This window comes from Schistocerca americana, chromosome 3 (genome assembly GCF_021461395.2).
Source record: "Schistocerca americana isolate TAMUIC-IGC-003095 chromosome 3, iqSchAmer2.1, whole genome shotgun sequence".
Lineage (NCBI taxonomy): Eukaryota > Metazoa > Arthropoda > Insecta > Orthoptera > Acrididae > Schistocerca > Schistocerca americana.
The window spans coordinates 153,320,243-153,608,600 of NC_060121.1; the positions used below are offsets into that span (position 1 = coordinate 153,320,243).

The 288,358-nt window shown below is 43.8% G+C and overlaps 2 protein-coding genes and 1 pseudogene across 2 annotated transcripts in view; 2 read left to right on the top strand and 1 right to left on the bottom strand.

Moving 5' to 3' along the window:
- Positions 1-39,187: 39,187 nt before the first annotated feature.
- On the top strand, positions 39,188-236,395 carry LOC124606960. The gene is made up of 10 exons (XM_047139098.1): positions 39,188-39,246; positions 146,632-146,817; positions 146,999-147,124; positions 168,130-168,369; positions 174,810-174,978; positions 192,786-192,940; positions 213,083-213,397; positions 222,490-222,646; positions 222,835-223,007; positions 234,023-236,395. The coding sequence occupies exons 1-10, from the start codon at positions 39,189-39,191 to the stop codon at positions 234,133-234,135; spliced, it is 1,692 nt and encodes a 563-aa protein (XP_046995054.1). The 5' UTR covers position 39,188; the 3' UTR covers positions 234,136-236,395.
- On the top strand, positions 196,867-196,984 carry LOC124608157 (annotated as a pseudogene).
- Positions 236,396-260,940: 24,545 nt separating the features above from the next.
- Positions 260,941-288,358, bottom strand: part of LOC124607496 — a 63,614-nt gene continuing 36,196 nt past the window's right edge. Inside the window, exons 3-4 of the mRNA XM_047139877.1 lie at positions 281,803-282,146; positions 260,941-261,102 (exon numbers count right to left, since the gene is read on the bottom strand). Coding sequence (XP_046995833.1) covers positions 261,006-261,102; positions 281,803-282,146 — 441 coding nt within the window. The 3' untranslated portion in view covers positions 260,941-261,005. The remainder of the gene's footprint in view (positions 261,103-281,802; positions 282,147-288,358) is intronic.

Below are 288,358 nucleotides of genomic sequence, written 5' to 3' on the forward strand. Positions count from 1 at the left end.
GTTTTCCTCGCATACTCGTGGTCTAGTCGTTGTGTTCGCTGCCTCTAGATCGCAGCGTCCCGGTTTCGATTCCCACCGGTATCGGAGATTTTCTTCGTTTGTGAACTGGGTGTTCGTGATGTCACAATCTTTTCGTTTCAGTTTTATCACAATGACGCACAAGTCGTCGAAGTGTGGTCAAATAGAAAGACTTGCACCAAGCGGCCGAATAGCCCCAGACGTGGATCCCCCAATCAGTAATGCCATACCACAACTTCATTGTTCGTAGACTGACTGCATTTTCCAGCATCCTAATAATGAACTGACATCTGCCATTTCCTTTGTCTACGAATGACGCTATACGGATGTTACCCAGAAATTTGTATTAGTTGACTGATTCCAAATCTGACTCATTAATTTTGTAGCCATACGATGTTACGTATCTGCAGTACACAAAGTACACATTTGTGATCAACTGATGCAAATTACCAATCTTAGCTTCACTTTGAAATCTTATTTCATTCATTCATCATTATGTGGCAAGGGCCTTATCGACCATGTTCTTGTCTGTTGTATGTTAGCCGGCCGAAGTGGCCGTGCGGTTAAAGGCGCTGCAGTCTGGAACCGCAAGACCGCTACGGTCGCAGGTTCGAATCCTGCCTCGGGCATGGATGTTTGTGATGTCCTTAGGTTAGTTAGGTTTCACTAGTTCTAAGTTCTAGGGGACTAATGACCTCAGCAGTTGAGTCCCATAGTGCTCAGAGCCATTTTTTTGTTGTATGTTAACCGGGGACCTAGAAACGACGGAGAGGCTCCGTCCCTGCCGCAGCCGCAGTGGTCCACAACCCCATGACGACTACCGCAGTCTCCACCTCACCCCTCAGCCGCCCCACACTGAACCCAGGGTTATTGTGCGGTTCTGCCCCCGGTGGACCCCCCAGGGAACGTCTCACACCAGACGAGTGTAGCCCCTATGTTTGCGTGGTAGAGTAATGGTGGTGTACGCGTACGTGGAGAACTTGTTTGTGCAGCAATCGCCGACATAGTGTAGCTGAGGCGGAATAAGGGGAACCGGCCCGCATTCGCCGAGGCAGATGGAAAACCGCCTAAAAACCATCCAAAGACTGGCCGGCTCACCGGACCTCGACACAAGTCCGCCGGGCGGATTCGTGCCGGGGACCAGGCGCTCCTTCCCGCTCCGGAAAGCCGTGCGTTGGACCGCTCGGCTAACCGGGCGGGCTCTTACCGACCATACACCTCTTTAACGAGCCCCTTCCTTTTCTTTCTGCCGAGTCTACTGTTAGCCCACTTGATGTTAGTCCTAGCTGTCTCTTCCTGGATGTTCTCTCGCCACCTAATTCTGGGTCTTCCTCCATTTCCATCTAATGTCCTGCAGAATGCTATTCTAGGTATTCTGTTCTCTGTTATTGTAGCTACACTCCTGGAAATTGAAATAAGAACACCGTGAATTCATTGTCCCAGGAAGGGGAAACTTTATTGACACATTCCTGGGGTCAGATACATCACATGATCACACTGACAGAACCACAGGCACATAGACACAGGCAACAGAGCATGCACAATGTCGGCACTAGTACAGTGTATATCCACCTTTCGCAGCAATGCAGGCTGCTATTCTCCCATGGAGGCGATCGTAGAGATGCTGGATGTAGTCCTGTGGAACGGCTTGCCATGCCATTTCCACCTGGCGCCTCAGTTGGACCAGCGTTCGTGCTGGACGTGCAGACCGCGTGAGACGACGCTTCACCCAGTCCCAAACATGCTCAATGGGGGACAGATCCGGAGATCTTGCTGGCCAGGATAGTTGACTTACACCTTCTACAGCACCTTGGGTGGCACGGGATACATGCGGACGTGCATTGTCCTGTTGGAACAGCAAGTTCCCTTGCCGGTCTAGGAATGGTAGAACGATGGGTTCGATGACGGTTTGGATGTACCGTGCACTATTCAGTGTCCCCTCGACGATCACCAGTGGTGTACGGCCAGTGTAGGAGATCGCTCCCCACACCATGATGCCGGGTGTTGGCCCTGTGTGCCTCGGTCGTATGCAGTCCTGATTGTGGCGCTCACCTGCACGGCGCCAAACACGCATACGACCATCATTGGCAACAAGGCAGAAGCGACTCTCATCGCTGAAGACGACACGTCTCCATTCGTCCCTCCATTCACGCCTGTCGCGACACCACTGGAGGCGGGCTGCGCGATGTTGGGGCGTGAGCGGAAGACGGCCTAACGGTGTGCGGGACCGTAGCCCAGCTTCATGGAGACGGTTGCGAATGGTCCTCGCCGATACCCCAGGAGCAACAGTGTCCCTAATTTGCTGGGAAGTGGCGGTGCGGTCCCCTACGGCACTGCGTAGGATCCTGCGGTCTTGGCGTGCATCCGTGCGTCGCTGCGGTCCGGTCCCAGGTCGACGGGCACGTGCACCTTCCGCCGACCACTGGCGACAATATCGATGTACTGTGGAGACCTCACGCCCCACGTGTTGAGCAATTCGGCGGTACGTCCACCCGGCCTCCCGCATGCCCACTATACGCCCTCGCTCAAAGTCCGTCAACTGCACATACGGTTCACGTCCACGCTGTCGCGGCATGCTACCAGTGTTAAAGACTGCGATGGAGCTCCGTATGCCACGGCAAACTGGCTGACACTGACGGCGGCGGTGCACAAATGCTGCGCAGCTAGCGCCATTCGACGGCCAACACCGCGGTTCCTGGTGTGTCCGCTGTGCCGTGCGTGTGATCATTGCTTGTACAGCCCTCTCGCAGTGTCCGGAGCAAGTATGGTGGGTCTGACACACCGGTGTCAATGTGTTCTTTTTTCCATTTCCAGGAGTGTATATGGCCCCCTCAGTTAAGCCTTTTTCTCTTTGGCACTTCGACTATATTAGGGTTTTTGTACAACTCCGTTAATTCTACAATCTTTCTTGTCCCCAATGCGAAAACGTTGTCAGTGCAGGATGTACACGAACTGGCCTCCTCATTACGTCCCATAAATGTTCGATGGGATTCACGTCGGGTGATCTGGCTGGCCAAATCGTCCGCTCGAACTGTCCAGAATGTTCTACAAACCAGTCGCGAACAATTGAAACCTGATGACATGGAGCATTGATACTCGTAAGAATTCCATCGTTTTTTGATAGCATCAAGCTCATGAATGGGTTCAAAATGTCCCCAGGTACCAGAACATAACAATTTCCGGTCAGTGATCGGTTCAGTTAGACCAGAGGATGCAGTCCATTCCATGTAAATGCAGCGTACACCATATGGAGCCATCGCCATCTTGCACAGTGTCTTGTTGACAGCGTAGGTCTATGGCAGGGCCGGCCAAAGGCTGCACAGTGTGCAGACGTGCGAAAGTACTGCACATGTACGCACGTGTGCGACAGCGACATCTGTTATTAGACATGTGTGCTAAATGAACGGCGGCGGCTCCACTGCCCTGTTTATGTGGTACAAGCAAGAGCGCAACATATCCAGTCTCGTTTACCCCTGGTGACCGTAACCTTAACAGAGCAGTACTGAGAAATGTCAATTACTGTGAAAAGGCAAAGGACGGGAGATCTATGTTCTCAGTCGTTTAAAAATGACTGGGAACTGCAATTCTTTTTTGTAGCCGTTGGTGAAAACTCACAGTGTTTGCTGTGCCGCCGAATAATAGGCGTCCAGCTTAAGTTTTCAATTGAAAGACATTACAATACATATCACAAAGACGAGTGTAGTGTACTCAACAGTGAAGAACGGCAAGCAAAATTAAATGCCCTTCAGAAAATGGATGAGACACATCAACTCGATTTTACTGTACGTCAAAGTAACTGATACTTCTTGAACTCTTAGTTTCTTGCGTTACATTTATGTCTATTTTACTGTACGCTGTACAATGTACTGTTTTCAATTTTCCAGAATGACAACCACACTAAATCTTCACTGCGAGCGAGTTTTAAAATCGCATTAAGAATTGCACAATCTGGGAAACCCTTTTCCGAAGGGGAGTTTGTGAAAGGGTGTCTGACTGATGCTGCAGAACTTGTGTGTCCCACGAACGTTAGCAGGTTCCAAGAAATCAGTCGACCCAAACAAACAGTGACAAAACGTATCAGTGCTATGGGCGGCGATCTGCACAGGTAGCTAATAAATAAGGCTTAAATACTTTGTCGCTTTCTCTGTTGCGCTCGATGAAGCAACAGTTCTTACAGTTACAGCCCAGGTTGTGATATACGTACGAGGTGTCGATAACGCATTTTGCGTAACAGAGGAGCGACATCTGTGCGTAGAAACATGCACTACATGAACGCTGACGGCTGCGGCGTGCACGCTGTGACCCGGAAGTTGCACATGTGCAGGAGCACCGCACGCGTGCAGAATTTCTGGCCGGCCCTGGTCTATGGCTACGTAGGGTCTGCGCCACACTCGAACACTACCGTCAGCTGAACTGAACTGAAACCGGGACTCGTCTGACGAGACGGCGGTTTTCCAGTCGTCTAGGGTGCAACCGATATGGTCACGATTCCAGGAGAGGTGCTGCAGGTAACGTCGTGCTGTTAGGAAAGGCACTCACGTGGTTGTCTGGTGCCAAACCCCATGAACGCCAAATATCGTCGCATCGTCTGGACGGATTCGTTCGTCGTCCGGTTATTTCAAACAGTGTTGCTTGTCTGTTAGCACCGACAACGTTACGCAAATGCCGCTGCTCTCTGTCATTAAGTGAAGGCCGTCGGCCACTTCGCTGTCCGTGATGAAGATAATGCGCGAAATCTGCTATTCTCTGCACACTCTTGGCACTGTGAGTCTCGGAATGTTGAATTCCCTAACGCCGGCCGCGGTGGCCGTGCGGTTCTGGCGCTGCAGTCCGGAACCGCGGGACTGCTACGGTCGCAGGTTCGAATCCTGCCTCGGGCACGGGTGTGTGTGATGTCCTTAGGTTAGTTAGGTTTAAGTAGTTCTAAGTTCTAGGGGACTGATGACCTAAGATGTTGAGTCCCATAGTGCTCAGAGCCATTTTTTTGAACTCCCTATCGGTTTCCAAAACGGAATGTACCGTGCGGTTAGTTTCAACTGCCATTCCGCGAACGAGTCTGTTATATCCCGTTGAGCGGCCGTAATCACATCGGAAACCTTTTCTCATGGATCACCTGAGTACGGATGTAAATAAACAAATAAATAAAAGGTGGCAGTGTGCAGTCAAGTCCACTTAAAATGTGAAGTCTGCAATCCATTGTGGATTCTCTAACTTTCGTTCTTATACTACTTCTTCCTTCATAATTCCAACAACAGCGTAATTTAAAGCGAAAAATCGTTGCAATCATGGCACTTGACTTAACCGACGCACTTTGCAGTATTATATGAAGTCTCCGTACTCTTCATTCATTTGCATTCAAAACTGTTGCAACTGAAAACGGAATAATGGGTGCGACTTCACAACTTTTGTTATTCATATCACCAATTTCTTCAAGAGCGCCATGCCTCCAAATTTAGCGCAAAGACCTTCTTCGTGTACAGAACAGTAAATCTCATCTCTCGATAGTGGTAATTTTTTGCTTTTTCATTGTCATCTAAAAATTTAAATTCTTTCTGCATGCTGCTACAAAGTCGTTTTGCAGCAAAAAGCAATACCTGTCGCTTATGCTAATTGAGAATTCTCGTCCCTCTCTTCTGTGACTCCCACTCATTTTAAGGGACTGTAACGATAGGTCGCTAGGCTGCCCCTTTTTATGCAAAGGGCCACTGGATCTGTGAATATCCTTCGTAGCATGAACAAATAGTGAAGATAAAACAGCGCTGAAACCACGATTCTGCCGAACTCAGAGTGTTGTGCCGACCGCAGAATGCAGCACCGCGATGCTAAATGAAATATCGCGGGGTTCTGGCTAATTCCGAGAAGGGTCGAGCAAAGCCGAGTGACAGACTGTCCCTTGGGAACAGTTTGTGTTCTGATACATTTATGAAATGCTTTGGCATTATAGTTTTATCTTTATACTTCGCAACATAATAGAACCGTATTATTCCACTCGGGAAAGGAGAGAAATTATCTTCTGTTACGTTTCTGGCAAATGGAAGTAGACGTATGCCCGCCTGTTGTATGCTGAAAAATGTTATCCAGAGCGCAGGGGACCTTCTACACAATTATTCAACAGTCTTTTTCAGCGAGTAGCCTAACTCAACTCAGTGCCAGTTCACTGCCACCTGTGTTGTCGGTCTGGCTTGTTCCGTTCATCTGCAGTGATTGTTTTGGGTAACCCTGTTTATTTGATGTTTCGTTTTTTATGATGGCAAGTTTAAGTGAACAACGTGCAGCTGTGAAATTTTGTTTTCTACTCGGTAAAAATGCTACTGGAACTGTTTTAATGTTGAAAACATCTTGCCAAGGTAACGCTATAGGAAAAACTCAAAGTGTACGAATGGTTTGCTCGATTTAAAAATGGCGACATGTCGATTGGTGACGAAAACATTGAAAAAATTCGAGGGCTTGTGCTCATAGACCGCAGAAATTGATCAACTGACAGAGATTAGTGGATTATCTTGGAGCTGGGTTCAGGGAATTTTAACGGAAGATTTGGGAATGAAATGGGCTGCTGCCAAGTTTGTTCCTCGGGTTCTGACTGACAATCAAAAGGTACGTCACGTTGAAACATGCCGTGCTTGCAAACAGCAGCGTCAAACTGATACAGATATTCTGAGAAAGGTCATTACTGGTGATGAGTCATGGTGCCACGGTTAAGAGCCAGAACCAAATCAACAATCAAGCCAATGGTTGACGACATCGTCATCTTGTCCAAAAAAATGTCATCAAGTCAAATCAAAACATACACTGCTGGCCATTAAAATTGCTGCACCAAGAATAAATGCAGATGATAAACGGGTATTCAATGGACAAATATATTATACTAGAACTGACATGTGATTACATTTTCAGCAATTTCGGTGCATAGATCCTGAGAAATCAGTACTCAGAACAACCACCTTTAACCGTAGTAACGGCCATGATACGCCTGGACATTGAGACAAACAAAGCTTGGGGGCGTGTACAGGCACAGCTGCCCATGCAGCTTCAGCACGATACCACAGTTCATCAAGAGTAGTGACTGGCGTATTGTGACGAGCCAGTTGCTCGGCCACCATTGGCCAGACGTTTTCAATTGGTGAGAGATCTGGAGAATGTACGGGCCAGGGCAGCAGTCGAACATTTTCTGTATCCAGAAAGCCCCGTACAGGACCTGCAACATGCGGTCGTGCATTATCCTGCTGTAATATAGGGTTTCGAAGGGATCGAATGAAGGGCAGAGCCACGGGTCGTAACACATCTGAAATGTAACGTCCACAGTTCAAAGTGCCATCAGTGCGAACAAGAGGTGATCGAGAGGTGTAACCAATGGCACCGCATATCATCATGCCGGGTGATACGCCAGTATGGCGATACGAATACACGCTTACAATGCGTTCACCGCGATGTCGCCAAACACGGATGCTGTAAACAGAACCTGGATTCATCCGAAAAAATGACGTTTTGCCATTCGTGCACCCAGGTTCGTCGTTGAGTACACCATCACAGGCGCTGCTGTCTGTGATGTAGCGTCAAGGGTAACTGCAGCCATGGTCTCCGAGCTGATAGCCCGTGCTGCTGCAAAGGTCGTCGAAGATTGTTGTTGTCTTGCAAACGTCCCCGTCCGTTGACTTAGGGATCGAGACGTGGCTGCACGATCCGTTATAGCCATGCAGATAAGATGCCTGTCATCTCGACTGGTAGTGATACAAGGCCGTTGGGATCCAGCACGGCGTTCCGTATTACCCTCCTGAACCCACCGATTCCATATTCTGCTAACAGTCATTGGATTTCGACCAAAGCGAGCAGCAATGTCGCGATACGATAAAGCGCAGTCGCGATAGGCTACAATCCGACCTTTATCAAAGTCGGTAACGTGATGGTACGCATTCCTCCTCATTACACGAGGCATCACAACAACGTTTCACCAGGCAACGTTGCTTGTGTATGAGAAATCGGTTGGAAACTTTCCTCATGTCAGCACGTTGTAGGTGTCGCCACCGGCGCCAACCTTGTGTGAATGCTCTGTAAAGGTAATCATTTGCATATCACAGCATCTTCTTCCTGTTGGCTAAATTTCGCGTCTGTAACACGTCATCTTCGTGGTGCAGAAATTTTAATGGCCAGTAGTGTATAAAGATGCTCATTTGCTTTTTTGATTCCAAGGGCGCATTCATTCGGAGTTTGTTCTCCCACGTCAGACCATCAATGACACCCTTTATTTGGAAATTTAAGAAGTTTGCGCAACAGTGTTCGTCAAAGAAAACCGGTTTGTGGCAAACAGGGGACTGGTTCTTCCACCACGACAACGCACCTGCACACACAGACATCTCTGTTAGACAATTTTGGGCTAAAAATGGCATGGTTTCGCTGCCTGACGTTACTCACCTGTTCTGGCTCCGATGCGCCTTTTTCTTATATCCACGCGTGAAAAGGGGTACGAAAGGACCAGGTTTTCACAACACTGAAGAAGTAAAAAAAAGGAGGGCAGAGCTGTCAGCCATTGCTAAAGATGACTACACAAAATGTTTCCAACAGTGCACCAGTGGGACAAATGCATTGGTTATAACGGAGAGCACTTTGAAGCGTATAAGGCTGATCCGTTAACAATTTGAAAATATATGTAGCTTTTAAAGCCGTTTTTTGGGTAACACTTAGTATAACAAACGTGGGCCGTGGCAGACATCCCATCACTCGTACACACATTATAGTGTAGCAAGTACTGCGTGTAGAGGAACATCCTGGAACTGTACGTACACTACTGGCCATTAAAATTGCTACACCACGAAGATGACGTGCTACAGACGCGAAATTTAGCCGACACGAAGAAGACGCTGTGATATGCAAATGGTTAGCTTCTCAGAGCATTCACACAAGGTTGGCGCCGGAGGCGGCACCTACAACGTGCTGACATGAGGAAAGTTTCCAACCGATTTCTCATACACAAACAGCAGTTGACCGGCGTTGCCTGGTGAAACGTTGTTGTGATGCCTCGTGTAAGGAGCAGAAATGCGTACCATCACGTTTCCGACTTTGATAAAGGTCGGATTGTAGCCTATCGCCATTGCGGTTTATTGTATCGTGACATTGCTGCTCGCGTTGGTCGAGATCCAATGACTGTTAGTAGAATATGGCATCGGTGGGTTCCGAAGGGTAACAAGGAACGCTGTGCTGCTTCCCAACGGCCTCGTATCACTAGCAGTCGAGATGACAGGCATCTTATTCGCATGGCTGTAACGGATCGAGCAGCCACATCTCGATCCCTGAGTCAACAGATGGGGACGTTTGCAATACAACAACCATCTGCACGAACAGTTCGACGACGTTTGCAGCAGCATGGACTATCAGCTCGGAGACCACGGCTGCTGTTACCCTTGACGCTGCATCACAGACAGGAGCGCCTGCGATGGTGTACTCAACGACGAACCTGGGTGCACGAATGTCATAACATCATTTTTTCGGATGAATCCAGGTTCTGTTTACAGCATCATGATGGTCGCATCCGTGTTTGGCGACATGGAGGTGCGAGGTGAACTCACATTGGAGAAGTGTATTCGTCATCGGCACCCAGCGTCATGGTATGGGGTGCCATTGCTTACACGTCTCGGTCCCCTCTTGTTCGTGTTGACGGCACTTTGATCAGTGGACGTTACATTTCAGATGTGTTACGACCCGTGGCTCTACCCTACATTCGATCCCTGCGAAACCCTACATTTCAGCAGGATAATGCACGACCGCATGTTACAGGTCCTGTACGGGCCTTTCTGGATACAGATAATGTTCGACTGCTGCCCTGGCCAGCACATTCTCCAGATGTCTCACCAACTGAAAACGTCTGGTCAATGGTGGACGAGCAACAGGCTCGTCACAATACGCCAGTCGCTACTCTTGATAGACTGTGTGACTCAATGCCCAGGCGTATCAAGGCCGTTATTACGGCCAGAGGTGGTTGTTCTGGGTACTGATTTCTCAGGATCTATGCACCCAAATAGCGTGAAAATGTAATCACATGTCAGTTCTAGTATAATATATTTGTCCAATGAATACCCGTTTATCGTCTGCATTTCTTCTTGGTGTAGCAATTTTAATGGCCAGTAGTGTACCATCTCCGAGTCCTTGGGGAAGAGGTAAGCTTTCGCCTAGAGCTTCCACGCTATCGCAGGACTGGTAGACCTGGCATACGGTCGTGAGGTGGCCATGCGCCTGTCACGGTTTATTCAGGCACAGGAAGATGACGGCGCCACGTATCCGGTTTCTGGGGAAATGGTGGCACAACAGCTACGCCACCTAATCAGCAGGAAATGATTCAAATGGCTCTGAGCACTGTGGGACCCAACTTCTGAGGTCATCAGTCCCCTAGGACTTAGAAGTACTTAAACCTAACTAACCTAAGGACATCACACACATCCAAGCCCGAGGCAGGATTCGAACCTGCGACCGTAGAGGTCTCGCGGCTCCAGACAGAAGAGCCTAGAACCGCACGGCCACTCCGGCCGGCTCAGCAGCAAATGGCGCAGGCCTGGCCTAGTTGCTAAGCAGAGCGTCAAGCAGCTCTCTCATGCCGCAGCTGAGCATCCGGTAACAATAGTCAACGAGATCCTGTGAAAGAAGACCTTACACCTGTTGTGGAAACATTTACAGATCACAACTCTGTCGAAGGCCCAAAGAGACATGGGCACACCTCGGAGCTATGGATCTATCAACCTGCTCCCATCTTTGCCGAAGATTTCTTAAAAATTGCTAATTGTTTTCATCACAATAATACGTTAATTAGCACTTCGTTTTTACTGGTTTCGGTTGCTAAACAACCATGTTCGTGTCATACTTTAGGCTATAATTCCTTGGTCTGTACGTGTTCCTCGCAACTGTGCGAAGTGCAGCGTCTGTGCGGTAGCGAGTCAGTTCTGAATCTTCAGCAGCTGGTGTAAGGAACGGTACGACGTAATTTGTGTTGAGCCGTGGTAAAAATTGCTGCTTTGAAGAGCGCACCGCAGCGAGTAGTGAGAAGAAGTCGCCCTCCGTTTCTGGCGGTGGCGCCGCTCTGATGGGGGGTTTGCGGGTTTAAATCGCCTCGTGGTATGACCATGCGGTTTATTTGACATGCGTCGTCGCACGGTGCCGTTGACAGCAGTCCACATACGCAGAGGTGTGTAGGTGCATGTCAAAGTACGGTGCAACGAGTAAGTGTGCAGACCTTTTCAGACGTGCTAATGGTGACTGTGCGTTGAAAATGGCTCAAAGAACACGCATTGACGACGTTATGAGGGGTAGAATACTAGGGAGACTGGAGGCTGGTCAAACACAGCAGGTCGTAGTACGGGCCCTCCGTGTGCCACAAAGTGTGATCTCAAGATTATGGCAACGATTCCAGCAGACAGGAACGTGTCCACAGACGGCCACGGAGTACTGCAGGTAGCCTCGTTCGGGACCTTACCGCAGCTACTGGAACAGTCTACAGACGACTGAACAGACACGGTTTATTCGCCTGGCGACCTGCAAGGTGTATTGCACTGACCCCTGGTCACAGGACAGCCCGTAAAGCATGGTGTCAAGAACACAGTATATGGTCATTGGAACAGTGGTCCCAGGTTATGTTCACGGACGAGTCCAGGTATAGTCTGAACAGTGATTCTCGCCGGGTTTTCATCTGGCGTGAACCAGGAACCGGATACCAATCCCTTAATGTACTTCAAAGGGACCTGAATGGAGGTCGTGGATTGATGGTGTGGGGTGGGATTATCATTGGTGCACGTACACCCCTGCATGTCTTTGACAGAGGAACTGTAACAGGTCAGGTGTATCGGGACGTCATTTAGCACCAGCATGTCCGCCTTTTCAGGGGTGGTGGGGTTTCGGGTTACGTTGAATAGGTCAGGAGTCCACTACATGCAGCAGGCGGCTACACGGGTAGCAGGGGATGTGTGCCGTCAACTGAGCGGTACTTGAGGTTAGAGGGTCTCTGGAAAATACAAAGAGCGCTTCAATCTCAAAGGATGTAGGTCTAACGTAGGAAGAACGTAGATACATGAACCATCGGTATTACAGTTGTCGTAGCTGTGTTGGGATACTACCAGAGCTCAAAGTGCTAATAGAAAGCACTGATGCACAAAACGTGATAGGCACTGAAAGCTTGTTAAAGCCGGAGATAGGTTCAGGAGAAATTTTTGCGAAGAATCTAAGGGTGTTTCGAAAGGATACGCTAAACACAGTTGGTGGTAGCGTGTTTGATGCTGTTAGAAGTAGTTTATCTCGCAGCTAAATTGAAGCAGGTAGTTCCTGTGGGTTACTGTGGACACAGGTCATTCTTGGCAACCGGAATAAAACTTGAATTTGATTTCAAACACGTACCCAACTCATACAATTACTATTGGTGGTGACTTTAATTTACCCTCGATATGTTGGCGAAAAACGCATGTTTAACTCTGGAGGTATCCGTAAAATATCATCCGAAATTGTGCTAACCTCATTCTCTGACAATTATTTCGAACAGCTAGATCATGAGCCCACACGAATAGTAAACGGTTGTGAAAATACACTTGACCTCTTAGCAACAAATAATCCTGAGCTAATAACGAGCATCAAAACGAATACAGGGATTACTGAACACAGAGTTGTCCTAGCGAGACTGAATATTGTAACCACCAAGTCCGCCAAAGATAAACAAAAAATGGGTCCCACCTTCCTCCTGATGGATGATAATGCACGGCCTCACCGAGCTGCCATCGAGGGGGAGTACCTTGAAACAGTAGGTATCAGGCGAATGGAGTGGCCTACCTATTCTCCAGACCTAAACCCCATCGAGCACGTCTGGGATGCTCTCGGTGGACGCATCGCTGCACGTCTTCAACCCCTACGACACTCCAGGAGCTCCGACAGGCACTGGTGCAAGAATGGGAGGCTATACTCCAGCAGCTGCTCGACCACCTGATCCAGAGTATGCCAACCCTTTGTGCGGCCTGTGTTCTTGTGCGTGGTTATCATATCCCAAATTGATATCGGGGTACAAGCACGGGAAACAGTGGCGTTTTGTAGGACATGTCTTTCGGGACGGTTTTCTCAACTTACCACCAATACTGTGGATTTACAGATCTGTGTTGTGTGTGTTCCCTATGTGCCTATGCTATTAGCGCCAGTTTTGTGTAGTGCCTCGTTGTGTGGCACCACATTCTGCAATTATCCTTAATTTATGAGCATGAGTGCATTTCCAGTTCATAATCGGTTCAGTTGGACCCAGTCCATTTCATGTAAACACACCAGCTTGCACAGCGCCTGTTTGTCCGCAGCTCGTGGTCCTGCGGTAGCGTTCTCGCTTCCCACGCCCGGGTTCCCGGGTTCGATTCCCGGCAGGGTCAGGGATTTTCTCTGCCTCGTGATGACTGGGTGTTGTGTGCTGTTCTTAGATTAGTTAGGTTTAATTAGTTCTAAGTTCTAGGGGACTGATGACCTCAGATGTTAAGTCCCATAGTGCTCAGAGCCATTTTAACCATTTTTTGTCGGCGAATTTTATTACGTGGTCAGTCTCACTGGAGCCATGGTGAAGAACAGCTCGGTGACTTCTTAAGACACTTGAACAGCCTCCATGCCAACATAAAATTTGCCATGGAAGTAGAAAAGGACAAAAACTGCCATTTCTAAATGTGCTGGTCACAAGGGATGGCGAAAACCTGGAACAAAGCGTGTATCGAAATCCGACACACACGGACCGATACCTGCACAAACTATTAAAAGACCACCCGAGCCAAAAAAGAGGCTTGGTTAATAGACTCCTAACATATGTGAGCCGCAGCACCTCAGACGCGAAATGCAACATCTGGAAAGTATTCTGAGGAACAATGGGTACTCCACAAATTATATTAGAAGTGTAACAGAGCCAAACACTCGCCGAAGTAAGGAATTAGAAAAAGAAATGTCGGGTACGGTCTTTCTGTCATACATTCCCAAAGTGACGGACAGAATCGGCCGTATATTGCGCAAACACGGCGTAAGGACGATTTTCAAACCGATAAGAAAGATCAAAGAGAAGGAGAAAAGGGACCCACTTGCAATGTCGGGAATATACCGTATACCATGCACATTCGGAAAAGTTTATGTCGGAATCACTGGACGATCAATCAACATCAGGATCAAAGAACATAAGCGACATTGCAGGTTGGGGCAGGTGGGGAAATCTGGCGTGGCAACCACGTACTGAGTGAGACTGACCACGTAATAAATTCGTCGACACGGAAGTTCTGGCTGTAGAGAAGCATTATCACACCTTCTTGTTCAGAGAAGCTGTAGGAATACAAAATCAGGCGAACAAGAAAGAGAAAAGCATTAAGGTAAACGGATCCTGGCTTCCCGTACGTCGCAGGTAGCAAGAGGAGAACCGCACCAGAAATGACAGCGGAGAAGTCCTCGGACGTTGGCGCGACAGGTACATATAGTCTGCGGCTGCGAGCAATGGAGGGTGAAGCTTTGACAATCCCGTATATTGCGCAAACACGGCGTAAAGACGATTTTCAAACCGATAAGGAAGATCAAAGAGAAGGAGAAAAGGGACCATAGTCTGCGGCCGCGAGGTCGGCTCCAGTTCACCACCGGCATTGGTGGGTGAAGCATTGACAACGCCAGTCTCTCGTGCTGGCGAAACGTCAGTAAAATCATCAGATGAACGTCGGCAGAAGAACCCGAAACAGAGGCAGTTTGTCAACAAGTGGCCACGAAATTATGTAAACTTAATTAGGTATGTAGACAGTTCATCCATTTCGCGATTCGAGAATTTCAACAACTTTTCCCTGTTATCGACATTCATGCTGGCAAGGTATCGGTCCGGAAATTCCAAGATTTTCGAGAATGTTTTAATTTCAAGTTTGACGTCGGATAACAAACAAACAAAAATATTTTTTCGTATGATATAATTAAAAATTAACAGTTTACTGATATTTTTGCTTTACTTGCACTGTTATCCTTAGCTTCTTGTTATATTACAAGATTCTAGGTCAATCGGAAGTCCCCTATATGTTTTGACGAGTGAGTTTTCGCGTATCAAAATATGTGATGTAAATGGCCGTTTCTTTTGGTTGCATTGACTTATAAGCTTCAGTTTTTTATTCTACCAGGGGCCTATAGACCGTAGTATGTGACATAAATTTCACCTTCATGCGCCTATCAATCCCTGAGAAAAAGGCGCCTCAACAGATGGACGAACAGACAGAAAATCAGACAACAAACGACAAAAAATGTTTTTCGTGTGATATATATTCAGAATTTTCAGATTTTTTTTCCTTTAATTGTACTGTGAAACATTGATTTTTACAGAATATCATGATTCTAGGTCAATGGGAAATACCCTATAGATTTTGGTGACTTTGAAAGTATCAAATTATGTGACATAAATGCCCGTACTTTCGATTGCACTGACTTAGAAGATAATGTTTATTTTACCACCAATGGACCATAGACCTTGGTGTGTGACATAAATTTAAACTTCATACGTCGACCCGTTCCTGAGAAAAAGGGTTTTGAACTGTCGGACAGAGAGACAGACGATCAGACGGACAACAAAGCGGTCATTTTTTGGGTCCCGTTTTTCCCGGTTGAGACACGGAATCCTATAATGATTGCTATGCACGACGTCTGTAGTCGACAAGATGGTCTATTTCATACGTAGTTAACTTGCTGCAGTCATTTCCATTGCAGATACGTTAAGTAGATTGTATCGTGGGGGGTTTATTTAATTTATTTTTACCTCACTTTTCCTTGTATTAGAAACATGGCTGTTCTTGCGTTGCCTAATTACGTATTATGCGCCTCCGCCCGCAAAGTACGAGTCACTTGTTCGTCAGAGAATCTCGCTCGTTCACGAATTCGTCTGGCAGCGAGGCGTGTGTTTGCAAAGCACCGCTTGGTCTGCCTTGATTCCTCACGAAGCTTTGATCTATGTCGGACAATCTGGGCGCGGGTAGCCAAAGTTCCTTTTAGAGAACCTCGTGTGTTCAAACAAACCCTTATCTCTTCGTCGAATGGATGTAATACACGCTTGTTTTGTTTCGAGATGGGCACATTGCTGTTTCACAGAATCTGATGGGATAACACCTTGCTTCGTGCTTTGGCATTTCATTTATGTTGCTCTAATTTACATATGCTTCAAAGCTGGGCAAAATCCAACTACTTCTTGTGTCACGCTATAATTCATGTTACTGAGCGAACTTGTAATCCTTTTGTGGTCCATTCGATTTCATGAAAACCCTTGAAAGCCAGGTAGCCGTTTGTAGATCATTCATCCATGGATGTAAGTAATTTATAATCACGCTCCTCCACTCGTAAGAACATGATCCCAGTTTGGTAATGTTATTTTGAAATTATCTAGTTTGACATTGCAAAGTTACAATGTTGAACACTATAGACGTGAAGTTTTATATCCGACCACGAGGAGTATTTAATTGTGCAGAATCACTTTATTCATTCTACTGTTTGTTTTTCAACACTTTTGCCGTTCTTAAGTCCACTGCTTTACCTACCAGTTTTTTCCCATGATTCCAACAACTCCTATGTATATTTATAATTACATCGTCGAAATGTTTCTATACAGTTACTTTGCATGATCTTCATGGGCCACAGTACTTTATTTTGCAGCCAATTTGCTATTGTCTTTCCTAGAATTTTCACAGAATTCCACGCAGGAGCACGTTTTTCAGTTTCTATGAGACTTGCAGCTGCAGAAATAGCTTCTCCGGAGTTCTCTTTCTTAACTCATAGATTCGTAGGTTTTTCCGTGGACGATACGTTACAAATGGCTAGGATATTTGCTCTGCACAATCTATGAAGCAAGGCTTATCACAAGATCTCAGATTATTGTGCGGTGTTTGTAGTCGATGTGCAAACGTAAAACCTTTCAGGATCACTTCCATATAGCCCCTTCGTTGCGCTTGTGGGAGTTTTGCCACATCAGGAAAATTATCATTCAGCTACTATTGCATTTCCAAGGGCATGTATTTAATAACTCTTGGGTAAATTTAAGGGCTAGCTATATTCAGAAATTTTCATGAACATCCTGGTATACATTTCAGAATGTGGTAGGCTTTCCCATTAGTTTGTTTCAGGGAAAGCAGAGAGGTGGAAGGAGTATATAGAGGGTCTATAGAAGGGCGATGTTCTTGAGAACAATATTATGGAAATGGAAGAGGATGTGGATGAAGATGAAATAGGAGATATGATACTTCGTGAAGAGTTTGACAAAGCACAAAGAGACCTAAGTCGAAACAAGGCCCCAGGAGTAGACAACATTCCATTATAACTACTGACAGCCTTGAGAGAGCCAGTCCTGACAAAACTCTACCATCTGGTGAGCCAGATGTATGAGACAGGCGAAATACCCTCAGACGTTAAGAAGACTATAATAATTCCAATCCCAAAGAAAGCAGGTGTAGACAGATGTGAAAATTACCGAACTATCAGTTTAATAAGTCACAGCTGCAAAACACCAACGCGAATTCTTTACAGACGAATGGAAAAACTGGTAGATGCCGACCTCGGGGAAGATCAGCTTGGATTCCGTAGTAATATGGGGACACGTGAGGCAGAAGAAAGATTAAGGAAATGCAAACCTACGTTTCTGGCATTTGTAGACTTAGAGAAAGCTTTTTACAGTGTTGACTGGAATACTCTCTTTCAAATTCTGAAGGTGGCAGGGGTAAACTACAGGGAGCGAAAGGCTATTTACAATTTGTACAGAAACCAGATGGCAGTTATAAGAGTCGATGGACATGAAAGGGAAGCAGTGGTTGAGAAGGGAGTGAGACAGGGTTGTAGCCTATCCCCGATGTTATTCAATCTGTATATTGAGCAAGCAGTAAAGGAAACAAAAGAAAAGTTCGGAGTAGGTATTAATATCCATGAAGAAGAAATAAAAACTTTGAGGTTCGCCGATGACATTGAAATTCTGTTAGAAACAGCAAAGGACTTGGACGAGCAGTTGAACGGAATGGACAGTGTCTTAAAAGGAGGATATAACATGAACATTAACAAAAGCAAAACGAGGATAATAGAAGGTAGTCGAATGAAGTCTGGTGATGCTGAGGGAGTTAGATTAGGAAATGAGACACTTAAAGTAGTAAAGGAGTTTTGCTATTTGGGGAGCAAAATAACTGATGATGGTCGAAGTAGAGAGGATATAAAATGTAGACTGGCAATGGCAAGAAAAGCGTTTCTGAAGAAGAGAAATTTGTTAACATCGAGTATAGATTTAAGTGTCAGGAAGTCATTTCTGAAAGTATTTGTATGGAGTGTAGCCATGTATGGAAGTGAAACGTGGACGATAAATAGTTTAGACAAGAAGAGAATAGAAGCTTTCGAAATGTGGTGCTACAGAAGAATGCCGAAGATTAGATGGGTAGATCACATAACTAATGAGGAGGTATAGAATAGAATTAGGGAGAAGAGAAATTTGTGGCACAACTTGACTAGAAGAAGGGATCGGTTGGTAGGACATGTTCTGAGGCATGAAGGAATCACCAATTTAGTATTGGAGGACAGCGTGGAGGGTAAAAATCGTAGAGAGAGACCAAGAGATAAATACACTAAGCAAATTCAGAAGGATGTAGGTTGCGGTAATTACTGGGAGATGAAGAAGCTTGCAGAGGATAGAGTAGCATGGAGAGCTACATCAAACCAGTCTCTGGACTGAAGACCACAACAACAATAACAAGATTTCAGATTGTGGTAGACTTTCATATTGAACTTTATACATCGTTAGTTTGTTGGATACTAGTGGGGCTAACGGTTGTCGAGTTTTGGTCGGTTTTAAAGACTCTATAGGATTTCACATTATTTATCACGTATTTTCTCTCAGTTCGTCGTATTTCACTGTGTTTTGGTGGATCTGTGGCTTAATTGCACTAACATTTTGGTGGCTCTAGAGGTTATCGTACTGGGTGGGTTTTACTGATTTGTTTAAATCTACAGGGTGGACATTAATAAAACTGATAAACTGCAGCGATGGATCTTTGACAGGAAATGAAGAAGAAAAGATCCTATGCACATGTGTCTGGAAGCGGACGGAGTGCGTGAAACGGCAACACATCGACTCGGAACACAGTACAAAGCTCCATCGCATCCACCTCACGACGGATGTCAACAATGGCCTCCATGGAATTGTAGGTGATATAGTTGTGGTATCGATAGCTACGATGCCACGGTGTAGGTACAAGTTCTTAGGTTGGCACTACGACACACACTGACGACAGAGCCATCTAGCCGGCGTTGTGCAGCTCTACGAGCGCCCCTCCGGATTCTGCTCATTTGATTCCGAGTAGACGACTAAGCAGCTTTGTTTCTACACTACTGGCCATTAACATTCCTACACCACGAAGAAATGCAGATGATAAACCGGTATTCATTGGACAAATATATAATACTAGAAATGACATGTGATAACATTTTCACGCAATTTGGGTGCATAGATCCTGAGAAATCAGTACCCAGGACAACCACCTCTGGTCGTAATAACGGCCTTGATACTCCTGGACATTGAGTCAAACAGAGCTTGGGTGGCGTGTACAGTTACAGCTGCCCATACACCTTCAACACGGTACCACAGTTCATCAAGAGTAGTGACTGGCGTATTGTGACGAGCCAGTTGCCCGGTCACCATTGACCAGACGTTTTCAATTGGCGAGAGATCTGGAGAATCTGCCGGCCAGGGCAGCAGTCGAACATTTTCTGTATCCAGAAAGGCCCGTACAGGACCTGCAACGTTCGGTTGTGCATTAACCTGCTGAAATGTAGGGTTTCGCAGGGATCGAATTAAGGGTAGAGCCACGGGTCGTAACACATCTGAAATGAAACGTTCACTGTTCAAAGTGCCGTCAATGCGAACAAGAGGTGACCGAGACGTGTAACCAATGGCACCCCATACCATCACGCCGGGTGATACGCCAGTATGGCGATGACGAATACACGCTTCAAATGTGCGTTCACCGCGATGTCGCCAAACACGGATGCGACCATCATGTGGCTGTAACCAGAACCTGGATTCATCGAAAAAATGACGTTTTGCCGTTCGTGCACCCAGCTTTGTCGTTGAGTACACCATCGCAGGCGCTGCTGTCTGTGATGCAGCGTCAAGGGTAACCGCAGCCACGGTCTCCGAGCTCATAGTCCATGCTGCTGCAAACGTCGTCGAACTGTTCGTGCAGATGGTTGTTGTCTCGCAGACGTCCGCATGTGTTGACTCAGGGATCGAGATGTGGCTGCACGATTTGTTACAGCCATGCGGATAAGATGCCTGTCATCTCGACTGTTAGTGATACGAGGCCGTTGGGATCAAGCACGGCGTTCCGTATTACCCTCCTGCACCCACCGATTCCATATTCTGCTATCAGTCATTTGATCTCGACCAACGCGAGCAGCAATGTCACGATACGATAAACCACAGTCGCGATAGGCTACAATCCGACCTTTAATAAAGTCGGAAACGTGATGGTACGCATTTCTCCTCCTTACACGAGGCATCACAACAACGTTCTACCAGGCAACGCCGATCAACTGCTGAAATCGATTGGAATCTTTCCTCATGTGAGCACGTTGTAGGTGTCGCCACCGGCGCCAACCTTGTGTGAATGATCTGAAAAGCTAATCATTTGCATATCACAGCATCTTCTTCCTGTCGGTTAAATTTCGCGTCTGTACCACGTCATCTTCGTGGTGCACTAATTTTAATGGCCAGTAGTGTAATTCCTATTGGGCGAGCGACTACAGATTTTACCTTTGTAACTTCTAGCGGATGTTAGATTTGACTGATGTACAGCTTCGCGTCTACGTGCTCATCTCAGCCAAAGTTACAATTTATATATTCAAGTTGTTGTGTTGTGATATATTAAAACCACTGTTAATTGCAGTACCGAGAGTTCTACCTCACTTGCTCCTCCTAGCTTCCTACATTCGGCCTACCCTTCAGTTACAGGAGCAGACCCACGCGCCGCCTTTCAGGCAGGATACAAAAATAGTAGCGGTTGTCATGCAGGATACATGTAATGGTACTTTGGCTTACACCCTGTTGGCGTCCCACTTACCTGGAGCTTGTACTAGGGTTCGTCTCAATAACCACTAGAACCAGGTCTTCCAAATCTAGTGTACACACAGTCCGCCGCCTCCCTACACGTTCGTCTGTCTGAAAGACCCGTGATCACACAAACGCCCATACAGGACTTGAAATATTGTGTGGTGTGGTTGGTGCCTGTGAAGGTACTTATTTCCATCTGCTTGGCCGTACACAAACCCAATCTCGGCTTGCTCATATCATGACCATAGTACCACGCACCAGTCACACGGGCTGCAACACACAAGGAACACTCACAAGGGGAGGCCGCCAATTGTGAAATTCAGATTCGATTCATACTGCGCATAACAAAAGCTCATGGCCAGAGGTGTAATGTGGCAAAGCACCAAGATGCACTTCTCAGTCGTTGTCGAGAAAATCGACAGTTAAAAGAAACCGTTGCGGTGAAATACCCTGTACGATTAACTGTTTCCCACCGCGTCGTGGCGCAGCGGTAAGCGCTCGGGTTCGTAATCCAAAGATCGCCGGGTCGAATCTCGCGCCATGCAATTTTTTTTATTATTAGTTTTTTGTAATTCAAATATATATATATATATATATATATATATATATATATATATATATATATACTATTAATGAATTGCTTATGCATGTTGGTGAAGGCTGATCGCTCTCCAATTGTACCGCTTCCATTTTTCCGTTTTTTTAACAGGGTGTACCAAAGCTCTCCCGTCCGCACTGATTTTCGACTATGTTATAAGTTGCGCTAGGGACCGCATCTACCTTCTTTCGAAGTTAGCAGGGAACTACGCTGTTATGCGGCGGCTCGTTTCGGCCCATTCAACATCTGTTCATCAAGTGTAAGGAGCGAGTAACGGAGTTTATATTTCATACCTGCCACAGCGAATTTGTGTTCGTGGGGTCTCTATTCTAATTCGAGCGTTTGACTTACGCTATACGTATTCGTTTCGGAATATCGTTTCTACGTCTTCCGTTAACTATACGTGGTTAACATTATGAAGACAATTAATAACATTTGTGAAATACAACTTTGTTTGCGGAAAACATAATGATGTTCGAAGTCGCCAGTTTTTCCACGACAAACGACTTTCAACAACTTATTATATGCATAATTGCCGGCCGAAGTGGCCGTGTGGTTATAGGCGCTGCAGTCTGGAACCGCGAGGCCGCTACGGTCGCAGGTTCGAATCCTGCCTCGGGCATGGATGTGTGTGATGTCCTTAGGTTAGTTAGGTTTAACTAGTTCTAAGTTCTAGGGGACTAATGACCTCAGAAGTTGAGTCCCATAGTGCTCAGAGCCATTTGAACCAACCATATGCATAATTGTTGCAACTGATTGCCGGGAATTATATATATATATATATATATATATATATATATATATATTTGAATTACAAAAAACAAATACTAAAAAAAAAAAAAAGTTGCATGGTGGGAAATTCGATCCGGTGACCTTCGGATTACAAACCCCAGCGCTTACCGCTGCGCCACGACGCTGTAGGAAATATAAATCGTAGAGAGTATTTCACCGCAACGGTTTCTTTTAACTGTCGACTTTCTCGACAACGGCTGAGAAGTGCATCTTGGTGCTTTGCCACATTACACCTCTGGCCATGAGCTTTTATTATGCGCAGTATGAATCGAATCTGCATTTCACAATTGGCGGCCTCCCCTTGTCAGAGGAACTTTCATTCGTCAGCGGCATGTACCGTGGCAACGATGCATTCCCGGACACATGTTCATAGGACTCTTATTCCTTCGTTCTCAGTCAGCAACATAAGTGTAAAGCGCAGCGCGCTAGCTAGCGAAACAGGATGGTGGAACAGACCTGGATCCAAACCAAGGGGCAGATCAACGACCGTGGCTCGTGCACCGGCAAGTCAGAGAATGGCCTCTAGCCGGTTTCCCACGCTCGCTTAGGCTGGGCTGGTCCCCACTTTCTGCCACACAAAAACCGACACACAAAGAGTTATAATACGATCACACACAGGAAAAGTTTACACGATTCACAGACAGTTGGTGGTCACGACTCCTCTGCCTTGGCTAACTGACAGCCGCGGCAACAGGAAGGCAATCCGAACGGAAAGTTAAATGTAATAACTTTGCCAAATTTTGAGTACCATGGACCCAGTACTGGACGCAATCAACACTAAGAAGCACTCCGTCTCCAGTCCACAAGTGGCCCATCGGGACCATTTGACCGCCGTGTCATCCTCAGCGAGGATGGGGACAGGAGGGGCGTGTGGTCAGCGCACCGCTCTCCCGGTCGTTATGATGGTATTCTTGACCGAAGCCGCTACTATTCGGTTGAGTAGCTCCTCAATTGGCACCACGAGGCTGAGTGCTCATGGCGGCCCAGATGGTCACCCATCCAAGCGCCGGCCACGCCCGACAGCGCTTAACTTCGGTGATCTGATGGGTACCGGTGTATCCACTGCGGCAAGCCGTTGCCAACACTAAGAAGGGCATATTGTATTTCTTCTATGGGTAAGGGTGACAACACAGGCCGCTGCTGTATGGCGTCATTAGTGCATTTTTATGCCCAAATTCTTCTACCTGTACAGATTATCCTCCGTTATTGTATTCTGGCGGGTATGGGCTATTTTTTCTTTTTTGGGTTTGTATAAATAGCATATTAGCCGCTTATTGGCACCGCTATGTTGGTCTCAACAAGTTGGCTAACTGATCTCTTCTATCAGTTCATTAGAGTTGGTAGAAAGCATCACTGATCTTCAAGAAGAAAGTGAGCTCTGCTCACTCTTCTAATTACCACCCGGTCAGATTACTGAGCCACGCAATGAACATACTTGAACGCATTCTCGACAAAAGGGTTCACAACGAACAAAGCCGGAATTGTGGAAAATTGTGGCACAACTGTCGCATTCCACGCTGTGCCGCTGCTGGATGAAAAAACACAGACCACAGTACATTGCTTTTCCTAATCTCGAAAACGCTTTCGCCTGGCTACCACATGACCTAATCTGGTTACTGCTTCGAGACTGCGGTATTCTGAAGTACCTTACCAACTGGGTAAAGATTCTGTATGTAGAACCGAGGAGCCATGTTGAAGAGGCTGCGTGAGTTTCAAACGACTTTCGCATAGGAGGTGTCCAGCTGATCCATAGCACCACTGCTGTCATATCAGACCTGCGCATGCCACTATCATGGACATTTCTCTGAGGTGACGCTGTCACGTTGGCTGTGGGTGGGGGGCAAGTTTGATCTCTAGCGATGGCCAGCTAACACACAACGTCAACGCAAGGACGCAGGCAGCTTGGATGAAGTTGGGAACGACAAGAGGCCTCACCTGCGATCGTCAGACCAAGAGTCGTCGGAGGTCAAAAATCTAGCAGACTGTCATCCGTCCTGTTTCTCTCTACGGCATCGAATTTCGGCCATCTACAAAAGCGACAGAACGACGATTGGGGCTCACGGAGACTGAGATGCTTACAGGGATAGATGGAGTCACTCGACTGGATCATGTTTCGAAGGACACTGTCAGGAAACGTTCGGAGTATCGCCGATCCAGAAAAAAATCCCAGAAAGCCTTTTGCGATGGCTTGGAAATGAGTTGCCCTCAGAGGACGATACCACTGCAGAGGCAGCTGAGAAATAACTCTTAAGAAAAATATTCGCTACGTCACGCCGTTTCCGATTTAATTACCATTGAAGATAGCCAACGAGGACGTTGCGCGAGCGAATTAAAGCGGCCTGGCAGATGCGGTGTCGCCAGGCATGTTCTCCGTTTCGTTTCCTAAAATCAAGCAAGAGAGCGATACAAAAATTGGACATGGGATGGTAGTAAGCATCGAACCCAATGGTTGACCAATCTCGTGCGCTATGAGAACAAGTGACGCTAAAAATGCATCTGGTGTGCCCTTTAATTTCTGCACGCAACGACCTGATTGGCTAACTTCAAAGACAATTAATTCGGAAATGGCGCAATGTATAGGATTTTTTTCTTAACAATTATTTCTCAGTGCAACGCCCTCACAAGCTTTTCAGACTTTTACTGACCGTCCTATATACAGAGGGGTCCAAAATATGTATCCACCGTTTAAAAGTCCATAACTGGCAAACTAATTGACGGGGTTGTCTCATCTTTGGCAGTGTAATAGTTTGTAGTTCCGGCAATCGCCACACAAGCGTTGTATTGCGTTGTTTTGTTTTGTCAGATGACAGTCGCCAGATAGTCTATGTTTTGTTCTTAGTTGCACCTAGTTACTCGAGTAAACATGGCTGGCGCAAGGCTTACATTCGATGAAAGGAAGTCAGTTTTGAAGTGGTATTTTAAGTACGAAAACATTAATGAGGTTGAACGTCAAATGGCGATATGAGTTACAAACAGAGCCACCGACACGTTTAACGATTCGTCGCATTCGAGACAAATGTGAAGCCGAAGGCTGTGTGAAAGATGTACACAAACAACGATCTGGACGACCTGTAACAGTAACTAGTCCAGCTAACTCCCGTTGTGTGTTACAACAATTCACTCGCTCACCACAGATGTCTGTGAGACAGTGTACCCGTGAAACTGGAGTGAGTCGCTCTAGTGTTCGGCGAATTTTGAAGACAGCAAAGTGGAAGTGCTACATCCCAAGATTGCTACACGCAATGAACGAGGACGACCCAGATCGTAGAATGGAGTACTGCGAGTGGTTTACTAACATGTTGCGCAACGATGAAGAGTTCGCAGAGATGACTGTGTGGTCCGATGAGGCACACTTCAAACTCAGTGGTACAGTAAATCACCACAATTGCATCTACTGGGCCGCCGAAAATCCGAACGTCCATGTAGACAAAGCCGTGAATTTGCCAGGAGTAAATGTGTGGTGTGGGTTGTCTTACCGGGGCTTGATTGGGCCATTCTTCTTTGGCGACACAGTTACCGGTGAGGTGTACCTTCAGAAGCTTCAGACATCCATTTTACCTTCCATCCGAGACTTGTATAGGGACGGAAGAGTTTACTTTCAACAAGATGGTGCCCCAGCCCACTACCAAAATCGTGTTAGGGCGGATCTCGACGAAAGTCTACCAGGAAGATGGATAGGCCGTAGTGGTGCTGTGGAGTATCCACCACGTTCCCCAGACCTACCTCCTCTGGACTTTTACCTGTGGGCAACACTAAAGGACGTCGTTTATCGACAAAAGCCACGCACATTGGATGAACTCTGAGAATCCATCGTAGATTCATGTGCAAATATCCAACTGAACACGTTGCAGTCAGTAGTTCGTGCTGCAGCTCGGCGGCATCGTTTGTGTGTGGATGTTAATGGGGACCATTTCGAACACCTACACGGATATCTTTAAGTTGGAGTTTAAGTGACACTTTCACCAAAAATGAGACATCTCCGTCAATTATTTTGCAAATTATGGACTTTTAAACAGTGGATACATTTTTTTGGACCCCTCTGTATATATTATATAAGGCGGCGTGTTGAAAAGTAATCCCTCCGAATCTTTAATGTGAAAACCCTTACAGCTTTTGAAATAAAACAAACTCTATTAAAATTCTACATATTTATTCCTCACGTCTACATATTTATTCCTCAACATAATCACCCTGGCAATGGACAGATTTCTCCCAACAAGAAACCAGTTTGTTGATAACCGTCACTGTAGAATGTTTGACTTTGTTTACGGAGCCACAACCTCACCTCTGCTTGCACCGCTTCATCACTATCAAAGTGAAGTCCTCGAAGTTGTTATTTAAAGTTTTTCAAACGGATGAAAATCGGATGGGGCCAAGTCGGGACCGTATAGTGGGTAATCGATGACAGTGAACCCAAAGCGTTGGGCTGCTGGATATGTTTCAGTGCTCATGTGTGGTCTAGCCTTGTAATGCTGAATGAGAGGGAGCTACACGTGTAGATGAATTCGTGCTTTCAGTTTTCTCAGGATCTCACAGTTTCTTGCACAATTTATGGCGGCACCTTTAGCCATGACTTTCAAATGCACCACACCTTGAATATCGTAGAACACTGTGATAGGCCGTAGAGGTGCTGTGGAGTATCCACCACGTTCCCCAGACCTAACTCCTCTGGACTTTTACCTGTGGGCAACACTAAAGGACGTCCTTTATCGACAACAGCCACGCACATTGGATGAACTCTTACAGCTTTTGAAATAAAATTCCTGCTGATAGCATGGTCTTGAACATTTCCGGGGTCGGTGGTCCTTTGTGGCGGCGTCCTTTTTTCCGGGTTCAAAATGATGAACACACCTTTCATTACCTCTCACGATGTTGTTAAGGAACCCATCACACTCATTCTCAAAATGCGAAAGGAATTGTTGTCAGATGTCCCTTTCGGTTGGAGGCACATTTTCTGCGGTTAGAAATTCGATTACAGCGTGCTGCCTCTCACGCACCGACATAGTTAAGATACACTCCGCCATGTTACACGCTACAATACGGAGCCCTCTAGCGGAAGAAGATTGTAAGTTGCGTCAGCCGGGCGGAAAATCGATCGAGTAATGTGCATGACATGTAATATCTCAACGAATACTGGGAGCACAATAAAAAATCGGACGAATTATTTATAATCGTGACTCTCCCTTAGTCTCCATATTCGTTGAGGACCACCTGCAAATAATAACATTTCCGACGCCTTACACAGCCGGAGGTAATCATTATTTTCCAATCTCGGTTACCTGTTCATCTTTACCGCCTCTGCAAACTCGGGCAACTTGCTTCCGTGTTAGTCGCCTTGGGCGGAGAGGAGGGGGAGGGTGGATGGGTTGGGAGGGAGGAATGATGTAAACAGACGACGAATTTTCGCCTTCAGTGTGTCTGTTAATAACGCATTCCCTCCTCGAAATATTGCGCTTATCTGACCCGATAATTAGGCCGTTAGTCCTTGGTTTGCTTCACAAAACACGGCTCTACACGTTCACATCTACATGGATACTCTACAAATCACAATTAAGTGCCTGGCAGAGAGTTCATCGACCCACCTTCACAATTCTCTATTATTCCAATCTCGTATAGCGCGCGGAAAGAATGAACACCTATATCTTTCCGTACGAGCTCTTATTTTATCGTGGTGATCGTTCCTCCCTACGTAGGTCGGTGTCAACAAAATATTTTCGCATTCGGAGGAGAAAGTTGATGATTGGAATTTCGTGAGAAGATTCCGTCGCAACGAAAAACGCCTTTCTTTTAATGATTTCCAGCCCAAATCCTGTATCATTTCTGTGACACTCTCTCCCATATTTCGCGATAATACAAAACGTGCTGCCTTTGAACTTTTTCGATGTACTCCGTCAGTCCTATCTGGTAAGAATCCCACACCGCGCAGCAGTATTCTAAAAGAGGACGAACAAGCGTAGTGTAGGCAGTCTCCTTAGTAGGTCTGCTACATTATCTAAGTGTCCTGCCAATAAAACGCAGCCTTTGGTTAGCCTTCCCCACAATATTTTCTATGTGTTCTTTCCAATTTAAGTTGTTCATAATTGTAACACCTAGGTATTTAGTTGAATTTACGGCTTTTAGATTAGACTGATTTATCGTGTAACCGAAGTTTAACGAGTTCCTTTTAGCACTCATGTGGATGACCTCACACTTTTCGATATTTAGGGTCAACTGGCACTTTTCGCACCAATCAGATATTTTTTCTGAATCGTTTTGCAGTTTGTTTTTATCTTCTGATCACTTTATTAGTCGATAAACGACAGCGTCATCTGCAAACAACCGAAGACGGCTGCTCAGATTGTCTCCCAAATCGTTTATATAGATAAGGAACAGCAAAGCGCCTATAACACTACCTTGGGGAACGCCCGAAATCACTTCTGCTTTACTCGATGACTTTTCCGTCAAATACTACGAACTGTGACCTCTCTGGTAGTAAATCGCAAATCCAGTCACATAATTGAGACGATATTCCATAAGCACGCAATTTCACTACGAGCCGCTTGTGTGGTACAGTTTCAAAAGCCTTCCGGAAATCCAGGAATACGGAATCGATCTGAAACCCCTTGTCAATAGCACTCAACACTTCATGTGAATAAAGAGCTAGTTGTGTTTCAATGGAACGATGTTTTCTAAACCCATTTTGACTGTGTGTCAATAGACCGTTCCCTTCGATGTAATTCATAATGTTTGAATACAATATATGTTCTAAAATCCTGCTGCACATCGACGTTAACGATATGGGCCTGTAATTTAGTGGATTACTCCTACTACCTTTCTTGAATATTGGTGTGACCTGCACAACTTTCCATTCTTTGGGTACAGATCTTTCGTCGAACGAACGGTTGTATATGATTCTTAAGTATGAAGATAATGCATCAGCATACTCGGAAAGGAACCTAATTGGTATACATTCTGGACCAGAAGACTTGCTTTTATTAAGTGATTTGGGTTACTTCACTACTCCGAGGACATTTACTTCTACGTTACTCAGCTGTTCTCGATTGAATTCTGGAATATTTATTTCGTCTTCTTCTGTGAAGGCATTTCGGAAGGCTGTGTTTAGTAATTCTGCTTTGGCAGCACTGTCTTCGATAGTATCTCCACTGTTATCGCGCAGAGAAGGCGTTGATTGTTTCTTGCCGCTAACATTCTTCAGATACGACCAGAATCTCTTTGGATTTTCTGCCAGGTTTCGAGACAAAGTTTTGTTGTGGAAACTGTTATAGGCGTCTCGCATTGAGCTCCGCGCTAAATTTCGAGCTTCTGTAAAGGATCGCCAATCTTGGGAATTTTGCGTCAGTTTAAATTTGGCTTGCTAATTTTTCGAGGATTTGGGGATTACAATATTCAATCTCGCCACGACAACCCTGTGTTCACTAATACTTGTATCGGTTTTGATGTTCGTTATTAACTCAGAATCATTTGTTGCTAAGAGGTCAAGTGTGTTTTCACAGCCGTTTGCTATTCGCGTGGGCTCATGAACTAACTGCTCGAAATAATTTTCAGAGAATGCGTTTAGCACAATTTCGGATGATATTTTATGCATACCACCGGAATTAAACATGTATTTTCGCCAACATATCGAGGGTAAATTAAAGTCACCACCAACTATTTGAGTCGGGTACATGTTTGAAATCAAGCTCAAGTTTTTTTTGAACCTTTCTGCAACTGTATCACCTGAACTGGGAGGTCAGTAAAAGGATCCAGTTATTATTTTATTCCGGTTGCCAACAATGACCTCTGCCCATACTAACTCACATGAAGTATCTACTTCAATTTTGCGACAAGTTAAACTACTTCTTTCTTTCGCTTGTGTCTTTTTCCCACAGTGACGCAGGGTCGGCATTGTTAATTGGATCTGGCAAGAGTAATTTAAGGGGTCGCCGGTTGCCCTTCCTGCCACCACCCCATACCCACGGTACGGAATTAGTGTACCCCAACTGTCTGTGTCTAGCGAAATCCATGGAATAGTGCGAATGTGTTCAGATGTCTGCGAGCCGTGTAATTGAGGCGGGACGTGTGGACCAGCCCGTTACTCACCTAGTAGGATGTGGGAAACCGCCTAAAATCCACATCCAGGCAGGCCGGCACACTGGCCTCCGTCGCTAAGCCGCTGGGCGGATTCGATCCGGGGCCGACGCGCCTACCCGAGTCCAGGAAGCAGCGCATTAGCGCTCTCGGCTAACGTGGCGGGTCAAGTTAAACTACACTCCTGGAAATGGAAAAAAGAACACATTGACACCGGTGTGTCAGACCCACCATACTTGCTCCGGACACTGCGAGAGGGCTGTACAAGCAATGATCACACGCACGGCACAGCGGACACACCAGGAACCGCGGTGTTGGCCGTCGAATGGCGCTAGCTGCGCAGCATTTGTGCACCGCCGCCGTCAGTGTCAGCCAGTTTGCCGTGGCATACGGAGCTCCATCGCAGTCTTTAACACTGGTAGCATGCCGCGACAGCGTGGACGTGAACCGTATGTGCAGTTGACGGACTTTGAGCGAGGGCGTATAGTGGGCATGCGGGAGGCCGGGTGGACGTACCGCCGAATTGCTCAACACGTGGGGCGTGAGGTCTCCACAGTACATCGATGTTGTCGCCAGTGGTCGGCGGAAGGTGCACGTGCCCGTCGACCTGGGACCGGACCGCAGCGACGCACGGATGCACGCCAAGACCGTAGGATCCTACGCAGTGCCGTAGGGGACCGCACCGCCACTTCCCAGCAAATTAGGGACACTGTTGCTCCTGGGGTATCGGCGAGGACCATTCGCAACCGTCTCCATGAAGCTGGGCTACGGTCCCGCACACCGTTAGGCCGTCTTCCGCTCACGCCCCAACATCGTGCAGCCCGCCTCCAGTGGTGTCGCGACAGGCGTGAATGGAGGGACGAATGGAGACGTGTCGTCTTCAGCGATGAGAGTCGCTTCTGCCTTGGTGCCAATGATGGTCGTATGCGTTTTTGGCGCCGTGCAGGTGAGCGCCACAATCAGGACTGCATACGACCGAGGCACACAGGGCCAACACCCGGCATCATGGTGTGGGGAGCGATCTCCTACACTGGCCGTACACCACTGGTGATCGTCGAGGGGACACTGAATAGTGCACGGTACATCCAAACCGTCATCGAACCCATCGTTCTACCATTCCTAGACCGGCAAGGGAACTTGCTGTTCCAACAGGACAATGCACGTCCGCATGTATCCCGTGCCACCCAACGTGCTCTAGAAGGTGTAAGTCAACTACCCTGGCCAGCAAGATCTCCGGATCTGTCCTCCATTGAGCATGTTTGGGACTGGATGAAGCGTCGTCTCACGCGGTCTGCACGTCCAGCACGAACGCTGGTCCAACTGAGGCGGCAGGTGGAAATGGCATGGCAAGCCGTTCCACAGGACTACATCCAGCATCTCTACGATCGTCTCCATGGGAGAGTAGCAGCCTGCATTGCTGCGAAAGGTGGATATACACTGTACTAGTGCCGACATTGTGCATGCTCTGTTGCCTGTGTCTATGTGCCTGTGGTTCTGTCAGTGTGATCATGTGATGTATCTGACCCCAGGAATGTGTCAATAAAGTTTCCCCTTCCTGGGACAATGAATTCACGGTGTTCTTATTTCAATTTCCAGGAGTGTACTTCTAACAGAAACAAACACGCCACCGCCAACCGTGTTTATCCTATCTTTTCGGAGCACCGTTAGGTTCTTCGCAAAAATTTCGGCTGAGCTTATATCCGGCTCTAGCCAGCTTTCAGTGCCTTTAACGATTTTAGCATCAGTGCTTTCTATTAGCGCTTGGAGTTCAGGTACTTTCCCAACACAGCTACGACAATTTACAACGGTTATACGAATGGTTTCTGTATCTACATTCTTCCTGTGTTCAGCCTGCATCCTTTGTGACTGAAGCCCTTCTTGTGTTTTCCCGAGGCCCCCTAACATTACATTATAATAGGTTGGTGCATAAGTTCGTAACGTTTTTCCGTTGGTTTACACAACAGAGACAAGTCACAGAGGCTCTGGTCATCAATACTATATTCTCCTTCACTATTTTCAACGGTTTGCCAACGCTGGGGTAAGTTTTCGATTCCGTGACATTAGAAATCACGTGGTTTTGAGGTGAAGAAATCGCCGAGCCGTGCTTCCTTGAAAGTTGTTTGACAGAGAGCAGAAGATGTGAAAATCTGCGGGCGCAACATCAAGTGAATAAGGTGGACGAGGAATGACTTCCCAAAACCAACTCATGTATAGTGGTTTTCCTCAGTCTAGGAGGATTCGTGGTGGTGTTATAGTGGAGTAGCATCACTTCACGCCCTCTTTCTGTTCGTTGTTCTTGGATTGCGTCAGCAAGACGTGTCGTTGTTGGCAATAAATGTCGGCAGTGATGGGAAGTAATTCGTAGTACGCCACGCCGTCGTTGTTCCATCAGATGCATAACATTATCGGCCGGCCAGGGTGGCCGAGCGGTTCTAGGCGCTTCAGTCTGGAACCGCGCGACCGCTACGGTCGCAGGTTCGAATCCTGCCTCGGGCATGGATGTGTGTGATGTCCCTAGGTTAGTTAGGTTTAAGGGGCTCCGGAAAGGCTCAAAATCATGAAAAGTTCAATTTTTACTTTTTTGCGTTTTCTGAATCTGCAGACTATTACCTTTTAATAGATATATAATTTAGTCAATTCCGAAGACTACAACTATTTTTAAATTTTTTTTGAAATGTGTTCTACATGGGCGTGACCCACTGTGGCGCTGTTAAACTGCTGTCAAATGGTGTTATTATTAACGTCCGTGTTCATCAGGTACATTTTAGTGATGTGAGATAAAGTATGTGTTGTGGCTAACCTGTGATGGTTCAATATATATCGCTGGTGTGATTGTCGATTGTTTCATGTTTATTTACTCTGTCGTTATCTCGAAAATATTCGTAATTAATTCTGTTTCTTGAGTCTCTGTTTTGTTGAAGTGTAATAATGAGTAAAAGTAAAGTTATTAGAAATCGTCTGAAGGCTTTTAAGAAAAGGAGAAATGTTGGAAAGCCAAAGGTATGTGTTATTACTGTAAACAATAAAGACGATAACCAAGTGAGTGAACCTAACCTCTCAAGTACACCTGCCCGTAGCAGTCAAAGTGGGAAAGAAAATACTTCACAGAAGAAGCTTGGTTCAATGAGTGAAAACTATGAATGTTTTATGGGCGAATCGGATGTGAATGAAATATTTGATATGTCGGTTCTCAAAGGAATTTTTTCAAACTGTGTAAGATGTATTCATTGTAGTGAAGTTGGTCTGGAACTCTCCATAATAAAGCACGTAGGACTTGCTAGTGAAATACAACTGAAACGTGATAAGTGTTCATACATGACCACCTTTTGGAACAGTGTTCCAGTCGCTGCAACTGAAGAAAATGGTAGCAAAATCTACGAACACAACAACGAACGATGCTTGCTTTAGACAAGGAACGCCTTCGGGCTGCAGACAGGGCTGTAAAGAGTATAGAAATACAAGCAAGAGTAAACAGGAGGAGGAACAAGAGGAAGCTGGAGGACGAGTTTGCAGAGGATGAAGATAATCCATCCTATGGACCTGGAATGCACTAAAAAGTTAATCCAATCTTTGTCGCTCGATTCCCAAAACTTTTATTTTCTCGTACTAATTACATGTTTTCTAAGGATCTTCCAAACATATTTGTTTCAAACTTTCAGTAAATGTTACACAGTACCTTCTGCATAATTTAACACAGCCTTTTTCCAAAAAACTGTATATTTTTGAATATATAAATAAAAAATTGCAAAAAAATGTTGTGAATTTTCATTACAATTGAAAAAAAAATCATCTTTAATAACTGAACTAAAATTTTGTAAAATCCCTGTGTTAAGTTGTAGCCCATATTCCAATAAATAATCTGTAAAAGGTTCAACTTCCTACCTCAAATACTTTGTGAGGAAAGATGTAATTTATAAGCGTTATTTTAACATTGCAAGTATAGGGCGTTCCGGAGCCCCTTAAGTAGTTCTAAGTTCTAGGCGGCTGATGACCTCAGATGTTAAGTCCCATAGTGGACATCGAGTAAGGAGGAGCACCTTAACGACGACGGGAAGGTCAGGATACGACAGGTAGTGAGGAGACGGTAGCTGCGGGGCTCGTAGTCGCCCCCCGGGCGTTTGCCCTGAGCCTGGCCGCGAGCATGCGCCAGGAATGCAACCAGAGGGCGGACTCCCGCACCTCGGTCTCGGGCCGCCGTTGTGGCCGGCGGAGCTGATGCGACGTCAGGAGCGGAAGCCGCGTCGCTGGGAGCCACCAGAGGAGACTCACGGACCGACTAAAGAGGTGAAGACGAAGGCGAAGAACTTCTGAAGGGGGGCCGCCTGGTTTTCGGCACAAGTGTGGCACTGATCAGGCAGCTGTGCAGCTTGTAGATCGATACCGTGACATGTCCAATGACGAAGCGCTAACTGTTTCGTGTGAACAACACAACAGTGCCTTTGATGGAGCGCTGGTTGCTGAAGAAGAGAAGGAAACAACGTACGTGACGAATTCGAGTCAGTGGACAACGAAATCACACCATGGTGGACCGTGAGATCGTTCCGACGAGCAAAGAAGTGGCGAACAAACGAGTTTTGGATTTGGCGCGTTGAACGTTCCCTGCTGTTGGGAATGAAGTACAACAAAACGCGCAAAGCAGGGTCAGAGGCAGGGGCACGAGCAATTTGACGACAATCGGGAGCAATGGCCTGCAACGTATCCGAGTCCAGAACATCCGAGAAGCAAAAATCGGCCAAAGTGTCAAAATCGGAAGCAAGGCCGACAGGAAGACAGGAGGGTATGTCGGCGTTGGCATATTTAGCCGTAGGCGGCGGGCTCTTATCGTATTGATAATCCCATCAAAAACCAGCCAAGCACTCTATTTTTTCAGCAGCGGGCTGGGAAATAGGCTTGAATGGACAAAACAAGGTTTTCAGGGATTTGTATTATATCAGCAAGAAGAATTTACGACCAAACAAGTATTGGTGAAATTTTGTTCCATCATAAAATATAGCAAGGGCTTTCTTTTCAAATTGAGATTAGTTCCGTTAAGCGTCTGCCAACAGTTTGGAAGCAAAGGCAATCGGACGGTCGTTAGAACCGTGTCTGTGGGCAAAATGGCCCCACTGCCGTGAGAACAGGCATCTACAGCTAAAACAACAGGCGTTGTTAGGTCAAAATGTGCAAGACGACGATCACGAAGCAAAGCATCTTCCCGTTTTGGGATGCACGCTCACAGTTTTGAAACCAAGCAAAAGAAATGTGTTTTGGGTGGGCCCGATGCAAATGCAATTGAAAGAGGCGAATATCCTGAAAATATATGACACGTCCAATGTACTCCAGTTCAGACTGAAAGAACACACATTTTTCCTTATTACACTTCAACCCTGCCTCAGACAACAGAAGGAGATGGCCTAGAAGCTTTTGCAAATGTTGATCAAGCCTTCGACCAGCCACGACATTACCGTCGAGACAGACCAAGATGGGACTGTTGTCGCCAGCTGCTGTAACTAGCGCTGTAAGATGACAGGCGGCAAATAACTGCCAAACGGCAAACCCAGAAACATAAACAAGTCAATACGAGTGCTGATAACAAATGATGTTTTTGCAACTGTTTATCAGTTTGATTCTGCAAATAGGGGTCATGGAACTCAATCTTTGAAAAGAAGCATCAAGTTCCAGCATGTCCTTGAGTTCTTCCGGGCCAGGCAGCGGAAAAGTATCAATCACACTTTCAGGATTCACTGTGGACTTACAAGCAGCAGACAAGCGTAGTCTGCCTGAATGCTACGGTCGCAGGTTCGAATCCTGCCTCGGGCATGGGTGTTGTGTGATGTCCTTAGGTTAGTTAGGTTTAAGTAGTTCTAAGTTCTAGGCGACTGATGACCTTAGAAGTTAAGTCCCATAATATTAGCTTTTATGCACCCGCGCGGGTCTTAGGACGGGGAGTTGCTGCTTTGCTTCTCCTCAACTATTCCTTTCTTTTCCTTATGTTAGCATAAAGACACCATTTCTCCAGTAATGGTACGGGATAGGAATGGTCGGTGTTGCTCACGAGTCAACTGATGCCGAGCAAGTAGAGATGCACATAATCGTATGGGCACCCACAGCTTTTTATTTATTTATTTTTTTATTTATTTATTTATTTATTTATTTTTTTTTTTTGCATAGAACATGCGCTTCCATACACCTGATTTTTGAACCTTCCCCACTGCAGGCTCAAGACGCATGATGGTGGAATGATCACGGTTCATCACATTTGTCAGTTCTCGAGCACACTGACATGGATCTTGTGGATTAAGCGATTTAAATGATCTTCATCAAACCACGAAGGTCTTCATGAACGTTGAAAGCCACTAACGTCAAAACGATCCTCCTTTAAGCTATTTTATATCCATGCTCTGTCCAGTGGGATTATTCCCATATTTTTGATGCAAATGCTTCTGGCTGCCACCGTTGCTGTGACCAGTCTATTGAATTAAATGTCGGAAATGTTCTTATTCCTGCACTTGGCACTCCATTTTCTAGCGTCCAAAACTCCACTCACCACCTCCAAACGATAAAATGACAAACGTAAACTAAAATAGCGACAGTGAACTACAAATAAAAAATGACAATATGTCAATAAACCCATAGCAACAGGAGTACCAAGATACAAAACAAAAACGCTATTAATTTGCCCACCAACCTATCAGAAACAAATTGCCTTGGACTATTTTTTACATACACTACTGGCCATTAAAATTGTTACACCAAGAAGAAGTGCAGATGATAAACGAGTATTCATTGGACAAATATATTATACTAGAACTGACATGTGATTACATTTTCACGCAATCTGGGTGCATAGATCCTGAGAAATCAGTATCCAGAACAACCACCTCTGGTCGTAATAACGGCCTTCATACGCCTGGACATTGTGTCAAACAGAGCTTGGATGGCGTGTACAGGTACAGTTGCCCATGCACCTTCAACACGATACCGCACCTCATCAAGAGTAGTGACTGGCGTATTCTGACGAGCCAGTTGCTCGGCCACCATTGACCAGACGTTTTCAATTGGCGAGAGATCTGGAGAATGTGCTGGCCAGGGAAGCAGTCGAACATTTTCTGTATCCAGAAAGGCCCGTACAGGACCTGCAACATGCGGTCGTGCATTATTCTGCTGAAATGTAGGGTTTCGCAGGAATCGAATGAAGGGTAGAGCCACGGGTCGTAACACATCTGAAATGTAACGTCCACTGCTCACAGTGTCGTCAACGCGAACAAGAGGTGACCCAGACGTGTAACCAATGGCACCCCATATCATCTCCCCAGGTGATACGCCAGTATGGCGATGACGAATACATGCTTCAAACGTTCGTTCACTGCGATGTCGCCAAACACGGATGCGACCATCATGATGCTGTAACCAGAACCTGGATTCATCCGAAAAAAATGACGTTTTGCCATTCGTGAACCCACGTTCGTCGTTGAGTACACCATCCATCGCAGGCGCTCCTGTCTGTGATGCAGCGTCAAGGCTAACCTCAGCCATGGTCTCCGAGCTGATAGTGCATGCTGATGTAAACGTCGTCGAGCTGTTCGTGCAGATGGTTGTTGTCTTTCAAACGTCCCCATCTGTTGACTCAGGGATCGAGACGTGGCTGCACGATCCGCTACAGCCATGCGGATAAGATGTCTGTCATCTCGACTGCTAGTGATACGAGGCCGTCGGGATCCAGCACGGCGTTCCGTATTACCCTCCCGAACCCACCGATTCCGTATTCTGCTAACAGTCATTGGATTTCGACCAATGCGAGCAGCATTGTCGCTATACGATAAGCTGCAATTGCGATAGGCTACAATCCGACCTTTATCAAAGTTGGAAACGTAATGGTACGCGTTTCTCCTCATTACGCGAGGCATCACAACAACGTTTCATCAGGCAATGCCGGTCAGTTGCTGTTTGTGTATGATAAATCGGCTGGAAACTTTCCTCATGTCAGCACGTCGTAGGTGTCGCCACCGGCGCCAACGTTGTGTGAATGCTCTGGAAAGCTAATCATTTGCATTTCATAGCATCATCTTCCTGTCGGTTAAAATTTGCGTCTGTAACACGTCATCTTCGTGGTGTAGCAATTTTAATGGCCAATAGTGTCGAATAAACCATTAATGTAACTTTCTCGTGAGAACAGTGACTCTGGCGAAGGGGAATGGTAATCGTGAAGAAGCTCGATGTTTTCCAGGAAAAACCTAGTCTGATTTGTCGGTGGTTGACAAGTTAATTGTTTTTCATGGCAAAAGGAAGAAAGAGTTTCGCTTACGCACGTACCGAGCACAAGGGCCTGACACACCGAGAAATCTCGCAACATGAGGTGATAGTCAACAGATCTGCCATCCATCAAGAGCAGTCTCGAATGAGCGATACGCAACAGTGACCGGCATCTGATACTGTCGCTTTGCCGTGGGAACGAGTCTATCGTGGGAAAAACGAAAACTGGGCGTGAGAAATGCCGCGGATAAGAGAAGATAAAGAGAAAGAATGAGAGGCACTCGCCGAAGGTGAGAGGAAGGGAGAGAGAGAGAGGTGCGACTGCCCCGCATATCGCGTATCTAATCTCGAGAGGCTCCGACAGTTTTCGATATCAGCGCACGTGACGGCAGGCCGCGAAAGCACAGCGCCATTGCCATGGCAGTCCCCGTGGTCGTCGCAGCTCTGTCCGTCGCGTGTTTCATCTGTCTGACCGGTAAGACCTGCCGTGCCGAGCCGCTACACAGCCATGCTTTCACATTTAATTGGCAAATATGAGCCACGGGTCGCTGTGGCATTTGCTAAGCGTCAACATCACAGAGCCCTGTGCAACGGAACCCGCGCTGTGCAGCCATGTAAACATATCTATTTTTTTATCTCTTTTTTTAAAAAAAAAAAATATACGTGGGTTGTTCTGGTACATTTTGTCTGTGACCAAAGATTACATATCACTTGGAAACCGTTAATCACGTGTAAGGACAGAGCTGCAGTGAATGTCCAAGAATCACACCAGTGCAGTTTTTAGGCCTTTTTTATTCATTTCAGGCAACGCCTATTTGACCAGGTACAATTATGTGATACTACGAGACAAACAGGACATTTGTCAGTATTCCTCAATTATGAACGTAATGAATTACATAAAAGCAAATGAGATAAAGTTCTTCGTACAGTTATGTAAAACAATGAGTATAAAATACTTATTTCCAACTATACAAATTAAATAAGATAAAACTTTTAATAAACAAGCTAATTATGTATGTATACAGAGGCATACAAAATTATATATACCGGGTGATCAAAAAGTCAGTATAAATTTGAAAACTTAATTAACCACGGAATAATGTAGATAGAGAGGTAAAAACTGACACACATGCTTGGAATGACATGGGGTTCTATTAGAACAAAAAAAAAAAAAAAACGAAGTTCATAAAATGTCCGACAGATGGCGCTGGACAGAAGGTAACTGCTGCCGTGACGGATGAGAGGTACGCCGATATGTTACAGAATCGCATCATCCCCAGCCTGGCTGATAAACACTTGCCATACGATGTTTATGCAGGATGGCGCTCCACCCCATACTGCTATACGCGTGAAAGATCTCTTGCGTGCGTCGTTTGGTGATGACCGTGTGCTCAGCCGCCACTTTCGTCACGCTTGGCCTCCCAGGTCCCTGGACCTCAGTCCGTGCGATTGTTGGCTTCGGGGTTACCTGAAGTCGCAAGCGTATCGTGATCGACCGACATATCTAGGGATGCTGAAAGACAACATCCGACGCCAATGCTTCACCATAACTCCGGACATGCTTTACAGTGCTGTTCACAACATTATTCCTCGACTACAGCTATTGTTGAGGAATGATGGTGGACATATTGAGCATTTCCTGTAAAGAACATCATCTTTGCTTTGTCTTACTTTGTTATGCTAATTATTGCTATTCTGATGAGATGAAGCGCCATCTATCGGACATTTTTTGAACTTTTGTATTTTTTTGGTTCTAATAAAACCCCATGTCATTCCAAGCATGTGTGTCAATTTGTACTTCTCTATCTACATTATTCCGTGATTTATTCAGTTTTCAAATTTATACTGACTTTTTGATCAGCCTATAAGTACAGCTCATAAAGTTTTGAAATTCCCACTTCACAGACACAAATTAAGTGGCAAGTACAAGGTGTTTGGAAACTACTCTTTCAAATTATTACGGGAGGCAGAGAACATAAAAATAAATATATTTAGTTAATGCATGTACATTATGTGATCAAATGTATCAGGACACCTGGCTGAAAATGACTTACAAGTTCGTGGCGTCCTCGATCGGTAATGCTGGAAATCAATATGATGTTGGACCACCCTTAGCCTTGATGACAGCTTCCACTCTCGCAGGCATTCGTTCAATCAGGTGCTGAAAGGTTTCTTGGGGAATGGCAGCCCATTCTGCACTGAATGCTACACTGCGGAGAGGTATCGATGTCGATCACTGAGTACTGGCACGGAATCAGCGTTTCAAAACATCCCAAAGGTGGTCTATAGGATTCAGGTCAGGACTCTGTGGAGGACAATCCATTACAGGGATGTTATTGTCTTGTAACCACTCCGCCATAGGCTGTACATTATGAACAGGTGCTCGATCGTGTTGAATGATGCAATCGCCATCCCCGAATTGCTCTTTAACAGTGGGAAGCAAGAAAGTGCTTAAAACATCAATATAGGCCTGTGATGTGATAGTGCCACACAAAACAACAAGGGGTGCAAGCTCTCTCCATGATAAACACAACACCACAGCCTCCGAATTTTATTGTTGACACTACACACACAGGCAGATGGCGTTCACCGGGCATTCGCCATACCCACACCCTGCCATCGGATCGCCACATTGTGTACCGCGATTCGTCACTCCACACAATGTTTTTGTACTGTTCAATCGTCCATCAAGCGAGGCGTCGTTTGGCATTTAGCGGCGTGATGCGTGTCTTACGAGCAGCCGCTCCACCATAAAATCCAAGTTTTCTCACCTCCCGCCTAACTGTTATAGTACTTGCTGTGAATCCTGATGCAGTTTGGAATTCATGTGTGATGGTCTGGATAGACGTCTGCCTATTACACATTACGACCCTCTTCAACTGTCAGTGGTCTCTGTCAGTCAACAGACGAGGTCGGCCTGTACGCTTTTGTGCTGCACGTGTCCCTTCACGTTTCCACTTCACTATCACATTGGAAACTGTGGACCTGGGGATGTTTAGGAGTGTGGAAATCTCTCGTACAGACGTATGACACCAGTGACACAAAATCACCTTACCACGTTAGAAGTTCGTGAGTTCCGCGGAGCGGCCCATTCTGCTCTCTCACGATGTCTAATGACCACTGATAAGGGAACCTCCCCATCGCACCCCCCTCAGATTTAGTTATTAACTGGCACAGTGGATAGACCTTAAAAACTGAACACAGATCAATCGAGAAAACAGGAAGAAGTTGTGTGGAACTATGAAAAAATAAGCAAAATATACAAACTGAGTAGTCCATGTGCAAGATAGGCAACATCAAGGACTAATTAACTCCGAAGCGCCGTGGTCTCGTGGTTAGCGTGAGCAGCTGCGAAACGAGAGGTCCTTCGTTCAAGTCTTCCCTAGAGTGAAAAATTTACTTCTTTTTTTCGCAAAGTTATGATCTGTCCGTTCGTTCACTGACGTCTCTGTTCACTGTAGTAAGTTTAGTGTCTGTGTTTTGCGACCGCACCGTACGGAAGGACGTGCCTCTTCAATGGGAACCGAAAACATTTGATCGGAAGGTCATAGGTCAACCGATTCCTCCACAGGAAAACACGTCTGATATATTCTATACGACACTGGTGACGGCATATGCGTCACATGACAGGAATATGTTGTCGACCCACCTAACTTGTACACTTGGCGAATGGGTAAAAAGATTCTTCTACCTTGCCCGATTCAGGTTTTCTTGTGGATGTGATAATCACTCCCAAAAAAGTGATGAAAACATAAGTTTGTGACATAAACTGAAAATAAAAATTTAAACTTTTCGCTCGAGGGTGGACTTGAACCAACTCGATCTGCATCTGCTCACGCTAACCACGGGACCACGGCGCTCCTAAGCTCACCCTCACCTTGATGTTGCCTATGTTGCACATGGACTACTCAGTATGTATATTTTGCTTATTTTTTCATAGTTCCACACAACTTCTTCCTGTTTTCTCCATTGATCTGTGTTCAGTTTTTCAAGGCCTATCCACTGTGCCAACTTATAATTAAATCTGAGGGGGGTGCGATGGGGAGGTTCCCTTGTGAAGTCTCTGACATGGAGTACCTGGCAGTAGGTGGCATCACAATGCACCTAATATGAAAGACGTGTGTTTTTGGGGTGTCCGGACACTTTTGATCACACAGTGTAAGTTCCCTGATGGCAATTTCTGATGCTAGGGGTGATTTACAAGGGAACTTCTCCAATGCGCGACCCTTGTCCTGCATGGATGCAGTACACCGTCGGACCATTGATTGTCGTGTCCATTCAATGATTCCTGGCATTTCCGCAGTGGTTTCAACAGCGACGGCAATTCTAGTGACGAGGTCTGCTTCTGTTTCCAGGACGGTTATGTACACCAGCTGCTTCTCATGCCCCCGTGAAGAAAACCAGACCGTGAGGCCAGGTGACCCGGTTGGAAAGGCCACATGGCCACCTTGGCCGACCCATCGATTCCCGGAGGCGGCCGTCAGATAATTCCTCACATCAGTGCCGAAATGTTCTAGTGCCCCATCGTGCTGGAAGTACATCCTTTGTCTCACAGTCAGTGGTACATACAACCAGTACAGCCAACCACCTGTACACGGAGCAGTTTTAAACATCATTACACATTCCTAGTCAGCGACCCCAACACAACAGCTTACCTCAGCACCACTAACAAAATACTCCCTCACTTTTCAAGCTGACTTCAGAGACTGTATGTTCCTTGTCGAATTATATTTATTTTGATGTTCTCTACCGCCTGTATTAATTTTAACAAATTGTTTTGGAACACCCCGCGTACCCGATAACGAAACTATTCATGGAGCTAAGACCTACTCTCAGACACAAATAATCGTGCACTGTAATTATTCTTCGGTGATTGTATTTATTACATTCTGTTAATGTATGTCCAGTTCCCTCTTCAATGAGGATAACACTACAGTTTAAAGAGAATTTCATTCTTTTCAGTGCACATTAGACCTGTTTTTTAATAGTAAACATTTCTTTTCTCGTTTGCTCACAAAAGAGAAACAAAGGACAGCGTGGAATATGTTGTTGTATCGCACATACGATTCTCTTTGCTGTTAAGCTCCAAGTCTACGTGTATTGTCCATTATATCTTTGCTCTGCTGGCGAATGTGTAATGATAATCACTTTTCGCTAGTAGGAAATAGGCGCTGCCCAGTTCCCTTTCTGTTAGAGATCTCTAAATACATTGTGTGCCAATGAATTTACAGGAGTGTTGGTGAACCACTAAGAACAACATAGTGAACGCATTGTCATAGCAAAAATAGAGACAAAGCCAGTATCCACCACAGTGGTACAAGTTAATGTGCCTACTACCACCCCAAATTAAAGAAGAATTTCAAGAATGTGTGATGAGGGAAAAGGAATTATTCACTTCGGGAGACCGGAATTCGATATTAGGGGAAGGCAGTAAAAGAAACACAGCAGGAAAAAGTGGTCTGGGGGAGAGAAATGAAGGGGGAAGCAGCCTGGTAGAATTTTCCACAAAGCATAATTTAATGACTGCTGACGCTTAGCTCAAGAAGCGTGAAAGATTGTTGTTGAATACGTCGAAGAGACACGGAGACGTCGGAAGGTTTCAGGTATATTATACAGCTACAACTTCGAATTCAGGTCTCAAAAGCAAAACATTTGCAGGAGCACGTAAAGTGCCCTCTGCCACACACCGTCGGGTGGCTTGCGGAGTATAAATGTAGATGTAGATGTAGATGTAGCCGATGTGGACTCTGACCATTGGTTATGAACTGCAAATTAAAACTGAATATATTGAAGAAATTTTGAAAACTAGGGAGATGGCATTTGGATATGATGAAAGAACCAGAGATGGCGGAGAGTTGTAAAGGGAGCGTTGAGCAATGACTGCATGAAACATAGGAAGGGAATGCAGCAAGAGACGGATGTTTATCTCTGAGAGAGGGCAGCAGTGGAGCAAACAAGTCAAATGCAACGTCCAGTAGAAATTCTTCGATAACACATAAAATATCGAATTTAATTGAAGAAAGGAGCACGCGAGGCAGGAAAAGTGTAATCCACACAATGGGGTTGACAGAACGTATAAAATGTCTAAGCAGAAATGTGTAGAGAAAAACTTCCAAGCTGTGGCAGCATGTATGACTATGGGAAAGATAGTACAGGAAAATTAAAGAGATCTTTGGGAAAAAGAAAAGCACATGTGTGAATATTAAGAGTTCAGGTAGTAAGCGAACATTAAGTAAAGAACAAAAGGGTGGAAGGTGCAAGGAATGCGGAAAGGAAACAAATTTGAAGATAATATTATGGAAAGGAAAGAGGAAGTAGACGATGATGAGGTGAGAGACACAGCGAAAAGAATTTTACAGTGCAGTGGAACACTTCTTAACAGAAACAAGGCCCTCGGAGCAGACGGCATTCCCTCAGCATTAGTGAGATCCTTGCGAGAGCATACCACGATGAAACTATTTAACTGGTATGCAAGATTTATGAGACCAAATACTCTCAGACTTTAATAATAATGTAACAATTTCAGTTCGAAAGAAGATAGGTGCTGAAAAGTGTGAACGTTACACAATTGTCAGTAAAAATAATGGTTCCGAAATACTAACATAAATTATTGACGTGAGAATGGGAAAACAGATGAAAATCGGCCTCGCGGAAGATCAGCTTGGGTTCCCGAGAAACGTAGGTACAAGAGCGGCAATACTGACTCTACGACTTAGCTAAGAAGATGTGGAGAAGACAGGTAAACCGACGTTCGCAACTTTTGTAGACTCAGAGAAAGATTCAGATGTTGACTGGAACGCAACTTCGAAATTCTGCAGTTGGCAAGGGTAAAATACAACAAGCGAAAGGTTATTTACGACTTGCAGAAGTCAGACTGCAGTTGTACGAGTCTAAGAACGTGAAAGGGGAGCGGTAATTAAGAGGGGAGTGATGCAGGCTTGTAGCCTATTGCCAGTGTTATTCAAAGTGTAAACTGAGCAAGGTGTAAAGGAAACCGAGGACAAATTTCGAAAGGAAATGAAGTTCAACGACAAGAAATAAAAATTGACTAGGTGCGAGTAGAGAACACGCTCTGAGTGTTCCGAACGAAGTCAATCATGTATGCAGATAACTCATCCATCCGAGGAATCGAAAACCTCGACACTGATACTGGCAAAGATCGGTCCAAGACTTTCGAGAATTTCTTAATTTTAAGTTTCAAGTCGGATAACAAATGACAAAAATTATTTTTTTCGTGTTGTACAGTTAAAAATTAACACTTCCCGGTTTTTTTCCCTTTACTTGTATTATTAACCTTGCTTCTTGCATAATTCTATGATCCTAGGTCAACGAGAAGTCCCCTACAATTTTTGGTGAGTGAATTAGCGAGTATCAAAATATATGACATAATTAGCCGTTTCTTTTGATTGCTCTGACTTAGAATCTTCAGTTCCTTACAACAGCAAGGGACCGCACACATTAGTATGTGTCATAAATTTCAACTTGATTCGCGTGACTGTTCCTGAGAAAAAGGGGTTTTAACAGACAGACGGACAGACAGACAGCTAGATAAATAATGAGAAAAAATTAATTTCTTCTGTCGTAATTACAAATTGACACTTTTAGGATTTCTTTCCCTTCAGTTATACTGTGAAATCTTGTTTCTTGTCAAATTTCATAATTGTGGATTAACGAGAAGTCCCCTACAATTTTTAGTGAGTGAATTTGCTAGTGTCGAATATATGTGACATGAAAGAGTGCATCTTTTGATTGCATTGACTAGCTTAAATTTTTTAGATCGCCAAGGGACCTTAGTGTGTGAGACAAATTCCAACTTGATATGTCTACCCATTAATGAGAAAAAGGATTTTCAGCAATGGGACAACAAAGTGAGTCTGTGAGGGTTCCATTTTTATCTGTTGACCTATGGAACACTAAATACATTGAAGTTTGCCGATGACACTGTAATTCTGTCACGGACGACAAAGGAACTGAAAATCAGTTGAAATAACTGACTAGTGTATCGAAAAGAAAAAAAGGTTAACAGATGAACAATAACAAAAGTAAAACGTTAGTAGTGGGATGTATTCGAATTAAATCACACTTAGCTGAGGGAATGAAATTAAAAGTGAGACACTGAACACGGGAGATGAATTCTGCTATATGGGCAGGAAAATAAACGACGCTGGTCGAAGCTGAGAGGACATAAAATGCAGATTGGCAAAAGCAAGAAATTCTTTTTTAAAAAAGGTTATTTGAGGCTATTTTTCTAGGTCGGACAAGAAGGGACTAGAAGTTTTTGAAATGCGTTGTGGCAGGAAAATGCTGAAGACTAGGTGGACCGATCGACCAACTAATTAGGGTGTGCCGAATGGAAATGGCGCGAAAAGAAATTTAAAGTACATTGAGTAAAAGAAAAGTCTGTTGATAGGACATGTCCTGAGGCATCTAAGAATATATTTGGTGTTCGAATGAAATCCGGAGTAATTGCGTAGAGGAGGCCCAAGGCTTGTACACAGTAAGCGTGTTCAAACGGATGTATCTTGCAGTAGTTATGCAGTGATGAAGCGTTGCACAGAAGCTTGGAGAACGGTATAGAAGCAGTCTTAGGAGTGAAGACCACAACAACATCAAGATTTAAAAATGTTTCAAATGGGCACTTTTCTCGAAGAAATATCAAACCAACTATGTAGGCTTGAGTCTCGCGTATGGTTACGAACGAGATTGAAAGTTAGCTAGTTTCTGACGGCTATGTGGCACAGTCAACCGAACACTGTCCCGCAGAGATGTACAAGAAATTCTACAAGGCTACGGTAACCTTTTTTATTCTGTACGGTAGCGAAGTCCGAAAGCCGAACGGGAAAGTTGTGGAGGCGAATTAAAGTCAAGAAAATAAATTTCCTGCGAAGCATAAAACATTTGTTCTCGGTTAACACAATTGTTGTTGGCCCTGAGCGTAGAATGGCTGGCTTGTGATCGTAAAGCCGCGTTTTTAATCTCACTACCGTCAGCATTTCCTTCCTATGTAAAACAAGAAAACCGTTACGGTCGCAGGTTCGAATCCTGCCTCGGGCATGGATGTGTGTGATGTCCTTAGGTTAGTTAGGTTTAAGTAATTCTAAGTTCTAGGGGACTGATGACCTCAGAAGTTAAGTCCCATAGTGCTCAGAGCCATTGAACCATTAAGAAAAGAAAAACACCATTCAGCGATTAGGCCTTAGGTCCTTTTCGTCTGGGTGACTGTTGCCTTCAAGGCAGTAAGAGGAGCAACCTATGTCGTCGATGCCTCCTGCCCCTCCCCCCCCTCCCACCCCCCTTCCCCTAGCAGATGAATGTTGATGGCGACGCTGCTTATTCAAGTATGTACCGGAAAACGAAACATGGTCCTTCCGCACCGGGCTATTTAAATTCTATATTTATTAACAAAGAGGAATATTAATTAACACATATTATATCATAATTTCTAATTAAAAATATACTTTTTATTTTTAATTATTAGTCACATGAAAACAAAAATTAAAATTTCATGCAGAGAAGAGAAATGACTCTTTGTGAAGTCGAAAAGCTGTATGCGTCATTAATAGTGTTCAATCTCTAGAAACAAAAATAGTATTTTATTTTCTATTTGACATTTTACATTTTTGCAGCAGATTCTAATTTATCGTGAATTCTAGTATTTTCATGCAATTATTAATTAACAGTAAAATACATTATTTTTATTAAAAATGTGATTCAATATTTGTTAATTAAAATTTCTATTTGGTAATAAATATGGAATTTATATAAAAGTAAATAAATAGTAGCTGCAACTGAGCCTTCATTCAGCGACTATACGATCACAATACTGCCGCACTAAGCACGAACTTGCAGACACAGCAGTAAACTAGAAATTTTTAAATATTTCGTCTGATCTTCGTCTAATCTTCAAAAGCGATGTAGGGAATTGATCTCGGAGAACTGAGCTTCAACTGATCCTAGAAAGAGGAGCATTATTTGTTAAAAAATATCGAGACACATTGTAATAAAGAATTAATACTGTTGGGCTAATTTATGTGACCGAGAGACAATATATTTACGAAACAAGTGCTAGATAAATTCGGTAGTGTGGGACTCTACTTCCAGTCAATACTTTGAATGTCTGCACATTATGAGCAACGCAGATCAGATTTGCATGTGACAGTAATAGCTGACCTCTAATATCACTTTAATTTTTTTTCAAAACAAGAAGGTTATGAAGTATTTCTTTTCTAGGTTGCATTAATATTTCGTAAGCGTCAGCTATAAATTCGTCGCAACAGAGACAAATGTGACCCAGCGTTAAACAATATCTCTGCGCTTCCTTGAATTATGGGCAAAGATACCACGAAATAATGTAATTTTTATTCATATTTGGATTAAGTAATTTCTCTCTCTCAAGGAAAACGTACTAAATCCTGCTCAAGCCGAAGTTTCTTAGTAAATTCGGTTTGTGTGGTTGCGTTTGAAATATCGTTAATGAGTAAATAATCTACACCGCGTAACCAAATAAAATACCGGATTTCGTAGACAAATAAGATATGTGCAGGTTCTATTAAACGGAAGATACAAGTAATGACTACTAAGACTGGAAGTAGCTTAGTATCAATCCTCAGAACCTCAGTAGCTTCAGCTAGTACTATTACAGTGGCCACATTTAGCTTTAGGTACTGCAGGATAGCAAATCAGGTTTGCTCAATCGTTACAATAATTATTATTTCAATCAGAAGTTACACTTACTTTCATTAGAAGAAAGGCAGTAATCGCACAGACAAACTTTAGATCGGACTAGACAAGATAATGAAAGACTTGATATTGAACGACTCATTGTCGTGTAATAGTATACATAATGAAACATGTAACAAGCCAGGAGTGCTAGCTCCATACTGTATGCTTATTCTTAGACAAACGTGAGACTTTAGATAAATTATTAACACTGCAAGCTACATTTACCTTCTTAATATATACTTAAAATGATTTTTAGAATCAGTATCTTTCTCAAATTATACTCTGACTCTAAAGTAGGCGTCACACACTCTGATTCACTCCCTCCACATAAATTCATTTTGCTTATTTTAAAGTGGTCACAATAGGAAACACTACTACCAGTACCTAGGACGTAGAACATCATTATGTGGGATTTTTATTTTCTTAAGAATGCCATAAAGTAAAAAATAGAAGACTTCGATCCCTAAAATATACTTAAAGTATGATAAATCGTTTATTTGCTACATGTCACCGCTGCAAATTCCTTGTTTTATAGGCCACTTTTACCTCGACGTACCAGGAATCCATTCCGCAACGTCGCTGCAACATAATTTATTAAAACAGCGACTCAGTAATACTACGAAGAGCAGTAAAAAACCTAAAAAATAACTGTGTTTATCCCCTCTTTTCGTGTACGAAAAGTAGTGCAACGAAAGAGCCGTGTAACTGGTCGCAAACAACTGAAGTGCCCTTGCGTTTACCTCTTCAACGCTTCAAGCCAGGTTCATTCCAAACGACAAAAATTTTGTTCTATACAACAGAATGCTGGGACTACAGATTGTCGTAGGACCGACTGTGAAACGTTACCGGCAACTTCTTCACTTCAATCATGGTGCAGGGACGGAAGTCATGCGTGTTATAACTCCTTACCCCCTACCCGTCTCCCCAAACTTATCTCAATACAAATGTTTATGATATGAGCTTCCAAACTTCAAAGCTCTCTTTTGGAGAAGTAAACTTATTGGATAACGAAATGGGTCATAGTGGCACCCGAAACAGGAAAAAAGGAAAGTAATCATGGCACTGCCGAGTATGTCAAAAAGATGGAATTTTAGATATACGACTATGGATGACATAGGACGAATATGTTTACGAGGAACGTATGGGTTTGTGTTCTGAAGACGCTGGACCATTCATTCACTGTGAAGCTGTCTTGTAATGTGACAGTTCAGTACTTCACTATCAGTTAAACTGGAATTTTTAATCCTCATTTTTCATTTGTTTTGTTTCCGTAAATTTTTCTGTTTGTAAATGTCACCAGATTCTTTTATTATTATTCGTGAGAACTACGACGGTACTTTTTTAATAAAATGACTAATTTACAATTATGTTACCTTATTGGAGCAATATAGATTCATTTAATCTGATGGTGTATTTCATTGTCTATTTCTGTAACGATTTAAGAGGATGGGCCCTATCAGGTACACTTACTGGTCCTTATTTAAGAACCGTGGTTTTACTAACGCGAACTTGATGACAACTTCTTAATTATTTACACGAGTTTTTATATAAAGGATGACAATTATTGAACCATATGACATTGGCGATGAAGTGGCACAGAGGAATAGCGAAATTCTGCATTATCAGCTGAAGTCTCAGAACATCGATGCTGTTGATGACCTCTGAATGGCTGTTTTCAGCTCAGCAATGGTTTTGGGATTATTGCTGTACACCTTGCCTTTAATATAGCCCCACAAAAAGGAGTCGCATGTGTTCACACCCGGAGAATATGGCGGTCAATGTCGATGCCCATGCCAGTGGCCTCTGGGTACCCCAGACCCAGAACGCGTTCCGCAAACTGCTCTTCCGGGGCATCACTCTCCTGCTTCGATGGGGTCGAGCATCTTGTGGATATCAAGGCCACTTTGGATAATTGGAAACGAAATCATCTTCCAAAACCTTCAGTTACTGATCTATATTCAAGGTAAATCAAAGAATATCGCACCACACAGTCACTCGTTGAAGGTGAAGAAACTTCTCGATCGCCAAATGCAGATCCTTAGTTCCCAAAATGCGCCAATTTTGCTCATTGACGAACCCATCCAAATGAAAGTGGGCTTCGTATGCGTGAGCATTCGCATGCGCATACTACTAATTCCCATCATGCCCCTCGGGCAACCGTGCAGTTTGATCGTCTTAACGCAAACCATTCAGAAGTTATTTTATTTCATTGAGTTCAATAATTGCCACCATACAAGGGAAAATTGAAATGTGATGATGGGAACATAGGTTTGACGTGGAACCGCAACTTTTGGAGTGAATGTCATTCATGGCCGCCATTTTGAAATCCGACATTTTGGATTCAAGTCATTTTTTTTTTTAATTGGAAGGGGGTGTATGACACATCAAATAACACTCGCTTGAGCTCTGGAATTGAGTGGCGTAATTTGTTTTTGCCTATCTTGTACAGTTTAGAGGTTATTAATGTTCAAAGCTGGGAAATTACCTTCATACCGACTGCTACAACACATGTTCTACGTGTTGTCCATCCCGGTATCAAGGTAACATTTAACATTAGTAACTTCTAAACTGTACAAGATAGACAAAAACAAATTACACCACTCAATTCCAGAGTTCAAGCGAGTGTTATTTGATGTGTCATACAACCCCCTCCCATTTAAAAATAATAACTTGAAACCAGAATGGCGGATTTCAAGATGGCGGCCATGAATGACATTCACTCCAAAGGTCGCGATTCCACGTCAAACCTATGTTCCCATCATCACATTTCAATTTTCCTTTTAATCTTCCAACTTATGAAGGTGTCCAAGGACTATTGACTCGTCCTGTGTATATTACTGTACTGTGAAAAAAGTAGCAAACTCAGTATCTACAACATAGAGCGAATTTTTATAAACTTCGGCGTCATTGTTGTGTGGTCACGGTGTTGGCCTGCGAAGTGGCAGGTCCGTGTTCAGATCTCCTACGTACCCCATGGTTCAAATGGCTCTGAGCACTATGGGACTTAACATCTGTGGTCGTCAGTCCCCTAGAACTTAGAACTACTTAAACCTAACTAACCTAAGGACATCACACACATCCATGCCCGAGGCAGGATTCGAACCTGCGACCGTAGCGGTCACGCGGTTCCAAACTGAAGCGCCTAGAACCGCACGGCCACACCGGCCGGCATGTACCCTATGTATACTTGTTTCACAATCTTATGAACTGTCCATCCGGTCAGTGATGTGTGTGTTCACTGTAACGTCATTTGTATATGTGTCGTGGTATAACGTCCGTTTGCAACAACGAGGTGTAAGGAAAGGACCTCCATACGTACGTACCTTGTATTTGTACTGCACAAGTAACACATGTTATGACTCATGCGTTCCATTTTGGGACTTTTGACTCTAGAATTGCTTCGTTGTAACGTAGTTCACATCCGTTCATTTGTTGTTTTCCGTTCTGGCGAGTGGTCTAAGCGGCATCTGGTCTGCTCTCACTATTCATCACTTTTCTTTGCACATGACTCATAGTGTACACTACTGGCCATTAAAACTGCTACACCAAGAAGAAATGCAGATGATAAACGGGTAGTCATTGGACAAATATATTATACTAGAACTGACATGTGATTACATTTTCACGCAATTTGGGTGCATAGATCCTGAGAAATCAGTACCCAGAACAACCACCTCTGGCCGTAACAACGACCTTGATACGCCTGGGCATTGAGTCAAACAGAGGTTGCATCGCGTGTACAGGTACGCAGTTTCAACACGATACCACAGTTCATCAAGAGTAGTGACTCGCATATTGTGACGAGACAGTTGCTCGGCCACCATTGACCACACGTTTTCAATTGGTGAGAGATCTGGAGAATGTGCTGGCCAGGGCAGCAGTCGAACATTTTCTGTATCCAGAAAGGCCCGTACAAGACCTGCAACATGCGGTCGTGCATTAGCCTGCTGAAATTTTGGGTTTCGCAGGGATCGAATGAAGGGTACAGCCACAGGTCGTAACACATCTGAAATGTAACGCCCACTGTTCGAAGTGCCGTCAGTGCGAACAAAAGGTGACTGAGACGTGTAACCAATGGCACCCCATACCATCACGCCGGGTGATCATCCGAAAAAATTACGTTTTGCCATTCGTGCACCCAGGTTCGTCGTTGAGTACACCATCGCAGGCGCTCCTGTCTGTGCTGCAGCGTCAAGGGTAACCGCAGCCATGGTCTCCGAGTTGATAGTCCATGCTGCTCCAAACGTCGTCAAACTGTTCGTGCAGATGGTTGTTGTCTTGCAAACGTCCCCATGTGTTGACTCAGGGATCGAGACGTGGCTGCACGATCCGTTACAGCCATGCGGATAAGATGCCTGTCATCTCGACTGCTAGTGATACGAGGCCGTTGGGATCTAGCACGGCGTTCCGTATTACCCTCCTGAACCCACCGATTCCATATTCTGCTAACAGTCATTGGATCTCGACCAACACGAGCAGCAATGCCGCGATACGATAAACCGCAATTGTAATACGCTACAATATGACCTTTATCAAAGTCAGAAACGTGATGGTACGCATTTCTCGTCCTTACACTATGCATCACGACAACGTTCCACCAGGCAACGCCGGTCAACTGCTGTTTGTGTATGAGAAATCGGTTGGAAACTTTCCTCATGTCAGCAAGTTATAGGTGTCGCCACCGGCGCCAACCTTGTGTGAATGCTCTGAAAAGCTAATCATTTGCATATCACAGCATCTTCTTCCTGTCGGTTAAATTTCGTGTCTGTAGCACGTCATCTTCATGGTGTAGCAATTTTAATGGCCAGTAGTGTATAACCAACGTATTGTATCACAGTTGCCAAGACTAGAAAAGCAGGACAGACACGTCAAAGACCGGACGGAAAGTTCACAATTTTGCGAAAAGAGGGACGGCACGAACGAGATTTGATCACGTATCTGCTGCTTTGCAATCCAACACCGTGACGACACAACCATGACGTATTGATTTTTGCAGTTCGCTCTATGTAGAAGTAACTTCGTGTGCCTCCCGGGGTAGTGTGTTTGGACCCTTGCTGTTCATGTCGTGTATTAATGACCTTGCAGACAATATTAATTGTATATTCAGGCTTTTTGCAGATGATGCAGTTATCTGTAATCAAGTACTATCTGAGATAAGCTGCATAAATTCAATCAGATCTTGATAATATCTTAAAATGGTCAAAGGTTGGCAACTTGCTTTGAATGTTCAGAAATGTATAATCGTGCACTTCTCAAAACGAAAAATGTAGTACCCGATGACTATAATACGAGGCGTGTTTTTTAAGTAAGTGCCGTTTTGAAATTAAAAGAAGACGTGCTAAGATATCTCAATAATTTTATTTTTACATGAAAGCCTGTACCTTAATCTACTTTTCTACATAATTTCCGTCAATATTGAGGCACTTGTCATAACGTTGTACCAGTTTTTGAATACCCTCCTCATAGAAGTCTGCCGCCTGACTTGTTAACCACTGCATCACCACTGTTACGACTTCGTCATCGTCTTGAAGACGCTGACCGCCCAGTTGTTTCTTCACGTGCGGGAACAGATGGGAGTCACTGGACGCACGATCGGGTCTGTACGGAAGATGATGATCTACAGCTTTCCATCGAAAAGATGTGATGAGATCTTTGGCCTGATTCGCCACATGCGGACGGGCATTGTCTTGCAGCAAAACGATGCCCTTGCTCAACTTCCATGGACTGTTGCTTCGATTCTAGTGTGACGTAGGCCACCCATGTTTCATCGCCCGTAACAATTTGGTTTAAGAAATTATCTCTGTTGTTGTGGTACCGCACAAGGAAAGCAAATGCACTGTCTAAACGTTTGGTTTTGTGCACATCCGTCAACATTTTCGGTACCCATCGTGCGCCCAATTTTCGGTACTTCAAGTGCTCGGTCACAATGTCATACAAAACACTACGAGAAACATTGGGAAAGACATCCCGCAAGGAGGAAACCGTAAAGCGTCTGTTTTCTCTCACCTTATTGTCCACTTCCTGCACCAAACTTTCATTAACAACTGAAGGATGCCCACTCCGTAGTTCATCATGCACATTTGTGTGGCCATCTTTAAATGCTCTCACCCACTTTCTTACCAAAACCATCACTCATAATGTTTTCTTCGTAAACCACACAGATCTTACGATGAATATCGATCGCGGTGGCCGAGCGGTTCTAGGCGCTTCTGTCCGGAACCGCGCGACTGCTACGGTCGCAGGTTCGAATCCTGCATTTGGCGTGGATGTGTGTGATGTCCTTAGGTTGGTTAGGTTTAAGTAGTTCTAAGTTCTAGGGGACTGATGACCTCATATGTTAAGTCCCATAGTGCTCAGAGCCATTTGAACCATTTCTTTAGGCCTTTAGCACTGAGAAATCTTAAAACCGCCCGTACTTCGCAGTCGGCGGGACTCACGATTATCGGAGGCATCTTAAACACTCAGTACACAACGTAAACAAGGAATAATCAGACTGTAATGGCGTCAGTGCGTAGATTAAGGTACAGGCTTTCATGCAAAAATAAAATTATTGAGATATCTTAGCACGTCTTTTCTTAATTTAAAAACGATACGTACTTAAAAAACACGCGTCGTATCGATAAGCCACTGCTGGAATCGGTCAACTGATACAAATACCTGGGTGTAACACTTTGTAGGGATATGAAACTGGATGATCACATAGGTTCAGTCGTGGGTAAAGCTTATGGTAGACTTCGGTTTATTGGTAGAATGCCGGGGAAGTGCAATCAGTCTACAAAAGAGATCGCTTACAAATTACTCGTTCGATCCATCCTAGAATATTGCTCAAGTTTGTGGGACCCCTATCAGGTAGGGCTAACAGGGGATACTGAACGTATACAGAGAAAGGCAGCACGAATGGTCCCAGGTTTGTTTAGTCCATGAGAGAGTGTCAGAGAGATGCTGAAGGAACTGAAATGGCAGAATCTTGAAGACAGACGTAAACTATTCCGAGGAAGTCTATTAACAAAGTTTCAAGAACTGGTTTTAAATGATTATTCTAGGAACATAGCAGAACCCCCTACGTATCGCTCACACTGGGATCTTGAGGATAAGATAAGAACAATTACCGCACGCACACAGGCACTCAGGCAATCATTCTTGTCACGCTGCACACGTGAATGGAACGGGGAGAAACTGCAGTAACTGGTACAGTGGTACGTACCTTCTGCCACGCACCTCATGGTGATTTGCAGAGCATATGTGGATGAAGATGAAGATGTGCACATCTTGAGCTTGGACGAACACTGTTCCTATTTTGCTTCTTTTTTTTTCAAATTTCAGCAGACCTCCTTCCTGTTTTCATGCTTGTTCTGTGTTCAGTTTTCGACTGGCTATCCACTGGGGCATTTTACCACTAAATCTGAAAGGGTTCGGAAGCGGAGTTTCCCTTGTGAGTAGCGCTTCTGCTTGGAGGTCGCATTCAGCGCGAGCCAGGGCGGTGCTGGAGCAACTGGTTATTCTGGTGTTTTACTGTTCCTGTCAATACGTATTGATGAAAGGAATATCACTCTAACTGGGTACCACTCTGTCTAACGGAAATGTAAAGTTCCATTTTAAATTTATTTTGTTTGTAACGGGAAACGAAGTGACGCTTACCACCGACACTGGGCCTCAAACAAAGGTCGGACTTGTTTGGCTGAAGTCAGCTATACGTTGCAAAAACGGGACTGCAAATATGAAAAACACAGGTGCAAATGTTCAGTAACTGATGCGAGAACGTGTAAAACCGCCCGAATAGCTGGGTGCGTTAAAGCGCCACTTCCTGGTCGGGGAAGTACGCCGGTTCCATATCGAGTGCGTCCGGCGGAATAACAATGGACAGTGTGCCGACGCAGTTTTTAGGTGGTTCCTCGTATACCACTAGCTGAATTCCGGGGTGGTACTCAAGTCCCGTCTCAGTTACACGATTCACAGACATTTAGAAAAAATGTCGCTGAATCTCACATGAATAACACTACACACAGATACTTGGAGTACACATACACTACTAGCTATTAAAATTGCTACATCATGAAGATGACGTGCTACTGACGCGAAATTTAACCGACTGGAAGAAGATGCTGCGTTATGCAAATTATTAGCTTTTCAGAGCATTCACACAAGGTTGGAGCCGGTGGCGACACCTACAACGTGCTGACATGAGGAAAGTTTCCAACCGATTTCTCATACAAAAACAACAGTTGACCGGCGTTGCCTGGTGAAACATTTTGTGATGCCTCGTGTAAGGAGGAGAAATGCGTACCATTACGTTTCCGACTTTGAGAAAGGTCGGACTGTAGCCTATCGCGATTGCGGTTTATCGTATCGCGACATTGTTGCTCGCGTTGGTCGAGATCCAATGACTGTTAGCAGAATATGGAATCGATAGGTTCAGGAGGGTAATACGGAACGCCGTGCTAGATCCCAACGGCCTCGTATCACTAGCAGTCGAGATGACAGGCATCTTATCCGCATGGCTGTAACGGATCGTGCAGCCGCGTCTCGAACCCTGAGTCAACACATGGGGACGTTTGCAAGACAAAAACCATCTGCACGAACAGTCTGACGACGTTTGCAGCAGCATGGACAATCAACTCGGAGACCGTGGCTGTGGTTACCCTTGACGCTGCATCAGACAGGAGCGCCTGCGATGGTGTACTCAGCGACGAACCTGGGTGCACGAATGGCAAAACATAATTTTTTCGGATGAATCCAGGTTCTGTTTACAGCGTCACGATGATCGCATTCGTGTTTGGCGAAATCGCGGTTAACGCACATTGGAAGCGTGTATTCGTCATCGCCATATTATCGTATCACCCGGCGTGATGGTATGGTGTGCCTTTGGTTACACGTCTGGGTCACCTCTTGTTCGCGTTGACGGCGCTTTGAACAGTGGACGTTACATTTCAGATATATTACGACCCGTGGCTCTACCCTTTATTCGATCTCTGCGAAACCCTACATTTCAGCAAGATAATGCACGACCGTATATTGCAGGTCTTGTACGGGTCTTTCTATATACAGAAAGTGTTCGACTGCTGCCCTGGCCAGCACATTATCCAGATCTCTCTGGCTCGTCACAATACGCCAGTCACTGCTCTTGATGAACTGTGGTATGGTGTTGAAGCTGCATGGGCAGCTGTACCTGTACACGCCATCCAAGCTCTGTTTGACTCAATGCCCAGGCGTATCAAGGCCGTTATTACGGCCAGATGTGGTTGTTCTGGGTACTGATTTCTCAGGGTCTATGCACCTAAATTGCGTGAAAATGTAATCACGTCAGTTCTAGCACAATATATTCGTCAAATGAATACCCGTTTATCATCTGCATTTATTCTTGATGTAGCAATTTTAATGGCCAGTTGTGTATTGTTTCCCCGCGAGCAACGGTATGGCAGTAAGAAGGTCATCCGGCCATCCCTTAACATAACCATGCTGCATCCGTTATTACCCATGCCGACCCTGCGCCGACGCGATACACAATGAAAAAAGAAGAAGCAAAAATGTGCATTGGGCACAGATTCGCAAACAAACAGCCTACGAGATGACTTTGAATAGTACACTCATTACAAATAAAAACACCTACAGCCGTTCTCATGATTTTATTTTATTTTGTCGCTACCAGTTTCGACGCTTCATTGCGTCATCTTCAGGCTGTTTTGATGCGCTACAGGTTGATACGATCCCATGCATAGCCCATCAGTTGCCAGCACTACTGGATTCGCAGGTAATGTGTCAGCACTCCAACCATCAACTGTCAACTGAGACGAGAACCATTCAAATACGACATCCAAAGATATTACCTGCGAATCCAGTAGTGCTGGCAACTGATGGGTTATGCATGGGGATCGTATCAACCAGTACCACATCGAAACAGCATGAAGATGACGCAATGAAGCGTCGAAACTGGTAGCGATAAAACAAAATAAAATCATAAGGACGGCTGTAGGTGTTTTTATTTGTCACGATAGTAAACGGCCGTTGCTCCAGAGACGTCCTGCTAAAAGGATGGACATACAAAAGCTTGAATAGTACAATCTCTCAGGCGTCGCAGGCGTGATTGATATATAGTGCGCTTCCGGTTGCTCAGCCAAGTTGTAGTTTCCATTTTCAGTGACTTCAACCGCGATAAAAAGTAATTTAACACTAGAAGTCCCACGTGGGTCATTTTTGACCCACAACGGTTTTTCGAGGGCCGTAGCCCCTCCGTAATCATCGCAGGACCAAACGTTCCCGTTACTTTTTAGTGTTGTACAAGTCACCAAAATTTCATCCCCCTATTTCACCTGGAAGTATGAAAAATGTACCTGTTATACCAGCAGTACCATGTGGGTCATTTTTGACCCATACTCATTTTAACGCGGTTTGATATCAGTAGCACCGGTTTTCAGACACTAAATAGTTTCTCGGCGTGCCTAGACGTTATTCAGGAGATGTTAGAGTATATTTCTACACTTTGGGCCAAAAAGAATCTGAAATACGAAGTATTCGGAGGTCGGATGATACTTTGTACTAGCGCAGCTTTCCGATTTCTATGGACTGGCGATATGCAGACCTACGGAGTGACTCTGGGAACCTACAGAATAATATATTGTATAGTGGGGAATACCCCCGTCCCCTTCTGGGGCACTGCTAATGTAAGTAGGCTCTTTAGGTTTTTATGTTGGTAATGCCACGTAGTGCTGTGTATGAAAATCGCTGACTGCGCTGTGCACAGTCTTTGGCTGGTTGGACTCATTGTTGGAATATTCGCTTGTGTAGTGTTGGGCAGTTGGATGTGAACAACGCGTAGAGTTGGGCAGTTGGAGGTGAGCCGCCCGCAGTGGTGAATGTGGAGAGAGAGATGCCAGGGTTTTGAGACCGGACGATCTGGACGTGTGTCCGTCAGAAAAAAGAAATTTGTAAGAGTCGATGTCATGAACTGATATATATATTATGAGTTTTGAACACTACTAAGGTAAATACGTTGTTTGTTCTCTATCAAAATCTTTCATTTTCTAACTATGCCTATCAGTAGTTAGTGCCTTCAGTATTTAGAATCTTTTATTTAGCTGGCAGTATTGGCGCTCGCTGTATTGCAGTAGTTTGAGTAACTAAGATTTTTGTGACGTAAGAGATTGATGAAAAGTATAGGTTATTCTTAGTCAAGGCCATTCTTTTGTAGGGATTATTGAAAGTCAGATTGCGTTGCGCTAAAAAATATTGTGTGTCAGTTTAGTGATGATCAGAATAAGTAAAGAGAGAACTGTCTGAGTACGTTCAGTTCTGCTCAGCTGTCTTTGTATCAAATAACGTAGAAGTCCTCCAACACTGTCATTCTTTAATTTTCAAAGGGGAAGTTTCACTAACAGTTCTCTTACACGACAGTAGATGTCTGGCGCGTCGACCTTACCGGACGTCACGACTGACAACTTCTTCACCTCCGTGAAACTGACAGATGAGCTGAAACAAAAAGAAACAAGCTTAGTTGACGCTCTTTGGAGATCACTGAAGGAGGTCCTTCCTGTAGCGCGAAATGGAGACGACACATTGTATGCAACACACACAAGTTAGGCGACAATCTTCTGACAGCATACCAAGGGAAAAAGAAAAAAAAAATATCCGTATCCTCAGTAACATGGCGGAGTGTAACGTAACTATGTCGGTGCGTGAGAAACAGCTTGCTGTTTCTAACCGCAGTAAACTTTGTCCACACGTGGAACAACCTCTCCGTCAGCATCACAAGGCCAGACTCACACACGAGTGCTGTGACTGCAAGAATTCGACGCCGTGGGTTCACTGCCTTTGCTCATTCTGCATTCAGTACCAACTTAGCCCCACCCGAATTTCATCTGTCTCCATAACTTAAAGAACACCTTCGAAGGCTTCACTTTCGAAATGTCGAAGCGGTGCAAGCAGAGGTGAGACTGTGGCTCTGTCAATGACGTCAAACATTCTATAGTGACGCTATAAACGGTCTAGTATCTCGTTGGGACAATTGTGTTTTTCGCCAGAGTGACTATGTCGAGAAATAAATGTATAGACACGAAGAGTAAAGACGTAGAATGTTAATAAAGTACATTTTATTTAAAAAGCTTTAACAAAAAAAATCCTGTTTCGTTTTCTCTGCAGGATTAATAGCTACCGCATATCAAACGACAGAATTTGAAAATCTCACACCTCGTTGTTGAACGTGTTGCGAGTTGTATAAAACACATAGGTGGGGACAGGGCAGGTGAATGAGCAGGTGATTCACCCTAATACAGGGTTAGTTAAACTTTCAAACCGCTGTAGAAATAACACCACTGGCCAGAATGATGTAAAATTACAAAGAAATATTATCGGAGATGGGGGAAAACGGATGGCAGAAGAATGATAAATAGTTACAAAATGTAGCAATTGATGGCGCTGTAAGCGTCATAACTTAATAGTGGTCTACTACAAATGACCTGTACTACTCAGTGTGCATGGGTGTACAAGTGTGATACTGTTAGTTACGTAAGCCTATCCACCAAGGCAAGGTCATATCACATATGACGGGAAAATTCGGTTTTAATTGTCCTGAGGCCAAAAACCGCATAAAAAGCTTCATCAAAATCAAATCGAATTATTAATTTCCTTGTGACTGGCGCAAAACATATTCAGTATGCTTTCCACCGTTTTCTGCAACAACTGATCTAAGTGTTTCTGGGGCCATGTTCAGAATGTGTTGCGCAATGCGTGCCTTCAATGCAGCTAAGTTTGCAATCGGAACTTTCAGATAGCCCCATAGCCAGAAGTCACACTGATTAAGATCAGGTGATCGGGGCGGCCAGACTCTGAGGAAATGGCGGCTGATAATTCTAGCATTTCCGAAATGGCACTTCAGCAGCTGCTTAACTGGATTTGCAATGTGCAGAGGTGCGCCATGTTGCATAAAAATGATCCCATCCACACATCCACGCTGTCGGAGAGCTGGAATGACGTGGTTGCGCAAGAGACACTCACAGAGCTAACCAGTGACGGTACAGGTAACAGGAACGCAAGCACATGTCTCTTCGAAAAAATATGGCCTTATGATAAATGATGCCAAAAACCCGCACCACACAATGACCTTTTCAGGATGAAGTGGTTCTGGTTGATTTGCGTGTGGATTTTCCGTTGCCCATATTCGACAATTCTGTGTATTGACATACCCTGTCAGATGGAATTGGGCTTCGTCTGTCCACAAAATCTTCCACGGCCAATCATTGTCCACTTCCATGCGAGCAAGAAATTCTAAAGCAAAAGTCGCTCTTGCTGGCAGGCCACAACTCGTGCACATGGGTACTTTTGAATAGATAGCACGGAAGGATGATTCGAAGGATTTTACGCACCGTGCTCACGGGTGTGTCCAATGTCCGGGCAATTCTCCGTGCACTACACGTTGTACACCACCACTCGTCTACTCCTGCATTGCTGTGGTCACTGCTTCCACTAACGTTGAATCAATTCGTTTCCTCCCTCTACCAGGTTGCACAACAAAAGAATCCGTCTTTTCGAACTTCCGAATCATTTTCTCCAGACCCACGACAGTCATCGGACCAACGCCTTTTTTCAAACCCTTCAGTGTCCGGAATTTCTGCAGAGCGACGTGTGCACAGTCATGATTGGATTGTACTGTATTAAACCAGGGACCTAGAAACGACAGACAGGATTCGTCCCGCCGTAGCCCTCAGTGGTTAACAACCCTACAACAGGCCACAGCAGTCCACCCACCTCACCGCCTCCCCATACAGAACCCAGGGTTATTGTGCAGTTCGACCCCCAGTGGAGGCCCCCCCCCTCCCCCTCCCCGTCTCATATCAGACGAGTGCAACCCCAAGTGTTTGATTGGTAGAGTAATGGTGGTATGTGTGTACGTGGAAACAGTGTTTGCGCAGCAATCGCCGACACAGTATAACTGAGGCGGAAAGTGGGAAACAAGTCCGCATTCGCTGAGGCAGATGGCAAACCGCCTTAAAAACTATCCACAGGCTGGCCAGCACACGAGACCTCGACACTAATCCGCCGAGCGGATTCGTGCCGGAGACCGGCACACCATCCCGCTCGGGAAGCAGCGCGTTAGACCGCCTGGCTATCCGGGCAGGCTACAGTCATCATTCTTGTAATACAGCTTTACAAGCAGAGTGCGATACTGCATTGAGACAGTCACGGAGAACGCCGCAACACGTGAAATTAGGAAAAGCCGTGTACCTGGCTTGGTTATACCAACTTCAATGGGTCATGTGCACAACAGGTGTTTTCATTCACGTATCCTGACACATACAGCGTCATCTATTGATAAATTTTAACACTATTTGTTTTCTTCTGCCATACGTATTCCCCCTTCTCCGATAATATTCCGCCGGCTGGGGTGGCCGAGCAGTTCTAGGCGCCACAGTCTGGAACCGCGCGACTGCTACGGTCGCAGGTTCGAATCCTGCCTCGGGCATGGATGTGTGCGATGTCCTTAGGTTATTTAGGTTTAAGTAGTTCTAAGTTCTAGGGGACTGATGACCTCAGAAGTTAAGTCCCATAGTGCTCAGAGCCATTTTTGATAATATTCCGTTGCAATTTTACGTCTTCTGACAAGTGGTATTATTTCCACAGCATTTTGAAAGTTTAACTTTAATTATAATCACCCTACATATACAGGGCTATTACAAATGATTGAAGCGATTTCATAAATTCACTGTAGCCCCATTCATTGACATATGGTCACGACACACTACAGATACGTAGAAAAACTCATAAAGTTTTGTTCGGCTGAAGCCGCACTTCAGGTTTCTGCCGCCAGAGCGCTCGAGAGCGCAGTGTGACAAAATGGCGACAGGAGCCGAGAAAGCGTATGTCGTGCTTGAAATGCACTCACATCAGTCAGTCATAACAGTGCAACGACACTTCAGGACGAAGTTCAACGAAGATCCACCAACTGCTAACTTCATTCGGCGATGGGATGCGCAGTTTAAAGCTTCTGGATGCCTCTGTAAGGGGAAATCAACGGGTCGGCCTGCAGTGAGCGAAGAAACGGTTGAACGCGTGCGGGCAAGTTTCACGCGTAGCCCGCGGAAGTCGACGAATAAAGCAAGCAGGGAGCTAAACGTACCATAGGATGATGCTCCACCGCACTTCCATCATGATGTTCGGCATTTCTTAAAGAGGAGATTGGAAAACCGATGGATCGGTCGTGGTGGAGATCATGATCAGCAATTCATGTCATGGCCTCCACGCTATCCCGACTTAACCCCATGCGATTTCTTTCTGTGGGGTTATGTGAAAGATTCAGTGTTTAAACCTCCTCTACCAAGAAACGTGCCAGAACTGCGAGCTCGCATCAACGATGCTTTCGAACTCATTGATGGGGACATGCTGCGCCGAGTGTGGGAGGAACTTGATTATCGGCTTGATGTCTGCCGAATCACTAAAGGGGCACATATCGAACATTTGTGAATGCCTAAAAAAACTTTTTGAGTTTTTGTATGTGTGTGCAAAGCATTGTGAAAATATCTCAAATAATAAAGTTATTGTAGAGCTGTGAAATCGCTTCAATCATTTGTAATAACCCTGTAGATACAATCAAAAGTATGCAGTCAGCTAGTATAAAAAGAAGTCTCAGTGGAGAAGCAGTAATAACAGAAGGGGCCAATCAGAACACAGTGCGTACTATGGTCGACTAGTCTCTGTATATTACCTAACAAACCCATCGGGGTCTTTTCAACCCTTCAAAGCCCTTCTGAACAGTTACATAACAGAATTCATATAACGTTTGTTGAACACTGTTTGCAGGATATCCGCGTGTTACGAGCTGCTCGTGCCAGTTGCATGTATTCGCACCTTCATGCTATCAGAAGCCTGGTTTCAGATAAAGGCATGTTACATGGCCGAGCCTTCAGAAGGCCTGGATACAGTACACGGTTCGTATACCTTTACTGCGGCCTCAATTCACTGTGGCTATAACAATCTGTGCGAAATATCAGACACTGCTTTACTTCATATCTGGTTATTGACCTTCAGCCTGGGTTTTTCACTAGTCGATCAGCAGTGGAACCACAGATGCTGGCAGTATAGCGTAAGCGAGGAGGCAGGAAGATTATGGCTTAACGTTCCGTCAAGAGGTTATTTCTTTGACACAGAAAAACTTCTGTGTGTAAATAAGCACGATTTTAGAGAAGCACCGCTCGTGCGATACTCAACCTGTCCCTTTCTTGTACGATATCCTGCGAACCGTGGATTTACGGAAAGCGTTCGACGCACTGCTCCATTTCAGACTATTAAGGAAGACCCGAGCACGCGGAATAGCTTCCCAGATACGTGATCGTTTCCAGAATGAGACTTCCACTCTGCAGCGGATTGTGCGCTGATATGAAACTTCATGGCAGATTAAAACTGTTTGCCGGACCGAGACTCGAACTCGGGACCTTTGCCTTTCGCGGGCAAGTGCTCTACCAACTATTTTTTTTTTCAGCTGCTCGGAGAGGACGTCGTAAGACATACGTTTAAGTTCGTTGTTGATCGATTAACTCAGTTTTTTTATGACCGAGGGCAGCTAACCCTCTGACCGTACACGCTGAGCTACCGTGCCGGTGTCAACTGAGCTACCCTAGCACGACTCACGCACCGTCCTCACAGCTTTACTTCCGCCAGTACCTCGTCTCCTTCCTTCCAAACTTTACAGAAGCTCTCCTGCGAACCTTCGCAGGAGCACTTGACTTCGAAAGGCAAAGGTCCCGAGTTCGAGTCTCGGTCCGGCACACAGTTTTAATCTGCCAGGAAGTTTCATACGTGAGCATTGTCGGGATGTGTAGTCGTTGGGTGATTGTAGGAAGGTGCAGAATGATTTAGAATCCCATCCTGTCGTGATGAATGGCAGCCTCTTCTGAATGTAGTAAAATGTGAGTTAATGGGAGTGAGTAGGAAAAACTGTTCTGTAATCATCGACACTGCATGAGACGGTGACATCGATTAATTTCCTAGTACACAGGGTGTTTCCGTAAGAGCGTGCACAAAATTATCGTGACATAGAGGATGCTCCACTGAACAATTTGGGGTGAGGAAGCCAGTTTTACGACATAACAGGAATAAAATCACATTACTGTGTTCTTTTTTATTTACAGTTAAGTGCAAATACCATCACTGACACAATGAACGTATCATTTGCACTGTATCTTACAGCCGGCCGTGCTGGCCGAGCGGTTCTAGGCGCTTCAGTCTGGAACCGCGCGACTGCTACGGTCGCAGGTTCGAATCCTGCCTCGGGCATGGATGTGTGTGATGTCCTTCGGTTAGTTAGGTTTAAGTAGTTCTAAGTTCTAGGCGACTGATGACCTCAGATGTTAATTCCCGTAGTGCTGAGAGCCATTTGAACCTTTTTTTTTGTATCTTACAAAACGTGCTGAAACAACGCAAGCATGACATCAGCGTACGCGCTTCTGACATACCCTGACATATATCCCTGGTGTGTTTCGAATCATATCACAGGTACCTACAATTCTGGCAACTAATTCCATCTCAGTCTCATACACAAATGACTTTAGATATCCCTATAGGGGATTCAGGTTCAGGTGACCCTTCAGGCCATGGAATAGCATGTTCACTTACAATCCACTGATCAGGACATATAGTACTGAGATCGTTGCGGGTAACCACACTGAAGTGAGGTGGTGCACCGTCATGTTCTATCCACATCCTCTCACCAACAGCCAAGTGTACATTCTCCAACAACTCAGTTAGAACATAGCTACCTTATTCATGCTGGAAGTAAACAATGTACATGTAAACAAACAGCACAGTATGTGTAAACTATTACACATGTTGCTTGTTAATAAGCAGGAAAACAGTAATGATAGACAAATATCTCCTCAAGCGGGCCCAGGTTCCCTACCTCAAATTGTTCAGTGGACCATTCTCTATGTCCTGTTACATTTTTGCACGCTCTTACGGAAACACACGGTATGGGCGTAATAGTGCACATCGACCTGAAGTGGAACGAGCACGTAAGATCGGTAGTAGGGAAGGCGAATTGTCGAATCCGTATTATTAGAAGACTTCTAAGCAAACGTAGCCCTTCTCCAAAGAAGACAGTGTACAGAACACATTTGTGACTTCTTGAATTCTGCTAGAGATCGTACTAAAGGACGACAGCGAAGCAGATCATAGTCGTGGTGCTAGATTTGTTACCGGTAAGTTCGCTCAATACGCGAATGTTACGAAGATTCATTGTGAACTCAAATGGGAATTCCTGCAGGGAAAACTACGTTCTTTCGGAGAAACACTATTGGCCAAATTTAGAAAACTGACAATGGAGACTACTGACTGCAGGACGTCTCTACTGCTGCCAACATAGTTTTCACGTAAGGGCCATATAGACATTATATGAGAAATCATGGCTCGTACAGAGGCATATACACTCCTGGAAATGGAAAAAAGAACACATTGACACCGGTGTGTCAGACCCACCATACTTGCTCCGGACACTGCGAGAGGGCTGAACAAGCAATGATCACACGCACGGCACAGCGGACACACCAGGAACCGCGGTGTTGACCGTCGAATGGCGCTAGCTGCGCAGCATTTGTGCACCGCCGCCGTCAGTGTCAGCCAGTTTGCCGTGGCATACGGAGCTCCATCGCAGTCTTTAACACTGGTAGCATGCCGCGACAGCGTGGACGTGAACCGTATGTGCAGTTGACGGACTTTGAGCGAGGGCGTATAGTGGGCATGCGGGAGGCCGGGTAGACGAACCGCCGAATTGCTCAACACGTGGGGCGTGAGGTCTCCACAGTACATCGATGTTGTCGCCAGTGGTCGGCGGAAGGTGCACGTGCCCGTCGACCTGGGACCGGACCGCAGCGACGCACGGATGCACGCCAAGACCGTAGGATCCTACGCAGTGCCGTAGGGGACCGCACCGCCACTTCCCAGCAAATTAGGGACACTGTTGCTCCTGGGGTATCGGCGAGGACCATTCGCAACCGTCTCCATGAAGCTGGGCTACGGTCCCGCACACCGTTAGGCCGTCTTCCGCTCACGCCCCAACATCGTGCAGCCCGCCTCCAGTGGTGTCGCGACAGGCGTGAATGGAGGGACGAATGGAGACGTGTCGTCTTCAGCGATGAGAGTCGCTTCTGCCTTGGTGCCAATGATGGTCGTATGCGTGTTTGGCAGGTGAGCGCCACAATCAGGACTGCATACGACCGAGGCACACAGGGCCAACACCCGGCATCATGGTGTGGGGAGCGATCTCCTACACTGGCCGTACACCACTGGTGATCGTCGAGGGGACACTGAATAGTGTACGGTACATCCAAACCGTCATCGAACCCATCGTTCTACCATTCCTAGACTGGCAAGGGAACTTGCTGTTCCAACAGGACAATGCACGTCCGCACGTATCCCGTGCCACCCAACGTGCTCTAGAAGGTGTAAGTCAACTACCCTGGCCAGCAAGATCTCCGGATCTGTCCCCCATTGAGCATGTTTGGGACTGGATGAAGCGTCGTCTCACGCGGTCTGCACGTCCAGCACGAACACTGGTCCAACTGAGGCGCCAGGTGGAAATGGCATGGCAAGCCGTTCCGCAGTACTACATCCAGCATCTCTACGATCGTCTTCATGGGAGAATAGCAGCCTGCATTGCTGCGAAAGGTGGATATACACTGTACTAGTGCCGACATTGTGCATGCTCTGTTGCCTGTGTCTATGTGCCTGTGGTTCTGTCAGTGTGATCATGTGATGTATCTGACCCCAGGAATGTGTCAATAAAGTTTCCCCTTCCTGGGACAATGAATTCACGGTGTTCTTATTTCAATTTCCAGGAGTGTAGATAAGTAAGGCGAAAACGGCCAGTGATCACTTCAGGTAGTACAGACGCCTGAGCTCGAACTCTCACGGGAATCGGCGAATTTCCACGAGTAGTGAGAATAATGGGGAGGGGCACTACGTTAGCAGTGTCTGGATAAGATGAGAATTTGTGTCTGACGGGAAGCGTGCTCTGGCAGTCCGTGCAGTTGTGTTGTTGGTTGTTTTTGCGGAAGGAGACCAGACAGCGAGGTCATCGGTCTCATCGGATTAGAGAAGGACGTGGAAGGAAGTCGGCCGTGCCCTTTGAAAGGAACCATCCCGGCATTTGCCTGGAGCGATTTAGGGAAATCACGGAAAACCTAAATCAGGATGGCCGGACGCGGGATTGAACCGTCGTCCTCCCGAATGCGAGTCCAGTGTCTAACCACTGCGCAGTCCGTGCAGTTGCGATGGCCATTGTGTCCGGGTGGCTTAGTGGTCAGAGCATCTAGCTAGTATGTAGGACGCTCGGGTTCGTATCCTGGTTCGGTACAAATTATGAACTTTCGACACTGACATAAATGAATGCCCACTCGCAGCCGATGTATGTAATTCCTTCGTGCCTTAATACAAATAATCGTTTTACCCTCTCTCCATTTGCGAATAGGACAGGGTAGAGAACGACTGGGTACCCCCCCCCCCCCCCCTTACAAACATGTCGGCTTGCGGAGTGCGTATGCAGATGTAGATGTAGATTAGATACGGAGATTAGATACGGCCACACTACCTCAAGAGATGTATACAGTCTGTAACATCCATACTTGCCTCATTGCGTAAGATTCTACCTCTTAATGAGCGTTAAACCTTAAACGTAAAATGTACCTCTTAATGAGCGGCGTATGACAGCATTTTCTACTTTTAAATTCGGTTCATTAAATTTTCTGATAAATACTGAAAATAAGATATTTGGTTCTCCTGGAAGGGATCTCAGAATCACTTCTGCCTCACATTGTAAAAGACATGCAAAAATCTGCTCCAGTTTCTCAACGATTATCCATAGCTTAGCGATATCTGTCGACCGGAAAAGATACTGAACATTTAAATCCTATTAAAATGTATTCCACGTCCTCAACTTTGAGATATCTGGCAAGTGGAGCAGGTTAAAATTTGTATCCTGCATTGCAACTCGTACACTATAAATAAAAAACTAAAAGGCCATACTGTTTTACTGCACTCCCTCTTGTACTTCGAGCGTAGAACATTTTATTTTTTCTTTACGTCTTCCTGTTTCATATTTGGTAATGGCTTGTGATCCTTTTTTCTCCATATAATCATTTGACACGCGGTACAAAGAGATGAATTGCAACAAAGAATATTTTCAGCTCAAAATACGTGGCGTAACATCACCATTCGCAAGGTCCGTTGTGTTGGGAGTCTAGAAGGCAACTGGCTTTTTGTTTGACAAAACAAAGCATAAACGGCCATACCTGTATGTGAGATTACCTGAAAGCCAAAATTTCCCGCAAAAGCGTCGAAAACAGAATTGCTTAGACAAATGCGGAAGTGTATCAAACTGCCAAAAATTTGACAAACACGCGAAAACTGACAAATTGTTTGACCGGCGGGTCTTAGCTGTCTCTGTGTGTCCATCCCCTCCCCCTCCCCCCTATCAAATATTGCTTGCGTTAGACAGAGAGGTTTTTTGAGAATATTGGTGAATTTTTCGAATCTTTTTAGGTCGGTCTTTCAGTCCAAAACAATGTAAGGATTTACAGCTTCATCTACAAACATATTCTGCAAATCACATTTAAGTGTTGCGCAGAGGGTTCATCGAACCACCTACACAGTTCTCTATTATTCAAATCTCGTATAGCGCGCGAAAAGAATGGACACCTATATCTTTCCGTACGAGCTCTGATTTCCCTTATTTTATCGTGGAGATCGTTTCTCCCTATGTAGGTCGGTGTCAACAGTACTGGCCATTAAAATTGTTACACCAACAAGAAATGCAGATAATAAACGGGTATTCATTGGAGAAATATATTATACTAGAACTGACATGTGATTACATTTTCACGCAAATTGGGTGCATAGATCCTGAGAAATCAGTATCCAGAACAACCACCTCTGGCCGTAATAACGGCCTTGATACGCCTGTGCATTGAGTCAAACAGAGCTTGGATGGCGTGTACAGGTACAGCTGCCCATGCAGCTTCAACACGATACCACAGTTCATCAAGAGTAGTGACTGGCGTATTGCGACGAGCCAGTTGCTCGGCCACCATTGACCAGACGTTTTCAACTGGTGAGAGATCTGGAGAATGTGCTGGCCAGGGCAGCAGTCGAACATTTTCTGTATCGAGAAAGGCCCGTACAGGACCTGCAACATGCGGTCGTCCATTATCCTGCTGAAATGTAGGGTTTCGCAGGGATCGAATAAAGGGTAGAGCCACGGGTCGTAACAAATCTGAAATGTAACATCCACTGTTCAAAGTGCCCTCAATGCGAACAAGAGGTGGCCGAGACATGTAACCAATGGCACCCCATACCAACACGCTGGGTGATACCCCAGTATGGCGATGACGAATACACACTTCCAATATGCGTTCACCGCGATGTCGTCAAACACGGATGCGACGATCATGATGCTGTAAACAGAACCTGGACTCATCCGAAAAAATGACGTTTTGCCATTCGTGCGCCCAGGTTCGTCGTTGAGTACACCATCGCAGGCGCTCCTGTCTGTGATGCAGCGCCGAGGGTACCCGCAGCCATGGTCTCCGAGCTGATAGTCCATGCTGCTGCAAACGTCGTCGAATTGTTCGTGCAGATGGTTGTTGTCTTGCAAACGTCCCCATCTGTTGACTCAGGGATCGAGACGTGGATGCACGATCCGTTACAGCCATGGGGATAAGATGCCTGTCATCTCGACTGCTAGTGATGCGAGGCCGTTGGGATCCAGCAATCGCGATATGCTACAATTAGACCTTTATCAAAGTAGGAAACGTGATGGTACGCATTTCTCCTCCTTACACGAGGCATCACAACAATGTTTCACCAGGCAACGCCAATCAACTGCTGTTTGTGTACGAGAAATCGGTTTGAAACTTTCCTCATGTCAGCACGTTGTAGGTGTCGCCACCGGCGCCAACCTTGTGTGAATGCTCTGAAACGCTAATCATTTGCATGTCATAGCATCTTCTTCCTGTCGGTTAAATTTGGCGTCTGTAGCATGTCATCTTCGTGGTGTAGTAATTTTAATGGCTAGTAGTCTATTTTCGCATTTGGAGGAGAAAGTTGGTGACTGGAATTTCGTGAGAAGATTCCGTCGCAACGAAAAACCCCTTTCTTTAAATGATTTTTTTTTTTTGTCCTCAGTCTACTGACTGGTTTGATGCGGCCCGCCACGAATTCCTTTCCTGTGCTAACCTCTTCATCTCAGAGTAGCACTTGCAACCTACGTCCTCAATTATTTGCTTGACGTATTCCAATCTCTGTCTTCCTCTACAGTTTTTGTCCTCGACAGCTCCCTCTAGTACCATGGAAGTCATTCCCTCATGTCTTAGCAGATGTCCTATCATCCTGTCCCTTCTCCTTATCTGTGTTTTCCACATATTCCTTTCCTCTCCGATTCTGCATAGAACCTCCTCATTCCTTACCTTATCAGTCCACCTAATTTTCAACATTCGTCTATAGCACCACATCTCAAATGCTTCGATTCTCTTCTGTTCCGGTTTTCCCACTGTCCATGTTTCACTACCATACAATGCTGTACTCAAGACGTACATCCTCAGAAATTTCTTCCCCAAATTAAGGCCGGTATTTGATATTAGTAGACTTCTCTTGGCCAGAAATGCCTTTTTGCCATAGCGAGTCTGCTTTTGATGTCCTCCTTGCTCCGTCCGTCATTGGTTATTTTACTGCCTAGGTAGCAGAATTCCTTAATTTCATTGACTTCGTGGCCATCAATTCTGAAGTTAAGTTTCTCGCTGTTCTCATTTCTACTATTTCTCATTACCTTCGTCTTTCTCCGATTTACTCTCAAACCATACTGTCTACTCATTAGACTGTTCATTCCGTTGAGCAGATCATTTATTTCTTCTTCACTTTCATTCAGGATAGCAATGTCATCAGCGGATCGTATCATTGATATCCTTTCACCTTGTATTTTAATTCCACTCCTGAACCTTTCTTTTATTTCCATCATTGTTTCCTCGATGTACAGATTGAAGAGTAGGGGCGAAAGGCTACAGCCTTGTCTTACACCCTTCTTAATACGAGCACTTCGTTCTTGATCGTCCACTCTTATTATTCCCTCTTTGTTGTTGTATATGACCCGTCTCTCCCTATAGCTTACCCCTACTTTTTTCAGAATCTCGAACAGCTTGCACCATTTTATATTGTCGAACGCTTTTTCCAGGTCGACAAATCCTATGAAAGTGTCTTGATTTTTCTTTAGCCTTGCTTCCATTATTAGCCGTAATGTCAGAATTGCCTCTCTCGTCCCTTTACTTTTCCTAAAGCCAAACTGATCGTCACCTAGCACATTCTCAATTTTCTTTTCCATTCTTCTGTATATTATTCTTGTAAGCAGCTTCGATGCATGAGCTGTTAAGCTGATTGTGCGATAATTCTCGCACTTGTCAGCTCTTACCGTCTTCGGAATTGAGTGGATGATGCTTTTCCGAAAGTCAGATGGTATGTCGCCAGACTCATATATTCTACACACCAACGTGAATAGTCGTTTTGTTGCCACTTCCCCCAATGATTTTAGAAATTCTGATGGAATGTTATCTATCCCTTCTGCCTTATTTGACCGAAAGTCCTCCAAAGCTCTTTTAAATTCCGATTCTAATACTGGATCCCCTATCTCTTCTAAATCGACTCTTGTTTCTTCTTCTATCACATCAGACAAATCTTCACCCTCATAGAGGCTTTCTATGTATTCTTTCCACCTATCTGCTCTCTCCTCTGCATTAAACAGTGGAATTCCCGTTGCACTCTTAATGTTACCATCGTTGATTTTAATGTCACCAAAGGTTGTTTTGACTTTCCTGTATGCTGAGTCTGTCCCTCCGACAGTCATATCTTTTTCGATGTCTTCACATTTTTCCTGCAGCCATTTCGTCTTAGCTTCCCTGCACTTCCTATTTATTTCATTCCTCAGCGACTTGTATTTCTGTATTCCTGATTTTCTCGGAACATGTTTGTACTTCCTCCTTTCATCAATCAACTGCAGTATTTCTTCTGTTACCCATGGTTTCTTTGCAGCTACCTTCTTTGTACCTAAGTTTTCCTTCCCAACTTCTGTGATGGCCCTTTTTAGAGATTTCCATTCCTCTTCAACTGTACTGCCTACTGCGCTATTCCTTATTGCTGTATGTATAGCGTTAGAGAACTTCAAACGTATCTCGTCATTCCTTAGTACTTCTGTATCCCACTTTGCGTATTGATTCTTCCTGACTAATGTCTTGAACTTCAGCCTACTCTTCATCACTACTATATTGTGATCTGAGTCTATATCTGCTCCTGGGTACGCCTTACAGTCCAGTATCTGATTTCGGAATCTCTGTCTGATCATGATGTAATCTAATTGATATCTTCCCGAATCTCCCGGCCTTTTCCAAGTATACCTCCTCCTCTTGTGATTCTTGAACAGGGTATTCGCTATTACTAGCTGAAACTTGTTACAGAACTCAATTAGTCTTTCTCCTCTTTCATTCTTTGTCCCAAGCCCATATTCTCCTGTAACCTTTTCTTCTACTCCTTCCCCTACAACTGAATTCCAGTCGCCCATGACCATTAGATTTTCGTCCCCCTTTACATACTGCATTACCCTTTCAATATCCTTATACACTTTCTCTATCTGTTCATCTTCAGCTTGCGACGTCGGCATGTATACCTGAACTATCGTTGTCGGTGTTGGTCTGCTGTCGATTCTGATTAGAACAACCCGGTCACTGAACTGTTCACTGTAACACACCCTCTGCCCTACCTTCCTATTCATAACGAATCCTACATCTGTTATACCATTTTCTGCTGCTGTTGATATTACCCGATACTCATCTGACCAGAAATCCTTGTCTTCCTCCCACTTCACTTCACTGACCCCTACTATATCTAGATTGAGCCTTTGTATTTCCATTTTCAGATTTTCTAGTTTCCCTACCACGTTCAAGCTTCTGACATTCCACGACCCGACTCGTAGAACGTTATCCTTTCGTTGATTATTCAATCTTTTTCTCATGGTAACCTCCACCTTGGCAGTCCCCTCCCGGAGATCCGAATGGGGGACTATTCCGGAATCTTTTGCCAATGGAGAGATCATCATGACACTTCTTCAATTACAGGCCACATGTCCTGTGGATAAACGTTACGTGTCTTTAATGCAGTGGTTTCCATTGCCTTCTGCATCCTCATGTCGTTGATCATTGCTGATTCTTCCGCCTTTAGGGGCAATTTCCCACCCCTAGGACAAGAGAGTGCCCTGAACCTCTATCCGCTCCTCCGCCCTCTTTGACAAGGCCGTTGGCAGAATGAGGCTGACTTCTTATGCCGGAAGTCTTCGGCCGCCAATGCTGATTATTTTAAATGACATCCAGCCCAAATCCTTTATCATTCAGTGTCACTCTCTCCCATATTTCGCGATAATACAACTTTTTCGATATACTGCGTCAGTCCTATCTGGTAAGGATCACACACCGCGCAGCAGTATTCTAAAAGAGGACGGACAAGCGTAGTGTAAGCAGTCCTCCTTAGTAGATCTGTTACATTTTCTAAGTGTCCTGCCAATGAAACGCAGTCTTTGGTTAGTCTTCCCCACAACATTTTATATGTGTTCCTTCCAATTTAAGTTGTTCGTAATTGTAATTCCTAGGTATTGAGTTGAATTTCCGGCCTTTAGATTTGAATGATTTATCGTGTAACCGAAGTTTAAAGAATTCCTTTTAGCACTCAAGTGGATGACCTTACACTTTTCGTATTTTGGGTCAACTGCCACTTTTCGCACCATTCAGATATCGTTTCTAAATCGTTTTGCAAATTGTTTTGATCTTCTGATGACTTTATTAGTCAATAAACACCAGTGTCATTTGCAAACAACACATGAGGGCTGCTCTGATTGTCTCCCAAATCGTTTATATAGATAAGGAACAGCAAAGAGCCTACAGCACTACCTTGGGGAACGCCAGAAATCACTTCTGTGTTACTCGATGACTTTTTATCAGTTACTACGAACTGTGACCTCTCTGACAGGAAATCACAAATCCAGTCACATAACTGAGACGATATTCCATAAGCACGCAATGTCCCCACAAGTCGCTTGTGTGGTGCTGTGTCAAAAGCATTCCGGAAATCCAGAAATAAATACGGAATCATCGATCTGAAATCCATTGTCAATAGCACTCAACACTTCATGCGACTAAAGAGCTAGATGTGTTTCACAAGAACGATGTTTTCTAAACCCATGTTGACTGTGTGTCAATAGACCGTTTTCTTCGAGGTAATTCATAATGTTCGATCACGATATATGTTCCAAAATCTTGCTGCATATCGACGTTAATGATATAGACCTGTAATTAAGTGGATCACTCCTACTACCTTTCTTGAATACTGGCGTGACCTGTGCAACTTTCCAGTCTTTGGGTACGGATCTTCCGTCGAGCGAACGGTTGTATATGATTGTTAAGTATGCAGCTTACGCATCAGCATACTCGGAAAGGAACCTAATTGGTATACAGTCTGGACCAGAAGACTTGCTTTTATTAAGTGATTTAAGTTGCTTCACTACTCCGAGGATACTTACTTCTACGTTACTCATGTTGGCAGCTGTTCTCGATTCGAATTCTGGAATATTTTCTTCGTCTTCTTTTGTGAAGGCATTTCGGAAGGCTGTGTTTAGTAACTCTGCCTTGGCAGCACTGTCTTCGATCGCATCTCCATTGCTATCTCGCAGAGAATGCATTGATTGTTTCTTGTCGCTAACGTACTTCACATAAGACCAGAATCTCTTTGGATTTTCTGTCAGGTTTAGAGACAAATTTTCGTTGCGGTAACTGTTATAAGAATCTCACATTGAAGTCCGCGCTAAATTCCGAACTTCTATAAAAGATCGTCAATCTTGGGGATTTTGCGTCTGTTTAAATTCGGCATGTTTGTTTCGTTATTTCTACAATAGTGTTCAGACCTGGTTTGTGAACCAAGGAGGATTAGCTCTGTTGTTTATTAATTTATTTGGTATAAATCTCTCAATTGCTGCCGATACTATTTCTTCGAATTTAGGCCACATCTGGTCTACACTTATATTATTAATTTGTAATGAGTGGAGATTGTGTCTCAGGAAGGCATCAAGTGAATTTTTATCTGCTTTTTTTGTATAGGTTTATTCTTCGTTTATTTTTGGAGGATTTGTGGGTTATAATATTCAATCTCTCTACGACAACCCTGTGTTCACTAAACCCTGTATCTGTTTTCATTCTCGTTACTAACTCAAGATTATTTGTTGTTAAGAGGTCAAGTGTGTTTTCACAACCGTTATTATTTGCGTGGGCTCATGAACTAACTGCTCGAAATAATTTTCAGAGAATGCGTTTAGCACAATTTCGGATGAAGTTTTATGCCCTACCTTCGGAATTAAACATATGTTTTCGCCAACATATCGAGAGTAAATTAGAGTCAGCTCCAATTATAATCGTATGGGTCGGGTACGTTTAGCAAATAACTGAAAATTTATATTTCTTTAAAAATATTTAGCAGGCTACCTTTTTCTGCGGTGTGTAGGACTGACTGGCATTGTGCTGTATCACTGTGTGTGTGTTTTTGCTATTTTCGGTGTGAGATAAATGAAGATATGTTGATGGCAGTGAGAGTCAGATGTTCTTCAATCTTGCTTTGAAATACTTCCGTATCTATATTTTCTCACATCCAGCGCAATTTATCTTACGAACACCTTCTAGAGAATGACACATTCGTGATCGTAATGTGTTGCATATTCTGACGCTTCTTCTAATGTCGGTTTTTTGAAATGCAAGTTTCATATTTTATTTATCATTTTTCCACAATATCGTATGGCAGGGAACTAAGCCTTTTGGTTATACATCGAAAATCACAAACAGCAAACATAAAAAATACGTAAAAGGATAGTTCATAGGCGAAGTACTGGTGCTAAACTTTGTTCGCATTGACCCTGTGTCCTATAATCATGTTGTACAAAGGGTTATGATGTATTAAATATTGACGACGCCTTTGGCGCAATTGTTTTATTAATCTCCATTGCAGGACGTAATTTTAGTAAGTAACTAAAAGATTTTGTGCCTTATTACTCTGGTAATTTTACGGTTACTTAAGCTTTAGTATTTTTCTTTCTCATATCCGATGCTAAGTTTTTGCTAATGAAAGTGTCTTCCTGTTCAGGATTTTTTACTTCTGATGAAGGTATATTTATATATACCGAAACCTTGGTCAAGAATTTTAATAAATCTTTATCCTGCAACTGTTGGCTGTCATCATTTACCGTGAAGAATTTCATCATTTACTGAGAAGAATTTCAACAGTTGCTGTTTCAGCCATGTTTAAAACATTTTGGTTAAGTTGTATTAAAAAGCAGTGGCCACATTAAGTGGTACTAGACACGATACATAGAGATAATGTATTCTGAAAGATATTTTGTCTTCTTTGATGCAGATGCCGCTCATGATAAGCATGCCCCTATATTCTTGCACAATAAGTTTTCCGTAACTCCGTCGGTATCTGTTTGGACTTCCTCTGTGCTTCCTCCACGCTGTGCGTTTCTGTGACTTGATTGCGCCTCGGTACTGTAAATATGGTGAACTGCTACAGGATTTTGCACCACTTAATTCTAATAATTTTATTTTTCATTTTTGTTTGTATCTGGTGAGTAAGTTTGTTTGGATTCATTCGTATCTATAGTGTCCCATTAGTTGAATTCTTCGAAAATGCATTGTGACCATTGTTTTAAGGATTTGTCTGTAAATTTCTGCGTTGCGATTTGGATAACTTATTCCATCTTATATTCTTTGTTGTGAGATTTTCCTCATAATTTTACATAATCATACTTCTAATAGCTCCTTTAATGCTTATCTTCGAGAGTAAGTGTCTTTGACGTTTGGCGTACTTATGGTTTGATTTCTGTTGTACAGCATCGGTACTAACATTTCCAGGAAAACAATTCTTGTTTTGAACACTTTTTCTTAACTGAAATTCGGTTTCTGTTTTCTGAACAATGGATTATATGGTCGTTTTTCAATTCCAGTTTTTAATGATAGCCGGCCGCTGTGGCCGAGCGGTTCTAGGCGCTTCATTCCGGAACCGCACTGCTGCTGCGGTCGCAGGTTCGAATCCTGCCTTGGGCATGGTTGTATGTGATGTCCTTAGGTTATTCAAGTTTAATTAGTTTCTAAGTCTAGAGGACTGATGACCTCAAATGTTAAGTCCCATAGTGCTTGCAGCCATTTGAACCATTTTTTTGAGTGATATATTCACCTAAATATTTAAATTCTTTAACATGAAACATCTGGTTATTGCAAATTTTGAGGTTATCCAGTACTGTTTTAATATCACTCTTGACAGTAAACACTATGTTTTTGTCCTTTGTCCGTTTGTGTATTTGCCCTCTGAGAGAGAAAAAATTGGAAATCGGCTTGACATCTCTCAAAACGGTGTGAACAACGTGCCAGAAAAGCACACCCAGAAAACCCAGTATGGAGACTACGGTGTTACCGTACTACCCTGGCTCACTCTAAGAAGGCAGTGCCACAGGACGAGGTTTTAGAGGAGTGGAGACGAGGGAACGTCTGCACGCAGAGCGATAACTGGTGTATATTTCTGAGAAGGTACATTACAACGAAGCTTCCAGGAAAGTAGGCGCACCTTGCCCGCCGATAAACGGGAAAACAACCCGTGATAATGTAATAAATGCCGAAGAATGTCTTTCTGGCAGTATTTCTTTATAAGCATTGTGTGGTTTGGGTGACTTCAGAGTTCAGTAGCTTTCTGAGGATATCACTCAAGTACATCCAATCTACACTGAAAAGCCAAAGAAACTGGTACACCTGCCTAATATCATGTAGGGCCCCCGCGAGCACGCAGAAGCGCCGCAACACGACGTGGCATGGACTCGGCTAATGTCTGAAGTAGAGCTGGAGGGAATTGACATCATGAATCCTCGGGGGTTGTCCATATATCTGTAAGAGTACGATGGGGTGAAGATTTCTTCTGAATAGCACGTTGCAAGGCATCCCAGATATGCTCAATAATGTTCATGTCTGGGGAGTTTTGGTGCCCGGTGTCGCATTGTCCTCCTGGAATTGCTCACGTCCGTCGGAATGCACAATGGACATGAATGGATGCAGGTGAACAGACAGGATCCTTATGTACGTGTCACCTGTCAGAGTCGTATCTAGACGTATCAGCGGTCCCATATCACTCCAACTGCACACATCCCATACCATTACAGAGCCTGCACCAGCTTGAATAGTCCCCTGCTCACATGCAGGGTCCATGGATCCATGAGGTTGTCTCTGCTCAATACAATTTGAAATGAGACTCGTCCAACCAGGCAACATGTTTCCAGTCATCAACAGTCAAGTGTCGCTGTTGACGGGCACAGACGAGGCTTAAAGCTTTGTGTCGTGCAGTCATCAAGGGTACACGAGTGGACCTTCGATGATGTTTCGTTGAATGGTTCGCACGCTGACTCTTGCTGACGGCCCAGATTTGAAATCTGCAGCAATTTTCTGGAGGTTTGCGCTTCTTGTCGTCGTTGGTCCCGTCCTTGCAGGATATTTTTCCGGCCGCAGAGAATATCAGAGATTTGATGTTTTACCGGATTCCTGATATTCACTGTACACTCGTGAAATGGTCGTACGGGAAAATCCCCATCTCATCGCTACCTTGCAGATGCTGTGTCCCATCAATCCTACGCTAACTGTAACACCACGTTCAAACTCACTTAAATCTTAATAACCTGCCATTGTAGTAGGAGTAACAGATCTAACAACTGCGCCGGACTGTTGTTGTCTGATATAGGGGATGCCGACCGCAGCGCCATATTCTGCCTTTTTATATATCTTATTATTTGAATACGCATGCCTATGCCAGTATCTTTGGTACTTCAGTGTATATGTCTATGCTAATAATAAAAGTATAAAACCGCCGTATGTCTGTTTGAACACAATAGTCTGCAGAAGTATTACACGGATACTTATGCGATTTTCACAGCTTATCCGGGCCTAGCTTGGGGCGACATACAGGCCTTTTTGGATCAAAATCGGTTCACGGTAAAAAGAAAAATTTATTTAAAGTTTTATCTAAGATCGTCGCGTCTATCACTTTGTTTCTTTCAACACGCTAATCTCAGAAACTTCTAGACGAATTTTCGTCGGGTATTCACAGATAACCTGACCGTAATTTGGAATAACTTGGAGGCTGCATTTCATAAAATCAGGCCATGGAAAAAAAAGACATCATAATGCAACACGACACAGGTAAACATACTTACTCTTTGAAACAGCTGTTTGCTCTTTGATGTTTGTATTTATCATACTGTGCTGGTGCATAATATCGTAGCATTTTTCCATAAATTTAAGAAACACATCAAATACGCATAACAGGGCCTTTAGTCATAAATAATACACTACTGGCCATTAAAATTGCTACACCACGAAGATGACGTGCTACAGACGCAAAATTTAACCGACAGGAAGTAGATGCTGCGATATGCAAATGATTAGCTTTTCAGAGCATTCACACAAGGTTGGCGCCGGTGGCGACACCTACCACGTACTGACATGAGGAAACTTTCCAACCGATTTCTCATACACAAACAGCAGTTCACCGGCGTTGCCTGGTGAAACGTTGTTGTGATGCCTCATGTAAGGAGGAGAAATGCGTATCATCACGTTTCCGACTTTGATAAAGGTCTGATTGTAGCCTATTGCGATTGTGGTTTATCGTATCGCGACATTGTTGCCCGCGTTGGTCGAGATCCAATGACTGTTAGCAAAATATGGAATCGGTGGGTTCAGGAGGGTAATACGGAACGCCGTGGTGGATCCCAACGGCCTCGTATCGCTAACAGTCGAGATGACAGGCATCTTATCCGCATGGCTGTAACGGATCGTGCAGCCACGTCTCGATCCCTGAGTCAACAGATGGGGACGTCTGCAAGACAACAACCATCTGCACGAACAGTTCGACGACGTTTGCAGCAGTATGGACTATCAGCTGGGAGACCATGGCTGCGGTTACCCTTGACGCTGCACCACAGACAGGATCGCCTGCGATGGTGTACTCAACGACTAACCTGGTTGCACGAATAGCAAAACGTCATTTTTTCGGAATCCAGGTTCTGTTTACAGCATCATGATGGTCGCATCCGTGTTTGGCGACATCGCGGTGAACGCACATTGGAAGCGTGTATTCGTCATCGCCATACTGGCATATCACCCGGCGTGATGGTATGGGGTGCCATTGGTTACACGTCTCGGTCACCTTTTGTTCGCATTGACGGCACTTTGAACAGTAGACGTTGCATTTCCGATGTGTTACGACCTGTGGCTCTACCATTCATTCGATCCCTGCGAAACCCTATATTTCAGCAGGATAATGCAAACCCGCATGTTGCAGGTCCTGCACGGGCCTTTCTGGATACGGAAAATGTTCGACTGCTGCCCTGGCCAGTACATTCTCCAGATCTCTCACCAACTGAAATCGTCTGGTCAATGGTGGCCGGGCAACTGGCTCGTCACAATACGGCAGTCACTACTCTTGATAAACTGTGGTATCGTGTTGAAGCTGCAGGGGCAGCTGTACCTGTACACGCCATCCAAGCTCTGTTTGTCTCAATGGCCAGGCGTATCAAGGCCGTTATTACGGCCAGAGGTGGTTGTTCTGAGTTCTGATTTCTCAGGATCTATGCACCCAATTTGCGTGAAAATGTAATCACTTGTCAGTTCTAGTATAATATATTTCTCCAATGAATACCCGTTTATCATTTGCATTTCTTCCTGATGTAGCAATTTTAATGGGCAGTAGTGTAGTTATGTAAGCCCATCCACCACGGCAGGGTCATATCACTTCGGACGGGCAAAATCGGTTTTTAATTGTCCTGTGGCCAAAAACCGCATAAAAAACTGGCAAGAATTAAAGATACACACGGTACAAATTTAAGAACAACAATTTTAAAATGACGCACTTTTTCGGATATATAGAAAATATCATGCATGGAAAATATCGTTGTTTCAGTCCGATATGTCGTAAGCAACTATATTACGCGAATGATAAAAAAGATGATACATCGATACTTCAAGAAATTGTGCTACCTCTAATCGCGAGGAGTTTGCGGGAGTGAACTTTGCACATAATGTGGCTTTAATAGTTGTCGACTGTTTCGGACTATTTGATTCTTCGCTGCGCGGGGTAGCTGGAGAAACACATGCTACGACTTTTATTGATTTTAAATGATAGAAAAGTTACAAATTACACTAAACGTACAGGAGTATACAGAGAGAATATGCAGGGGTGAAGAACCTTACTCTGGTTAGACAAGAGTGAAGACTTGAATCAAAGCAGCCTTTACAGTGGAGTTAAGAACAGTGACTATTTACTTTCAGTACTTAGTAAAAGTGTATAGCAAACAGGATTACGAGATCCTTGTATGTCGGAGGCATGCATCGATACTCTCAATCGATGTCGAGAATGATATCAGTATATAAATATCGCTATTATTCCTACGTAACATCTCTGTTTGCGATGAACAAATAAACGCTGAAGCACCAAAGAAACTGGTATAGACGTGCGTGTTCAAATACAGAGAGATATAAACAGGCAGAATACGCAGCTTCGGTCGGCAGCACCTATATAAGAGCCGGCCGCGGTGGTCTCGCGGTTCTAGGCGCGCAGTCCGGAACCGCGCGACTGCTACGGTCGCAGGTTCGAATCCTGCCTCGGGCATGGATGTGTGTGACGTCCTTAGGTTAGTTAGGTTTAAGTAGTTCTAAGTTATGGGGGGCTGATGACCACAGCTGTGAAGTCCCATAGTGCTCAGAGCCATTTGAACCATTTTTGAACCTATATACACTCCTGGAAATGGAAAAAAGAACACATCGATACCGGTGTGTCAGACCCACCATACTTGCTCCGGACACTGCGAGAGGGCTGTACAAGCAATGATCACACGCACGGCACAGCGGACACACCAGGAACCGCGGTGTTGGCCGTCGAATGGCGCTAGCTGCGCAGCATTTGTGCACCGCCGCCGTCAGTGTTAGCCAGTTTGCCGTGGCATACGGAGCTCCATCGCAGTCTTTAACACTGGTAGCATGCCGCGACAGCGTGGACGTGAACCGTATGTGCAGTTGACGGACTTTGAGCGAGGGCGTATAGTGGGCATGCGGGAGGCCGGGTGGACGTACCGCCGAATTGCTCAACACGTGGGGCGTGAGGTCTCCACAGTACATCGATGTTGTCGCCAGTGGTCGGCGGAAGGTGCACGTGCCCGTCGACCTGGGACCGGACCGCAGCAACGCACGGATGCACGCCAAGACCGTAGGATCCTACGCAGTGCCGTAGGGGACTGCACCGCCACTTCCCAGCAAATTAGGGACACTGTTGCTCCTGGGGTATCGGCGAGGACCATTCGCAACCGTCTCCATGAAGCTGGGCTGCGGTCCCGCACACCGTTAGGCCGTCTTCCGCTCACGCCCCAACATCATGCAGCCCGCCTCCAGTGGTGTCGCGACAGGCGTGAATGGAGGGACGAATGGAGACATGTCGTCTTCAGCGATGAGAGTCGCTTCTGCCTTGGTGCCAATGATGGTCGTATGCGTGTTTGGCGCCGTGCAGGTGAGCGCCACAATCAGGACTGCATACGACCGAGGCACAAAGGGCCAACACCCGGCATCATGGTGTGGGGAGCGATCTCCTACACTGGCCGTACACCACTGGTGATCGTCGAGGGGACACTGAATAGTGCACGGTACATCCAAACCGTCATCGAACCCATCGTTCTACCATTCCTAGACCGGCAAGGGAACTTGCTGTTCCAACAGGACAATGCACGTCCGCATGCATCCCGTGCCACCCAACGTGCTCTCGAAGGTGTAAGTCAACTACTCTGGCCAGCAAGATCTCCGGATCTGTCCCCCATTGAGCATGTTTGGGACTGGATGAAGCGTCGTCTCACGCGGTCTGCACGTCCAGCACGAACGCTGGTCCAACTGAGGCGCCAGGTGGAAATGGCATGGCAAGCCGTTCCACAGGACTACATCCAGCATCTCTACGATCGTCTCCATGGGAGAATAGCAGCCTGCATTGATGCGAAAGGTGGATATACACTGTACTAGTGCCGACATTGTGCATGCTCTGTTGCCTGTGTCTATGTGCCTGTGGTTCTGTCAGTGTGATCATGTGATGTATCTGACCCCAGGAATGTGTCAATAAAGTTTCCCCTTCCTGGGACAATGAATTCACGGTGTTCTTATTTCAATTTCCAGGAGTGTAAGACAACAGGTGTCCGGCGCAGCTGTTAGATCGGTAACTGCCCCTACAATGGCAGGTTATAAAGATTTAAGTGAGCTTGAAGTTGGGATACAGCATCTCACGAGTGTACCGTGAATACCAGGAATTCGGTAAAACCCCAAATCTCCGACAACGCTGCGGCCGGAAAAACATCCTGCTAGAACGGGACCAACGATGACTGAAAGGAATCGTTCAACGTGACAGAAGCGCAACCCTTTCGCAAATTGCTTCAGGTATCAGTGTCAGCATGCGAACCATTCAACGAAACATCATCGATACGGGCTTTCGTAGCCGAAGGCCTACTCGTGTACGCTTGATGACTGCACTGCTTTACACCTTGCCTGGGCCCGTGGACACCGACATTGAACTGTTGATGACTGGAAACATGTTGCCAGGTCGTGTGAGTCTCGTTTCAAATTATATAGATCGGATGGACGTGTACGGAGATAGAGACAATGTGGTGTCACCGCCAGACACCACACTTGCTAGGTGGTAGCCTTTAAATCGGCCGCGGTCCATTAGTATACGTCGGACCCGCGTGTCGCCACTGTCAGTGATTGCAGACCGAGCGCCACCACACGGCAGGTCTAGAGAGACTTCCTAGCACTCGCCCCAGTTATCAGCCGACGTTACTAGCCATGGTTCGCTGACAAATTACGCTCTCATTTGCAGAGACGACAGTTCAGCATAGCCTTCAGCTAGGTCATTTGCTACGACCTAGCAAGGCGCCATTAACATTGGTTATTTATCTTGTGATGCCTGTACCGTCAGACCGATGTTCTACAATTATGGATTAAAGTTAAGTATTCTACCAGTTACCTCCTGTTTTGCTAGTCTTATTTCTCTGACCCGTTCCGGACCTCACGCCAGCCTGCGTGAGCTTAAACGCGCGCCTTTCGGCTACCGGTCATAGTTGATTGGCTGTCTGGCCAGGCCACTACAGACAACATCATGAATCCATGTCCCTGCATGTCAGCGGGGGAATTTTCAACCTGGTGGAGGCTGTGTAACGGTGTGGGGCGTGTGCAGTTGGAGTGATATGGGACCCCTGATACGCCTAGATATACTCTTACGGGTGACACGTACGCAAACGTCAGGTCTGATCACCTGCATCCATTCATGTACATTGTACATTCCGTCGGACTTGGGCAATTCCAGGCGGACAATGCGACACCCCACACGTCCAGAATTGATACAGAGTGGCTCCAGAAACACTCTTCTGAGTTTAAACACTTCCGCTGACCCGACATGAACATTATTGAGCATATCTGGGCTGCCTTGCAACGTGCTGTTCTCCACCCCTTGTGCTCTTACGGATTTATGGACAGCCCTGCACGATTCATGGTGTCAGTTCCCTCCAGCACTACTTAGGAACTATTCGATTCCACGCCACGTCGTGTTGCGTCACTTCTGCGTGCTCGCGGGGGCCCTACACAATATTAGGCTGGTGTACCAGTTTCTTTGGCTCTTCAGCGTATATTTGCCGCGTGTAATCGTGATGCAAGTCAAGTGAAGCTAATTTCAAGGACCAGCACTTTCAAATAGGTGCAGTTCCACGTCTTTATGATTTTATTTTTTGTGTGTATAATTGCGCACTGATTTATACTGTTGCCATTAACACTTAACGTTCCACACTTTACAAACCGCCCCAATGTAATCTTCCTCCATCTGTGCTGCAAGTATCCAAATTCAAAACTGCTCTTACGTGCAGATGATCATTCCTTTGTTCAGTGGCGTTATTTCAAAGGCACATCGAGTTCGTGTCATCATGCGTTTTGATCCATTTGAGTGTTATCATGATGCAACGACATCTGCGTCTCGCTCCATTAAGTCATCTGGTGATGGCATGTCTGTCTGTTGTCGAAACATTCTTCGATTTTTTTAAACTTATGCCAGGCGAGAGAGAGAATAATACTTTATTCCAAACCATCTTCCAGCTTGAAATTCAATCGGTAATTTCTAAGAGGTTACCCTTTACATACATATACATATGCTTCTTACTGCTTCACACTATTTTGTGCCAACTTAATGTGTGTTTTATATGTCGTAGCAAGCCTAGACAACAGTTTATTGGGGTCAACTTCTGGAGGAGGCAGAGTAGATGCTACAACATATAAAGGACATTACATCATTATCAGTAAAAAACTTGTATACAGAATACTTAGCCAGTTCTCTGGCTTTCAATATTACCTACACATCCACATATAAGATGGTTCCGTGATGAATCTAAAAACCTTCAGGGATGATGGAAAAGGGTAATGGACTCTGGTCCTGAAACAAAAGAGTCGGAGGTTATAAGCGAAAATCGTTCAGATAAATCTGACAGTGGAATACATGCATCCGTACTGTTGTTGTAGCATAGATTGTAGGCTAGCCGATTTTCAGACTTGGTAATATGGATCACAACAGGAAAAAAATGCCCAGGAAATATGGGCTCTAAAAGCATTCTTTAAAAGCTATGAGCACTTGTTGATCCTCACTATTGTGGAATACATCTCTTCTACCGAACACGTTGCCATAGCTCTTAAGATATGCATTTTAGAGATCATGTTTACTGGACTTTTTTCTTGTTTTGGTCCTTTCTAGCTTCCCCTAAAATATAGAAACCAAAGAACTTGCAGTGGATGATATGTTTTACAGTATCAGTGTTTACTTTAGATCACCACCTAGAACCAAACAGTTTCTCAGTATATCATCTCTTGATTTTTAGCTTCTTTGCTGTTAATTCTAGGTGTTTCCTAGAGTCAGAGATATGTCGAGAGTCAGACCGAAATATCTGGGGTGTCTACTGTGTCGTAATTTTTTGATACTGATGAATAAATTCAATTCTCTGTTTGCCATTTTGCTGGATACGTGGAATGAGTAGACCTTTTTTTTGTTAGGACTTGGTAAAAGAGTCCATTTTTGAAATACTGGTCAGGCTCTTCGCGATAGTTCGAGCGACTTCGTTCGCCTACTACGAATGTGTTGCTATGACGGCGTTTGTCGCAAGCAGACTGGCCTAACGTTGTGTCTGTTTATCTGCAAGGTGCTACTTGAGACAGTCTACAAACAAGTGATGAACTTTATCAGAGGATGGATAAGATCTCGCGAAAAACTGTGGGAATTCTGTTGCTAGCATGTGCTGCTTAAATCATTGCTCTCGTGTGGCCTTTTATTCAGTGCTCAGATGTGTACAGATTTTTTATCGCTTCCGCTAATTCGCTGGATACTCTACTCTCAAAAGCGCGTTATCGTCTGGCAGTTTTCAGTTGCTGTTGACTCTGTAAGATTGTCAATACGTGCGGACCAAGCCCATGGAAACGCCTAGGTACAGTCCCTACAGGTGCGAGAGTTAACTTCAGATGGGGATATTACACATATATTCCGTTAATGTGTATCAGTTATATTCCGCGTATTTTATTTTTTCCGTATGTAATACACTGTTTAAAATTTTGATTTATAAAGCATAACATTTGGAACATTTGGAAAAGTGAAAATATTCCAGTATAATGGAAAACAGCATTAATCCACCCGCTGCATAAAAAGGGAAACAAACAAAATGTCAATAATTACAGAGGAGTGTCACTTCTACCACTTTCATACAAAATATTATAAAAAATTCTCCTGAACAGAGTGATAGATACTTTAGACAAACAACTGGGAGAATATCAGGGTGGTTTTCGAAAGGGAAGATCCTGTGCAGAACAAATCTTTAACTTAAAGTCAATAATTCGCCATAGAACGTTAACCAGCAAGCCAATAATAGTGTCATTTATTGATTTCAAGAAAGCATTTCATTGTATAGACAGAGAAACATCTAAGGTCATTAGAGAATTTGGCGTTAAATCAAAATTAGCAAATATAATTCATGAAACACTAACAGGTACAATATCTAAAGTCAAATTTATGGGTGAAGTATCTCAGCCATTGGAAATAAAAACTGGTGTTAGATAAGGTGATGGTTTATCACCTTTACTGTTTAATAGTGTTCTAGAAAAAATTGTAAGGATCTGGAATTCGGATCAAAAAATATCACAAAATTGAACCAATAAATGTGGGAAGGAAAACAAATGGAATCAAGGTAAACTGCTTGGCTTTTGAGGGTGATTTTGCAATACTTTCAGAAAACCTGACAGAAGCAGTTATTCAGATAAACCTTCTGGGAAAAATAGCAAACAGAACTGGTCTCAAATTTTCACCTGAAAAAAAAGCAAAATTTATGACAAAAATAAAAAATGCGCCAAAATTCATAGAAACACAAATAGGTAAAATAGAGCGAGTAAATAAATTTAAATATCTTGGATAGAGTATACAACAGAATGGACTAGAAAAATCTGCAATAGATGTAAGAACTAACAAAATGGAAACATCATATGGTTTGACCAAAAATATTTACAACGAGAAATGTACATCTAGAAAAACAAAACTAAAACATTACAACACAGTGGTACGACCAGAATGTTTTTATGTATCTGGATGCCTGACGATGAACTATAAGGAGGACAGACTAGAGGTACTGGAATGAAGGATTATCAGAAAAATAATGAGTGCTATGAAACCTGCAGCTGGTTGGAAAATAAGAAATGATGAGGAGATCTAAAAAAAATAGAGAAAATGTCTGAAGTAATGGCCAAACGAAGATTAACCTTTTTCAGACACCTCTACCAAATGGATGGAAATAGACTAACAATAGAAGTACTCCTATATTTCTGGAAGAAAAAAATCGACAATAGCATGGATTACAGAAGTAAGGAAACATCTAGAAAGAAACAACGTCAAAGAATCAGAAATAGCAGAAAGAAGCTGTTTTAAAAATAAAATACTAAATTTGGAAGGCTTTAAAAGCAGGAGAAGTAAAACGACATGGACAGAAGAAAGGAAGAGACTTCATGGGGAGAAAATGAGGGAATACTGGAAAATAGGGAACAAAAAAAAGAAAAAGAGAAACTGAAGTTGTTAACGTGATCCTAGTTGGTCAATACGATTTTAAAAAGAAAACAACGATAAAGGTTACCTGCAACATGTACAAAAACCAGTGACTAGGACATGAAAGCGAAGTTGGAATTGAAAAGGAAGTGGGGCTAGGTTACAGCCTCTTCCCCAAGTTGTTCAATTTCTACTTCGAGAAAACGGGAAAAAACCAACGTGATTTTTGGAAAAGGAATTAAAGTTCAGGGAGAAGAAACATAAACTTCAGTATTTACTGATGACATAATAATTCTGCCTAAGAGAACAAAGAACTTGATCAATTGAACGGAATGCATTGTGTCTTAAAAAGAGTTTATAAGATGAACAACAGCAAAATTTAAATAGGGGTAACGGAATTTAGTTGAATTAAATCAGGTGATGCTGAGGGAATTAGACTAGGAAATAAGACACTTAACGGGTGCATTGAGTTTTTCTATTTGGGCAGCAAATTATCTGACAACAGAAGTATTATAGAGAATATCACATGCAGATTTACAATAGCAAGTATTATTTCTAAAAATATTGTTATTAGTACTATCGACCAAAAGTTTAGGTATTAGAAAGTCTTCTCCGAAAGTATTAGTTTGGACTGTGGCCTTACATGGACATTAAAAGTGAATGATAAACAGTTCAGATAAGAAGATAATATAAGCTTTTGAAATGTCGTGATACAGAAGAATATTGAAGGTAAGATGGATCGATCATATAACTAATGAGGAGTTAGTGAATTACATGACAGAGAAAAGTCATTAATGGAAAAAGCAGACTGAAAGAATGCAGCAGTTCACATGGATACAGGGAAAGTAAATAAACGTTTGTGTCCAGTAGTGGTGGTATAAAAAAATAAAAACTTGTTGTTTATATTCACCGCTCCTGGAGGAGTGAATAAAACAACAGTATTAAGCTTACTATTTTTTTCTGCTTGTTGGTCTTTGGGGTGAACAGTCCTGATATCATAATTGAAAATGATGCCTTTAAATGTACAAGTCGAACTCCCAGAAGTAACGAAGAGCTAAAAATAAATAAATAAATAAATAAAAGCCAGGCGAACGAATGACAAAGGCAGCAAGGAAGTTCTTCTCTGATGTCGAAGAGGTAAGAAAACACCAAGACGACGGTGTAATGTATGTTAGGCAGCTGACAGTACGAAACAGCCACATTCACGTTCTAGAGACGGTAATGCGACAAAAATGTGTGGGATACATCTTTCTCCAGCAGTCGATGCCAAACTGCTGATAATGATGACGAACGTCAGCATTCACAAAAATAATTATATAGTGTGTTTGTAAAAAAGTTATAACGTCCTCACCATATGTTTCTACACTCCTGGAAATGGAAAAAAGAACACATTGACACCGGTGTGTCAGACCCACCATACTTGCTCTGGACACTGCGAGAGGGCTGTACAAGCAATGATCACACGCACGGCACAGCGGACACACCAGGAACCACGGTGTTGGCCGTCGAATGGCGCTAGCTGCGCAGCATTTGTGCACCGCCGCCGTCAGTGTCAGCCAGTTTGCCGTGGCATACGGAGCTCCATCGCAGTCTTTAACACTGGAAGCATGCCGCGACAGCGTGGACGTGAACCGTATGTGCAGTTGACGGACTTTGAGCGAGGGCGTATAGTGGGCATGCGGGAGGCCGGGTGGACGTACCGCCGAATTGCTCAACACGTGGGGCGTGAGGTCTCCACAGTACATCGATGTTGTCGCCAGTGGTCGGCGGAAGGTGCACGTGACCGTCGACCTGGGACCGGACCGCAGCGACGCACGGATGCACGCCAAGACCGTAGGATCCTACGCAGTGCCGTAGGGGACCGCACCGCCACTTCCCAGCAAATTAGGGACACTGTTGCTCCTGGGGTATCGGCGAGGACCATTCGCAACCGTCTCCATGAAGCTGGGCTACGGTCCCGCACACCGTTAGGCCGTCTTCCGCTCACGCCCCAACATCGTACAGCCCGCCTCCAGTGGTGTCGCGACAGGCGTGAATGGAGGGACGAATGGAGACGTGTCGTCTTCAGCGATGAGAGTCGCTTCTGCCTTGGTGCCAATGATGGTCGTATGCGTGTTTGGCGCCGTGCAGGTGAGCGCCACAATCAGGACTGCATACGACCGAGGCACACAGGGCCAACACCCGGCATCATGGTGTGGGGAGCGATCTCCTACACTGGCCGTACACCACTGGTGATCGTCGAGGGGACACTGAATAGTGCACGGTACATCCAAACCGTCATCGAACCCATCGTTCTACCATTCCTAGACCGGCAAGGGAACTTGCTGTTCCAACAGGACAATGCACGTCCGCATGTATCCCGTGCCACCCAACATGCTCTAGAAGGTGTAAGTCAACTACCCTGGCCAGCAAGATCTCCGGATATGTCCCCCATTGAGCATGTTTGGGACTGGATGAAGCGTCGTCTCACGCGGTCTGCACGTCCAGCACGAACGCTGGTCCAACTGAGGCGCCAGGTGGAAATGGCATGGCAAGCCGTTCCACAGGACTACATCCAGCATCTCTACGATCGTCTCCATGGGAGAACAGCAGCCTGCATTGCTGCGAAAGGTGGATATACACTGTACTAGTGCCGACATTGTGCATGCTCTGTTGCCTGTGTCTACGTGCCTGTGGTTCTGTCAGTGTGATCATGTGGTGTATCTGACCCCAGGAATGTGTCAATAAAGTTTCCCCTTCCTGGGACAATGAATTCACGGTGTTCTTATTTCAATTTCCAGGAGTGTACATGAAGCAAACTGTTTTCCAACATACGCTCGAATGCTAACCTTTAACTGAACTGAACCTATTGTGAAATGAACTGTAACTGGCCTGAATACAATTTGTCTTAATATTAAATATGTAACTGAAATAAAACAATTATCTAGCCGTAATCAAAATTTCCACTCACTTCGCGTCTTGACAACATTGTTGCAGATTTCTCGAAAGCACGACGGCAAAGAGCAAATAGCCAGCGGCTTAGCTAGATTTCTGTTTTTAAATAAAATTTCCAAACAGTATTCAAACCGTTGCATACCATATGGTGCGACGTGGTAGTGCGTAACGTTAAACATTCTTTCAACAGTGGGACGGGGAGAGTAATTATTCCTATGAAATGATATTCCGAAACACTTTAGTCAAAAAGACAGAGAAAAATTTCGCCGGATTCTCACTCATAACATTGGTCTGAACAATACTATGCTTAACAAAGTGAACAATGACTTGAAAAGGGTAATCAGTTGATATCTTAATGCATGATTCAGGGAATGGGGATAATCTTTCTCTCAGCTCTGAGAAAGTTAACTAAATGACAATAATTATTATAATAAATTAGCCGCGCAGTGCTGCAGTCTTTACCTCAAACCTGCTCTTGAAAAATAATAACATTATTCAAAATTTATATTCCTTTCTTCTTCCAGTATATACGCCATATTCAGCATTGTTGTCCTTAACAATTAACCTTTCTTCATCTAAAAAATACAATCACAAGTTAACACAGCACTAATGAATACGTCGGTCACCTCCTACAGTTCAACTAAGAATGTATCAGGCTGCGCAGAGGCAAGGATTGTGGCACAACAAGACCAAAGATCGTATAATAGTAACATAACTTTCTCTCTGACGTGCACATCGATAACCTACAAAAATCAGAATGAATGCGTGCCCTACAAAGTGTCCCATGTTCTTTCAGGAGATAGCAGTGGTCAGAACTAGGGAAAAAGTGGTATAAACATGTGTCCAAGAGGAATATTCATTGAGATACGGGTCATTTTGCATTCATTTGTCAGTGGAACTGTTGACGTTCATTTCTCATTTCTTATCGTCCTGTTTATTTCTCTACTTAGTGCTCCGAATGTTATGCTGTCTTCACACTAACTCTTACAGCTGTTTCCTACATCAGCCATTTCGAACAAATTGTTTTGAAGTTGTGTACCTTTTATGAAAGTGCCTAAGAGAATAGTTTAGTGACCGATGATTGGACGAGAAGGCCCAGTAACATGGCGTGCACATATAATTGATCTTAATACCTTAAATTTCTGACTGCGAAAACGTTTAAAGGTTTTAGTTATTTCCACACCATACGCACATAACAGGCACGTTTGTTCCAAGCAGGTGACCAAATGAGAGGGCAACCAGGTGTATACTCACTAATTTGTGATTCTTTGTGAATGCCGACCGAACGATGAGTAATGAGTGGTAAAAAACTTTTAACACACCTCCCCTAGTGTCAATTTACTTGAATTGGCTGTCACATCTACATTTAAAGAGCTACTCTGCAATTCACACTCAAGTACTTGGCAGAGGGTTCATCGAACTACCATAGTACTATTTCTCTACCGCCCCAATCCCGAACAGCACGCGGGAAGAAGGTACACTTAAATCTCTCCGTGCGAGCTCCAATTTCTCTTATTTTATTACGATTATCATTTCTCCATATGTAGGTCAGCGTCAACTAAATATTTTCGCATTCGAAGGAGAAAGTTAATCACAGAAATTTCGTGAGAAGTTCTTGTCGCAACGAAAAACACTTTTGTTTTAATGAGTTCCCCCCATTCCGCATAGCATAGCAGTGACACTGTCTTCCCTACTGCGCGACAGTATAAAATGACCAGCCCTTCTTGGAACTTTTTCGATGTCCTCCGTCAATCCTATCTGGTAAGAATGCCGCAGAACACAACAGTAAATGAAGGACGGACAAGCGTAGGGTAAGCAGTCTCTTTAGTTGACCTATTTCATCTTTTAAGTGATCCTCCAGTAAAAAACAGTCTTTGGTTTGCTTCCCCCAAAAAACTGTTTATACAATCGTTCCAATTGAAGCTATTCGTACTTGCAATCCGTAGGTATTTAGCTGAACTGACAGTCTTTGGATCTGCGTGATTTATCGTGTAACTCAAATATAACGGGGTTCTTTTAGTATTCGTGCGGTTCACCTCGCACTTTCCATTACTTAGTGTCACAGCAGATTAGCCCATATCTCAGTAAGTATACATTTCCGGACATATGTTTATTTTTATTTTGGCACCTGAGCGGGACTCATACAGTCATCGTCATACGGCCATCGTCAAACAGGCTGACAATTATTGAACTGTATGAAATAGAATCGTCATAATTCCTGAACGGTTTGCGTTCTGAACAAACTGCACGATTGGCAGCGGGGCATTATGGGTATTAGTATGTGCGTGCATGCATGATTTAGCGACGAACACCACTTTCATTTGGAAGGGTTCGTCAATAAGCAGAATTGGCACATTTGGGGGACTAAAATTCGACATTTCGCTATTGAGAAATCTCTTCACCCTCAGCGGGTGACGGTGTGGTGTGCAGTGTCCAATCATGGAATAATCGGTGTGACATTCCTTGATGTCACGGTGTTTACCGAATGGTACGTAAAGGTTTTGGAAGATGATTTCATCCCCATCATCCATAGTGGCCCTGATTTCGAAAGGATGTGGTTCATGCAAGACGGAGTTCGACCCCATCGAAGAAGGGGAGCGTTTGATGTCCTGAAGGAGCACTTTGGGGACCGCATTCTGGCTCTGGAGTATCCGGAGGCCACTGGCATGTGCCTAAACTGGCCGCCATATTCTACAGGTCTGAACACATGGGACTCCTATATTAAAGGCAATGTATAACCCCAAAATCATTGCTGAGCTGAAGACAGCCATTCAGGAGGTCATAGACAGCATCAATGTTCCGACACTTCAGCGGGTCATGCAGAATTTCGCTATCCGTCTGCGCCACATCATCGCCAAGGATTGCAGGCATATCGAAAATGTCATAATCCAAATGCGAATATCTGTAGCGACGTTTACATGTTGAATAAAGTGTGTGCACGCCGTAGTTTGTAACTAATTTACGATTTTTTTATATAATTCAATAATTGTCGTCGTGTACATACAAAGTTTAACACATTGAAGAACAATACACACATTGGATCTAATATATTGTTAGTTAACATAAAAGTTGAACTGGTCTCCTAACAAAAACACACATAAAAGGCGACATAGTTTGCAGCGTTTCAAGCAGAGCATTACGGACAACCAAAGAGATGTGGTTGGTATCTTCTTCACCCCAGTGAATCTGGATGTGCGGCACATTTCCGTTAAGGTATGAATGTTTCGTAATACTATTGCGCGACATATCGTTATAGACTTTACCCCTGCAAGAATATGTGATACTTCAAAAAGAAACCGCGCGGTTTGAGACGTCTTGTCACGGCCCGCGAGGCTCTCTCCGTTGGAGGTTCGAGACCTCCCTCGCGCATGGGTGTGTGTGTTGTCCTCAGTGTAAATTAGATTAAGTAGAGTGTAAGCTTAGGGACCGATGTCCCGTAAGATATTACTACAAATTTCCAAATTTAAAAAGAAATAGCCGGCCGGAGTGGCCGAGCGGTTGAAGGCGCTACAGTCTGGAACCGCACGACCGCTACGGTCGCAGGTTCGAATCCTGCCTCGGGCATGGATGTGTGTCATGTCCTTAGGTTAGTTAGGTTTAAGTAGTTCTAAGTTCTAGGGGACTTATGACCACAGCAGTTGAGTCCCATAGTGCTCAGAGCCATTTGAACCATAAAAAGAAATACGCTGTATATGTTACTCGCAGGGGAAAGGAACATATTAATATGCGCTAGAAAGCCGCGGTAAATCCATAAGCTGCACTACGATTTTTCGGGACTGTCATCTACAGTTAATAAAGAATCTCGTGGACACGAGTAGTACGCTATCTTATTCTTCAAAGCGATACACTGCGCAGAATTACGAAGCCACGCAACTTTCCTTTATCCCATCACAGGCCCGTTTCCTCTCAAACGCTAATAATTGGCGATGGATTATTTATTTGGGCTGTTCAACATGTCAACTACTGTGGCCGCTTAAAGCAAACTTTGCTGCACAGTTTTCCTCCATCTGTGATCATTAAACTTCGAAGTTTCGTCATTCACAGAAGTACTCTGATGAAACATATTGCATTTTTGAAATCTGAACCGGTACCGGTCTTTTGCTACTTTCACACGCTCGTCGCCTATACGGAGAAGACGGTAATCGCAGAAGCTCACTGTTTTCATTTTATCTTATCAGATACCACAAGTACAGCAATGACGTACATAAACATCTTTAGTGCCACACCGCGTGCGATGGAATAACAGACATTATTTCACAAATTGCCATATTTCCTCAGAATCCGTTTTCTCTTAGCCGCTGTGGTGTACTGAGAGTACACTTTTCCGTATCAGAAACTAATTTCCTAGAACGAAGTCATGAGTAGAAGCACTGCTGTTGCGCCCCATACTAATTTATTCGACAAAAATGACAACATTCTGTTGGAAGAATGAGCAACCGGGACTTATCTCTCGAGAAGGCTTTCAAATTATTTTCCACGTTCATCTGGCAAACACAGCACCGTTTTACCACTTTCCCTCAAATGGACGGAGAAAAATATGTAACAACGATGAGATATGCGATATACATAAGCTTTTAATTCAGTCTCCTGTCGCACGTACGAGAATGTGCCTCAAGGCACAGTATAGTGTACTGGAATATGCCTTTGTGGGTGTTTTTCGATTCTATATTAAAAAAATAGAAACCCGCCTCGATTGCGAAAAAGCACCTAGTGTTAACCTAGGTTTCGGCGTAGAGCCGGCCGCGGTGGTCTCGCGGTTCTAGGCGCGCAGTCCGGAACCGCGCGACTGCTACGGTCGCAGGTTCGAATCCTGCCTCGGGCATGGATGTGTGTGATGTCCTTAGGTTAGTTAGGTTTAAGTAGTTCTAAGTTCTAGGGGACTGATGACCACAGATGTTAAGTCCCATAGTGCTCAGAGCCATTTGAACCATTCGGCGTAGATGACAAACAAGTGGCAACGATATCTATCCCTTACATAGGCAATATAAGTTACAAATTGGGGCGTTTACTCAGAGCCCATGATTTCAGAGTCGCCTATTCTACTAATAATAGTTTACATAGGAATTTAATCCACTCGTTGCACAATAAGAGCGATAAACTTTCCCAATCAGGAGTATATAAAATTACATGCGGGGATTGTCCAAAATTTTACATTGGGCAAACGGGGCGAGCTCTGGGTCTCAGGTATAAAGAGCATATTCCTACTAGAAGCGGTGACGGTACTAAGGGCTCTACTTATGCGGAACACCTTGTGCAAATGGCTCATGCGCCGAGCCCTCCAGTTAATATCGAGTTACTTCATGGCTGAGGTTAAGGGCTTAAAACTGGATGTTTTGGAAGAAATGCAGATCTTTAAGCATTTGCAACATGATAAAGACAATATCCTTAACGACCAACACCTACTAAAAAACAGAAATTTTTTTGAAGGTTTCGCACCTTTAATTTGTTCTTCATACTTGTAAATCTGATGATATGGGGATTTTCACATGCGCGCGTTGATTGGCGAGCTCAGTTGGTCAAGCTGTTCATCTTTTCTTTTTTCCTCATTTCCTTTACGATGAAGGTGATTTTAGCCCGTTGAACACCTCACGTTTTATCCCTATATCTTTATTACCACGACGTCTTTAGATTACGTCCCCTCAGCCACTCCCCCCTCCCCCCCCCCCCCCCCCTCCAGGCTAACTATTGGCTTTAGGAATAGATATTAAGAGTTCCTCCTGTTGTCATAGGTAGCTTCATATATGTTTCTTTCCTATCATAAGCAACCGTGTGCGGTTATTTTTAAGCTTCATCTCCTATTTAGCTCGTCACTTATTCTGTCCATTCTATTTTTTGATATACGTTGATCCACGGTTGGGAATATAAGGGCTATTTAGCAATGACCCATGTATAAACTTTCACGTATTCGTATGCGCATGCGCATTCAAGTAACTTCCCTTGTCTTGCGCATGTGCGTAGGTAGCGGGTCGGGCGTGAAGATGAGCGACCATTTGTGGCTGCAGTTTATGGCGGGTCATGGCCCACTGAACATAGGCCGGTGTGAGGTGGAGGTTACACTATTAAGTTAAGTAACGGTTTAGACTTTGTACACATGTACTGTTTGTGTTTCCCTTTTTTTCGTTTATAAATGTGCAGCTATGGTGTTCTTTTAATCATTGACAAAGGTCTTCTTAGGCCCTTGTGGGTTTTATTGTTCTGAAGAAGGTGTAGTTATCTACGCCGAAACCTAGGTTAACACTAGGTGCTTTTTCGCAATCGAGGCGGGTTTCTATTTTTTTGATATATTAACCAACGATTGCTGACGCGCTGCGATGTTCAAGGTTCTTAAATTTTGTAATTCTTCGCTGTTTGACTTGAGACAGGACAGGTTTTTTTCAGTATAAATTGCGATAGCTCAAAAACAGCTGAAAAACAAAATTGCTGTCTAATGTGATGTGTAGCCGTTCCGAATGACTGACACAGCTACGACTTTTCGTTGGAAGCAGTTTGAGCCGTGCTGGCCCTGGCTTATGCATTGGTTTAAACCTTGACTGTTACTCTGCGTTTGGTTTCCCACGGTTATTGCGGTCATGCCGTGGTTCTTCCTCTTTCTACATGTGGCAGCAGCGGTGTGTATCGATATTCGCACCTTGTACTATCTTTGGTCTGGTGCTTATAGTTTCCGGCTAGGCGGTGTGCAGCAGTCGGTCTGTTGGTGTGGATCAGCCAGGCCCCGCTGGCGGTCTCTACGCACTGTCGGAGTGTGTGGGAGCTGTTCCGATTGCTACGAAATTCGTGGCTCACCGACCCAGGACATTAGAGTTGAGTGGTGATTTAATTACCGAAGCCAGTCTGTTCATATTGTGCCGTTGGATTTCATGGTTGGCTGCTGGGGGTATTCCCATGAGCAACAGCGAGTGCTCGAGTTGGCGAAAGTTTGCCCACCATCCGGTGGAGTTTAACTATATTTTGGTTATTGAAGTCCAAGTGCACCAGCGGAATTATCTGCCTTGTGACCGTTAGCGTTCCGGTTACCTGCCCTGGCCGCTGAGGTAAAATTCAGGCAGTGTCCTTTCCTCACCGTGTTGTCGCTGTCCAACACGTGTGTGTAGTTTGGCAGCTTATGCATACTTGGTTGTGGGCTACGCCTTTTACGTTTTGGCTTTGGAGTTCCTTGTACACTGGTCGGGTGGAAAGCAAGTCGCCTTGTCGGTGGGTCCGTTGACTGTCTCTTGGTTGGGTTGCCGACGGATCGGATATAGTTGGGCCGACTACCTGTCTCCCCTACGCGAACGTTAATATTTCAAGTGCAGACCGACCCCCGGAAACTTTTGAGCACCGCTGACTGTACTGCCTTTTCTTATTGGTGTTTGACTGAGTATTTTTATGGCTCGTAGCCGATGGTTTGAATTGTAATGCTTTTAGTTGGGCTTTAAACAATGGGCCTTCAGCCATTTTAAAATTGAAAGTTCCTTTCTTGTCAAGTCTTGCATTGTTTGACCCTTCAGCCTCATTTAAAATATTTATTTGGATAAAGCTTCGGGCTTTCTGCCTTTTGAAAATTTATTGTAGTTGTGTTTTTCAATCATGGGCCTTGAGCCGTCTTACAATTTAAATTCCTTACTTGTTAAATCTTAGATTTTTTGGGCCTTCACCCTCACTTAAAGCCTTCGGCTTTCTGCCTTGTAAAAATTATTGTAGTCGTGTTTTGAATCATTGACCTTCAGCTGTTTTAAAAATTAAAGAGGTTTTGCCCTTAAGCCAAGAGATTGTGTGACATATTCAGTCGATAGTTAAGCTCGGAAATTTGCGCTGTAATGTTTGGGCAACTAAATGAAGTTATGTCTTCGAATGTAACTGACCGCCGCTCATCTTTGGCCCCTTTCCACAATTCCAACTACTTGTTTTGTCCTGCGGATTTAACCAGGAGTTTCACTGTTATAGCTCAACTCCTGAGAAACATTCTGTCACCGCCAGCAAACCATCTCTAGAAGGTATTCCAGTAGACAGAAACTACCATGGCACACAGGTGTCTCTACGAACATTATACGGCTTTAACATTGCATTAACTAGAGAAACTACACCGAGGTAAAAAAAAGTCATGGCATATCTCCTAATATCGTGTCGGACCTCCTTTTGCCACGCGTAATGCTGCAACTCGACGTAGCGTGGACTCAACAACTCATTGGAAGTCCTCTGCAGAGATATTGAGCCATATTGCTTCTATAGACGTCCAAAATTGCGAAAGTGTTGCAGGTGCAGGATTTTGTGCACGAGCTGGCGTCTCTATTATCTCCTATAAATGTTCATGTCGGGCGATCTGGGTTGTCAAACAATGCGCTCGAACTGTCCAGAATTTTCTTCGAACCAATCGCGAACAGTGGCCCAGTGACATGACCCACTATCATCCATAATAATTCATCTTTGTTTGCGAACATGAAGTCTATGAATGGATGCAAATTGTCTCCAGATAGCCGAACATAACCTTTCCCGTCTATGATCAGTTGAGTGGGATCCAGTCCATTCCACGTAAACACACCCCACACCATTGTGGAACCATCACTAGTTTGTGTAGTACGCCACACTCGAACCCTACCATCGGCTCTTGCCAACTGAAACATGGACTCATCTGGCCAGGCTACTGTTTTACGGTAATCTAGAGTCCAACCGACTTGCTCACAGGCTAGGAGACGCGCTGCAGGCATTGTCGTGCTTTTAACAAAGGCACTCGTGTCGGTTTTCTGCTGCCACAGCGTATTAACTACAGATTTCGCCGCATTGTCCTAACGAGTATGTTCGTCGTACGTCCCACGTTGATTTCTGCGGTTCCTTCACGAAGTGTTGCTTGTCTGTTAGCACTGACAACTCCACGTAAACGCCGCTGCTCTCGGTCATTGACTGAAGGCCATCAGTCACTGTGTTGTCCGTGGTGGGAAATAATGCCTGAAATTTGGAATTCTCGGTACACCCCTGAGACTGTGGATCTCGGAATGTTGAACTGCCTAACGATTTCCGAAATGGAATGTCCTATGTGTCTAGCTCCAACTACTATTCCGTGTTAAATGTATGTCAGTGCCCATTGTGCAGTCATGACTGTTCCGGCGTAAAATCAGGCGCAGGCACGACGGTCAAGAGCGCTAGAGCAGAGATGGCTATGAGACATCAGCCAATAGTACGCTGACTGACCCCTCTCTAGGACGACACCGAGACAGCAATGGCCTTCAGTATAGACTAAGAGAACATGACCGCCGCTCTTCCTGGCCGTAGCCCACTTGAAGACTAGCCGCCTACGAGCTCTACAGCAGTAACTTAGGAACTGTATAAAGCAAAGCACTCCGTCTTCAGGCCACAAGTGGCCCATCGGGACCATCCGACCGCCGTGTCATTCTCAACTGAGGATGCGGATAGGAGGGACGTGTGGTCAGCTCACCGCTCTCCCAGTCGTTATGATGGTTTTCTCTGACCAGAATCGCTACTGTTCGGTCGAGTTGCTCCTCAATTGGCATCACGAGGCTGAGGACACCCCGAAAAATGGCAACAGCGCATGACGACCCGGATGGTCACCCATCCAAGTGCCGGCCATCCCCGACAGCGCTTAACTTCGCTGATCTGACGAGAACCGGCAAGGCCGTTGCCCTATAAACTGTATACCTTCACTTGTATTAGACATTGTCTGTACTGATGAGACTTCTTATTTGTCTGTCGCCATTTGCTTGCGATCCATCATCGTAAATGCTCAAAGTACTGTCAGTTATCTTACCGTAATAAAATCTCATTAATACGATTTGCTTCACTTGTTGTCTAGCTATCCGAGAAAACAGGTTTCCTAGGCACCCTATATTAGACGATTGGGCAGACACAAGAATGATCACGTCGGAAATCTTTTCACATGAATCAGCCGAGCACAAATGACCACTCCACCAATGGCGCCCTTTATAAATGGTTCAAATGGCTCTGAGCACTATGGGACTTAACATCTATGGTCATCAGTCCCCTAGAACTTAGAACTACTTAAACCTAACTAACCTAAGGACAGCACACAACACCCAGCCATCACGAGGCAGAGAAAATCCCTGACCCCGCCGGGAATCGAACCCGCGAACCCGGGCGTGGGAAGCGAGAACGCTACCACACGACCACGAGATGCGGGCGCGCCCTTTATACAGTGTATATGCCGTACTACCGCCATCTGTGAATGTGCACATCGCTATCCCATGACTTCTGTCACCTCAGTGCCAATGTGTTGTGATTAATTCCTTGTGGACGTCATGTAGTAGTCTATACAGTATTGATGTGACTCGATGATCTCCGTGAACTGTTACTTTAGGGCTTTTCGGTGCGGTTCTGATGAATTTCACACAAAATTAAATGTATTCGCAGTTGCGAGTACGAACAACCATCAGCTGTATGAGGGAATGACGACAAAGAATATTTTTGCAAGATCGGGACTCGAACCGGATTTCTCTCTTAACGCGAGCGGACGGCTTAACCGCTTTGTCTATCCGGCCACGTTCAAACTTCCATATGTTGTCGTTCCTGGGTCACAAGCTGCACTCGCGCACAGGTTACGTAATTCCCATACAGGGAATGACATTTTAACTGAAGGTCGTTGCCTGGTATTGGTGGATGAATACGTTATTGCAGTTCCTGTGTTGTGAAGACGAGCGATGCAGTGTCCCTTGGGACATGCACGCAAGCAGGTAGTGACGCAGGAACGATGGCGTGTGGAAGTTTGGGTGGGGCCATGAGTCGTGTACGGATGGCCGAATCGGTTAAGACGACCGCTCGTGGTAAGCGGGAAATCCGAGTTAGAGTTCCTGTCCGCTACAAATTTTCACTGTCGTCATTCCATTATACAGCTGACGGTTGTTCGTAATCACGACTGCGAACACGTTTCGTGTGTTTAACAACGGCTGTTGTCGTCCCAGGGCCTATTCCTTCGGACATGCATTGTATGTCCGAAGGAACACTGCTTCTAACAAAACAGGCATTGCAGATGAATTCTTTCGTGGTAGTTGAATAAGTGATTAGTTTGCGAGTTATATTTGATTTATTCTGTGGAAGAGAATTATTCCTAGACTTTCGTGATTTTTTTTTTCTCTGACCTGTGGCTGAAATACTAAGGTCTGACAGTTTAATTCCTCTGATTAGTCGGTCAGAGTCTGTTCACGATTAAAGAAAAGACGTTTATACGCAGGGGATTACATTTTTGTAGTTTATCTCCTGCTTCTGTGGGATATTCACTTATTAAAACCCTGTATATCCTGTTAATATAATTTGGTATGAACCCCTTGCTATTGAGCAATGTTCTAGTATGAGTAACACAAGTGTTATGTTAACAGTTTTCTTTCATTTCCTTCAGTGCTTCTTCTATATACGGGTTGGAACTCATATTCAGGGACATATATGCAATGAATAACATGAAAATCACAAAAATAATGAGGGCGTTGGTTGAATCGCAATACGTCAATTACATCCCAAAAAATTGGAGCGCGAAGTTGACGCGTGAAATGAACGAAACGCGCCGCTGTTGCACTTCCCGCGCTGCAAGCGTGACCCGCACTTTGCTCGTAATAGCGATGTGATTGACGTACGTATTCTTACTTTCACCGTTATCACGAGGTCCGAATGATAATAGGGATTCCTGTCACAAACACTGATATGTACATAACAGTGTCCCTAGTGCGTGTTGTATTTATCTACGTACATACTACGAAAATGTCGCCCCTTTACACTGCCCGGGTAAACACTTCGCCCCTGCAGTTGCGTACAGGAACGAGCCACAATCGTCACTGTGTGTGGGAACGGCTCACTATGAAGCAGAATATTCTGTGTGTACGTAAAGGTACACGGCACCGGTGTACTGTACACTGTAACAGGAGTCACTGTTGTAATCGTGATATTAGTTTACCTGTCCATCCGTTCTAGGCTTTCAACATGGTATTCACAAATGAGGAAATGGTTGGCGTGATATTGCTGCACGGAGAATTTCACCAAAATGGCACAAATGCAGTACAGGTGAATGCCCGGCGGTACCCTAGTAGACGTAATCCGACCCACCCTGCCTTCACGCGCCACTTTGCGCGAGATTGACCCAGGTGGGACAATGGCGGTTCTTTTCGACCGTTACCGCGTGCACCAGTATGTTTGACACATATTCCGTTCCGAATGGCGTCAATCAAGGACAACTACCTCAATCGAAGTTACGTCCTAACAGTGGCCACTGACAAGGTACCCACGTCGAAGCGCCTTTACCAGGCACTTCGCGGCCAGCCCACACCACATAAATTGGAGGACAGACGACCGTCGGTCATCTGGCGCCAAGCTTGGGCCAATATCAACCATCCGGCCCTTCCCACGGAAGTTTCGGCGCTGTGGTATCGCGTGGTAAACAATTTAATACCCACTAATCATCGCCTGGCGGCCATCCACCTACGGCCCTCGGCTGCTTGCGGCCGATGTGGTGACGTAGACACCAGAGAGCATCGTTTCTTATGCCCTCACGTCACAGAAGTGTGGGACCTTGCGCGTGTGCTATTAGCGCTGATCGGTGGGACCACACCGGTCAATGTGTCAATCGACTGGTTCCTCACCCCTGACATTCAGACTAACCCCAGAACACGACGAAGCGCAATGGTGTGGCTCTTGGGCCACACCGTTTTCACGATTTATGACCTTCGCCTAACTTATGCTGCCTCTTTCATGGACTACCTTTGGAGACAACATCGTCTGGCGGAAACCGACCGGCAATATACCAATACCTTTGCAACATTTCTTAAAGTGGCAATGATTCATGGGTATCAAAAGGTGTTCCGGGTCGGCTGAGGCACCTTATACGAGAATTGCCTGACTGTGGCCCTGGATCTCTGTAACTCGGACTTCACTCTACACTTGATTTGACTTTACCCTTAATTTGACATTGCTCTTCTGGGCGTCACTAGAGTATACTGTCTTATGCTACTGATAATATGAAAATTGTGTGAACATTGTGTGAAAAAATTCATGGAAAAAAAATTGGGAAACCCGTAATCAATCTTAGAGGCTCATAACTTAGTTAATTCTTATGGGCGATGGGATTATCTCGTCAGTTTCGTTTCATTTGAGTGTTTTTATTTTGCCTTCATTTCTGACTTTATTTATTTATTTCTTCTTAGTTCCTAAAATCATCACTTGCTTCACGCCTACAGAGGGAGGTGTGTTTCCGAATAGTGTGTCGTCGCCCCTTGAGGCATCGCAGAGTATGCCTACCCTTTTTATTTTCGATTATGGCAATAAGTAATGCCACTAACAGCACCCTGCTTTACGTGCTGCGTCGACACTAGAGGATGGCGGCATGTTTGCAGAGGAAAAGGTAGGGCTATAGGGGAGGTAGGAGGCCAAAAAAAAAAAAAAAATCTTAGAAGGCTACGCGCGGGATGGCGGCTGTCTCCACGAACGCGGATCCGGAACAGTAACTGTTATGGCGGTCGCTGCAATAAACCCTCACGCAAACATCCATAAAATGGAGAGTCAGATGGGAATCCCTCAAACAAGCGTGATGCGTAATCTGCACAGTCATAGATACCACCCATATCACCTGGCGCTACATCAAGGCCTCCATGGCAACAACGTTCACAATCGTCTGGAATACCGTTAGTGGGTTCTGCGACAAGGCCATGCGTAGGGTACTGCTTAGCGATGAAGCCACGCTTACAAACCATGGGAACATTAACTTACACAGTGTGCACTACTGGGCTGCGGAAAACCCACACTGAATTCGCAGGGTTGAAAATCAACATCAGTGATTTATGGCGCGGTCTTGTAGGACACCACATCATTGACCCGTATTTTATTGATGGCACTGGTAAAGGGCGACAGTACGAGCGGTTCCTGAGATGTACTTTACCTGGACTAATGATGGAAGAAATACCCCTTCATTTGCGTCAAATAGTGTAGGACCAACATGATTGACGCCCTGTACATAATGCCATGATGGCACGACAGGCGCTAAACCAACAATTCCCGCTTCGATGGATTGGGCGGGGCACTCTCATTCAGGGATTTCCAGCAAGCTCGCCGGACCTCACCCTATGGACCTTTTTCTCAGGCGCATGTGAAAGTTTTGGTGTAGCGGCAGATCCCAACAACAGTGCCCAACATGAAAGCCCATATTACCGCTGTATTCGCTCCAGTAATACCACAAACATTGATAGCCATGAGTGGATCGGTGATGAAGGGCGCACAGCGATGTTGTCGGCTGTGAGACATGTGACATGTGACATGTGACATGTGACTGCACACCAGGTTACGTTTTCTGTATTACGGAGAAGTATATTTGTTTTGTTGGTACTACTGTAAGTTTATATATGCGTTGCACCATCTACAACGGTTCAGTTGTGTCGTAGTCATTAAAGATGTTCAGTGACATGTCCTGTACGTGGCATGTACCACTGCGTGATTGATGTACAACTGTATACAAATAGCGTGTATCCTTTTGTGCGATCCTTTGACAGCGATTAATTTGTATTACCCTGGCCAATGGTTATCGGTATTTCGATACCGATATGTTCATCGCAGTACTGTCGAAAATTTCAGTAAAGCATGCATGTGCAAACCGTGTCTTTTTTTCATTGTGGGCGACTGTTTCACACGCCACGTACTAGCAGTGTACATAGCAGTATGTAACTACAGCGTTTCTCGCATCGCAGTACGTCAGTCACATCGCGTTATGAGCAACTTACGGGAGACGCTTGCATCGCAGGAAGTGTAATATCGGCGCGTTTCGTTCATTTCACGCGTGACCTTCGCGTCCAGTTTCTCGCGATGAATTTGACGTAATTCGATGCAACCCACGCCATTATTATTGTGATTTCTCATGTTATTCGTTGCGTACGGAATAATATGGGGTGTCCATTTAAATAAAAAATACATGATTTTGTGTTGAAACTAATATTTGCGCACGGTTTAGAATGTCTCATAGTATTACAGTCGTTAGCCCCTGCCGTACATTATACCCGTCAAAGCCTTTTGTCAATATCTATTGGTTCCAGAGATATTGACTGTGAAAAGTTTACGTGGGACACCCTGAGTAAATAACCTCATTGTTACCACATAAGCTAAAGATCCTGGCTATGTGATTGGTGTCGTATGAGAACCAACGACACAAACATGATATTACACCTCACTGGCACTCATTAGACATAAATACACTACTGGCCATTAAAATTGCTACACCAAGAAGAAGTGCAGATGATAAACGGGTATTCATTGGACAGATATACTAGAACTGACATGTGATTATATTTTCACGCAATTTGGGTGCATAGATCCTTAGAAATCAGTACTAGAACAACCACCTCTGGCCGTAATAACGGCCTTAATACGCCTGGGCATTGAGTCAAACAGAGCTTGGATGGCGTGTACAGGTACAGCTGCCCATGCACTTTCAACACGATACCACAGTTCATCAAGAGTAGTGACTGGCGTATTGTGACGAGCCAGTTGCTCTGCCACCATTGACCAGACGTTTTCAATTGGTGAGAGATTTGGAGAATGTGTTGGCCAGGGCAGCAGTCGAATATTCTGTATCCTGAAAGGCCGGTACAGGACCTGCAACATGCGGCCGTGCATTATCCTGCTGAAATGTAGGGTTTCGCAGGAATCGAATGAACGATAGAGCCTCGGGTCGTAACACATCTGAAATGTAACGTCCACTGTTCAAAGTGCCGTCAATGCGAACAAGAGGTCACCGAGACGTGTAACCAATGGCACCCCATACCATCTCGCCGGGTGATACGCCAGTATGGCGATGACGAACACATCCTTCCAGTGTGCGTTCACCGCGATGTCGCCAAACACGGATGCGACCATCATGGCGCCGTAAACAGAACCTAGATTCATACGAAAATATAACGTTTTGCCATTCGTGCTTCCAGGTTCGTCGTTGAGTACACCATCGCAGGCGCTCCTGTCTGTGATGCAGCGTCAAGGCTAACCACAGCCATGGTCTCCGAGCTGATAGTCCATATTGCTGCAAACGTCGTCGAACTGTTGGTGCAGATGGTTGTCTTGCAAACGTCCCCATCTGTTGACTCAGGGATCGAGACGTGGCTGCATTATCCGTTACAGCCATGTGGATAAGATGCCTGTCATCTCGACTGCTAGTGATACGAGGCCGTTGGAATCCAGCACGGCGTTCCGTATTACCCTCCTGTACCCACCGGTTCCATATTCTGCTAACAGTCATTGGATCCCGACCAACGCGAGCAGCAATGTCGCGATAGGTTACAATCCGACCTTTATCAAAGTCGGAAACGTAATGGTACGCGTTTCTTCTCCTTACACGGGGCATCAAAACAACGTTTCACCGGGCAACGTCGGTCAACTGCTGTTTGTGTATGAGAAATCGGTTGGAAACTTTCCTCATGTCAGCACGTTGTAGGTGTCGCCACTGGCGCCAACCTTGTGTGAATACTCTGAAAAGCGAATCATTTGCATATCACAGTATCTTCTTCCTGTCGGTTAAATTTCGCGTCTGTAGCACGTCATCTTCGTGGTGTGCCAATTTTTATGGCCAATAGTGTATTACAGTTACGCACCTGCACCAGGCAACATGGAAAGTGAAGTAGGAGTGATATAGAAACTAAACATCTGACTGATACATAGCAAATGCGCCCACACTTCCCAAACCAGCTATCATTGTGGTCTGTTTAGCTTCTCCATCAGCTGGCTGTTCCGTCTTATTGGCTCTGCACTGGATCACACTACCGATGCAACTCGCCGTTTCTTCGTGGTGCATCCTTCACTCCGCAATCCCAACAGTTCCCAAGTTTTTATATCTCGATGGATATGAGCTTTAGGTAAAGTCATATAAGCTTAATGCATGCACGGTTATCGTTCACTTATCGCGTTGGCTTTGTCCCAACCGTGAATTTTCACCATGTGACTTACAGCGATAACGACTTTTACAGTTCGTATATTTCACCTCTGCACCGTACTGAAAGTTTGATTGAAACTTCCTGGCACATTAAAACTGTGTCAGTAGTGATTCTTAGCCGAACCGTTTCCAGCAATACTCTGGCCGACTGATCCAGTCAATAATCGAAATGTGATTGTTTCAATAAAAACGACTAAATAAAAAATCAAATTTTATAATTATGTACATCTGGCTGATACCACGCAAATGGTAACATTGCCGGTTTCTACATCTTAGTAAGCCACCGTCAGATGATCTGAATACGCTACGTGGTAGCTCGTCAAACCACAACTGAAGGGGCCACGATAGGTGCTCACAATACTACAAGAAACGTAACCGATATAGTTACAGTGATAGATATCTTCTGACGCTTTCAGTTGTCGTTCGATAATTTACTCTTGCTGTGTAGCGAATTCAAATTATCTGATGATGATTTCCCAAGAAGTCGAAACACCTTTTCTGTGACTTGCTTTGTTTATAATACTTCATATATTTTCTGAATAGGAGAAAAATCTACTATTAATTGTTTCATTTGCATAGCGTCTAACTTATTGAAAATATATTACTATAAAGTGCATTTTGTGTCTTCTTTTCGGTTGCGGAAAGTTGAATAAGTTTTGTGTTTGTCCAACACACGAACACGTATTGATAGAAGCACTAGCCTTCTAACTTCTCTCCACTATAATGGACCGATTTCCCTTGTGTTTCACTGATATGCTGTAGCTTAATCTTACCGGAAATTGGAGCCTTTTATAGCTGAATGGTAAGTTAGTTGAAATGAGTGGTATTCATTATACGAATACTGTCTTTCCTTTTTATGTTGCTGTTTAGAAGCTTTTTGCCATGGTATACCGAGAACACTGAGCGAATTTAGGGATTCTGTCGGGGACTGTATTCTTTACTCTCAGTTGATTTCCTTATTAATGGGTTGAAATACATTTGTCACCCTTTCATATTCCGTATATGCTGACGTGTTTGTTGAACTACATTTTCTGTTACAATAATTTATTCGCTCATACAACCATTTTTTGTGTGCGTAGTTTCCTCTACAAGCGTATATGTTTTCCGACCTGTTCCTTAATTTTCCTGGACTGCGTGTGAATTCGGTATGTCCCGTTTCCAAGCAGTATTCTACAACACTCGAAAACATTTCTTAAAATTCGAGAATATTGGCGATAGTTCGAGAACGCTACTGAAGAATCTTGAATACAATCAGACAAAAGAGATCTTGGCCACCACGATGTGATGACGACCACGTGTACCGGTAATACACCAAGATCTACAACAGCTGCCCAGAAACAAAATGGGTAACCAAATACAGCACTAGACAGAAAAACCAGTGATTGGCTGCGGCTGGTTTTCAAGGTAAAATCAGCTTCACCCACAAATACTTTAACTACAGGGAAGACTGGATTCGTGATTTCCTGTCGGAAAGGTCACAGTTCCTAGTAATAGATGGAAAGTCATCGAGCAAAACAGAAGTAATATCCGGCGTTACCCAAGGAAGTGTTATACGCCCTCTATTGTTCCTGATCTATATTAACGACATAGGAGACTATTTGAGCACCTCTCTCAGATTGTTTGCAGATGATGCTGTCATTTCCCATCTTGTAAAGTCATCAGATGACCAAAACTGATTTACATAAGATATCTGTATGGTGCGAAAACCCGCGAGGTTAGCCGAGAGTGCTAATGCGCTACTTCCTGGAGCCGGGTAGGCGCGCCGGCCCCGGATCGAATCCGCCCGGCGGATAAACGACGAGGGCCTGAGTGCCAACTAGCCTGGATGTGGTTTTTAGGCGGTTTTCCACAGCCCACTAGGTTAATACTGGGCTAGCCCCCACGTCCCGCCTCAGTTACACGGCTCGCAGACATCTGAACACGTTCGCACTATTCCATGGCTTACACTCGACGCAGGCAGCTGGGGTACACTAATTCCGTCCCGGGGGGTACGGAGTGGCGGCAGGAAGGGCATCCGGCCACCCCTTGAATTAACCTTGCCAAATCCGATTAACCATGCCGACTCTGCATCACTGCGGGAAAACGGCACAAGCAAAAGCATCTGTATGGTGCGAAAAGTGGCAATTGACCATGAATAAAGAAAAGTGTGAAGTTATTCACATGAGTAGTAAGAGAAATCCTCTAAATATCGATTACGCAATAAGTCACACAAATCTGAAGCCTGTAAATATAACTAAATACTTAGCGATAATTACAAACAACCTAAATTAGAACGATCACATAGATAATGCTGTGGGTAGAGCAAACCAAAGACTGCGATTCATTGGCAGAACACTTAGGAGGCGCAACAGGTGTACTAAAGAGACAGCTTACACCACTCTTGTCCGCCATATCCTGGAGTATTGCATTAAGGTGTGGGACCCGCATCAGGTGGGACTGACGGATGACATCGAAAAAGTTCAAAGAAGGGCAGCTCGGTTTGTTTCACCGCGAAATAGGGGAGATAGCGCCACAGACATGATACGTGAATTGGAGTGGCAATCATAAAAACAAAGGCGTTTTTAGTTGAGACGGGATCTTCTCATGAAATTTTAATCACTAGTTTTCTCCTCAGATTTCGAAAAAATTCTGTTGACACCCAACTACATAGAGAAAAATAATCACCACGATAAAATAAGAGGCATCAGGGCTCGCACAGAAAAATTTAAGAGCTCGTTTTTCGGGCGCGCCGTTCGAGAGTGGAACGGTAGAGAGACAGCTTGAAGGTGGTTCATTGTACCCTCTGCCACGCACTTTATTGTGAATAGCAGAGTAATAACGTAGATGTAGATGTAGACTGTTGTACCTGGCCGGCCGCGGTGGTCTAGCGGTTCTAGGCGCGCAGTCCGGAACCGCGCGGCTGCTACGGTCGCAGGTTCGAATCCTGCCTCGCGCATGGATGTGTGTGATGTCCTTAGGTTAGTTAGGTTTAAGTAGTTGTTGTACCTGGAGGGTAGTGTACCTAGGAACACGTGATGTTTCCTGGTTGGTGTTTCAATCCAGTGACCGATTTGTGAGTCGCATGAAGGAATGCGCACTTAAGAGGGTGAGCCAAACGAAAATGTAAAATATTTTTTAAATATTGTTTATAGCGCAGAAGTGGTACAAAACTGTATCACTTTTCAACATAATCTCCCCCACGCTCAATGCAAGTCCCCTACGCTTACAACCTGCATAAATTCCTTTAGAAAAAAATTCTTTTGGTAGTCCGCACAACCACTCATGTGGCGTACCTCTTCATCAGAACGGAACTTCTTTCCTCCCATTGCGTCTTTGAGTGGTCCAAACAGATGGAAATCGCTTGGGGCAAGGTCTGGTGAGTATGGTGGATGAGGAAAACAATCAAAATGCAGGTCTGCGAGTGTTGCAACTGTTGTACTGGCAGTGTGGGGGCTTGCATTGTCATGTTGCAAAAGGACACCTGCTGACAGCAATCCACGTCGCTTTGATTTGATTCCAGCCCGCAGATGATTTTTTCGGAGATCTGTGTATGATGCACTGGTGACAGTGGTCCCTCTAGGCATGTAATGCTCCAACGTGACGCCTTTTTCGTCCCAAAAGAGAGTCAGCTTAACCTTCCCTGCTGATGATTCTGTTCGAAACTTCTTTGGTTCTGGTGATCAGAAGTGGCACCATTCCTTGCTCGGTCTCTTCGTTTCCGGTTGGTGGAAGTGAACCCACGTTTCGTCCCCAGTAATGATTCTTGCGAGGAAGCCATCACCTTCTCGTTCAAAGCGCCGAAGAAGTTCTTCACAGGCATCAACACGTCGTTCTCTAATTTCAGGAGGCAGCTGCCGCGGCACCCATCTTGCAGACACTTTGTGAAACTGGAGCATATCACGCACAATTTGGTGTGCTGACCCATGACTAATCTGTAAACATGCTGCAATGTCATTCAGTGTCACTCGGTGGTTTTCCTTCACTACGGCTTCAACTGCTGCAATGTTCTGTGGAGTCACAACTCGTTGTGCACCTGACCTGGACGAGGAGCATCTTCCACTGAAGTCACACCATTTGCGAACTTCCTACTCCATTCGAAGACTTGCTGCTGTGACAACATGCATCACCGTACTGAACTTTCATTCTTCGATAAATTTCAATAGGTTCTACACCTTCACTACGCAAAAACCGAATAACAGAACGCTGTTCTCCCCTGGTGCAAGTCGCCAGTGGGGCGGCCATCTTTATACGGATACTGCGACGGTATGTGTGCGTCTGCACTATGCTGCCACCTACAGGCGATTCTGCATGCTGTTTTGTAGCACGCTTACCAACTTACAGGATAACGGCGCGAAGTTTAGATTTGCTTTACATCGGAAAAGCAAATTTATGGCCGGAAATACGTCCCAAGGGGAGTATACCCATTTGAAGGTGGAAGTAAAAGATTTTTCGCAGTGTAGGATACAGTGATTAAAAGCGCACATGAGAACGAGCCAGTCACGTGGGAGTGTTCTATCTGTACTAGAGATGGGCAAACTGAAACACTTGACTGTTTCGAAACAAATGAAACAGCACAATGTAATGTTTCGATAAGCTGTTTCGAAACAGTGAAACAGTTTGTGTTTTGTAATCTAATAAACGTACACATTTAATCATCTTGAATGTCTACTGTATAAGTATGTCCATATAAACACAAATGAGGTGCGAGAGCGCTAATCATTTCGCAGAAAGTATGAAACTATCACCTGGGCGTCTTCGCAGTTTCGTATTTCCTGCAGCAAATGCGCTGCTTTCGTGTTGTGTGACTTTCATACTTTTCAATTGGCTGAGGCCAGCCATAGCTGAAGACAGAACAACCACCACGAACGGAACTGGAGGTGGAAGCGAACTGCAGAAACAACGGATATGATACTGGGCTTCCCACATTCCGTTAGTATGGGTAATATACCCATCCTGCTAATTTCCATGCACACAAAGGGAATCATTGTGGATAATAGGCACAGTGACTATAGACTCACAAATAACGCCAAATAATTCGTATAAATAACGAAATATAACAGAAAGAAATTTTGTCTTTCAAGGTGTTTCGAACCTTTACTATAAAGTCATAATGCTTCCCAGCCCTTCCCGTTCACCATTACACTATCAGTGATATGCCAAACAGATTGCTTGCAATTATACCTAGATCAAATTTATGTATATGTCTAATAACTGTCACTCTAAGCCTTTTTTTATTCAAAATGTTGTAGGCTTACTTGCGTTTCTTAATACGATTACTGTACATAAAAAGAGAAGCGTATGTTATAAAAAAAAGTGTAATTTAATCGAATGATTTTCACATATTTATTATTTTGAATGGGAATAGTATGCGTTGTTTCATTGTTTGGTTAGTGTTTATAAAGCAGATGTTACGCCATTTCGTAATAGGGCAGTCAACTAGAAACGAAGCTTTATTTTCGGATATCTTAAGCTTCATTCTATTGCTTGTCAAAAAGAATTCGACACTCTTGAAAGTGTTTCATGAAGTGTTATGTTGTGTTTCAGTATCCGTGCCGAGCCCGAATCTCGTACGACACAGAGCGGAATGAAACATCACTGTTTGGATACAATTAGTCCGTTCCAAGCGCAGGTGGACTGAAACAGCCTTATTTTGAAACAACGATACAGTTTCTGTGTCTGGCTCGAGATCGAATCTGGTGCGGTTATCCGAAACAGGAGCGGAATGAAACACCACTGTTTCGAAACAGTGAACCACAGCCGTTTCGAAACACTGAAACAGTTCCACGTATCGATACACTGTATCGAAACATAGAAACAGTGGCCAAGTCTAATCTGTACTCGTGTTTTAACTTCACACTAAAAAGAGCAGTGATGTTGTCGGTGACCACTGTAAGTCGTGAGCAGCAATGAAGCAACTGAGGCGTACACCCGTAATATCAGCGACAACATTACTGTCAAAAATGGTTCAATGGCTCTGAGCACTATGGGACTCAACTGCTGTGGTCATAAGTCCCCTAGAACTTAGAACTACTTAAACCTAACTAACCTAAGGACAGCACACAACACCCAGCCATCACGAGGCAGAGAAAATCCCTGACCCAGCCGGGAATCGAACCCGGGAACCCGGGCGTGGGAAGCGAGAACGCTACCGCACGATCACGAGATGCGGGCAACATTAGTGTCCTCTAGAGTATGATGTTAAAATAGGAGTACATCCAGAACATTCCCACTACTCTGGTGTGCTCCCATGTGTGTTTTCAGTTACTGAAACGTGTGCTGTCAAAGATCGTTTGTCTCCACCTTCAGGTGGGAGTACCTCCCTTGGAAGACAGTTCCGGACCTACACTCCTGGAAATGGAAAAAAGAACACATTGACACCGGTGTGTCAGACCCACCATACTTGCTCCGGACACTGCGAGAGGGCTGTACAAGCAATGATCACACGCACGGCACAGCGGACACACCAGGAACCGCGGTGTTGGCCGTAGAATGGCGCTAGCTGCGCAGCATTTGTGCACCGCCGCCGTCAGTGTCAGCCAGTTTGCCGTGGCATACGGAGCTCCATCGCAGTCTTTAACACTGGTAGCATGCCGCGACAGCGTGGACGTGAACCGTATGTGCAGTTGACGGACTTTGAGCGAGGGCGTATAGTGGGCATGCGGGAGGCCGGGTGGACGTACCGCCGAATTGCTCAACACGTGGGGTGTGAGGTCTCCACAGTACATCGATGTTGTCGCCAGAGGTCAGCGGAAGGTGCACGTGCCCGTCGACCTGGGACCGGACCGCAGCGACGCACGGATGCACGCCAAGACCGTAGGATCCTACGCAGTGCCGTAGGGGACCGCACCGCCACTTCCCAGCAAATTAGGGACACTGTTGCTCCTGGGGTATCGGCGAGGACCATTCGCAACCGTCTCCATGAAGCTGGGCTACGATCCCGCACACCGTTAGGCCGTCTTCCGCTCACGCCCCAACATCGTGCAGCCCGCCTCCAGTGGTGTCGCGACAGGCGTGAATGGAGGGACGAATGGAGACGTGTCGTCTTCAGCGATGAGAGTCGCTTCTGCCTTGGTGCCAATGATGGTCGTATGCCTGTTTGGCGCCATGCAGGTGAGCGCCACAATCAGGACTGCATACGACCGAGGCAGACAGGGCCAACACCCGGCATCATGGCGTGGGGAGCGATCTCCTACACTGGCCGTACACCACTGGTGATCGTCGAGGGGACACTGAATAGTGCACGGTATATCCAAACCGTCATCGAACCCATCATTCTACCATTCCTAGACCGGCAAGGGAACTTGCTGTTCCAACAGGACAATGCACGTCCGCATGTATCCCGTGCCACCCAACGTGCTCTAGAAGGTGTAAGTCAACTACCCTGGCCAGCAAGATCTCCGGATCTGTCCCCCATTGAGCATGTTTGGGACTGGATGAAGCGTCGTCTCACGCGGTCTGCACGTCCAGCACGAACGCTGGTCCAACTAAGGCGCCAGGTGGAAATGGCATGACAAGCCGTTCCACAGGACTACATCCAGCATCTCTACGATCGTCTCCATGGGAGAATAGCAGCCTGCATTGCTGCGAAAGGTGGATATACACTGTACTAGTGCCGACATTGTGCATGCTCTGTTGCCTGTGTCTATGTGCCTGTGGTTCTGTCAGTGTGATCATGTGATGTATCTGACCCCAGGAATGTGTCAATAAAGTTTCCCCTTCCTGGGACAATGAATTCACGGTGTTCTTATTTCAATTTCCAGGAGTGTATATCCAATAACCTTTTTCGCCCCCTTTTCCTGTCACGGACTACTTGCTGCTGTTTGTCCCCTTTTAGTAAAACCAACCTGTATCAGGAGAAATTGCTGTGTACACAATCTATCTGCGAATCGCATTATTTCTATTCATCGCATTTTGTGGTTTGCCTGTCCGTGTTGCGTTTCTGAGGGGAAGAAGGAGATCGTGGAAGGCCACCTTCTAAGTGGGTAGAGAAAATTAACAGGAGGTTCTATCTGTTTACATAACACTGTAGTGAAGTAAATGCATAAGGAAATGCACCCGCAATCTTAAAAGTCGGAGCTGCAACATGATACAGGCAAAATAAAGGAAAGACCACTGATTACAAGTGGAAAATTATCACAAACGAGAATATTTGCCTTGTCATTAATTAGCAGTTATCAGCTCTGATACACTTTGTCGACCGTAATTTCAACAGCAAGTAACAGTTCTTTCTGCTGGCCTGTTTGAACGATATCTATTTTTTTTTAAATAGAGCATAAATAAAAAGCGCCCGTGTCCGTTATCAAGTGTAAGTGTACTGAATACTCTCTTATCACTTAAAACAAAGAGTGTTGTTTACTGCAACTCACAGGGTGCTTGAACGCAGACCTACTGACGACGACCCGGACGCAGTAGTACAATATTTGCTCGTTCTCGTCGCAGCTCCGACTAGTCACCCAGAGTTGTGGGTGGCAGTTGAGTTGCTGGTTAGCAATACTCTTCATGTAGCTACGAGTCCATGTCCTGACGAAACACATTCTACAGAAACACGAATTTGAAATGAAATCCTTCAGCCCTTTTTCCAAAGGGAACACTCAATTCGCGACGATTATGCTGCGAGACATTGTCTCGCAGCATAATCGCCGCAGTGTCCGCCTAGCCTTATCACGGCTCTGGTCACACAAGCTGTCAGCATCCTCAGTCTGATCCCAGAGACACACGCTGCGGCCCCTCACAGGTTGACAGCTTGACGGTATATTTTTGTTATATCCTACGTACTCCGCGAGCCCCTGCAGGGTGCGGAGAAGAGTATATCATACCAAACTTAGCGACTTTTTCTCCCATTCCATTCACCACGTATTGTGTGAAGAGAAAAATGACAGTTTATTCGCCTCTACGCGCGCCCTAATCCTTCTCATCTTACTCTTGTGGTTCCTACACGAAATACACACGGTGGGCAAAGTGAAACTGGCCACGAAAATATTTCATGCATTTTAAGAGAGTCAGTCCAACCGGGACAGATGACTTAAGCTGTGTTGCCTATCTTAAGGTGCATGCAACACACTGCGGAACAAAATTAAAGGATCACTTTTTCGAAACCACACAATTGTCTCCGATTGCCACGCATTAAGTTTGAAAGTTCGCTCAAAGGTGCGTACAGGCTTCCTCTGTATGGGGCAAAAGCCTGAATCCCTGAGATGTTACCTCCTGGTTGAACGATGCTCCAGACAGCAAATAGTCGACACATTCCGAAAATGGGCAACAGCTCAGATGGTCACGTGAGCTGCTAGGTAGGTTAGTGATGTCACATTGGCGCCAAATTTCACCACCATTCTGCCCGACACCACCGTGGACAAGTCACTCTCCTACCCACATTTCACATCTTCTTTTGACGCCTCTGTGATGGACGTCTGAACCGTGAAACCCAGCGTTGAACCCACGCAGCCGGTCGCTGTGGCCGAGCGGTTCTAGACGATTCAGTCCGGAACCGCGCTGCTGCTACGGTCGCAGGTTCGAATCCTGCCTCGGGCATGGATGTGTGTGATGTCCTTAGGTTAGTTAGGCTTAAGTAGTTCTAAGTCTAGGGGACTGATGACCAGAGATGTTAAGTCTCATAGTGCTCAGAGCCATTTGAACCATTTGAAATCTAGCGGTTTTCCAATGGTTGGCCGAGAAAACATTTCAGACGCACCACCGCTCAGAATCGACACGAAAAGACCTCAGAGGATGACATAAATGGCGTCAATGAAACCCTGGGGTGTTGATTCCTACACATTTCGCGGTCGGAAACGGCAGTTCGCAGCGAGATCCGCAACAGGAAGGCATTCTTGATAACCTTGACACTGCTGATACCCTCGGACGTTTCAACCCTTCTCTAAGGACACTGTGGGACTGCATCCCCACTGAACGTAATCGCACCCCTTTGGACTGCAGTACGACTGCAATTTTTGCTCTCATGTCAGGGTGGAACTTTTAGGGCCTGTTCAAAACCATTCGACGAAATTTGAACGTGATCCAAAGCAGTAAAGGGTACGTACGCCTTCCCATCCCTCCTGTTTTACACCACCACATTAAGATGTGCTTGAATAATATAGCGGTGGACTGGAGGCCGAGCGATGACCTCTCCAGTTGTCAGGATGCTAGGAAATGACTGTGGACGCGTCAGAAACGCCAAAGAAACATTATTAATTCATGACACCTTTATTCCTGCCGAGTACAATGTGGCCCGCGTAACACAGGCTGGCTGAGCTTGGTGATATGAACGACCTTCCCCGAGTCCTCGCTGACTCGTAGCGATGACATCAGCTCTGGACCGCACCAGTCTTGCTGGCGCAACGCTGCGTGCTGTGACGTAGCGAAGCAATCCCCTTACTTCGGCCACGCGTGGCTGGCGGCGTGTGGGTGGCCGGCCGGCTGGGCGGCGGACAGCAAGCCGCTGCGCGTGGAGGCTCCGGGTTGGAGTCCCAGCGCTGTCGGCACGAGATGCGTTCTCGTAGTGTGGAGTGTACTCTATGCCACCCCGTCTTCTTCCCTGCTCCTGCTGGTGACTTGTCCGCGGTGGACGAGCGGAACGTGCTGCAGTCCTCCAGTGTCGTCGGCTCACCCGGTTGTGACGGCGGATGCACAGGGCCTAGGCCCCGCACGATCGCGACGACGGCTCACTGATGTGGTCAGCATTGGCGGCGAACGAGTCTGCCGCGATGTCTGCTAATCCTGGGGTTGATGATTGACGGCGGCAGCAGAGAGGACCAGAGCTGGTACTGTCCCCTCACGTCTGCTGCTGGATGGGCCGCCCTTACTGCAACATCTCCTTAGTAAAGATCAACATGTCGATCACCGAGCTGAGCGCTACGCAGCGACCCAGTACACATCTAACTGCAAGTCTAACTGCGAGAGCCTTGTTGCTATCAAAGCTGGAGTATGTAAAGGAAGCACGAGCGACGTTCTGACGTCATGCTCGTTTGTAATGAACGCATTCGTTCCACTTACACCGCTGATTCATCTGTCGTATTCGCCCCTTAGGTGTTCTTGTGACAGAGTTACGTGTTGTTACGGCAGACTTACGCGAAGTTGTGAAATGCAGTACAGCTGACTCTATACTTCTGTCTTACACTCTACGAAAGTCTCTGTCTAACACAAACCCGCGTGCTAAGCAATTTTCTCTCGCCTGTTGTGTGTAACCAGGCCATTGCCCTTGCGTGACGACACATTCCGAAACATGTGCAATCGTCTTACCTCTTGGCTAACCTACTGCCTCTGGCTCTCGGTATAGGCAATGAAAACCCCATGTTTTCAATGCTGGGCGTCGCAGTTCTCACATCCATTGCAAAGGCGCCACAAGAAGGGGTGAAATGTAGCTGAGAGGGGCTGATACAACCTTCCCATCGCATGACGCGTCCACGGTGGCGTTGAGTAGAGCTGCGATGAAATTTGGTGCCAATGTGACACCATTAACCCACTTTACAACTCACATGAAATTCAGAGCTATTCGTCAAATGGCTCTGAGCACTATGGGACTTAACATCTGAGGTCATCAGTCCCCTAGAACTTAGAACTACTTAAACCTAACTAACCTAAGGACATCACACAACACCCAGTCATCACGAGGCAGAGAAAATCCCTGACCCCGCCGAGAATCGAACCCGTTGGCCACCCTTAATAAGGCCGCTGATGATCGTTCAACTTAGCGCCCTGCAACGACAATAATCATCGTAATCTACACTGAAGCGCCACCGAAACTGTATTTAAATACAGAGATTTTTAAACAGCCAGAGTACGGCGCTGCAGGTGGCAACACCCCTATAACACAATACATGCCTGGCGACAATTGTTAGATCGGTTACTGCTGCTACAATGGCAGGTTATTAACGTTTAAGTGAGTTTGAACGTGGTGTTACAGTCGACGTACGAGCAATGGGGCACAGCATCTCCGAGGTAGCGATGAAGTGGGGATTTTCCCGTACGGCCATTTCACGAGTGTACCGTGAATATCAGAAATCCGGTAAAACATCAAATCTCCGACATAAGCACTATTGAGCATATCTGGGATGCCATGCAACGTGCCCCTCGTACTCTTAACGGATTTATGGGTCACCCTGCAGGATTCATGGTGTAAATTCCCTGCAGCACCACTTCAGACATTCGTCTAATCCATGCCACTTCGTGTTGCGGCACTTCTGCGTGCTCGCGGGGGCCTGCACGGTATTAGGCAGGTGTACCAGTTTCTTTGGCTCTTCATTGTATATTGATTGGCCTGTGTAAATGACGCCGTCGTTAAGAAATGGGCTGGCCACAGGGAACAGATGATAGCAGTTGTTAGTTGTGTCTTCGATGTTGATTAGACATGTTACTGTGCTGTCCGCAGCTCGTGGTCGTGCGGTAGCGTTCTCGCTTCCCACGCCCGGGTTCCCGGGTTCCATTTCCGGCGGGGTCAGGGATTTTCTCTGCCTCGTGATGACTGGGCGTTGTGTGCTGTCCTTAGGTTAGTTAGGTTTAAGTAGTTCTAAGTTCTAGGGGACTGATGACCATTGATGTTAAGTCCCATAGTGCTCAGAGCCATTTTGTTACTGTGCTATTTCTTTCTTTTAAATGATGATCTGTATGTGCCTTCCATACCATCTCACCTAATCGACTTGAAAGTCTGGTTTCAAGCTGTATGGAACAAACTTGCATACTGAATGTAAGCGAAGCCGTGCGAAAATGGTACTAACACTGAAGAATTTTGGGGAAAACTAGAGAGGTCATGTGGTGGTTGTGAGCCATCGGTCAGACTAGGGCGCACCCTTCATACTATTAGAGAGGGGTAGTCTAGTGGATTGGATCTTCAATAGTGGCAACTATTTATTTACAGCTCGTACAAAATAGATACGTGTTTCAAAGTTTTACTGACCTTCAGATAGTCACCAGCATTGTGTATAACCCGTTGCCAGCGATGTGGAAGTAGTAGAATACTCTTAGCACTGCCAGTTGTGTTGACAGTTCCAGCGGCGTGGTCTATTGCCCGACGAATTTGTGGCAGCTCTGAGGCGAATGCCGTGAACTGTTTCCTTCAGTTTAGAAATCGAGTTGAACTCACGAGGGCTTAAGTCAGGGCAGTACAGTCGGTGGTATAGCACTTAGGAGCCCCATCAGTCAAACAAATCAGTGACAACTTTCACTGTACGTGCTTGAGCATTCTGTTGCAAAATGATGGTCAGGTCCTGAAGAAAGTGTCATTACTTTTGTCTCTAAGCTGTTCGTAGGTTGTGTTCCAAAACTGAACAGCATTAAAGTTCCAACCCTCGTATGTGCGGCAACGGGTTTCAAACTGTCTCTTCTCCCATTATCATACAAGACGACCATGACACCAAACTATACAAACATCTATTACTGTCACCTATCAGATCCACACACAGCGAAGGAAAGCTCCATTGTGTGAGGAGGATGAAAACCATTTCCAGTCGGGCGGCTGGATAATTAACCCCTTGGGATCCCCTGGCCAACAGTTCCTTGTGGGTCATTCTTCGTTTATAGAACAAACTGATTGAGCTATTTTCTAGGGTTCTGAACGTCAATCGGGAAAAACGGATCTCTGATAGGATCAGTTTGTTGTCTGTCTGTCTGTCCGTCTCCTAAAAACTCTTTTTCTCAGAAACGGGTTGACGTGTCAATTTATGTAACATATTAAGGTCTGCAGACCCCTCTAGGTGTAAAAAATTGAAGCTTCTACGTGAATGGAGTCAAAAAATACAGCCATTTATGTTACATATTTTTATACTCGCAAATTCACTCATTAAAACCTGTAACATGTTTCCCCATGGCCTTGAATCATGAAATTCAGCAAGAAGCAAGTAAAGGAAAAAAATCGGAAAATTGTTAATTCTCAATTTTATGACAAAAGAAATTTTTTATCGTTTGTTATCCAGCTGTCTGTCTCTGAATTTAACATGCCTTTAGCTGAGGGGCGGGTACATGTATCAAGTTAAAATTTATGTCACACACTAAGGTTTACGGTTCCTTGGCGGTGTACAAAATTTAAGCTTCTAAGTCAGTGCTGCCTAAAGATACGCTGTTTATGTCACATATTTTCATACTCGCACACTCACTCACTCATTAAAAGCTATGGAGTGCTTCCCATCGAGCTGGAATCATTAAATTTTGCAAGAAGCAGGGATTCATGGTACAAGTAAAGGAAAAAATCCGTATATTGTTCATTTGTAATTATATCACAGGAAAAAAAATTTTTTTTTGTCGGTTCTTACCCGACTTTAGACTTGAAACATTCTCGAAAGTCTTGGAATTCCCGGGACATACATCTTGCCAGTACCAGCATCGATAACACGCAAATACCGTCGAGATTCTCGAGTTACGGGATGGATGAACTGTCTGTTCACATAAAGAAGTTTGTACGGAACCCTCAGAGCGCGAATAATTTAGCACAACTGCAAGATCCTCGCCAATGCATGTTTGTTCATATGTTGATAAAAGTAAGTATCACAAGTCTTACCGGGCGAAATGACAGTCATAATACTAACTTTCAATACATTTGTCTCCTTGAAACACTGAGGCGGGAATCCAAGTAAAGTTTCGAGTGATGGCGCCGTAGACAGTATGACGTATGGAAGTTTGGGTTTCTTCATCAATTTTTTATTTGCACATTAAGTTCCATACGACCAAATTGAGGACCAAATCTCCAAGGTCATGGAATGTGTCACTACATGAAAATACAACATAAAAGTAGTAACAGATAAAAATTAAATGTTTATGAGCCTGAAAGACGTCAATCCATAAGTTTAAGTAAACGCAATTAACAATGCAACAAGAACCAGCTTAAATTTTCAAGGAACTCCACGACAGAATGTAAGGAGTGACCCATGAGAAAAATGCTCAGTTTCGATTTGAAAGCGCGTGGATTACTGCTAAGATTTTTGAATTCGAGTGGTAGCTTATTGAAAATGGATGCAGCAGTACACAGCACACCTTTCTGCACAAGAGTTGCGGAAGTCCGATCCAAATGCAGGTTTGATTTCTGCCGAGTATTAACTGAGTGAAAGCTGCTTATTGTTGGGAATAAGCTAATATTGTTAACAAGAAATGATAGTGAGGAATATATACGAGGGTTGGAACTTGAATAGTGGCAACTATTTATTTACAGCTCGCACAAAATAGATACTTGTTTCAAAGTTTTACTGGCCTTCAAAGTATGTTGAGAGGTCAATGTCAAAATACCGAGACTCGTGAACAGGGGTCGACAAGAGGTTCGTGAACTTACACCGCCTATTGCCCTAACCGCCCGTTTCTGAGCCAAAATGATTCTTCTAGAATGGGAACAGTTACCCCAAAATATAATACCATACATTAGCAAATGAAAAGAAGCTCAAAAATGCTCAAATGTGTGTGAAATCTTATGGGATTTAACTGCTAAGGTCATCAGTCCCTAAGCTTGCACACTACTTAACCTAACTTATCCTAAGGACAAACACACACGCCCATGCCCGAGGGAGGACTCGAACCTCCGCCGGGACCAGCCGCACAGTCCATGACTGCAGCGCCTTAGACCGCTTGGCTGAAAATAAGCAAAGTAGACTAATTAACGTGTCGAACCATCACTCACTTCAGATACCGTTCGAATAGTAAAAATGACAGCAATAAGCCTTTGAATGAGATCCTGAACGTGGGCTCTCCAAGACAGTTCACTATCTATCTGAACTCCTAGAAATTTGAACTGTTCAGTTTTACTAATCATATGCCCATTCTGTGAAATAATAACATCAAGTTTTGCTGAATTGTGTGTTGGAACCTGTAAAAACTGAGTCTTATCTGATTTAGCATTACTTTATTTTCTACAAGCCATGAATTTAGGTCATGACCTGCACTATTTGAAACCGAGCCAATGTTGCACACAACATCCTTTACTATCAAGCTAGTGTCATCAGCAAACAAAAATATTTTAGAGTTACTCGTAATACCAGAGGGCATACCATTTATATAGATATGAAGGCTATCACTTCCTACATTTATGAGCGACTTAAACTGTCGGATGCCAGACTGTAGTCTATGAATAACATAGACAGGTCTTGTTGGCACGGCCTAGCTTTTTCAAAAATGGTTCAAATGGCTCTGAGCACTATGGGACTTAACTTCTGAGGTCATCAGTCCCCTAGAACTTAGAACTACTTAAACCTAACTAACCTAAGGACATCACACACATCCATGCCCGAGGCAGGATTCGAACTTGCGACCGTAGCGGTCACGTGGTTCCAGACTGTAGCGCCTAAAACCGTTCGTCCACCCCGGCCGGCCTAGCTTTTTCCACAACCCATATTACTTTTTGTCCACTGGTATCTCTTCCTCTTCTCCACCATGTTTATTACCTTGACAACTCTGTCCAGATACAATGTGGACACTTTTAAGCGTATACTTCGTGGGACTTGGAAACAAACCTATTGTTCTGCAATTTTCAGATTGTCGTGGATTCCTTTTGGGGACAGTCTCTATATCCAAATTGTTTGGGCATAATAATGTGATTAATTTAGTTGCCTCATTTCCTGCGGTTCCCAGTAGTTCCATTTACAGAGCATCAATCCGTAGAATTCTTCTTTCCATTTTCTTAGGGCCAATTCGAATATGTCCTCTGTAATTGTAGTTTCAGTATTGTATCTGTTTGTTTCTTGAGTGATTTTATACCTCTCCACTGTCCTTGTATATGTTGTACACATAATCTTTCCGTCCTCTAATTTCTTTTCTGTCGTTTTCTTCTGTTGACTAACACATCTCATGGGGATATTCATTATCATATTTTCTAACGTGTTTTTGAAATTATGTATTACTTCGTGCCGAGCCCGCGGCAGCATTCTTTCATCAGTCTCCAAACATGGAAATATTTACAGCATTCTGAGTAGATTTTATCAGCCTTTCAGATAAAGGTGTGATCTCTAATCACTGAATCCTCGAGCATTAAACGGCTTTTGTTTGATCGTCTACAGGGAAAGGGAGCAAACACGATTGCGCGGAGTCGTTCTTCCTTTCCCACGCCTTTAAGTACCAATATTTTTTCTTTTTTTTTTTTTAGCCCGAGTAATGCGTTATCTGCAAAGTACGAGGAACCTAGTACGTTCTCTCTTAAAGATAACGACACGACGTAATTCCAAGAAAACGATTTTTTAATCCAAATGTTTAAACTATTACTATATGCACGCATCGTCAGCCGCCGTCAACGCATATTGTGGTTTAAATCCGTTTAGTTTGTAGTTTCGCATTAAATGTCACTCAATCCAGTGTTTGGCCCAGAACTGGCGGTAGTGAATGGTTGGAGCGGGGTATGTTTGTATCCTTCGAGCAAACTTGCGGAAGTTGTTTGACATCTAATTACCAATAGAATTCGTCCTCAAACAAACTAACACAGTGGAGCACTTCAGCGACAGCAAACAATCGACCACAATTTCTTCTGGGCTTTCATTCTGGTCCTCTTCATGATGCGTTAATGGATTTTCTGGGGATTCCCGTGACCTTCGAACGGAGTCCATTGTGCTGACTGATTATGTTGGGAAAATCTGTCTCATATCTTGCTTTACATGAGCTGCGTAGAGTATCCCAGAATCCCTGAATTAATTACCAGTGATCAGTTCCAAATCTGTTTTCATTAACACTAACTGGGGAAAAGGAAAGAAAGAGGAAGCCGACTGGCAGAATTTGACATAAAAGTCAGCTTTTTAATTAGTGCAAACATTTCATTTAAGTCACATGTAAAAGTGTTATATACTTCGAGGAGAAAACGGTAAGCTTCATTTTGATTATTTGATGGTAAGATGCACAACCCGAGATCAGATTTTCAAACGAAACAAATTTCCATGGGCTGGATGGGAGCTCTGATCGTAATTTACAGATTAAAGTGAAGAAACTGCAGAAAGGTAAGAGATTAAGGAGATGGGATCTAAATGCCTTGGAAGAACAAGAGGTTGTCGAAAGTTTCAAAGCGAGCATTAAGCAGCGATTGACTGAAGAGAGAAGAGTACAGTAGATGACGAGTGGGGAACTATGAAAGACGAAGTAGTGGTGGCAACAGAGAATCGAGTAGGCAAAAATGCAAGTGTGAATCCTTGGACAACAAAGAAGATATTCAATTTAATTGATGAATAGAGAAAATATAAAAGTGCAGTAAATGAAACAGGTGAAAGAGAATACGGTCGTTTAAGAAATGTGACTGACAGAAAGCGAAAAGTGGCAAAGCAGAAATAGCCCTAGGACAAATACAAAAGTATAAATGCATGCATAACTATGGTTCTTGAACTAATTGTTCAAAATAGTTTCCTGAGAAAACATTCAACATGATTCCGGACGTTTTATCCTTTAAAAAATGTCTTTAGTTTGGTGTGTGGGCGTGGCAGTGATGTAATAGTTATAAATACTGCTCTGACTTAACTCAGTGAACGATGACTAATCTAACTGCAGCTCCGTCTGGACTGTTATCGATGACAGTCCTTAGTTCAGGGTAACCATTGCGATATGCATTGAGTATTGCAGTAACGTGATGATACTTGCTGATGACTGCTGGTGACTCTTCGATAACTGTAACTGGCCGAGCAGAACGGTGCGGTCACTTAAATTGGGGTCGACGGATGAATGTACGAGGCTAATCCGAAAAGTTAGGTCTTCTATTTTTTTTATAAGTAGATAGACCTGTTTATTTCTACTATGGTTTACATCAGTTTACAGCTTGAACATTTAGCTATTTTTCGACATAATCACCATTTCTGGCGATGTATTTTTGTAGACGATGTGGCAGTTTTTGTATGCCCATGTAATACCAGCTCGCCGCCATGCTGTTCAGAAAGTTATGAACCTCTTCTTTGACCTCGTCGTCGGGGCTGAATCTCTGGGACCACAATTAACGCTGACAGGTACTGTGAGACTCTGAAGAAACTGAAACGGGCAATTCAGAAGCGGAGAAGAGGAATGCATGACAACGCACGCCCACACATCGCTCGGCAAACCGCTGCTTTCCTGCAACAGTTTCAGTGGAACATAATCACCCACCCATCCTAGAGTCTTGACTTGGCGCCCAGTGACTATCACCTGTTCCCTTGGTTAAAAAACCATTTGGCCGGAAAGCGATTCAGCTCCGACGACAGCATGGCGGCGAGCTGGTATGACATGGGCATACAAAAACTGCCACAGCGTCTACAGAAATACATCGACAGAAATGGTGATTACGTCAAAAAATAGCTAAATGTTCAAGCTGTAAACTGATGTAAACCACTGTAGAAATACAGAGGTCTATGTACTTATAAAAAAAATAGGATTACCCTCGTACAACTTTCGATCTACACAGCCGTAAAGAAAATTAGTATACCTGGAAAGACGACCGTCTATTTTGATCTGTTGACTGCATATGCCACCTGAGGGTTGTAGATGTACTGATAATTGTTGCAGCGTCGTCCGACAACAGATATCGTAATGTCATAGATTCAAGTGCGCCATCTGTATCTACTCTTTAATAGGTAATGCTCACAGGCAGAAGATTAAGTGTCGTGCAAACGTGTGAAGCAAGCAGGCAACTGTGACACGAAGACCGACCCGTGCTTCCTAAGCCGACTGAGCGAGTTCGAAAGGAGTCAAATTGTGAGCTTGCGAGTGGCGGGATGGCAGATCGTATAGCGGCCACATCACATATAAGAGGACTTGTGAACCTAGAGCGAAAAGTTGCAAAGCAGAAATAGCCCGAGGACGAATAGGAAACTATAAATGCATGCATAACTATGGCTCTTGAACTAATTGTTCAAAACATTTTTTTCTGAAAAAGCATTCAGCACAATTTAGGACGTTTTATCCTTTAAACATGTATTTTTGTAAACACATCGAGTATAGATTGAAGTCATCACCAAGTGTGATTGTATGAATGGGGTACTTATTTGATATAAGGCTTTTCTTTGAACTGTATCATCCGAGCCGGCCGCGGTGGTCTCGCGGTTCTAGGCGCGCAGTCCGGAACCTTGCGACTGCTGCGGTCGCAGGTTCGAATCCTGCCTCGGGCATGGATGTGTGTGCTGTCCTTAGGTTAGTTAGGTTTAAGTAGTTCTAAGTTCTAGGGGACTGATGACCACAGCAGTTGAGTCCCATAGTGCTCAGAGCCATTTGAGCCATTTGTATCATCTGAGTCAGGGGGGCAGTAAAAGGAATCAATTACTAATTTATTCCTGTTGTCAGGTATAGTCACTTCCCATACCAACTCACAGGAACTACGTACTTAACTGTCACTACAAGGTAAGCTACTTCTGACAGAAATAAACACTCCACCACCAGAATGAGATTTTTCACTCTGCAGCGGAGTGTGCGCTGACATGAAACTTCCTGGCACATTAAAACTGTGTGCCGGACCGAGACTCGAACTCGGGACCTTTGCCTTTCGCGGGCAAGTGCTCTGCCAACTGAGCTACCCAAGCACGTCTCACGCCCCGTCCTCACACCTCTACTTCTGCCACTACCTCGTCTCCTACCTTCCAAACTTTACAGAAGCTCTCCTGCGAACCTTGCAGAACTAGCACTCCTGAAAGAAAGGATATTGCGGAGACATGGCGTAGCCACAGCCCGGGGGAGTTTTCCAGAATGAGATTTTCACTCTGCAGCGGAGTGTGCGCTGATATGAAACTTCCTGGCAGAGCACTTGCCCGCGAAAGGCAAAGGTCCCGAGTTCGAGTCCCGGTCCAGCACACAGTTTTAATCAGCCAGGAAGTTTCACTCCACCACCAGTTGTATTTAATCTATCCTTTCTGATCACGGTTAGGTCCTTTGTGAAATTTTTCGTTGAACTTACTTCCGGATTTAGCCAGTTTTCTGTACCTGTAACGATGTGAGCTTCACTGCTTCTTTTAGCACTTGAAGCTCTGGTTCTATTCCAACACAGCTACGACAAGTTACAACTACAATACCGACTGTTACTGTGTCTAACTTGTGTTTGCCCTGCACCCTTTTAGACTGACGCCCTTCCTGTAGTTTCCCGAGACCCTCTAATCCAAAAAACAACCGACGCGTCCACGCCACACAGCCCCCACTACACGTGTAGCCGCTTGCTGTGTGTACTGGACCCCTGACCTATTAAGCAGAACCCGGAAACCCACCACCTGATGGCGCAAGTCCAGGAATCTGCAGCGCCGCAGAACTCTGACCCAGAGCGTCCGCTCGCCTCTGTACCAAACGACCACAATCGTCCTGTCGACGATGCAACAGAAACTGAGCTCCGCTTTCATGTCTTCAGCCCGCAAGCCGGACTGACAGTCTTTACCACTTCCGCCAGCAGCCTGAAACCAGAGATAATCTGTTCCAATCCAGAGCGACATGAGCCACCACCTGCAGTTGGCTCTTCATGGTATCTGAATCATCTGGGATGACTTCTCCCAGTATGCAGACAGAATGCACACTGGAGTCCTTCCCCTCCATGGCAGCCATATCCCTAAAGGATTCCATTATGCGCCTAATATTGGAGCTCCCAACTACCAGTAATCCCATCCTATGTGAATGCACAGATCATGTGGGCCGAGAGGCTTCCTCTGGAACAGGGCAAGTAACTTCATCTGGCTCAAGGACTTCGTCAACCACAGATAGCGCCCGAGACCTATTCATCAGAGGAACCTGGGAAGCTCGCCAATTGGCCCCTCAGATTGTCTTTCGCAGCCTGGCATACCTCGGGACTCGACCATGAGTGAGGGGTCAACTTCGGTGTGGCGGACACAGTAGTGGAACGATCGGGGGACACGTGTGACCTGCTGGATGTCCCTTCGAACCCCAACTCCATCACCTCACAGTGATGCTGACTGGCAGCAGTGTCAAGCTATGTGACCGAAACCAATACCACCTAGCCCTGGGACATCCTTTGAAATCCTTTGACACTACAGATACCCCCAAACGATGCGACCATTTTCTAAGAACATCGCGGGCCAGTATCTATACTGAACATGATCACATCCCCTTAGAGTGTATTGTGGGAGCAATTTTTGCTTTGGTGTATAGCATGGAACCACTACGGAGCGTTGAAAACCATTCGACGAAATGTGGACGTGTTCCGAAGCAGCGTACAGAACATAGCAATCACAATTCGCTGTTCATACTAAAAACGGCGAAAATATACTCTATACAGTTAGTAAACGCTGAACTTGTCTCATAAATAAACAAATACGTTCGAAATTAACAGGTTTAAACTAAAGAGCACTGACGAAATTTAAAATACGCCGCTTCTTACGAGAAGTTATGTCAAGCTCACAGACGAAAACGATGTCCTCTGATATGCTTTTGCAGCAACGAAAGCTAGCCCTCAGCCGGTCGGTGTGACCGAGCGGTTCTAGGCGCTTCGACCGCTACGGTCGCAGATTCGAATCCTGCCTCGGGCATGGGTGTGTGTGATGTCCTTAGGTTAGTTAGATTTAAGTAGTTCTAAGTTCTAGGGGACTGATGACCTCAGATGTTAAATCCCATAGTGCTCAGAGCCATTTGAACCATTTCAGCTAGCCCTCGACTCATTATTATTTGATTCCAGCTCTGAATTTGCTTTCATTATAGTAATTCTTTAATGTGGTGGACCGTTCAGGTATCGACCTGTTGAAGACAGCGCAACTTTTCGGCCAGATTCCAACGAACTACTATCTGGACAACTGAGATGTGTGAGGAGAGTACCAGTTCCAGCACATGTCTTACAACCAAGGCAAACATCCCTATAACTTGGTCCGAATTGAACGATTGGGACTGTTTTTAGCTTGTTACTGGGAGATTGTACGTCGGACAAAAATACGAACGCCTAGCGCATATATGTGCAATCTTGAAACATATGTAATTGAGCGAAATCGATAGCTTGCTCTGCATGCAACTGCAACACAGTGGAAGGGTGTATCCTGGTTTTAAGCGAAGGGAAAGGGAGGAGTGTGGGACCACGTTAATTTTGTGGAAGGGTAGGAGGTAAAGGAAACGAAGCACAAAGTCTTACAAAATAAAAGTCCACATTACAGAAATACTGTATTCTTTTGACGCCTCTGCGATGGAGGTCAAAACCATGCCGCCCAGCGCTGAAAGCACACGCTTTTCTTACGGGTGGCCGAGGAAATACGAAGACTGTTCGGAAAGTAAGGTTTGATCGTTCGCGAAATAGAAACCACAGTGAAAATGAAAAATTTTTTATTCGCAACAGTTAGCCACACCTTCTAGCTACCTCTCTAAGTAGTCGCCGCTCCGATTTAGACATTTTTCGTATCGTTGTACACTTTTCAGTATCATCGTCACAGAAAACAGCCGTCTGTGCTATCCGCCAATTCTGTACGGTGGTCTACCTTTCGTTGCTTGTGCCAAAATGTTGTTTTCGTAGCCAGCGATTCATGTGAGCAGAGATGAACATCGAAGGGAGCCAATTAAGAGCTGTATTGTGGGTGGTCAATCACTTGCCATCGAAAACGCTGCAGGAGCGTATTCACTGTCCCTGCAGAACGCGAATAAGAACTGTCTTGAAGAGAGAAACGCATGAATTTTATGTTATGTGGGCTGCATAGCTTCAGGCGAAATCTCGCACAAGATCCACATACTTGGCGGCGGACACTGTTGTTTTAGGCATTTCTATTTTCTACGTGATCACTTTGCACTCTAAACCGAAAAGAGCGACTTGAAGCGATCGACAGGCACACTAAGGACACTGCCCAACACTTCTGTGCAAACTTCCAACGGATTTTCATAGTCGTTTCCATTTCGCGCCAAATCGGACTTTACTTTCCGAATACACCTCGTATTTCAGACACACTCCTGCCCATAATCGACACGAAAAGGTATCAGTGGGTGACAAAGGGCGTCAATCAAACCACTTCTTCCCCTAGGGCGTTGATACGCGCATATTCGCTGTCGAAAACGACAGCTCGCAATGCAGTGAGCTGTATGTAGGTCGACATTCTTGACACCCTCTGACTGTGTTGGTACCCTCCGAACGATTCAGCCCTTTTCTAAGGAGGTCGTGAGCCAGCAACCCCACTGAAGAAACTGGAAACAGTCTTGATCGTTTAACTTTTTTAACGGTGACTGGTTTCGATCTTTTTATCAGATCATCTTCGGACCATGAATGTCTGCCGGTGTAGTACACCACCGGCCACTACCAAGAGGAGTGTCATGCACAACCGCCTCCGGCAGACAGTTATGGTCCGAAGATGATCTGATAAAAAGATCGAAACCAGTCACCATTAAAAAAGTTAAGCGATCAGGACTGTTTCCAGTTTATTTATACTAATTACAGATCACTGTTTTCCTATATAAGAACTTTGTTCTTTAAAATGTTAACCCCTCTGAACGTGTAGTGTGGCAGCAAGTTTTGCTGTGGTGTATGATGTGAAACCACTAGGGACCGTTCAAAACCTTTCGACGAAGTTTGGACGTATTGCTAAGCAGTGAAGGGTGCTTGTACTTTTTCAGCCCTCGTGTTGCGTTACCATGGCGCAAGGGAAGAGGGCGGAGTGCGATATTGACGTCTACATGAAGAAAACGGCAAAGGATTTAGCACCACACGTTTCGGCTACCGCCTCGCTGCCACCCGACCGCACTTTCAAAATCTGTCCGGGGATAACTCGTGATCGAGTCGTAAGCGCCTGCAGGCAATAGGAGGGCTGATGAAGTTTAAACACCCTTTGCTACTTCGGGATCAGATTAGATTAGATTCAGTTCTCGTTCCATAGACCCAAAAAAATGAGATGATTCTCGTGTGTGTCGAAGATGTCAGAAATTATGGCAAAAAAACATAAAACATTCGAATGTAATACTTACTACCCTGATCATTTGTCAGGAGATTGTCAAAGTTCACTACTGGCCATTTAAATTCCTACACCAAGAAGAAATGGGGATGATAAACGGGTATTCATTGGACAAATGTATTAAACTAGAACTGACGTGTAATTACATTTTCACGCAATTTGGGTGCATAGATCGTGAGAAATCAGTACCCAGAACAACCACCTCTGGCCGTAATAACGGCCTTGATACGGCTGGGCATTGAGTCAAACAGAGCTTGGATGGCGTGTACAGGTACAGCTGCCCATGCTGTTTCAACACGATAGCACAGTCCATCAAGAGTAGTGACTGGCGCATTGTGACGAGCCAGTTGCTCGGCTACCATTGACCAGACGTTTTCAATTGGTGAGAGATCTGGAGAATGTGCTGGCCAGAGGGCAGCAGTCGAACATTTTATGTATCCAGAAAGGCCCGTACAGGATCTGCAACATACGGGCGTGCATTATCCTGCTGAAATGTGGGGTTTCGCAGGGATCGAATGAAGGGTACAGCCACGGGTCATAACACATCTGAAATGTAACGTCCACTATTGAAAGTGCTGTCAATGCGAACAAGAGATGACCGAGAAGTGTAACCAATGGCACCCCATACCATCAAGCCGGGTGATACGCTAGTATGGCGATGACGAATACACGCTTGCAATGTGCGTTCACCTCCTGTCTGTGATGCAGCGTCAAGGGTAACCGCAGCCGCGGTCTCCGAGCTAATAGTCCACGCTGCTGCAAACGTCGTCGAACTGTTCGTGCAGATGGTGGTTGTCTTGCAAACGTCCCCATCTGTCGACTCAGAGATCGAGACGTGGCTGCACGATCCGTTACAGCCGTGCGGATAAGATGCCTGTCATCTCGACTGCTAATGATACTAGGCCGTTGGGATCCAGCACGGCGTTCCGTACTACCCTCCTGAACCCACCGATTCCATATTCTGCTAACAGTCACTGGATCTCGACCAACGCGAGCAGCAATGTCGCGATACGATAAACCACATTCGCGATAGGCTACAATCCGACCTTTATCAAAGTCGGAAACGTGATGGTACGCATTTCTCCTCCTTACACGAGGCATCACAACAACGCCGGTCAACTGCTGTTTGTATATGATAAATCGGTTGGAAACTTTCCTCATGCCAGCACGTTGTAGGTGTCGCCAACGGCGCCAACCTTGTGTGAATGTTGTGAAAAGCTAATCGTTTGCATATCACAGCATCTTCCTCCTGTCGGTTAAATTTCACGTCTGTAGCACGTCATCTTCGAGGTGTAGCAATTTTAATGGCCAGTAATGTACTTACTACCCTGATCATTTGTCAGGAGATGTCAAACTGGGTGAATACAATACAGTAAACTGGAACATCTAATTGTTAAGCACTAGTAATAAATTTATCACACACAAAATACCTAATCTTGTCTGTTGTGACAAAGTGCTGGTAAAACTGAAGTCTACCAGACTTTTTCTTAAGCTGGCCTAACAGCCTCTGTTAAGATATTCCTCTATAGAATAGGAGCTGCCTGTCAAAAAGGTGTTGTGGACTGGCAAGACAGCCAATCCACTATGACAGGTAGCCGAAAGGCACGGGTTTAAGCTCACGCAGGATGGCATGAGGTCTGGAACAGGACAAGGTCTTTATAGTAGCAAAAATAGTACGTAGCTTCTGGAACACTTAACTTTAATACATAATTGGTGAACATCGGTCTGACGGTACATGCATCACAAGAGAAATAGCAAATTATAATGGCGCCTTGCTAGGTCGTAGCAAATGACGTAGCTGAAGGCTATGCTAACTATCGTCTCGGCAAATGAGAGCGTAATTTGTCAGTGAACCATTGCTAGCAAAGTCGGCTGTACAACTGGGGCGAGTGCTAGGAAGTCTCTCTAGACCTGTCGTGTGCCGGCGCTCGGTCTGCAATCACTGATAGTGGCGACACGCGGGTCCGACGTGTACTACCGGACCGCGGCCGATTTAAAGGCTACCACCTAGCAAGTGTGGTGTCTGGCGGTGACACCACAAAAGTCTTTCAAACTTTGTTTAAACCGTGCTTTATCTGAAACCAAGTTTTTAATGGTTGCTGGAAATTTATTGAAAATGTGTGTTTCTGAATATTGGACCCCTTTTTGGACCAAGGTAAGTGATTTTAGGTCTTTATGTGGATTGTTGTTTTTTATAGTACTGATACTATGTATTGAGCTATTGGTTGCAAATAGAGATATATTACTTGCAACAAGTTTCACTGAGGAATAAATATACTGAGAAGCAGTGTTTAGAATACAAAGTTCCTCGAACCAGTTTCTACATGATGTTCTTGAATTTACACCACAAATGATTCTAATTACACGCTTTTGCACGCTAAAAACGTTTACTTGGTTTGATGAGTTACATCCAAAACATGATCCCGTATGCCATAATAGAATGAAAGTAAGCAAAATATACCAAGTTTTTTTACATCTGTATCTCCCACATCTGACATTCTCATTGTAAATACAGACTTGTTTAGGCGCTTAAGCAATTCTGTGGTAAGCTCTTCGCAACTCATTTTATTCTCGAGTTGTGATCCCAGAAATTTAGCACTGGCAACCTCTTCGATTTGTATGTCTTCACATGTTGTACACACGCTGGAAGGAAATCTCTTAAAGGTTCTGAACTGCGTATAATGGGTCTTTTCAAAGTTTAATGACAGTGAATTAGATTTAAACCAGTGAAAATTTGATTAGCAGCTATGTCTAAATTTGTACTTGACTTGCTACTTATTGCAATGTTTGTATTATCTCCAAGGAAAACAAACTTAGCACCTGGCAATGTAACAGACGAGAGGTCATTTATTTAGACAAGAAAAAGCAATGGACCCAAGACGGAACCCTTAGGAACACCACGTGTAATTAATTCCCAATCAGATGAAGACTGACTGCTTACTGCATAGGTATTTCGCAACGAAACCCTTTGTTTCCTGTTAGTTAGATAAGACTCAAAACATTTCGCAGCACTGCCAGTGACACCGTAATATTGTAATTTACTTAAGAGAATGGTGTAGTTCACACAGTGGAAGGCTTTTGACAGGTTACAGAAGATCCCAGTAGCCTCTAATTTATTGTCTAATGAATTAAGTAAAGCAAACGTTCAGATTTCGTCGAGTCGTTTTGAACGATCTCTAGTGCTTCCACTCTATACGCTAAACATTGTGATAGCAATGCACTCCAAAGAGTGGAACGCGTTCAGTGGGGTTGTTGCCCCACGATGTCCTTAGAAAAGGGCGAAATTTTTCGAAGGAGGATGGGGTGTCGGTAGCCTCAAATGTTCTCATATATGAGGTTGTAGAAAAATATCCGCTACCAGTCACAATAAAAGGTTGTTTATTCGTCACACGACCGGTTTCGGGCTTGCGCCCATCTTCAGGTGTTTATACATTCATTTACATGTTTGTACTGTTGGAGATCACTTTATACACACAAAAAAATTATTTGCTGGTGACTACACAGATACAAGTGGGACAATTGTAAGTGGTAAGGCAGCATTTGACGAAAACATATCTGTACTTACATAAAGATGAAGCACCATTATTACAGTTATGCTGTGATGATAGTTTTGCCACTTACACACTTATGGTCATTTTCACGTCCAATAACCCGTGGTCTAGGGGTAGCGTCTTCGGTCCCGGGTTCGATCCCCGCCACTGCCTAAACTTTGATAAATAATCAGCATTAGCGGCCGAAGACTTCCGGCATAAGAAGTCAGCCTCATTCTGCCAATGGCCTTGTTAAAGACGGCGGAGGAGCGGATAGAGGTTCAGGGCACTCTCTTGTCCTAGGGGTGGGAAATTGCCCCTAAAGGCGGAAGAATCAGCAATGATCAACGACATGAGGATGCAGAAGGCAATGGAGACCACTGCATTAAAGACACGTAACGTGTATCCACAGGACATGTGGCCTGTAATTGAAGAAATATCATGATGATCTCTCCATTGGCAAAAGATTCCGGAATAGTCCCCCATTCGGATCTCCGGGAGGGGACTGCCAAGGTGGAGGTTACCATGAGAAAAAGATTGAATAATCTACGAAAGGATAACGTTCTACCAGTCGGGGCGTGGAATGTCAGAAGCTTGAACGTGGTAGGGAAACTAGAAAATCTGAAAAGGGAAATACAAAGGCTCAATCTAGATATAGTAGGGGTCAGTGAAGTGAAGTGGAAGGAAGACAAGGATTTCTGGTCAGATGAGTATCGGGTAATATCAACAGCAGCAGAAAATGGTATAACTGGTGTAGGATTCGTTATGAGTAGGAAGGTGGGGCAGAGGGTGTGTTACTGTGAACAGTTCAGTGACCGGGTTGTTCTAATCAGAATCGACAGCAGACCAACACCGACAACGATAGTTCAGGTATACATGCCGACGTTGCAAGCTGAAGATGAACAGATAGAGAAAGTGTATGAGGATATTGAAAGGGTAATGCAGTATGTAAAAGGGGACGAAAATCTAATAGTCTAGGGCGACTGGAATGCAGTTGTAGGGGAAGGAGTAGAAGAAAGGGTTACAGGAGAATATGGGCTTGGGACAAGGAATGAAAGAGGAGAAAGACTAATTGAGTTCTGTAACAAGTTTCAGCTAGTAATAGCGAATACCCTGTTCAAGAATCACAAGCGGAGGAGGTATACTTGGAAAAGGCCGGGAGATACGGAAAGATTTCAATTAGATTACATCATGATCAGACAGAGATTCCGAAATCAGATACTGGACTGTAAGGCGTACCCAGGAGCAGATATAGACTCAGATCACAATATAGTAGTGATGAAGAGTAGGCTGAAGTTCAAGACATTAGTCAGGAAGAATCAATACGCAAAGAAGTGGGATACAGAAGTACTAAGGAATGACGAGATACGTTTGAAGTTCTCTAACGCTATAGATACAGCAATAAGGAATAGCGCAGTAGGCAGTACAGTTGAAGAGGAATGGACATCTCTAAAAAGGGCCATCACAGAAGTTGGGAAGGAAAACATAGGTACAAAGAAGGTAGCTGCGAAGAAACCATGGGTAACAGAAGAAATAATTCAGTTGATTGATGAAAGGAGGAAGTACAAACATGTTCTGGGAAAATCAGGAATACAGAAATACAAGTCTCTGAGGAATGAAATAAATAGGAAGTGCAGGCAAGCTAAGACGAAATGGCTGCAGGAAAAATGTGAAGACATCGAAAAAGATACGATTGTCGGAAGGACAGACTCAGCATACAGGAACGTCAAAACAACCTTTGGTGACATTAAAAGCAACGGTGGTAACATTAAGAGTGCAACGGGAATTCCACTGTTAAATGCAGAGGAGAGAGCAGATAGGTGGAAAGAATACATTGAAAGCCTATATGAGGGTGACGATTTGTCTGATGTGATTGAAGAAGAAACAAGAGTCGATTTAGAAGAGATAGGGGATCCAGTATTAGAATCGGAATTTAAAAGAGCTTTGGAGGACTTACGGTCAAACAAGGAAGAAGGGATAGATAACATTCCATCAGAATTTCTAAAATCATTGGGGGAAGTGGCAACAAAACGACTATTCACGTTGGTGTGTATAATATATGAGTCTGGCGACATACCATCTGACTTTCGGAAAAGCATCATCCACACAATTCCGAAGACGGCAAGAGCTGACAAGTGTGAGAATTATCGCACAATCAGCTTAACAGCTCATGCATCGAAGCTGCTTACAAGAATAATATACAGAAGAATGGAAAAGAAAATTGAGAATGTGCTAGGTCCCGATCAGTTCGGCTTTAGGAAAAGTAAAGGGGCGAGAGAGGCAATTCTGACGTTACGGCTAATAATGGAAGCAAGGCTAAAGAAAAATCAAGACACTTTCATAGGATTTGTCGACCTGGAAAAAGCGTTCGACAATATAAAATGGTGCAAGCTGTTCGAGATTCTGAAAAAAGTAGGGGTAAACTATAGGGAGAGACGGGTCATATACGATATGTACAACAACCAAGAGAGAACAGTAAGAGTGGACGATCAAGAACGAAGTTCTCATATTAAGAAGGGTGTAAGACAAGGCTGTAGCCTTTCGCCCCTACTCTTCAATCTGTACATCGAGGAAGCAATGATGGAAATAAAAGAAAGGTTCTGGAGTGGAATTAAAATACTATGTGAAAGGATATCTATGATACGATTCACTGATGACATTGCTATCCTGAGTGAAAGTGAAGAAGAATTAAATGATCTGCTGAACGGAATGAACGGTCTAATGAGTACACGGTATGGTTTGAGAGTAAATCGGAGAAAGACGAAGGTAATGAGAAGTAGTAGAAATGAGAACAGCGAGAAACTTAACATCAGGATTGATGGTCACGAAGTCAATGAAGTTAAGAAATTCTGCTACCTAGGCAGTAAAATAACCAATGACGGACGGAGCAAGGAGGACATCAAAAGCAGACCCGCTATGTCAAAAAAGGCATTTCTGGCCAAGAGAAGTCTACTAATATCAAATACCGGCCTTAATTTGAGGAAGAAATTTCTGAGGATGTACGTCTGGAGTACAGCATAGTATGGTAGTGAAACATGGACTGTGGGAAAACCGGAACAGAAGAGAATCGAAGCATTTGAGATGTGGTGCTATAGACGAATGTTGAAAATTACGTGGATTGATAAGGTAAGGAATGAGGAGGTGCTACGCAGAATCGGAGAGGAAAGGAATATGTGGAAAACACTGATAAGGAGAAGGGTCAGGATGATAGGACATCTGCTAAGACATGAGGGAATGACTTCCGTGGTACTAGAGGGAGCTGTAGAGGGCAAAAACTGTAGAGGAAGACAGAGATTGGAATACGTCAAGTAAATAATTGAGGACATAGGTTGCAAGTGCTACTCTGAGATGAAGAGGTTAGCACAGGAAAGGAATTCGTGGCGGGCCGCATCAAACCAGTCAGTAGACTGATGACCAAATAAAAAAAAATATCAGGTACAGCTCCATATTACACTATTATGATGTACACTCGTGAAATACACTATGTTTACATACAAACATGTGGGTTATGGCCAAAGAACTTCGATGTAACAGATGTAATGATGTTGCTCACACAGAAACTCGTACGTTCTGGTGAAAGAACTTAGCCACAGGCAGTGCAAAGGTGTTGCATATATAGAAATTTAAAAAGCTATTATAGACTGCGACGTTTCTTGACACACATTATGAGCCATACCTGATATATGGAAGTGAAAATGACCATAAGTGTGTAACTAAGTGGCAAAACCATCATCACAGCATAACTGTAATAGTGGTGCTTCATCTTTTTGTAAGTACAGATATATTTTCACCAAATGCTGCCTTACCACTTAAAATTGCCCCACTTGTATTTGTGTAGTCACCAGCAAATAATTTTTTGTTTTTATACAGTGATCTCAAAGAGTACAAAGATGTAAATGAATGTATAAACACCTGAAGATGGGCGCAAGCCCGAAACCGGTCGTGTGACGAATAAACAACCTTCTACAACCCCATAAAGGAACAGTCACGGAGTTTGACAGCATCCACTATGGATAAAATTCGTTCTCATATATGTTGTCTGTTTCTCACCGCACTGTGAATCGTCGTTTCCGACCACGAAATATGTGGAAATTAATGCCCCAAGGAAAGAGGTGGTTTAACTGACGTCGTCAAAGGAAGGGGTGAAATGTTGGTAAGAGGGGGCGTGGTGACCTTCCCATTATGTGACAAGTCCACGATGGCGTTGGACAGAATTGTGGAATTTCGTGCCAATGCGACACCATTAACCCACCTTAAACCTTACATGAACTTCTCAACCTGGTCTCTTTTCGCATGTGTCGGCACATTGCTGTCTGAAGCGTCGCTTCTGACTGTGTACAAGCTTTTGTAGAACCCACAGACATACATTACTAGACTGACAATACTGTATACAATATCAAAAAAAAAAATGGTTCAAATGGCTCTGAGCACTATGGGACTCAACTGCTGAGGTCATTAGTCCCCTATAACTTAGAACTAGTTAAACCTAACTAACCTAAGGACATCACAAACATCCATGCCCGAGGCAGGATGCGAACCTGCGACCGTAGCGGTCTTGCGGTTCCAGACTGCAGCGCCTTTAACCGCACGGCCACTTCGGCCGGTTGTATACAATATCACTGGTCTCACTGAAGCCGGCAGTTTACAATAGCAATATCGCGGAGAGGGCAAAGAACTTGTAAACAGCTGTTTATTTATGATAAAACACTCGTAATAAATGGGAATAGATTGATAAAACTACGACCCGCCAGGGTAGCCGTGAGCGCTAACGTGCTGCTTCCTGGACTCAGGTAGGCGCGCCAGCCCCGGATCGAATCCGCCCGGCGAATTAGCGACGACGGCCGGTGTGCTGGCCAGCCCAGATGTGGTTTTTAGGCGGTTCTCCACATCCTACTGGGTGAATACCAGGCTGGTCCCCACGTCCCGCCTCAGTTACACGACTCGCAGACGTTTGAAACACACTCACACTCTTACACGATTTACACTAGTCGCAGACAGCTGGGGTACACTAATTCCGTCCTGGGGGGTATGGGGTGGCGGCAGGAAGGGCATCCGGCCACCCCTTACAATTAACCGTGCCAAATCCGTACTTAACCCCGCCAACCTGCGCACAATGCGGGATACAGGCTGTAGCAAAAGAAAGAAAGAAAGATTAATAAAACTACGTTACTATTAGAGTTTTAACGTAATGCTCATTACATCCGTCATGTTTAGCTGTAATTTTTCGTACAGCTGCCGAAAGATGCAAGGAAAACAAGATGTCTCAATGCAAGCATAACTGCAAACATCTTACGTGTTTTTGCTCTTGTACTGTATATAAGCCAAATAACTACAATTCAGTTTGTCGTATCCGAAATACCGGCAGTACTTAAATAGGTTATTTATATTTTAGGGGATCTTGTATTAACAGGCGTAGCTTCATGATGTGCGTTTAATCAGTTTTGATCTTCGAATAGAATGCTCGTTATGAAAGTGCTATTCGTCGTTGATAACAAGTGCCTTTAATCATTTGAGTGTTATTATGAAAACTGCAGTCTGCTTTAAACGTGTGTATATGTAACATGATTCTTTCTTATAACACGAGTCTACGTTGAATGTGTTAAACTCAACAAGTATTTGCTCAACTGAAGAAATTCTTTAAACCATCTCGTATAGTTTACAACGCCGCCTCGTTTCAGAAAAACGTAGTAATACCACACACAAACTTCCTGACGCCGCCATCTCACCCCACCAAACGTCAGGCTTCAGTAAAAGCTACGTCTTTGCCAGTCTAGTAATGTACGTCTGTGGTGAAACCATAGGGTCGTAATATCATTGTAGCATGTTTTGAAAACAAAGAGTGTAAGAGATGATTTGCGTGGAGGAGGCACAATATCTGTAAGGAGACATAAAAAACAGTTCTAACATTAGGATTTAAAAACACTCAAAGATTCATTTTGTACCATTTTCGGATTACAGTATAAAATCAAAAAGAGGCAAGAGAGGAAGAAAATCACACATACAAATATCACCAAAAATATTCATGGAAACAAATGCACTAATGCACTTGAAAATGAGAATAAATCCGCGAAACGCGTTGTGCTAAGCGTGAAAAAAATAAGTAACTGGTGCAGTTTTCATGAAAAAAATTAACCGTCCTTGTGTTACCAGTCACATTCCAAGGTATAAGCCAGTCACACACCAGAGTAAGACATCAGATATCTCACACTTCCCTTCAGCTACTGAATGGATTCAAACATTACCATACCTAAAATATGTTCCGGGCGTTTACTACGCTTGGTTTGTGTCATACAGGAAAACGAGATACACATGAAGTAAGTTGCGCTGCCTGTTGTGTAGTTGTTGTGGTCTTCAATCCTGAGACTGGTTTGAGGCAGCTCTCCATGCTACTCTATCCTGTGCAAGCTTCTTCATCTCACAGTACCTACTGCAACCTACATCCTTCTGAATCCGCTTAGTGTATTCATCTCTTGGTCTCCCTCTACGATTTTTACCCTCCACGCTTCCCTCGAACACTAAATTGGTGATCCCTTTATGCCTCAGAACATGTCCTACCAACTGATCCCTTCTTCTAGTCAAGTTGTGCCACAAACTGCTCTTCTCCCCAATTCTATTCAATATCTCCTCATTAGTTATGTGATCTACCCATCTAATCTTCAGCATTCTTCTATAGCGCCACATTTCGAAAGCTTCTATTCTCTTCTTCTCCAAACTATTTATCGTCCATATTTCACTTCCATACATGGCTACACTCCATACAAACACTTTCAGAAACGACTTCCTGACACTTAAATCTGTACTCGATGTTAACAAATTTCTCTTCTTCAGAAACACTTTCATTGCCATTGCCAGTCTACATTTTATATCCTCTCTACTTCTTGCCATCATTAGCTATTTTGCTCCTCAAATAGCAAAACTCATTTACTACTTTAAGTGTCTCATTTGCTGATCTAATTCCCTCAGCATCACCCGACTTAATTCGACTACATTCCATTATCCTAGTTTTGCTTCTGTTGATGTTCATCTCATATCCTCCTTTCAAGACACTGTCCATGCCGTTCAACTGCTCTTCCAAGTCCTTTGCTGTCTGTGACATAATTACAATGTCATCGGCGTACCTGAAAGTTTTTGTTTCTTCTCCACGGATTTTAATACCTACTCCGAATTTTTCTTTTGTTTCCATTACTGCTTGCTCAATATACAGATTGAATAACATCGGGGAGAGGCTACAGCTCTGTCTCACTCCCTTCCCAACCACTGCTTCCCTTTCATACCCCTCGACTCGTATAACTGCCATCTGCTTTCTGTACAAATTGTAAATAGCCTTTCGCTCTCTGTATTTTGCCCCTGCCACCTTCAGAATTTGAAAGAGAGTATTCCAATCAACAGTGTCAAAAGCTTTCTCTAAGTCTACAAATGCTAGAAACGTAGGTTTGCCTTTCTTTAATCTATCTTCTAAGATAAGTCGTAGGATCAGTATTGCCTCACGTGTTCCAATATCTCTACGGAATCCATACTGATCCTCCCCGAGGTCGGCTTCTATCAGTTTTTCAATTCGTCTGTAAAGAATTCGTGTTAGTATTTTGCAGCCGTGACTTATTAAACTGATAGTTCGGTAATTTTAACATTTTTCAAGACCTACTATCTTTGAAATTGGAATTATTATATTCTTCTTGAAGTTTGAGAGTATTGTAAGGTGCATGAAATATTTTCGAGAACAGTTGCATTGAGCCAACCTGCGTATTAGCACATCGCTTGTAGCATGCACTAAATAATAAAAAAAGTTTCACGGAGCAGTTGCAATGAGGCTGTACTGTTGTGTTGTGTGCCTGCAGGAGCCTACGACCTGGTCCCGTCCGGGTCGACGGTCGTGGCGAGTGGCGGAGGGTTGTACCTGCGCTATGTGGACGTGTTCCCCAACCTGACGGAGTGTGCCGTCGAAGCGCCGGGCATTGGGAAGGCGGTGCTCACCGGGAACAGGACCACGTGGCCGCTCTACTTCGGCACTGGCTACGAAAAAGGTACGAGGGAGCACTACACTACCTAGCATACGAAGGGCAGAATATAGAGGATAGTGCACGTCATAGTTGGGTAGGTTTGAAAAGAATAGCCAGTTAAGAGACTGATAAATTTATAATACAGAACTAGCTATAACTTCTACATAACAGGCAAACACGGTAATATGTTCTTGAAACTTTGCAGGCAGCTGCGGTGCAATTATGCTGAACATGACTGCCAACAATGCGGGGCTTTGGAAGCTGCAAGCAACCTTCCAGGAGAATGACACGAAAAAGGTTGAGATTCAAGGCGTCAACGTAACTGTCAGTGGTGAGTGCTCACATCACGGTGTGTCCAACCTGATCTCTTATTGGCACAACACTGAAGTAATCAAAATAAGAATAGTGTTTAGCGAACTCTACAAATTGATTATTCACTCCCTTGATAAATAATAGGAGATAAAAATTAGGTTACTGAACTGAAATCTGAATATCTATGACCTCGCTTCCTAATGTTCGTTATCCATTATTTGCTGTTTACGTTGTTGGTAACGTTTGTCTCAAGTGTTGATATTCCTTCAGAACGGTTCATATGGCTCTAAGCACTATGGGACTTAACATCAGTCCCCAGAACTTAGAACTACTTAAACGTAACTAACCTAAGGACATCACACACATCCATGCCCGAGGCAGGATTGGAACCTGCGACCGTAGCAGCAGCGCGGTTCCGGACTGAAACGCCTAGAACCGGTCCGCCACAGCGGCCGGCTTGAAACGCGTTTTTCTCGAATGACTTGAAAATCGCGGCCTCCAGCGAAAACGTATCCTTGTTCAAAATTAAGCTACATTAATTTTCCTACAAAACTCCACTGCTCTTTTTTCATGTAATACTAACAACTTGTGCGTAGTGAATGAGAGGATACGAAAATCTCGCACGTAGTTTAGGACCTCGTATCCCTATTGAGCTTAAGAAAACACTAATCATGGAAGGGTATGAACAAATTTAACAGCGTTGCGTAGTGTGTACACGAGAGGGATAGTTTGGAGGTGATAATTATATCAGCATGATGGTGCACCCTGACAAAAAGCAGCACCTATCAGGCAATCAATGCCTTATGGACAGTAACATTCCTGAAATGGAAGGGTCGACACAGACTCATAATCTGAACTCGCTGGAACACCTTTGCTATGGGGTAGAACATTGACTTTGGTCCAGCTCCTAGTGTCCAAAATCACTAACTCCTCTTATTTCCACTGCTGAGGTAGAGTGAGTTACCATTCCTCTACAGACGTTGAGACACCTCATTGAAAGCATTTTCAGCAGAGTTCAAGCGGGCATTAAGGAGAAGGGTGGGCACGTCCCATTTTAAAGTCCATTTATAGGTGTCCAGATAATTCTAATTACATAGTGTAGGGCAGTTTGCTACAATTTTGCTGTAACGTAGTAGGGCAGTTTGCTACAATTTTGCTGTAATGTAGTCAATTTGTTTCAATCTCACACTCAAACGGTCAGTTTATTGTAATTTTACTGTAACATTATGCAGATCCTTACAATTACACTATAACAATAGCAACGTAAGAGCCTAATTTGTTAGACTTGCTTTCATGCTTATCTGTTACTGAATATAAAAAGTTGCATGGACATTTCGTTACATTTTGTCATAGGTTGTTATGGATTAACAACCTGTCCAGAGTGATTTTCAGTTTATTTTGTATTTTATTTATGAAAGCAGCATTGGAAATTAAGAAAAGAAGACAAGCAGGGGAACAAAACGAAAAGAAACATATAGCCAAGTGGCAAAAGAACTCTTCACGAATTCTCCACTAAGGAAGGCTGCTAGTAAATGTGGAAGAAATTTCGTTATACTATGGTAGTTCTGTCGAAAAATGAAAATTGACTCTGCTGGTAATAATATTTATACTACACATAATTTTACATTTCGATTTGCCAAGAAAAAAACGAATTTTATATAATATTTTAAACATGGCTGGACTTCAGCAACTGTGCATGCAAGAGCTTCAATGGATTGGAAATAACAGCCAGTCAGTTACAAAACACATATTTGTTCAACCTTGAGCATGGTTTTGACGGTTTTAAAATTGTTTTCTTCAGAAGGTATTGCTCTGGAATCACATATTGTTTACATCCAATGTGGGAATCGTAGACTCTGTCCAGTACATGTGCATGCCATTCACTTAATCAAAATGTAAAACACATAATTTAAATGTAGTAGCTCTCTGCTGTAGGGCTTTGTCTTAAAACTTTTTTTAAATACTACTCATTTGATAAAGGATCCAATAATGTATAGCGCGCGAAACGAAAGATTAACATATGACGATGATGATGATGATGATGGCAATGCAGAAGAATATGACGATTACAATGAGGAATATGACATTCGCAATTCGAGGATCATCTCCAACAAACTGCTGGCATTTACTAATTTTTTTCACTGGACTGATTCAAATGAATTCTTAGAGTGATTAGTTTTCTTGCTAACATTGAAAATGATAGGCAATAATTCACATGATAATGAGATATTATCTGTTGAAAAGGAACTTTGAGAAGCAGCAAGCAGTGATTAAATTTTGCGACGGCTGTTGAAGATAATGAAGTGGAAGACTCAGTTGTAAAAATGGCTCTGAGCACTATGGGACTTAAAATCTGTGGTCATCAGTCACCTAGAACTTAGAACTACTTAAACCTAACTAACCTAATTAACCTAAGGACATCACACACATCCATGCCCGAGGCAGGATTCGAACCTGCGACCGTAGCAGTCGCGCGGTTCCTGACTGAGCGCCTAGAACCGCTAGACCAGGCTCAGTTGTAGAATAAGAAGTTGAGCATCAGAACATTATGTCAGTTGAAAGACATACACATATCGAAGAAGGTTTTGCATCACCCCAAGCCCCAGAACTCCTGAAGGTAGATGTTGACTGCGGATATTGTATCACAGACACAGGCCCTTTGTCTGTTCAGAGATGTCACTAAACCAACCCAAAGATGTAAACAACCATGCACGAGCAGCGCTTATTAGACGGAGGGGGTCAGACAGCCGATCAGTTCCAGTCATTCCACCAGGAAATAGGTACACGGCTCGTGTTGTGTGTAGTTCAGCCATGCCTAGACGGTCGATACCGCGGTTCGATCGTGTCCGCATTGTTACTTTGTACCAGGAAGGGCTCTCAACAAGCGAAGTGTCCAGGCGTCTCAGAATGAATCAAAGTAATGTGCGGACATGGAGGAGATACAGAGAGACAGGAACTGACAATGACACGACTCGCTCAGACCACCCAAGGACTTCTACTGCGGTGGATGACCGCTACCTACGGATTGTGGCTCGGAGGAACCCTGACAGCAACACCACCCTCTTGAATAATGTTTTTCTCGTAGCCACAGGACGTCGTGTTACGACTCAAACTATGCGCAGTAAGGTTGCACGATGCGCAACTTCGCTTCCAACGTCCATGGCGAGGTCCACCTTTGCAAACACGACACCATGCAGCGCAGTACAGATGGGCCCAACAACATGCCGAATGGACCACTCAGGATTGGCATCACGTTCTCTTCAGTGATGACTGTCGCATATGCCTTCAACCATAAAATCGTCGGAGACATGTTTGGAGGCAACCCAGTCAGGCTGAACACCTTGGACACACTGTCCAGCGAATGCTGCAAGGTGGAGGTACCCTGCTGTTTTGTGGTGGCATTATGTGGGGCCGATGTACGCCGCTGGTGGTCATGGAAGGCACCGTAATGGCTGTACCACACGTGAATATCATCCTCTGACCGATAGTGCAACCATAATGGCAGCATATTGGCGAGGCATTCGTCCTCATGGACGACAAATTGCGCCCCCATCGTGCACATCTTGTGAATGACTTCTTTGAGGATAACGACATCTCTCGACTAGAGTGGCCAGCATGTTCTCCAGACATGAACCCTGCCGAACATGTCTGGGATAGATTGAAGAGGACTGTTTATGGATGACGTGACCCACCAACCACTGAGGGATCTACGCCGAATCGCTGTTGAGGAGCTGGACAATCTGGACCAACAGTGCATCGGTGAACTTGTGAATAATATGCCACGACGAAGACAGGCATGCATTAATGCAAGAGGACGTGCTGCTGGATATTAGAGGTGCCGGTGTATATAGCAATATGGACAACCACCTCTGAAAGTCTCGCTGTATGATGGTAAAACATACAATATGCCGTTTTCGTGTGCAATAAAAAGTGCGTAAATGATTTTTATGTTGATCTCTATTCCAATTTTCTGTAGAGGTTTCGGAACTCTCGGAAGCGAGATGATGCAAAACTTTTTCTGATATGTGTACATAAAATGTGAAGAATTTTAAAAATCTGGTAACAGTTCACATAATTAATGCAAGGGATTTCACATATCAAATAGCACACTTTGGATCCTGTGAACAGATGGCGAGAGATAGTATTCACTATTCAATTTCAAAGGGGAAATGAACATATAAGCCGAATTATAGTGTCAGTACTAGTAGCTGGTCCTCACACAAGGTGAGAGCTTAGCATATACACGAGTGTTCATGTACCACTCTGTTATTCGCAATAGACGACATTCTAAAAATTGCTGAAGACGAATGAGAACCTGCATTAAATTTATATCTTTCAACTTTGTCGCAGCATAAGATGTGTCACATATTGTGCTACAAAACAGTTATCTCTGAGTTTAGTACATGTGTGAAAATGTAATTTTTTGCGTGGAAATGGAATAAAAAATTGTACCTGTTATTTTTGTTTCTTTCCTTCCCTTCCACCATAATATATTATAACGTTAACACTCATTAGAGAGACAGAGAGAGAGAGAGAGAGAGAGAGAGAGAGAGAGAGAGAGAGAGAGATGAAATTTGTCATAAACATTAGTGCATTATAAAACAAAAACATAGATGAAATTTGTTTTGGAATCAATAAAGCATTTAACATAAGTATTTTTAGTGTAGTATAAAGTTGAGAGAAATTCCCTAATGAGGCAGAGTTTTAGGTGCTTTCATATTTTTGATGCTTAAAGTACTGTAAGTTACAGCAGAATGTGATTTTTATTGCATTACATATTCTGCAGAATATCGGGTGATTATGTATTTTCTTTTAGTAATACAGATGTCCTTTAGAGCAAATTTGATGGTAGGTATAGTGATACATATGTTTTTGAGTGTTTGAAATACTGTTAGAGAAAATATTTTTGAAGATAGAATAAAATTTGTGTGTATGTGCGTATCGTTTGAAGTAATTGAATACTTTTGCACATGGCGCACGATTCAGCTTGTGGAAACATTGCTGTATAGTTGGATGTTTCAAGTATCGCCCAGAAAAATTAGATACACTTGCACATGGTGGGCTACATGTACTGACTGCAAAATGTATTGCACTGTCGTTGGCTGCTTCGTTGTACTGAATGCTACAAGTAATCACTGCCAGTGTCATCTTGCATTTTTTTTTAAATTTCCCTCTACTGCTATCTTAAATATTTTTAAATTTGCCACAATCTGCTATCTTACTTTTTTTTCTATTTTCTATTAGAGCTCTCCTGCGATTTTTAAATTTCCTTCCATGCATCAGCAGTGACTTTCATGCTTCTGGCCATCTGACATTATGAATTTTGAAATTTCCCACCATCCGCTATCTTGGATTCCAGTATCTTGAATTTAGCAATCATAGATTGTGACATCAGAGAGGGTAAGGACACTCTTGGTGTTAGTCATGTGCGAAGTTGCCCAACTCATCCGAGATATACTAATACCACTCTTCAAGAAATACATTGTCAACAACAGAATGTGTATATCCAGAAACTCATCTGTTTACAGAGACACAACTCATTGTTACTGTTAGCAACATCCCAACAAGCAGTCAACAACTATCGATGATGGTACTTGTCATTAGTACTGATTGTAGGTCAAAGCAACTTCGTGCATATTACATTTACAATTCGTTTTCGATATTATTATTTCAATGCTCAATACTGATAACAATCATGAAAATAATAATTATAATAATCAAAATTTTTAGTTACATATATGTACATAATATGTATGATAGTGTTAGAATTACAATATTTCAATGAATGTCACTTTTTATACGAATTTTGTATTAATACATAAGCAAATAATATGTTAATATCTATGTGGAGGTAAAATGAAAATAGCAATATCGTGCAGAAGATGTTACTGGATAGCGAAGTGAATTAAATATGTTTATCGGGTTTTTTACTAGACAAAGTGAACCACTGATCATTACCTTATATGTGGTTTCTGTGAAAAATCTTATTACACAATTAATTCTTTGCTTTAGTTTCAGGGCTAGCCTTTAGTTCTGCCAGTATACTCAGGGTTTTCCATGATGACATTAAAACTGTCTGGTCATTAACTGGAACAATTAGGTAGATTTCTTTTTTTTCTGTAGTGGAGCTTGACTAGTAGCAGTAGCCCTTGATGGGAAAGCTTGCACTGACAGGACTAATTTGCTAAACTGACTGATTATTCAACACAATTTCGGAGTTGTTCGTCGTGGATCTTTGGGAAAGGAGAGAGTAGGATCTAAAGTTTCGTCGATGATGAGGTTACTGGAGATGGAGCAAAGGCTTGAACTGGAAAAGCACGCGGTAAGAAATCGGCCGTGTCCTCTTAAACAGAACCGTCCCGGCATTGTCTTGGACGGTTTAGGGACGTGGAAAATCTGACTCTGAATGACCAGACGGGGATTAGAACCTCCGCACTCTCAAACACGAGTCCACGGTACTGCAACAGTAGCGCCACCTCGCTTGGTGGGAAGTCTGGGGAGGGGAGAAGATGAAGTCAGTGAAGCAGAATGGAGAGTGCTGCCGGCAGTTTTGCGGTCGTAGATGAGCTTGGGTACTTAGCGAAGACGCACTTCGTTGCACGTCGGCAGCTTCGCTTCAGTGGAGGTTTCTTTTCACGTCGTGTGTCCTTAGATTTAACCCAAGCGGAGATCATTATTCAGTACCAGATATGTATCAGATTAGATAGTGAATAGTTAGTTTTATGGGTGAGGTGTTGTCTCTAGGTCACTAAATGGGAAATAAATTACATTGTCTCCGTTTAAATGGAATAATTTGAGCGGGGTTTCTAAAATTCATGTCTTGGAACCGTCATACTGACAAGCGAGTGACGAAGACCCAGACAAGGTTCAGTAGTTCTACTCAACTAAAACGAGGACGAATAGGTAGTTACACACCAGTAACTAGCAAGGGAGAGCTATCTCTAAGGTTTCCGTCTTTTGTGAAATGATGATATCCATTTGTATCATAATGCCAAATACGTTACGCACACTTTGGGAAACACACTTGCGAAGAAATTCAAGAGTTTCTAACACTTGCACTAAGCAGTATCGACCAAGATTACACCTACATCTACATTAATACTAGGCAATTCTCACTTAAGTACCGGTCAGAGCGTTCTTCCAACAACCTTCAGACTGTTTCTCTACCATTCCACTCTCTAACAACGCGTGGAAAACATGAACACTTAAATCTATCTGTACAAGCTCCGATTTCTCTTATTTTATTATGAAGAAGTAAATTGGTGGCAATAAAATGTTTCACATTGGGAGGAGAAAGTTGGTGACTCAAATTTCGTGAAAAGATCTCGCCACAACAATAAACAAACAAACACCGTCCGAGCAAGCCTTGAAGGCACAACGGTACCGACCGGCCGCCGTGTCACCCTCAGCCCTTACGCATCACCGCATGCAGATACGGAGGGTCACGTGGTGAGCAACCTGCTCTCCCGGCCGTTGTCGGTGTATGTGACCAGTATCGCTACTTTTCAATCAAGCAGCTCCTCAATTGACCGCAGAAGGGCTAAGTGCATCCCGCCAACAGCACTCGGCAGACCCTGACAGTGACTCATTCAAGTGCTAGCCAAGCCCGACTGCGCTTGACTTTGGTAATCTGACGGGAACCACTGCGGCAAGGTCGTTGGCCACAACGATACACACCTGTGTTTTAATAATTGCCATCCCAACTCGTTTATCTTTCCCGTACTTCGTGGTAATACACTACTGACCATCAGTATTGCTACACCACGAAGATAACGTGCTACAGACGCGAAATTTAACCGACAGGAAGAAGATGCTGTGATATGCAAATGATTAGCTTTTCAGAGCATTCACACAAGGTTGGCGCCGGTGGCGACACCTTCAACGTGCTGACATGAGGAAAGTTTCCAACCGATGTCTCATACATAAACAGCAGATGACCGGCGATGCCTGGTGAAACGTTGTTGTGATGCCTCGTGAAAGAAGAAGAAATGCATACCCTCACGTTTCCGACTTTGATAAAGGTCGGATTGTAGCCTATTGCGATTGCGGTTTATCGTATCGCGACATTGCTGCTCGCGTTGGTCGAGATCCAATGACTGTTAGCAGAATATGGAATCGGTGGGTTCAGGAGGGTAATACGGAACGCCGTGCTCGATCCCAACGGCCTCGTATCACTAGCAGTCGGTATGACAGGCATCTTATCCGCATGGCTGTAGCGGATCGTGCAGCCACGTCTCGATCCCTGAGTGAACAGATGGGGACGTTTGCAAGACAACAACCATCTGCACGAATACTTCGACGACGTTTGCCGCATCATGGACTATCAGCTCGGAGACCATGGCTGCTGTTACCCTTGACGCTGCATCACTGACAGGAGCGCCTGTGATGGTGTACTCAACGACGAATGTATACAGGTTCTAGTTACAGCATCATGGTGGTCGCATCCGTGTTTGGCGGCATCGCGGTGAACGCACATTGGAACCGTGTATTCGTCGTCGCCATACTGGCGTATCACCCGGCGTGATGGTATCGGGTGCCATTGGTTACACGTCTCGGTCACCTCTTGTTCGCATTGACGGCACTCTGAACAGTGGGCGTTACATTTCAGATGTGTTACGACCCGTGGCTTCAACCTTCTTTCGATCCCAGCGAAACCCTACATTTTAGCAGGATAATGCACGACCGCATATTGTAGGTCCTGTACGGGCCTTTCTGGATACAGAAAATGTTCGACTGCTGCCCTGGCCACCACATTCTCCAGATCTCTCACCAATTGAAAACGTCTGGTCAATGGTGGCCGAGCAACTGGCTCGTCACAATACGCCAGTCACTACTCTTGATGAACTGTGCTATCGTGTTGAAGCTGCATGGGCAGCTGTACCTGTACACGCCATCCAAGCTCTGACTCAATGCCCAGGCGTATCAAGGCCGTTATTACGGGCAGAGGTGGTTGTTCTGGGTACTGTTTTCTCAGGATCTATGCACGCTAATTGGGTAAAAATGTAATCACATGTCAGTTCTAGTATATTTGTCCAATTAATACCCGTTTATCAACTGCATTTCCTCTGGGTGTTGCAATTTTAATGGCCAATAGTGTAGCAGGGACGTATGAGCGAATGTGAATCACTTGCATGGACATTCCAGATAGCGAAGGACTTTGATTGTTTGATGTCACCAATCGCTTGCAACACGTTCTTGTAAACCAAAGTTAAGTGTTGTCAGTCTATTTTATTGTAATAAAAACCATTAATATGATTTGCTTGAATAGTTGTATAGCTATCCGAGAAAGCAGCATCCCTTAGGCACCCTATAAGAGACGAGTGGGCAGGACCCCACAATGTTTGTGTTGGGTGATCTTAAGAAAACGGAAAGGGTGAAACCTGGTACCGGCACGTAACGCACTCCTCGCGAGTAGTACCAAGGGGCCCGCTCAGCTCAACGTCCCCGGCCGACGCATGGATCACCATTGACAGTGTCTTGCGCACTCGCTTCATGAGACACTGCGGAGAGGTGCGGAACCAATAAAGGATGTCCTGGTATCCGTGACACAGTGTTTATCGAAAGCCTACGCACACGGACCGTTACCTGCATGCTTCTAGCTGTCATCCATCGTTCCAGCGTACAGGAGTCCTGCGGACGTTGGCGAGAAGACCTTATGCCATTTGAGATGGAGAAAGCTTGACACAAGAATTGGACCATCTTAAGGTTGTGTACAAGCAGAATGGCTATACAGATAAACAGATCCGTCGTGCTTTCCAGTTTGGACCTTCGCCTGAGCCACCAGAAGATACCCGCAAATCGGTGGCTTTTCTGCCTTTTGCTGGGGGCATTTCCTCGAAGATATATGAAGTTCGGAAACCACACCCGAATTATTTCGTTTAAACACAGACAATATACAGGGTGCCCGATCTAGAGGTATAGACAAATAAACGCTTGTAACGACAGAACTCGGCATTTCTCGTTGTTGGATAAATACGCAGTCGATAGAGACACTCTCCAAGATGTGATCCTCATCGTTTCATGAACAGCGCTAAGTTGTATAGCGCTTGCGCACGGATGTTTACTGCGCAGCAGGCAGACGTATTCTTGCCGGTCAACATGTGGGCGTGACAACGAAAGTTTCAGTGTGTGCTACGGTTAGCAGAGTCACAATCTGCAGCACGTGTTAAGCCTCGTGCAAGAAGAGAATGGAACGTGGACCTTTCCACACGTAAATCCATTTATTTGTGGGACAGACCTCTGCGGCAAACGGGAAGATTGATTAGAAATTATGGAAAACATCTTAAAAAGCTTGTGAGTCAAGGGACCGTGGAACGTGTGCGCGAAGTATTCGCTAGAATCCCACTTAAATCCATCAGATTACCTAGTAAAGAACTAGCCGTCCCCCGCTCGACGGAGCACGATATTGTGCACAAACGACTCCAGCTGCGTGCTTTGATTCTACAAACTTTGTATCACATTAAACCTCAAGATCACCGCACAGGATGTGATTTTGGTGTCGAAATGTGGCATCGTATAGACGAAAATAACGAGTACCTCAAGGTAGCTGTGTTCAGTGGTGAATCTACTTTCTCCATCTTTGGCAAAGTTAACCGACATAACTGTCGAATATGGGGACATGACACTCCAGCAGAAGTGACTGAGTACGAAAGGTACACACCAAAAGATAAGGTATGGTTGGGATTGCCTAAACACGATGTCTTTAGTCTATTTAGACTGCAGAGCCAAAGAAACGGTACACCTGCCTAATATAGCGTAGTACACCCGCGAGCACGCAGAAACGTCTCATCAAGACGTGGCATGGACCATGGATTCAATGGACTCAGCTAACGTCTGAAGTATTGCTGGACGGAATTGACACCATGAATCCTGCAGGGCTGTTCATAAATCCGAAAGAATACGGTGGGGCGGGGGAAGGGGGGGGGGGGGGGAGGTGAAGATCTCTTCTGAATAGCACGTTGCAAGGTATCGCAGATACGCTCAATAATGTTCATGTCTGGGGAGTTTGGTGACCAGCGGAAGTGTTTAATTAAACTCAGAAGGGTGCTCCTGAAGCCACTCTGTAGCAATTCTGGACATGTGTGATGTCGCAATGTCTTGCTAGAATTATCCAAGTCCATCGGAATGCACAATGGACATGAGTGGATGCAGGTGATCAGACAGGATCCTTACATAAGTGTCACGTGTCAGAGTCGTATCTAGACGTATCAAGGGTCCGATATCACACTAACTGCGCACGTCCCACACCATTACAGAGCCTCCACCAGCTTGAACGGTCCCCTGCTAACATGCACGGTCGATGCATTCATGAGGCAGTCTCCATACCCGCACACGTCCATCCGCTCGTTACAGTTTGAAATGAGACTCGTCCGACCACGCAACAGGTTTTCAGTCATCAATGGCCCAATGTCGGTGTTGACGGGATCAGTCGATGCATAAAGCTTTGTGTCGTGCAGTCATCACGGGTACACGAGTGGAACTTCGCGCCCGAAAGTACATATCGATGATGTTTCGTTGAATGGTTCCCAAGCAGACAATTTCTGATGGGCCAGAATTGAAATCTGCAGCAATTTGCGGCAGGGTTGCACTTCTGTCACGTTGAACGATTCTCTTCAGTCGTGGTCGCTTCCGTTTTCGCAGGATCTATTTCCAGCAGCAGCGATATCGGAGATTTGATGTTTTACTGGATTCCTGATAATCACGATACACTCGTGAAATGGTCGTCACGGAAAATCCCCGCTTTATCGCTACCTCTGAGATGCTGCGTTCCATCGCTCGTGCGCTGACTATAAGACCACGTTCAAAGTCAGTTAAATCTTGATGACCTGCTATTACAGCAGCAGTAGCCGATCTAACAACTGCACCAGACACTTGTCTTCCAAAGGCGTTGCCGGCCGCAGTGCCGTATTCTGCATGTTTACATATCTCTGTATTTGAATACGCATGCCTATAGCAGTTTCTTTGGCGCTTTAGTCTACTATTGCAGTGACCAGTGACAGGACACAACTCCCTCGACATGTAGTCGAACTATGCAGTTCCATATTTGTACGTTTGGCTCCAGAGGTCATTTTCCAGCAGGATGGTGCCTCACCCCACTATCTGAGGATGTTGCGACATATCTTCATGAGACATTTCCTGAGCGTTTGACCGGAAGGTGACGGGTGGGGTGGGGGGTGGGGGGGGGGGGGGAGGGGAGCGGAGCATTGCCGGACCCCCTCAGTTTCCAGAAGTGCAGAAGTGACCCTTATGGATAACAGTGCAGGGGATTCACTAAGGACATAATTTACAAAACAAATGTTTGAGATCTGGTAGATATGAGACAACGGATATACGCCGCAGTGCAGACCGTAACACCTGTCGTGCTCATAAGCATGTGTTGGGAAGCGGAGTACCGTTTAATATCTGTCGAGCTACTACAGACTGTCCCCACATTGAACTGTACCAACATGCTTAAAATGTTGGAGCTCTTGTGTAAAATGTTGGACAGATGAAGTCATAAACCTTAAGAGGTACTAAAATATAAACAAATGTCTTTGTACTTCTCTATTTCGGAAATCCTGTAATTTATTCCTTCTTTCTATCAACAAAAAATTTCTTCCAAGTCCAGGATTTGAATTAGCTAATTTCGTGTGGAACTGCATGCGCATGCATGGTTTAGCGATCTCTTCTACTTTTTCTGATGTTTTTTATTTTTACTTTTTTTCATTTTTTTAAAGGACCTCCAACCTCCCCTGTAGCCCAATCTTATGCCCACTGTTCGTGTTCCAACAAAATAATTATTCAAAACAAAGAGTAATGTGATTACGAAGGCTTTCCTGGCGTAATAATTGATAATATTCTTCTCGGGTGTGCAGCGGGATCATAACTTCATCTTGACACAATATTTCTAAGGTCCAACTGGCCGCCATCTTCAGGTGAGATTGCTGGTACACGATCTCGCTGGAACTGACTTCTCAGCGCAAGCGGCGGCCCTTATATAGGCTGTAGAACGTCCACAACGCGTGCGCGAGAAGGTGCCGCAACTGCCCTCTAGCGCAAGTAAACATACCGCGCCGCCAGTGGTGGAAACAGACGAAATCGAGATATCGCTATCAAAAATTTAAAAAATTTTATTCCGACGATCGAAACACAGACTGTTGTTTTTTAATGTCTAATAACAGCAGGTTCCAAGTCTTACTTAAAAGATAACCCCTGTCTCTATTAATAAGATTATCAGATAAACGAGTCTCTATAGATTCTTCTAAAACACAGTCCCAATAGCGAGATGCAGGGGCAACAATTTGTGTCTCGTCCTACAGCATTCTACGTCCCTCGGTGAGACAGTGCTCCGTCACTGCAGCTTTCTCCGGTTGAAGCAACCGTGTGTGCCACTGGTGCTCAACACATCGGTCCGGATTGTCTGACCAATACAAGCCTTCCCACAATGGCAAGGTATCTTGTACACAGCGGGCTTCCTCAAACCCAAGTCATCCTTAACAGAGCCAAGAAGCGCTCTAATCTTGCCTGTTGGAGGAAAACTGTCGTAAGAGGCGACTAAAAGGAGTCTCAAATGTTTCGACCTTACGTGATGGTCCCCTCTCGGGTTTGACCTCCATCTTTCTAAATTATTCCCCAGAGCGAGCCAATTGGGGAAGGGCGCCTTACATGGTGCACTGTATCCGTCGTGCATTGAGACCTTTAGCCGGCTTTTTCGTCGTTGCAATGGTGTCCCGCTCGTTTTCCATCTCTTGGGCGTGGATACGTCCCTGGGTGCGATTACCACGCTACAAAAAAAAAAATGGTTCAAATGGCTCTGAGCACTATGGGACTTAACATCTATGGTCATCAGTCCCCTAGAACTTAGAACTACTTAAACCTAACTAACCTAAGGACAGCACACAACACCCAGCCATCACGAGGCAGAGAAAATCCCTGACCCCGCCGGGAATGGAACCCGGGAACCCGGGCGTGGGAAGCGAGAACGCTACCGCACGACCACGAGATGCGGGCACCACGCTGCACTCTGCAGTGTTGCTTTTAACTGCGACGACGACCTTGGACATTTTTGCACCTAAGATCCAGCACGGTAGCCAGTCTGTTGTGGTGGGGCCGCCATGTACCCCGTTGGTTGTAGCCCCCTGACAACACAGGGATCGCTCTACTGATGCCTGCGCCGTTAACTCCCCACGTATGCCAAGGAGTAGATGCCCATCTCCCTGGGGCATCGGGACTCCCGGCAATGGCCATCCTGCCAGGTGGCTGTTGCTGCGGCTGGGTGGCGCCCGTGGGGAGGGCCCTTGGTCGGAGTAGGTGGCATCAGGGCAGATGACCCGCAATGAAGCGTGGTACATCATCTCTCGCTGGCAGCCAGCCACCAGCAGTCTCTAAGCGTTCGAGGGCTCATTTTAAAGCTAACGTTTATGACCCCAAATCGTTCCCATCCCTGGCCACACCATGGGAGGAACGAAAGGCAATGACTGACAGTGACGTGTATTCGCCCAGGTATCTCGTCTGTACCAGAGCTGATGGTGACTCGTTTCTATCCGTAAAGCCTCAGTTCTTTGTAGAGCATTTAGAGGACAAGTTTGGTGAGGTGGAGGGCTTGTCCAAAATGCGCTCTGGGTCAGTTTTGATAAAAACGGCATCCTCTGCCCAGTCACGCAGGTTACTTGCTTGTGACAAGTTGGGGGATGTTAACGTTACCATCACCCCACATAAGAGTTTAAATATGGTCCAGGGTATTATTTTCCATCGGGACCTACTTTTGCAGTCTGATGACGAGCTGCGCGCCAATTTAGAGCGCCGAGGTGTACTTTTCGTCCGGCGCGTTCATCGGGGTCCGGTGCCTTCATCTTGGCCTTCGAAGGTGATACATTACCAGAGAAGGTCAAGGTGATGGTCTACCGATGTGACGTCAAACCCTATATCCCTCCCCCGATGCGGTGCTTTAAGTGCTGGAAGTTCGGTCACATGTCTCTCGCTGTACTTCTAGCCTCACATGTCGAGATTGTGGACGCCCATCTCATCCTGATACTCCATGTGTTCCGCCTCCCGTCTGTGTCAACTGTGGAGAGCCTCATTCCCCTTGCTCGCCGGACTGCAGTATCTTACAGAAAGAACGCAAAATCATGGAATATAAGACCCTGGACCGACTGACCTACACTGAGGCTAAGCGGAAATTTGAACGGCTACATCCCGTGCGCATGATGTCATCTTATGCCTCCACTGTCACTCCTGCTCCAGCTCCTTCAGCTGCAAGACATACAGTCAGCTCTCAGAGTCAGAGGACCTCACCTGCCCCCTTGACGATGGGGGCCCCTTCTCTCGCTGTTGCTCCCACACCATCTACTTCGGGAGCAGCACCCACTAAACCACTGGGGACACCAGTCCCCACTTCTAAGCCGGAGAAGCGTAAGTCTTCTTCGGCTTCTCTCGCTCGGAAGGGATCCCTTGGGTCACTCCCTTCCCAGGTTCCTACCAGCGGCACAGCAGACACCAACCAGTGGCTGAAGAAGCCATAGGTCGCTGGTCGACGGGCTTCGTGATCCTCTTCGGTCCCGGAGACTGACTCCAATAAGCCCTCTCAACAACGGCAACCAAAGGAACAGCGAGAGAAAACGACTTTGAAGACCCGTAAGACCAAAGCACCTGCAGTGGCACCTACTCCACTGCTACCTAAAAGCTCTGTGTCTGAGGATGAGGTGGAGATCCTTGCGTCTGCTGAGGACCTCGATCTCGCCGGTCCCTCAGACGCAATGGATAGCACTTGCACGGGTGCTCCATCGGAGGCAGCAGGTGACCCCGCGGCGTAATCTGCCTTCCCAGTCCCGTCACGCCTTTCTCCGCCATGGACAATACCATCCTCCAGAGGAACTGCAGCGGTTTCTTCCACCATCTAGCTGAGCTCCGCCAACTTATCAGCCTTCACCCTTTCTTCTGCATTGTTCTTCAGGAAACTTGGTTTCCAGCAATGCGAACCCCCGCCCTCCGTGGCTGTCGGGGTTATTATAAGAACCGGGCAGCATATGAAAGGGTGTCTGGTGGCGTCTGCCTCTATGTCCTTCACAGTCTGTCCCTCTCCAAACACCTTCAGAGGCTGTCGCTGTTCGGGTGTGGACGCCACGGGCTGTTACCGTCTGCAGTCTTTACCTTCCACTGGATGGTGATGTCTCGCAGCCTGTCCTGGCTGCGCTGATAGCCCAATTGCCGCCACCTTTCTTGCTATTGGGCGACTTCAACGCCCATAACCCTCTGTGGGGTGGGTCAGTGGCAACAGGTCGAGGCGCCACCGTTGAGCATTTATTGTCACAGCTCGATCTCTCGATTTTAAATGATGGTGCCTTCACACACTTCAGTGTGGCGCATGGTACATACTCCACCATTGACCTTTCGATCTGTAGCCCTAGCCTCTTACTGTCTGTCCAATGGAGTGTGCATGACGACCTGTGTGGTAGTGACCACTTTCCGATCTTTCTGTCACTACCACAGCGTCACTCTTCTGGGCGCCCTAGCAGATGGGCTATGTATAGGGCTGACTAGGACTTGTTCTCCTCCACTGCCGCTATTGAGCCTCTCTCTAATGATGACATTGATGCGGTGGTTCAATCGGTCACCACCGGCATCGTTACTGCCGCCGAATCTGCCATTCCCCGTTCCTCTGGGTCCCCTCGGCGGCGGACTGTGCCTTGGTGGTCGCCTGAGATCGCTGCAGCGATTAAAGATCGCCGGCGGGCGCTACAGCGTCACAAGCGACATCCCTGCATTGAACACCTCATCACCTTCAAACGGCTGCATGTGCGGGCCCGCCGCCTTATCCGCCAAAGCAAGCGGGAGTGCTGGGAGCGGTATGTGTCCACCATTGGCCTCCATGTCTCTCCATCGCAGGTCTGGGCCAAGATCCGACGCCTCTATGGCTATCGGACCCCTGTCAGTGTCCCTGCGCTCTCACTGAATGGAGCAGTTTGTACAGACTCCGACGAAGTTGCCAACAGCTTGGCAGAGCATTTTGCTCTAAGTTCCGCTTCTGCCAATTACCCACTGGCCTTCCGCTCCATTAAAGAGCGGATGGAACGTCGGAGCCTTTCGTTTCGCACCCACAACCCAGAATCTTAGAATGCTCCATTCAGTGAGTGGGAATTTCGCAGTGCCCTAGCCGCTTGCCCTGACACCGCTCCTGGGCCCGATGGCATCCACTGTCAGATGCTGAAACACCTTTCAGTGGACTGCCAGCGGCGCCTCCTCGATATTTACAACCGTCTTTGGGTCGAGGGTGAGTTTCCGTCGCAATGGCGGGAAAGCATTGTCATCCCCGTTTTGAAACCTGGAAAGAACCCTCTGGAGGTGGACAGCTACCGTCCCATTAGCCTCACCAACGTTCTTTGCAAGTTGCTTGAACGGATGGTGAGCCAGCGCTTGAATTGGGTATTGGAGTCTCGGGGCCTTCTGGCTCCGTCTCAGGGTGGGTTCCGTAAAGGCCGCTCCGCCACCGACAATCTGGTGAGCCTGGAGTCGGCCATCCGTACTGCCTTTGCCCGCCGTCAGCACCTGGTCGCTGTCTTTTTCGACATGCGAAAGGCGTAGGATACGACATGGCGTCATCACATCCCTTCTACGCTTCATGGATGGGGTCTTCGGGGTCCTCTGCCGCTTTTTATCCGCAATTTTCTGTCGTATCGTAACTTCCGCGTGCAAGTCGCGGCATCATATAGTTCCTCCCACGTCCAGGAGAACGGTGTGCCACAGGGTTCTGTTTTAAGTGTCCGCCTGTTTTTAATAGCCATTAACGGGCTCGCTGCGGCGGTGGGGAATTCTGTCTCCGCTTCCCTGTATGCTGACGACTTCTGCCTTTATTACAGCTCTACTGGCATTGCAGGTGTTGAACGTCAGCTACAGGGCGCTATCCGCAAGGCGCAGTCTTGGGCTGTAGCGCATGGTTTTCAGTTTTCGGCTGCCAAGACCCGTGTTATGCATTTCTGCCGGCGCCGAACAGTCCATCCTGAGCCGCGGCTTTATCTTGCCGACGAACTCCTTGCTGTGGTGGAGACCCACAGGTTTTTGGGTGTAGTTTTTGATGCCCGGCTGACTTGGCTGCCTCACATTCGGCAGCTTAAACAGGCATGTTGGCGGCATCTAAATGCTCTGAGATGCTTGAGCCACACCCGCTGGGGCGCCGACCGATCTACCCTGTTACGGCTCTACCAGGCGTTAATCCAGTCTCGTCTGGATTATGGGAGCCTGGCTTATGGCTCAGCATCCCCATCTGCGTTGCGGGTGCTGGACCCAATCCTCCATATCGGGATACGCCTTGCCACTGGTGCCTTCCGCACCTGCCCAGTGGACAGCATACTTGTGGAGGCGGGTGTCCCTCCACTGCGATTACGCCGCCAACGTTTGCTGGCTTATTATGCTGCCCATGTTTTCAGCTTGCCTGAGCATCCTAACTATCGGCTCCTATTCCCACAGTCGCACGTCCATCTTCCAGAGCGCAGGCCCAGGGCTGGTTATACGATCGCGGTCCGCGTCCGAGAGCTTCTCTCCGGGCAAGGGGTTTTCCCTGTTCCACCTCCTTTCCGGGCCCCTCTGAATACGCCGCCGTGGTGTGTGCCTCGCCCTTGCCTTCAGCTCGAATTGGCACAGGGCCCAAAGGACTCAATCCCTCCGGAGGCCTTCCGCCGCCGCTTTTATTCCATCTTAGCTACGTATCAGGGCTCTGGCGTTGTCTACACTGACGGTTCGATGGTTGCTGGTCGTGTCGGGTATGCGCTAACTCTAGGGGACCATTCCGAACAACGTTCATTGCCGGCTGGCTGCAGCGTTTACACTGCTGAGCTGGTCGCCATCTTTCGAGCCCTAGTGTATATCCGCTCCTGCTCAGGTGAGTCCTTCGTGATCTGTAGCGATTCCCTGAGCGGTTTACGAGCTCTCGACCAGCGTTTCCCTCGTTCTCGTCTGGTGATGGCTATCCAGGAGTCCCTGTATACTCTTGACCGTTGCGGCCGCTCTGTGGTCTTTGTTTGGACCCCAGGCCATGTTGGGATCCCCGGCAATGAGAATGTTGACCGCCTGGCGTTTCGGCCACCAGTCAACCACCTCTGGAGATTGGCCTCCCGGCGACTGATTTGCGGGCACTATTACGCCGCAAAATTTTCGATTTATGGGACGCTGAATGGCGCAACCTGCCCGTACCAAACACACTCCGTCGTATCAAGGCATCGACGACTGTGTGGCGGTTGTCCATTCGGGTCTCCCGCCAGGAGTCTGTTGTCCTCTGCCGGCTGCACATTGGGCACACTCGGCTGACACACGGCCACTTATTGCGCCGTGAGGACCCACCTCTGTGTCGCTGTGGCTCCGTTTTATCTGTGGTGCACATTTTATTGGAGTGTCCGCTTTTAGCTGTGCTCAGGCAGACGTTCGCACTGCCTGGCACGCTCTCTGCCCTTTTATCTGATGACACTGCTATGGCTGGCTTAGTTTTACGTTTTATTCGGCCAGGGGGTTGTTATCATTTAATCTGAGTGTTTGTGTTTTATTTTATTGTTTTGTGTTGATTCTGACCTTTGGCCTACGGTTTTAAACTCAGTTTTTTAATGTGTTCTCGGTGGTTGGCTTTTCTTTTTTTTCTCTGTGTGATTTTAATTTGTTTTGTCTGATCTCTGTCGGCGTATTTCTTGTCCCGTGTCGTCTGACGTCTTTCCTGCTGTTCATTTTTATTCTCTTTGGGGGTTTTAATTTCTTTGGACAAAGGGACCGATGACCGTTGCAGTCTGGTCCCTTTAATCGCACAAACCAACCAACCAACCAAACTGGAAAGCACGACGGATCTGTTTGTCTGTATAGCCATGCTGCTTGTACACAACCTTAAGATGGTCCAATTCTTGTGTCAAGCTTTCTCCATCTGAAATGGCATAAGCTCTTCTCGCCAACGTCCGCAGGACTCCTGTACGCTGGAACGATGGATGACAGCTAGAAGCATGCAGGTAACGGTCCGTGTGCGTAGGCTTTCGATAGACACTGTGTCCCATCATCCTTTCTGTACACCATAACATCCAGAAACGGAAGCTTTCCATCACCTTCCACCTCCATGGTAAACTCGATGCTAGGATTCAGGGAATTAAAATGATCTAGGAGGCGGTCAAGAGCTTCTCTCCCATGAGACCACACCATAAACGTATCGTCGACGCACCTCCAGAAGCAGGTTGTTTTTAAAGACCCCGTCTTCAGCGCCATGTCCTCAAAATCTTCCATAAAAAGATTGGCGACTATTGGGGACAATGGGCTCCCCATAGCCACTCCGTCAGTTTGTTCAAAATATTTGTCATTGAATTGGACCGCGGAAATATTGTGTCAAGATGAAGTTATGATCCGGCTGCACACCCGAGAAGAATATTATCAAAGAGTAATGTGCACAGCCATTTCTTGGCGTGCGTTCAATCAAAGTGTGTAGTTTGATAAACAATATTAGTTCAACATCCATACACCTACCCACAAGTGCGTAACAAAATATAAAATATCAACAGCAAATGAAATGAAATATTGAAATTCATTTACATTCAGGTACTGTTTCTTTCGTGTCTGCAGCACTCAGATCAAATCCACCTTAAAAAATAATCAGTGCTGCAGTATCCCAGATTCCATATCGGCATGCTGGATATCATGCTTCAGATTAAAAGGGGAGTAATCCCAAGTAATCCTTTATATCCCTTGAGATGCAACTATGTGGTTTCTTTGATTTCGAATCAAGAACAAATACCGATGTCTAACTTGGAAGTAGATATCATCGGTGTAGCGAAGCAGTTTAAAGCATTTAATAAAGGGAGTCTTCTGGTCCAGATAGCATGCCGATAAGGTTATTTTTAGAGTTTCGAGTCCTCCCTCCGGCATGGGTGTGTGTGTTGTTCTTAGCACAAGTTACTTTAAATAGTGGGTAAGTCTAGGGGCCGAAGACCTCAGCGGTCTTTTACCTTAGTACTTCACACCCATTTGAACATTTTAGTGTGATGTGCTGCAGAGTTTCGTTGGATAACGCCTGCGCTCGGTTCGCAGACGCGCCGAGCAAGCCGTCGCCGGTGACGATGCAGCTGCCGTTTGGCGACGTGTCGGCCATCCAGGTGGGCAGCGAGGACAGCGTGTACTGCATGCTGCGCGACCCCCTGGGACATACTGTCAGCGTGAGCTCCGGCTTCTGCCAGCACACCGTCACCACGCTGGACCAGGGCGTCTGGACCGCCACCTACGCCCTGCCGGGCAGTCTGCAGGAGATCGAAGTCAACTACACTGTCGAAGGTACGACACGACCAGTGCCAGGCACGTCTGGTCACCAGTCCGTGGGCTAAATCCTGCTGTGTTGGCGGATATTACGAATACCACCATAAAGAGTGAAATTTACCAACCATCATTCATCATCATTAATCCATCAACTGTTCATTCATACATCATTGATTGCTCACTGCCTCATCCAAACATCCATAATTAATTCATTCATCACTCGTTAATCCTTCATATATTCACCCATCATTCATTGATCAATCATTTATTCATCCATCATCCATTCACTCATTATTCATCCATCATCCATTCACTTAGTATTCATCCATCCATCATTAATTCATCCATAAGTCATTATCCCATTATTCATTCAAGTTGAAGGCACGATGTTCCTGTTACAAAGCAGCGATCGTGGGGTGAAATAACCAACTGTATGAATTGATGGCTCCAACGATGCTGTGTTTCATGATGCTGTAGAGGGTATAATACAAAAATTAATTAATGCAGTGTGTAATCTCCCCCCTTCTTCCTAATTTCATCTAGAGTTCATATTAGTCTTTTATGAAGATTTGAGAGGACTGAATATTACAATAAACTTTCTAGTTTACTTAGCTTTTCATGTAGAGTTGGCACCAGTTGAGAATCACCATAAAGACTGAAATTCATCGACCATCATTCATCACCACTAATTCATCGACTGTTCATTCATTCACCATTGATTCCTCACTTCATCATCCATTCATCAATCATTAATTCATTCATCACTCATTCATCCTTAATATATTCACCCATCATTCATTGATCAATCATTTAATCATCCATCATCCATTCACTCATTATTCATCCATCATCGATTCATTCATTATTCATCCATCATCCATTCACTCATTATTCATCCATCCATCATTAATTCATCCATAAGTCATTAGCCCATTATTCATTCAAGTTGAATGCACGATATTGCTGTTACAAAGTAGTGATTGTTGGGCGAAATAACCAACTGTATGAATTGATGGCTCCAACAATGCTGTGTTTCATGCCGCTGTAGAGGGTGTAATACAAAAATTAATTGACGCAGTGTGTAATCTCCCCCCTTCTTCCTAATTCCATCTAGAGTCCATATTAGTCATTTATGAAGATTTGAGAGGAGCGAATATTACAATAAACTTTCCACTTTACTTAGCTTTTCATGTAGAGTTGACACCAGTTGAAAATCACCATAAAGTCTGAAATTCATCAACTATCATTTATCATCACTAATTCATCAATAGCTCATTCATTCATCATTGAATCCTCACTGCATCATCCATTCATTCATCCATCATTAATTCATTCATCACTCATTCATCCTTCATATATTCACCCATCATTCATTGATCAATCATTTATTCATCCATCATCCATTCACTCATTATTCATCCAGCCATCATTCATTCATCCATAAGTCATTAGCCCATTATTCATTCAAGTAAATTGGACGATATTGCTGTTACAATGTAGCAATCGGTGGGCGAAATAACCAACTGTCTGAATTGATGGCTCCGACGATGCTGTGTTTCATGACACTGTAGAGGGTGTAATACGAAAATTAATTGATGCAGTGTGTAATCTTTCCCCTTCTTCCTAATTCCATCTAGAATCCATATTAGCCTTGTATGAAGATTTGACAGGCGCGAATATTGCAATAAACTCTCTAGTTTAGTTAGCTTTTCATGTAGAGTTGGCTCCAGTGCTTCTCGTCTAGGGGTCTGATTCTTGAAGCTGAAAATTTCGCATTTCAGGTCCTCACGGTCGGATTGATCTAAATAAATTTTAAGATTGTTGTCGCATAGTTTTTGTTTTTACTTTAATGGATTTTCTCACATTTTAGTACAGTCTTTTGCTTTTTCACATTACCAAAGCCGAAGTTACATTGTTCACACAAAATACAAAAATACGTCCGATCACACCATAGGTACCCTTAAGAGTACCACACTCTGCGGAAATAACCACATTCCAAAGGGTTGACAATTTTTTTTAAACAAATGAAGATCTGCTAGTTTCTGTTACATTATTACATTCGATTATTACTTCGTAATTGAATCCAGAAATAAACATAGTAACCAGCACTGTAGTGCGTAATTAATAACAGAAATATTAAGTGCCCCAGTACTTCGTAATTTCAAATGTTTCAAAAAAAAATAATTTTAAGTATACATTCAGAACTAGTACTTATAGACTATAACATCGAGACTAAAACATTTTATACAGCGAATCCTTTCCATAACTTTTAGCTTGAAATATAATATACTGTGTTCAAATTATATGAACGTTTTCAGAAAAGCAACTGAGATAATACTGATCTATCCAAAATTCGAAAAATAGTGCTGGTATCGACAACTATTGTTGAGAAAAAGTAATGCTAGAGGAGGAAGTCCCGTTACAAGTGCGTACAATTGCAAATGTGTTCCGTTAGAGGGAGAGCGATATCTGAAATAAGCAAGATGCACACGGAAAACATTCAAATTTCACACAACGCGCACAAAAAATAAAAATCAGAATTGCAGTGGCTGAGCAAACACTGAACAGAAATACGAAGGCGGAGAACTGAGCAGACAATTGGAAAAGACTCGTCACATGCCGAGCTTCGAGCGTGTTTGTATGGCGCACGAATGTGGATGAGGAGGAGGAAAGACGAAAAACACAACTGTGTGCCTGACTGGGGGACCTTTGTCTTTCACAAGCAAGTTCTCTACCGACTGAGCTACACGAGTCAGACAGTATAAATTAATTCCGTAAGTAATACCACAGGCTGCGGTTAAGCCATTTCTCTGCACTGTCCTTCCTTCCTAGAGTGCAAGTCCCGTAAGATACGCGAGAGAAAGGGTGAAGTTGGGGGCGGATCGTGAGTCGTTCTTGACTGGCTCAGTTGGTAAGAGCACCGCCCGCGAATGGTTAGAGTCTTATTCCGGCCTATAAATTTTATCTGCCATGAAGTGTCAAATCAGCGCGCATTCCGGTGCAGAATGAAAATTCATTCAAGACGAAAAAAGGTAGTTGATGTACCTAGATATGGCGGAAGATGGAGAAGATTAGCCGAACAGATGGAGCTAGGACGAGAGAAATGTTATGAAGGGCTCCTGAAAAAGTTCGAATGGGTTAGTGAAAGGAAAATCAGTAGGAGGGAGAAAAAAATAATTCCACTTGATAGATAAAGTGAAAGTGGGAAACAGTTGTGTAATAACAAGAAGAATGACGGAAGACAAAGAAACATTTAGATTCAGTATTATGTAAGGACCTGCCCAGCGTGTACAACGACGAAAAATGTATTCTGCCTTAGTATGCTGCTGTGATTGTAGAAAGGTACCATTTAGGTCATGTTTGGTGGGGCAGAACACCCAGATGCCTTCAAAGAAGTCAGGCACAGCCTGTAGGTGTAGCGACTCCGAAAATACCTGAAAATGTTTCTATCCTTTGACAAATTTTCAGTACACAGAAAACGTTTGCGGGAGGTCAGCTCAATATCAGCCAAGATTGCTAAAGTCAGATTAGGACGGTATCAGGCCTCAGTAACTTGCCAGACTACAATTATATCTATAAGAGAGCTGTCTGCTGAGCTTATAGCTACCTAAAAGAATTGAAGTTTCGAGATAAAAAAACACAGCTTTAAAAACTGCAGTGTGTTCAGGATCCTCTCTATAGAGAGTAATTCTGACCCTAAATGTTTCAGCTAGCTGTAGACTATGGCAGCAAAGATTAATAAACGTAGAATAATAAATCTGCTTCCACAACATGAAGTGTTGAGCGCTAGCTTGTGATGACGAAGTTGTCGAGATCTGAAAAGTATTCGAATGACAGCTTCCATTCCAGTATCAACTGCCAGGATAGTAGAGCTGGTGATCCCTGAACACCAGACTTTGAGCTGCGTCCTGTATTAAATCGTAGATCTCTTCTCGGTTTCTCATAAGTGAGGTCATGTGACATTGTCGATAATAATCTGTACATCTAATGTGGACATTAAGCCCAGTGGTCCCTTGGTGCTACGAGAGAGGAGTAAACTATAAGCTAGTACCAGGTTTCATGCTCTCCATCTTTCCATAGTAATACAGGGTGATTCTGTGATGATGTTACAAGTTTTGAGGGATGATGTTGGAGGATGGTAAATATATCACACTGAGATAAGTGACACTGGTCTGGAAACGGAGTCGAAAGTTATAACTGAAAATCGTTCTCATACATCAAACAATGGAATACATGTATTGTTGTTGCTAAGATTGCAGGGTAGGCAGCTTTCAGAGCCTGTAGTATGTGCCAAAACAAGAGCAAAATGTCTGTTAAACATGCGCTCTAAAATGGGTACCTTAACAGCTATGGACACTTGGTCATTTTGGATATTGTTAAATACATCTCTTGTATGCAGGCTCTTTCACTTCCGTATTTTTGGAGGAGGTAGTATGGACCGAAACAAGAGAAGAAAGTCTCTGTATGTCCATCTTTTCAGAGATGGTTTCGGGACCCGACTGTTCGATACAGAATGTGTCCAGTTTTCAGACTTATTTTATTTGGCTACCAGTTTCGGCGATTTACTACGCCATATTCAGGCCCCTGACCGACGTGTAGGAGGACTCCTCCTCGGTTCTGATCGAAACAGGGGCCATCAATGCTGATGTAAGTTGGTTGGTTGGTTTTGGGGAAGGAGACCAGACAGCGTGGTCATCGGTCTCATCGGATTAGGGAAGGATTGGGAAGGAAGTCGGCCGTGCCCTTTCAGAGGAACCATCCCGGCATTTGCCTGGAGTGATTTAGGGAAATCACGGAAAACCTAAATCAGGATGGCCGGACGCGGGATTGAACCGTCGTCCTCCCGAATGCGAGGCCAGTGTCTAACCACTGATGTAAGTAGATTTCTGCTTACATTAGCGATCACTTCAACCATCATCTGACGACTGTCGATCAGTCTTCCTACACGTCCGTCAGGGGCCTGCATATGGCGCAGTAAAGCACCGAAACTGGTAGCCAAGTAAAATAAGTTTAGAAACTAGACGGCTGAAAGGTGTTTAATTTGACATCCTGTAAGAAAAAGAAATGTCCATTAAATTGTTGTTGTTGTGGTCTTCAGTCCAGAGACTGGTTTGATGCAGCTCTCCATGCTACTCTATCCTGTGCAAGCTTCTTCATCTCCCAGTGCCTACTGCAACCTACATCCTTCTGAATCTGTTTAGTGTATTCATCTCTTGGTTTCTATCTACGATTTTTACCCTCCACACTGCCCTCCAATACTAAATTGGTGATCCCTTGATGTCCCAGAGTATGCCCTACCAACCGATCCCTACTTCTAGTCAAGTTGTGCCACAAATTTCTCTTCTCTCCAATTCTGTTCAATACCTCCTCATTAGTTATGCGATCCACCCATCTAATCTTCAGCATTCTTCTGTAGCACCACATTAAATATGGACTTCAAGATGCATTCCTTAAGAACTACGGACACTTGCTCAGTAGAAGAAATGTGTCCTGGAGTAGTGAAGATCAACAAGTGCTCACACATTTTAGGATATGGTTTTTAGAGCCCATATTTGCTAGACATTTTTTTCTTGTTTGATCCATATTACCACCTCTGAATGTCGGTTCCCCTATAATCTTGGCAACAACAGTACAAGTACATGTACTCGCTGTCAGAGGTATCAGAACGATTTTCACTTATAATTTTCGACTCTGTTGTTTCTGGACCAGGGTCCCTTACCTCAAACTGATACATTCATTCTTCTCCATCATCAGTGAAGCATGGACGGTTGGGACAGTTGGGGATGTGGGTCTCACGGGAAGCGTGCAAGGGATAAGTCCCCGCAGTCGCGCTATTCATCTGTGTCCTCGTTGGCTTAGATGGATAGTGTCTGCCATGTAAGCAGGAGATCCCTGGTTCGAGTTCCGGTCGGGGCACGCATTTTCAGCTGTCCCCATCAAGGTATGTCAACAACACCTGTCGGCAGCTGAGGGTTTCAATTATCATTTACACTCATTATAGTCACCTTCATCCGACTGTCTATGAACTGCGTGGAAATGAGTTTCTTGCAGAGACTAAACGAATGCTTTGCGAATGGGTTACTAAAAATTGCACTGAAGGTCTCCAAGCCAACATTGTCATACTACTTTCTCTTTGTTTCCCTCTCTTCTATGCCCTCCTTCACCCTATTTTATACCCTCAATCTCTTTCTACTGTCCTCCTGCATGTCTGTTCTCTCTGCCCCTCCACCTCCATCTTTAACCCGTCACTCAACTCCCCTAGTCCCATTTGCCACTCCTTCTCTCTCTCTCTCTCTCTCTCTCTCTCTCTCTCCTTACTTTTTCGCGCAATAACTTATCATTATGCGGTTCTACAGATTCACTTGTCAAATGCAGAGGCGTGCAAAGTGGCTCGCCGCTCACGCCACATGTCCTCGACATCTGTAGTAGTCCTAAGTGCCCCATTGACGCTTCCGCAGCCGTGAAGGTGGAGCTGTTCACGAGCGTGCAGCCGTCGTCGTCGGTGCCGGGCGGCCTTGACCTGCTGTGCCGCCTGCCCGCCCTCTACCGGTCGGGGCTGCTCTTCTGCCGCATGGTGCACCCCAACGGCACCGGCATCCACCTCCAGGAGGGCCTCTCTGACGGCATGTGAGTCGCACGCAGCTGCGCACCGCGCCACGCAGCCACCATAGTCACAGGCCGTACAACTTTCTGCGAGTATCCACACACATAATTACAGGTTCTTGTCGCATTAGGTACTTTGCTATATACAGGGTGTGAAAGTTTACCGTCTTACCTCCTTGCCTAGGGACGCCAGATGAAAGTTGATATCGTCAAGCCCTGAATGTAAATTGCGCAACGGATGACTGGGGAGGGGAGCTTGAGAGCGCTACCTAGAGAGCGTGCCCTTTCTGTACGATACTAGGCAAGGGGCTGGAGGGCTCACACGCTGATGTGTGGGTCCCTGCATTCTATAGCTTTTATTTTAAATAAATTCTTTAACTTGACTTCTTTGTGATTTTTAAGGTATGTTAAAGATTGATGACAGTTGACTTCCTATTTAAGCGTTATCACACGACTTTACACCGATAGCAGCAATTGTTTCAGTTTACAGATATTACAAATTTTACAACTTATAGCTCGGGTATATTATATACTAATCTGCAAGCACATTTCTACAGGTAAGACGGAATTGCGTTGGCCAAATGTATACCACCAATGTCTCCCAATATTTTACATAGGACATCCACTATATGAGGAGGATAACGGGCAAACTGGGGACCAGATACATTAACACAGGGGGTCAAATTTCCTAAATTAACGAGATCATTCATTTCCTTACACAATCCGAAGCTGGAAATAAAAGGATTAGTACAAATATTCAAATAGCTCTCTTTCATGCGTGAACATCGAGACAGACGCACTGAGGGCACGTCTGCTCACGTACCCGTCTTCTGTAGCACTCCCTGAATGTCCCGGGCACCCAGAGGTCTTCCTGGGCCCCGGTGGAGGGGATGGTCGAACCACATGGCCGTGACCAACCTCTTCACCCCAAATCTTGTGACACTGGAAAGTCTTTGACTTTTACCTGCCTGTGCTGTCTCTCTGATACCCTAGCCAGGAGTGAGGTTGGCACTACTATACTACAGAAATACTTCCCAACAAGGATTTGGCCACGCTTTACGGAAAGGTGTGAGCAGGATTAGGAAAGTTCATGTGCAGATTCACATCCGCGTACAAGACATGCATAATGCACGACACATATAAATACGTATTATGAAGCCTGACACATTTCTTTCCACCCGTCCACATGGGTTCTGTTGCACCCGCGGCCGGCCGCGTCGTGTAATGAAATTGGCTGCGGAGGCGCCTCTGTTTCTATTTCCCGGTGCGAGCGAGCAGCGAAACCTGCTGCTTATAGAGCGGAAACTACTGTACCGTTTCAGGTGTTACAAAAAGGTACGGCCAAACTTTCAGGAAACATTCCTCACACACAAAGAAAGAAAATATGTTATGTGGACATGCGTCCGGAAATGCTTACTTTCCATGTTAGAGCTCATTTTATTACTTCTCTTCAAATCACATTAATCATGGAATGGAAACACACAGCAACAGAGCGTACCAACGTGACTTCAAACACTTTGTTATAGCAAATGTTCAAAATGTCCTCCGTTAGCGAGGATACATGCATCCACCCTCCGTCGCATCGAATCGCTGATGCGCTGATGCAGCCCTGGAGGATGGCATATTGTATCACAGCCGTCCACAATACGAGCACGAAGACTCTCTACATTTGGTACCGGGGTTGCGTAGACAAGAGCTTTCAAATGCCCCCATAAATGAAAGTCAAGAGGGTTGAGGTCAGGAGAGCGTGGAGGCCATGGAATTGGTCCGCCTCTACCAATCCATCGGTCACCGAATCTGTTGTTGAGAAGCGTACGAACACTTCGACTGAAATGTGCAGGAGCTCCATCGTGCATGAACCACATGTTGTGTCGTACTTGTAAAGGCTCATGTTCTAGCGGAATAGGTAGAGTATCCCGTATGAAATCATGATAACGTGCTCCATTGAGCGTAGGTGAAAGAACATGGGGCCCAATCAAGACATCACCAACAATGTCTGCCCAAACGTTCACAGAAAATCTGTGTTGATGACGTGATTGCACAATTGCGTGCGGATTCTCGTCGGCCCACGCATGTTGATTGTGAAAATTTACAATTTGATCACGGTGGGATGAAGCCTAATCCGTAAAGAAAACACTTGCACTGAAATGAGGATTGACACGTTGTTGGATGAACCATTCGCAGAAGTGTACCCGTGGAGGCCAATCAGCTGCTGATAGTGCCTGCACACGCTGTACATGGTACGGAATCAACTGGTTCTCCCGTAGCACTCTCCATACAGTGACGTGGTCAACGCTACCTTGTACAGCAGCAAGTTCTCTGACGCCGACATTAGGGCTATCGTCAACTGCACGAAGAATTACCTCGTCCATTGCAGGTGTCCTCGTCGTTCTAGGTCTTCCCCTGTCGCGAGTCATAGGCTGGAATGTTCCGTGCTCCCTAAGACGCCGATCAATTGCTTCGAACGTCTTCCTGTCGGGACACCTTCGTTCTGGAAATCTGTCTCGATACAAACGTACCGCGACACGGCTATTGCCCCGTGCTAATCCATACATCAAATGGGCATCTGCCAACTCCGCATTTGTAAACATTGCACTAACTGCAAAACCACGTTCGTGATGAACACTAACCTGTTGATGCTACGTACTGATGTGCTTGATGCTAGTACTGTAGAACAATGAGTCGCATGTCAACACAAGCACCGAAGTCAACATTACCTTCTTTCAATTGGGCCAACTGGCGGTGAATCGAGGAAGTACAGTACAGACGGACGAAACTAAAATGAGCTGTAACATGGAAGTTAAGCGTTTCCGGAGACTTGCCCACATAACATCTTTTCTTTCTTTGTGTGCGAGGAATGTTTCCTGAAACTTTGGCCGTACCTTTTTGTAACACCCTGTAGAGATGGAGTGTGATTATGTACAGCACAACAGAGTTGCTGCTCCTGTTCCCGGCACGTGCGAGCATTTACCCGCTTGTTGTTAAACGACCTGGAAGGTTAAAATGTCGAGCGATAGATGTGCCAGCTGACGAGCGCATCGCTGCTATTTTCCGTCCGCTTTGTTCTTCAGCGGCACGGCTTGGCGGACGCTGTCCGCTGTGCGTGGATTTACGACGCGATGGCCGTGAAGCATTGCCGTGGCGCATTTGTCAGAGGCGTGCGTGAAGCCTCGGCCGCCTGCGGGCTCCGAGTATTCGCTAGAGTGGCGCGGCGCTTCGATTGACGATCTGTCCACTCACACACGCTCTACGTACGTCGCTGCACAACGTCTCGTTACCCTGGTAGCTCCTGTCAAGTTACGCCTAGTGTGACGTCACACGCATCAAACCATTAAGGACCGCTCACAAGGGCCACATTTTACGCAATACGTCGTAAAATGTCATAGTCGTAAAATCGCTATGCACGGAAGGAGCCATATTACTGGACCCGTGAATCAATCGTCCTGCAACAGCTCTTAGTGGCCAGGCGAATAGTCTGTGTATAGCGATTTTACGACTATGACGAGTGGGGCCTGAAGTGGCATCAATGTAATGCCGAAACTGGTGGCACATAGAAGTTCATAAATTAAAATAAACTTCTACAAATCATACTGCTGTTGGTAAATTATTGCATCAAGAAGTTTGCTATACATGGTGTTACAAAAAGTTACGGCCAAACTTTCAGGAAACATTCCTCACACACAAATAAAGAAAAGATGTTATGTGGACATGTGTCCGGAAACGCTTAATTTCCATGTTAGAGCTCATTGTATTTTCGTCAGTATGTACTTTACTTCCTCGATTCACCGCCAGTTGGCCCAATTGAAGGAAGGTGATGTGGAACATGTGCCTTTACAAATACGACACAACATGTGGTTCATGCACGATGGAGCTCCTGCACATTTCAGCCGAAGTGTTCGTACGCTTCGCAACAACAGATTCGGTGACCGATGGATTGGTAGAGGCGGACCAATTCCATGGCCTCCACGCTCTCCTGACCTCAACCCTCTTGACTTTCATTTATGGGGGCATTTGAAAGCTCTTGTCTACGCAATCCCGGTACCAAATGTAGAGACTCTTCGTGCTCGTATTGTGGACCGCTGTGATACAATACGCCATTCTCCAGGGCTGCATCAGCGCATCAGGGATTCCATGCGACGGAGGGTGGATCCATGTATCCTCGCTAACGGAGGATATTTTGAACATTTCCTGTAACAAAGTGTTAGAAGTCACGCTGGTACGTTCTGTTGCTGTGTGTTTCCATTCCATGATTAATGTGATTTGAAGAGAAGTAATAAAATGAGCTCTAACATGGAAAGTAAGCGTTTTCGGACACATGTCCACGTAACATATTTTCTTTGTTTGTGTGTGAGAAATGTTTCCTGAAAGTTTGGCCGTACCTTTTTGTAACACCCTGTATATGGCTGTAGTGATCTACATCTACCATGGACGTTCGGGGCTCAGTCTCATAAGGAACCCCTTGTGTGCGAGGTCGCAAAAGGCCCATGATTTTACAGCATTCGACGTCCCACGTATTGTCTACCACGCAACCGCAATGTTGGCTGCTAAGGACAACAGGGGGCGAGACTGGAGGTAACCAACGGTGAGCACAGCATAAGGCTATGCAACGTAACTGAACTGCGTGGTCGACAGTCTCACAGCCGAGCTACAATGCTAGTGGTCCTGACACAAAGTAGAGCAATGGAAACGATACAAAAGCAAACATCCCATTATACACTGAGGCGGCAAAGAAACTGGTATAGGCATGGGTATTTAAATACAGAGACATGTAAACAGACAGAATACGGCAATGCGGTCGGCAACAACTACAGGGTGGCGCACGAAATTTGTTACCATTTTGTTTTTAAGTGTAAACTTTGTCAATACAATCTGAAAGTAACATATACTACAATGAAGAGCCGTCCATGGCGATTTGTTCTAACTCAGCATATGCTCAATATGTCCACCATTTCGTTTCCTAACTTCCTTAGAACGAACACTGAAGTTGGTGATTACCCTACGGCACATGTCTTCCGTAATTTCACTGCAAGCTTGAAGAATAAGTCTTCTGAGCTCCATTAAATCACGTGTACGTTTCGGGAAAATTTTTTCCTTTAGGTTCCCCGAAAGAAAAAAGTGACATGGATTGAGGTCTGGACTATTGGGGGGCCAATTTTGTCCGTCATTGAAGTGACCTGGAAACCTGAGTGAAATGATCCGCATGTCGAAATGCTCGTGTAAAAACTCCAACACAGTGTTTGCAGTATGTGGCCTTGCTCCATCTTGCATGAACCACTGAGTGATGATTCAAAGAAAAAGGGTCCAGTAAGTCCGTGACTGGAAACTGCTGCCCACGGTGTAATCCTCGGAGCATAATGTTGTCGTTCATGAAGCACTTGTGGGTTTTCAGTGGCCCAAAAGCGTACATTTTGTTTGTTAACAACACCGTCTAAATGAAAATGCGCCTCGCCTGAGAACGAAAAGTTGTTGAGAGTTCGTTCCCTATCCTCCGCCCACTGAGCAAATAGTAGTCTCTGCTGCTTGTGTTCTTCAGTGACGTTCTGTGCACAGGTCATCTTGTATGGGTACATATGGAGGTCACTTTTAAGAATGCGTTGAACGGAGCGTCTGGATATTCCCAGCTGCACTGCTGCCTTTCTATACGATTTCCCTGGACTTCTCTGTACAGCAACTCGTACTGCTTCAATATTCTCCGGCGAACAAACAGGCTTAGGCCGAGGTCTCTTCGCTTCCAATACTGTTCCTTCCTGTACAAATTTATCGTACAATCTGTGGATGGTCTTCTTGCAAGGGACCCATCGTGTGTTAAACTGTTGTCGAAAACGCCTCGTGAGTCACAACAAGGCTTTCCGTTTCGTGAAAAAGTAACACAATTGCCGATCGTTGCTGTGTCGTCAGTCTTCCAATGTCAGCCATTGCTGCTTATTAGTCTCCTAGCGGCAGTATCGTGAATTACACGTCATTTCGTAACTCATTTGTTTTTCCAAGCTCTGCTGGTACTGCTGTAGAGATCAGAGCGGGATATCTAATGTGTGTCGTAAATTGTGAAAGAAACAGTCGGTAACACATTTCGTAAGTGCCTGCTGCAGTTGTTAGAATGGTTACTGCTGCTACAATGGCAGGTTATCAAAATTTAAGTGAGTCTGAACGTGGTGTTATAGTCGGCGCACGAGCGATGCGACATAGCATCTCCGAGGTAGAGATGAAGTGGGGATTTTCCCATACGACCATTTTCGGGTGCACCATGAATATCAGGAATCCGGTAAAACATCAAATGTCCGACATCCTGTAAAAACAGGACCAACGACGACTGAAAAGAATCGTTCAACGTAATGGAAGTGCAACCCTTCCGCAGATTGCTGCAGATTTCATTGCTGAGCCATCAATAGGTGTCAGCATGCGAACCATTCAACGAAACATCATCGATATGGACTTTCGGAGCCCACGGCCCACTCGTGTACCCTTGATGACTGCACGACACGAAGTTCTACGCCTCGTCTGGGTCAGTCAACACCGACATTCGACTGTTGATGACTGGAAACCTGTTGCCTGGTCGGACGAGTCGCGTTTCAAATTTTATCAAATGGTTCAAATGGCTCTGAGCACTATGGGACTTAACATCTCAGGTCATCAGTCCCCTAGAACTTAGAACTACTTAAACCTAACTAACCTAAGGACTTCACACACATCCATGGCCGAGGCAGGATTCGAACCTGCGACCGTAACGGTCGCGCGGTTCCAGACTGAAGCGCCTAGAACCGCTCGGCCACCAGCAGCCGACTCAAATTGTATCGACCGGATCGACATGTATGGGTATAGAGACAACCTCATGAATCCATGGTCCTTGCGTGTCAACAGGGGACTGTTCAAGCTGGTGGAGGCTACGGAATGGTGTGGGTTCAAAAAATGGTTCAAATGGCTCTGAGCACTATGGGACTTAACATCTGTGGTCATCAGTCCCCTAGAACTTAGAACTACTTAAACCTAACTAATCTAAGGACATCACACACACCCATGCCCGAGGCAGGATTCGAACCTGCGACCGTAGCAGTCCCGCGGTTCCGGACTGCAGCGCCAGAACCGCACGGCCACCGCAGCCGGCGAATGGTGTGGGGTCTCTGCAGCTGAAGTGATATGGGACCCCTGATACGTTCAGATACGACTCTGACGGATGACACGTACGTCAGCAACCTGTCTGATCACCTTCATCCATTCATGTCCATTGTGCACTCCGACGGACTTGTGTAATTTCAGCACGACAACGCGACACCCTACACGTCCATAATTTCTACAGAGTGGCTCCAGGAACACCCTTCTGAGTTTAAACACTTTCGCTGGCTGCCAGATTCTCCAGACATGAACGTTATTGAGCACATCTGGGATGCCTTGCAACGTGCTGTTCAGAAGAGATCTCCACCCCCTCGTACTCTTACGGATTTTTCAACAGCCCTGCAGAATTCATGGTGTCAGTTCCCTCCAACACTACCTCAGACATTAGTCGAGTCCATGCCACGTCGTGTTGTGGCACCTCTGCGTGCTCGCGGGGGCCCTACACGATATTAGGCAGGTGTATCAGTTTCTTTGGCTCTTGAGTGTATCTGCAGCAACAGTTGCCGAAGTTGACATTTCGTCAGAAAGGAATCTAGCAGAGTGAGAAAGAAGTGCCAGATGAAATATTAGTGTTTCTGCAAGATGCGTCAATGGAATGTGTGGTATTGTATACGCTCCACTTTGAGGACAACGTACATGAGGAGTACAATGATGACGCTACGTGCTTAACAAGTGAAAATGATAGGGAAACAAGTGTCGAGCGATGTCGTTCATCAGCTTTGCCTGACAGAGAGGCACAAATCTCATCTGTAATGAAATGTAGTGATACGCCCGCTAATACTGCTGGGCAGAAGAGGTAATAGGATTGTGGAAAGGGCCAAGGGTTGAGGTCAGTTTCTGCTTCTAACTGCCATTTATTGTAATGTAGTAACCTTTACAACAAAAGCGGCACGTAGCCGAATCTTTACCGAATGCTACTCTTCCACGGCTGAAGGCCTCCAGCAAGAAATCTTAGTAAGATAAAATTCCAATTAGGATAGCAATGAAATAATTCGAAAAGCAACATACGCAAAGTACAACAGAATTGGCTGAGGATCACAATTGAATTCCAAAATTTTTAATATATTACCAGAGACCTTTAAAGGCAGAAGGCCAACAAGAAATCTGAAACGTCCCCTTCGGAAAATTATTAAATTACTGTGCTGGCAAACCTCTTATGTTATTTGATTTTTCAAACAGCTGAGCAAAACTGTACTCAGACATTTCTCTCTTTACTTATTCTGATCATTACTAAACTGACACACAATATTTTTAGCGCAACGCAATCTGACTTTCAATAATCCCTACAAAAGTATGGCCCTGACTAACAATAACCTATACCTTTCATGAATCACTTACCTCACAAAAATCTTCGTTACTCGAACTACTGCAATACAGCGAGCGCCAATACTGCCAGCTAAATAAAAGATTCTAATTACTGAAGGCACTAACTACAGAATAGTTAGCAAATGAAAGATTTTGATACAGAACAATATATTTACATTAATAATATTCAAAAGTCATCATATATATATCAGTTCATGATATCAAATATTACAAATTCACTCTTTCTGATGGACACAAGTCCAGATCGTCCCCTCTCAAAATTCTGCCATCTCTCTCCCCACATCCACCACTGCTGGCGGCTCACCTCCAACTGCACAACGCTACGTGCTGTTCACATCCAACTGCCCAACGCTACAATAGCAAATATTCCAACAATGCAAACCAGCCACAGACTGCACACAGAACAGTCAGTGATTTTCATACAGAGCGCTACGTGGCGTTACCAACATAAAAACCTAAACAGCCTTCTTACAAATCTTAAAAAAATCAATTTCAATTAAGACAGCAATAAAATAATTTAAAACCCAAAAAAGGAACATATGCAAGGTGCAACACAAATGGCTGAGGGCCACAATTAAATTTCGAAACTTCAGAACATATTATCATAGACCTTTAAAGGCAGAAGGCCAGCATGTTTAATCTTAAAAATTAACAAAATAAAAATCCAGTTAAGATAGCAATAAAATAATTAAAAAAAAACATATGCGAGGTGCAATACCAATGGATGAGGGTCACAGTCATACTTCAAAGCTTGAAAGATAAATTTAAATACTAATTTTGCAAAATTTTAAGAAAACAAACAAGTAACCATAAGCCTAAAATTTAAAATAGGTGACAACAGACAATTAAGCACCGGTGGCACTCAGAAGGCCTCCAGGGAGGTCGGCCTGCCCTCGTTCACTTAGGTGAGACAGGTGGTGAGCCCAACTATGCTTGATTCGTCGGAACCCAACCAGGAGGCAGCCACGGACCGACAGACGCAACTTGCTTCCCGTCAATCAGTACCTGAGAACCCCAACCGGCAATGTTACAAACGTGATAATCCAGAGTAGACTACGTACTAGCTGTCAAAATTACACACCATGTTGGACAGCGACAACAGCAGAGGAAAGGACGCTGCCTGATATTACGTTAGAGGCCAGGGCAGGTAGCCGGAACACTAACGGCCACTAGGCAGAAAATTCCGCTCGTACACTTGAATTTGAAACACGGTAATAGTTAACTTCGCTCAAAAGAACACTGCCTGAATTTACGTCAGTGCCCATGGCAGGTAACCAGAACACTGCCACAAGACAGCAAATTCCTCTGGTGCACTCAGACCGTAGTCGACCAAAATAATTAATTGCACCGCATGGCGGCTCAATCTCAGCAGTAGAGCCACTCGGTGTTGCTCACTGGAAAACCTCCCAAACAGCGAACCACCGAAATGAACCACCACAACATGAATAGATGTGGCTTGGGTAGTTGAAACCACTATCAACTTTGACGTCCTGGGTCGGTGAGCCACGAAGCTCGTAGCGATCTGACAGCTCCACACACCCTCCGACACTGCGCAGGGACTACCAGCGGCCCCAGCCGACTGCACCGCGCGGAGATAACTTTCCTCGTCCGTAACAACCGACCGACTGACTCCAGACTTTTTTTTTTTCTTTATTGTGATTTTAAAACCTACGGAACAGGTAGGCTGGCAGCAGCACAATACGCCGCTCTTCAGCCGAAGAGAGTACAATGATATAAACATCACTTGGAAAAACGGCGGGAAAAAACAGTAGACACATGAACATGAAAAAACATGAAGCCGTTCACACTCGATGACAATCCACACTACTAACTGTTGACACGACGCACAAACACTGAAGAAGACGATGGCACTGGTGAACGATGGAGTGTGACGGTGAACACTGAACACTAAACATGACGGCACACACGAAACACTGATGGCGGTGATCTCCGGCGCGCGAATGTCCACTTAGCGTGTGCGAGTCCGGGGACCTGCCAAGAGGGGAACAGGGGTGAGGTGGGGGAGAGGGGAGAAAAAGGATGCCAATGGCTGAGGAGATGGGGGCAGGAGGAGAGGGACAGGGAAGGGGAAGCCTGGGGGAGGAGGGGGAGAAATGGAGGAGGGAGGGAAAAGGGAGAGAAGGGAGGGAGGGTGCCCAGAGGAGCAAGCACAGGAGGAGGGTGGGAGGATCAAAGTTGGTAGGAGGGGTAGATGGAGGGGAGGAGGGCATCATCAGGGAGGGGGAGCTGGCGGAAGCCACCTTGGGAGAGAGTAAGGAGGGTGGAGAGATGGAGACCGGGTGGGACGTGCGAATACAGGCGCGGCAGCGGGTGGGGGTGGGAGAGGATCGGGGAGACGAGCGGGTGAGGAGGATCGAGTTTGCAGGAGGTGTACAGGATCCGTATCCTTTCAAGGAAAAGGAGGAGGTGGGGGAAGGGGATGAGATCGTACAGGATCCGCGTGGGGGAGGGGAGACGGATGCCATAGGCGAGGCGGAGAGCATGACATTCAAGGTAGGGAGGCGGAGATCCAAGCCGGATGGGCATAACAAAGGATAGGGCGGATGAGGGATTTATAGGTGTGGAGGATGGTGGAGGGGTCCAGACCCCACGTACGGCCGGAGAGGAGCTTGAGGAGACTGAGTCGGGAGCGTGCCTTGGCTTGGATTGTCTGGAGATGGGGAGCCCAGGAGAGGCGGCGGTCGAGGGTGACGCCAAGGTACTTAAGGGTGGGAGTGAGGGTGATAGGACGGCCATAGATGGTGAGATAGAAATCAAGGAGACGGAAGGAAGGGGTGGTTTTGCCTACAATGATCGCCTGGGTTTTGGAGGTATTGACCTTGAGCAACCACTGGTTGCACCAAGCGGTGAACCGGTCAAGATGGGATTGGAGAAGGTGTTGGGAGCGCTGTAGGGTGGGGGCAAGGGCAAGGAAGGCGGTGTCATTGGCAAACTGGAGAAGGTGGACGGGGGCTGACGGCGGCGGCATGTCCGCCGTGTACAACAGGTACAGAAGGGGGGAGAGGACGGAGCCTTGGGGCACACCGGCAGATGGGAAAAAGGTGTAGGAATCTGTGTTATGGATGGTGACATAGGAAGGACGGAGGGAGAGAAAAGAGCCGATCAGACGGACGTAGTTAATGGGAAGGGCGAAGGTGTGGAGCTTGAAGAGGAGACCGGAATGCCATACACAGTCATAAGCACGTTCGAGGTCCAGGGAGAGGAAGATTGCGGAGCGACGGGAATTAAGTTGTTCGGAAAGGAGATGAGTGAGGTGAAGGAGAAGGTCGTCGGAAGAGAAGGACGGCCGAAAGCCACACTGGGTAACGGGAAGGAGGCGGTGCTGGCGGAGATGCTGGTGGATGCGTCGGGTGAGGATAGATTCCAGGACCTTGCTGAAGACCGAGGTAAGGCTGATGGGACGGTAGGAGGAGACGGCGGACGGCGGTTGACTCCAGACCCCCTTGTCGGAAACTATATGCACCAAACCAAAGATGGTACACGGCGCAAATATCAATAGTAATCACTGCTGCCACACGTAGAAGGAAGAAGAACCACGACGTAACCACAACAAGGCCGGGAAACCAAACACACATAGACAGCAAAGTTCACGAAAACGCATAGTCTGGAGAGAGCATGGCTCATGTAGTAAGGGAAAATCGTTATACAAGGAGCGGGTACTGAATGATATGATCGTGTACTGCGTAATAAAAACCAGGGTATTCAACAGAGGAAAGGTGCACTTGTTACAAAAACGTGTTTGCATGTTTCAAGCATGCTCGATACAATTTACAGGATGTGCATGATAGCGACCCACCACGTTACGCAAATCAGTTTTCGTGCCACATACATTACAGTGATCGCAAGGATAACAGTGAGTGCCTACATAACTTCAAAAACTGTTACAGAAATGAAAGACATAAGATAACGAAATTTCAAACAAAGCATCAACCAAACGATGTACCACAGAATCGCCCGAAAATTTCTAGATGAGATAAACAAACTTATCCAGTCGTTCAATAAGGAATTTGTTTTCAACTCCGATCAATCGGGATCTGAAGAGGAATTACATATGAAAGGTGCCTTAAAGCATTCGTATACAATTATGGCAACTGTTAATCTGGATGATGAATTAGCTGGAAAGTTGTTCATTGTACTGCGAGAAATTGGATGTGCTCTGTCCCTACGATTCTTTCTCATCTGCGTGATCTTGCAAGGGAAGTAGGGAGTATCAACGTCAGAGCAAACAAGAAGGGGAAAATGGGTTCAAGAGAACTGTAACTGTGGTATGAGCACTACTTTTGGCCAATATCTGGTCAAATTAGGTTGCCTTTGCTTGATTCGTGGTCTGCGTATAAAAATCATACTCCTTTAGAACAAACTACGCCTCCTGAAAAGTGTGCAACGTTCACTTCATACCACCTGGAACCGCTGAAATTTGTTTTTTCCGTGTCTATGAAGCATCTTCTCGCACTATATGCAGTTATGGCTTAAAGGATAGCCAGTTTCACGATAAGCTTCATGACGGACTGTTTTGCATTCGGTTGCATGCCATCACATTCCACCAGTCCTCATTATCCCGTTACGCCAATATGATTCTATATACACTGCTGTCCAAAATTAAAACAACAAACCGATATTTCCTCGTTCTGTGTCAAATTCACGACATAGTCATACAAACTGTGAACCAGATGTCCGTACGGTCTTTTTCTGCACGGAAGATGGCATTCCGGTCAATGGACAACCACCCCAACGATGACGTCAGGGGACCTATCAAACGAGGTGGTATTTGCCGGATAGCCCCACATCCACTATCGCTGTATACTCGGTCACAGACGGTGCGGTATGGCATAGGGAAGAGGAACGTGGAACACTATTTCTAGACCTAAACTTTGTGGAAAGAGCCCGATATGGAGAAGAATCCCTACTGTTGTGGGCAGTTATTGCATTTACCACTCGAACCTCTATTCATGAAATTGCGCGGTTGAATCGACAAGGTTTAATTTCTGTCAGGTACCGCGGCGAGTTCTTGGGATGTGCTGCGGTTATTGCGATGTGCTGGGGGCCCAGACTTCGTACTGATGGACGATAATGCTCGACCTTATAGAGCACATGAGGTTGATGTTCACTTGGAAACGGAAGATATTGCGCGCATGACGTAGCATGCTCGCTCTCCCGATCTGAGTGCCATAGAGCCTGTCTGGGACGCACTAGGGAGACGGCTTGCGTCACGTTAGCATCCACCAACCACTCTCCAAGAATGCTAGCAGCTCTGCAGGAAGAATCGACGTTACTACCTCAAAATGAGACTGATCATATCATTCACAGCATGCCCCGTCGTTGCCAGGCCTCTACTGCTGCCATAGGGGGTCACACCGCACACTGACACATTGACTAGTCGTCGGAATGTGTGTGCAAATCACTTAAGTAGGAAAAAACGAACATTTTTGTCTACCTCTCCATGTTGCGCTTCGTTACATTCTGAATTCTTTGCATTGTTTCTACTTCACTGTCACCTATTTATACTGTTTTGTGACAAAATAAAACAGTGCTTGCAAAATTTCCGTTTGTTGCTTTAATTTTGGTCAACAGTGCACATCCTTTAAGAGCGGATACCTAGCTGAACATCTTGCACGGTTTATAACTCCCAAGTAGTTCGCCTTCGATCTTGATGGTGCGACTCTTTGTGATCAATGTGGCACGCCATTTTTCATTCATAGTGGAAGTTAATGGTTTGTTCTGAACATTTATTGAATGTCGACGATGTCCATTTTATGAAGTGTAATACATACACCCAGCAGAAGGTACCTACCTCTACCTCCCGGAGAGTTATTTTCCATCTCCGTCCTGATGCCCATGGTGAGTCATCAGCAGCTAATATTTTTCCCGCCATAACCGTTAACTCAAAACTTTAAAGTGAGCCGTACTAAAGACTGAACTTGCGAGCTTGCACTCAAGGGGTTCCTTGTTAGAGCCTTCCAATAAACTTTACACATAACTTCAAATCTCTACGAAACTTTTCTCGCTGACGACGCCCACAAAACGATGAAAGGAAAAAAGTTTATCGCTAACTACATTTTTGCTGCTAATCCAGTAAAACTATCATATGAAGTATAACGTTTTAATGTATTACTTCTTTATTACTAACTGTATTCATGACACATTTTGCAGACCACTGAATGTACCAGAAAAATGACATCATTGTTTGACACTTACATATGACATCATAAAAATAAATGGATGAAAATCTACCGCGTCATATATGACGTTTAAATTTATTACTTCGTTGCTACTAACTCCGTTCGGAACCCATTTCGCAAACAGTATCCACGTACGCCCGTGCACGTATACACGAAAATATATCATTGTACGACAAATAGTTCAGGAGATACGACGTCAAATAATTTATTATGTCTTAACTACTACATCTAATCACAACAAATTTTTCGCATATGCAAGGCATATATACCACCGGACGTACCTTCAAAACTGGCGAAATTCGATAGACATACAGGTGAATTATGTGTACAGATACTAGTGAAATATTTTAAACATATCTGAAATATATGTGACATGTGCCCTGTGCGAGAAAAACCATGGGTAAAAAACTTATCCTCAACCCCTGGAACAATTTCATTCAAATTTGGTACACCTTTTAACTACACTCTGGAAAGAAATACTGATGGGTGAGTGTGATAATGTGAAGAGAGAAGGGAGGACGAGGAGATGGACAGACAACGAGGAGGAAGGACGAGATAGGCACAGATAGGAAGAGGAGGAGAGGGACACACGTAGGGGAGGGGTAAATGGACAGAAAAACGAATGAGGAGGAGATGGAGAGAAAGAGGGGGATAGGAAAAGTGGACACAGAAACGAAAGGGGAGGAAATAAACAGGGAGAGGGGAAAGGAGGAGATGGACAGAGAGAGGGGGAGGGAGTGGACAAAGAGAGGGGAGGAGCAGATGGACAGACACAGTGGGAAGACGAGATTGACATAGAGAGGGGAAGGAGGAGACGAAATTAGTGCTTGCCACACGAAAACGTAAGTAAAAACGAATACAGGCGCGAAAACATTGCGACAAACATTGCGACAAACTAAATTACATTCTAGAAGATAGGTTAACTCCCAGCAAAAAAACTTTCTCATCACCATCGTTTGGTTGTAGATGACAAGCTTCCTGTAATAGTTAACACACAAGTGATCAAGAAAATTCATGCACACCAAATGTAAAAGTATTTACAAAAAGAAACGGTCTGTTGTTTGAACTAAAGATGCACATAATTTTATAATCATTTAACAAAATGTTCACATTGCAGAATAAATAAAAACGAAAACCCACTGCTGGCACAGTGGTGCCGAAATATGTTTGGGTACTGAGAAAAATCGGTGCTTTGCATAACTGGCGGATCTCACATCCAACAATTTTAACTGTAAACACGGCTAATACAAGGAGCTGCAAAACAAAATGATGAATAGCAATATATATTCTCTACTCATTAGATTGTTCATTCCGTTCATCAGATCATGTAATTCTTATCGTTCCCTCTTGGTCCTTGAACATATTGTATATTACCTGTCTTTCCTTATAGCTTACACCTATTTTTTCTAGAATTTCAAATATTTTGCACCGTTTCACATTGTCGAACGTTTTTCCAAAGTCGACAGATCCTATGAACGTGTCTTGAGTTTCCTTTAGTCTTGCTTGCATGATCATTATTCGCGTTTATAGCCGTAATTTAGCTAAGAAAATATGGGCAAAGACTTTCCGATTCGCCCTCGAATCACCTATAGACGTTTGTCGCAAAGTCTTTGAAACACTGTGCGTGTAACGTCAGTTGTGAATAATTAGCGAAAATTAGAATTTCACAGATCTGTAGTTGGTTTCCCCTTTTATCTGTTTTAACTGATACCTATTGTTATTTGATTTATTTTGATAGTCGTTATATAAAATAGTGATCAATTGTTTCTGCCATGCACCTGAGACTGCCGAAAATACACTTCCCCTAAAATACACAGTTGCAGTGAAATGTCTCCCACTATCAGAGAAGCTTCTAGTCAGTAGCAGTCATTGAGCTGTGGTGAAGTACTTGCTGTCGATGTTTGAATGTCGAGAGGTGTAGGATACAAACAGAGAGAGAGAGAAAGAGCTGTAGGATATATACCCGGAGTTTCAAAATGGATGTCAGTGTTTTAAGGCTTTGTAGTACTTATTACATTCAACTTATAAATAAGACATCAAATCAAAGAGCAGCTCAAAGCACTTTTTTTTTACAAGTGTTCAATATGGGCACTGTTCGTCACGTGGTGCACATCGAATCGACGGGCCATATCTTGACAAACCTTGATCACTGAAGTTAAAATCTTCTGAGTCATTAGGCCGAGTCGTATTTCTTCCAAAATGATCGACGTTTCGGCCCCTCTGCTGGGATCTTCCTCAGGATCTTCTGGTGTCCACTACTGCTAGAACACTGTCGGAGACGAGTGTCGCCTCCTCTTATAAAGGGGAGTTTTCTCGCGTTCGTGCTGGTGAAGTGATAGTATTGTTCTAGCAGTAGTGGACACCAGAAGATCCTGAGGAAGATCCCAGCAGAGGGGTCGAAACGTCGATCATTTTAGAAGAAATATGACGCGGCCTAATAACCCAGAAGATTTTAACTTCACTGACAACGCCCCCCCCCCCCTCCGAAAAATAGTCGGCTCTATCCCCCTGTCTCTCACTCACTCACACACACACACACACACACACACACACACACACACGGTATAAACATTATAAATAGAAGTTAGTACTGAACATATACTTCGTTAGGTTGGCAACAAATAGGTAAACATACCAAAGAAGATAAAACACGTAATATAGTCGCAATATTTACGCTGTGAAAAGCAGTGTACGACGAAATAGTTCTATCGAGTGACAAAAGAACAATAGTCCACCACAAAAAAGAGAGATACATGGTGAACAGTGAGCGGAAGGCGAGAACACAAAGATGTGATTATATGGCAGTGATAAAAGTGGTAGTGCGACCTCCTGACCAGATGTGAGGAAACGCAGATCAGCAAATCGTAAGTAATCACTTTTTTTTTACAAAAAATCGCGAAGTGAACTGTTTGATACTCTACAACTAACAAAACTGTATCGTCATAGATCCCAGCGATGATGCCTTAGAACAGAAGGAGAAACGCGTATGGGATAAATAAAGTAACTAGCAGCAGGTAAAGGCAGTTTTATTTACAAAACAAATATTTATATGCTTGCTGCGGCCACACAAACAAACTTGTTAATTGCAGCCATCTTCGCTACCAGTGCTATCTAGCGGCAGACGCGGGAAACTCTGGACGCGCTTGCACAGAGGTGTAGGAACACTTTGAGGACGGAAGGCCCGCCATGTTACAGCTACAGCTACTACGGGGGCGGTCTGGCGCGAGACATGCACGACTGCGGCGTCACCATCCACCGGCCGACGGAGAGCGACCTGGGCCCCTGGAAGTGCGTCTTCGCCTTCGCCACCGGCCTGGAGGGAGGCTACATCTACGTCACCAACACCACCCGTAAGTCTGGATGGCCCCCGAGCCGTGTTAAGAGTCCCACGAAGCTGCGCTATACTCCAAACATGTCTACAGGGCAGGGGTTCTCAACATGTTGGTGATTACCATGTGGTTGGGCACGGTGGGGGGCAGTGAATTAACTTTTTTGCGATAAAACAAAAAGTGTGTGGTAATAATTCTGTCATGACTAAATTATGAGAGAATGCAGACTTTCCTAGTGTATACTTCCGATGCAAATCTGTGACATTTCCACCCAGGTGGTAGTTGGAAGTTGTTGGGTTGTGTGGTTGCATAATTAACTAGCGAACCAGATAATGCCTTACAGTTTCTACATATGCATAACAATTGGAAGTACGTCTGATCTCCTCCTCCCCCATCTTTTTCCACCTCTTCCTCCCCCCTTCTCTCTCTCTCTCTCTCTCTCTCTCTCTCTCTCTCTCTCTCTCTCTCTCTCCCTCCCTCCCTCCATCATCTCTTCTCCCCTGCCCCCCTTCTCTGCCTGTATTCTCTTTTCTCCATTCTGTATCCATTTCCTCCCCCATCCTCTTTTTATCCATCTCTTCTTCCCGCTTCTCTCTGACCTTGAGCTTTGTTTATTACTACAGCAAATGAAACACTGATTGGGAACTGATGTCGCTTAAAATGAGTGTGTAAATCGATTCGGATCACTGGCATGCATGCAGGATGTGCAAGGTCTCCTCAGCTGCTGGATCGCGGAGGATAGCAGCTTCAGTAACAGCATTTCACACACTTTTAATCTCAGAATGGGTAGGGTTACAAAGATCTGGACAATTCTGATTTCTTAATAGCATTCAAATCATAAGGTAATAAGACGTAAATACATTCTTCCTGTTTTCTGTGAAAAGCGACTGCTGGGGAAAAAAACGAAACAGCACTTTGTTGTGTATATAATTTTTGTTTAAAATTATATATAAGTAGAAATACTGTGTATGGGAGATACAACTTTTCTAATGGGTTAAATTGACTGTGAGAAAGGAAAGGAAGCACCTCAGAGCAAAGAACAGTATTTTCATTGTCACAGCCAGTTTTAACGGAAATCCTGTGTATTGTTTTTTTTTTAATATGTAGCCTGTCTTTGTCTGAATGTTTATTAGGGTAACGAGTAATGAAGTAGATCAGTCAAGAACATTACAATATTTTTGCTAACAGCACATATATATCCTGCCAACGATCTTGCTGCAATGGTAACACCGATTGCCGTCAGACCACCGAAGTTAAGCATTGTCGGACTTGGCTGGCACTTGGACGGGTGACCATTTGTGTCTGCCGAACACTGTTGCCATATGGGCTGCACTCAGCTCTTTTGAGGTCAACTGAGGAGCTACTTGACTTACAAGTAGCGTCTCTGGTCATATAAACTAACAATGGCTGGGAGAATGGTGTGCTGATCAGATGTCCTCCATGTCTGCATCGAGTGATGCCTATCGACTGAGGATGACACAGCGGTCGGCCGATACCGATGGGCCTTTCGAGAACTATTCAGATGGTTAATCAACAATTATATGCTGAAGAAATGAAATTAACGTAATTAAGTAACTGTAAATTTCATCTCGGGAGTAAATAACATCAGAATTACCCGTCTAGTATCATCAGACCTCACTAGATCGCAGGACGACCGAAACCGTGCGAATTGGACAGAATCATAATTGCAATCTTTTATTTGTTTATTAGTTGCCGTTGTTGCGCTTGGCCTACAACGTAGAAGATATTTCAGTCTTTGTTTCAGTTATCTTCATCGTTAAAATCCAAAGCGCTTTAAAAACGCCAAGACACGTCGTTGTGATAGTACCCACAAAAGCCACTAGAGCGCAGGCAGACGAAAAGATCCAACAGAATCCGAGATTTCCCGAACTGCGGCGTAGACGGTTGGAACAGTTCGAGTCGTGCTCAAACACAGCCCTACGTAATACTCCATATTGCATAGAGCTTCTTTCTCGCAGCTGATAATGTCTCTTTGACATTTACGCTAATATTGTGATCTTTGTTCATGCGTTCAGCACTTAACAGTTCTCTCACGAAATGTTTAATAAAATTGACTCAATAATGTTTCGTGACGGTTGTACTTCTCATCGTCAACATACAGCTCTGTTGTTACAATGAGTAACGAAAACAAGTCCAGAGCGTTGCACAGTCCTCTTAAGCTTATACAACAGTCCAGGGAGCAATCCCAATCAGAAACGTATATCAGGCAAGACAAAAGAATGGTTCAAATGGTTCTGAGCACTATGGGACTTAACTTCTGAGGTCATCAGTCCCCTAGAACTTAGAACTACTTAAACCTAACTAACCTAAGGACATCACACACATCCATGCCCGAAGCAGGATTCGAACCTGCGACCGAAGTGGTACGGCGGTTCCAGACTGCAGCGCCTAGAACCGCTCGTCCACCACTGCCGGCAGGCAAGTCTGAACTCTGCTATTCAGTGGCGCGTGCCTAAGGGCTTCAGAGACTAGCGAGCAGTGTTCATACAACCTGTATGTAGAAGTCTGGTCTCTTGAGTATAGAACTGCAACCTGTCTGCAGATTCATGGGCTTTGCATCGTCCGCCATGTTGTAGTTTGGCAAACAAATTTCCATAGGTCTGCACGTGACAAGGAATTGCAGACTGGTTTATTGTTTTGAACTTTATGTCAATATGTGATGTAATAGGCTGATGTGGGAGCGGAATCAAAAGGTATTTTCTTTTCGTGTTCTGTGAAAGTTCCTAGCAGCCATGTTGTAGATTGGCAAGAATCGAAATATGAGCATCTATGGGTGCCACGATCGGACAGCTGAAGCTCGACATCCAGGTAGTACCGAGCTCACTGCTAGCGGGAGAGGGGCCAGCAATAGCCGGGCTGCGGTATTTAAGTGGTGAAAACTCGCCTCACACGCTTGCCACGACTATTGCGCCTTGAGCGCGCCCAAGCAGCGGCTGTCGCCTCACAGACCGGGTATCTCTCACGTGCTCTCCCTATCGATACTCGGGCAAAACGGAGAATCCGAATCACAGTCGGCTGCCAAATTAGCAACGGGAAATTTTGTTCAAGTCTTTCTGCATTTGCTTACAATCGTCCACGGACAACGTTTTCCCGTACGCAATAGCATCGTCAGCAATCAGTCTTGTAGTGCTGTTCATCATCCTGTCTGATAAACCGATTATGTGTACTGGGAATACGAGAGGTCGTAGTCGGTCAACCAACACGCGACGGAAATGTTTCATACCTTGTAGCGACAAACAGGCCAGACCTTATCAATAGTACCTGTGTGGTGTCGTCTGAAGGGCGAGGTACCAAAGCGAGGTTGGTACGTCGCAAAGCAACTACAAGAAAAAAATGTCTCTGCAAGATGCAGCGCCGAGTGAGCGGCATGACGTAGCCACTCCGCCGAAACGGGACTTCTACTTACGGCCGAGTACAGTCCGCAGTCATCGAGTAAGACGACAGCATCTTCTTCTAGTATGCCAGCTGTGAGATCAGTGTATCCGGCTGACCTCATCGTGAAAGTTATAGTTAAATGTATTCTTAGTGAGAGACTTGTACTATCTCTGTATCACGTAATACGTTAATGTTGGTTGCGAAGAGGGGGCCAAACAGCAAGATCATCGGTCATATCGAATTAGGGAAGGATGGTGAAGGAAGTCGGCCGTGTCCTTCCAGAGGTACCATACCGGCATTTGCCTGAAGCGATTTAGCTAAATCACGGAAAACCTATATCAGGATGGCCGGACGCGACTTTGAACCGCCGTCCTCCCGAATGCGAGTCCAGTGTGCTAACCACTGCGCCACCTTGCTCGATTGTTAATGTTCAGAGACAGTGGTAAACCTCATGACTTCCCGGTGGGAATTGACTGTGTAAAGTTAAGTAACTCTTCTTATCTGTGTTGAAGCAAAGTGAACTAATATTTTATGTCTTATACACTGAAGCGGGCAACGGCCTTGCCGCAGTGGATACACCGGTTCCCGTGAGATCACCGAGGTTAAGCGCTGTCGGGCGTGGACGGCACTTGGATGGGTGACCATCCAGGCCGCCATGCGCTGTTGCCATTTTTCGGGGTGCACTCAGCCTCGTGATGCCAATTGAGGAGCTACTCGACCGAATAGTAGCGTCTTCGGTCAAGAATACCATCATAACGACCGGGAGAGCAGTGTGCTGACCCCACGTCCCTCCTATCTGCATCGTCCTTTGAGGATGACACGGCGGTCGGATGGTACCGGTAGACAACTCGTGGACTGAAGATAGAGTGCTTTCTGCTTTTATACACTAAAGCGCCAAAGATACTGGTACAGACATTCGTATTCAAATACGGAGCTATGTAAACAGGCAGAATACGGCGCTGCAGTCAGCAACGCCTATATGAGACAAGAGTCTGGTGCGGCTGTCACATCGGTTGCTGCTCCCACAATGGCAGGTTATCAAGATTTCAGTGAATTCGAAAGTGGTCTTATAGTCAGCACACGAGCGCTGGGACGCATCATCTCCGAGGTAGCGATGAAGTGGGGATTTTCATGTACGACTTTTCCACGAGTGAAGCGTGAATATCAGGAATCGGGTAAAACATCAAATCTCCGACATCGCTGCGGCCGGAAAAAGATCCTGCAAGAACGGGACCAACTACGACTCAAGAGAATCTTTCAACGTCACAGAAGTGAAAACTTTCCACAGATTGCTGCAGACTACAACGCTGGGCCTTCAACAACTGTCAGCGTGGGAGCCATTCAACGAAACATCATCGATATGGGCTTTCGGAGCCGAAGGCCAATACGTGTACCCTTGATGACTGCACGATACAAAGCTTACGTCTCGCCTGGGCCTGTCAACACAGAGATTGGACTGTTGATGACTGGAAACATGTTGCCTTGTCGGACGAGTCTCGTTTCAAATTGTATCGAGCGGAAGGACGGGTACAGGTATGGAGAGAACCTCATGAATGCATGGATCCTGCATGTCAGCAGAGGACTGTTCAAGCTGGTGGAGGTTCTGCAATGGTGTGGGGAGTCAGCAGTTGGAGTGATATGCGACCCCTTTATATGTCTGTATACGACTCTGACAGGTGACACGTACGTAAGCCTCCTGTCTGATCATTTGCATCCATTCATGTCCATTGTGCACTCCGACGGACAATGCGACACACCACACTTACAGAGTTGCTACAAAGTGGCTCTAGGAACACTCTTCTGAGTTTATACACTTGCCACCAAACTCCTCATACATGTACATTGCTGAGCATATTTGGGATGCCTTGCAACGTGCTGTTCAGAAGAGATCTCCACCCCGTCGCACTCTTACGGATTTATGGTCAGTCCTGCAGGATTGATGTTTCAGTTGCCCCCAGCACTACTTCAGATATGGCACGTCGTGTTGTGGCACTTGTGTGTGCTCGCGAGGGCCCTGCCCGATATTAGGCTTGTGTACCGGTTTCTTTGGTTCTTCAGTGTAATATCCACTCGGTCCTCTCCCAGAGCAAAATTAAGAACCCACCATTATACCTACGACTGTGTTTTCTACCTGTAAAGCATCCGGTGCAGAGACAGGGATTAGACATCATCAAGTCATCATGGTGATCATGGTTATTGAAAGTAATAGATCCATCAAGAAGGCTAGGAGAGTATTTTTGTTAGAAAGAGCAGATATGGAATTGTCAGCATCCCATTTAGACAATGAATGGACACTACATTTTTGCAATGTGATGAACACACACAAATTACGGACAGAATTTCAAACTAACTGTAAATCGCGCTCTGGAGACTCGTGTGCTAAGTAAACGAATTAAAGATGGAGAGGAACCTTTGTGGTTTAGTAATCAAATTCGGAAAATACTGACGAAGCAGTGATTGCTGCAAACTCCGTCCAAAAAAGAGTCCGCAAAGGGCGACAGGCAAAAGTTAATAGAAATTTATCCGTCCGTAAGAAGATCGGTGCGCGAAGCACGTAACAGCTTCCAGCGTCATACCTGAGCTTAAGACCTTGTGAAGAAGCTGAGAAAATCCTGGCCATGCGTAAAATACCTAAGTGGGTCGAAGGTCATTCGTCTATGAGCCTGTGGCGGCATAGAAGACAGTAATAGGAAAGGTGAAGTTTTAAATTTCAAGTTTAAGAAATCGTTCAAGCAGGGGGATCGTACAAATACACCGTCGTTTGACTATCGCACAGGTTGCCGTATGGAAGACACTTAAACAGGTATCCATGGCGTAGATAAACAGCTGAAAAAATTGAAACAAATATGTCGCCATGTCCGGATACCAGTTCGCTTTTACAGACAGTACTCTGCTACAGTGGGCCCCTTTCAGCTTGCATTTATCACGAATCTCTCGCCCAGCGAAAAGTCCCTGAGTGACTGAAACACAAAGCCTAGGTGACTCTTGTATACAAGGAATTCTTTAACACATTCTCAGTTCGAAAATGTTAAATTTCCTCGAGACCGAAAAACTTAGGTCCACAAATCACTACGATTTTGGAAACGATCGCTCGTGCGAAATTCGTCTTGCCCTTCTCTCACATGATATCCTACAAACCATGGATGGAGAGCAACAGGCACATTACTCATTCCTACATTTCTGAAAGAGTTTCACATGGTGTCCCAATGTACGAGTACGAAGATACGAACATATGGTACGGGTTCCCGGATATGTGGGTGGAAGACTTCTTAAGAGGCTAAACCCAGTATTTTGTCCTCGACCGCGAGTGTTCATCAGAAGCAAGGGTATCGTCAGGAGTGCCCCAGGCAAGTACCACTCTTCTTCTCTATCTACATAAATCATCTGACAGACAGGGTGGGCAGCATTTTACAGCTCTTTGCTAACAATGTTGTGGTGGACGGGAAGATGATATCGTTGAGTAACGTAGGGGGATACAGGATCATTTACACAGAATTTCGATTTGATGTGATTATTGGCAGCTTGTTCTAAATGCAGAAAAATGTAAGTTAATGCGAATGAGTAGAAAAAACGATCGAATACAGCATTAGTAGTGTGCTGTCTGACGCAGCCACATCGATTAAATATCTAGACGTAACGTTGTAAAGGGTTTTGAAATGGTATGAACACGTAAAATTGGTAGCAGAAAAGGCGAATGGTCGACTTTGGTTTATTGCGAGTATTTTGTAAAATTGTAGCTCTTCTATACACGAGACGGCGTATAGAACGCTAGTCCGACACATTCTGGAATACTGTTAGGGTGGTTCAAATGGTTCAAATGGCTCTGACCACTATGGGACTTAACTTCTGAGGTCATCAGTCCCCTAGAACTTAGAACTACTTAAACCTAACTAACCAAAGGACATCACACACATCCATGCCCGAGGCAGGATTCGAACCTGCGACCGTAGCGGCCTACTGTTAAGGTGTTTGGGGTGCCCAGAAAGTAGGACTAAAGGAAGATATCGAAGCAATTCAGAGACCAGCTGCATCCAGATTTCTTACCGACAGGTTCGATCAGCTCGTTAGTAGTACAGAGATGCTTCGTGAATTCAGATGGGAATCCCTGGAGAGAAGACGGTGCTCTTTTCGCGTAAGCACCACGTAGATAATATGAGAGAAATTAGGAGTCGTAGGAAGGCATTTAGACAGTCGTTCTTGTATCGTCCCTACGACTGGAACAGGAAACGAAATGCCAAGTGGAGGGACGAGGTCCCTCCGCTTTGAACTGTACGGCGGCTTGTGGAGTATCCATGTAGGGCTTGTGGAGTATCCATGTAGCTGTAATACACTTCCATGTGGCACAGCCGATGCTATTGCCGATTATGTGGGGCATTCGCCATTCGGTATAATGTACTGAATTTTATTGGTCAAATTTACATCGAGCCTGTCACATTTCTGTGAAAAGACTCTACAGCTACATCTACATTTATACTCCGCAAGCCACCCAACGGTGTGTGGTGGAGGGCACTCCACGTGCCGCTGTGATTACCTGCCTTTCCTGTTCCAGTCGCGTATGGTTCGCGGGAAGAACGACTGCCGGAAAGCCTCCGGGCGCGCTCGAATCTCTCTACTTTTACATTCGTGATCTCCTCGGGAGGTATAAGTAGGGGGAAGCGACATATTCTATATCTCATCCAGAAATGCACCCTCTGGAAACATGGACAGCAAGCTACACCGCGATGCAGAGCGCCTCTCTTGCAGAGTCTGCCACTTGAGTTTGCGAAACATCTCCGTAACGCTATCACGGTTACCAAATAACCCTGTGACGAAACGCGCCGCTCTTCTTTGGATATTCTCTATCTCCTCTGTCAACCCGACCTGGTGCGGATCCCACACTGATGAGCAATACTCAAGTATAGGTCGAACGAGTGTTTTGTAAGCCACCTCCTTTGTTGATGGACTACATTTTCTAAGGACTCTCCCAATGAATCCCAACCTGGCACCCGCCTTACCAACAATTAATTTTGTATGATCAAACCACTTCAAATCGTTCCGTACGCATACTCCCAGATATTTTACAGAAGTAACTGCTACCAGTGTTTGTTTCGCTATCATATAATCATACAATAAAGGATCCTTCTTTTTATGCATTCGCAATACATTACATTTGTTTATGTTAAGGGTGAGCTGCCACTCCCTGCACCAAATGCCTATCCGCTGAAGATCTTCCTGCATTTCGCTGCAATTTTATAATACTGCAACTTCTCTGTATACTACAGCATCATCCGCGTAAAGCCGCATGGAACTTCCGACACTATCTACTGCGTCATTTATATATATTGTCGAAAGCAGTGGTCCCATAACACTCCCCTGTGGCACGCCAGAGGTTACTTTATCGTCTGTAGACGTCTCTCCATTGAGAACAACATGCTGTGTTTTGTTTGCTAAAAACTCTTCAATCCAGACACACAGCTGGTCTGATATTCCGTAGGCTCTCACTTTATCAGGCGACAATGCGAAACTGTATCGAACGCCCTCCGGAAGTCAAGGAAAACGGCATCTACCTGGGAGCCTGTATCTAATATTTTCTGGGTCTCATGAACAAATAAAGCGAGTTGGGTCTCACACGATCTCTGTTTACGGAATCTATGTTGATTCCTACAGAGTAGATTCTGGGTTTCCAGAAATGACATGATACGCGAGCAAAAAAAACATATTCTAAAATTCAACAACAGAATCTGATTACGATTAGCTGTCCATGATGTGGTACAGTCTTGCGTTTTGCTCCTGCATACACTCCAGCGTGGCCCATCCTCTTCCCGTTCATCGTGTCTGGGAATGCAGCGAAGAGTTTCCTTTGCTCAGCTATATTCCATCCGCCTGCCGACCTGTCCCACCTCCTTCCAAATCACAGTCTTCCATTGCATTTCGCAGACACCTATTAGCCCCCATTAGCACGAAGTGCGTCCACCTTCGCCTTTATGACTTCTTGAACCCTGTTGAGGACGCTTTCAGTGAAGCGTCTGTACGTCTGTGAAGGACTGATAGGTCATTCTTCCCCCAGAGCCGACAGCAGAGAATGTAGTTCTGGTTGACATTGGAGTCTGGGACGAAGTTTACTTTCCAACTAATCCCAGAGGTGTTCCAGGGGATCCTGGTTACTAAACTCCACGTCAGGAAAGTAGTCGTCCGCAAACAATTGTCTCACAGATCCTGCATTGTGAAAGGGTGCGCTGTCACGCATGATGAGACATTAGAGCTAACACAGAGGCTTACGGACAATAATTCGTCACACGCGCCATTCGCAAGTGGAGCAGCTAGTAGTAGCAGAAGTACGCTCTGCTACACACCGTTAGGCCGTTGGCGGAGTATGATGTACATGTAGATGCAAACAATCACCGTTTCCGGTTTCCCTACTGTACACTGTACACGATGCTGTAAAAATATGCTGATATTCTTCCGCATTTAGGAAACCAGATCGTAACCGCGGAAAACAGCCCCACACCATAATCCAATAATCGAAACAACAGTTCTGAAGACTGAAGTTCTATAGGGTGTGCTGTGTTAGTTGGAAACATCTGGGCTACAGCACCGGTAGATCTTTTTTTATAAATAAATAAAAACTTTTGCAATGTCCACTGTATGAGTGAGTAATTTTTTACTGTGGTAGCTTAGTCCTGATACACAGTGTGACAGTACTGAAAGTATGGGAGAACCTTAACACTGATAGCCAGGGTCACTCCTTATCTCCAAGTTTTGTCCTGATACATAGTGTGACAGTAGTGAAAGAATGGGAGAAATTATACAGTGATACACAGGCTCACTTCTTGTTTTCAAGTGAAATATGAATTTAATAATTTCGCATGGTGGATTTTGAAATATACTAAATCATTCAGAACACATGATTTTATTTAAATTTGGCTTTCATATCTCACTTAAACTTTGAATATTCCCCCATTACGAATTTGAATTAAAACAAGAATTATAGGCAAGGGGCAACCTTCCAAAGACGATATTGGAAGTACGCCATTAATAGTAATGAAACGTAAAGAAACGTACCTTCGATAGTGTCTTTCTCGGACTGCAGTACGAAAACTCGCGATACTGAAAAGAAACAGCCTCGTAAACCGTCAAAATACGTTCCGGATAAGAGATAATTAGCATCACAAATGTCCTATCAAAAACATAGCTATCTGCTTATTTGTCAAACGATTTTACATTGTTTGTGGTCCGACACATTATCAGCATTATCTCCAGATAATCTACATATTCTTTTATCTGGAGCACATCAGCTTTGATAACTTCCGAAATACTTACACTACAAGCATCCAGTACAACACATTTTGTACAAAAGCTGGAAGACGAGTGTTACAACCAAGAGTTCTCCTGTGGTAAATAAAATCCGCATAAGAGGTAGTGGGACTCGCGGACCGAGGACTCCGTAAGAACGTAATTATGTATGTAGATAGTTCATCCCTCCCGGCAGTCGAGAATTTCGATGATTTTTCCTGTTACCGATATCGATAATGGTAAGATATTAAGATCTGTAGCATAAATGACCGCACCGTTTGATTGCATGACGTAGAAGCTTGAATTTTTACATCGGCAAGTATTCCATACCGCTAAGTAATATTCGAGAAGAGGACTGACAAGCGTAATGTAGGCGGTATTTTTAGTAGATTCGTTGCTATGTTTAAGTCTTTTGCCAGTAAAATGCAACCTTGTTTCGGGTTCTCCACGACTTCTCTCTATGATGGCTACAATTTACCGTATTTTGCGGACTGTAAGACGTACGTTTTTCTTCGAAAAATCGCCTCCAAACTTCAGGTGCGTCTTATACTCGAAATTAATATAAAAATGTCCAGCGTTTGATTTAAAATTCCCGTCTGTCTTCAAAATGGCCATATATTCGATGCCACGGGAAACCTCTTTCCATCTGGCAACATTGGATTCAACTGGCAGGAGCACTGCACCGATACGACTAGCATGAGTTGCGGGGATTCACTAGCTTGCTGACACGGTCTCCTTATCGCCCTGCCATCACAAACCCAGAACACTCTCCAGTCTATGATGCGTCACTGCGGTCTACGGTGCCAGTGAACTTGAAATGAGAGTAGCTTGTGTAGTAAGTAACAGTACAACATTTTGTTAGCAGCTAGCTTCGTAATGAAAAAAAAAAAAATAAAAGGTACTCATATGATGCGAGCTGTAAGTTGAAAGCAATCGCATATGCAGAAAAACATGGAAACAAAGGAGCCGAGTGGCATTTCGACGCTCCACTGACAGAAAAACATTGGCGATGGCGGGCTAGTAAAGAAGAATTGAAAAAACCTAAATATGCAAATTGAGGACTGAATGCAAAATGGCCAAAACTAGAAGATGACTCTTTTGAGGGATTTTAAAGATCAGTTCGATTTTACAAACTAATACTTTTTTTTAGTCTGGCTTTACAATCTATTAATATAAATGGTAGAAACATTATTGCTTAAAAGTTAAGGTACGTCTTATAGTCCGTAGCTTCTTATAGTACGTAAAATACAGCAAGTAATTGTAATTACTAGCTATTTAGTTTCATCAACAGTCTTAAAATTTGTATGATTTATTGTGTAACTGACATGCTTCACACATATTATTGTTGAGAGTCAATCGCCACTTTTTGGCACCACGCAGACCGGTTGGTTTTGATCTTCTGTTGGCTTAACTAGACAGTAAACCATAGCATAATTTGCAAACAATCTAAGCATCCTGCTCAAATTGTTTCCTAGATCGTTCATATAGATTAGGAACAGCAGAGGGCCTATAACACTTCCATGGGGATCGCCAAATGTAGCTTCAGTTTCCCTAAATAACTTTCCGCCGTATACTATGATCTATGACCTATATGGCAGGAAGCTACGAATCCAGTCGCATACCTGAGATTATAAGCCATGTGCCCGCAATTTGATTAGAAGCTGCCCCAAGGATGTGTGTTGGGGACTATGCGTGTTGTCTATCAACGACCTGAGAAACAACATCAGTAGTAACCTCAGATGATGAACTGCCTGAAGAAAACTGTACAAATACACACTGATCAAACAGATCATCATGACCACCGACCGAACGTCACCTGGCGTGGAATGACTGCTAGTCACGCACTGGCAGGTTGCATCCAGTATCAGTGCGCGTGACGTCCGTGTGTAGAATGGGGCACGTGCATGATCTACGAGTATCTGAGTTTCGCAGAGGGAAGATTGTGATGCCCTAGAGGCTCAGCACGTTCATTTCGGAAACAGCACGACTTGTCGGATGTTCGAGACGTGCAGTGGTGAGTGTCTTGAACACTGCAGTGGTGAGTGTCCTGAACACGCGGCGAAACCAAGGTGAAACCAGATGTCGTGTGGTTGGGCGGCCATCCCTCATTACAGATATCGGACGCCGCAGGCTGGGCAGAGTGGTAAACAGGACAGGCGATGAACTGTGGCTGAACTAACATCAGACTTTAATGATGGGCAGAGTACAAGTGTGTCTGAACACACAGTGCACCGAACACTCCTAATGATGGGCCTCCACAGCTGACGACCCATGCAAGTGCCAATGTTAACATTACGACATCGGCAACCTCGGCCGAAATGGGTATGAGACCATCGCTACTGGACGTTGCCGCAGTGGCAGAGCGTTGCATGGTCCGATGAATCCTGATACCTTCTTCGTCATGCCGATGGAAGGGCGCGAATCTGTCATCTTTCAGGAGAACAGCACCTTAACACCTGTACTGCAGGACAGAGAACATGCTGGCGGCGGCTCCATTATGCTCTGGGGATCATCACGGGCATCCATGTGTCCAGTGGAGCTCGAGCAACGCGCCACAACGGCCAGGGAGTATCGTACACTGGTTGCACGCCACATACATGACGATTATGCTTTCTCACTGGCAGTGTTCAACAAGGTAAAGCACCATGTCACAAGGCCAGGAGTGTGATGGAGTGGTTCGAGGAACACAGTGAAAAGTTCCAGTTGATATGCTGGACCCCGACTCGCCGGATCTGAATCCAATCGAGCACATCTGAGATGCGATTGAACATGGCCTCAGAACTCATCACCCTGTCGCAGTAACTCACAGGATTTAGTTGACTTGTATGTACAGATGTAATACCAACTCCCCGCCCCCCACTACCAAGGCCTCATTTCTTCCATGCCACGATGAGTCGCCTCTGTTATCCTGCCAAAGGTGAACGTATGGGCTATAAGGTAGGTGGTCATAATATTCTAGCGGCTCAGTGTAAAATACACTTCCCTGACATCTCAAGGTTGCGCAAAGAGTGATCAGTTGCTTTAAATTTTCAGTAACGTAAAATTCTAAAAAAAAAGGTAACCTCACGATCAGGCACTGAAAACCACGCGATGGTCGACAGACTGGGGTCGCCGTTTCATCCACACTAATCCCTCATCGAATTCAATACACAGGGCAGTCGCAGACGTTGGCGGCGTTCTGACTTCGGAACCGCTAGTAATAGGCTGAGGTGTTCCTCAGTCGGTCTCACGAGGTTATATGCATTCCAGGCCAGTCCTCCCTACAAGAAAAACTACCTGGCAGTGCCAGCAAACAAACCCTGGTCTCCCGCATCAGGGTTTGTCGCGTTGGCCACTTGGATACTGTGGCGGACTCGTAAAATTGTACACGTCGCAACATGCAGAAAGGTTTTATCTTACACCTATAGTACCGGTGAGTTACCATCACAGTCATTCAACCCATACGAATACCTGGATGGGGAAGTTAGTTGGGAACTAAGAGTCATTGGTAGAATACTGTGGAAGCGCAAGCCGGCTTACAAAACAAAACGATTCCAATTCGTATTTATTCGCATAAGTAAAGTATGTATATATAATTATTGAAGCTCTGTCTCTCTTTTGCCCCTGGTTTGCACCCATCACCAATAATTCTGTTGCGGTAAAAAATGAGGAGACGTGATCAGAAAGCATACAACACACCATTTTTTTAATTGTTTGGTGACAATTAGTTATGATTTAAGCATAAACTGTTACCTGTCTAAGGTTTTTCCCGAGAAATATTTGTGATCATTGGTAAATTTTCTTTGAATTTCTTTAAGTAAAACAATTTTTTCAACGAGGATTGTTCAGTATTCAGTAAAGGGAGAGGAAGGATCACTCAAAGCAAAGAAGTTTAGTAAACATGAGCTCTAAAATGCATACCGTAAGAGGTACGAGGTCTTTTTCATTTTATATTTTTTTTGTAGCTTCCCATCTTTTGGTTAGAGGCTGTAGGGACCAAAACAAAGATATTGGTATCAAACACTTGCTCCAGTATGTGTACTTTAAGAGCTATGAGCTTTTCTTCAGTAGAAGAGATGCGTTTCAGAGTAGCGAAAATGAACAAGTGCTCATATCTCTTAAGGTATGCACACTTGAGCACATGTTTAATGGACATTTTTCTTCTGGTTTGGTCCATACTGCGCCACCTCTCAAACTGCAGAAAATAAAGAGCTTAAAGTATAATAGATTTGTTTCACAGTACCTAAGATGAAGAAGTGCACATAGCTCTTAAAGTATGCATTTTAGAGCAACTGTTTACTAGACTTTCTGCCTTCAAATGATTCTTCCTGACACATCCCTGAATACTGACAGTTGCTCTGGAAACACCTTGAATAGCTTCATAATACACTCCTGGAAATTGAAATAAGAACACCGTGAATTCAGTGTCCCAGGAAGGGGAAACTTTATTGACACATTCCTGGGGTCAGATACATCACATGATCACACTGACAGAACCACAGGCACATAGACACAGGCAACAGAGCATGCACAATGTCGGCACTAGTACAGTGTATATCCACCTTTCGCAGCAATGCAGGCTGCTATTCTCCCATGGAGACGATCGTAGAGATGCTGGATGTAGTCCTGTGGAACGGCTTGCCATGCTATTTCCACCTGGCGCCTCAGTTGGACCAGCGTTCGTGCTGGACGTGCAGACCGCGTGAGACGACGCTTCATCCAGTCCCAAACATGCTCAATGGGGGACAGATCCGGAGATCTTGCTGGCCAGGGTAGTTGACTTACACCTCCTAGAGCACGTTGGGTGGCACGGGATACATGCGGACGTGCATTGTCCTGTTGGAACAGCAAGTTCCCTTGCCGGTCTAGGAATGGTAGAACGATGGGTTCGATGACGGTTTGGATGTACCGTGCACTATTCAGTGTCCCCTCGACGATCATCAGTGGTGTACGGCCAGTGTAGGAGATCGCTCCCCACACCATGATGCCGGGTGTTGGCCCTGTGTGCCTCGGTCGTATGCAGTCCTGATTGTGGCGCTCACCTGCACGGCGCCAAACACGCATACGACCATCATTGGCACCAAGGCAGAAGCGACTCTCATCGCTGAAGACGACACGTCTCCATTCGTCCCTCCATTCACGCCTGTCGCGACACCACTGGAGGCGGGCTGCACGATGTTGGGGCGTGAGCGGAAGACGGCCTAACGGTGTGCGGGACCGTAGCCCAGCTTCATGGAGACGGTTGCGAATGGTCCTCGTCGATACCCCAGGAGCAACAGTGTCCCTAATTTGCTGGGAAGTGGCGGTGCGGTCCCCTACGGCACTGCGTAGGATCCTACGGTCTTGGCGTGCATCCGTGCGTCGCTGCGGTCCGGTCCCAGGTCGACGGGCACGTGCACCTTCCGCCGACCACTGGCGACAACATCGATGTACTGTGGAGACCTCACGCCCCACGTGTTGAGCAATTCGGCGGTACGTCCACCCGGCCTCCCGCATGCCCACTATACGCCCTCGCTCAAAGTCCATCAACTGCACATACGGTTCACGACAAGGCTGTCGCGGCATGCTACCAGTGTTAAAGACTGCGATGGAGCTCCGTATGCCACGACAAACTGGCTGACACTGACGGCGGCGGTGCACAAATGCTGCGCAGCTAGCGCCATTCGACGGCCAACACCACGGTTCCTGGTGTGTCCGCTGTGCCGTGCGTGTGATCATTGCTTGTACAGCCCTCTCGCAGCGTCCGGAGCAAGTATGGTGGGTCTGACACACCGGTGTCAATGTGTTCTTTTTTCCATTTCCAGGAGTGTATAAACATCCTTGCAGATACTAATATACACTACTAGTCATTAAAATTGCTACACCAAGAAGAAATGCAGATGATAAACGGCTATTCATTGGACAAATATATTACACTGGAACTGGAAGGAATTAGATTAGGAAATGAGACACTTAAAGTAGTAAATGAGGTTTGCTATTTGGGGAGCAAAATAGCTGATAATGGTCGAAGTAGAGAGGACTTAAAATGTAGACTGGCAATGGCAAGGAAAGCGTTTCTGAAGAAGAGAAATTTGTTAACATCGAGTATAGATTTAAATGTCAGCAAGTCGTTTCTGAGAGTATTTGTATGGAGTGTGGCCATGTATGGAAGTGAAACGTGGATGATAAATAGTTTAGACAAGAAGAGATTAGAAGCTTTCGAAATGTGGTGCTACAGAAGAATGTTGAAGATTAGATGGGTAGATCACATAACTAATGAGGAGGTATTGAATAGAATTGGGGAGAAGAGAAATTTGTGGCGCAACTTGACTAGAAGAAGGGATCGGTTGGTAGGGCATATTCTGAGGCATCAAGGGATCACCAATTTTGTATTGGAGGGCAGCGTGGAGGGAACAAATCATAGAGGGAGACCAAGAGATGAATACACTAAACGGATTCAGAAGGATGTAGGTTGCAGTAAGTACTGGGAGATGAAGAAGCTTGCACAGGATAGAGTAGCATGGAGAGCTGCAAAACGAGTCTCTGGACTGAAGACGACAACAACAACATTTTTACCGCCGAAGTAGACGTATTTTTGTTTGTCAGCAAACTTATTGAAACTTGCCAATTTAGACTTTCTCTGTGAATCTCGACGATGAAGTCTTCTCGGGTTATCAGCCGACTCTAGGCGTCGTTGTGCGGCTACGTTTCAACAACTTTCCTACCTATCATCTTCTTGCGAACTGCAGCCGTATCGAGGCGTTAGTTTTCGACAAGTTTCCCACTTGCATCTTCAGGTGAAGTGCAGCCGAGTCGAAGCGTCATCCTGCGGCTACGTTTCAACAAGTTTCGTAGTTGCCTTCTTCAGGCGAAGTAACTTCACCTGAGCGGGCGCCTTGCACGGCTCGCGCCGCTCCCCCCGTCGGAGGTCCGAGTCTTTGGCGTTAGGAATTTGCTTATTAATAATAGTGATGCTGTAACTGTTGGTTGGTAATATTTAGTGACAAAATGCAACCTAATGCTAGATTGCGTACTTACGGCTATCCTGTGTGGCCGTTTTTTAGTACGACGTGAAAAGAGAGAGAGATTATTAATTGATCACCGACGCTTCGGTTCTCGATTATGTTCAGGAGACGTACGGATGGATTACGCGAATAATTGACCTTTTGACCCGGATTGCCTTCACGCAATCTGAATCTTCAATTAAAATACGTAAGGGACCTATTTGAATATAAAAATGGAAATAAAAGCAAATTAGTGGAATTTCGTAAGAGAAAGGTTAACAGATCGGATGTTGAACACATTAGTGGTCTTCTAAATACAATCGAGACACCGCGATAAAGAGCGAACCTGTAACAAAGCTCATATACAATTTGAAGATCATTTTTGGTTAGTGAAAGAAAAGAATAAGAATAAAATTACTGCAACGTAAAATATTAATATATTTTGAACAAATTGGCTTTAAACTTCTACACATTGACAAATACACAATAAATGTATGACTTAAATCTGATATTTCTTTTGCAAATGGCGCAGTCAAATAATCGCTGCTTTGTCAGTCCGTTCCTTCTTAAAATTAAATTTCCTTGCGCGTCCGTAAGTACATTGTATCCACACCCGAGTTACCAAGATGCTTGTTTTCGTTTTCACATAGTTTTTACACAAAATAAAAATACAACTTTTAGTAATGCTATGTAGTACGTCTTAACATGTCGGCGACCAAAAGTACGAGGGTTAATGAAGTATCTAGAATATTTCGTAACAAAAGATAGATTGTTCTTTCTTCTGTTTCGCAGCTTCTTGCTATCAAGCGCTGCGGCAATGATTTTAAATATCGGCGCCCAGCGGGTCATAGTGTTTATTTAGAGTATTTAAACGCTGGACGCGCGTTTTGGTATAGGAGCACATTAAAAAAATATATTTCATCTCTTTACTCTCGCGCTGTGATGCTTAGCATCGTTACGAACTACAGCTGGTTGGTTGTCCTTTTCTTTAATGACAAATATATCACATGCAAAGTAGTTGAAATCCAATAATATTACAAGTCCTCCTTTGGGCATGGGTGGGTATGTTGTCCTTAGCGTAAGTGGGTTTCAGTTAGATTAAGTAGTGTGTAAACCTAAGAACCGATGACCTCAGCAGTTTGGTCCCATTGGAACTTACTACAAATTTCCAATTCCCCGCTTCTCCTGAAGATAACAAGTAAGAAACTTGTCGAAACGTAGCCGCAGAATGACTGAAAGTGTTGTTAACAAATATTCTCTATTTAAACTAGACTGAAATGCATGTGACTGCTTTAGTCTTTAATAAAACTTGCATCTGACTGCGTATTTAACTGAACTGAACTTTATCTGACTGCATGAAAATATTGTTGGAAAATTAATACTCAAAATACACATCTGACTGCATGAAAGTTTAATGGTAAAAATAAATGAAAGTCACCAACCTGCATCTGACTGCGTCTGTGGACTTAGCTCGTGCACTCCTTCCCGTTTAGCCGACAGTAAAACACATATTGAACTCAGCCGTAGTGCAATGGCATAAAATTGTCATTCTAGATAACTTTACTCATTTTGGCCCTGTTTGTTACTTAATAAAAATTCTGTCCTGATCTGAATAATTTTCCAACTGTGCAGTGGCATATAGATTATTTTACTCTGATAAATGAAATTATTAGCTTAACTCATGGGAACTTTACTTTAATGTATCTTTTGGTTCCATGCAAGCACAGGATGCGGAGAACGACATAAAGTGTGAGATGAAACTCTAATTTTGTCTAAAAAATATTTATTGCTCAAACTTTTAAGGCACATGTGAAAAACTAAAAAATAAAAAAAATTAAAAAAAACTGTTATAGCATGGCTACGGTCGCAGGTTCGAATCCTGCCTCGGGCATAGATGTGTGTGATGTCCTTAGGTTAGCAAGGTTAGTTCGGTTTAAGTAGTTCTAAGTTCTAGGGGACTGATGACCTCATATGTTAAGTCCCATAGTGCTCAGAGCCATTTGAACCATTTCTATAGCATGGATTTACGAGAAAGTTTCACAAAACGCTTATTGCATCAACAATGGGATTTCTATCTAGCTTTTAGACATTATTTAACCAAAGAAAACCTATTTTATTAATTATTCTTTCTAGTTTCCCCAGGTATGTGCCGAGTTTCGCTCAATATATAGCTTATTATGTGCATAGCGCCAATTCTTACTTTGATGCTGTCACGACCCGGCTGCCTCCTGCAGGCATCTAGCTCCGACTCGAAACACGTCTGCTGTGTCTGCGCATCTCCTCACCACTACTCAAACTTTTACCGCGTTCACCTAGCTGTCAAAGAGCTTACTACTCGAAGATGTACTACTCGTCCAACCTTGCGGTTGGGAACTATCGACATTTTTCACTAGCTCTATCCTGATCGAATCTCAGCACATACCTTTCACGACGCCTCGACTCGGCTGATAACCCGAGAATACTTCATCATTGTTGAAACTCGCGACCTCTGTGGCTAAGCTGCCGCGGCTTCGGCCGCGCTGGTTCCCCGCAGTGCCCGATCCGGTGACGCGGGGAGAGCCGCTGACGGAGAGCGTGGTGGAGCTGAGCGGCGTCAACGTGACGGTGGGCTGCCGCGCGCCCGTCTCGCTGGGCTCCTGCTGGTTCCGCCATCCGGACGGCTCGCTGGTCACGCCGGAGATGTTCGGCTTCGGCCGCTACAGCTACTTCGGCGACGGCCTCTCCCTGGGCTCGTGCAGCGTGCGCTTCACCGCCCAGCCGCGGGACTCGGGCCGCTGGACCTGCTACATGGGCGTGCCCGACCACATCGACGGCGACCTCTACGCCACCATAGACGTCCAGATCATAGGTACGTGCGCTGCGCGCCGCCGTCCGCGTAAGACCGACCGGGAGCGGGCGAGGTTCAGAAATTGGCCAGGTACCAGTTGGACTCGCGCACTGACGGTTCCATACGAACTTAATCTCTACATATAAATGGCATTGTCGTAAATGGAAACATGTCTCCTCAGGAGTGCCACAAGGATCAGTCTTAGGCCTACTTTTGTTTTCTTTATGCACTACTTTCCATTAAAACTGCTACACCAAGAAGAACTAAATTACATTCTACAAGATAGGTTAACTCCCAACAAAAAAACTTTCTCATCAACATCGTTTGGTTGCGGATGGCAAGCTACCTGTAATAGTTAACACACAAGTGACGCAGAAAATTCATGCACACCAAATGTAAAGGTATTTACAAAAAGAAACGCTCTCTTGTTCGAACTAAAAATGCACATAATTTTATAATCATTTAACATAATGTTCACATTTCAGAATAAATGATGATGGCACAGTGGTGCCGAAACATGTTTGGCTACTGAGAAAAAACGGTGTTTTGCATAACTGGCGGACCTCACATCCAACAATTTTAACTGCAAACACCGCCAATACAAGGTGCTGCAAAACAAAATGATGAATAAATGATGACTAACTGACAACCTCAGCTGCCGACAGGTGTTGTTCATATACCTCGATGTGGACAGTTGAAAATGTGTGCCCCGACCGGGACTCAAACCCGGGTTCGAGTCCCGGTCGGGGCACACATTTTCAACTGTCCACATCGAGGTATATCAACAACACCTGTCGGCAGCTGAGGTTGTCAGTTAGTCATCATTTATTCCAGAAAAAAGCTGCACGGTCATTAACAGTAACTATTCTTTCGAGAACAAGTTGCTGTCTTCGTATATAAAATGATGAATATCAATATATTTTCTGTACTCATTAGATCGTTCATTTCGTTCAGCAGATCATGTAATTCTTATCGTTCCCTCTTGGTCCTTGAACATATTGTATATTACCTGTCTTTCCTTATAATTTACACCCAATTTTTCTAGAATTTCCAATATTTTGCACCGTTTCACATTGTCGAACGCTTTTCCAAAGTCGACAGATCCTATGAACGTGTCTTGAGTTTCCTTTAGTCTTGCTTGCATGATCATTATTCGCATTTATAGCCGTAATTTAGCTAAGAAAATATGGGCAAAGACTTTCTAATTCGCCCTCCAATCACCTATAGACGTTTGTCGCAAAGTCTTTGAAACACTGTGCGTATAACGTCAGTTGTGAATAATTAGCGAAAGTTAGAATTTCACAGACATGTAGGTGGTTTCCCCTTTTATCTGTTTTAACTGATACTTATTGTTATTTGATTTATTTTGATAGTCGTTATGTAAAATAGTGATCCATTGTTTGTGCCATGCAACTGAGACTGCAAAAAATACACTCCCCCTAAAAGATACAGTTGCAGTGAAATGTCTCCCACTATCAGAGAAGCTACTAGAGAGAGAGAGAGAGAGAGAGAGAGAGAGAGAGAGAGAGAGAGCTGTAGGATATACACTTCTGGCCATTAAAATTGCTACACCAAGAAGAAATGCAGATCATAAACGGGTATTCTTTGGACAAATATATTATACTAGAACTGACATGCGATTATATTTTCACACAATTTTGGTGCATAGATCCTGAGAAATCAGTACCCAGAACAGCCACCTCTGGTCGTAATAACGGCCCTGATATGCCTGGGCATTGAGTCAAACAGAGATTGGATGGCGTTTACAGGTACAGCTGCCCATGCAGCTTCAATACGATACCACAGTTCATCAAGAGTAGTGACTGGCGTCTTGTGACGAGCCAGTTGCTCGGCCACCATTGACCAGACGTTTTCAATTGGTGACAGATCTGGAGAATGTGAGAACCAAGGCAGCAGTCGAACATTTTCTGTATCCAGAAAGGCCCGTACAGGACCTGCAACATGCGGCCGTGCATTATCTTGCTGAAATGTAGCGTTTCGCAGGGATCGAATGAAGGGTACCACCACGGGTCGTAACACATCTGAAATGTAACGTCCACTGTTCAAAGTGCCGTCAATGCGAACCAGTGGCACACCATACCATCACGCCGAGTGATACGCCAGTATGGCGATGACGAATACACGCTCCCAATGTGCGTTCACCGCGATGTCACCAAACACGGATGCGACCATCATGATGCTGTAAACAGAACCTGGAATCATCGGAAAAAAATGACGTTTTGCCATTCGTGCACCCAGGTTCCTCGTTGAGTAGACCATCGCAGTCGCTCCTGTCTGTGATGCAGCGTCAAGGGTAACCGCAGCCATGGTCTACGAGCTGATAGTCCATGCTGCTGCAAACGTCGTCGAACTGTTCGTGCAGATGGTTGTCTTGCAAACGTCCCCATCTGTTGACTCAGGGATCGAGACGTGACTGCACGATCCGTTACAGCCATGCGGATAAGATGCCTGTAATCTCGACAGTTAGTGATACGAGGCGGTTGGGATTCAGCACGGCGTTCCGTCTTACCCTCCTGAACCCACCGATTCCATATGCTGCTAACAGTCATTGGATCTCGACCAACGCGAGCAGCAATGTCGCGATGCGAAAAACCGCAATCGCGATAGGCTACAATCCGACCTTTATCAAAGTCGGAAACGTGATGGTACGCATTTCTCCTACTTACACGAGGCATCACAACAACGTTTCACCAGGCAACGCCGGTCAACTGCTGTTTGTGTATGAGAAATCGGTTGGCAAACTTTTCCTCATGTCAGTACGTTGTAGGTGTCACCTGATTGACTCTGAAAAGCTAATCATTTGCATATCACAGCATCCTCTTCCTGTCGGTTAAAATACGCGTCTGTAGCACGTCATGTTTGTGGTGTAACAATTTTAGTGGCCAGTAGTGTATGTCAATGACATTTCGTCGGTTCTGCTCTCCTGTAAATATTGTAACGTTCTTTAAAAAATGTGAAATAAAGAAATCTTAAGATTACTTTGAATGAAGTCTTAACTGTGGAATGGATACAGAACTCGAATTGTCGTGTTGCAAATGCAAGTGGTGTGCTTACTCTGTCTTATTGTTAGGAAAACTTTACGAATCGATTGGGCAATGTAACTCCCAATACCAATAACGAAATACAGTCACTGCAAAATACATTCAGCCGCTTAAGCACTGAATCCTAAGGCCCTGTTCACATAACAAAAAAATTAAATTGCCTCACATCTAAAGCAGCAAGGAAGTAACGCGATATATTCTGGTCTCTCAAAAAAAAATATGAATGTGCTAACTACAGGCTCAGCAATGTGCAATGCTGGCCATAATACTTGAAATGCACATGAAATTCATTTGGCTGATAAACGAGAACATTTAAGAACATCCAACTGGACTGGGAGGCGGTAATGATTTTGGTGAATTACTAACAGTCATTTCTTTTTAACAAAACTATATTGCAAGTTAAGTTTGTGTTTTCAGAAACATGTGACAATTGTAATTACATTACTCACAACTGATTCACAAACAATGAGATTTAAACACCAAGTATTATCTAACTTCATTGATGCGACATAAATGAAAATCATCATAGCTCTGTTAACGGATCTTGAAAGCACTACAGAAGTGAAATATTTTTCTCAAAATCGTTTACGTACGTTCTGGGGTTACTCAACAATTATAAATTGTCTGCCAACTCATCTATACTAACGCGCTGGCAAAAACGTAAATCATAGTTATTCAAATCTTAACCTTATTTCCATGAAGACTTCTGCTTCCATGTTCAACAATACTGACATACCTACATTAACCTAACGCTTGGTGGCTTCACACAGCACACCCCAAAGACTGTCTACTCCATTGTCTTTCCCTCACAGGCACACACCTACGACTCCAACAAAGCAGTACAGGATCTTTGTCTCTGTGGTCCCACACAGTCAGCGATCCACATTGTCGAGCCTATCGGAGACATTCATTGTTTATTGTATACTAGTTTCATTTTAATGTATTAATATTCTTATCTTATTCTGGTACCACATACAAGTGTGCCCCAGTATACTCCGTTACATACCATTTCTATGCCGACGATCTCCAGCTTTAACTAAGCGTCAGACCTGAAGATATAAACACTGCAATCGTTCAGATGAATGATGATCTGTCCTCAGTGGTAACATGGGCGTAACACCTGTGGCTTAAACTAAATGCAAAAAAATCACAAGTAATCTTAATAGCTCATCGCAAATTACTATGTTCAGATTTTCTCAAACGGCTGCCTCCTATTCCGCTCGACGGCATTCCAGTACCATACCAGAAAATAGTTAAGAACTTGAGTGTAACTTTGGACGAGCGTCTCAACTGTGCAGAGAATGCAGTCGCAGTGTGCCGAAAGACTTCCGCTTGCCTCTATGATCTCAAAAAGTTTCGGAACGTATTTCCACAGGACGTGAAACGCCAGGTCGTGCAAGCAAACATTCTACCGAACCTCCACTATTTTGATGTAATTCAACGTGGCATGAGTAGTGAAAACAAAAGACTGTTAGAACTAACTATGAATGCCTGTGTGCGTTACACCTGCAACATTCGCCGATATGATCATGTTAGTGCTTCATACTCCCAGCTAGGGTGGCTGCGGCCGGACAAATTGCGTGACTACTACACTCTATGTCTACTTCGCCGACTCCTCGTCGCGCAAGCACCCCAGTGCCTTGCTTCAGAGATTAAACACCCTTCATGTCATCATAATCGCAACACGAGGTCGCTTTTATTTGGTGTCCTAAGTGTGACCACTCACTAAACAAAAACTTTTGGAAACTCCTCTGTTGCCGCTGTCCGACTCTGGAACAAACTGCCCCTTACTTTGCGCAAAATTCAGTCTCTTGCTGCTTTTAAGAAGGAGTTGAAGTATTTACTACTATCATCTTCACAATATTTTCCACAAAATTAACGTAAAAGGCCAATCTTACCCTCTGTCAAACAGCAAAGTTAATGTCTCCTATTTTGCTCCTTTCTCTTCTCCCTCTTCTTGTATCTCCATTAGCCACGCAATCTTCTTTTTTCTTATATTTATTTAACTGTGTTCCATCATGTCCCTATTCTTGCCCTCCCTTCACCAACAGTTTCCCTTATACCCACTGCTGCTAGCATTCATATCTAAAATCTTTCTTTATTCATAATGTCTAATAATTGGAGTACTTATCATCTACGAATATAAACTGTGTGTGTATTAATTTTTCCCAGTGTACCTTCGTAATTGTTTATTTCATTTTTTTACTAGATGTAGTTTAACATGCCTACTAAAATATATGAAACCAAAATATGTAGAATGCCTGGTTAGATGTAAGAGAAGGCCTAATGGCCATAATCATGCCAAGTTAAATAAATCAATAAATAAATAAAATAAAATAAAATAATTGACTGCGTGTGTAGGACACTGGACTCGCATTCTGGAGGACGACAGTTCAATCCCGGATCCGGCCATCCTGATTTAGGTTTTCCGTGATTTCCCTAAATCGCTCCAAGTAAATGCCGGGATGGTTCCTTCGAAATGGCACGGCCGACCTCCTTCCCTATCCATCCCTTGCATTTTTGCAAATTTAGCCCCTATGGGAGTGAAACAGTGGGTGAAATTTTCTTTCATATAAATCATTATTAAAGAACTGCGATTTTGGCATTTAACTGCGCGATTACAAATTTAAAAAAAGTGTTTCAGTGTTTTAAGGAAATTCAACCCTTAAGGGGGTGAAATAGGGGGTAAAATGGTTTACGGAAATATTTCTTTATGAATGTATTTTCAAAGGTAAATCAATGAAAATCTGAATTTGGCTTCTCGGTTGGAGTTGGAAAAAAAAAGGTTCATTGTATTTGTAAATTCAACCCTAATGCGGGTGAAATATGGGATGAAGCTTTTATGGAAATATTTAATTATCCAAGCAGTTTTGAAGGTAAAGCCGTGAAAATTTTATTTTGGCTTCTCTGTTAGAGATAAAAATAATACGCATTTCTCCCGAAAGGGTTGAAATAGGGTGTGAAATGTTTTATGAAAATATTTTCATAGTGAAAGCATTTTTAATGCCTAATCTTTCAAAACTGGTATTTATTCCTCCGTTAGAAATGAAAAAAATATGAATCTCACTGTTTTTGGAAATTCAACCGCTAGGGGGATGAAAGAGGACCAGACTGATTCACTGGCTGATCATCGCCTAGTCAAAATCGCTAACAATAGAAAGTTTAAATTTGGAGAGGGTGTGCATTTTATACTGTATGCATCGTTTAAGAAGGGATTGTTCGAAATTCCATTGCTAAGTGGGTGAAACAGTAGATGAAAGGCTTTTTGAAAATACGTCGCTATTAAAACAATTTTGAAGCTAGAACTGCGAAAACTGGTATTTGGTTTCTCAATTAGAAATTTAAAAAAATACACATTTCAGCATTTTTGGAAATGAAACAGAACATTATTACAGAATCACTAAAGCATTTTTATAGCTACATCTATAAAAATTGGAATTTGAATTCTCGGTTAGAAGCAAAAAATACGTGTTTCGCTGTTTTTGGAAGTTCAACCCCCTAAGGAAGTGATATAGGGGACGAAAAGTGTTATCAGATTATTTGCTTATGGAAGCATTTTCAAACCTAAATGTACGGAAATTTAAATTTGGGTTCTGTCAGATATTTAAAAAAAACTTGTTCCCCTGTTTTTGGAAATTAAACCCATAAGGAGGCGAAATAGGGTATAAAACTTTTTAAGAAAATATTTCATCATATTAAAAAGTTTTAAAGACATGAAAATTGGTATTTCACTTCTTGGTTGGACAGAAAGAAATATGTGTGTACCTCAATTATCGAGAAAAGCTTAGAAGGTGTTACAGCTTATAAACAACATAAATTTTCGATTAAAGGAAAACAAAAGAAAATCTGTGCGGACCATACAGACTCCGGAGCGAAGCAGCGGGAGCTAAACTAGTTATGTATACAGACGGTTCATCCATCATCGGAATCGAGGATCTCGACCACTTTAGCCTGTTATTAATACTGGCAAGACAAGGGTCTCAAGGACTGAAAGATTTTCAAGAAAGTTTTAATTTCAATAACGTAAATGTGACATAATCTCATTCAGGTACAGGCGACCGTGTTTTTGATAATCACTAGTTCTCCATTCAGGCTGACTGCGTCGCATTGGTAAAAGTCAAACATCAGGCTAGGAATGAATTTATTGCTCATATGCGCGCTTCGGAATTTATCCACCATCAGATATCCAGGACCGATTACAGCACTCAGATTAGCCTGTAGTCTACGAATGTTTGTTTCACATACAACCTGAAACACAATATCGAGGCGCAATAATCATTCCTCGATATCTGATGATGGATAAAACGCGTCATATGAGCAACAAAGTCATTCCTTGCCTGATGTTTGACATTAACCACTGCGACCCAGTCAGCTTCAATGCAGATTACTGATTGTTTTAATTTCATGTTCGACGTCGGACCACAAACAACAAAAGAAATGTTTTTTTAGGGTGATGTAATAAGAAATTAACAGCATTCGGATTTTTCCTTTGCTTGTACTCTGAAACCTTGCTTCTTGTTTTTGTGCGTGCTACGTTCAAAATTAAAAAAAAAAAAAAACTGTACACAAATCAACATAGACGGAAAAACAATTTTCTTATTGTCTAACAGGAAAACAAGTTTAGTTTTCATATATATAGCAAATGAAAGAGTGATGCTGGAAACTTGCTGCCTTTGCGCTGCAGTACTGCAGAATGAATTGCTTGAGAAAAGTCTGCCAGTCACTGTATAAAAGAAACAGTGAGCAGTCAAAAGCCATGTGATTCAGCTGTTTAACTCTGCAGTTCTTCAGACAGAGGAAGTGGAAGCACAGACAGTCACAAAACTTGTCTCCAGTTGGTGGGGGGCGGGGTGTGTATTGATGATGATGCTGTATGTTACGACTATCTAGCTTACCGCTAAGATGTGCTTAGCAATGGTAGCACAGATAGTGGTGAACAGGTTATCTTCACTAAGCGCTGCACCCATATCTTGGGTTGAATCGGAAACTGCTCCACAGCCTGTCATGAGGTGAGGGCATTTTTTTCCCATTTTGTGTTGTTTTTGCACATCGTGCACACCTAAGGATTTGTTCGAGAATCTCTTGGTAGGTCATGCAAGAGCTAGAACTCCCGACGATAATTACTGAAAAACTATTGTGTTATCACTATTTTTCAGAATGCTGCAAATTGCACAGTAGTTCTTATGAGCTAGGCAAAAGTGTCTTTCAGGAGCACACTGCTGAATCAACCCGAATTCAACTGCACCTTTCTTGCTTCAGTAATTTGCTCTGCACCACATTTTGATTATTGATGATATTGACGATTCTGTTTAACAATGGTTCTCCTTCGTCCTCATAACGTGACAGAAAGTCTAATGCAGAGGCCATTCTTTGAGTTTTGTGGTGGTCGGTAAGAATTTTGGGCACCCATCGTGCACAGAACTTACGGTAACCCAATCTTGCTGTCACTATCTCGTACAAGAGAGTCTTAGAAATCTGTGGAAAACCAGTAGACAACTCCGACATTGAGAAACGTCGATTTTCACGAACTCTTGCATCAACTGTCTGAACGAGTTCGTCAGTCACCAATAATGGCCTACCACTCCTCTCTTCATCATGAACGTTTTCTCGTCCACTTTTAAATAAACGTACCCATTTACGGACAACTCCTTCACTCATAACTCTTGGTCCGTACACGGCACAAAGCTCACGATGAATAGCTGCTGCAGAATATCCTTTGGCTGTAAAAAACCTTATGACAGCACGCACTTCACATTTGGCGGGGTTTTCTATTGCAGCACACATTTCAAACTGCCACAAAAACTAAACTAGCGCAGGTACGACGTTCACTCGACCATGGCTTGATGCCGACTGACCTGTTGAGTGCGTGAACGCACAGATGGCGTCGCTACTCCCCCCACGACCCGCACTGTGACCAATCGGAGGTTACTTTCTGAACCGCCCTCGTATAAAACACCTTTACGCGTGTAGTACTTCACTAGTTAATTTGTTGCGGCAAGATACGTTTAGTTGAATTAGAACAAATTTTCGTACAATGTTTCTCATTTTCAGAGGAACCTTTGGAGGCGATACAGAAAGAAGTTGTTGCCACGAAGCGAGGACATACAACAATAGGATGCAGATCTATTACTGGGGACGGGCTGAACAACTGCCGCTTTGTTCATCCGAAAGGCTGGGGCATGACTTTCAGCGGACAGAAGGATGCGAGGTATGTTCAGCTGTACGAAAATGTAATGAAGCAATGAGTGCACATAAAAGGGTGAGTGTAATGTCCGTATGAAGTTGCTGGTAAATTAGTTGAATAAGGAAACTTTCAAACTGTGATCTTCGACGCTCATGATTACATCACAGCTCAGTTTCAGAAAATATTACTATTATCAATATTTTTTTCTGCAGTGCAGTCAAGGGCAGATATAGATATGCTGGAAATGGTCTTTCCCATGGTGAATGTTTCCTGAGAATTACTGACGTGAGAGAAGAGGACTTTGGGGAATGGATATGTGCAGCTGCATTGGAAGGACAGGAAGTTGGAGAAACATTGACTATAATAAACATTATCGAAGAAGGAGGTAAGGAAATTGTGTTATCTAAGTACTGTAGAAAATTGTGACCATAATACTATAGTCAGATTCAGGATTCTGGTTTAATGACGAGAAGATAAGTACCTCTGGTCAGGAGAACATAACGTAACAGCAAAAACAGCAGAAAATGGTATAACAGGAGTAGGATCCGGTATGAATAGTACTGAAAATGTTTTTTTAATGAAGAAATGTATGATGTGAGAAAGATAGTATTTTTAGCAACGATCAGATATCTTCATTTACAATTACAAGTATTATATGCTAATACTGACCCTACGACTTATCTTAGAAGAAAGATTAAGGAAAGGCAAACCTACGTCTCTAGCATTTGTAGACTTAGAGAAAGCTTTTGACAATGTTGACTGGAATACTCTCTTTCAAATTCTGAAGATGACAGGGGTAAAATACAGGCAGCGAAAGGCTATTTACAATTTGTACAGAAACCAGATAGCAGTTATAAGAGTCGAGGGACATGAAAGGGAAGCAGTGGTTGGGAAGGGAGTGAGACAGGGTTGTAGCCTCTCCCCGATGCTATTCAATCTGTATATTGAGCAAGCAGTAAAGGAAACGAAAGAAAAGTTCGGAGTAGATATTACAATCCATGGAGAAGAAATAAAAAGTTTGAGGTTCGCCAATGACATTGTAATTCTGTCAGAGACAGCAAAGGACTTGGAAGAGCAGTTGAACGGAATGGACAGTGTCTTGAAAGGAGGGTATAAGATTAACATCAACAAAAGCAAAACGAGGAGAGTGGAATGTAGTCTAATTAAGTCAGGTGATGCTGAGGTAATCAGATTAGGACATGAGACACTTAAAGCAGTAAAGGAGTTATGCTATTTGGGGAGTAAAATAACTGATGATGGTAGAAGTAGGGAGGATATAAAATGTAGACTGGCAATGACATGGAAAGCGTTTCTGAAGAAGAGAAATTTGTTAACATCGAGTATAGATTTAATTGTTAGGAAGTCTTTTCTGAAAGTATTTGTATGGAGTTTAGCCATGTGTGGAAATGAAACATGGACGATAAATAGTTTAGACAAGAAGAGAATAGAAGCTTTCGAAATGTAGTGCTACAGAAGAATGCTGAAGATTAGATGGGTAGATCACGTAACAAATGAGGAGGTATTGAATAGAATTGGGGAGAAGAGGAGTTTGTGGTACAACTTGACTAGAAGAAGGGATCGGTTGATAGGACATGTTCTGAGGCATCAAGGGATCACCAATTTAGTACTGGAGGGCAGCGTGGAGGGTAAAAATCGTAGAGGGAGACCAATAGATGAATACACTAAGCAGATTCAGAAGGATGTAGGCTGCAGTAGGTACTGGGAGATGAAGAAGCTTGCACAGGATAGAGTATCATGGAGAGCTGCATCAAACCAGTCTCAGGACTGAAGACCACAACAAACAACAACAACATCTGCAAATCACCGTTAGGTACATGGCACAGGATACTTCTCATTGAACCACATGATAGGGTTTCGCCTGGCTCCAATTGAATATGGAGCATGGAAAACTGTGCATGCTGTCATCAGTTTAAATTTGTACTCGTGGTCCTTATGGCAGCATTATGCAAGGAGGAGGGGGGGGGGAGTATATTTGTAAATTCTTCACTTAATACTCGTTGTTGATACTTTATAACGGGGCTTTCGCAAGACGGCAGCATTTTCGTGACGCTCTTCCAAGTGTCAAACGAACATGTGACAAGTCGTGCAGCCAAACTTCGAATATTTTTAGTATCCGCAGTTAGCCCTACTTGATATTGGTCCTCCATATCAGACCGATATTCTAAGATGGAATGCACGTGCGTTTTCTAAGCAGTGTCCTTTGCAGACTGACTGCATTTTCCCAGCCTCATTGTGAAGTAATTCATACATAATGTTGCTAATAAGGCCGTAGGGGATTCTTTAACACTGAAGATGCGCTGCCCATGGGTGTCAAGACTGTGTGGGAGGGTATGAACGAGCACCCCCATGACCTGTACACTGAGGTCTTACTAAAGCCCCCTTAGGTAGAGATTACCCACCAGACCTAGCCCGCACACTGTATCCATACCAGGTTTGTTTGTTTGTTTGTGTGTGTGTTTGTGTGTGTTTGTGTGTGTGTGTGTGTGTGTGTGTGTGTGTGTGTTTCTGTTCTATGGCGTCAACTGTGAATCAGTCTCAAAGGTAGCAAAATTTTCAGTACTCTGTACGTATTAACCGACAACTCAGCAGCTTAACTCCATTACACGGTATAAAAAAAAGACTGTTACCAGTCACAACAGAAGATTATTTACTCGCCACACGACAGGTTTCGGGCTTGTACACATCCTTAGGTGTTCATACATTCATGTACATATTTATATTGCTGGAGATCACTGTATAAACACAAAGTAAATTGTTTGCTGGTGACTAAACAGATACAAGTGGAACAATTGCAAGTGGCAGAGGTGCATTTGAGGAAAATATATCTGTGCTTACATAAAGATGAAGCATCATTATTATAATTACGCTGTGGTCACAGTTTTTCCATTTAATTGCACATTTGTTATAATTTTCACGTCCATGTTTCAGTTTTATGAAATTTCGATGCATATTTCACTATTGCGACGTGCACTGGTGACATAGACTGTGTTCACATACAAACATTTCTATGTGCAGTTTCTTTGATACTGTTCATTTCTTTTTGTTCATCATGGGGGCTCAGTCGGATTTTATGTATACGATTGGCATTCTTCAGATCTGTACTTAATAGTGTATATAAAATCCCACTCAGCCCCCATGACGAACAGAAAGAAATTATCACTATCAAAGAAATTGCACATATAAATAGATATAACCCAGATTTAATTGATAAACTTAATAATAAAATCAAAAAGAAACAATGAACACCTCCTAAATCAGATTCACAAGAAGGAAAAACACATTTGCTCGCATACCCTTTATAGGTAAAATTTCATACCAAATTGCCAACCTCTTTCGGAAAACTGGTATTCAAATTTCTTTCAGCACTAACAACAAGCTACAACAGCACATCGTCCACAACAGTACGACAAATAACCAATGCCACCACAAATCAGGTATTTACAAACTTTTATGTGACGATTGCCCACACTTCTACACAGGCCAAACTGGAAGGAGTTTCTCTATAAGATACCGTGAGCATGTGGGTGCCTTCCAGCTAAATAACTTTGATAACTTTGATAAATCCACCTTTGCAAGGCATCTAAAGGACCATGGTTACTTAGCCTTAGCCATTACAGACAACCTACAAATACTACTCACTGTCAACAAAGGAAAGAAAATGAATCTGCTCGAAGAGCTAGAAACTTACATCCACAGCTCTAACTCGCCACACCTTATTCTCAACGAAGAAGTGGAGCTTGCAAACAAATCTTATCTCCACATATTTCTTGAAATATTCAAAAACAAAAACTCATTATACTCTGATATAATAACAAAGTAATATGATATGGAAATCTAATGTAGCAATCATACAACAGTTCAAGTGCCATTATCGTAATTTGTAAAGGTCATATTGTAAACACAAGCTTTGACTGTCATTTTCGTAATTTGTAATAGCTTTCAAAATATCATGTGTAGAACATCATTGTACTTCCTAGATCTAAGTCCTCTGACAACAGTGTGGCTCAAAACAGTTCCATCATTTTTTAATTTGTAATAGCTTTTAGTAATTTCATATACATAGCAGCATTGTACTTCCTAGATCTAAGTTCTTGAGCGAAAATGAGGATCAAAAAATTTCATAATGTGGATCAAAGACCTTCGCAATTTATAATAGCTTTTTAAGTTTCTATGTCTGCAACATCCTTGCACTTCCTATGAGCAAGTTCTTTGACCATAACCTACATGTTTCTGTATGAGCAACATCTTTACATCTCCTATATCTAAAGTCTTTGACCATAGCCTACATGTTAGTACATAAACGCAGTTTATGTCACGAGTGCACGTCGCAGTAAGGAAATATGCAGCGAAATTTTATAAAACTGAAACATGGACGTGAAAATGATAAATAAATGTGCAACTAAATGGAAAAACTGTGACCACAGCGTAATTATAATAATGATGCTTCATCTTTATGTAAAGTGAAGGTATATTTTCGACAAATGCTCCCCTGACACTTACAATTGTTCCACTTGTATCTTTTTTTTCTTTATTGTTAGTTTAATCACCTTATACAAATGTGGGCTGTCAGCAGCATAGTACGCCGCTCTTCAGCCGCTAGTGGTACAATAAACATGACAGAAAGGTGGTACAGAGAATACAATAAAAATGGCGGGCAAAAACGGTAGACACGAAAAACAAGAAACATGAAGCTGTTCACGCTGGACGAGAAAAAACACTAAAACCCTTTGACACGGCGCACAAAACACGGACGACTGTGACGGCATATGTGAACAGTGGTGGCGTGATGGAGAAAGAACACTAAACACAAAAAGGAAGGCACACACACGAGACACTGATGGCGATGATCTCCGGCGCGCGAATGTCCACTGAGCGTGTGCGAGTCCGGGGACCTCGGGGACCTGCCAAGAGAGGAGGAGGGGGGAGAGGGGTGGGAGAGGGAGGGGGGAGAGCAGAGATGCCATGGGCAGGGGAGATAGGGGGAAGGGAAGAAGGGGGAGGGGAAGCCCGGGGGAAGAGGGGTGGAGGGATGGGATGGAAAAGGAAAGAGAAGGGAAGGGAAGAGAAGGGAGGGAGGGTGCCTAAAGGAAAAGATACCAGAAGTGGGGGGGAGGATCAAAGTTGATAGGAGGGGTAGATGGAGGGGAGGAGGACATCATCAGGGAGGGGGAGTTAGCGGAAGCCACCTTGGGAGAGGGTAAGGAGGGTGGAGAGATGGAGACCGGGTGGGACGTGGGAATACAGGTGCGGCAGTGGGGGGGGGGGGGGGGGGGTTGGAGAGGATGGGGGAAACAAGCGGGTGAGGAGGATCGAGTTTTCAGGAGGTGTACAGGATCTGTATCCGTTCAAGGAAAAGGTGGAGGTGGGGGAACGGAATGAGGTCGTACAGGATCCACGTAGGGGAGGGGAGATGGATGCGATAGGCGAGGCGGACAGCATGGCGTTCAAGGATCTGAAGGGATTTGTAAAAGGTAGGGGGGGGGGGCGGAGATAACAGAGGACAGGGCGGATGAGGGATTTATAGGTGTGGAGGATGGTGGAGGGGTCCAGACCCCACGTACGGCCGGAGAGGAGCTCGAGGAGACGGAGTCGGGAGCATGTCTTGGCTTGGATTGGCCGGCGATGGGGGATCCAGGAGCGGCGACGGTCGAGGGTGACGCCAAGGTACTTAAGGGTGGGGGTGAGGGTGATAGGACGGCCATAGATGGTTAGATAGAAATCAAGGAGGCGGAGGGAAGGGGTTTTGCCTACAATGATCGCCTGGGTTTTGGAGTGACCACTTGTATCTGTTTAGTCACCAGCAAATAATTTTCTTTCTTTTTATTCAGTGATATCCAGCAATACAAACATGTATATCAATGTATAAAAACACCTGAGCATGGGCGCAAGCCAGAAACCTGTCACGTGACGAATAAATAACCTTTTATTGTGACTGGTAGCGTAAATTTTTCTACACCCTATAAAGGAACAGTCATGGAGTTCATCAGCATCCACTATGGATAAGATTCATTTAACTCCATTATCTCGCTTATGTAGTGAGGAACTGACCACTAGATGTCGCGAGAGGCGGACCTGCCAGTGTAGAAGGAGGCGGGGAGTATTGTGTTGTCAGTAGGGTAGCATCATAATGAGTGTTTCAGCAGAGTTCAGTGACCTCGAAGGTGGACTGGTCATTGGATGTCTCCTGAGTAACAAATCGATTGCGGGCATTTACACCCTTCTAAAGCTACCCAAGGCGAGTGTCGGTTATGAGGCTGTGTGAAGTGGAAACGCGAAGGAATAAACACAGCTACATCCAAACATGCCGGACCTGATGTAGTGAAGGAGTAGGACCGCCCAGCATTGCTGAGGCTGGTTGTAAAAATTCGAATGAAATGAGAGGAAAGACTCACTCATGAGTTGCGAAGTGATGCTAGCAGGTAGGTACAATGACTGTGCATGTGGAGCTGAAAAGAATGGGGTACAATGGTCGAATAGCTTCTCATTAGCCACTCATTTTACAGCCAGTCGCAAGTGACATTTGAGGTGGGGTAAGAAGTGACGCCAATGGAAAATCTTCGTTGATCCATTACGGATCGTGGGACGACGGCGGGCATGAGCTTCTTGATGCAATAATTTACCAACAGCCGTATGTATTGTAGAAATTTATTTTATTTTATGAACTTCTATGTGCTACCAGTTTCGGCATTACATTGATGCCATCTTCAGGCCCCACTCGTCATAGTCGTAGAATCGCTAAACACGGAAGGAGCCATATAACTGGATCCGTGAATCAATCGTCCTGCAACAGCTCTTGGTCAACGATTACTGGTCACAAGAAGGTTACACTACTGGCCATTAAAATTGCTACACCACGAAGATGAAGTGCTACAGACGCGAAATTTAACCGACAGGAAAAAGATGCTGTGATATGCAAATGATTAGCTTTTCAGAGCATTCACACAAGGTTGGCGCCGGTGGCGACACCTACAACATGCCGCCATGAGGAATGTTTCCAACCGATTTCTCATACACAAACAGCAGTTGACCGGCGTTGCCTGGTGAAACGTTGTTGTGATGCCTCGTGTAAGGCGGAGAAATGCGTACCATCACGTTTTGGAATTTGATAAAGGTCGGATTGTAGCCTGTTGCGATTGCGGTTTATCGTATCGCGACATTGCTGCTCGCGTTCGTGGAGATCCAATGACTGTTAGCATAATATGGAATCGGTGGGTTCAGGAGCGTACTACCGAACGCCGTGCTGGATCCCAACGGTATCGTATCACTAGCAGTCGAGATGACAGGCATTTTATCCGCATGGCCGCAACGGTTCGTGCAGCCACGTCTCGATCCCTGAGTCAACAGATGGGGACGTTTGCAAGACAACAACCATCTGCACGAACAGTTCAATGACGTTTGCAGCAGCATGGACCATCAGCTCGGAGACCGTGGCTGTGGTTAGCCTTGACGCTGCATCACAGACAGGGGAGCCTGCAATGGTGTACTCAACGACGAACCTGGCTGCACGAATGGCAAAACGTCATTGTTTCAGATGAATCCAGGTTCTGTTTACAGCATCATGATGGTCGCATCCGTGTTTGGCGACATCGCGGTGAACGCACATTGGAAGCGTGTATTCGTCATCGCCATACTGGCACATCACACGGCGTGATGGTATGGGGTGCCATTGGTTACACGTCTCGCTCACCTCTTGTTCGCATTGACGGCACTTTGAACAGTGGACGTTACTTTTCAGATGTGTTACGACCCGTGGCTCTACCCTTCATTCGATCTCTGCGAAACCCTACATTTCAGCAGGATAATTCACGACCGCATGTTGCAGGTCCTGTACGGGCCTTTCTGGATACAGAAAATGTTCGACTGCTGCCTTGGTTCTCACATTCTCCAGATCTGTCACCAATTGAAAACGTCTGGTCAATGGTGGCCGAGCAACTGGCTCGTCACAATACGCCAGTCACTACTCTTGATGAACTGTCGTATCGTGTTGAAGCTGCATGGGCAGCTGTACCTGTACACGCCATCCAAGCTCTGTTTGACTCAATGCCCAGGCGTATCAAGGCCGTTATTACGGCCAGAGGTGGTTGTTCTCGGTACTGATTTCTCAGGATCTATGCACCCAAATTGCGTGAGAATGTAATCACATGTCGGTTCTAGTATATTTGTCCAATGAATACCCGTTTATCACCTGCATTTCTTCTTGGTGTATCAATTTTAATGGCCAGTGGTGTAGATGTCCTGTAGTGTGCATTCCAAGAACTCCAAACCACCGCCATTTCCGACTACAGTACTGTCAAGCGGGAGGTCACTGGATCGCTGGTTGGAGGACAGTTGTGTTTCCTGATCAAAGTTGGTTCTGTTTCGGTGCCAGTGATCGACCTGTGTCGGTCAGAAGGAGGCCAGTTGAGGACCTGCAACCAAACTGTATGCGTGCTAGGCACATTGGACATACACTTGGCGTTAGGGTCTGTGGTCCGATTTCATATGACTGCATCAGCACTCTCGTGGTTATTTCACGCACCCTGACTGCGCATGTGTACGTCAGTCTGGTGATTGAATCTGTTGTGCTGCCATTCATGAACAGGATTTCAGGGGGTGTTTTCCAACAGAATAACGGTCGTCCACATACCGCTGTTGTAGCGCAGCATGCTCTTCAAGGTGTCGACATGTTGCCTTGGCCTGCCCGATCGAAGCCGTCTCCAATCTAGCGCATATGGGACGTTATTGAACGACAACTCCAGCTTCTTCTACAAACGGCGTTAACCGTCCCTGTGCTTACCGACCAAGTGCAACATGCATGGATCTGCAACCCACAAACTGGCATGCGGCACCTGTACACCACAATACAAGCACGTCTGCTTGCTTGCATGCAACATTCTGGCGGTTATACCGGTAATTAATGTACCTACATTTCACATTTGCAATGGTTTATCTCACGCTTGCATTAACCTGTAACCTTGCAATGATAATCATTTCCAGAAAGCACCTAGACAATTGTATTCCCGAAATTTCATCAGTCCACATTAATTATTTTTTGGTGTTACGATTTTTTTCTATCAGTATATATATATATATATATGAAGATAAAATGGGAGACATGATACTGCGTGAAGAGTTTGACAGAGCATTGAAAAATCTGAGTCGAAACAAGGCCCCGGAAGTAGACAACATGCAATTAGAACTACTGATAGCCTTGGGAGACCCAGCCCTGACAAAACTCTACCATTTGGTCAGCAAGATGTGCGAAACAGAGGAAATACCCTCAGACTTCAAGAAGAATATAATAATTCCAGTTGGCCGGTGTGACCGCGCGGTTCTAGGCGCCCCAGTGTGGAACCGCGCGACCGCTATGGTCGCAGGTTCGAATCCTGCCTCGGGCATGGATGTGTGTGATGTCCTTAGGTTAGTTAGGTTTAAGTAGTTCTAAGTTCCAGGCGACTGATGACCTCAGAAGTTAAGTCCCATAGTCCTCTGAACCATAATAATTCCAATCCCAAAGAAAGCAGGTGCTGACAATGTGAAAATTACCGAACCATCAGTTTAATAAGTCACGGCTGCAAAAACTAACGCGAATTCTTTACAGACGAATGGAAAACTGGTAGAAGGCGACCTCGGGGAAGATCAGTTTGGATTCCGTAGAAATGTTGGAACACGTGAGGCAATACTGACCCTAAGAGTTATCTTAGAAAATAGATTAAGGAAAGGCAAACCTACTCTTCTAGCATTTGTACACTTAGAGAAAGCTTTTGACAATGTTGACTAGAATAATCTCTTTCAAATTCTGAAGGTGGCAGGGTAAAATACAGGGAGCGAAAGGCGATATACAATTTGTACAGAAACCAGAAGGCAGTTATAAGATCCGAGGGGCATGAAAGGGAAGCAGTGGTTGGGAAAGGAGTGAGACAGGGTTGTAGCCTTTCCACGATATTATTCAATCTGTATATTGAGCAAGCAGTAAAGGAAACAAAAGAAAAATTCGGAGTAGGTATTAAAATCCATGGAGAAGAAATAAAAACTTTTAGGTTCGCCGATGGCATTGTAATTCTGTCAGAGTCAGCAAAGGACCTGGAAGAGCAGTTGAACGAAATGGACAGTGTCTTGAAAGGAGGATATAGGATGAAAATCAAAAAAAGCAAAACGAGGATAATGGAATGTAGTCGAATTAAGTCGGGCGATGCTGAGGAAGTTAGATTAGGAAATGATACACTTAAAGTAGTAAAGGAGTTTTGCTATTTGAGGAGCAAATTAACTGATGATGGTCGAAGTAGAGAGGATATCAAATGTAGACTGGCAATGGCAAGGAAAGCGTTTCTGAAAAAGAAAAATTTGTTAACATCGAGTATAGATTTAAGTGTCAGGAATTCTTTTCGTAAAATATTTGTATGGAGTGTAGCCATGTATGGAAGTGAAACACGGACTATAAATAGTTTGGACAAGAAGAGAATAGAAGCTTTCGAAATGTGGTGCTACAGAAGAATGCTGAAGATTAGATGGGTAGATTACATAACTAATGAGGAGGTATTGAAGATGAAGAAGCTTGCACAGGATAGAGAAGCACGGAGAGCTGCTTCAAACCAGTCTCTGGACTGAAGACCACAACAACAACAACAACAACAACACATCAACCAATAATTATGAACGTTGGATGTAGATGCTTGAGTGCTACTCTGATTGAATAGGTTGGCACATGAGAGAAAGTAGTGATCACGCCACATCATCTTTGTTTGCATATGTCTTCCGCAAGCCACTGTATGGTGTATGGCGGAGGGTATCTTGTACGGCTACTACTCATTTCCTTTCCTGTTCCACTCACAAATAGATCGAGGGAGAAACGACTATCTACAAGCCTTCTGGCGAGCCATAATTTCTCTTAACTCTGTGGTCCTTACGCGAAACATACGTTAGCTGCAGCAGAATCATCCTGCAGTCAATTGGAAATATTGATTTTTGAAATATTACAAATTTTTATTTGTGAGACGTCTACAACTGTTCTGCAACATATTCATGGTAGACAAATCCGCCACAGTTGTAAAGTACTTTAATGAACGAAGCCTTGCACGACTGTTGTTATGGAGCATAGCAAAGCATGTATAGCTATTTACTTTCTTATTTTATTTGAAACCTCTATAGGTTCACTTGTAAAGTGAGTGTGTGTGTGTGTGTGTGTGTGTGTGTGTGTGTGTGTGAGAGAGAGAGAGAGAGAGAGAGAGAGAGAGAGAGAGAGAGAGAGAGTGTGTTTCATAGAATTTTACGAACTAATTCAGACTGTGATATATTACTCTATGTCATTAACTCAACAAACCATTCCATTCTGCAGCACTAATGAAGTATGTATATATCGAATTTTCTTCTCATATTGATTCTTATTTTCTGTCATTGCAGGTCTCAGCACTGGTGCAATTGCTGCAATAGTTTCAATATGTCTTGTTGCATCTGCTGTTGGAGTAGCTATGATTCTTGGATACAGAAAGAGAAGAAAAAGTTCTCGTGTATAGTATTTGTCTATGTTGAACAACAAGTGATGACAGCAGCTACACAGTACTGCTGCTCTCATACACTGATGACAACAGTTTCATTGAAAAATACCAAATTGTGTTTTATGTCTGAAATGCAACCACATGAATTTCAGGATTCGTCAAGTTGATTTTATTGCAAAGCATCATTCAACTAACATGTAAAAACCTGATTTATGAACTGTAGAGAAAATGAAAACATTCTGTTAAATTTTTGTCATATAAGGAAGTAGATTTCTCAGGGTGAATTTCAGCGATGACATCTTCTTGAATTATTAGCAGACTAACAGTCTGTTATCTAACCAAGAAAACAAGAAAATTTCATTCGAGTTTCAGATGTTTACAACAATATTAAACCAACAACTGGGTACTATTGTTTCTGTTATAGCTATAATACAACTGTGGTTATTCTTATTGTGGTCTTAAACAGTCAGCAATTTTGTTAATAACTGTTCAAAAATGTTACAGTATCTGTTATTTTTTAATTTAGAGATTATGTAGTGTGTAAAAAATAATTTTTATTACGTTATTTTGGATTGCAGAGGTTGCCTGATCTAATATCTTTCATTATAGCCTGCCAGTCGATTATCATTCCTCTGCCATGCTTCATTTCATCTAAAGGAAATTCAACAAATACCAAACTGAATTTTTACCAAATCATCCCTTCCATGAAATTCAGAAATAATTTGAAACAGAAATACGTAGTGGGATGAAAAGCACCCCTCTGTTGCACGGATAGGCTTGTTGACAAAGACATCATAGTAGCAGGAAGCTAAACTCAAAATATTGGGAATAACTGAAAAATTGCGGAATCGAAATAATATCTTACTCGAGAAAGACGGAAGAAAAGTAGTGAGAAAAATTGACGAGGTTGGCAAATAGGGATACAATGTAAAAAGAGAGAGAAAGTAAAAAGAAGTGATTTGACGAAGTCAGTAGTGAATGGTGACAATAAAAATATCTGCAGAAGCATTTTATAACTGCTAAATGAAAAGTCTAACACAAACAAAAACATAATTCTCTCAATGCTGCCTTCAACTGCATTATACTTCTGTGTAATAACAAAGACTATTACTGAGCATACAAATGATTTAAACAGTGAATGTAAATGAGTTCTTGTATACAGAATAAAACTCATGTCAGCAGGCAATATCTTCAATGGCGATAATACGATATAAATGTGGACTGCACAAATACGGGGAAAGACAGTAAAAGCCAGTACAAGTACTCCAAATGTTAAGATGTAAGATGACAGATAGGTATGGGCTGAGTACAATTATCTGGAAGTGATTTATGTATTTATATCTGTTGTTTGTGCCACAGTTGTTTAGCTTTTTTTGGTTAGTTGTAAGATAAACTAATAGAATTTTGAATGCACCTGTAACAAAAAAACTAAAAAAAATAGTCAGATATCTACATTTTGGCTATATATTGGTGTAATAACAATTCAGGTGGGGAAGGGTGGGGGGAAGCAGAACAAGGAGGCACTATTCTTAGCACTACTATGTAAATACTAGTTTAAGAGATTCCATAATTACTTCCCAATGTTGCTCCAACCATGACCTCTAAATTTGGTGATTATGCCCTTCTATCTGTTCTTAAATACAGTTTGTAAATCAAGCTTCCAAATTCTAAAGAGACATTTTACCAGATGGGAAGCAGTAGATTAACTCGTTAGTAAAATATGATTCCTGTAACTTTCTTTTATTCAAACGAAGTGGTAAAGTTAACCTGTAATTGAATATATATATAAAGGAGCCATGTGGACAAATGTCTTTGAGAATAAAGAAAAACGATAATTACCTTCACAAACATTCATCTCATGTTTTTCATTAATCGTAATGAGGAGTGTGTACCATACCTAATTGAGTTTACTTATAGCGCATGAATAGACTTACTTGTACCTGATACATTCATTACATGTTTTAATGTAGTGAATCTTGAATATTATTTTCTCTGTAGTCTAAGTTCTAACTGAATGCTTGTCTGAAATTATTTGAAGAGTCAGTATTCAGTTCCTTCTTGGACTATTAAAAGTAGTGTGTGACTGATAAATTATTGTAAAATATTATAAATAATAAAACTTTTGTGTTTTTTATAAAATGATTGCATTTTCTTGATGTAAAACATAGTAGCTTTAATATATTTTATATGATCTTAATTAGTTATGTATACACATTTCGAATGCAATATATCAATGCACCTGCTGAAGTCATGATTAAAGCATTTCTTGAACAGTAAAGTTCTATGTCATTTAGGGAATGGATCCAAATTCCAGCTCTTAATAGAGCTGTTTGAAACCTTAATACCCAATGAATATTTTAAAGACTATGCTTCTATTCGTCTGTTGTAAACGCCTGAGGTGATCTTGAGGATATATGTCATGACCAAATTCACTAGGACGAGTGATGACCAACACCAACATTTCTATGTCAGAGATATTGTCCTGGGAACCATTGTACGGTTTGCACAAGGAAGCCATAGGCGGGAGTATTTACATAAACATGACAAACATTCATTTCTGTTTTAAAATTATAAAATTTAATATTCTACTGCTTATGTTCTCAATTACTTCTAACCAGAACTAGAAGGAAAAATCGCCATGTTGTTCACATGTAATTAAGCCAGTATCATCTATGAGATCATTATGTTGGCAGTATACTGGTACCTTAGTGTGACAAGACCTGTAAGTATATGACAGTCATGCAGGCGTCAAAGTGCCTGATTTGATCTTGTTAGTTGTTACTTAAGTGGACAGTTGCTTCTGCCACACACAGCATTTTGTGCTCTGCAGACTTCAAATTTATGTTATCGTAATAGTCTACCATTATCTGGCACTTCCCTTCCACGCAACACACAACTACCTCTTTTGATAAACTTCAATCCCTAAGCCAATATTGAATTCAAACTCAGAGCTATCCTTTCATTATTTTGTTACATCTTTTACACTTACGAAAACGGGAAATACTGAGTAGAAGATAAGTAACGGAAGGAGCAGAGGTAACAGTTCACCATACACCTGGGGCTGAGAGAATGTAGCTCTGCATGTGTGCATGTACGCGTGCAACAGTGACTGATTTTGCAGTTTATCGCCAGTGAGACTGCATGCCAATCACATAATAAATTATATCAAATCTATATCTTTCAGATTTCGGGTATCTATGTTTTTATATTCACTTTGTAGGGTATTTGCTCCCTCCAGGACGAATATTTACTCTACAGCGGATTGTGCACTGATCTGAAACTTCCTGACGGATTAAAACTATGTGCTAGCCAGGGCTCGAACGTGGGATCTTTGCCTCTGGCGGGCAAGTACTCCACCAACCAAGCTATCCAGGACAAAAAATTTCAATCACAGTACAAGACGCAAAAACAATTTTCGTATAGGCACCAGCGGAAAAATGCTCCTATCGGAGCACAAAAAAAGCTACTGTATACTGCCATTCAAAAGAGACTGAATAGTTGGCTCATTCTTGTCTTCCTCAGCTCCTTTAAAACCTTTCCCAAAAATTTTGGCATGCGAACGTATTCATGCTCTTTTATCATTCTCACAAGGTCCCCTAACTGTAAGTCGCTCACACCCACTACTCCGTCATGTATGTCGCTCACACACATCTACTCCCGCTTGTCACTAACTCTTTTTGTCTCCCTAACTGTCACTGTCTCCTGTGTCACAGTCATAGTCTCTCACTGTTACTGTGTCACTGTTTCCCTCTTGGTCTCTCTTACTGCTACTGTATCATTCATTTCTTCCCACTGCTACTGTCAATATCTTTCTCTTCATATTTCCCATTGTCACCCACTTCCACTGCCTCCCCTCTCTTTATTCCTCGCTCAGTGGCACTCTCTCCTTCACTCTTTTCCATGTACTGTTCTGTCACTGTCAACTATTGTATGTTCCACTGCCACTGTTGCCCCTCTCTTTCTCTCACACCACCGTTGTCTCCTAAGCTCCTTCTGTACCACAAACACTGTCTACTATATTCCAGTATTTATTACTTTTCGGTCTCTCTGCCACTGCAACTGTCTCCTCTCTCAACATAAAGTAGTGTGACTATGTTTTGATGCCAACATTTTTGTGAAAATTGCTGAGGATAGTATAATGAGACAGCTTGTACCCCACTTTTCAGTCAGAGTCGTTTAATAAAGGGGAGCACATTCGCCCTTTTAGTGCTCCTGTAGAAGCATTTTCCGCAATTTTCCTTCTTCTCCCACTCACAACTGGACATGTCATTCATATCAAAAGCACTTGATGGATCATTAAAATTTTTATAGTTTACTTATATGAAATTGAAATAACGCAAAACTAATTTTACACATCAGAACGGATTTAACGTGCACAAAAATTTTGCACGAGCTTCAGTACTAGTACATGTAGTTCCTAGAATCCTTGTGACGATAATGGAGACGCTTTACTGCGTATTTCTGCGTGCTAGGTCACTTTATAAACTACGTTTTCGCCTCACACGGGGTTTTACATGTACAAGTAGGGTAACTTTGGACGTGTGTATCTCGGAAACAGATAAAGATATTAAGAAAATTTTCAAGTTTGTTCGAGACCTGGATCTTAGAAATATATCGTAACAATTACAGCACTTTGGTGTGCTTAGCTGTCTTTGTACCTGCGGCTCGGTTGTGATACCAAAAAACCATGGTTTTGGGATATTTATCGACAATGGACAAAGATTTTTGAAGACAGGAAGATGGTACTTGTAGGTAAAGTCATAGTGAATATACCGTTGAAATGTCAGCAATTTTCTACAGTTAGTTATTACGGTATCGCTGCTGACGGTGAAAAAATAGTGAAAAACGCTTTTTTCGGGTTTTCTCAGTAACCGCCCATGAACTGAATGGTCCCTCCATAAACAGCTTAAGGAGCACCGTAGATCACGTGTAATGCAAAAAGAACCAACCGATTTGCTCCATCTACTTAAGCTGGAAGAAGTGTGTAATATTCAAAATAGTACAGTTGCCGTAAGACGATCCACATATTGCAGTGGTTCCCAATATGGGAGCAATTACTCCCTGAGGGGAGAATGAAATTTTCTGACTCGTAAAAACAAAACGAATCGATTCTGTTTCAGTCACGAAACCAGATTATTTTCAAAAGGTCATTACTAATATCACAGCTTTGTAAAACTCTGATTATGTATGGTATCAATAATTACTTTTCTCAATTAGTAGCATTAATCCCGTGGAGGTTACAGGTTCCTCACATTCTCCACCCACTACAGACATATGTTGTGCTTCGTCCCATGCATTGCTGATGATAAAAAAAGAGACACAGACGTAACAAACGCTAAATATCTCAAGAAAATGTTTTATACAAGTTGTAGATAGTACCTACAGTAGTCCAGGAATTGCTTCATCACTCACTTTGAAACAGACAACCGAATTAATTGACAGCATGACACAGCAGTAACAACATAAGGCTGTACACAGTATTAACGCCCTGTAGTCGTCCAATTTGTGCCAGTTCAGAAGTAAGGAGGCCAGGAATCTTGTGATTTACGAACAATAAGTGTAGTCTCCAGAATGAGATTTTCACTCTGCAGCGGAGTGTGCGCTGATATGAAACTTCCTGGCAGATTAAAACTGTGTGCCCGACCGAGACTCGAACTCGGGACCTTTGCCTTTCGTAGAAGGTAGGAGACGAGATACTCGCAGAAGTGAAGCTGTGAGACCGGGCGTGAGTCGTGCTTCGGTAGCTCAGTTGGTAGAGCACTTGCCCGCGAAAGGCAAAGGTCCCGAGTTCGAGTCTCGGTCGGGCACACAGTTTTAATCTGCCAGGAAGTTTCAATAAGTGTAGTGTTCACATCTCAACTTTTTTGCTTTTAAATGGGGTTGCAGTGTGCATGTCAAGCAAGTGCCGCAATGGAGAGGAGTACTGCAGGGTAAGTTTCTTTTGTAACAAGTGTCTGCCCTCACTGGTGTTAGCTTTCTTATCTGAATAGATGTTGTGGACAGCACTTGCGATGCACCACTAATTCCTTCGTCATCCATTCAAACACTCGCCGCCTTCGCCCCCCTCCCCTCTCCCCAAACACACACGCACAAACACATAAACTATATATCATTCATTATTCATCACATAAAAAATAAAAGTGCTGCAAGCAAAGTCTTTCATTGTACCTTGTAAAGTTGGTTATAGTGTTGGGGAGGAGGGGGAGGCCAAGAGATGGCGAAGAGGGGGGGGGGGGGTTTACTAGCTAATGTCTTTTGCAATCACACGGATGCTTCGCAAGCAACAGGCGACATACAAAATAATACAGATTCTTCAGGATTAAACGATTACAAGTCTCTGCTACAAAGAGTGTACAAGCAAAGTAACGAGGTTTGACGCTTCTATCCAAGTCGCTACTGTTGAAGCTGCTGTTCAACTGGGCGTCGCCAGTCGGTCGCGGCCCTTATGTTCTCTTCACACAGGGGCCGCTGCTGTCGCGTTGTCGACCTGGAAAGCGGTTGGTCAGCGTGCGATTGGCTGACGTCTTCTCATAGCCCTCTCTTCTACATCGTTCCCGACTGGCGATCCGAAGCTTGAGTTTACGCCGTAACACAGCTGTTAGTATGTTATCCAAACAAAGTTAAAGCAAAACCAAATGAAGTTCACAGTTTAAAAAAAAATGCACTCCGTCTTCGGGCCACAAGTGGCCCATCGGGACCATCCGACCACCGTGTCATCCTCAGTTGAGGATGTGGATAGGAGGGGCATGTGGTCAGCACACCCGTCTCCCGATCGTTATGACGGTTTTCTTTGACCGGAGCCGCTAATATTCGGTCGAGTAGCGCGTCAATTGGCGGTGTGTGGCGGAGGGTACCTTGAGTACCTATACTGGTTCTCCCCTCTATTCCAGTCTCTTATTGTTCGTGGAAAGCATTGTCGGTATGCTTCTGTGTTGGCTCTAATCTCTCTGATTTTATACTCATGGTCTCTTCGCGAGATATACGTAGGAGGGAGCAATATACTTCTTGACTCTTCGGTGAAGGCATGTTCTCGAAACTTCAACAAAAGCCCGTACCGAGCTACTGAGCGTCTCCCCTGCAGAATCTTCCACTGGAGTTTGTCATCTCCGTAATGCTTTCACGATTACTAAATGAGCCTGTAACGAAGCGCGCTGCTCTCCATTGGATCTTCTCTATCTCTTCTATCAACCCTATCTGGTACGGATCCCACACTGCTGAGCAGTATTCAAGCAGCGGGCGAACAAGCATACTGTAACCTACTTCTTTTGTTTTCGGATTGCATTTCCTTAGGATTCTTCCAATGAATCTCAGTCTGGCATCTGCTTTACCGACGATCAACTTTATATCATTCCATTTTAAATCACTTCCAGATAATTTATGGAATTAACTGCTTCCAGTTGCTGACCTGCTATACTGTAGCTAAATGATAAGGGATCTTTCTTTCCATGTATTCGCAGCACATTACACTTGTCTACATTGAGATTCAATTGCCATTTCCTGCACCATGCGTCAATTCGCTGCAGATCCTCCTGCATTTCAGTACAATTTTCCAATGTTACAACCTCTCGATATACCACAGCATCATCCACAAAAAGCCTCAGTGAACTTCCTATGTCATCCACAAGGTCATTTATGTATATTGTGAATAGCAACGGTCCTACGACACTCTCCTGCGGCACACCTGAAATCACTCTTACTTCGGAAGACTTCTCTCCATTGAGAATGACATGCTGCGTTCTGTTATCTAGGAACTCTTCAATCCAATCACACAATTGGTCTGATAGTCCATATGCTCTTATTTTGTCCATTAGACGACTGTGGGGAACTGTATCGAACGCCTTGCGGAAGTAAAGAAACACGGCATCTACTTGGGAACCCGTGTCTATGGCCCTCTCAGTCTCGTGGACGAATAGCGCGAGCTGGGTTTCACACGATCGTCTTTTTCGAAACCCACGCTGATTCCTACAGAGTAGATTTCTAGTCTCCAGAAAAGTCATTGTACTCGAACATAATACGTGTCCCAAAATTCTACAACTGATCGACGTTAGAGATATAGGTCTATAGTTCTGCACATCTGTTCGACGTCCCTTCTTAAAAACGGGGATGCACTTCTATTCCACAACTTTCCTATATTTATTTATTTTATTGCTATTTATTTTATTCTGATTATCTCTTCAAGCTATTTTAGTACTCTTGTCAAGTATTAATTCTATTTAATTGGGATTGTTAATTTAATTTAAATTCTTGTATAGACACTGCTGTCTGAGTTTAATGTTAATGTTTTACCTGATTTGCGCCCTTCATATTTACTTACTCTCGCGCGTGTGTGGGCCGCAATTGTAATTAATAACTAAAGATTTCTTGCTTTAAAGTGAACTGACTAGCCGAGGAAATTAATATGAAAAGTTTATTACATTGTTCAACTTATATGCTCATGTATTAAGATTCAGCGAGTCTAACATTCATTAACGTAACAAATAATTTGAGATTAATATTGTTAAAAAGGAGAACTTCAGGAAAGCATTTAATCGTAAATCAAAATTGAATGAAATATCATTTTTATTAAGGCCCACCACGTAAGTCGGGAACAATCAAAATGACAATAATAATATATTACATTACGACGGCCGACGGACGCGAGATTGGCGCCGCAACTTTGGGGCCCGATCAAAAAAAAGACGACATTTACTAAATCTGACTCTATTGTAATGAATGCAATTATGTATGTGTCTAATTGTTGTAAAATATTAATGTCTGTATGAATTCTTTTACACGTACAACAACAAAACCACACCCTGAGGAGAGCTGGAGAAGAAAAAGTGTAGAAAAGAAAAAGAAAAATAAAGGTAAGGCCTATTGTGCAAGCATCCTGTGTAGCTCTGTGCGGAATATCGAACCCATGGGCACATGAGATACCTTCGGTGTTTTGTATATTTATGTGTTTATTTTTGGAGGGGATGATTATTCGTTTTGTGTATTTATATGTTTATTTTTGGAGGGGATAATTATTCGTGTGTGTATCAGTGTTAAAGATTCGTCAGTGGCTTAAAGTGAATTCATTATGGGCAGATAGGACAAGCTAAAGCATCCGTACCAGACGAACAAAATTTTGTTAATATGGAAAGTGAGGGTCATTTGCAATACGCAAACGAATCCCAAGCCACCGCCTCGGATAACATAATTTCCGGAGCGGGGGGCGAGGATCTGTGGTCGGTGAATGACGCTCCACAGCAGAATGGGAATAGAGTAACAACTCCACTGCCTGGGCAGGGGGGCCAATCGAGTGCTAGATTAAGCGGGGCACCAGTATGCTCACCGATTGCAGACCCGTTTGCAGAATTTCTGCGTAGGCTCGAAGAAAGAGATAGGGAAAGAGACGAAAAACTGGCTCAGATGCTACATGAGAGGAGAAAAAATTAACGCAAAAGCTCATTGAGCAAGAGCAGTGCAGTGAAGCGAAGCTAGATAGTATCCAATGCGAACTTGCTGAGATGCGGGACGCTTGCAAAGAAATCCCCGATCTTGTGCAAAGCTTAGCCGGTGAGATGCAAAAATTACAGATATCGCAGGCTAGGCTTGAAGACAATGTCCAGACTTTAACCTCCCGCGTGGATAATGTGGGGATAGATGCACGGAAAAGTGCATATTTGGAAGTGCAAGCTCAAAAAGTAGAAAAAGAATTAAATGAATGGCTAGAAGTAAGGGATCGCGAGATATCTGCAAAGATTGAAAGCGACGTAAAAACAGCTGTAGAACAAGCGACGGCGGCCGCGAGTGTAAATATTGACGCTAGCACTGCCGCACTACGTGCCGAATTAACACACATCAAATCCCGTGTGACAGCGCAGTTGCCAAATTGGCAACAGGAGGTCGCCCGGAGACTGTCGTGTGTTGGAAAGAAATGTAAACAGTGGCGGACAATAATGAATCCGACTCCGCGTACTGATTACTATAATAACGCTGACGTTAGGCAGGGTGCGAGTGCGCAACCGCAACCTGATGCGAATTATGAGCACGAACAACATACGATACCGTGCAGCGCACATCACGAAGTAATGAGTGTCACAGAATGTAGCAATCAGATGTGCAAAAAAGAGGACAATGTAATAAAACACAGGACATTCCAACCCTTCAAATGAAGTTGCCCAGTGAAATTAAAAGATATTTCATCAATGTGCCGGAATACGATATAGAACAATTCATGGAAATAGTGGATTCTGTTGACTTGTTGATCGAAGATATGAAAAGCGAAAACAAGTGGAACCATGCAGGCTGTAATCAACAAAAAGCCGATTACAATAGCAGCCACAGTAACGGTAGTAACTTAGTACCAAATGGTAACGGTAATAGGCAAGAGCACCGGCAACAGAATCGAGGCACAAACAATGGCAATGGTTATAACGGCAACGGTTATAATCGTCAAAATCGAAAGAGACGTCATGATGGACGCATGACTAATGGATATAATGGTAACGGCAATCCGCCATGGCGGAACAACCGAAACCAGTGGCGTGGTAGTAATGAACCGACACCACAGTGGCAACAAAACACAGCGCCACAATGGAACGCCAACCCAGGTCCATCACAGTACATGTCAGGGAGTTACAACCGACCACCGCAAAACCAGGGCCATACACAGTATCAAAATACGCCATAGGGGAGGCAGGGCGGCCAACCCAACAGTAGCAACAACAACAACAACAACAACCAGAACCACGATGTGAGGTTAGTGGAAGTGACAGACAACTGTCAACCCACTAATGCTCATCCGTTAAACTAAAGACAGCCACAATACGCTCTCCGTTGTTGGCTGCAGGATGGTGTAGTGAGGGCACATTCACGGATGACAGCCATAAACTTTGTATGCTGAGATACAATGAGGGAATAAAAATAGAAAAGGAACTTGTAGACATACCGCAGAAATGTAACCGAACCGACAAAAGTGTTGTGCAGGCTATATTGCAAGCAGATATGTACGGAGCACCAACACGATAATAATCGATACCGGTGCGTCAACCAATATCATGAGTGCAAATTTTTACAAGTACTTGAGTCAAAATAATAGAATACCAGTATTGCCAGTGAAGAATTGTCGTGTAACAGGTGCAATAAGTGCACAACCTCATATCATAAAGCACCAGGTGCAAGTCGAGTTTACGGTAGGAAATGAAGCAATGAAAAGCTCGTTCCTAGTAGTTAAGGGATTCGGTGTTGCTTGCATCCTGGGAATGGAATTTTTACGCCAGAGGGGCGCAAAAATCGACCTCTTGTGCGGGGAAGTAAGCCTTATGAATGAGGGTAGACGTGTAGTTTTGCCATTGTTGAGGACACGGGAAGTGCACGGTAAATATTGCCGGAGCTTTCAGTCTAGATTCGAAGGAATACAGGTCATGAATTTATATTCTGACTTAAGTACAAGACAAGCATATTATAAAGAATTTATTACTGAAGACAGAGAGGAAAAAAGGAAACTGATAGCCATGAAAGTCAGGGAGTCAGAACATTTGACTGAAGCACAACAAAACGAATTGACTCAGCTACTTACAGATTATGAGAATGTGTTTTCGGAAAAACCCGGTGTTGTCGAGGGCTACACCTATAAAATCGAAGTGGTACCTCACGATACTTTCTGTCACGCAAACTACACCATCCCGTGGACAAATAAGGAGGCAGTTACGAAGGAAATGAGAAAAATACCTACAAAGACGTTCGCTCAGTTGAGCAACTTTTACATATATATGAGTAGTAGGTTAAGTTTAGTGTGTATTTTTTTCTGTGAATAAATGTTCAGATTTTAGTGTAACTTTTAAAGACAGTAAGGCACACAAGATTAGTGTGATTCAATTTTGTAGATCTTAAGGAATAACAGTATTTCTAAGCAACTGCATTTTGAAAGAAAAAAATGAACGTAGGTTTAAGAATATATTACAAATTTCATTTTTAAAAAATGCTTTAAAAATAAATTCAACAGCATGTAATGATAAAAGAATTTTTCATTAGTGTGTCATGAATATTTTTGAACTGTAGTAGTAATGAAACTTATGAAATTCAATATTATAGTATTTATGTTGTTCCATGTATTTATGTCTATACCGATCTTGAAATATGTTCAATCATAATTTTCTAAACAACATGAGTGCAGGGTGTACATCACCCAAGGTACCTCATGTGTTGTGGACAAGGTACAAAGCAAATCAGTAAACGCGACTACCGCTAAGCACTGTTAAAATATATTGCCATCTGCTAAGGCAGAGATTTGCACGAATTTATCGTGTAAACAAAAGTCACAAATCTAACACTAATCTAGGAACTTGCACCCTAGGCCTAGATTATAAATTGTGTACAATAATGCGAGAGGCAAAGTTTTGTAAAGTCGAGCCTGGCTCTGGAGGGCAAGTACGCAATGAGTGGGCAGACATGACATGGGGACTTACCTCAGATGAGACGGAAATACAATTGTATAGTCAAAAAATCTGAAGGCAAGTACGACTCTAAGTGGAAAATGAAAAGACATAATTAGTGCGAGAGACTGGTAAAATCCAGCACGAGCCAAAGTCCAGTTGAGATTGAATGAAATACATTAGTGTTTGTGAACCAATCGAAACAGTTACTTTAAGCAGTGTGAAAAACTGTGAAGGTGAAACTGTGATACGGACAGTGAAGTGCTAGTATTGAACGTTCAACAGCGGTGAGGACGCCAAACGCCAATATTACGCACGAAAAACTGTGAATTTGCTTATAAATGTGAGCTATAAACGTGAAGTGAACCCATAGTCAATATTTTTGGGACAGGCTGTAATTTCAGTGAGTACAATAATGCGAGATTGGAATGCGATGCGTGGACTGTTGCAAAACAGCGACCGCAGAAACGGCGAATGTTTGTGCTAAGCTCGTACTGGGACACTCACCAGTGCCTGCGAGTGCGGCGAAAACATAAATAATTTTATCAAGACAAAAACTGACGTGTAATGGAAACAGTGGCGCATCAAAACTTCATTCACGGGAGAAGATCCATGTCATGTATTCTGCAGGACAGTGCTGGCTTGACACTCGGAAACTGGCGAAAACTTAACAACTGCCGCACTAATAAATGCTTCTTTCCCACTAGCGTAACCATCTGCAGCGGGAGGGAAATATTACGTTGGTTGTGTGTATGTTTCATGTACTACGTCGGAGATGCGTAGCAGAGCTGACTCCTGCCAACAAGCGCGGGGGGAGGATATCACCCCACTCCGCCACGCCCGGCCGAGACAGAAACGCATCGCCAACCGTGCAGCCAATCAGCTGATTCTGACGTTCTGCGACGGCGAGAGACACGCTGGCGTCGAGCGGGCGTTGACCTCTCCGCAGCCGCCGCGAACGCCGAGCACCGAACACACCAACCGACGCCGTCGCGAGCTAAACGTCGCGGCGTAGATCATCAACGACACCGCAATCAGTTGTTATAATGACCTCATTTCTTTGCATAGTGCAACAAAAAAATACTCATAATGTATCCACATCCTGTACTCCAATGACATCCCACAAACAATTAAGTGAAAGTAACCAAAGCAGTTAGTCTGTCGCTCCGCCAAGGTTTTCCCCAGGGTTTCCCTACGGCCGCGCCAAATGGCGAGCGAACAGTTGACACCCCTGGGACTTCAAGTATTACGGACTAACTCGTGATTGTATACTTTTGAACACTGCAAAAGTTGCAACCCTAAAAAGAAGCAGCCAAAATGAAACTAATTATATTCTATGTCCTTTTGTACATGACTGTATACGTAACCAATTGTATATTATATTGTTATGTAAATAACTTCATCTGTATTACACTTCGAGTGCAACAAACCTCAGTAATTACAACGGTTAAAACATACGATGTGACATGTAGACCGTGAAAGAAAAATCTGCGTGTGGACACTGTAGACATTGAAACACGTATGTAACGTAGCAGCGATGGTGAGGCATGATAAAATCTTTGACCAGAGAGCCTTTTATCGTGGTTAGTCTGCGCTTGACCGCGCGAGAGTTGCGAGCAACAGTCTGTCGGTAGCAGTAGCTCAGTTCAGTTGCGTCCAGTAGTCGGTCGGTAGTAGTCGTGCAGTACAGTTGCGAGCAGTCTGTCAGTGGGCAGTCTGTGAGCAGTGCAGTATGTCGGTAGTAGCAGTCGAGTGCAGTTGTGTGTGAGGAGTCGGCGGGCGTCGACATGGCATTCTGGTCAAGATTCAGGATGAGGTATATTATTTTTAAATGCGCTCAGCTAATAATGTAAATTAACTGTAACTAATTTGTGCAATAATCGCCCCAATAATAATTTTGATTTCAAAGCAACTTTTTGCAAAAGAGGCATTCAATTGAACCAACGATTTCCTTCCATTTCCTTTAAAGAAAAGTTTCAGTTAAATTTCAAAAAAGAAACAAAAAATTATTTGCAATGCATTTCCTCCAAGCCGTGGCCAACAATAAGAGCAGAAACTTGACATGCAGTTATACTGAGGTAAGAAATTAATTCTGATTTTTTGCACAGGGCCAAAGACCGATATTTCGGTTTAATTGAATTTTCATTGTCACTGAAGTTTCATTAGCACTGAATTATCTTTTATTATATTTTTGTGGGAGATTACACCAGAGTCAGATTGCGATTCTCTTTTTTTATTGTCATTAAATTTAATTGCTAGGGAGATTACTGTTTCAAAATTTCTCTGGGGAGCTTACACTTGGCTCAATGACCATTAGCATTCAATAATAATATCTTTAAAATTTCGGTGGAAAGGTTACACTTGGCGACACCCAGTCCAGGATCGAATTTCGTTGAGAGTCTTTTGAAAAACATTCAGATATCTGCTCTTATTGCTTAGATATAATTAGGATTTGGCGCAACGCTTTTACTAATATTGTGACTTTCTTTCTACAGGTCAACGGCAATTCGTTGCTCTGTTGTATTTGTGTGTTGCTTTTGCATTGTGCTTATTTATGTTGTGAATAATTGTGACTATTGTGAAAATGCCGCGAAAGACTGTGAATAGTGTATCGCGAGGTACTATGAATGAAACTAACGACTCAAACAACTTTACCGATAGGACATGTGACACGCAGTGTAATGATAACAATCCTGCGTTCACTAACAATCAGTGCATCCCAACCACTAATGATGACTTTTGTCTTAATGATGAACAAACGAACTCGGCTATGTCTTGTGTTGATTTGACGACAATTGATGATGCGGGGCGCACTATTGTAATGAGCGCTGGCCAGCTTAACACACACGGTTTGGAAAATTCAAGTGACGAACAGACAAATTTTTCTAATGAAAATGAACAGGATACCCAAAGTAGGACGGATTTATTTAATTCCGAAATAGGGACTGACAGTGTATGTTTAACTGGCCAACCTTTTTGTAAATCTCAAAATAACCAAATGGTTATAGAAAGCGAGACAATTCCAGATCCACCACTAAACAGCACAGAGAATATAAACGCTAATTTTGACTTGGTAAGAATTATGACAAGTTTGCTACAACAGCAAAGTGAGAAAATAAACAACAATTTCAAACAACAGAACGAAAAACAAGACAAACTTAGTGAACAGGTCAAACAAGATAACGAAAAACTCAAACAACAACTTAGTGAACAGGCGAGACAACAGAGTGAAGATTTTAGACAACTTAGTGAGCAGAACAAACGGTTTAATGAAAAATTAGACGACAATTCCAGACAGCTTAGTGAACAAATTAGAGCCGTTGCCGCGCAGTGCCATGACACTAAGGAACAGTTGCGCGCGGAAATTGAGGCTTGTTCAAAAAAAAGTTGCGAAGAAATTAGGTCTGTTGCTCAGGAATTAAGGGAAATGCAAACAGCCGCAACAGAAACACTTAGAGACGAAATTAACGGAGTCGCTAAACAATGCTCTGAAAAAGCTACACAATTACGCGACGAGTTTAAAGCAATGACAGCAGAACTTTCGCGCACAATGGATGATAAGATTGACGCGAAATTTGAACAACAGAACACTCAGATTGACGAACGCTTTAATCACCATATACAAAACAGTGATACGCGTTTCCGTAAATTTATTCAGGATCAAAACAAAGTAAAACGACAAGTAATGGAAACAATCACTGCTCAGAGACAAGAAGACAAACGTAAAATGTTTGCGAAGGCAAAAACGTATGTAGACAATAATATTGCGACAGTGTCCGACGAAATTAATACCATCAAACAGTCCAACACAGAATTACGTGACGAAATTTCGGATCTTAAATCGAAAACAGACACATACATAACCGATTTTCAAACAGTGACCGACAGACTCGAACAATTAGAACTAACACAGGATTCCGATGTCGTCAAAGCTGACGTTAAAAAACTGAACGAAACTACACGTAAGTTGCAAAAACAGATTAATGCGTCTGATTCTAAAACCTATGATCAGGTTAAAATACTGACTGAAAAATGTGATGAATTGGCCAGTCGTATTGATGTTATCGAAAGTACTAATGACAATAAATCAGACGATACTGCACCGGTTTCATTTAACCAAACACCTGAATTTCAAAATTTACAGCAGGCAATTAATGAGATCGATTCGTCTAACAACACGTTACGTAGGAAGTTGTCAAATTTACAACAAGAAGTAACAGAGATGAAAAACATTTCAGTTAATAACATACCACAACAGACGCCACTTTATGAACATGTGTCAGACTCACGCAGCGCGTATAATTTGGGTAATCTGCAGAGAGTACGGGGCTTAGATTCCGAACAACCACAGTTCAATAGATACTCTTACGATCCTGAACCTGTTCCATCATGCAGAGATGATAATTTCGACTACAAACATTTTCTGTCAGTGAGAAAGTTTAAAGTTTTTAAAAACGATAGAACGCAGATTCACCCACTGGATTGGATTCAACAGTTTAGCTTTGCTCTTCCACCGACTTGGCCTGTAACACATAAACTTGAATTTATTTGCAGTTTTTTGGAAGGCGAACCGGCAACTCGTATGAGACCGATCGCGAGGCAATGCTACTCAGTAGAGGAATTTCAGAATGCTTTTCTATCAGCGTACTGGTCGAAGACGACACCGCGCGGAATTAAAGATCAACTAATTAGTTTGCCAAATTATGAGAACTCCAATTTTCCGAGTGTCACGCAATTTTTTGAGCATATGGTGCAACAGAACCAGTACCTAAGTGAACCGTACAGTGAATCCGCACTTATACAATTATGCATCTCTAAATTACCACGGTCATTAAGGGTGTCACTTCTAACGGGCCAGCAATAGGAAAACATTTCAGCATTCAGAGATCTTTTACAGCTCTTGGAAGTACAGCAATCTGATTATTCTTTTGTAAACAAAAACTTTTCGGATAATAACCAAGGTCAACAAACTTCCAGTAATTATGATCAGAGACGTAATTTCAATAGGAAAAGTAACAGACGCTTTAGGAACGACAAATACCAAAACTTTAATAACAGCCAAAATTCTAATTATCAATACCGTCAAAATTTTCAGCAGCAGGAACCACACTTTAGTGACAATAGAGGTGTTTCACAACAACAACATTAAAACCAGCCGGTTAGCATACCTAACCAACAATGGAATGCACAAGGTCAACCAGGCTTTAATGTTCCGCCGCGTGCACGTATAGTCCCTGATCCAACAAATAATAACGCACGGCAGCAAGGAAACAACTACGTACAGACAAGACAGTATTTCAATTCCTATCGCAATACACCGTATAGAAATGACTATTACGACAGACGTAAAAATAATGAGAACAATTTTCAGCGTACATCTAACAACAGTCGGTCATACCAACAGCAGAATCATCCGCAAGAACCTATCCTCATGAATGAACCCGACAGTAGGTATCATCCAGAGCGTAACACGTCTAGAAGAAGTAATAGAACAGTTCGAATAGTAGAAATGCCACAGAATCCTCCTAATAATAATAATAACACGTCAGATAGAATCTGACTAGATACTGCACCGGACGCATCTTCCAATAACACAAGCACTACCTTTGACACGCAAAATGTTGTTCACGAAAATGTAATTACCTTTGACGACATCAGAGACACTCTTTTGCAGGAAAGACCAGTCGTTCAGAAATCTATTTCACATCCTGTTATCGAAATTAAAATTGGTTCATCGAAATTCTCAGCAGTAATTGATTCCGGATCACCTATATCAGTAATAAATGAAGAAACTTTTAACGAGTGTAACAAAGAGAATACCTATCCGACATTACCTTTAGGCAAAACAAAAATGAAGGGAGCAGTATCGAGTAAAGGAGTAGACGTTAAATTACAGACGCATTTATCATTTTGTATTGGAGGTCACACATTTCACTCAAATTTTTGGATTGTTCCTTTATTGACGACAGACGTAATTTTAGGTACTAATTTTCTCGTACAACACGATGCAGTGATTGATTTTCAAAATTCTTATTTAATGCTAAAGGACGGAAATGTACAATTGGCTTTAGAGTTTCAGTATTCATTGTCTGCGGGAGAACAAACAATTAACCGCACAGAGATCATTTCCGCAACACGCAACATAGACTGTAATTCTGCATTGTTCACGGATACGTACGTACACAACTATAATACTCCAGACGAAATGGACTACGACGTAATACAAATGATTTCCGATAAAGTTAAACAAAGCAGTGCAACTACAGACGACGAACGAACGCAATTACACGAAATTCTTTTACAGCAAGCTCCAGTTTTCGACAACATTCCTGGTACTATGTCCGGTTTTATGTATGAATTTCAAGTCAAACAGCACGACACATTTAAAGCAAAGCATTATCCCATTCCATATATCCACAGAGAACAAGTTAAAAAAGAATTGCAGGATATGCTTGACCAAGGAATTATAGAACCGGCAGTTAGTCCGTACATAAACCCGCTACATATTGTTAAGAAAAAAGATGGCTCACTTCGCCTTGTACTTGATTCACGTCACATTAATGACATTATTATTAATGAAACTGATCGACCACTGACATTAGAGGAACTTTTACAGAAATTTCACGGTACAGCTATTTATTCCACATTAGATTTGAAATCGGGATTTTGGCAAATTCAGCTTCATCCGAATTGCAGAAAATATACAGCTTTTCTTTGTTTTGGCGACTGTTATCAATTTTGCAAATTACCATTCGGCTTAACTATTTCTTCTGCAGCTTTTATTCGCGGTTTGAACACTATACTTCCGACAGAACTTAAAGACAGAATTACGACGTATGTAGACGACATTCTTATCGCAGAAGCTAACTGGTCTGAACACAATCTGATTCTTGAACAACTGTTACAAACTTTTCGTGCACAAGGACTTACAGTTAATCTTAGTAAATCGCACTTTGGCAAAACTTCTATAAAATTTCTTGGACACGTAATTTCAGCAGAAGGCATTGCACCTGATCCGGAAAAACTTCAAGCTCTGCGTGACATTACTGTTCCTACGACGAAGAAGCAATTACGCAGTTTTTTGGGCTTAATTAACTTTTTTCGTAAATTTATTCATCACTCTGCTTTAGACACACCCAGATTATGCCAATTAACAGGTAAAAACAGTGTTTGGTCTTGGGATAAGCAAGCACATTCTGAATTCATGAACCTGAAACATGCTCTGTTGAATGCTCCAGAAATTTTTCCATTGCCACCGACAGTTCTAACACGGCTTTAGGCGTACATATTTTCCAGGAAATTGAAGAAGATGGTTCAATAGTAATTAAAAACATCGCATTTGCAAGTCGCATTTTGTCACCTGCTGAACGAAATTACTCCGTTACAGAATTGGAAACATTATGTGTTGTATGGGCTTTCACGAGATTTAGGCATTTTCTTTATGGCAGACATACCACCGTTTACACAGACCACAGAGCGATACAGTTTTTACTTTCGGCTAAATTCACTCACGACAGATTAAGCAGATGGAAACTTTATTTACAGGAATTTAATTTTACAATAGTTCACATTCCCGGCACACAAAATGTTATATAGCAGACGCACTATCGCGCTCTCTGAGCAACAATCAGCAAGACGTAGCAACCAACTTCTGCAAAGCAAATTTCAGTGTCATGTACATTCAGCAAGTTGCATTTGAAAACTTTATTTCATCGTCATTACAGGACATAGCACAAGAACAAAATAAAGACAACGTGTGGAAAGAAATTAAACACCTTTGGCAAGATAAGAATAATGTTACGATTAGAAACCATTACACTGTACGCAATGACATTCTGTTTCGCCGCTCTCATCCTGACAGCAACAATTGGTTATTATGCATTCCTGACGAACTGGTTAACAAATTAATCTGGTACACTCATTTAAGTTTCGCACATTACGGATCACGAAAATGTTTTCTTATACTGAGACAGAACTGTTATTTTACCAACATGGAAAAACGTATACGACGAGTTTTAGCGTCTTGTAAAATTTGCCAGAAAGCTAAATCAGACACCACTTCACATATTCCTCCTTTATATCCCATTGTTCCTGTTAAATTAAGACATATGGCCGCAGTAGACATTTTTGGTCCGATTCCGAGAACTAACAGAGGTTTTTGCTACATCTTTGTCGCTGTTGAGCTCACTTCAAAATTTGTTACTTTCACTCCGTTACGCAAAGCTACTGCTAAAACTGTTTCGAAAGCATTTGTAAAACATTTTCTATTTCATGTAGGGCATGTGATGAAAGTAATTTCTGACAATGGACCACAATTTCGTTGTGGCATATGGACACGCATGTTACGAGCTAGAAACATTTCTCCGATTTATATATCCAAGTACCATGCTTCGTCGAACCCTTGTGAACGGTTAATGAAAGAAATTGGTAAGCTGTGCCGAATATACTGCCACAAAAGACATATTGATTGGGATACACACATATTCTCATTCTAAGATGTAATTAATTCCATTCCAAATGAATCCACTATGCTATCTCCGTCTGTTATACTGAAAAACGTTGAACCACCAAACAAAATTAAAGAATTAGTAAACTTCCCTAAATGTCGTCGCCTACGACACCACGAAATAATTGACATTGCGCTGAACAACATCAAACGTGCCGCAGAGCGCCGGAGAAGACAGCAAAAACAGGTTTGTACACGCCGCGACTTTCACGTTGGACAGAAAATATTAGTACGTACACACTATTTATCCAGCAAATTAAAAGGTAAGTGCAGTAAATTTGAACTTCTATATGCAGGTCCATATCGGATTCGCAGCATCCCTCACCCCAATGTTGTACACGTCGAAACTTTGAGAACCAGAAAATCGAAAGGCAACCATCATTGGTCAAATATTAAACCCTTTATTGAATGAAGACACTGTATGATTCAACACACTATGATGCCATTTACTAATGCAATTATATTCACATGACTAATTACTGATGATTATCGTATTTTTTCTTGGCAAGTGCCCGGCAATGTAAGGTTAGCAGGTCGCTTTTCTTGTCGTTACACATCAGACCGTGCATATTTTTCCAGATGAACTTACGTATTTTATGAATAATTATGCAATTCTATGTAATGACGTATCAATTTTATCAAATTCTCTCTCCATTCAAGTCTTTAATTCTCGCCTCTATTAACTACACTACATACAAGCTGAACACAACGAACGTCACATTTTGTCTTTTATATATGATTGTATTCCAGTTTTGTTTATATGCACTGTGAAATAGTTAAGATATGACACACACCAGTTGACTTTGACATTTTTGTTGCCCTATGATATCTCAACATCGTGACTGTCTTACATTTTTCTTCTTGCTGCTGCATTGTATTATTCTGTGTACATTTTTTGCATCTGAACACTGTCAATGTCTTTGACATATTACGTTTTCTGTCATGTTATGCTGTATGGTTAATTATGTCACCATAAACCAGTCATTATTTAGTGGGTATATGATTTAAATGCAAGACATTAATCTTTGATCATCAATTTCAGAAATAAATGATGTGTGTAACAAATAAATTCAACATAAATGGGAATTTCACCTACGGAATAAACGAAAGAAGATGCAATAATTTTATGAGGAAGAGTAAATGGATCAGGATTAACAAGCATTAACAAGAATATACTATACTCATCGTAGAATAGCAGTCTTAACTAATTTTTTCTTTCAGATTACAAGGTGATTGATGCAGGCTGTCAGACAGAACTACACATCTTAGTTTTAGTGATGAAATATGCTAGAGATAAGGAATAGTTGTGTAATGAGTAATGAAGTGATTTTTTTGCAGATGATAATGAATGCTGAAGAATAATGATGAAGAATATGGTACTATAATAATGATGTTATGATAGTAGGGATAATGAAGTTTTTCTTTACAGATGAGGATGATGTTGAAGTTTATGCATTTATGCTATGTGGTTATTTAAGTATTTGTTGCAGTTTGCTTTGACAGCAGGTGTTATATTGCATAGTAGGATGACTGAAGGTTTTGGAAAGGACAGCTATAGAACACATTTTTATACACATTTCACTTCCTGTTAATTCGAAGTTCACTACTTTTCAACATAGTATGTGTTTCTTCTTTCAGATCAATAATCCTTTTTGTATGTTTTCCAGGAGAAGCTTTTCATGATACTTACTAAACCTGTTACTTATTATACCTGTTCTAGTACTTGCATTTTTATTTTTTTACCCATTTGTGTCTATCATTTATAAATGTGATCACATATACTGCCTTGTTACATAACCTTGCTACAGCTGACTCATGACGAATGACGTTACCTATCCTCATTTGCAGCAATAGGTCAAAAGCAAATAGTGTTATGCCTCAGCAATTAATTATCGATCCCAACGCAATGCATTGCTAGCACACAAAAAAAATATATATATATAAAATAATGCTTTGTAACTGGCTAATAACTGCCACTGTTTATTGTAATGAGACTACTTATAATGCCTATGATCATTAATGCTATGACTGTAATTAACTGATTTTTAATAATGACTTCTTAATGATCTGAATAACACTGAATGATGAACAATGTTTTATACTATTCAATACTTGCTGGCCACTGAGTGCCAATAATTAATGTCACTAAATGAATTATGTTATTAATTATGCCATTAATTAGCTCCTGTTTTCAATGATGATTTTTCATGTTCTATTACTGACCACTGAGTGCCAATAATTAATGTCACTAAATGAATTATGTTATTAATCATGCCATTAATTAGCTCTTGTTTTCAATGTTGACTTTTCATGTTTTGGTAAATGGCCAATGAGTGCCAATAATTTGTATCACTCAATGTATTATGTTAATGCTAGGCCAATAATTGACTCTCCTTTTCAATGAAGACTTCTGATGAACATTATTCTGTCATACTAAATATGCTTTGTAACTGGCCAAGGACTGCCATGATGCCAATAATTTAATTTTATGAACATTATTCTGTAATACTAAATACATGGTACAGAAATGTTCAATAACTAGGCTATGAATGCCGCAAACTACTACTGTAATTCTCAATATTATGTGACTTGAGGTCCTTCACCTTATGAGCTAACTACCCTGAATTACTGCAATATCCATTTGTCCTGTCCATCCTCCTGATCATGGAGCACTATATTTGGTTTTTGCACCAATTCTACGTTGGTGTGCCTTGTAAGAGCGTGCGTTGACACGACATGCTGTCCACCACCGTGAGCGATGAAGACGTTATTATGGTCGCACTGTTTGGTGTACCTAGTGTACTGCCAAAATGAAAACATGGAACATTACTACGACAGTTCAGTGTCTTGGCTACGCTGATAAATTCTGATGGGAAAAGAACTTCAAATTGTGTCACTTGGTGTTGTACTTCTGTGGAAAGATATGGACTTTCAGAACAGCTGTGTGCAATCTAAAGTGCTACAACCATGATGCAATTCTTCCCTTTCCTATCCTAATAGTGAAAATCATTTTTTTTGCTAACATCATTTATGTTCATGGGCTATACATTTTTTTCGATTTGCTGAACTCCAGTGCGAGTACACTTATGCCACTTGTCGACATGATTTTTTTTTGCCATTATGTTTATCTGCTGTGAAAATGCTAAAGACATTTTTTCGATTTGTTCTGAAGTACAGTATATGTACACTCTTGTCTTTTATATTGTATATACATTTTTATTTTGATGATATGTTCTGAACTACAGTGCATGCGCACTTATGTTATGTGTTAATATGCTTTCTACTGAACTTCAGTGCCTGTGCACTTTTCTCATTTTTCAATATGATTTGTACTCATTCTGTATACCTTTTATGATTTCCTGATATGTTCAATTCTTCAGTGCGTATGCACTTATGTCATTTGTTACTCATTGTATATACATTTCGTCATTTGCTGATATGTTCTCAACTGCAGTGCATGTGCACTCATGTCGCTTGTCAACATGATTTTCTGCCATTCTGTTTATTTGTTCTGAAAATGCTACAGAATCTTTTCAGTGCGTGTGCACTTTGTTATCTGTCAAATAATTTGTATATACAGTTTTCTGATTTGCTAATATGTTTTGTACTCATATCTCGTCTTTGTCTGAAATGTTTTGTACTCGGTGCATGTGCCCAACATTTAATTCATGTATCTAAATATTCTGTAAATTGTAAAAGTTCATTAATTAAAGAAAAAATTTCTTGCGATGGCAAGTCCAAATGACTCACCATCGCTGCCAAATTTTTGCCCCCCCAGTGGAGGGTTATGAAACACGTTTGTAACGTAGCAGCGATGGTGAGGCATGATAAAATCTTTGACCAGAGAGCCTTTTATCGTGGTTAGTCTGCGCTTGACCGCGCGAGAGTTACGAGCAGCACTCTGTCGGTAGCAGTAGCTCAGTTCAGTTGCGTCCAGCAGTCTGTCGGTAGTAGTCGTGCAGTACAGTTGCGAGCAGTCTGTCAGTGGGCAGTCTGTGAGCAGTGCAGTATGTCGATAGTAGCAGTCGAGTGCAGTTGTGTGTGAGGAGTCGGCGGGCGTCGACATGGCATTCTGGTCAAGATACAGGACGAGGTATATTATTTTTAAATGCGCTCAGCTAATAATGTAAATTAACTGTGACTAATTTGTGCAATAATCGCCCCAATAATAATTTTGATTTCAAAGCAATTTTTTGCAAAAGAAGCATTTAATTGAACCAACAATTTCCTTCCATTTCTTTTAAAGAAAAGTTTCAGTTAAATTTCAAAAAAGAAAAAAAAATTATTTCCAATGCATTTCCTCCAAGCCGTGGCCAACAATAAGAGCAGAAACTTGACATGCAGTTATACTGAGGTAAGAAATTAATTCTGATTTTTTGCACAAGGCCAAAGACCGATATTTCGGTTTAATTGAATTTTCATTGTCACTGAAGTTTCATTAGCACTGATTTATCTTTTATTATATTTTTGTGGGAGATTACACCAGAGTCAGATTGCGATTCTCTTTTTTTATTGTCATTAAATTTAATTGCTAGGGAGATTACTGTTTCAAAATTTCTCTGTGGAGCTTACACTTAGCTCAATGACCATTAGCATTCAATAATAATATCTTTAAAATTTCGGTGGAAAGGTTACAACATGAAATAGGAAATATTTATGTCAAAAACCCTCGAACATTTTTTATGACATAAACATTTCGGGGGGCAATATAGCGTCCCCAGTGCTATATAGATCTATAGTTCTGCACATCTGTTCGACCTCCCCTTTTAAAAACGGGGATGCACTTCTATTCCACAACTTTCCTATATTCATTTATTTTATTGCTATTTATTTTATTCTGATTACCTCTTCAAGCAATTTTAGTACTCTTGTCAAGTATTAATTCTATTTAATTGGGATTGTTAATTTAATTTAAATTCTTGTATAGACACTGCTGTCTGAGTTTAATGTTAATGTTTTACCTGATTTGCGCCCTTCATATTTACTTACTGTTCAGTTTTAACTTTTGAATTACGTTGCACTGCATTGTTAAAGATGGCATGTACACTATGTTCATGCTCCACTGAATATGAGCAACTTCTTTTCCAGTGTTGTTAACAAATTTAACTTTTTTGATGACGATAGTTAAAATTTGATGATGGCCTTGTAAACCAAACATCAGACAACTAAATGTATTAATTCAGTAGCACTTGCACTGTAGTGGGTTTTTCATTTACAATCAAATACTGCTAAATTACAAAGAAAACTGCTACTTCCAGTGCACATTTCTGAAGCAGAAGAGTTCTGTATGCAGTTACAAATTTGTCAATATTAACATGTTATGTGAATAGCTGTATGGTTCCGGGTACAGCTTCTACGAAGTTAAAGTATTTGGCAACATTGTTTCATTTGCACAATCCTTATTTGAATCAAGTCTAAATGTTTGTGAATCGCAACAAGGTGTTTGACTGTTAGCGATAGAAAACTGCTAAATATACTCTACAACTACGGTTTTACAAGCTCAGAACTTGCTACTCTGTTCAAATCATATGTGAACAATAGAAAACAAATCGTAAAGTTCAACATTTTTTGAAGTATATTCTGTATCAGTGTCGAGTGCTAAACGAAGAGTAAGAACAACAGCAAGAATGAGACAATTCTCATAAATGAATCTCAAACATCATAACTTGCAGAATATATAACAGCAAAATTGATGTTCATATATTTGTAGGCAACTGTTGTTTACAGTTAAGTTACTATAATTTTCCAGTGAGTTAAGATAAGTAGGAACTGTTTGGCAATAAAACTTTCTAACAATTTTATGTATATACATAAACGCTTGAATAAAAATATTTTCGAGACTAACAATAATTGCGAAATCCCGTAAATTCTAAAAAATATCTAAATTCTTCCAAATTAAATACTTTTCTAAAAGACTATGGCACTGCCTAGTTATTAAAAATTCGATACATTATACCACAGTAAGACTGTGTGATGTTGCGTTAGTCTGGAAGCGGCTTAAATAATGATGGATCCAGTTGAGGTATCTTGATGGGTTGCAGATCATCTTCATCTTCCAGCATTCCTATTAATGGATTCCTGCAGAGAAATAAAATTTAGTATTTCAGCATTATATAATACAGTGGGCAAAAGGAATATAGCCTAAAAGCTTAGTCTTTGGTTCTTTCCTGATATTTCTCAGGCCTGAAAATTTCCATTTTACTCTTATTTTCGTATTTTAGTTGTGAAGGTACACGTCAAATTGTGATGGCTAGAAATGATTCAGTATTTCTGTTGGCGTGGAAACTCAGAAACTTCCCCTCCCACGGTCATATGGTACCGCCTAGGCCTTCAGTGCCTCGATATTTTACTCTGCCAAGGCAATGACTTTCTCAAGTCTAACCCTGAAATCAGATCCTCTCTCCCTGATATCCTCCACACATTACCCACTGTCACCTTCCATTAACCTTCGCAGCGTCCTAGTCAAACCACATAATACTGCCAAACTGTTATACATATCAACACTCCTTCAGCTGAAATAGTCCCCACTATGAAACCAGCCCCATGCACCCTCCCATTAAAACATACTACAGTCTCACCACTGATCAATTCTGCGGTATAAAGGCAGAAATAAAGCACATTGTTTATCAACTAACTTGTCTCCACTGTACAACGTTTTATATAGACATTACCACCAAACCATTGGTTGTGCACGTGAATGACACAGAAGTACAGTCTATTCTGAGGACACTTAGCACCCAATTGCTTGGCATGTTCTACAGAATGATCCAAGGGACCTGAGTGCACGGTACATAACACAGGCTATCTGATTGCTCAAACCCAGTTCTGGTTTCCCTGAACTCTGCAGATTGGAACTTGCCATGCAACACATCCTTGCATCCTGACTCTCATGGATTAAATCTTTGTTAACGTAAGCGTCATTTTTTTCCGTTATACTTATTATTAAATACTGAGTGTCCATAAACACCCACTATGAATGCAAAACATCATAACTTGGAAATTATTAGAGATAGGGAACTGTGGCTTGTTATAAAACTTTTGACCTCTCTCAATGTTTTTTCCCTTCATCCTTCAATCCATATTTGAAATGGAGTACATCAAAATGCCGACAGAACAGTAGGTACAAGTGTTAACTGGTACCCCGAATCAAAAACTGTGGCACTGTATTGCGGAATTTTTGACACCACTATGAGAGAGCACCACAGGCAAAAACAAGCATAATGAGCTGGTTCCAAAACTTTAAAAAGGCAGGCAACAACTTTCCTGGAAGAGGATGTCCGCCTGTGTCTCAAGCACGTGACAGAATGCAGGCTGCATTACAAAGTAGCTCCCAGAAGTCAGTTCGTCGTACATCACACGAATTCCAGGAAACAAGATCAGCTTGTCCATAAAGTGTTGCGTATGTGGTTATACCTGTTTGCGTACAAACTTCAAATGGTACGAGTATTGCAGTCAAACAGTCGTTGTCTCTGATCTGCATCAGCGTCTTATCTGCTCGCCTCCATAGATGCTGACAACGACTACCTGAAAATTATCTTTCATTAGGTGGAACAACGTTCCACATTTCTGTATGTGTGAATCGCCACATCATTAGGATTTAGGGCTCCGAAGACCCACACAACACATGTGAACACATCTGTAATACGTCGCAGCTTAATTTTTGGTGTGGCGTAATGCACGGTTGATTGACAGGCTCATGCTTCTTCGCTGTTAAATCCTGAACATACTCGAACAGTTCCTGGAATCGTAGGCTGACGAGATGCATGTGTCCATCGTCTTCCAGCACGATCGTTCACCTGACATTGTAGAGGGTGTTTCATTAGGAGTGAAACGGTTTAAAATCGTACCGTAATTTGCAGTTTCTAGTTTTGTGCGCTTCCAGGTGTGAAAATATTCAGCAAAATTTGCATCTTCATCATGCAGCGACTCTCACTTGCTGAATCTTTAGAAATCATTTAAATAATTTACCAGAGCGGCAGCTCAGATGTGGGTGCTCATCGTTTGCGTCGCCATCGCCGTTTCTCTGCTAAGTCTGAGCAGGATTTCATTCGCAATCACATCCACACTGAAGGGAGGCGGTGCACCGTCATGTTGTACCCACAACCTCCCACGAACAGCCACCGTATGTTCTCCAACAACTCAGGTAGAACTCTTTGCACGAACCTCAAATACAGGTGACCATCCAGACGGCTAGGTAGAAGATACGGCCCAATGAGACTGTCGACTGCAATGCTGACCCAAACGTTCAAAGCAAAACGTCCTTGATGGTGGGACTCTGCTACAGCTTGAGGGTTTTCCTCATCCCATACATGACTATTCCTGCTGTTCGAAATACCATCACGATCAAATGAGACCTCGCCAGTAAATAGCATGATTTGGACGAAATCTGGTCGATCAGTCCATTGTTGGAGCAACCACTGACACAATGCGACGACCCTTGGTGCAAAGTCTGTCACAAGCATTGCATGGACTCGTTGTGGGTGATATGAGTGTAATTGTTGTTCGTGGAGTTCTCGCCACACGCTAGTATGTGCAGCGAGTACTTGTAGTAGGGTACGCTGCAACACGGTCCAGTACCTTCTCTTCAAAATCGGGTGTGCGAGTGGTCCTCATGTTCGCAGGTCCCTCGTTTCACCTTACCAATGAACCAGTCTCCCGCATTCCTCGATCGACAGAAATAAAGTCTCGTCGTCACGGATGATGCCTGTGTGGAAATCGTTCCCTGTACAGCCTTGCAACTTACAGCATTGCAACGTACTTCCCCATAACACAAGGTGCATGTCAGTGAGTTCTGCAAAACTGGACCAGTGGACCAGTACCATTCCATCGTATTATACTGTACGTCTCTGGATAGCACTGAGTAATGAATGAACATGTCATTGATTCATGGCACGTTCTGTCATGGGACAATGTACATACGATACAACAGAGCCACCTAACGGACAAGTAAACAAAACCTGAATCATGACTTCCTAGCAATAATGCTCGTCCTCCTTGTTTCCTTATAGGGAATTAAGAATGTACATGTAAACAAACAGCACAGTACGTGTAAACCTGTATGCATGTTAGCTGTAAATAAGCTAGAAAACAGTAACGCTAGACAAAGCTGTAGACAAGTTTATTTCCATATTGAGTTCCATTTGAGTCCATCAGTAGATCCGGTTTCACTAGGCATGGCCTGCACCTGAATAGGTACGGGAAGGGGAAGCTGGCAAAGCTTATAGGTGACAGCGTAGTGGGTGGTGGTGGGATAACTCATGGAAAAATTCCTGTAGTAGCTGGTGTTAGAGCTGCACCTTTTTTAGACTGAAGTCAGCTGATAGGTACACCTGTCTAAGGGGAGTCCCTCTCACTAAGGGCTCTCCTTCAGAAGTCGTCATGTTTCCAAGCAGAGAAGGAATTAGCATATTTCATCAAAATATAAGAGGTATTAGAGATAAAGTTTGTGCGTACATTGCATATTAAACCAGAGACCTAGAAACGACAGAGAGGCTTCGTCCCACCGTAGCCCTCAGTGGTTCACAACCCCACAAAAGGCCACAGCAGTCCACCCACCCCACCACCGCCCCAAGTCGAACCCAGGGTTATTGTGCGGTTCGGCCCCCAGTGTATCCCCCCCCCCCCCCTCTCCACCCGGGAACGTCTCATTCCAGACGAGTTCAACCCCAGTGTTTGCATGGTAGAGTAATTACGGTGTACGTGTACATGGAGACAGTGTTTGCGCAGCAATCGCCGACATAGTGTAACTGAGGTGGAATAAGGGAAACCAGCCCGCATTTGCCGAGGCAGATGGAAAAGCGCCCTAAAAACCATCCAACAGACTGGGCGGCACACCGAACCTCGACACTAATCAGCCGGGCGGATTCGTGCCGGGGACCGGCACGCCTTCTCGCTCGGGAAGCAGCGCGTTAGAACGCGCGGCTAGCCGAGCGGACTTAGAGATAAAGATAGTGAACTACTTACAGATGCAGACTCTGAAATTATTGGTATATCGGAGCACCACTTAAATAATTCGACAATTCAGAGGCTCCCTTTACCAGGATACAGATAAGCTGTCTGTTTTTCAAGGAGTTCCTTGCGGGGTGTGGAGTGGCCATGAATTTAAAAAAACAGTATTCCATTTAAGTCCACAGACATATCACGGCAATGCACTGAGCAGATATTTGAATGTTGTGCAGGGGCAGTTGAATTTAATGAAACTAAACTTCTTATTGTTGTTGTTTATAGATCCCCTTTCAGAGCATTTCTGCTCAAGCTAGAGAGGGTTCTTGATTCACTTTATACAAAGTACCAGAAATAAGTATTATGTGGTGACTTCAATATTAATTTTGTGTACGATGGTGCAAGAAAAAGGATGTTGGTAGATCTCCTAAATTCGTATGATATGATGCTTTGTTTTTTCCAAGTACGGTGCAGGGGAACAGTAGCACAGTCATAGACAATATTTTTATTTATTCTTCATTACTAGATGGGCATTCTGTTAGTAAAAGGGTGAATGGCCTTTCAGACAATGATGCACAAATTTTAACACTGAAAGGCTTTAGTACTCAAACAAATGTCACATATAATTACAAAATGTGTAGGAAAGTTAATCCAATAGCAATAGAGAGTTTTTTAAACCTCGTCAAGGAACAAGAGTGGCAGGATGTTTATAGTGCTGATAACATAGATGACAAGTATAATGTTTTCCTTAACACATTTCTCATCCTCTTTGAGAGTTGCTTTCCAGTAGAACGTTCTAAATGGAGTACTAGTAGTAAAACGCAGCCTGGGTGGCTGACTAGTGGGATAAGGATATCATGTAGAACAATGTGGGAATGTTAGAAGTAGTCAAAATCAAGTTACCGTAGCCCATTAATACAGTACTGTAAGGTATTAAAAATGTTATTAGGAAGGCAAAGAGTATGTGATATGCAAATAGAATACATAATTCAAAGGATAAAATTAAAACCATATGGTCAGTTGTGAAGAAAGTGTGTGGTCAGCAGCACAAGGTCGACGATATAAAGTCAGTTAGTAGTAAAAATATTTCTATTACTCATAAATCACATATATGTACAGTATTTATCAATCATTTTCTGGGCATTGCTGGTGAATTAAATAAAAATTTAGTTTCTACAGAGAATCATATAACTCTCTTGGCAAATGCCTTTCCGAGATTGATGTCTGAAATACTCTTCTGTGATACTGACAAGGGGGAGATTGAGTCAGTGATTAAATCACTCTTATGGATATGATGGAGTGCCCAGCAGAATATTAAAGTACTGTGGTGCACATGTTAGCCCTGTATTTAGCCTGAACGATTAAATTACTCAGTAGTAAAGCCGCTTTATAAAAAGGGAGAAAGGGATAATTTAGACAATTTTAGACCTTTTTGTATGCCATCAGTTTTTGCTAAAATTATTGAAAAAACTGTGTATGTAAGAATAATTGATCATTTTATAACACACGGTTTACTCTCAAATGTACAGTTCGGCTTTAAGAGTCATTTAACAACTGAAAATGCTATATTCTCTTTTCTGTGTGAGGTATTGGATGGTTTAAACAAAAGGTTTCGAACGCTAGGCATATTTTTTTTACTTAACTAAAGGTTTTCTGTGTGAGGTATTGGATGGTTTAAACAAAAGGTTTCGAGTGCTAGACATGTTTTTTGATTTAACTAAAGGTTTTGACTGTGTTGATCACAAAATATTGCTCCAAAAGTTGGACCATTATTGAATATGGGGGGTAGCTCACAGTTGGTTCACCTCTTACTTTATCAACAGACAAGAAAAGTCATTTTTCATAGTATTGAGAATGGTTGTGATGTGGCGTATGAGTGGGGTACAGTCAAAAGAGGGGTGCCCAAGGGATCAGTGCTGAGGTCACTCCTGTTCCTTATTTATATAAATGATACGCCCTCTAGTATTACAGGTAATTCTAAAATATTTCTGTTTGCTGATGACCTAGCTTGGTAGTAAAGGATGTTGTGTGGATCATTGGCTCTGTTTCAAACAGTGCAGTTCATGACTTAAGTTCATGGCTTGTAGAAAATAAAGTAACGCAAAGCCACTGTAAGACTCAGTTTTTACAGTTTCTAAAAACAATTCACAAAACCAGACGTTTTAATTTGACGGAATGGGCATATGATTACTGAAACTGAACAGTTCAAATTTCTATGTGTTCAGATAGATAGTAAACTGCCGTGGAAAGTCCATGTTCAGGATCTTGTTCAAAGACTTATTGCTGCCATTTTTAATATTGGAATAGTGAAGTAAGTGATCATTCGAGACGAAAATTAGTCTTCTTTGCTTATTTTCATTCGCTTATGTTGTGTGGTATTATACAGTGTGAGGCAGCTAAGTCATAACACCCCTTGTATCTTCCCAACCGTAATAGATACAAAGATACCCTTTGGACAGTGAATTGCAAGGACAGGGGCTACTTAAATACATCACATTTCGTGTTTTTGCTATTTTTTATTACAGAGGTATGAGGGCATCTTTGGTTTTTTTAAATGGAACTCTATGGTAAATTTTAGCGTAACATAATGGGCTTAAAAAGACGGTTTCAAATATGCGTATATCATAATATTTAGGCGAATAGTTTTTGAGACACAGATGTGTTCTCATATCGCGTTCTCCTCGAAGCAGCATTGTCTAATGCGACCTATCCTGTAATGTAGAGTACATGCTAAACGTCGCGAGTCCGTCCTTACACAAACACGCCTATTTACCCGACAATAGTAACACATACTGCGATATCTTGCGCAAAAATTAACTGATGATGTCGCGAGAATATTATTCAGTTATTTGACAGCTGTGATACCAAAATAGTAGACAACATACAGTATTAAAATACTACAAGACATTAATACAGTTACGTAGCAGAAATACAAATGTAAACGAAGAGGCCCTTATTGGTTACAATTATTTCGTACGTATTTGTTTATTATTTGAAAATATTTACTATTGATCACAATACGAAGCAAATACACACAAAGATGCAAAATACATACTGTACATGATACAAAACTTTACTGAAGCATGTGCTCAAAATGCTTCCCCTCTGCTGCAGTGCACATTTGCAGTCGCCGTTCGAATGATAGGTGTGCGGCTGCGAGGTTGTCACGTGAGATATAAGCGCACGCTTCGATGATACGTTGCTTCATATCGTCTGGCGTAGTTGGTATTTGAGCATACACTTTATGTTTGATTGCTTCCCACAGAAAAAAATCAAGAGTGGTCAAATCAGGATACCGGGCTGGCCACTTCACTTCAGCACGTCGTCCTATCCAACAATGCGGGAACTTTCCATTTAACAGCTCTGTAGCCACACGGGAAGAGTGAGCAAGACAGCCGTCATGTTGGAACCACATGCACTGACGCGTAGTTAGTGGTACCTCTTCCAGGAAAATGGGCAGAACGTTTCACAGTAACTGTGCATAGTTATTGCCATTTAGTATACCCGGAATGAAGTGCGGCCTCACAACGACATTTCCGAGCCTGCCGCACCACACGTTAACACTCCACGGTTGCTGATGCTGTTACCTGTCGAAGCCAATGAGGGTTCTCTATTAACCAGTAATGCACATTATGCAAATTCACATGATCGTGGTTGGTGAAAGTTGCTTCATCAATAAAAAGCACCCGTCGAAAAAACGTTGGATCATCTTGTAGGCGGTGCCGGCCGCGGTGGTCTAGTGGTTCTAGGCGCGCAGTCCGGAACCGCGGGACTGCTACGGTCGCAGGTTCGAATCCTGCCTCGGGCATGGATGGTTGTGACGTCCTTAGGTTAGTTAGGTTTATGTAGTTCTAAGTTCTAGGGGACTGATGACCACAGAAGTTAAGTCCCATAGTGCTCAGAGCCATTTGAACCATCTTGTAGGCGGTGCAGAGCAAACCGGCAAAATTCCTGGCGCCGTTCGAAGTCCACACCGGAGAGTGCTTGTTGTAATGAGAGGTAAACGCCGGTGCAATATGCGTAGAACACTTCTCTGACTTAAGGTACGTTGTCCAAGACGCGACGCACACTAGCGACTGCGACGGGTCGCTGCGTGAGGTCAGAAGTTGGCTGCTGGCGCATGCGCAGATCGAGTTTGGGATGCGACCCGTGACTGTTGCGGCAGCTGCCGCAGCACTAGACCACAATCCGAGGCGAGACGTCGCGACGAAACACTAGGGTCGTTATGCACCAACGCTAGAACGCCCTCTTCATGTACCTCGCCAGCTGCAGTTTGCTGCCTTGTCCTCTGTATAGCGTTCCATGATCCAGATTCATGTAGTTTCTTGCAAATAAGTGCAAGAAGCTGGCGCTTAGGACGCTCACGATCAGAATACGGCTCTCCATATCGCTTTATTGCTCTAACAGCATTTCTTCTGCTTTCATCATACCCTAGAAGCATATCTAACTTTTCTTCGTTGGTGTATATGACTGCTCCAAGAAACTCTGACGGAAATGCGATGTCTCATTACCCCAGCAGCACATTTATACCCTTGTCTCCAGCTACCTCGTGCGTCACCTTGTGGCGTTATCGAGAAGCAGGAAAACAACGCCCTTCCCTTTTGAGTTCCTCTGTGGTCAACAGGAAAGTTCGCATTGGACAACGCCACTTCGAAGGACGAATACGATACGGGAACATATCAGTGTCTCAAAAACTATTCGCCTAAATATTATGATATACGCATGTGTAGAAAGGCTCCATATTCCAAAGATGTGGAGGAAAGCCCAAGTGGTTGCACTTCCGAAACCAGGAAAGGACTCTGATGATCCAAAAAACCTCCAACCTGTGGCTCTTTTTTGTCACTGTTTTAAAATCTTGGAACGCCTGACGCTAAGTCGCATAGAAAGCGTCTTGGAACAATAGATCATCCCACAGCAGGCAGGTTTCCGATCAGGCAAATCGTGCTGCGGTCAAGTCCTGAACCTTGTAAGAGGTCCATGATTAAGGAATTTGTTGTTAGCGCACTCGAGCAGATGTAATTTCGATGGATTGCTCACGCGCTACCTGCGATACGTAAGGTATAAGAGAATCTGAGACCAAAGAGCAGTGTTGACTGCAGTAGGAACTGTGTAGCAGTGGCAGTAAGTAGTTTGCTAGCGAGCAGTCTGGTGTATCGTGTTGGCTGGGCCGGTCGTGTGGAGCGATGGCGGAGCCTGAGCGTTGTAGTATAAGGTAAAAGCAGCCTCGCGCATATGTAGTATTGTTATATCAAGTCCCAAGTAAATGTTTAAAAAAAATCTCTTAATAATAATCTTTCTCATAAAAAGTAACTTTTGACGATCATTCACTTCAATTTAAAGAATTTACTAATTTCTCCAATCCTTGGTCATTCCTATTATTGAAAAGAAAAATCAGTTGTTTACTTTTATAAATGACAAATCTATCGGCCAGCATTCACAGGGCTGCGCTAAAAAAATTTCTCATAGGAGCAGATATATATGTGTTATCCGGCGACCTAATTGAGGTAAGAATTTTCATTTTTTATTCAGAATGATCTTTCAGGGCCACGACGTAGCGCTGCTGACGTCCTAAATTTACCAGTCTAAATTGACAGTCAATTATTGAAAGGTTATAAGTGAGTCACATTTTTTATTATTGAGGGATTAGTCACATTTTATTATTGATGGGTTACGCAATTTTCCTGTTGGTAGGTTATACTGAATGTGAACGACATAATTATATTTTTTTTACTGTTGAGAGGTTTGGGAATTGTTCTGTTTTGAGGTTACACTAGATGTGAATATTATTCGTAATACTTAACTTACATTGTGGGGAGGTTACACTTGTCGACAACCGGCCAGGATCGTATTTTCTCTGCGAATTTCTGAGTACTAGTCAGATATATATCTGCTCTTATTTACCTAATATTAAATGTAGTTTACATCTGGCGCAAAGCATTTACTAACTAGTCACTCTTTCTTTCACAGATCATCGGCAATTTATTGCTCTTTGTTGTAACTGTATTTGTTCCATTTTTGCTTTGTCTTTGTTTGATTTTGTGCTTAACTTTGAGTTCTGAAAATGCCGCGAAAAACTGCTAACAGTACATCGCGATCCGTAATGAGTGAAAAAGCCGACTTGAATAATTTGACTGATAATACTAGCGACACTCAGTGTCTTGATGATAATCCTCCAATTACAGACAATCAGTGCGTGCCGATCACTAGTATTGATTTAAATCCTAATGATGAGCAAATAAATTCAGTTATGTCCAAATTTAATTTAACGACAATTGATGACGCGGCACTTTCCGTTACAATGAACGCTGCCCAGTTTAATACACCTGATTTGCAAAATATGCAAGGTAAACAGATAAACGTTTCTAGCGAAGATGAACAATGTACTCAAAATAAGTCAGATTTGTTTGATTCCGATGTAGTGACCAACAGTGCTCATCCAATTAGCAAACCTTTTCGCGAGTCAGACAATGACCAAATGGTTACACAAAACGTGACACATGCAGATACACCATCACACAGTACAGAAAATAGAGCCACTAATTTTGGCTGGGATCAAGTTATGGCAGTATTGCTACAACTTAATGAAAATTTCAAACAATTTAATGAATCATACAAACAACTCGATGACTCGAACAAACAACTCGATGAAAAATACGACAACCATTGCAAACAACTTAATGAAAATCTCAAACAGTGGAATGAAAAACTAGACAATTCTAAACAGCTTTATGAAAAACAAGACAACAATTATAAACAACTTACTGAAAGTTTCAAACAATCGAATGAAAAACACGACAACCTTAATGAACAGAACAAACAACTTAGTGAATAGATTACAGCCGTTACCGTGCAACGTCATGATACTAAAGAACAATTACGTGAGGAAATTAATGCTTGTGCTAGCAACAGTAGTGAAGAAGTTAGATCTGCTGCACAAGAATTAAGTAATACACATGCAGCCATAACAGAATCATTTAGAGATGAAATTAGTGCGGTTCGTAAACAATGTTCAGAAAACGCAACACAGTTATGCGGCGAGTTTAAATTAATGTCAGCAGAACTTTCACGCACTCTGGATGCGAAAGTCGATAAGAAATTTGAACAACAGAACAGCTAAATTGACGAACGTTTTAAAGTGACAGAAATTAAAAATGTTTCAGCCTCTAACACGACACAGCATACGCCACATTCCGAACATTTGTCACACTCACACAGCCAGTGTAACTTAGGTAATTTACAGAGAGTACGTGACTTGGACTCCGAACAAACACATATAAATAGATTCTCATGCAATCCTGAACCTGCTCAGACATTCAGAGACGATAATTTTGATTACAAACACTTTCTATCGCTGAGAAAATTTAAGGTGTTTAAAAATGACAGAACACAAATACATCCTTTGGACTGGATACGCCAATTTGTTTTTGAATTTTCACTGGCATTGCCTGTAACGCAGAAACTAAAATTTATTTGCAGCGCGTAAGTGACCTCAGGGGATTCATTACTCTTCGATGAATATGTGCCGTAGCGTGCACAGGGCCTCGAGCCGTAGTAGTGCTATTTCATCTTTAGTTTTCTGCACTGCCGCCTTCTCTTTTATTATCCTTTATATCTATCAAAACAGCTCTTCAACTATCGATCTATCTAGGATTAAGAATGTGTAAAGAAAACCCGATATGACAAGTTTTACCGAAAGTGACAATTTTCATTAGACGCTCCAGAACTACCAGCGTAATTTTTTAATGAAAGACAGAAGTGTAATCATCAGTATGTACAAAATTATCAGCAACAGGGAACACATTTTGGTAACAATAGAGGTTTTCACCACAACAGCAACAAAACCAGCCGGTTAGCATACCCAACCAACAGTATAGTCTGCAAGGTCAGCCAAGCTTTAATGTTTCGCCGCCTACACGTATAGCGTCGGCTCCACCAAATAGTAATTCACAGCAACAAGGAAATCAGTACGTACAGAAAACCCATCATTTCAATTCCTATCGCAACGCGCCGTATAGCAATGATTATTACGACAGACGTAAAAGTAAAGAGCACAGTTTTCAGCGTACGTTTAATAACAGTCGGTCTTACCAGCAGCAAAATCATCCGCAACAGCAGATTATCATGAATAAACCAGACAGTCGGTATCATCCCGAACGTAATACGTCAGGAAGAAATAACAGAACAGTACAAATAGTTGAAATGCCACAGCAGCCTCCCGCAAATAACAGCGCGTCAGATAGAATTTGACTAGATACAGTGCAGAATGAGTCTTCCAGCAACGTAAGCACTACTTTTGATACACAGACTCTTGTTCACGAAAATGTTATTACTTTTGACGACATCTGAGACACACTTTTGCATGAAAAACCAGTTATTCACATAAACCATTTCCCACCCTGTCACTGAAGTAAAGATTGGATCATCCAAATTTTCAGCAGTAATCGATTCTGGATCACCTATGTCAGTTATAAATGAAGAAACCTTCAACGAATGCAACAAAGAGAATATTTATCCTACGTTATCATTAGGCAAAACTAAAGTAAACTGAGCAGTATCTGGTAAAGGAGTAGATGTAAAATTATAGACACACTTATCATTTTGTATTGCAGGTCATTCGTTTCACTCAAATTTTTGGATTGTTCCCTTGTTGACAACAGATGTTATTTTAGGTACGAATTTTCTGGTACAACACGACGCAATTATTGACTTTCAAAATTCCTATTTAATGTTAAAGGATGAAAATGTACAACTGGCATTAGAATTTGCGCACTCTTTATCTGCAGAAGAACAAACAATTAATCGGACAGAGGTCATTTCGACATCGCGTAATATAGACTGTCATTCCACATTGTTCACATTTACGTACATACACAACTACAATACACCAGACGAAGCCGACTATGACGTTATACAAACGATTTCTGATAAGGTTAAACAGAGCAGCGCAAATACAGACGACGAACGTACGCAACTACGCAATATTCTTTTACAGCAAGCTCCAGTTTTTGACAACGTCCGTGGTACTATGTCCGGTTTTATGTATGAATTTCAAGTTAAACAGCACGATACATTTAAAGCCAAACATTACCCTATTCCGTATATTCACAGAGAACAAGTTAAGAAAGAATTGCAAGCTATGCTTGACCAAGGAGTTATTGAACCGGCAGTTAGTCCGTACATAAACCCGCTCCATATTGTTAAGAAACAGGATGACTCACTTCGCCTCGTACTTGATTCGCGTCATGTCAACGACATTATTATTAATGAAACAGATCGCCCACAGACACTAGAAGAACTTCTACAGAAATTTCATGGTACTGCTATTTATTCCACATTAGATTTGAAATCGGGATTTTGGCAAATTCAGCTCCATCCGAACTGCAGAAAGTACACAGCATTTCTCTGTTTTGGTGACTGTTATCAATTTTGCAAATTACCGTTCGGTTTAACAATTTCTTCAGCAGCATTTATTCGCGGATTAAATACTATACTTCCGACAGAACTGAAAGACAGAATCACAACGTATGTAGACGACATTCTTATTGCAGAAGCTAACCGGTCTGAACACAATCTGATTCTGGAACAACTGTTGCAAACTTTTCGTGCACAAGGACTCACAGTTAATCTTAGCAAATCGCACTTTGGCAAAACCTCCATAAAATTTCTTGGGCATTTACTTTCAGCAGTAGGTATTGCGCCTGACCCGGAAAAACTTCAAGCTTTACGTGACATTACTGTACCTACGACGAAGAAACAACTACGCAGCCTTTTGGGATTAATTAATTTTTTTCGCAAATTTATTCATTACTCTGCTTTAGATACACCTAGATTATGCCAGTTGACGGGTAAAAACGCTATTTGGTCCTGCGATAGCCAAGCACATTCTGAATTTGTTAATTTCAAACATGCCTTGTTGAATGCACCACTTTTATGGCACCCAGATCCTACCAGAAATTTCTCCATTGCCACCGACAGTTGCAGCACCGCTTTAGGCGTACACATTTTTCAGGAAATTGAAGAAGACGGTACTACAGTAATTAAAAACATCGCCTTTGCAAGTCGCATTCTGTCACCTGCTGAACGCAATTATTCTGTCACAGAACTTGAAACATTATGTGTTGTATTGGCATTTACGAGATTTAGGCATTTTCTTTATGGAAGACATACGACCGTTTACACAGATAGAGCTATACAGTTTATACTTTCCGCTTAAATTTGCACACGACAGGCTAAGCAGATGGAAACTTTATTTACAGGAATTTAATTTTGCAATTGTTCACATTCCCGGCACACAAAATATTGTAGCAGACGCACTATCCCGTTCTCTCAGCAACAATCAGCATGACATCGCAACCAACTTCTGCCAAGCAAATTCTAGCGTCCTGTATATTCAACAAGTCGCATTTGCAAATTTCATTTCATCGTCATTACGAGACATAGCACAAGAGCAGAGCAAAGACAACGTGTGGAAAGAAATTTCGACGAGTTTTAGCGTCATGTAAAATCTGCCAGAAAGCTAAATCAGACACGTCTTCACATATTCCTCCGTTACATCCCATTGTACCCGTTAAACTGAGACACATGGCCGCTGTAGACATTTTTGGTCCGATTCCAGATCTAATAGAGGTTTTTGCTACATCTTTGTCGCTGTTGAACTCACTTCGAAATTTCTAACCTTCACTCCGTTACGCAAAGCTACTGCTAAATCTATTTCGAATGCATTTGTAAAACATTTTTTATTTCATGTAGGGCATGTATTGAAAGTAATTTCCGACAATGGACCGCAATTTCGATATGCAATATGGACACGTATGTTACGAGCTAGAAACATTTCTCCGATCTATATATCCAAGTATCACGCTTCTTCGAACCCTTGTGAACGACTAATGAAAGAAATTGGTAAACTATGTAGAATATACTGCCATAAAAAACATATTGATTGGGATACACACATACTCTCATTCCAGGATGTAATTAACTCCATACCAAATGAATCTACTATGCTATCTCAGACTGTTATATTGAAAAATGTTGAACCACTTAACAAAATTAAAGAATTAGTATCCTTTCCTACATCTCGTCGACTACGTCACCATGAAATAATTGACATTGCGCTGAACAACATCAAACGTACCGCAGAGCGCCGGAGACGACAGCAGAAACAGGTTTGTACACGCCGTGACTTTCACATTGGGCAGAAGATATTAGTACGCACGCATTATTTATCCAACAGAGGAAAGAGTAGATGCAGTAAATTTGACCTTCTATACGCAGGTCCATACAGAATTCGCAGCATTCCTCACCCCAATGTGCTACATGTCGAAACTTTGAGAACCAGGAAAAGCAAAGGCAGTCACCATGTCTCCAACATTAAACCCTTTATTGAATGAACATACTTTGTGATTTATCACTCTGTAATGCCATTTCCTGATTTTTATATGACCACTTATGCAATTATATTTAGGTGACTACTTACTGATGATGATCATATTTTTTCTTGGCAAGTGCCCGGCAAGGTAAAGTTAGCAGGTCGCTTTTCTTGTCGTTACACATCAGACTGTGCACATTTTTCCATTTTTCGTGTATGTATGATTGTTTTCCCGTTTTTACTGAATGCACTATGTAATCTTTAAGATATAACAAACACCAGTTGACTTTGACATTTTGCCTTATGATCTCAACATCGTGACTATTTTACATTTTTTACTACTAAATTATGATACTGGGTGTACATTTTTTGCCCTTGAAAACTGTCTATGTTTTTGACCTAATACGTTTTCTGTCATGCTATGCTGTATGCTTAATTATATCACTAGAAACAAGTTTTTATTTAATGGGTATATGAATTAAATGCAAGATATTAATCCTTATTCATCATTTTCAGGAAGCAATACCGTGTAAAAGAGATAAATTAAACAACCACAGTGGTTTACTATGAAATGAAAATTTTACCATCAGAATGAAGGAAAGAAAATACAATATCTTGTCATGAAGAGTAAATGGATCAGAATTAACAAGCATTAACCAGAATATACTACACACATCGTATCATAGCAGTCTTGACTAATTATTTTTCTTTCAGAATACGAGGCGATTGATGCAGGTTGTCAGACAGAACTACACATGTTAATTTTAGTGATGATATATGCTAGAAGTAAGAAACTCTATACTATATGAAGTAACGAATGATAATGAATAGTTGTATGAAGTAAATGGTAATTTGAATAATGAATAATGAAGTGTCTATTTTTTGCAGATGATAATAAATGATGATGAATATTTATATGAAGAATATGGTAATATGAATAATGAAGTTTTTCTTTGCAGATGATGAAAATGATGAAGTTATGGTAATATGAATAATGAAGTCTTTCTTTGCAGATGATGATAATGATGAAGTTAATATATTTACTATTAGTTAAGAGATGCTATGTAGTTATTTAAGTATTTGTTGCAGTTCCTTTTGACAGTATGTCTTATGTTGCATAGTATAATGATTGAATGTTTGGGAAAGACAGCTACAGTACATACATATTAAGTACACGTTTCATTACCTGTTAATTCGAAGTTTACTACTTTTCAGCATAATATACATTTTTTATTTCAGGGCAATAATTCACTTTGTATTTTTTCCAGGATAAGCTTTTCATGATATTAATATGCTACAAGCATTTAGTTATTAAACCTATTCCAGTACTTTACCCAGTTGTGTATCATTCATGAATGTGATCACATATACTCTACTTGTTTGATAAACTTGCTACAGCTGACTCATGACGAATGACGTTATTAATCCTTATCTCCGGCAATAAGTCAAAAGCATATATTTTCATTCCCCAGCAATTATCGATCCCAACGCAATGCATTGATAGCAAAAAAAAAATTTATTACTAGTCCCAGCTATTACCAGTATACAACCAAATAATGCTACCACTTAAAGATATATTTCTAGTCCTAAATGTAACGCAAATTTTTCTGATGTATTGATTCTATTATGTCTATGTATTATTGGACTACAGGCCTTGAGTAATAGTTACAGTGTGTTACATTTTAAATATGTCCTATGTCACTTGAATGATGAGTTCTGAATAACACTGAATAATGTTTTGTAAAACTATATGAATACTTTGTAAATGGCCAATGAGTGCCAATAAGTACTGCTATCAGATGAGTTATGAATAGTGTTTTGTAATACTTAATACTTGCTACATGTTTAGCCAATGAGTGCCAACAATTGTTCAGATCAGTTGATAGACTAGCGTAATTCTCAATGATGACTAGCATAAGACTTAATGTCCTTCACCTTCTGACCTAATTACTAGAAATTACTGCAATATCCGTTTGTCCTGTCCATCCTCATGATCATGGAGCACTATATTTGGTTTTTGCACTAATTCTCTGTTGATGGGAGATTATGGATTCTACAAGAATGTGGTGTTGACATATCAAGCTGTCCACCACCTTGAACGATGGAGATGTCATTATGGTCCTACTGTTTGGTGTACCTAATGTACTAACAAAATGATAACATACAATATTAATACAACATTTCAGTGTCTTGGCTACACTGATAAATACTTCAGGGAAGAGAAATTCAGATTGTCTCACTTGGTGTTGTGCTTCTGTAGAGAGATATGGACTTACAGTGCAGCTATGTGCAACCTACTGTGCTACAACCATGATGCAATCCTTCCCATTCCTTTTCTAGTTCTTGTAAAATGAAGACTTATACAGTGCGTTTAAATTCTTGTAAAACGATAAAGACATATATAGTGCATGTGCACATCATTTCATTTGTTAATATGATCAGTTGTCCTAAATATGCTAAAGACTTTTACAGTGCGTGTGCACTTCATTTCATTTGTTAATATGATCAGTTGTCCTAAATATGCTAAAGACTTTTACAGTGTGTGTGCACTTCATTTCATTTGTTAATATGATCAGTTGTCCTAAATATGCTAAAGACTTTTACAGTGCGTGTGCACTTCATTTCATTTGTTAATATGATCAGTTGTGCTAAATATGCTAAAGACTTTTACAGTGTGTGTGCACTTTATTTCATTTGTTAATATGATCAGTTGTCCTAAATATGCTAAAGACTTTTACAGTGCATGTGCAGTTTATTTCATTTGTTAATATGATCAGTTGTCCTAAGTATGCTAAAGACATATACAGTGTGTGTGCACTTTGTCATTTGTTAATATCTTTTGTACTCATTGCGTATACATTGTGTCATTTCTTGATATGTTCTGTACTCAATGCGTGTGCACTCTGTTTCATTACTTAATATGTTCTGCACCTATCAATAATGTATATACTCTGTGACTGTAGACTTAATAACTAAATAGACTATAGAAAAATTTATTGCTCAATGCATGTCCAATTGACTCACCATCGCTGCCAAAGTCTTGCCCCCCCCCCCCCCAGTGGAGGGTTATGTAAGAGGTCCATGATTAAGGAATTTGTTGTTAGCGCACTCGAGCAGATGTAATTTCGATGGATTGCTCACGCGCTGCCTACGATATGTAAGGTATAAGAGAATCTGAGACCAAAGAGCAGTGTTGACTGCAGTAGGAACTGTGTAGCAGTGGCAGTAAGTAGTTTGCTAGCGAGCAGTCTGGTGTATCGTGTTGGCTGGGCCGGTCGTGTGGAGCGATGTCGGAGCCTGAGCGTTATTGTATAAGGTAAAAGCAGCCTCGCGCATATGTAGTATTGTTATATCAAGTCCCAAGTAAATGTTTAAAAAAATCTCTTAATAATAATCTTTCTCATAAAAAGTAACTTTTGACGATCATTCATTTCAATTTAAAGAATTTACTAATTTCTCCAATCCTTGGTCATCCCTATTATTGAAAAGAAAAATCAGTTGTTTACTTTTATAAATGACAAATCTATCGGCCAGCATTGCACAGGGCTGCGCCAAAAAAATTTCTTATAGGAGCAGATATATATGCGTTATCCGGCGACCTAATTGAGGTAAGAATTTTCATTTTTTATTCAGAATGATCTTTCAGGGCCACGACGTAGCGCTGCTGACGTCCTAAATTTACCAGTTTAAATTGACAGTCAATTATTGAAAGGTTATAAGTGAGTCACATTTTTTATTATTGAGAGATTAGTCACATTTTATTATTGATGGGTTACGCAATTTTCCTGTTGGTAGGTTATACTGAATGTGAACGACATAATTATATTTTTTTTACTGTTGAGAGGTTTGGGAATTTTTCTGTTATGAGGTTACACTAAATGTGAATATTATTCGTAATACTTAATTTATATTGTGGAGAGGTTACAACCTGACCCAACATATCGAGGATGAGTCTGAGAGGAAAGAGATCACGGGAGTGGCATTCGTAGACCTTTCAGCTGCATATGATACTGTAAACCATCGGAGGCTCCTTAGGGAAGTATATAATGTGACAAGAGATTACCATTTAACTTCACTGTTAGGTACTTTGCTGCATAATAGGAGATTTTTGGCCTGTCTGCAGGGCAAGAAGAGCAAGTGGAGAAATCAGAGGAATGGCCTACCTCAGGGAAGCGTCCTCGCCCCAGCTCTGTATAATATATATACAAATGACCAATCAGTGCCAAACATCACGCGCCAACTTATGTATGCCGATGACACTGCAGTTGTAGCTCAAGGTAACAATTTTATGGATGTAGAGGAGAAATTAACCAGTACCTTGGAAGCTCTCTCCCAGTATTATGAGGCAAACCACCTAAGGCCGAACCCTTCCAAGACGCAGGTCTGTGCATTCCATTTAAAGAACAGGGAGGCAAATCGTGAATTAAATGTAATATGGAGAGGTGAACATCTCAACCATTGTAAAACGCCCAAAAATCTTGGTTTCACGTTGGATCGCACACTGACCTATAAACATCATTGTAATGCCACAAGGGAAAAAGTCTCAACTAGAAACAACATCATCAGGAAACTAGCCAGCGGATCCTGGGGTGCAAACCCAAAAGTCCTGCGAACTTCAGCCCTTGCGCTCAGTGTGGCAGCCGCGGAATACGCTGCTCCAGTATGGTCTGCATAAACACACGCGACAAAAGTTGATGTCGCGGTGAATGAAATGGCACGGATTGTTACCGGATGCTTGAGCCCAATCCCAGTGCACAAGATGTACTTTAATCATGGGGATCGCACCGCCCGACATACGACGCGACATCGCTGCCGAAGCCGAAAAAACCAAGCAAGAAAAGGACATGCGTCACCCGTTGTATGGACACCAGCCTGCTGACCGACGGCTTTGTTCGAGGAAGAGTTTCCTGTCATGTACCCGAGCCCTGGAAGGGTCGGCTGCAGAGAATCGTTTGAAAAGGTGGGACATCGATCTGAGAAATCCCCATAAAGATGTAAAAGAAAACTGGCGCCTGTTGGAGACCTACCATATACAGTCTGGAGAACCCTAAACCGTATGGGGGCAGAAGTGCCAAAGTGCAAGGCAAACCTGCAGCAATGGGGTTTCCTAAAAGAGAATGAGAACACTGTCTGTGTGGTTCTGTCCAGGATTCTCAACACCTGCTTATCTTTCCACATTTAGACCAGCCCTGCACAATGAATGATTTATGCGAGACAAATGACAAGGTCATATTGGCTGCTGATTTTTGGAAGTCTGAAGTCTAGTTCCGGACACAGAAAGTAAGTATCTTTGTGGTGTAGCAATTTTAATGGCCAGTAGTGTATTTTATCGCAAGTTTTTGATTTGTTTCACATTCTGACTTTCCTAGTCTCCAGAAACCTTTGTTGCTACTACTTGACACCGCAGAGTGTCAGGACACCCAGGCTGGGAAGCTTTGCTCCAGAGGACCAGCCTGGAGCTGACTTACTTGGTGGGGGAGGCCTCCCTCTTGGTGCCACGGGCCTCCAGCCCAGCCTTGGTGGCACCCGCCAGACGCAGCCCCAGCTCGCGGTCCAGCTGCTGGTCCAAGTTGAGGTCGAGGTCAGAGTCCGGCTCGAGGTTGAGGCTGAGTTTGAGGCTGCGTGGCAGCGCGGACAGCAGCTGGGCCAGGCGCTGCGGCCGGCAGCGGTGGTGGCACACCTCGGCCGTCAGGCGGGTCCACAGAGGGCCGCCGCAGTACAGCGCCGACAGCGAGTCCGCGCCATCTGCACCGCACACCGGGCACACGCACAGCTGCAGGGCGCTCCTCGCATCGACAACGGTCGCCTGACACTGTTATACCAAAGTACATTTGCAGCAACGATAGTGATGGGAGCTGGAGAAGTGAATAAAAATTTGTGCCATGGCCATGAGTCTAAGCCCTGTGTCTGCCTGCTTACTAGACAAAGATGCTGACCATTACACCACCAGATCACTACGGTCAACAATGCTGTACAAACTACCCAAGTCGAATTTCCTCCCCAACACAAACTTCGATTCAAATCTTCAGCTTATTTTCCCCCAAAACTGTCACTATTGCCAGGGCTCTCCAACATTGTGACAGCACACTGATGTTGGATGTAAGGGGTAAGTCCTGTACCACAGGTGATCCATACAGATCTCATAATTAAATTTTCCCTGAGATATTTTAAGTCTCCACTTGCTTTTAAGTCGAAATAAGGCCCCAGGAGTAGACAACATTCCATTAGAACTACTGACAGCCTTGGGAGAGCCAGCCCTGACAAAACTCTACCATCCGGTGAGCAAGATGTATGAGACAGGCGACATACCCTCAGACTTCAAGAAGAATATAATAATTCCAATCCCAAAGAAAGCAGGTGTTGACGGTTGTGAAAATTACCGAACTATCAGTTTAATAAGCCACGGCCGCAAAATACTAACACGAATTCTTTACAGACGAATGAAAGAACTGGTAGAAGCCGACCTCGAGGAAGATCAGTTTGGATTCTGTAGAAATATTGGAACACGTGAGGCAATACTGACCCTACGACTTATCTTAGAAAATACATTAAGGAAGGGCAAACCTACGTTTCTAGCATTTGTAGACTCGGAGAAAGGTTTTGACAATGTTGACTGGAATACTCTCTTTCAAATTCTGAAGATGTTAGGGGTAAAATACCGGGAGCGAAAGGCTATTTACAATTTGTACAGAAACCAGAAGGTAGTTATAAGAGTCGAGGGATATGAAAGGGAAGTAGTGGTTGGGAAGGGAGTGAGACATGGTTGTAACCTATCCCCGATGTTATTCAATCTGTATATTGAGCAAGCAGTAAAGGAAACAAAAGAAAAATTTGGAGTAGGAATTAAAATCCATGCATTTGACGTTGTAATTCTGTCAGAGACAGCAAAGGACCTAGAAGAGCAGTTGAATGGAATGGACAGTGTCTTGAAAGGAGGATATAAGATGAACATCAACAAAAGCAAAACGAGGATAATGGAATGTAGTCGAATTAAGTCGGTTGATGCTGAGGGAATTAGATTAGGAAATGAGACACTTAAAGTAGTAAAGGAGTTTTGCTATTTGGGGAGCAAAATAACTGATGACGGTCGAAGTAGAGAGGATTTAAAATGTAGACTGGCAATTGCAAGGAAAGCGTTTCTGAAGAAGAGAAATTTGTTAACATCGAGTACAGATTTGAGTGTCAAGGAGTCATTTCTGAAAGTATTTGTATGGAGTGTGGCCATGTATGGAAGTGAAACATGGACGATAAATAGGTTAGTCAAGAAGGGAATAGAAGCTTTCGAAATGTAGTGCGACAGAAGAATGCTTAAGATTAGATGGATAGATCACATAACTAATGAGGAGGTATTGAACAGAATTAGGGAGAAGAGAAATTTGTGGCACAACTTGACTAGAAGAATGGATCGGTTGGTAGGACAATTCTGAGGCATCAAGGTATCACCAATTTAGTACTGGAGGGCAACGCGGAGGGTAAAAATCGTAGAGGGAGACCAAGAGATGAATACAGTAAACAGATTCAGAAGGATGTAAGTTGCAGTACGTACTGGGAGATGAAGAAGCTTTCACAGGATAGAGTAGCATGGAGAGCTTCATTAAACCAGCCTCTGGACTGAAGAACACAACAACAACATTTTAAGTCTCATCTTTATCTACAGTAATGATGGAAGCTGAAGAAGTGAATTAAAATTTCCATTATTGTTGTAGATAAAGATGAAACTTAAAATGTCTCGGGGAAAATTTCATTACATAACATTTGCAGCAGTTGTGCTATTCTTCAGCCAACAGATAAACACTCCTATTAGAGCATAAAAAATGCGAAGATGTTCCTGTTTATTTAAAAGACTCTGACTGAAAAGTGGGGTACCAGCTGCATTACTCACCACCTTTAAAAAAATTCCCCAAAATCTTTGGCGTGCATATATATTCAAGTGCTTTTTTTCCAGTTGTCCTTCTTACTCACTCATATAGCACAACTCATTGTTATTATATCTTTGTGTCTCCCTGTCGTTGTCTCCTGTGTCACAGCCACAGTTGTCTTCATTCTGTCCTACTAATACCGCCTCCTTTCAATCCCACTGGCCTCCTCTCGCTCCCTTTACTGCTACTATCACATTCCTTCCTTGCTACTGCTGTCTCCTCTCATTGTCACTCTCATACTCATTGTCATTCTCATATATTCGGTCTCTCATTATCACTGGCTCAAATCCACTTCCACTTTCTCCTTCCTCTCTACCTCTCCTCCCCTCAGCCCTACCCCCACCCCTCACCTGATACTGTCTCATCCACTCCTTTACTAGCACTGTTCTGTCACTGTCCACTGTGTTCCACCGCCATCGTGTCCCTCTCTTTCTCTCACACCGCCATTGTCTCATCTGCTCTTTCTATACCACAACCACTGTCTACTATACTCCACTACAAGGGTAATCCCAAAAGTAAGGTCTCCTATTTTTTATAAGTACATAGACCTGTTTGTTTCTAAAATGGTTTACATTAGTTTACACCTTGAACATTTAGCTATTTTTCGACATAATCACCATTTTCGTCGATGCATTTTTGTAGACGCTGTGGCAGTTTTTGTACGCCCATGTCATACGACCTCGCCGCGATGCTGTTCAGAAAGTTATGAACCTCTTCTTTCACCTCATCGTCGGATCTAAATCGCTTTCCAGACACATCTTCTTTTAACCTAGGGAACAGGTGGTAGTCACTGGGAGCCAAGTCAGGACTATAGGGTGGGTGGGTGATTATGTTCCACTGAAACTTGCAGAAGAGCAACGGTTTGCCGAGCGATGTGTGGGCGAGCGTTGCCATGGACAATGTGTACGCCCTTGCTCAACATTCCTCTTCTCCGGTTCTTACCCGTCTTCCGGAACCGCGCCGCTGCTACAGTCGCAGGTTCGAATCCTGCCTCGGGCATGGATGTGTGTGATGTCCTTAGCTTAGTTAGGTTTAAGTAGTTCTAAGTTCTAGGGGACTGATGACCTCAGTAGTTAAATCCCACAGTGCTCAGAGCCATTTGAACCATCTTACCTGTTTAAGTTTTTGCAGAGTGTCACAGTACCTGTCAGCGTTAATTGTGGTCCCAGCGATTCAGCTCCGACGACGAAGTGAAAGAAGAGGTTCACAACTTTCTGAACAGCGATCTGGTATGACATGGGCATACAAAAACTGCCACAGCGTCTACAAAAATGCATCGACAGAAAAGGTGGTTATGTCGAAAAATAGCTAAATGTTCAAGCTGTAAACTGATGTAAACCACTGTAGAAATAAACAAGTCTATGTACTTACAAAAAAATAGGAGCCCTTACTTTTGGGATTAGCCTCGTACTTATTACTTTTTCGCCCCTTTCCCACTGCCATTGACTCCTTCCCTATCAGCATAGAAAAGGGCAAATACGTTCGTATGCCATAAATTTTAAATGTGCTAAGGAAGGCAGAATCAGGCAGCTGGTATCTGTTACGGCGTAAAGTCAGCGTCGGCACGCCAGTCGGGAACGCTAGACAAGAGACGGCTGCGAGAAGGGGCCAGCCAATCGCCCGCTGACCAACCTCCCTCCAGGATGACAACGCAACAGCAGCGGCCCCTATGTGAAGAGGACAAAAGCGCCGCGCCCAGCTGGTGGCAGCCCACTTCGATAGCAGCTTCAACGTTAGCCACTTCGTTAGTGACGCATCGTAGCCTCCATCCTTAGCAAGCTCTATGTAGCACAGACTTGTGTTTGTCTATTCTGAAGAAGACTGATTATTTTGTATGTCGCCCTTTGCTTGTGACACATCTATCAAAGTAAAGTAACTCCGCCTGTCTTATTGTATTAAAATTCATTAATCCAAGATGTTTCGTTGTTTGTCTAGTGAACCGAGTATGCAGGATTCCTAGACACAACAACAGTGGCTGCGAGGTGGAGGACTAACATGGCTACGAAGATGTCTGAATAACACAGCGAGAACCTGTCAATGTTCGAACCCCAAGCCGCCTGCTGCCATCGATTGTCTCTGTTTTGTTTTGTAGTGGGCTTTTGTGTTTTGCTGCACCTTAAATCTACCTTGTCTTTTATTTGGAGGGGTGTGTTTACATGTTTTAACAACAACTCTTATAGTGCTTTTTCTCTTCACTGTTTTCAGGTGAGCATTGCAGAAATTTTCTTTGCTTGTGTGCTTCTTTTTATTGCTTGCATTGTCTGTCTGTTGCATTTGCCTATTCTAAAATGAGCAACTCACATCTTCCACTCTCTGCTCGGACGCCTCAGCTACAAGCTAGATGCAACACAGCCAACACAGATGTTTCAGCTTCAGGCACAGCGGATCGCAACCCTTCTAACCACGGTACAGCAGTTACTGGCAAACCAAGCTACCAATGCAGTGCACCCAACCGACCAACAACTGTAGCTCTGAGTGCTATACCACCAATTTTCCACTTTAACGAAAAAGAAGAAGAATGGCTCGAGCAACAGTATGAAGCCCACATCATTGTTCTCAAAGTACCAGGTACTGCGAAACTACATTCCTTTTTGTCAACATTAGGAAGTGGTGTCTTTCGCCTGATTCAGAAATTGTTCCCTAACGCCACTTGGAGTGAACTTTCCTATGATCAGGTTGTAGGTTCCCTAACTAACTATTATGATTGTAGGTTCCCTAACTAACTATTATGACCAACAAGTGAATGTGGTGGCAGCTAAGAACCAATTCTTTCGTTGCAAGGAAAGGTCAGAACAGACTTATTGCGAGTTGGTAACAGATTTGCAGGGTAGGACGAAGAAGTGCAAATTCAAATGTACTTGTGGTGCTTTATATTCAGGTAATATGTTGCGTGTTGCGATTGTGTACAATGTAGCTGATGTCATCCTTAGAGAACAGATTTTGATACAGTCAGATCCACCATTTTATCATGTAGTGCAAATTCTAGATCAGTATGATTCAGGTGTATGAGCGGCCTATAAATTTGAGCAACCGCCAATTTGTCGGGTTGAATAATGCCTTACTCACGACCTGGACAGCAGGCAGCAACAGCACGCCTGTCTGAAACTAGCATGCGTCTGACAGCTTATGATGGACAAGAAATTCCTCTTTTCAGAAAATGTAGTTTGCCTGCCACGTCTCGCTCGCATACGCGAAATTTGACTTCCACTGAGTGTAAGGTGTCAAAGAAATAATACACTTTAAACTGAATTCCTGAAACAATTCCGCTTAACTAGATATGTAACACGACACAGTTACATGAAAATGTACGAATTTTATTGATAGGCAAAGCGAATAAACAAACCGACATTTCATTAATATAAAACACTAACTCACATTAGTAATTGCACACAAGTATTTTCCCGGACCCGAGCTACGAGACGCAGTTCTAAGGGAAGGAAAATTTATACGAAGGAATGCCCGTCCCGTATTCAGCTGAAACTTTCGCAGGGGGACACCTAGCAGACACAACGAGACGCCGGAGCCACTGTGTATCCCGCCACCAAAAGCAGCCGACCCTTCAGAAAGAATTTGTACAGGAAGATAGCGGGAGATGCCAGATAAACATCCGGAAAAACCCAACTCAGAACACTGGTCACTCACTGTAGCCACCTCTGTTAGAACGCCCGCGAAAGAAAAAGCTCTTTATCTCAGTATTACATAGCAGAAGTTAAACTCTGCCCTACAAAAGAAAGACACCTGTGATAGGCTACAAAAACTCGAATGTGTGCAGTTATAACAAGTACGAGCACTCTGATTGGCCAGAAAGAAAACGCGTGACCAGCTGTTTTGATATAGGCAAATTGCAAACAGAGTAATCCGCTTCTTCTCTTGCAGCAAATCATCGAGTGTTTGAGCAAGGTGACTTGCGCTGCGCTGAGACGATTGTGAGCGTCATTATGTGAACACTTGTTCACAGGCTCGTCTTAACTTAAACTGCACAATCTCCTAGCTCAGAGGATCGCACTGAACACTGACAGTTAACGCTTGCGAACGATTAGGGGGCAATGACGTACGCGCTATTTCAGTCAGATAACATATACCATGCCAAATAACTTAGCTACGG

Excerpts from the sequence above, each read along its gene's own strand:
- LOC124606960 (XM_047139098.1), top strand. The coding sequence starts at position 39,189 with ATGGCAGTCCCCGTGGTCGTCGCAGCTCTGTCCGTCGCGTGTTTCATC. Across the intron at positions 147,125-168,129 it reads CGTCAACGTAACTGTCAGTG|ACGCGCCGAGCAAGCCGTCG; the intron begins GTGAGTGCTCAC and ends CTCGGTTCGCAG. Across the intron at positions 174,979-192,785 it reads GAGGGCCTCTCTGACGGCAT|CTACAGCTACTACGGGGGCG; the intron begins GTGAGTCGCACG and ends GCCATGTTACAG.